A 267,768-nucleotide genomic window follows, 5' to 3' on the forward strand; every position below is an offset into this window, starting at 1 on the left:
TAAATCTAGATGGACGTTCATATAGTACATTATATACGAACATATAATATACATATATAACTCTGAAATTTATTTATTTCATGTTATTGTGCAAAATACAAAAATAGTAAAATCGTCGGAAAATATGGTTGGTTTTCACTGTACATATTTATATGTAAATTATACATGTATATCTATGTAATAGATATATTATATGTATATTATATATACACGTGCATATTTCTTTCTCATTAATACCAGATTGTATTATCACACGCAATTAGTACTACAACTTTCCACTTCTTTTACCCTCTCTCTTTTTCTCTGTCATTGGCTATAATATTTACTATGATTAATAGTAAATAAAAAAATGATAAATCAACATAGGTCCAAAACGGACACATACTAAAAATGAAAGAGTTGAATTTATCAGTACGAATAAAATAAAACCAATTCAAAACTATGCAGTAAGTATGCGACGTAAGTGTGCTATCATGTTCCGAAAATAAAAAGTATTGAGCATATGTCCTAATGAAAATCAGAGGACAGAAAACTGGTTTTTAGCTTGTCTGCTTTTTTTTTCATGCATATGCGAGACGTCAGTATTCTACGTATTCATTTCTAATTTTTATGGTATTACCACGAGTAAACAGTAAAAGAAAAAGCACCACATTCAACGCAACAGGGAAGATTGGACAACACTTATCAGGTAAGAACAAGAATTTTCTCGTTTTTCTTTTTCACTAATCTGAGATACCAAGTAACTAATAGTGAAAATTTTGGATAAGATCAAGGAAACATGATCCTCGGAAAAAAAAAACAAAAAAAAACACCTCAGGAACAGATCAGTTATTTTAGCAATAAGATCATTGGTACGCGGTGAAATGTAGCATAACAGAAAGACTCTGTTTCTTATACTTCTAGAGATGTATTTTATACAATTTTTTTTGCATTCTCTCATTTAATATGATAATGATCCAAATTGGAATAAAATACATCATGCATTTGGTTGTTTGCTTAAATCTAAAAATATTGTTTCTCGTTTCTCGACATTACTATACCTGTAGTGGAAAATTGAAAAAAAAAAAATTCCCATTTCGGACCATATACGGCTTACCGAATTGTAAATATATTATCAGAATTTGCAGAGAATGTCTGTATCATCTTTTTTTCGTTACATTAAAAAGCAAACAAAAAAAAAATGTTATTACGTATACATAGTGCTGTATGAGACGAAGTCGTTCGATTGTTGTTTTGAGAAGATTTGGTGAAAAAAAATCCTGGTCAACATACTTCAATCAAACTTTTTCATCGCTTGCTATAATAAATACTCTATAAATTTAACACATAGTATAGCCAACCATTCAATGCTCTGACCCATGGCGAGATTTATGACATCTCTTTGTTCCTCCATTTTTTTTTTTTTTCATTTTTCCTCCTTTTCCGTCGCAGTTGCTCAATTTTCACCATTTACAGCCCTTTCGGGGGCTGCTAACCTGAACAAAAATAAGGGTTTGTAACCTATGTTCAATCAAGATAACACTAAATATTACCGACAGCTTCCTCGTGATTATAATTCTACTCACTGATGAATGGTTACAAAATCCTCAGCTAATATACTTGAAGTGTCTAGCGGAGTTAGAAACGCAAACTGGTGTGCTGGATGGTTTCTCGTATGATCTAGCAGAATGTCCATAATAGTCCGTCGATTGACTGTGTCCTATAAATTATTTATACAACAATTTATCAAATTTACTAATTAGCAATTTTTTGAATAGAATTAATCATTTTCTTACCATGAACACATCGAACTCATCAAGAAAGTAAAATGGCAGTTTAACGCACTCCCACAAGGCCAAGATGAATGCTACAGTCGAATATGAACGTTCACCTCCCGATAGTGATCTAGCATCATTGGTTATCCTCTTAGCGCTGCCTGCCGGGTTGACTTCAAGTGACAACAGTCTGTTTTGATGGTCTATTGTAAGACTACCCTGTGTAAACAATTATAGTTATTAAGAAGTACGTCGACTTAAGCAGTGGGTACATGCAACGGAAAAAAAGTCTATACCTTATATTGTCTTACAGCTAGGATGCTTTGGAACGACTGGCGTACTTTAGTGCCAATCTCTTTTTTCATTTGCTGATATATGCGTCTTCGTCCCTCTAATCGTTGCAAGTGTTCCTGTTGATTGAACACACAATTTTAACAGACTGACAAATAATCTCAGGAAAACTTGTCAAAAACGAGAGATGACTTACATCGTTACTGATTTTCAAGGCAGAAGCAAATTCTGATACCTCTTCATACTTTTTCTTTTTTTCTTCCAAGTCAGCAGTAATCTGGTCTAGAGCGCCAAACTGCCTCTCTGCAGTTTCAATAGTTACCCTTAATTCTTCTAGCTTCTCTTTGATTGTCTTTGCAGATCTACAGGCAGAAATAGGTGTCAAAGCGGAGGTAAAATTACCGAAGACTCAGCATCGAAATAATTTTCAAGTTTTGTTTGACCTGGTTCTACATATTTGACAAATGTATTGCATATGATTGGTCATATTGTTTAAAAATTTGATTGCAACCTGCTGGAAGTGGTTATTCTACAATTAATGGTAAACCATTTTCGGATATTAATAATAATAGTCTCGTTTTGCGAAAATAAACCTTTAATTACCTTTGTGTGTTAATTCTAGTAGAAAGTTTGGCTGCTCCTGCTACTGCTTTGCCAGTGACACGCTGCTGTATTTCAAGATCAGCGTTAAGTTTTTGTAGAGCTTGCTGAGCTTCTAACAACCTTCGCTCTCCATACTGTGAATTCATACTCAACAATCCTAACTCGTTCTCCTGTTCCCTTATCAATTTCTGTAACACAAAATTACTGTTAATCAAGTAGCTGATTTTTGCTTATTGAATACTTATTCGAAAACTGATTGATATATTATTGCGTACGCTCAACCCACATTTATAGCAAAAATATTACCTGAATTGGTTCAAGTTTCATATCAAGGCAATACATGAGATCCCTACACCTCTTTACTTCCGTCTCAGATGATTCAACTTCTTTTTGTAATCCAACCGTTTCCTTCTTCAGTTGCACGACTATTTTCGAATCCTTTTCTACTATTTGTATCAACTCATTCATTTCCGTCGTCTGAAAAAACGACTTAGTCAATACATGTGGCGACTTTGTACTTTGAAAAGTACAACGATGGCCTCAAGAAAAGACTGACCACTTTATATTGGTACTTTTGCTAGTGAATTGTGCAAATATCTTAAACATATACTCACAAATACAGCGATAGAATTAGATTCGTCAATTTCGGACTTGTCGCGAAGCTCGTTGATCTTAGTTTTTATTTTAGATTGGTTTGAGCGAAGTCTGGAAATGTTGCTGTTAACTTGATTCAGATCCGTTTTAGCTTGGTGTACATTCCTCTGGATCTGTTTGTGCTCGTCAAGTATTGTCGCTCTCTGTTCTTGAGCAAGGACTAGTTCTTCTTCGAAGGCTCTGTAGAGAGAGAAAAATTACTGACGATGTGTAATTCCAATTTAAAAACTATTTAAATAGTGACTGAATCAATACAGATATTAAAATCGAGATTACTTACTGAATAGCTTCTTTTGTCGACACTTGTAAACATTTTGCTCTCATTCCATGTCGTCCACCATAGCTTTTGTAATTTGGATCAGGAAAGAACTCATCACCCTGCAGCGTTATGGCCCTCTTACAATTTCGAGGTACTTTACGTCTGTCGGATAACATTTCACTGGCTTTTTGGCTGGTGGGTATCAATAAAATACACTCAACTTCTCGTTGATCTATTAAACAGTTAGCAACAATAGGATCTGATATCTCCATCATTTCCAATAGATTTTTGAATCCAGGCGCGCGTGTGCAATGCTGACTGACATCATGCATCTGTAAAGAGATTCACCAGGGTTATGATTTTTTAAAAATCCACTCTCGAAATGCCCTAATTTTATCTGAAAAAAGTAACTAGAAAAAATGTGTACACACCTTGTGAAAAAATTTACTGACGGAAATTTGTGGATTATGTTCATTCCCGAAGATTTCTTTCATTATCTGACCCAAAAACTTGGCATCCTGCATGTTATCTGCGCAGAAAGAACGTAAAGTTCCAAAGCCAAGAAAATTTTCGATGGCTGCTGCCCATGTTTGATCATTAACTTTTATATGAGCTCCTGCAATATCATAAGTAGTTAGCATTTACTTGAAATGCTATCATTATTTGAAACAGAAAATAAAATTGCTTCAAGGTATTTTAAAATAAGGGGAAACTGGTAAAATTCTCCAACACTTTCTTGACTTGATTGGCAAAAAAAAATTCAATTCTTAAAACACTAACCATTGTACATGTATCAATATAACCAATGACATATTTGGAACATATTTTTAAGACAGTATATAATTACCCAACGGACCACGCGGCATTTGTTTAAACCTTCCTCTGTCATATTCTTCTTTGATACGGCGCAAAAGGCGTGGCATATTATGACCGAAAATTGTCACAGCGTTATCAGATTCCTGCTTCAAATCGTTCAACTGTCGTTTGATTTTTTCTGGAAAAAAAATTGAAATAACAGACTATTTTACACAAGTTTTTCCAAAATAGTGGAATTTAATATTGCTGAAGCAATAAAGTAAGAATAAACTTACAAGGACAAGATATTGAATAAAGTGCCACCACTTACTAATTATCGTGTCATTGTGGTCAATCTGTTGTTTCAACGCACGCTCTTCCTGAATCAGGTGATTGTAATTATTATTACGATGTATTTGATCTGTCTGTTTAGTAAGCAACATTGCGTCAATTTCATTCAATTGTTCTTCCAGTTTGGACAATTCTTCCCTAATTCGGCGTTTCTCATTTTCAACTTGATTGCTATCACTACGGAAAAATACTTACGTTGCATTAGCTTGTTTTTATGGATACTTAAAAAAACTAAGCATAACTTTTTTTCCAAATTTGAATACGTGATCACTCCCAAGGAATATACAGAAATATCATGTGGAAAAATTTACGTCAGTAAGACGTTTTTTGTTTTCGCTTTAGATCAATTTTCGGTAACTTTTCAATTATTTTCAAGTATAGGAACACTGTTGTATATAGGTATGTAAAATAAAATTCTTACGCCTCCTGCCGCTGTATCTCCGTACGTAAAACGTTAATGTCCTGTTGCATCCGTTTTATCTTACTCTGTGCCAATACCAATTCCTTGTGCTTTACAGAATAAGCTTCTTTCTTAGATACTAGTTCTTGTTTTGCTGTTGCATATGCTTCTGAGCTGCCTGCAGCCTCATTTTTAATTTCCTGGATTTTCTCTTTGAATTCGCTGAAGATAATTGGAATAAATATATTGATATTAATTTTGCATTTCCAATACAATCGAACAAACACGCAAAGATAGAAGCGAATAGAAAGGAACAAGAAGAACAATTAATCTATTGAGTAACTCACTTGATTTTTGCTTTTATCCTTTTCTCTTTGATTTCTTTTGTCTTTATTTCTTCTTGATGATTCTCCACATTGTTCTGTTGCTCTTCTAGCCGCGTTTGAATCTGGCTAAGTTTACATTCTTCTGCGATTGCCTAATTTTGAAAGAAATAAAAAACCTCGAATCAAATTGTTGGGTACAAAAAACTCGATTATTTTTGGCAAGTACATTTGCAGAGTTTTGATAGACAATTGACTGTGATGAAATGGAATCAGAATTATATGAATTGTGCCATTAGAAATATCGAGTACTAACAAGTGCCCAGTGTAGTTCACTGTTTAAAGCTTCACGTTGAGCACGATCTCCTTCTATAGACTCCAACTGTTGAACAGTTTTTTCGAGTTTATCGATTTCTTTTTTCGTGGCACTTAGATGCTGGAATAAATTGTAAAGGTTTCATAAATTATTACGCCAATTTGCAATTTAACAAATCCAAAGGAACTGACGAAAATTTACAAGTACCTCTATGCTTTCAATTAACCGCTGTCTGGTCTCTTCACTTGCTATTTGGGCATTTTTATAATTGTTTCCAATTTTCTCCAAATTGGTGGCCTTCATAAATAACTGATATTTTTCTTTGGGTCCAGCAGTGACAAGAAATGTCCTCGAGACGTCTTGATTCAAGATCGAAATAGGGTTATCCACTTGAATACTCATCTCTGCTATGATACGTTCCAGCTCATCCTTCTTGGACGATACTACTTCGCCTGATTTTTTAATTGTCACAAATTAATTAACACAAATGGTGCGTACGTCCAATTCTTTGAAGAACAAAGTTCGATCACATCTAAAATTATGTGTAACATGTATAAAAAAAGATGATAAGAATACCGTTTGAGTTTTTTATCTTATATCCGGGAGCAGATCCAATTGTACGTCTAACCAAGATACTGTCTCCATATATCTCCGGTTTATAAGCCATGGGTCCTTCATTGCAAAGGGTGATTTCGATGACCGCACTGTTCCTCCCTTTCTTGACAAAATCTAAAAATACCGTGACAGAATTGATGCATTTTTCTTAACATCTTGCGTACGCAATATTAATATGCTTCTAAAATACCTTTGACAGAAGATCCTCTGCTTGTTGTATTTGCTTTGGCGCCAAGTCCTACAACCAATGCTGTTAGAAGAGCACTCTTACCACTGCCATTGCGCCCAACGATGAAATTTACATTCTTGTTAAGGTATATTTCTAATGCATCGTGGCACATAAAATTTCTCACAAATATCCGCTTTATTTTTCCAGTAGTCTCCTGTAAAAATTTTATTTGATCAATTTCTACTGCGAATTTTAGCAACAGCTAATTAAACATATTTCTATAGAAATTGAATCCCACTAAATAATTACGACATAGATCAACAGGCGAAAACAGAAACTCGAATATTACCACAGAAAAAAAATTAAACGATAAGAGGTTATTTTGCGAAGAATAAGAAATCGCACATACCGTGATATCTTCATCTGTCGACGAATTAGCTTGAGAAACTGAACGTCTGGCAACCTTACTCGGATACGCATCGCGATCCGAGTTTTTCCGTTTTCTTCTTTCGTTACTCATAATCTTTGGGATTATTTAGCAAAAAAGGTCATCGTACACTTTACCGCGATTCAAAACCACCGAACTGTATCGCCGTTCTTGGGGTTTCCGATTGACTCGCACCAACTCGCATAATACAGAGCTTCTACAAATATCGCGATGTTATCGGTTGGATCCACGAGAAAGCGGCGCTCTTGTCAATTCAAAATGCAAACCACATAAACGCAAGAATAGTACAACATTGACGTCATCATAACTATTTAGCGTCTTCATTTCAGATGATTTTACTTCTCAGTTCTCACGCTGCGTTCTAAAATTCTGATTCAATTCATGGACTCAGAAGGCGTGCTTTCCATTTACTGATTCAAGTCGACTTGTGTCGCTATTTCTGGTGTATTCCTTTGCCCAGATTGGCCGGTTACACCAGAAATGGCGAGACAAGTCGATTTGAGTCAGTAAGTGGAAAGCACCCAAGCTGACCATGATCGGCAGATGCGGAACAAAAGTTGGCTTTATGAACGCATCTTCGGTACTGATTCACTCGGTGAGCTAGTGGTCTAGGTTTATCTTCCTACACCGTGATGTATTTTATTGTACAAAAGCCCGTGGTTGTACAAGTCGTCGCGTATCTCTACTGCGACAAGAAATGTGTCTAATTATCAGGAACAGAGGATGTATTATTCGGTGTACGTAGCGAAGTAATGAAAACCTCTTATACGTAGTATATAGATGACAATAAAACAACTATTCCGTTATCGAGGACATCCTGAAAATAGTATGTCTTCGGCAGGGAGGGAGACGAGAATGTGTTGTGTTTGTGCAAAGTTAATAAGTACGGGACGTTAACAGGCATTGCCCCAGTCTTAATTCTTGCGGCGAGTGACTAACTTGGGTGGTTATTTAGTTTCTTACTTTGTTGTAATCAAGTGTCAATAAATAGCGTATACATCGTGATTCCTTGTTACGCATTATACGTGCATCATCTTTGTGTTGAATATCCGGAGAGAGAAAAAAGACGCCGAACAAGCATCGACCAAGACGTGCGACCAGAAATTTTTGAGCAAAAAAATTGACGTAAGAAAGTACAATCATCGTCACTTGTGAAGAGACACTTGTGCAGACTCCGCACGGCGAGTTGCACTTGTTTTGTGCCGTAGGAGTAAAATAATAATAGAACGGTACCCATAATCGTGTAACGCGTCGAATCGTAGCCGTTGAAACGTATAGCATTAACAAGAGCGTAACAGATGATTTTATTCGATATGCGACTTCAGGCTGACCACATCTGTTATCGCCGCGAGTTTATTGCAAATTGATCGGCTAATCAGCGGAAAAGATTCAAGGCTCTTCAATTAAAACAAAACCTTTCACTCGAGCAATCAACGATGGCCGCTACATTCGACCAGTATGACAAATCCAGGTACATATAATTACAAAGTCACTTGCATCGCACATTGTGTATACATGACTCAAATCGCTCGTGACATTGCTTCGTAATCGTACGTCGGAATTCCTCTGTGTTGCATTTCGATTCCAACACACGTTCCGTCAGAATTTAATGCCCAGATCTATTCGGCATGCACACACGTACATCCATTTACCAAATACAATTATTTTTTTACTTCTATCTCCAACACGCAATCAGCTCATATCATGTGCTTAACATAGTTACGGAATTCTTCGTTTCTCTTTGCCATAATTTTTATTAATTTCTTTGATATTTTTTTAACAATGAAGCTGGAGAGGAACAAATGAAATTGACGTAAAGTAATGAATCACGTTCTTCTTCGTAATTATTCTATCGTTGTTTTTTCTTTAACTTTGTCAATTTTTTTTCCGCTCGTTACTTTTCACGAGATTAAAATATTAATATTTTGTTTCCTGAGTATGACTAATGGAATTGATTTTGCCAAATATGATTATTATGATTCGCTCTATCGGAGTTTGAATTTGACATGAATTTGAAACTACCAATGAGTGTCAGATAATATTCCTGGAATTGCGAAATAACAAGTTTTTCTAAAAATGCATTGTTACATTAACGCTGCAGACTTAAACCTCGTCATTTTTCTCACGTTCTTAATTTCCAGTCTTTTTCTGGTATAAATAATTGTAATGTTAACTGAATACGTTTTCTTTTTTTAGCTGGTATTTTGGTACTATGTCAAGGCAGGATGCGACGGATCTATTGATGAGTGAAAAAGAAAGTGGTGTATTTTTGGTGCGAGACAGTACGACTATCCATGGAGATTTTGTCCTATGCGTTAGGGAGGATAGTAAAGTTAGTCATTATATTATAAACAAAATACAACAAGGAGATCAGATACGGTATAGGATTGGCGATCAAATGTTCCCTGACATACCAAACCTTCTGGCTTTTTATAAACTACATTATCTGGATACAACGTCACTTATCAGGCCTGCGTCTAGGAGGATTCAAAAAGTTATTGCCAAGTATGACTTTGAAGGCAGTGATTCCGATGACTTACCATTTAGAAAAGGTAATTTTGTTTCCTGTCTCTTACTGTATAACTTACGTTCATTAGATTTCTCATATATCATTATAATTATCAAATATCATTAAAATTACTATAAAATCACTAAATTACTTTTCACTGACAGTAAAATCAATGTCACAAATAACCTGTAAAGCATCGTAATTTAGGGGTTCAACCTTAAAAAACTTTTACAAGCTCTCAAAATTTTCTCTTTTATTAAATATTTATAGACATAAAATCGGCGTGATTAGAAACAGACAATCGCACAACTCGTTGAATGAAATCGTGAACTTTGGAAAGCGGTAATGTTGTGTAATTATGACTATAGTTGAATTATATGAATGCAAAGAGGGCAAAAAAATGTAATGACTCGTACACTCCTTCTTACTACTGCTTATGAATCACAGTATCCAAGATATTCAACAATGGTTCAATGTAGGCAAATGGACAAAAATGGAATTCTGTTACATTGGATAGGGAAAAAACAGACAGAAACAAAAAAAAACAAGTTGAATGACGACTAAGATTTCCATTGAATTACTTTAAAGGTGAAATTCTGACGGTAATATCGAAGGATGAGGAGCAGTGGTGGACAGCCAGGAACAGTGTGGGTCAAACAGGATCTGTTCCAGTTCCATACATCCAGAAATACGAGGAGGACAGTATGACATTGTTGGAGAATAGTTCACGGCCTGATTCTGGGGGTAGCTGTAGTTCGAATTCGAATTTACTTCAGCAACAGCAACAGACACAATCCCAGTTACTTCTTCAAGAGACCGGACAAACCGGTATACCAAGGCGATCTAACATTCAGAGAACTCTGCCTGCCTTTGCTAAGGTTAAACAAGCCAGAGTACCAAATGCTTATGATAAAACGGCACTCAAGCTTGAGGTTGGTGACATGATTAAAGTTACTAAAACAAATATCAATGGTCAATGGGAGGGTGAATTGCATGGCAAGACTGGACACTTTCCTTTCACGCATGTCGAATTCGTCGACAGTGAAAATGGCGACGGTAATCAAGAGATGTGAAACCGAGGTGCAGCAAATGTGTAATCAATTTAGAAGGCTGCGTCGTAAGCACTCCCCCCCCCCCCTCTATCATCACCATCGTCATTCATTGCTGTTTATATTAATGCAGGAAAAATATTTGAGTCATTTAATACATAATATTAGAAAAGCAAACAAAAAATTTAATCAATCATTTCTATTCGTCCATTCCAATTTTGCAGTTTCGTATATATTCTATTTCAATTTATATGAATTGCATATCAGTATTCGTGAATTTTTTTAAAATTAGGTGGTTCTTGATAATTCCAATTAGTACTTGATTTTATGAAAGAGAACAGTTCTGCTGGACACTCGACAACGACTATGAAATTGCTCCGAATGTATCAGTAATTGGAATACAAGGTGAAGTACATTTTTAAAATCACAAAAATCTACCACATTCAGCAGTATCAGAAATTGTTGTCAATTTTTTTTTTAAATCAACGAAACTTCCAATTTAAACCTATTTTGCTGAAAAATATTGTACAAACATAATATACTTATGTAAAATTAATATGTAGATAGTTGAAGTTAGAAAGACCAAATGCTCTACGCAATCCGACATTTTTAAATAAATGGCATTTAATTTGGGGTTCGACTAATTTTTTTATTCTGCTTTAATCAACAAGTGATTGTATAGTTATATGCAAAATATCCCATGCATTAGTATAGACAGTCTTTTGTTAGCCATAAATCGTGCCACTAATACATCAAGTCAGGGTTGTAGAACGTTCACTTGAAAAGTCTGAATACCAAACCTTAACTTCTTTTCTTCACGAAGATCTGCATTCTAATGACCAAAACACCTTCATAAAAATAATACGAACCAGAGGAAAGACAAAGCAAGATTTCATTTCATTTTGCTATTTTTGACACCTCTAAATTCTTCCTTACATTCGTTCGTTACAACGCACAAGTTGATGAAATGTATTTTCTATTCATAATATCCGAAGCTGGTATTTTCACTCTTCAACAACTTGTACAGGCGATAACACAAAAATCTTCCAGTTAGTACGTGCAGTATTAATCAGAAATAAGAATATAAGGAAAGAATTGAATAAAAGTACTGTGGTTGAAATAACGGGAAAGGAAATATCTAATAGCTGAATGATTCTATTGCCACATATTTTTCGTACATATATAAAAAAAATAATTATATATATATATGTATATATATATAATATACATACACAAATATATGTATAGTCTTGAAAAAAAAAACACTAAAATCTAATCACATTTGCAATAAATCTATTTACCAAAGGACGTATATTGTCCGATAATTCAAAATAATCAAGCACATACACGCAGAAAAAATGTATTGTTTTTTATCTCATTTATACACAATTATCATTAATAATGTGATCAGCTTACGACGTAAGAATTGTCTGATAAGATGTGAAGTTTCTTTTGATCGAAACATATGTATGTTTTGATGACACGAATATTGTCAGTAACTTGGAATGTAAAATAGGCAGCACTGTGGGTGGATTTTTTCTGTTTTTTTTTTTTTAAATTTAACTATTTTTTCCCCATTTTCGATTCACCTGCATTGGCAGAATCACAGAAAAAGTCTGGCCATATTTTGTATAGATTAAAAATAGTGTATGACCGTGCCATTGTGTATACTATTCGTCGTGTTTGGTGCTTAAGATTTATAATTTGAATTGTCACAACACCATTTTAGATGATAATAACATTATGATATGGCATGTATTTACCAAATTGATAAAATAATATTTAGATTACGTTTTACCATACTTATAATAGGTAAAAATTCGTGTAATGTATATTAATTAAATGTTTAAACGTTATAAGATTATTCGATCTACGATGCCGTCACGCAATAATAAACTAGACCGATTTATAAATGCGCAATATGTCCATAGATGATGAATACCTGAAACCAAAATGTCTGCAAGCCGTGAAATTTAAAGAAAAAAATATACATTTCTTAACATCACATGCAAACACTAAGGAAAGGAACAAAATTACAATCCTACAAAAATCCTGACCAAAAGAAGAGACGAATAAAAGTAAAAATTGCGTTTCAGGTATGTATAAAGGACACGCATAATCTGTATGTTATTAGAGTAAAAGTATGCCACATACTTTTATCTATCGCTGTTCGCTTGGTATGATTAAAAATTCCTTCAGCGCGTTTAAATGTGTGGAGAACCGAACATGATCACTATGACTGGGAAATGTTTATAATAAAAGTGATATTTGTATATTTTTGTAACATGCGCACATACCTACCTATGTATATTCAGGTTTCGTTAGTTATTTTGGTTGATAATAGTATACGGAGCAGAACACTCTTTTTTGAGCTGGTTATTCGATAAATAAAATAAAATGCTTAGGATGAAAAGTAGATAAATAACATAGAGAATTATGTATGAGTAGAATAAAAAAAAAAAAAAAGAAACCGCGGTAGGTAGCTAATTAAGTAATTGTATTATTAATTTATAATAAAATAAAAAAACATGATTTTAAAATAAAAAGTAACAGTCATTTTTAGCCAAGAACACCTACTCAGGAGAAAAATCTACAAATTTAATGCATTTCGAACAATTGAATTGTTACGTTATATATATTTTTTACCGCTTACAAATAATATACATATAAATACACACTACACAGTAGCTCTAAATTCCTAGTTATTAAAATAAAGATTTTTTTCTTTTACAGAACTGACTGCTAAATACCGCCAAATTCCCCATTTAGGTATCAATTTAATTTCGGCTAATACATACAATATAAATAATCGGATCCTCATTTTTTGTTTTGTACAATTCATTCTTTGAACATCGATCGTTAAAAATTTGACTTGCGTTCAATTTTAAACATTGGTAATTTAATCATCTTCTTTTTTGTTCATTCAAGTTTCCCCTTTTATATCCTCTCCATTTTCGCTTGACCTTTTCCGCGAAAAAGGATCAATGGCTTTCATCTTGTACTTTAGATAAGTTTATTTTTCGTTCTTGAAAGTTTAACGAGCTAATTGCGTTATTAACGCTGCGCACATTTCGAAGAATTCCATTGTGTGGTGACCCGTTAGTTGCGACTGGGTATTCATAGAATCTGTAAAATTAATAACAAAAGACGTAGCTATAAATTGCGGATCAAACTCTTCGTATTTTGCAAATAAGTTATTGAAATTGTCGGTAACAAACCTTCATTAACGCTTTCTGTGTCCTCGCTTGATCTCGATTTAAAATCAAGCAAGTAATTTTTGTAATCTACTTGATAGAGTTGCAAAGACATTTTGCTGTATTTATTAGTCACTTTGTTCTTGTGTCTAACTCGGACACTGTACGCATTGATAATTTTCCATTCCTGTATTAAACATAGGCACGTTAAAAGAGTTGAAACTAGCAAGTTGACGCATGACTCTTTGCAATTCGATATTTCACTCACAAAATTGAGAGCTGCCATAGCGCGATACACTTCATTCATAATATCGTTAGGCTTTGACTGGGACCTAATACCAAGATGCCACTTGGATCGCTTCACAGGTGTTCCGCGGCTCGCACCACTTGCTCCACTTTGAGTCTGCGCTGATGCTCCACCTTGAGAGTTTTTGGTTTCGCGCAATGCTGAAAAACGTCAATCAACTGTCAAGGAATTCAAAAGTACGAAACCTCTGTATACAATACATCTGAATTCTTGACGTTTGGAATAAATCTGAAACCCTCTCAACTCTGTTACACATAGATAATCTAATTTTTTTTTTTTCAAAATTAGAGGCTCAATTGTCTTTGATTCGAAAAGCAGGTGGTTTATACTAACGAGCGATTCTCTCCGGATGAGGACGTAATGGACTGTTATTTGATTCGCTCGGACTAAAGGCAACTGGTGGAGGACTGGAGGCGACGTAAAAGTCCTTGTATTCCGCTTTCGCAGCCTCATCGGCAATCCTTTTATTATCAATTATTAGATGATAAGCAATTGCCAATTGATCGTGAGGGTCGCAGCTCAGTAACGCAGAATGTACTTCACTATCCTTGACGTTGAACTTTTCGCAAACCTCACTAACAGCCCCTGTATCGATCACGGAAGAGTCTTGCTCGACAGGTGAAGGAAATAGATAAGTGGGCAACTCTTTCTGGAACCACTCGTGCTTTCTGTTTCGTAGAGAAAGGTAAAAAAAAATAAAACCCATTTCAATCATTATATCATAGAAATAATTATGACAAAAATGAAATTGGTAATTGAACATTAAGATTTTTTTTTTTTCAATAACAAATGATGCATATAAAATAATGTATTATGCTGAGAATCTACTGGTATCAAAATAAGGGATGACCTGTGACACGGAGGTATTTGAAAAAATGTATTGAATTTGAATAACTTACTTTATATCTTCTATGGTAGCCCTTTTCATCGGGTCAACTTGCAGCATATGACATAACAGACTGACCACAGATTTGTTCAAATATTCCGGAATAGGAAAAATGCCAGCTGAAAATGGGAACAATAAATCGTCAAAAACTCTATCCATGTGTGATTCGATGAATGAATTGAACTTTAAGTTGCAAAATCAATAAAAATATTAATCTTACGTCGTACAACTTACTTTTAATTTTTCTAAACAAAGTTGGCACATGCTCGTCGTCAAAAGGTAATGTGCCGCAAAGCAGTGCATAAAGAATAACTCCGCAGGACCAAATATCGACTTCCGGACCTGCGTATAATTTTCCTGAGATAACTTCAGGTGCCGCATAATTCGGAGAGCCACAAGATGTTCTTAAAAATTCTCCATCGGTCATCATATTGGATAGGCCTAAAGTTTAAGCAGTAAAAGAAAATTGAATCATTTTTTCTTCTATAATCAACAGTTCTTCATCGGTTAATTTTAGTTGTATTACAAATTTTATCAACGGAAATTGTTAGCTATGGTTATTTCTTACCAAAATCTGCTATCTTAACATGGAGATTATGATCTAGCAGTAAATTTTCAGGCTTCAAATCACGGTGAACAATCATGTGTCGGTGGCAGTAATCCACACCAGATATAATTTGCTGAAAAAACCTTCGGGCTTCGTGCTCCTTGAGCTTTCCATGCTTGACTATATAATCGAACAATTCTCCTCCAGATACATATTCCATGATCATGAAGATATCCGTTGGCGTGCTTATTACTTGATATCTGTATTGAAAAATTGAAACTGCATTCAAATTTAAAGAAAAAATAGGATTAACAAAGATAGAAGATTAACTGGAAAGTTTTTATCATCTGAAAAACTACCAGTCATTATAAGTCGTCATAATAAGCTGGCAATAATCAAAGGCAACTTTTAAAATTACCTAGCACAGGAATCGCTGTAATTTTGTGCATGAACACCAAAAGAAGCTCAGTAGAAATTAGTTCATTGTTTTAAACAGCTCTATTGCTAAGATTAACATGTATCAAGTAAAATAAAAGCAAGTATATTTATATTAAAATATCATGCAGCATGAAACTTGCAGTTTAATAATGTGGGGATGTCGAAACAGTTTGAGATTTTGAATCTCTCTTCGTATCTTCCCAACGACATCGAGACTTTTTATTTTTTGACGGTTCAGGATCTTCACAGCGACCTTGAGCTTGGTCAGCGCATGTTCTCCGACTAAAATACAAATCAGAAAAAGATTCAGCTTACTCTTGTAAGCAAAGCAAAGTAATCGAAGTAACAAGGGTTTTAAAATAGGAAACAAAGGCAATTTGAAAACAAACTTTTAACTTTCCCAAATGTTCCCACGCCCAGAGTTGGCCCGAGAGTGTAGTGGCCTATCTTGACGATGGGCTGAGGCTGACCTGACTGAATTTTATCAGTCATTTTTGAATGCCCTAAAATACGATTTCAAGGCACAATTATTAGTCCAGTACTTGGAGAGCAACTAGCAGTTGGCTCGATTAGCTAACGGCTCTGACAGCAGAAAAATAAATAAAATTTTTCCATTACAGGCAAAGGTGTATAGATGAACGGAGTCAGAGAAGGAGAATGTAAATTTGAAAATTAAATAATAAGACAGTCAATAATTCTGCGTCTATGACATGATAATAGATATATAATCAGGTATGCGATAATATATTGTCGTCTGACACTTTCATTAGCGAAAATTGAATTGAAGTAAAGAATAATTGATTGTTACCTATTTAAGGGTGTCAATTATGCATGCGATGACGAATATGATGACCCCCGTTCGCGGATCAAGGAAACATTGTTAATTTTAAGCAACATAAAATATACCTAAGGTAAATAAGCGATGTGGGAACGTGTATTATCACCTGACATTATTTACTATCCATGGTTGTAAAAATATTATATTTTTGACCCAGGAGGCAGGGCCGCATTTGCACTTGAGCACAGGCTTCAGCTAGCCTCAACTACCTGGTGGAGTTCTTAGAAACTGTTTAGAGTATTTCAAGCTTCCGAACGTCGCCGAGGGCGGCGCTCGCGTCACTGCAACAGCCAACACTTGACGATCGCTGGTTAGAAGATCGCGGAACTTCGTCGAACTTGGTCGTCATTCGGTAAATCGGTGTGTTTGATTCGCGTATTATATTCGGACTTGTTGATAGTTTGATATAATTGCATGTTGAAAATATGACCGGAGAGCAGCATAGCTAATCGACAAGGCGTGCCACCGACATTCATTCGAACTTGTTTGCGATTGCCGTATAATCGGTCAGTGTAAAGTATACTGGATATGGTGTTTCGTTTATGCGTTGAAACAAAAGACTATCGCGACTTGGAAAATATTCCCAACCGACGCTGCAGTAAATTTAATGCGAATCTTTCTGTTCAATACTTGAAAAAAATATAGCGGGAGAGTAACACAGCTAATCCACAATCTGGGCTGTTGACAGAGATTCAAGTCAAGACATGTTTGCGATTGTTGCATAATCGCTCGGTGTGAAGTATGCTGGATGTGGTGTTTCCTTTAAACGTTCAAACAAAAGACTATCGCGAGTTTGAAAATATTCCCAACCGACGCTGTAATAAGTTTGTCTTTTTATTCGGTATGAATTATTCATATAATATTATCGCAGTAATTACACTCTGTCCCATGCGTCGAATATTGTAATACTAATTCTCGTAATATTTTCGCTAAGTGTAAATAATATCTGGAAAGTAATGATGAATTTCTAATTTCCTTTTCCGAATCTGTCAGAAAACTTGATGTTCAGTTTTCGTGTGTAGTTACATAGTGAAATAGTGGAAAAGAGTGACAATACTTGGATACTCATTACCAGACGAACTGGATTGAATTCACCGTGAACGAGGTTCCGAAAGTTAACATGTCCTAGACAGCACGTGATGGGTAAGCTTCGCATGAAATCCATTATTTGATACATTGCCAGCTAATGAAACGATTAAAACATTCATTACTTCGGATCTGTAAGTTGTATCGTCGTTGGATTGTACCGCTCCTCTTGTCAACGAATTTTCATCGATAAAGGCTGATCTAGTTTTACGAAAATATTCTGACACAGATGAATACAAGCCGCATTTTTAATCCATTTTGACAGGTCTAATGAATAGGATAGTGTTGAGTAAATCTTTGATGAAATTCTTAGGAAAAAAAGACTGTTGACAGTGCTTGCAACAAATAATTTGTTCTTGCAATATTGACTAGCAAAAAATATGGTACAAAATTGGTATACGAGTTTGGTTTCACTTTGCGCTGAAATCATTTGGAATGTTATACCTATAATGCGGAGTGTTCGTAATTTGAGAATAACTATATATCAAAAGTTTTTACGTGTTTGAAATGGTCACAGTAAATTATTGTACCTTAAACAAAAACGTTTCCAATTTTCCCGCATGTCCAAAAACCCTTAAAATCGTGTTACCGTTTTGTTGGAAAGAAGAATATTTTTTTAGAAAGTCTTGAAATTATTTCACATGGAATGCACTGTTAATAGTCTAGGAATCCAGTGTGGTACAAGTGTAAAAATATAAAATGATACGTTTCATGAATGATTGTGAATTGTGTTTGTCTTGTTTTGGATCCATCAAGGACGATAATTGTTTTCAAATAAAGTTCAATATGAAAAAAAATTCAAAATACGCCATGTTCAATCATTTTTAATTCCATGCTGCGAAAAAAAAAATGCATATCCTAGGCAACCATATCCGCAAACGTGATGAATGAATTTTTTTTTAAACGCCCGACTCTAATTCTTTGAAAGAATAGTATCACTGATTTTGATAATGGAGCAACAGGTAAAATAAACATGATTATAAAACTTTCTAAAAAAAAACGGCATCAGAACATGAGTGCAAACCACTTTTTTCTCCAACTATTTAAAATTAATAATATTAGAAAATTGTAATGTATCTCATGTGCGTGGACTTGATACCCCGCGACATTGGGAACCTTCGCGTAGATATAGGCATACATATTTCAAGATTATCCAGGATTGTCCACCCGACCTCAGAGATCATTCTTCAATCCGTACACACTTCACGGTGTAGTTTAATCGGTAAAACAGAACAAACGGTGATTGGACAGTAAGAAAAATGGCGGACGGTGTCACACCCGCCAATATTCAAAATATGAAATGGAACGAGTCTCTGTAATTGAAATAAATATTGCGAAATAGAGATTTGAGAAACCTGTTCCGTGCACTTTACGCAAATATGGAACACTGTGAAAGTGTCTTCTTAGATAACCGGGAAAATATACGCTGCGAAGCTTGAAGTGTTGTAGAATTTTTATGATTATCTAACGTCCCCATTCTTGTGGACTTTAACCTCCCTACTTAAGTACAATTGAGACGTGTAGTTTTTCTTTTATACTTTTATCAGTCCGGACTTTAATCAGTTACAAAATCTCTGACTTGTTGATCAACGTGAAGAAAGATATTCACAGATCTGGAGCTAATAATCTTTAATAATGTCCGAAAACGTTAGCCCAATTAAATATTTTCTCTCCGGTGGATTCGGTGGAGTATGTCTCGTTATAGCTGGTCATCCCCTGGACACGATAAAAGTAAGGTTATACACTAGTATACATGTCGATTGGATAATCGTTCCGTCAATTAGAAAATGACTGCAGTAACAAAGAAACAATAAAAGCCATCTATTTGCAATTAAATTTCGGTCGTTGATCGTTAAACTTGTGATTATACTTCAACAGCCATAAGCTGGTCTTGAATCATTGTCCTTATTTATTTACTGTGATGAGGCAAAAACAATTTTCAACAGGTTCGCCTTCAGACTATGCCAAAGCCCTTACCAAATGCATTGCCACTTTATTCAGGGATGTGGGATTGCACGAAGAAAACAATAGCCAAAGAGGGATTTCGAGGCCTCTACAAGGGTACAATATACGATCTATTACTAAGTATCGAGCCTCGTTAGTCAATCTAAACCACGCATAAAAGTGGCATGTATACCTATCTGTACCTCAAACAGGGAATGAGCTTTGAAGTACAAGCATATCCGCCTATGTAGTAAGCTACTCGAACTCGTAACAGGCAAACGAATCGACTGCCAGATCAAAAGGATAATAATTATTTTACGTCCGTAGGAATGGGAGCACCGCTGACAGGCGTGGCTCCGATATTTGCCATTAGTTTCCTCGGATTCGGTGTGGGTAAAAAAATTCAACAGAAGAATCCAGATGAAAAACTAACTCTGCCGCAATTGTTTTATGCCGGTGCTTTCAGCGGAGTTTGCACAACTTGTATCATGGCGCCTGGGGAACGTATAAAGTGCCTTTTACAAATACAGCATGCCGACGCTCTGCCAAAGTACAACGGGCCAGTCGATTGCATTAAACAATTGTACAGAGAGGGTGGAGTTAGGAGTATTTTTAAAGGGACTTACGCCACTTTATTGAGAGGTACACAATTCATATTTTTTTTATTGTATGATACAGAATTTATAACATTACAATCTAGTCTAAATAAATTTTTAATTTTAAAGTTCAACGCGCAGCAATTTGAACAACGTAAAATTTACAAAATTTTTCTTGTGAGTAAACGATTACAGAATGTGCGAGGGCATTAAAGATGCATTTTTCCAGCTTCGATATGATGCAATGTAAAATTGTCTCTTATCAAACTTTTGCTAATGTTTCGTCAAGTACATGAAAACGGATGCTGTGGCAATCTCACTTTGTTACGCTTCTTTGAGCATTGTCTCAGACGCTAAGATACGGATGTTGAATTAGTATGCCTACAAATTAACATTGATTTGGTCAATTTCTTATTCCGATATTTTACGCGAGCTATCTACCTTAAAATGTGCATAATAAGTTTATAGTGACACGGTAAATTGTGCGGATCGTTGTCTAGAATCTAGCTGATGTTATTGGTGTCTTCGTAACTTGAGAGCTTATGACCTGTCCGAAAATGCCGTCGTTTTATGCGCTTGCAACGAAGTCCTCCTTTACGCAGAGCGTAAAAAACTCCCCAATTCTTTAGTTTAGTTGGTGTCGTACAACGAGGTGCAGTTTCCTTGACTCGGTTCACCTGTGTACAAAATAATGATAATTGTTTCAAAAGTATTTCATTGACGTCATTCTGTATGTCTAGCGTCCGAAGTGACATAAAAAATTACAAATGGGTACGAATACGAACCAGATTCGGGTTCCAATAAATCATATCACAGTTGCAGTCCCAAGGATTTCCGTCTAATCTCAAATTCAATATTTGGTGTTGCTTGCCAGGATTTTTAAGGCTTTTAAAAAAGTCTAACGGAAGCATGGTTAGTTTATTTTTATTAAGTAGAATTTCCCTCAGCTCGGTTTGCTGCTGCAGAGTAAACAGGCCAGGGGGAATAGTCTCTAATTCATTTCTGGACAAATCGATACGCTTGACTTTTTCCAAACCGTAAAAAGCATCCATGGATAATTCTCGAATTTGACAATTGCTCAGGTCCAGATCTTCCAGACTTCTAAGCTCGAGAAACGCGTCAAAATCTATGCTGCTTATGTTTCCATTCATTTTCAACTCCTTCAGCGCAGGCATTCCTCGTAATATAAAACGCTCTAACACCTGCATCTCTACGTTAAACAAGTGTAATACTTCCAGCAAGCGCAATCCTAGAAACGAATTTTGCTGCAACTTGAGAAGCGTCCCGTCGCCTCCGAGATATAATTTAGTTGTCGCGTTCATGATCTCAAATGTGCTACAAAAAAAAAAAGGAAAAAGAAAGAAAGAAAGACAAGTCATTTGAATGTAAACATTAGTATAAACTATTGTGAAATCAAATTGTGAAAGTTTTTTCATACCTTGGAAATATGTAATCGAGTGGATTTCCAGTAAAATCGGCTTCGACCAGTACTGGAAACGGGGGAAAGGAGAGTTCGGACAAGAAAGTTAAATTATTTCTTCGAAGGTCTAATCGTTCAAGTGCCAATAGTCCAGCCAGCTCGACGCTCGTCAAAGTCAGTAGCTGATTCTCGGCCAAAGATAGTGACTTCAAAATGGGTGTACCGTAGAAGCAGAATTTAGGAATGACTTTCAAATCGTTTTTCTCCAGAGACAATAAAACCAGACTGTCCAAGCCGTCAAACATCTCCCAAGAAATATCTTTTAGCGCGCAATCGTAGGCTCTCAAGTGCGTCAATCTTCCCAAGCCTGTAAAGAGATGCGCAGATTCTCTGTAGCCCTCGACTTCTTGTTTGTACAAATTATACGGCAAAATTTCTCGCTCCTCTTCCTCGCCGTTCTCTCCGTCACCCCCGTGGCTCAAAAATATCAATCTTAAGCCATTCTGGTTGACAACTTCACCTTCTGGTCCAGAATCTTGATCCTCGTGTTCATTGCTCGCATGACTTACCGGCTTGACGACCAAGTTCACTTGACCTTTATTGAACGTACTTTTACTCGCGAGCCTCACGCGTTCTAAATTGAGGTAGCGAAGCGTCGGACCGAGCGGAAGCAACGCGTCCACATCTAGAACTATTCCATATCTTTTATTGGTTAATTTGAGCTTCCCGCCAGAATTTCTGAGTCTGTCGTTGTACCCCATTCCTTGGATATCCAAGGATATCAAATCGGTGAAACGATTAGTGTCGGTGGAACTCAACCGGATTTCTTTGTCTCCGTCTCCAGATTCTAGAATAGTCAATACCTGAAATTTTTATCATTGTCCATTAGTGAAAGTTGGAACAGCCAGTCAGCGATACTCGAATAATCATTCAAACCTGCAAATCTATCGGAAGAGATTCCAGCAACTGCTTTGCGTCCTTTGTCAGCACACACGTGGCTACTTTCAACAACTCGGTTGCCATTGGTTCGTCATTGTTCAAACTTTGATAATAATTCACCTCCGGTTCTAAATCCTGCGGAATTAATACAACCATGGAGTATTGTCAAATCAAAATGTAACGTGCTTCTCGTAATTAACCTTTTGAAGATTTATTGATTTATTGAAAAATTATGGTCTAATTTGACGAGAAAAAAAAAACAAACAATCTATTTTCACAAACTTATTACGTCTTGTTACAGCTAAATAACCCAACTCATTTACCTCTTGATTATTCGTGTTCATGTTGGCCCACCGATACAAAGGCAAATCATAGAACTTTGCTATCTGACAATTGCATACATGAGGACATTGTATCTCCCATATTCCACCGATGTCTATTATCTGTCCAAAACACCAAGCCTGAATAAAATCATGAACATATTCAATACATTCATTGAGTCTTGAGGAAAATGAGCAAGAGATATAATTATGTAGGAAACCAGAAGCTCTGATGCATATCGCGAGCTGTTGTCAAAATTGTTAAAAAAATAAATAAAAATAAAACACGAACAAAAACACTATCTCCTTCCGAACTAAAATTGTCCAAAATTAATGATTCAACAATCAAACGCGTTTAATAATGAATTAGTTTATTCTGCTAACTTTATTCTGAAAGATCGAAAAAAAAAAAAGAAAAACGAGAAAAACTCTGAGAGTAGAAATTATTGCACAAAGCGATGATCACGAACCGGGATTAAAACTGGCCATAAAAACAGCGTGACGATCTTCATGATAGTAAAACGTATAGAATAGCAAAAGATGTGGCGTGTAACCGTGGTCAGACGACAAGGAGGAACAATTAGATTTCCGAAAGAGAAGCTAGCTGGAGAGAAACTGAATTTCGTTTGTATTTATCTGTCAGATTGTTTGTCCCATATCCGGGCAGGATGTCAGTTATCTATCGACCCACGCACGTTCTACAATATTATTAATTACGGTGTGATTTCCAATTTGAAAGTTACTAAGTTATATTAATAATAGCAAACACAACAAGCACACCCATCGCGAATAACAATACGCCACCCCTAAACTTCGGGCATACGCATTTATTCGACTCTTTGTCTTATTCCTCTATCATTACAGACGTACCGGCCAGTGGAGTGTATTTCATGATGTACGAATTGCTTCAGAGATGGTTGACACCTGATGGTGGAAAATTGGGTGTTGTGTCGACTATTTTTGCCGGTGGTATGGCTGGAATTGCAAATTGGATCGTAGCGATACCCCCAGATGTATTAAAAAGTAGACTGCAAACTGGTAGGTGAACGAGCCAACGAATTATGACTAAATTACTGCCATGTCCAGTGATACGCAAGCAATCGTTTATTCTTCTTCATCGTTCAACTAGGGGGTGAAGGTTTTAACGTGTGTTTCTAATTTTTCTAAAGCACCGGAAGGCACATACAAAAATGGAATTCGTTCTGTATTCACTCAACTGATGAAGGAAGAGGGACCTCGTGCACTTTACAAAGGATGTGCTCCTGTAATGCTCAGAGCATTCCCTGCAAACGCAGCTTGTTTTGCCGGCTTTGAAGTGGCGATGAATTTCCTCAATTTGGCAGCTCCGAATTTATAACGATTACTGGATCACCTATTTTCACACCCTCGTCGGTGTTATAATTTTTGAAAAACTGCCTTTACTAACTGAAGAATCTTATACAGTATATAATATTATATATATTATTAGTTAAGAATAAGTATATGAATATTGTGAAGAACTGCTCTATCGATAAGTATTACGGATATTAATCGAAATGATTTTACAATTTTATACACGCATTTTATAACCGCCATAAAGTCGGCCCAACCCCCCATTTTTAAAATCGAAACATTCTTCAGTGTGGAATGTTGTTAGCGATTGAACATTTTTATTTAACTCTTGGAAAAAAAAAAAAAATAAGTAAGTGATGTAAAAAGTGGCCAAGCACATTGCAAATTGTTTAATTTCTAAAAGTCCTGTTGCTGAGTAGATAAGCAAAATGATGACTTAAAACGTTCAAAGTTATAATATTGCATTGCTGAGCAGTGCTGAATTCTTATTAATTGATCATTGTCGTAGTTGTCATTATTGTTTCATTGAATAAGACATAGAATAGAGATTTTTCTACAATCATAGACTCCAGTAGATTGCGTGAAAGTAGAGATGGCTGGTTTTATCTAATCTAATTGCTGACAGATACTACGAATATCATGATACCAATATCGTAACCTGCCCACAAAATTAAAGATCTACAATTCTTTACGGTTAATCAATATTCAAAGTTGTTTTACTTCATTGCATATCTTACGAATAACAATGTACATTTGATATAGGATATGAAACTTATTATAGATATGCGATGAATTTTGTACCAATATTTTTATTATTGTTGACCTTTTCTTGTATCGATTTACCAATACATCAAGTACTGTAATTGTTAATACTGACCAGCTTTTAGTTGAAATTGCGTGAAATTAATTCAGAAATTACGGCTATAACAACTGATTGAATTATGTACACGACAGCAAAGAAGACATTTTCTTTTTTCTTTTTATCGTTATTGTTGGAATATATATTTTATCACTCTCTGTGTATGTTTTTATACAGCGAAAAAGGAAGTTTCAAGTAGCAATCTTAGTCTATCATTCCTCCCAATCATCGGTATCAGGTTGCGAGTCTTGTTCACTTGCGGCAGAATTTCGCTCCGAAGTAGCGGACTCGTTTGGTTTCGGAGGTGGAGGAATCATAGCGGACATTCTGCCCAATGCGCCGGTAGCTGTTCCAGAAATACCTCTACGTCTGAGTGATAATTTGTTGTGTAAATCTGCCATTAAATCGCCCCCAACGAAAGCAGAAGACCATTTATCTGTATTTTCATCCTTACGTGCTGCACTCCTTAATTTTGCTCTACCAACTCCGCCCGCGTCGCGGATAGCTGCCATTAGGCTAGACCGATTATCGACCTGATCGACATTTGGAACAGATTTAACAGACTGTGTTTTAGTGTCTTTCGTAACCGATGATGACAATTTTGGAGGTTCGACAAGTGAAGGAGGAGGCGGAGGAGGAGGAGGAGCAGGAGCAGAAGGTGGTGGTTGAGATGTCGAGATTGAAAGTGTGGAGGGATTGGGAGGAGGAGGCGGTGGTGGCCCAGGATGAGAAACGTTACCGATCTCAACCGGAGGTAGAGGTGGTGGAGGATTTTGCTCCGATGATATGCTTGGTAGGCTCAAATTTGGAAGGCTAGGTTCATTTTCTCTACTGTTTTGAGGTTCCATAGTTGCGTCGGGGGCAGAATCAGACGGAGCTGCTGGTAAGGGCAGGTTCACAGTCGGTGTTGTTACCACCGAAGATGGAGCAATTGGACTCTGACTGTGTAGGTCAAGCACAAAACGTTCGTCATCAACTATTCCTGGCAGGTCTGGGAGACTGAGAGGTACGTTTATCTGTGGAACCTGAAAACACAAATGGTATAATCGTACAATCAATTCTTCATAAACGCTGTGCTAGTTTTGAAGTTTTAAACATTGATCATGTGGTATCTATCATCAATTGAATAATACAAACTAGATCTAGTTCTCATACCAAATTTAAGTTGTTAGTGAAGTGTGAAAGTGAAAAGTAAATCTGTTTGATCTGAGCATTCAACTTCTTTGTACTCATAATTTTTTCTTTTCAAATCTAAAGTACCGAAGTGATGAGTTTACAGTATGTTTGTAATATCCACTGAAAAAATGCAGTTTCATAAGATTTGATAGTCGGTACCCTTGTATTGAAAGTAGTAGCATGTTCTAGAACAGTTACGAATTTCTTTCAAATTTCAAACCTCGATCAGTTAAAAAAATAGAGAAAATATTCAAGAAATTTTATATCTTTCAAACTAAAAGCCCTTGTTGGTATAAATCTTAAAAAACGTACTTCGCCTAACGTTGGAGCATAGAAGTAATTTGATGGAGATTCTAGATCATTGGTGTGCCATGACTGCAATATCGAAGTAGGAGCATCTTCGATTTCCCTCTTGTCATTAGCCGATGCCAGGCTTTTTGCGGGAAGTTTACCATACTGGTTGTCTTTGGCGTCGTGTAGCAGTAGCGAACTGACAGAGGTTGGTCTAACTGGAATAGCTCTAGAATGTCCAGAGCCCTTGCCTTTATTTGTTTTACTTTTGACGTGATAAAATTGCAGCTTGTCTTGTATGTTGATGTCAACGTTCCACCGCCCGTCCTTTGACTTTTCGGTGACGATATTTTGCGAGTTCAACTCCTGCGCTATGGGAACTGGGCTCTTATAGACGCTCGGCGGTTTATCCTCCTTTTTAATTGGCAGTTTTAGAGCCAGCGGATACTCTCTGTAGACATGATTCGAGGGGTATTTTGCTGCAGAGTATAGCTTCACCGCCTTCAAGCTTAGGTTATTTTGCAGGTGGTCTAATCTGCCCTGAAGTTTCACAGCGCGACCTTTTATACCGGCTAATCTGTAACAACGTATCAAAGATGAGATTTTTTAGTATATTTTCCAACCATTAGTTCTTTTCTTCTACCTTGTGAAAAATGAAAACGCTAATTAGTTATTCTTTCTTCAATCTCTGAGAGTGAAGACCAGATTTGCGCTACACAACTACATTTCATAACGAAAGAACACAAACAACTTTGTCTTGAATACCTTTTTGTATTTTCCGATAACCGCTCGTCGATACAGCTAAATATGCTTGCTACAGCAGAGTTGAGCGAATCTAATGCTTCTGCAATCTGGACTATGGTTTCCTCCTGTCGCAAATCATGCGGAATCACACCTGAAACACGATGCTGAAAATTAAAACTTGCCGAAGAGAGAATAATTATTTGTTTAAATAAATATTATTGTGACTGTTATTGTCATCTGATATTTAAAGATTAAAAATCATACGATTTCATAACGTTATCTATCCAAAGATCATAGATTATTTTGCATAACACTGTGGTCTGCGTTCGAATGAATTTGTTTAGAAATCTCATCTATCTCTCGAATCAATTAAAAACAATGCGAATGACTGATGTTTGAGTATTTATAACACGAAATGTATAAAAATTACGCCGAATGTATCATTATTACCAATTTCTATGTGCCCCTGCATTTCTCCTGATTCGATAAGGTCAATTTTTATACAAACAAACGACGATTGATTCAAATATCAATCCGACGCCGGCTCCTTCCCCCGAAAAATGTATTGACACTTAACAACAATCGCGAACCATTAACTCATCGCCATAAACTCTCTCATATCATTCGAGTTGTATTTAAATCTGGTTTAAACTACTCAAAACAAGTGCTACTGCATATCGTCTGCATAGGCGAACGACTGCCATTCTTAGTTCTGCCACTTTACGCCCATTAATTCTTTATCAGGTTAGGTTATGTTAGGTTCCGTTCCGTCCGTCAAAAACTGGCCAAAGATTGCAATTCTTTACCCAGTTTCGAATCGAATCCAAAGCGCGAGGCGGCTGAAGATCGCATGCGTAGCAAAGAGGATGAGAAAAGAAAATACGAACGCAGATTGATTTCCGTGATTATAATCGCGGCTTCGTGCAGTCTGTAATAAATTCAAATTTCAAATAACGGCCGCACTTAAAACCCATTCGCGATCCAATTCGCAATCGACCGCCTTAAGGAGAGTAAAGATGGCGGCTTGACGATTCCTGGCCGAGTGAATTCAGCCGGTGGATTAAACGGGAGTAGTGAGTTAAAAAGGGTATCGCTGGGTTAATGAGAGGTTTCGATTTCGTCGACGATCGATGCAGAAACCGCCTAGGTTTTAGTTTCTGTAAAATAAAACGATAATCCATCGATCTCTGCATACGCTCGAGCTGGATTTGTTGAAGGTGGTGTAGATGCTCGTAACTGTTGGAATCGCAGTATCCTCGATCTTCCGATTGTTCTTCAGCTTGTAATTTTCGTCGGGTGGCTAGAATTTCAGGCTCCGTTAATCTGTACAGAAATCGTGGTATTCCTCGACTACTCTTAACCTCGTCGTCGTCGATCATGGAGGCCCTCATTCCAGTGATAAATAAACTCCAAGATGTATTCAACACCGTTGGTGCTGACGCCATACAATTGCCTCAAATCGTCGTTCTCGGAACACAGGTTAATTATAATTTCACCTATACTATTGACAATGTGTCGGTACGTTTCAAACCATTGATTTAGACAGTCTCGCGTTTCTTCCTTAAAAGCCCGATCTTGCCCTCGGATCCTTGATCCTTTATCTTTGTGATCCTACTTGTCGTCGATATGACTTTTTCAGGTATTGTATTTCAAATTCGAAGAATATTATACTAAAATTATTTTACTTCACTCATTAAAATTACTATCGTTTAAAAGTTTCTATTTTTATCGATGATTTTTACTAGTTTTAGCATTTTCTTACAGTTGAATTTATTTTTTGCTGATGAGACCAGTGATGAAAGAAAACATATTTTTTTTCTTTTCCTAATGGAATCTTGCAAATCAATTCTTTGAAAACACTATTTTTTAATTTTATATCCATCTTTGGTTTCATTTTTACTCCTAAATTATTCGTCCACCTTAACGCCTACTTTCATAAAACATTTCTCCAATTTTTAGATTCTCATTGTTAGGTTACATTGCATGATCTGTGAATGACAACAAATATGAATTTTCTTAACAGGATCCAGCAAAAACTATTTTTCCAATTCAACAATCATTAAAATGAACATACAAGTGAAACTTTAAAAAAACGTTATCCCATTCCAAAATTACTTTTCTTTCATTACCACTTCCGGTATTAGTTATTTAGTGATTGCTAATGATTTTCAAAGATAAAAATTTTAATCCCTGTGCTAAACTATGAAAACACTTATTCTTGAGGTTGAGAGTTATCAGAATTGTTGATAAATTGAAATGAATCTAATTCCAGGAATAATTTTCTACTATGAATTAGAACTCCAGAAAACTGTGCAGTCACAAATAGTTTGGGAAAATGTTTATTTCTATGATGAATTACCTCTTCCAATTCCCTTGTGTTATCCATACATTATCCCATTTGAGAATGAAAAGAATATCCGACAAATGAAATGAGAATATATGTTTTCCATTGTATGCAGAGCTCCGGGAAATCGTCCGTCATAGAGAGTTTGGTAGGCCGCTCGTTTCTGCCCAGAGGGACTGGTATAGTGACTCGTAGGCCGTTGATTCTTCAGCTCGTTTATGCGCCGAAAGATGACAGGGAGCACAGAACAGCCGAAGATGGGACGCTGACCCTTGACGAGTGGGGTGTATTTTTGCACACTAAAAATAAAATATTTACAAACTTCGATGATATCAGATTGGAAATTGAGGCTGAAACGAATCGGATGGCTGGATCCAACAAGGGAATTTGTCCTGAACCGATTAATCTGAAGGTTTATTCAACCTCGGTTGTAAATCTGACACTCGTCGACTTGCCAGGGATCACCAAGGTCCCCGTTGGCGATCAGCCCGAGGATATTGAAGCGCAAATCAGAAACTTGGTTCTGAAACACATTTGCAATCCAAATTCCATAATATTGGCCGTTGTAACCGCAAACACGGACATGGCGACCAGCGAGAGCCTCAAACTCAGCAAAGACGTTGATCCCGATGGAAGGAGAACCCTCGCAGTTGTTACTAAACTGGATCTAATGGACGCTGGTAATTTGACCAACTAAATAGTAACTTTGAACTGATATCTGATGTATTGAATTTTGTGGCGACGTATTTCTTTCTATCCTTCTTTTTTCTCTCTTAAACTGGAGTTAAGTTTAAGAATTGATTTGATTAGCTAATCTTGATCTGAAAATTTGTCCCGAAGAATTATATTTTTCTTGGAATTATTTTATCATTCATTTATACAACCCTGCTTGAGAGTCGCTTGTTATTTTGGGTTTGAGGAACGGATGCGATTGATATCCTGTGCGGACGGGTGATTCCTGTGAAGCTGGGGATCATAGGAGTTGTAAATCGTTCACAGCAAGACATAATGAATAACAAGTCTATCCAGGAAGCTCTTAAGGACGAAGCTGCCTTCCTGCAACGAAAATATCCTACTTTGGCAAACAGAAACGGCACTCCTTACTTAGCAAAAACCCTCAACAGACTTTTAATGCATCATATTCGCGATTGCCTTCCCGATTTAAAGGTAAGCCTTTGCTAAATTGTTAGTCAGGAGAGCATGTAAATCTGGTCCCTTCCTTCGGCCATGTAACAATTATTTATTCAAACAACAGACACGCGTGAATGTGATGGTCTCCCAATTCCAAACACTTTTAAACTCATACGGAGAGGATGTGGGAGACAAGAGCCAGACACTGCTTCAGATAATAACCAAGTTTGCGAGCAGTTACTGTTCGACGATTGAGGGAACAGCAAGAAATATAGAGACTACCGAGCTCTGTGGAGGTGCTCGTATCTGCTACATATTTCACGAGACATTTGGACGAACACTAGATTCCATTCATCCACTGGCTGGTCTAACTAGGATGGATATTTTGACTGCAATTCGAAATGCGACGGGTCCCAGACCGGCTCTCTTTGTTCCCGAGGTCTCGTTTGAACTCCTGGTCAAGCGACAGATCAGGAGACTCGAAGAGCCTTCGCTACGCTGCGTCGAACTAGTTCACGAAGAGATGCAGAGAATCATTCAACACTGCGGCACCGAAGTTCAGCAAGAAATGCTTCGTTTTCCAAAACTACACGAACGGATCGTCGACGTTGTTACGCATCTTCTACGCCGACGATTACCGACAACTAATTCTATGGTGAAGATATTTCAAATACATTACACGCAACTTTGGTCTGCGTTTTGTGAAAATGGAGCATTGACATCGATTTCACTTAGACTTGCCTGAACGGTTTACCTTATTTGTAATGACGTTGCGACTAGTTTTTCGCTTATTTCGGCACTTGTTATAATTAACCAAGAGAATCTGTTTACAAGGTGGAGAATTTGGTCGCTATCGAGCTTGCTTACATCAATACCAAACATCCAGATTTTCACAAAGATGCGGCACTAGTCTCTTCGTTATTAAAGAATGCAGAGGCGGATCAAGTAAGACCCAGTAAAAGACATATATCTGCTTCTTCAAATACTTCTACAGGCAGTACGATTCTACCTTCCGAACAAGTGAGCAATAATAGTTGATCCATTCTTGGTTTAAATTGAACAATTTTATATTTTCGTCTATTTCTATCAACCATTGAATGTTTCTGAACAGAATTTTGAGAAAATTTTATTGTTCTCAGAACATACCTATATTGTCTTTTTTATCTCGCAAGTTGAAAAATTTCCTGATCAACTACAATCAATCAAATATTTTCGTCACATAAAAGCTTTGGTAACAATGTTTTGTCAGAATCAAAAAGCAGTCAACAATCGTGAGGAGCCACCGGTATTTAATAACGAACAAAGTAAAGAGGCACAAGCAAATCATTGGCTGCTGAGCAACTTGCTGCCGCAAGTAAAGTCTGATTCAACAAGCGGCAATTCCATCGATGGATCTCCAGTAAGATATAGGGATGGAAGTCCCATTCCTAATCCTACACCTAGCCCAAATTCTGTTTCGGATTTACAGCGGGGATCGCCACAGCAAAAACCAGTAAATCTACTCCCAGAAGTTCCGATGCAAACTTCTCGGAAGCTTAGTGATCGTGAGCAACGTGACTGTGATGTGATCGGTAAGATATCTGGAATGATTAATGGTTCGATCTTTGTCTTTTTTTTTTTAATCTACAGTTTTGTTCAACTATAAATAATTAATGTTATTTTATACTTTTCAGAGCGTCTTATCAAGTCGTATTTTTACATAGTTAGAAAATCAATTCAGGACAGCGTACCGAAGGCTGTTATGCATTTCCTCGTTAATTACGTTAAGGACAATTTACAGAGCGAGTTGGTCACTCACCTGTACAAAACGGACCACATTGAGTCGTTACTTAATGAGAGCGAACACATCGCCGTGAGGCGTAGGGAAGCTGCTGATATGCTCAAAGTGCGTACATTGTTTATTTTTTTTTTTTTCCTCACAAATATTATCGTTTGTTCACTTGGGAGTCTCGAAACGTTAACCGATCGAGAGACCCGCTTTAAAGACAATGGAAATATAATTCATACAATTATTCGATCGCTGAAGAATGGTGTATAATTATATTTATATCATTTACAGGCACTAACAAAGGCTGGGCACATCATAAGCGAGATTCGTGAGACACATATGTGGTGATCATCGTCACTAGTCGTATGAGAAATGCACAGGTGCAGAAATGCTAGTAACAAATAGGTATATCACTTGCGTCTGGACATACGCCGGTAATTGATTGAATTAATGCCATTTGCCTGTTGAATCAAACGGTTCTGTTTTCCAAGCGGTTGTCCAATATCCTGAAAACTGCTCGAGTATGCAATTCTTAAAAATGCAAAGTTCCAAGTTCTTCGAATGCATAATTTAAGAAATCAAATTATCGTATTCGAGTTAATGTCCAGGGTATTCAGGAGAACAAAGAGTGTAAAACTTCACATGGAAAATAGAATCGAGTGTATATTTTTATTTCAGGGAGCTTTTCTTTTTTTATTTTTTTTTTCCCCCCCATCTTACTTATTGTTATCATTCGTAGTTATGGCGTAGTTATCGACTGCAATTTCATGTGTGAATTCTTACTCGGGAATGAAACATAAGTGTCGAATGTATACCTGGCATAGGCATCGAGGTATATATGTAAAATGGTAGTGCTGTATTAATTATTCTATTTTTAATTGATTCTAATTGTTAATGATGTTTACTGTACTATTGTATAAAAATGACGTATACAATTATTACGAAAAACTAGGAAATAGGAAACGCGCGCACGTGCCGGTAATCACGCATTAATTTTTAAACGATTCAAAGCTATAAAAGCAAGCCGAATTCACATAGGTTGTTTTCGCTGTCTGCGTTAAATTCTGAAATTCTTTGTGGTATATAAATTTTCAAAAATACAGTTTAAACCATTTTTCTGCAAAAAAAACGTACCGACATTTTTCGCTGTATCAAGAAATTCACTATTACTTCGGTTCGTAATTCCGAATTTTGTAACCGAGATATTACAGCAAAATTCGAAATTTAGAAAGGCAAATATCGATACTTTTCCCCCCTTGTTTTTCTCTCTTTAGATTTTTTCATGTACATAAAAAAAGTTAGACAGAAGTTTGACTTTCTGCCATGCTTAAACTTTGTAAATATATTTAAGAAAAACAGAGTGAAATTCACGTCGAAAAAAAAAAAAAAATAGAATTACTGCGCAAAAAATCCAAAGATCGCTAATATATTCTTGTCGTTCGTTTATATTCATATACTCGAGCAAAAAATTCTCTGATTCTACAATTGTACTGTTTTTAATTATTATCCATAATTAATTTTTCTTAGATATTATTGCTAGGCGATTTTTTTCTCTTCTATATATACATTATTTTTTTTTCTTTTTTTAATTTTTTTCATTTGTGTTTTTCTTTTCCTCTTTCTTTTTAGACAATTCCAAGTATCATGAGTGTGAATCCAATAATAAATCATAAGCAGTAATATTAAAAACGTTTGCCCGTTTTCTTTCATCTTCGTTTTTATATAATTTAACTAACACATTATCTGTCATTTATTCAAGACCGAAACCCGAGAACCAAATGCTTCACTTAGATGTGCAACCTACACTATTGAAACATTGTATTAATGCTTGCTGAGTCCTAACAGCCTCCATGCTATAATCCGAAATTGTTTTATCAAGTAGCTCAGCGTGATGCAACAATATAGGCAAAGCGGCCATATGATTTCCATCCAACATATTTTGAATCGCTATCAATCTATGTCGGACAGATTCGGTGACAATCTTACTTGTTTTCGCTCTATCAACTCTGGTAGCACACTTTGTGCAAGAATTTTTTAACTTCTCACAAATCTGGACACATTTTTTACATTTGTACAACAAATCTGAAAGTGGTAGTGACAAATTCTTGCTGCAAGCTTCGCAGTTGCAATTAAAATTGTATTTTTTAAAGAGGTAGTTATGCCTCTCTGATTTAATGTCGCGCAGAAAATGCGGTCCGTAACAATCCAAAATTTCTGTGCCCTTCGGAATGAAGCGTATAGCTCGTACGACGACTTTTCCTTGAATGTAAAATTGTGTAATGAAATCTCGACGCCGTATTTCTAGACTTATATCATTAATTTCATCCCAATTATTGTAGAGAAATTATCAAAATTTACCTCTAGGATAACTATGGCGAACCACATTCGGGTAACAGCTGTGATTTGTCAAGCTAACTGTTGCATAAATTGCTCCACCAACGGTTTTTGGTTCCCAGACTTTAGTGCCCTTATCCAAAACATTTTCGACTATCTCGTATGCATTGGAATTTATTGCTTGCAAATGGCGAAGGGTTGCCGATGCTAAAATGTGTTCTTCGTCGTCATCAATTTCAATTTTTGGCAATATTTTGGTGGACACGTATCTGAAACATTTAGCCAGAAGTATGCTGTGTAACGCATGCATGAGATTCACCTTTGGGTCGATATCTTTGGAATTCGTTTCCAGCGAATAAACAGTGCTATAGTCCATCGGGTCATATTCTTTATTTAATCCAACTTCTAGTCTCTTTTTATTAATATCATTATCCAAATGATACTTTTTCAAGTCACCACTCAGTTTATCGTCTTTCTCTATATCCATGTTTCGTGTCGCCAGCATAACGGTTGCCCTATATGCTAACAAAAGTCGTGAACTTTGTATTTCCTTCATACTATAAAAGTAATCAAAGACTGTACACTCCCAGCGATGATACTTTTCCCACGACTCTATTCTACATTCCTCCGAACAATAATTTACCTGGAAATTATCGTTATTATCATCATTGTCATTATTGATACTATCTGTGCATAATTGTTGTTATACAATTTCTCCTCATTAACATAATATTGTTTAATTTTGCTTTTTCAGGAAAGAAGTCCATACTTTTATAGTAAAAATTCGTCTCGCTAACTTCGCATGAAATATTCTAAACAGTTGAAAAAAAGTTGTGAAAAGCTCTGCGATCTCTGTGACGATTTATTGTAACTGAATTGCAGAAAAAACAGATATTATTTTTTTTTTGTTTATACAGACTTCATTTCTGTTTGGAAAATTTTTAAAGCAATTCGGTTTTTAGAAAAAATGATAGTAAAACTTGTACAATTCCAGCATAGAATTCCTATTTGGAATTTCAATTTGTGTCGCATATTTAAGCGATTACTCACTGTTTGGCAATTGCGACATGGTATTTTAACGGTCTCCGTAGATTTTAAAGACTTGTGGCAATGAAGGCAGTTTTTTTCGAGCATTGCTTCATCAGTGCTCCAAGCAAAAGGCTCGTCAACTAGCAAAACACTACCAGTTTTTATATTCCTTGTAGCGACCAAATGCCTGCCCCTTGTCTGATCATACTGTAGGGCTACGGCGTCTGAACAGCTCTGTAACTTTTCATTTTGTTTACCCAAAACTCTGGGGATAGCTATCTGATCATCGTTTTGAGCATCGGATGTTCTACTATGGCTATATTTTTCATTCAAAACGCCGAGAAACGGGGAAAGTTTTTCTAACTTTTTTTCATCGCTTATTTGCTCTCCACCTTGTTGTTCTAGAGATTGAAAGAAGTGTTTTGCTTCCCTTATACCTTCTCTGGCTAAAATTTTCGCCTTTTCTGTGTCTCCCAAGATTTTTAGACACCTTATTTTGTAGGACAAACATTCCATTTTCAAGATTTGATGGTCTCTTTCGTTTAAATTTGGGAAAATTTTTTCATTCAAAACTGAAGACATGTGTTGACAATCCATCAAACATTTTTTAAAATATTCAGCCGCGAAGAAGCAGCGAATACGGTCCATCAGAGCGTCCAGAAACACTGTAGAGTTGTTAATATTGGCCGCAAATACCGCTTTTGTAAGTTGGAATATTTTTTCATCATGTTTTACCGTTTGAGCAGATTGAATTAGAAATTTCTCAGCCTCTTTATCACATTTTGGTCGATAGGATTCTTTTATTGTCCAATTATGAAGCTCGGGGATTTCTCGAACTATTTCAATAACTTTATTAGAGTTTCCACTCTTTGATTGGTCGACGAATTTTTCGAAAAATTTACGCTCTGTCGCGGAGCGATAAGCTGTATCGAAATAGCTATTCATTCTAATTCTGAAACAAAACTTTTTTAACACACGGAATTCGGTGTAGACACATGGAGAGATTCTAATTTTCTTTCGGTATCACTCACCCAGTTATTGAGTATATTTTAAATGTTTGTATCCACTAGAATAACTATATTTATTAGAGTGATCGTTGAATTGATATTATTTTGACTATAGAACATTCGTACGTATGTAATTAATCGAAACAGATATACCTCTAAATTTAGATTTCACATTTTCATCTTCCTCAACTGGTAAAGGTGCGATCTTTTTCCACACGGGTGACTTTTTATCAATTATATCGGTACAATTTTTTTCCATCGCAAAATATTACTGTATGATTCATTTCCATCGGAGTCTGTGCTACTTTTCTTTATCAGCACCGCACACTTACTGTGAATCCGGATAATTTAAGACGAGAAAATGTGCATTTTAGTTTGAACTTGGGAAACTAGTCAAGCTAGCGGTGATAATCCCATCATTTCGTCTCGATATTTAAATTACGGTAAAACGCTTGCTCTTGACATCAGTATAAACGATCTAGTATTTTAGAAACCCATTTCCAACAAATGTCCGTTAAGAAAAATTTACTTGTACGGTAGTAATTCGAACTTCGAACGACTTGCGCATTAATCACGTGATTTAAGTCGCTCGAAACAAACGAGGGCAAGTATATATTTCTTGGCAAGCTTTCGTTCTTCAACCGAACAATAGTACGTGGCGTATACATACAATGTTGTTTTTGGCACTGTTACCAGGGTCATTCCACACAGTATGTACAATGTATCTATGTGCGTGCAAAGATCGCGAATGAAACACTTACGCAGGGTCGTATCTCAATGAGGTGACAATTACGTGAAATGATTTTTTTCTTCTTTTTTTGTGTCACGAAATTACGTACAAATATACACATCAATGTAAATTTGGTCTGTTTACTGATACAGTTGCTCTCTAAAGTCAGAGATATGCAAAAATAATTTTTGACAACTTGGCACGTCTGTTGTTTTCGACATATAGTCGTGCAAGTTGGCGCGCGTTTGCGACCTGTTTTTGTTGTTGAAAATCAGCTAACTAACCTTACGCAAAATTTGTAACGTGATCGGGCCAATCACACGAGTTGATAGTAGTAAAATAAAATTAAAATCGCATAAAATATTTATTCAGACATTTTCTGTATCATGCATCGTGTAAATAAACACGCACGTAAATATAATTACAATATTTTCAGTTGCATACAATAATATGAGGTCAAATGTGTAAGCGTCGTGAGAAAAATTGTGATCAATTTTTGTTTAAAAGTAATTCGCATTCGCCCAATAAGGCCAGCAACGAAGATCATTTGTCGTAAAGCAGCGTGTCTGCTATAATTCTATTCTACAATGAGTTTCCCCCGTCTTCGTTATCGGAAACCTTTTTGGTTTCCTGTATACTTTGAAATATTATTAAACATTATTTCGTCATTGTCTGGACATGCCTTGTATTAATTGAAAATAGAACGGCGTTAATTATCAGTGAAAATCTACTGTTTCATTATACTACGACATAAAATTTTCTTATATTAATAAGCTTATTAGCACAAAATAAAGTTCATATATTTAACGTTAGAAATAACAATAAGTATACTTTTTCATATAAAAATATTGACGTGTCCGTTGCAGTTAGTTGTGAACGATTTTTTGTTTCCAATTCAGCACCTTTTGTCCTATTTAATCAGTTTTCAAATTAGCCCAATGAGTTGCATCAGATCTTGCGGAAATTTAATTGTCTTCACGTATTTGTATTCAGCACTTTTATATCTATGATGCGTAGACTTTGATAATAGCGAAAATAAGTGACGTTCAACGCGGGCAGTAAAGACCAAATCTGAAAGAGTCGGTAGACTGTGATCATGGTATCATTAGTAAAATAACGTAGAATATCAGTATGCCGGTAACTACGGACACTGTGATAATTATGCATTTTTGAGAGCAGCGATCCGAGCAAAAGCAATCGGAACCGCTTCCAACACTTCCTACTCCTCCCCGCGAGGGTGGGTAATATGAAGTGTGTGGAGAGGTGTATACATTTTTATAAGTACATGGATCATCATCATGGAGCCAGATGTTTGCGCTGCCATGGTGGTAATTTTCAACACCACCAATATCACCTCCACAGTCGCCCCCATAGCCTCCACCGTCATTTCCGTAGTCGCCTCCGCAGTCGCCTCCGTAGTCCAACATGGCCTAAAATATTTCAACCTGTGCAGTTTATCTTTACGCACCGATCTCTAGAAGATCAGTATCCTTGCGTTTTAATGGTATACGTGTATCTAGTCATATCGTAAAAAACGTTTCATTCTGACCTAGTTAGGTATGTATGCTTCATACCAATTGTACGAGTTTTAATCTAGGGAAAATATTCTGATTAACATGTATAGAAACAAACAATATATATTGGAATTGGGAATAGCTTATTCCAGTTGCGAATTTAGATCGTATCTAAATTGCAGCATCCCTGCAATTTCAACTTGCAGACTAATATCGTGCCGGCTAAGCGAAATCAAATAGACAAATTATAAGAATAGACTAATTAAAAACGTTATGTCTCAATCTAGCTTATGCCATTGATGGAGAAAATGTTTTAAGCCAGCCGCACCGCTAAGACCGAGGGGGTAACTACTGGGCATGTTCGTGTTCCAACCATTACGCATTTCACAACTGTTTTTCGTACTGTTTCACACTAGGTATTTCATACTATTTCAAAAGCATATTTTACAAATATTTCGCACCATTTGAAATTCTACTGCCCCAATTTTTTGATGAGTGGTTACTCCTTGGATAAGACCCCAAAAGCGAGTTAAGGTTCGCAATGATCGCTTAACCCTACACTGATATTCCAAGGTAACTAGTTACCCCAGTGTTCTCATCGTCAAGCTTGCTTTTTTCAACTTTTCATGCATTTGGACTGAGCCATTAACTCTAAAAAGTCAACTAGGAAAACAGTAGAGCAAACAAGGTTGGGAATCTACGCGTGTAATGAGGTTTTGTACGTCACATGTATAGTACTGTATTTTACAGGTCCATCGACTTAGCGGTTTCGTAAAACTTTTACATGCATCCCTCTCTTCCACTAAAATCCGGAAACGCATTTAAGACCTGTTAGCATATATTTTAAAGGGAAATCACAGAAGTAATATATTATCATCCAAATTAATACCTTCGCTGAGCACGACGCGTAATGCACGCGCGAAAAAAGTCGTACTGCTACTTTGTATGAGCGCGCATAAATGCGTATTGGGACAAAGGTGATTTACGCTTTTGCGTTTCCCATAAACACTTGCATCCCAGAGTTTTTTTTAGGTCGAACAATATTTTTTTTTAGAATGCACTGATACGGGAAGGAAATCTCATTTTAACCTCACAGAGAAAGGATAATAATAAGCAAAGAATTATCGCAAATTGAACATGCATGTATGTTTAAGTATATTCTCTAAAGTTTACGAAAATAGATACTTCCGTTAACAATGATATCACGTATTAAATTTTTTGCCACAAAAATGAAAAATTTGGAAATATTGATAAATGATAAGTTGACTGTCGGTCCCCAGGGATTGACGCCACCGCTTAATATATATTAATAAATAATAGAACGTGGTGATTACTGCGAAATAAAATACGTATCACGATCTACTGTTTATTAATTTCCTCACTCCGTTACTTCGATTGAAAGTTGTTGGTAAGCCATCGAATATCGTCATTTTTAAATTTTATATTTTCGTGCGCAAGTGCCATTTGAAACGCGTATAATACAATGTCAAAAAACTTAGCACGTATTATACGGTATAATACTTACGTACGTCTTGTAAACGTTCCTTGCGTTTCCAACACTGATTATACGAGATACGGAAAATTGTGGTCAGTGCTACCAGCGGTACTACGCATTAGGGTGCTACCATTCAACACAATCAATGATGAACGACGACTCGGCTGCTGGAGTGGTTGCTTGCCTCTCCGCATGCACGAGATATTATATGGCATGTGCCTGAAATATAACTGGTAATCGTAAGTTTCTAGATGTGCTGGAAACGGAAGAAAAAGATCGACTGATTTTTTTCCTGCTTACCTTTTCGTCATTGAATACCAGAGAGAAGTCAACAATAATACATTTTTTGGCGAGCACTGGTATAGCAACCAATGTGTACCAAAAGGTACCAAACGCGTTTTCGCGACTCTGGTGCTTTCCGGTAGGGGCGGAGCAAGCGGTTTTGGTATAAAACCAGAATAAACCCTACTCTGTAGCGTAGTCGAAACTGGTTGAATTAGAAGCAGGGCGGTCTCTGAGCCGAAATTTAAATACAGGCGAATATACAATCGGGAATTAGACATGGAATGTGTTGAGTGTATCAACGAATACGGGGAAAAAATTGTTAAATACTGATAAAACTGGAATTCATTTCTGCACTTGAGTCTTCTTCCCAATATTTCGCGCCTTTAATCACGAACAGAACGAACCAGAGCGTTTTAGTGTGACGTCAACTTATAGTATAAACTTGACCAGAGTTAAGCTCCGCACATACCAGAAGCAACGACGTTTTATACCACTGGTTTATACCACTGTATTCGCAAAAAAATGCCTTACGACTATATTACTGTATACTACACCGCGGTTGACCAAGACCGTTGCCCGTTACGAACCTATACTGAAGATATTTATAGTAACGCAATTTTAGTCAAAATATGCGAAAAAACGGCGTTCCATGTAATCAAAAGTAACGTTGATGGCTAAAATTCCATCACAGAGTAGTACATTATCATTTACAGCACGTGATATTCCTATGTGGAACATGCGGTTGTTTTCAGGTGTTTTATAGTAGCATTGAGTAACCATATTCGTGATCATGGAGCGCGTGGCAAACAAAATCCACAAAATTAAGTTCTGTCACGTTGATCATGATGATTGTCTTATGATGATTGTCTGTCAGATAGCGTTCGTAGTAGAGATGGCCCTTAGAGCATGTTTCATAAATTTCAGTATGCAGTTTTAATAGCGGAAAAGTTTTTTGATAATTTACAGTGTCATTCAAAATATTTTTCACTTTAGGTAAAAATATTCGTTCGTCTTTCACTTACTATATCAAATAGTTACTTAAGTAACTAAGATAATGATAATAATTGATACTTTAATCATATAAATTGATATTGTATTGCATCCTTCATGGGAGTCAAAAACAATTACGAAGCTTGGGGATTTCTCGAACTATTTCAATAACTTTATTAGCGTTTTCACTCTTTGGTTGGTCGACGAATTTTTTGAAAAATTTACCCTCTGTCGCGGAGCGATAAGCTGTATCGGAATAACTATTCATTCGGATTCTGGAACAAAATTTTTCTAACAAACGGAATTCGGTGTAGACACACGGGGAGATTCTAATTTACTTTCGGTATCACTCACCCAGTTATTGAACACATTTTAAATGATTGTATCCCCTAGAATAACTATATTTATTAGAGTGATCGTTGAATTGATATTATTTTGACTACAAAACATTCGTACGTATGTACTTAATCGAAACAGATAAACCTCTAAATTTAGATTTTACATTTTGATCTTCCTCAACTGGTAAAGGTACGATCTTTTTCCACGCGGATGACTTTTTATCAATTATATCGATACGATTTTTTCCCATCGCAAAATATTACTGCATGAATTATTTGCGTCGGGGCGTGTACTAATTTTCTCTAGCAGCACCGCAAACTTACTGTGAAACCGGATAATTTAAGACGAGAAAATGTGCATTTTAGTTTGAACTTGGGAAACTAGTCAAGCTAGCGGTGATAATCCCATCATTTCGTCTCTATATTTAAATTACGGTAAAACGCTTGCTTTTGACATCGGTATAAACGATCTCGCATTTCAGAAACCCATTTCCAACACATATCCGTAAGAAAAATTGACTTATACGATAGTAATTCGAACTTCGAACGACTTGCACATTAATCACGTGATTTTAGTCGCTCCAACAAACGAGAGCAAATGGGTGCTTTCCATTTACTGACTCAAATCGACTTGTGTCGCTATGTCTGGTGTACCGGCCAATCTGGGCAAAGGAATACACCAAAAATAGCGACACAAGTCGACTTGAGTCGGTAAATGGAAAGCACCCAATATATGTTACTTGGCAAGCTTTAGTCAGCCCTCTGACACACGCTGGTAAAAGTGGTTCGCAAAATGTCCCTCGATTCTGCCGCCAATCTCCATACTAGTGGCGCTAGTAGGTGTCTGAAAAGCTTGCGCGCGGTCAGCAAGCATGTCAAAAGTCTACCAGCGCCACGTAGAGGAACTAAAAAACGGGGACAAAACGCGTACAATTTTTTAGTATACGAGCAGCGGCGAGTGTCAGGGGGCTGCTTGCTTTAGTTCTTCAACCAAACAATAGTACGTGGTGTATACATACAATGTTGTTTTTGGCACTATTACCAGGGTCATTCCACACAGTATGTACAATGCATCTTTTCACGTACAAAGATTGCGAATGAAACACGCAGGATCGTATCTCAATGAGGTGTCAATTACGCGAAACGATTTTTTTCTTCATTTATTTGTGTTACGAAATTACGTACAAATATACACATCGACGTAAATGTGGTCTGTTTACTGATACAGTTGCTCTCTAAAGTCAGAGATATGCAAAAACAATTTTTGACAATTTGGCACGTTGTTTCGTTGTTTCCGACATATAGTCGTGCAAGTTGGCGCGCGTTTGCGACCTATTTTTGTTGTTTATAATCTGCTAACTGATCTTACGCAAAATTTGTAACGTGATCGTGCCAATCACACGAGATCATAGTAGCAAAGTATCTGAAGTATCTAACAAAGTATCTAAAATAAAATATTTATTTAGACATTTTTTGTAATATACATCGTGACAATAAACACGCACGTCAATATAAGTACAATATTTTCAGTTACATAGAAAAATATGAGGTCAAATGTTTAACCGGTTGACTGGCATGGCATTTTGCACTATTCATGCTCGAACTGGCAAAGTCCAAAAATAAAGCGAATCACATAATATTTGGAATATAGAGATGTTTTGAGTCGCTGAATCGATTTTGGGGGTTATTATTATGATTTGCCAGCTCCCAACCCCTATTTACAGGGGTTGGGGGTTAATATTTCAATTTTTCCAATTCATCAGAAAATGTTTTTAATTTTTTAAATGAGGCCATTGCAGCAGATACTTCTAATTTTGTCTACTACTCTCAACCCCTAAATTGAGGATTGGGTGAATTTTTCAATTTATTCAATACCTTCTAAATTTCAATTTCTCCTCTATCGTATTCAAATTTTTTGTACTGATGGTTTTTCGTATTTTTAATTTTATCACAGTAATTATTTTTTCATCCATCATTCCTAAAAGTTAAAAAATGTTATTAGGGGTTGATTTTTTAGTGTCTTCTTTTTACTTATTTTTTTTTTTACTAAAAACTTGCAAATTTTTCTGTACCTGAATTTCCATAATTTCCATAATCGGGGGTTAAAACATCTAATACAATATAGGTCATTTATATATCTCCAAAGTACTTATTTCTTCGTTCGTCATATTGGGTGGGCCATTTTAAGTCGGCTATTATACAATTTGAAAGTCTGATTTAAAAATCATAATCAGTGACCAAAAAACTCCTCTATACAGTTTTAAAAAATTTCAAAAATGATTAAACAACAAGTCATTTTTGCTCAACCATATTGAGTCCGCCATATTGAATTTTAAAATTTTGACTTCAGATCTGTAATCAGTTACGGCAATAACCCCTATATAAAATTATGCTAAAATCTCTGTAACATATCAACATTTGTAACCATTTTGGGTCGGCCATTTGGGATCCGCCATATTGAATTTTGCAATTCCATTGCCAGATTCAGATTCAGTGACCTCAAAAACCATTGTACACCAAGTTTCATTCAAATTGGTTGAAAAACAAGGAAGTCATTCGATTTCATCATGTATGATACATAAGCAGAATTGGCACAACTTTTTTTACATCATATATCACATACAATGCCAGTCAAACAGTTAAGCGTCGTGAAAAAAATTCTGATCAATTTTTGTTTGGCAGTAATTCGCATAGGTGGAATAATTTCTATAGGAATGTGAACATGCCCAATAACGCCTGCAACAAAGATCATTTGTCATAAAGCAGCGCATGCGCTATAATTCTATTCTACAATGAGTTTTCCCCATCTTCGTTATCAGAAACCTTTTTGTTTCCTGTATATTTTGAAATATTATCAAACATTATTTCGTCATTGGCTGAATATGCCTTATATTAATTGAAAATAGACCGGCGGTAATTACCAGTGAAAATCTACAGCACGAAAAGTGTATAATTATTACTGCGATATAAAATTTTCTCATTAGAAATAACAATAAGTATACTTTTTCATATAAAAATATTTACGTCTCCATTGTGCTTTGTTGTGAACAATTTGTTTTACAATTCGGCACCTGCTGCCCTATTTAATCAGTTTTCAAATTAACCTAATGAGCTGTATCAGATCTCACGGAAATTAATTTTCTTCGTGTGTTTGTATTCAGCACTTTTATATCCATGATGCGTAGACTTTGATAATAGCAAAAATAAGTGACATTTAACGCGGTCAGTAAAGACTACATCTGAAAGAGTTGGTAGACTTCGATCACCGCATCATTACTAACATAACGTAGAATACAAGCATTCCGGTAACTACGGACATTGTGATTGTTATGCATTTCGCAGAGGCGCCATCCGGACAAAAGCAATCAGAAGAACCGCTTCCAACTCTTCCGGCTCCTCGCCGCAAGGATCGGTAATAAGAACTGTGTGGAGAGGTGTATACATTTCTGTACGTGCAAGGATCGTCATCATGGAGCCAAACGTTTGTGCTGCCATGGTGGTAATCTTCAAGGCCAATAATATCACCTCCAAACTCTCCATTGTCAGTTTTGCCTCCACAGTTTTTACTACAATCGTCATCTCCACACGATCCACTCTTGCATTTGCCTCCAGAGCCTTCACCACCATGGTCGCCTCCACTACCATAGTCCTCTTCACACGATTTAATCTCGATACTGCCTCCAGAGTGTCCACTACCATAGTCGTCGTCACACGATTTAATCTCGATACTGCCTCCAGAGTCTCCACCACCATAGTCGCCTCCATACGATCCACCCCCGCTGTCGTTTCCACAGTCCCCACCGTCACTTCCGCAGTCTCCTCCGCAGTCCGACATGGTCTAAAATGTTTCAACCTGTGTAGTTTATCTTGACCTAACGTACCGATCTCTAGAAGATCAATATCCTTGCATTTGAAAGGTATACCTGTATCTTGTCATATTGTATATATCGTTTCATTCTGACCTAGTATAGGTATGTATGTAGCTTACCAATTGTACGAATGTTAATCTGGGGAAAATGTTATGATTAACATGTATAGAAACAAACAATATCTATTAGAATTGGGAATAGCTTATTCCAGTTACGAATTCAGATCTTATCCAAATTGCAGCATCCGTACAATTTCAACTTGCAGACTAATTTCGTCAATCTTTTACGTAATACGTACGTATTATAAACGTTTCTCGCGTTCCAAACCCTGATTATACGAGATACGAAAAATACCACGCATTGAGGTGCTACCATTCAACACTCTCAATGGTGAACACTACGACTCGGCTGCTTGAGTGGTTTTTTGCCTCTCCGCATTTACGAGATATATAATATGTACCTGAAATATATGTATACCTGATAATCGTAAGTTTGAAGATATGCGAAAAAAACGATCCACAGACTTTTTCCCTGCTTACCTTTTCGTGATTTAATACCAGATAGAAGTCATCAATAATGGCTATATCACACCGCTGTTAACCAAGACCGTCTCGCGGTACGAACTTATATTGGAGTTATTAGTCAAAACATGCCAAACAACGGCGGTCCATATAATCATAATCAAAATAAAACTAAGGTCGATGGCTAAAATTTCATCACAGAGTAGTACATTATCATTAGTTCAGCACGTGATATTCCTACGTGTAACATGCGGTTGATGTTTTCAGGTTTTTATTGTAGCATTGAGTAACCTATTCGTGATATAGCGTAAGCCGTGTCGCAAACGACATCCCAAAATTGAGTTCTGTCACGTTATCGGGTGCTTACCATTTACTGACTCAAATCGACTTGTGTCACTATTTCTAGTGTAACCGGCCAATCTGGGCAAAGGAATACACCAGAAACAGCGACACGAGTCGTCTTGAGTCAGTAAATGGAAAGCACCTATCAATCGCGTTGCCTCTCCATTAAATGCGATGTCTTATGATGATTGTCTGTCAGATGGCGTTCGTAGTAGAGATGGCCACTATGCTAAAACTTGTCTATGGTACTATCCATGGATAGTATGGACTGCAATGGATGCGTCAACGAATCGATTCCAAAAAAATAATCGAACACGACTTGATTGAAAGGGTAAACATGAATAGATTAATCGATTATTTCGTATTTTTTTGAAACAGTGAATATGAAACGAAAATTTCGTAAATTTCAGTATGCAGTTTTAATTAATAGCGGAAAAGTTTTTTGATAATTTACAGTTTCATTCAAAATATTTCTCACTTTAGGTGAAAATGTTCGATTATCTTTCACTTACTATATCAAATAATTACTTAAGTAATTAGGACAGGTCTCTCTGTTAGGACAATGATAATTGATACTTTAATTCTATAAAAAATAATCGATTTAATCGGTGCCGGCATTTTGAAATCAATTTTCTCAATAAAAACCATAGATTCGTGTGTGGTTGATGCTCAAATTAAACGAAAAAAATTAAATAAGGTAATTATAAAATGATATGAATATAGTATAAGAGACTTAGATGACTTTAAATATTTTATTTAGAGTCTTAATACTAGACACATGTATCTTTTTTTCTACCATGTAACTCATGGGCGGGGTCAATAACGACCCCGCGAGGTTTTTGTTCGTAAAATCGTTCTGAAAGCAATAATTGGACTGGTGAGTAGATAAATCTTTTCGTTTTTTAATAGGAAAACAAATGATGAAAAGCAAATTTAATTTCATTGAAGTTCAGTTGGTGAGAAATTCGAATAACCACCAAAAGTGCTAAAAAACAGCAAAAACGTAATTTTTTTAACATAATCTCATATATTTTTTTTGTAATGAACCGATATCCAAATTTCAAACGCCATTTTGAATGGCCAGCAAGTAACTGATGCAACTGATGCTACCGTCAGCTCAACGTTACTGCTAGATGGTGAAACTGAATTATGGTGACGGTCGCAGGCCGATAATGTAAATTTTTAGCTTTGGAGCGCAGTTTAAACGTCAACTGGTATCTTAAACGATCCGGTACGTGTGTTCTAGGGTTAACAATCCCAGTATCAATTATGGATGATTATTATCTTATGGACTTTGCTTACTACAGAAATCACGTGTTTTTCTAATTCACTGAACTGCAAAGAAAGGATCTGTTAGTTAGCTGTTAAAGTAGGTGTATTCGGAAGGAGAATTAGGTCTCCTAATACGCATTCTTCTTCAACTATGGCAGAAATTCTTGTTTACAGTTTCATACTTTGAACATTTCATATTATTTTTCTTCATTATTTGGTTGATTTTTTAAAACAATTCTTTCAGCTGGAGAATATTTATTACTCATTTCATATAAATTACTTGTTTGACAATTCAATTAACACCTATAATAAAAATCAAGTTAACGCTGCTTGAATCATGTCACCTTCTGTTCCTTTTGGAATAGTCCGATAAAAAGTGCATACGAGGGCGCAAAAATTGCTTGCTTTAGTTTTTACCGATGGAGTCAGCTTACGGTTTGTTGGCGTTCCGATCTATACGGTCACATGTTCAATGGTCGATGGTCATCACATGACAACACGGGTCGTCGTCGTTTTTTGCCTTCACACTTTCATTTCGCCGTCTGGTTAAATATCCACCGTCGGCGAGGATCGGTTTATTCGGTATATTCCAAAGTGACGACCGAATAAGACGATCGACCATCGACGAGATTAGTGCCAATCTCGATTCAATACGAGGGTGTTTTCTATCGGGTAGAACGAGGTAACGAGATCAAAGATGAGGGCGTATTTGGGATACACATTCGCTGGCACCGCCACGGCAACCATCACCGTCTTAGGTTTGCAATTGTACAAATATTCGCTAAATATTATCGTGGAAACTACGACGAAGGGTTGGATGATACTGAAAGAAGAGAAATATAGACCTGATCTAAAGACAAAACAAGAAAAAAAAATGTACATACGACTTTCTTACCGTTGAACCAAATCACGCGGACTCCGACCTGCAATCTCGATACTCGAGACATTGCTTTGCTATCTCTTATTCCAAAATCTGACCTGCCTCTATATCAGGATCTTACTCTTTCGTATCGCCACCTTGATCGCCTCAGCCCTCTCGTATTTGATTTCACCCTGAGAAATCATTGCAATTTTCCTCTAAATTTGACGAACATAACATTTGGAGGCCCAGTGCCACACCCCCTTTTCAAATCAGTTACTATTTTTACACGTGTTTGCACCAGGTTACGATCATGCGTATGCCTTTTAATTAATGACCGTTGTTCACATTTTTTATACCTACCACAAAGTAATAAGTATTAATTAGCAAGGATTTGTCAATCGAGTAATCAATACTCTTTAACGTTTTTCAATGCCATGGCTTATATTCAAAACTTGTGCATACTAATATTTAAGATCTTTTACACTTGGATTTCATTAACAAAGTACTGAAACATCGAGTCGTAGCTAAGAAGCAAAAAATTACCAGCAGCTTCTGTTATCTGAAAACTTTTCTTATTCATAAATATGTAGACACATTTGAATCAAACGATAAATTGCCACCATACTCCGTATACACCACTTTATAAGGTGAATAGTTTTCTTTCAGAATAGTTTTCAATGTTTATAACTTACACAGCTTTTTTTTCATCATAGTTTTGTATCACGTATTGACTGGCAAGGGAGAGCGAGTCAGTCTAGCATGGTAAGAAAACATTTATTCAATGTTATTTCAACCAGATTCAATCAGAAGTCCACAACCGGCGTGAACACTAAAATCATTCTCCCTTCAGGTTCCTTGAAGAAACCTCCCCATACATGTGGGCAACCACTGGCATTGGTTTGACTGTTGCTCTGTCTGTCGTAGGAGCTGCAATGTAAGTATGACCTTGACACTCATTGCCCCGTTCAATCGTCACATCTTGCCAGAAGGTTCAAACAATGCATAACAACAAATTCTGTTGTGGTTTCTTGAACTTGGGCAAATTAATCTTTCAAAAGTTCTATAAACATATATGTGCTGTAATTTTCACAAAGCACTAATGACTCGTATTTTTTTCTGTCAGGGGGATTCATACCACCGGAACATCAATAGTCGGTGGTGGTGTTAAGGCTCCGCGTATAAAGACGAAAAACTTGATTTCTGTCATATTCTGTGAGGCTGTGGCTATCTATGGTCTAATCACTGCCATTGTATTATCTAACTCCGTCGAGGAATTTGCTGTTGAAAACATGGAAGATTCTCGCAAAGCCAGTAACTGGCTGGCTGGTTACATAATGTTTGGATCTGGCCTTGCTGTTGGGCTTGTAAATCTGGTCTGCGGTATAGCCGTCGGCATTGTAGGTTCAGGAGCGGCTCTTTCAGATGCCGCAAATGCCTCCCTCTTCGTCAAGATCCTCATCATTGAGATTTTCGGTTCTGCTATCGGTCTCTTTGGTTTGATTGTCGGTATTTACATGGTGCGTTAATTTTTATGAATCCAACTAAATTCGGTTTTTTATTGAATTTTTATACAAAATTCAGCACATGATGGCGTCTTACTGGTTGAATTTAGTGTTGCAAATGTCTCCCGAAAATGAAGACCAAAGTAATATTCAAAGAAAGAAACTAAGACTTACCAGATTCTAATATTTTTTAATTTCTCTTGTTTCAGACCTCAAGGATTGCGATGGGGTAATTCTAAATGCAGATGTAACATATGCCAAAGGTCTTCAACACGGCCACATGTGGCGTATAAACGATATCAGCTAATATTACTAATATTACTCATATGCATACACAAACCCATGAAATACGTCTCAATATAACTTTCAAATGAATATTGTCATCTTAAACGGTTGATTTTTAAAGTTGCAACCGTAAACTAAACGCAAAGTTATCCTCGTGTTAGCTATAGACTTCGTTTTTACTTATTAAACACGGTTTCAAAGTTCACAATACAGTCGTAAAAACATTTCTGCAGTTCTGTATTCGTTTTAATTTTCTTGGACTTTGTTACTTATCTCGGTGTATTATATTTGATATAATAGGAAGGTATTAAACGTTACTCGGTTTTAAAATACGCTCCCATTTTAGAACTGACTAACCTATCTCTTCACTGTACACTTCGTTAATAATAATTATTATTTAAAAAAAAAACAAATATATATATATATAACGTTAGATGGTTTTGTCGCGTTTTAGTCAATTTTCGTAATGTAAATATTCTATGCTTTTTCTGATTTATCGTAATTAAATACCGCGATTGATAGGTGCCGCCGCATTATAGTAATTGTAAATGAATTTGAAAAAATTCAATCATGCCCCAGTAACTATTATTAATAATATTTTTAATTTATTATCATTTTTAGTTGGTGCCGGACTTTGATTACTTCTTATTCTTGTGTATGTAAATTTATTTTTTTCGATTCCGTTTCTTTGCTATTTCATAGCTCCTCCGTTACGTGTAAATTCAATTAGCCAGTAAGGAAAGTTACGTAAAGTATTATCTGGTATCATCTATAGAGTCTATTTATTACCTAATAAAATGCAGTGGACCGTAGTGTAAATAATGTTAGATGGAGCTTAGCAAGGTATGATGAATAAATCGTATCGTCAGGAATTTAATAATAAAACAACTAAAATAAGAGCCTCAAATTCTATATTATACTTTTCAATTGAGTCCCGAAATTGAATATACTCGCCAGATTCACAGTAACTACGGAAAAACAAAAAAAGGCAAATAGAATCTTTTACGGTGTTTAAAGGTACAATAATTCCATTCAGATTCAATTCGTGTAACAAAAATGTGAATTACAAATTCATATATTTAACATATAAATTACAATGCAAATATAATAAAATATAGTCTTTAATATTCTATACATAATCACAACATGCTCTCTGACAAGTAATTCGACGATCATACGTATACCAGGCTTTCATTTATCATGAGAATTGAGCTTGACAAAAATTGTCTGGAAATTATGCATAAAGTAGGAAAACTGTTGCCTTAATCAAAATCCCTTGCTGAATATCAATCAAACAAATTGTTGAAAATCTAGAAATATTTCCAAAAGCAAATTTCAAGCGAGTTGAAATTCACTTTTGATCTTTTTCTTTTCCGGTTAAACCGAAGCAAAATTCTTGTGTATTCTTAAAGCAAAAAACTGGATATTCCTTGGGTGAAATACTTTCGGCCATGAATATTTTATGTCGGAGTTATTTCGCCAAGAATATATTGTGAATATCTTTAATGGCAGACTTTAAATTCTGTATATAATCGCTTGTGTTACGTTGATCTTGATAACTCGTTGCTACAGCACCAAGTCTGTTGTCTTGAATCATGTACCTAAATTAGTTGAAACAAAGCCAAAAAAAATAATTATTAATTTTCAAGTACAGATTATCCGCGGAGAAATATTTTATTTGAATTAAAAAAATTAGTGCTGACCCAATGCCGTAGCCGTTTTTGACCACAGGGCCAAATGCTCCAGCAGCAACAGCTGGACTCGACAGAGTAGATGTGGAAAGGATGTTGTGATTCAAGGTTTCGTAGGAAGGGTCCTCAAAAATTGCTGGTTTTTGTATACCGGCTTTCTTCCACGCTTTGTTTAATGCAAATAAATGCCGGTCAAAGCCTTGTCCTAAAAAAAATGCAAGTTTTTTAAAAATGTCCTCATCAAATGCTGAGACATAGTTAAATTGTTGCTCAAACCTTATTAAAAAACGTACCTAGAGCCGCCTCTCTAGTCAATCTACTATGAGTGACGCTGCAATTAATAATCATCTTCTTTAATTCAGCATTCGAGATGATTGAAGAAGAATTTGTAATTGCCTCACACAGCGCTTTAGTTTCGAGAGTGCAAGATCTGATCGTTTCTGTTCGCCCATGTTTGAATGCTGCTGTGCTACAAGATTCGTAAGTAGCGACCATTTCTCGTTCTTGTTTATAGTGAGCCAACTGAAAAGCCAGCTGCATTATTGCATCAGGACTAACACCAAACGTTTTACACTCCTTCTTCCCAAATCCGCCATAAATGTAGTAATCCACTCCTAGCTCCTGAATCCACTCGTTATATTGTTTCTTGGCTTCTGCAATTGCCGCATCGATTTTGTCATCAGAAATAACGCTCAATTTTCTAACAGTTGCATTTGACGATATTGAATCTACATCTTCAGGGTGGAATCTCGGCTTTTCATCTATATCCTTTTTTACATCCTGAAATAACGATTGATAGATATCTTATTGACCTGCGAATATCTCGAAAATCTTACTTATTCGTACTTTTTATTCTCAACTTGTTTTACTTTGGTAACAATAGTGTTGTTTTTTCACAGATTAAAGTGAGTTACTGTCGGCCGTTCTAGATCCTTACCTCAAAGTACCTTAAAACAGCGACACCATCACCCCAGGAGTGTTCAAAATTGACGCCAGCTGTTCCATCTTTTGCCACGATCAGAGAGAATGATTTATCAAACCATCTGTTAAGACCGCTTCCATGTAAGAACGTCCTTAAAAGTTTTTTGTAATCAGTAGCTACAGATTCCTCATCTAAAACTAATAACATAATAGCTGAATCTATCGTTTTGAGTAAATCGTAGTTTCCAATTTCTGACAAATGGTGCCTTGTTACAGCCCACGAATCACGCTCAGTTGTCGTTAATACGCCGATAGGATTACGTGCTGCGTCTTCATCGTCAGAAAGGATGAATTTCAAACTAGAGGCTATTTCTTTCGGCGGATAAATGTGGTCATTTTCATCCAATACGTTGAAAGTATAAAAATGTCCTTTCCTCATGACGACCACATGTCTTGTTGTATTGTCGATTTGTATCATGTCTTTTTCTAACTCAGGAATTCTCGTCGAATGAAAAAGGTTGTCATATTGCGACATATCTAATGGAAAAGCCTGCAACAGTTATGTCATTTGTATATAAAATTAATTTTTTTTTGGAATTATGACTTCTGATATGACCGCAATGAAACGGATGATAAATTTTTACTCTTCTGTCTATAAATTTTGCTTCTTTAATCAGAGAGTGTAACACCACCTAAAAGCATCCCCGAAGTGGATGGCCCGTTTTAATGTTTACAAACAGAAAAACGTAAGCAAACTGTTTACCTTAAATAACAGCATGGATCCGTAGAAGGACAAAGATGAAGGCACTAATCGCATGACTTTCCTGTACTTTTCATTGTCAGTCTTCTCAGGATACATATGATACACATGGGGTTCCAGAACTCTGTCTCTTAGAGATTTCATAAATCTAATAGAAGAGATAAGAAGATTCGTCGACTTGACAAGCTGATTCTCGTACCGCGGATCTCTCTCTGGTGTAAATACCATAAATGGATTATAATTTATTGGCAGGGGTTTACGATCCCTCAAATACATGTCGAACCAATACTCGGTTATGTAACTGGTGTGTCTTTTCCTGAAATTTGTCAGCTTTAACCCTGTTTGGAGCTTTGGTCCGTCCCCAACTAAGAATCGCTGAACACATGACTCTGTATGTTTAAATTGTTCCTCTATCAGTATCGGTTTTTGTGCACTTAGATATCGCTCGCATGTTTTTTTCAGCTCTGGTATCGGGAGGCGAGGCAAGCCACCTTGAAATCGCATTGTGTTGAGTATACTTTTCTGTATGTACTCATAATCGTCGTCATCTTTGGAACGAAACTGAGCTGCAGTTTGTGTACTTCTGTAAACATAGGTTATAATAGAAACAAAGATTTGTGAGTGAATAGTTGCGTGTAAAAAAAAATTCGTAATTGAATAGTGATTCCTGATTCATTTGGGTAATTTGAATTCAATAGAGACTGAGAAGCTCACGATCACTTAACCTACTTTCGGATTTCTAACAACCCAGTCTGTTGTGATAGCACAACAATGGAATATGGATAAATACCTAGGTCGTTGTAGGGGTAGTAAAATAGTGCATCCGTTAATCTGTAAAAAAATGATTCAATTTTTTTTCCGTCTAAAACAAAAACATTCCGTATGAAAAAGACAGTCGAAACCAATCTTAACCTTAACGTATATCGGTTTTAGCCTCTTTGCAACGAGTAACGACATCTTGTTCAGTGAGTCTCGAAACAATTTTTTCGCTAGCAACAATCTTGAGTTTTTATTCGCGAATGTGATCGATTGACAGATACACGAATTGTACGTTCAATTCATTAGCATTCACTTGTTTTTGCCAGTCAATCTCTGCACTTCGTTTCTGACGTCACCATTCCGTCACGCATTTTTCACACAATAAGCATTGGACATACGTCTGTAGTTAGATTTCCACGGACAGCAAAATGCTGCGGCAGCAAAACGCTACCCGACAAGTGCCCCCACCCGGGTTAATCACGTGGTTTATCAGTGGATCTCATTTCTGTTAATAATCGCTTGCGGTTCGTGAGTTCCATTATTCCGATCTGTTTAGAACGAGGTTATCATTGCCGGGTATCATAAAGGGATGAGTTACGAGAAGGTTAATTGGCATCTAAGGTAAAAGAATAATTAAATTTCTTTCACAAACAGCTAGCGAATATCAATAGAAATGAGATTCACTGATGAACCACGTGGTCAACTCACCAGCCAGGCGCTTATCGGGCACTTTTCAGTCAGGCTTCTGATTAACTCGTGTTGCCAACGGGCGGAGCGGAGCTACCCCGTGTCATCACCGCAATTTCCGAATAGTTAATAACAAGGTTTTTCGAAAGTTTTTAACTTTAATATTTTTTTTTTATCTGAGGATTTCAGTTCAATGAATTCTCACTTTTCGATAGGAAGACACATGGCAATAATAAAACGGATAGTTTTATAGTAAAATAGAATTTAATAACGTTAATGATTTGTATTTACAATAATGTAATCGTATATACAGCAACAGAGTAGATTGGAATACACGTAAATTTTTTGTTTTTTTCTCTTCTTTTTCTTCAATGTTTGGTATCCCAGGTATTTATATCGATACGACACAATTAATGAAATATAAAAATTATTCACAGGTAAGATGTACATTATCAACAGCACAATAAATAATCGAGATAAAAAATAAAAATTTCTTTGAGTATAAACGTATAAGCATATATATATAATCGAGTCAATTATCATTTCAGTAACCGAAAGTTACAGTTAACAATTATGAATATATAACATGAATGTCTTCATTTTTAGATATGACTGTTATTCTCGACTCAACTATAATGGTCACACTTTTGAGCTGAAATGCGGGATAAAAACAGCCAATAACTTCGTCTTTTCATTTTTTCGCGCTTATTTAGGGAAAAAAGTACCACTCTTGTCCCTCTAATTGGGTAACCACTTTTCAAGTCAATAAAGTAGCCACAGTTAAATCGGAAATAAAATCCTATATGAAACACGGGAATAAAGCCGATTATTCCCTTGTTACATAATGTACTATTTTTACGTGTCTTTAGTACAATTATTAACATATAATACGCAGTTGTATAATGGTTGAAATTGTTGCATTGATTAATTCGGGGAAATCCGCGCAATTAAGAATAAAAATTTAAACACCAATTAAAATTGACTTGAAGCTTACGTTCCAACGATCGTCAGTTCAGGCGAGCCAATAAGATGGATTGCAATAAAAGATATTATTGATTCCAATTATTTACTGGAGTTTGAAACACTTTGACTAAAAAAAAAAAAATTACGAATATAGGTCAATATCGTAAAATCTGTATTAGTGTTTCTAACTTATTACTGTAGTATAAATAATTATAAATTAATACATATTCCGAATAATGGTTGTTCGGAATATTGGTATATAAATCGTTGTGCACTTTCCATCTTATTGTAAGTAAAGGGAGGAGTAAAAAAATTAAAATCTCAGTTTCTAATTATCTTTGACGAAGGATCAATCTCGCAGTTTAAATATGTACAAATATTGTAAATAAAAACCACTCCAGACACGGTTGAAAAGTAAAATATTTCACTATTAATTACTGTTGAGTTGTTCGATAATATTTATATTGGGAGGGGGGATATTATTTAATAATATTTGACTACATTGTATGTGAGTTGGTAAGATTATTTGCAAGTAATCACGAACCAGAGCTTTCTGAAGTTCGTCGTTGAAGAAAGTGAAAAAAAATTATAAAATTTACGATTTGTACGTACTATATTTGGCAGTAAGTTGATACGAATTTCAACGTATTTTACGTGTCATAGAGCGACGGCGAATCGTATTTTGTTTAATTACATGTTCCGGGTCGTTTTGAGCAGAATCATTTTCATTTTCATTTTCTCTTACCCTATACCCATTACGTCTCTTCACGGCAAAAGTGACTAACTCGATCAGAAAACCGATCAGTAATGAAAAAATTGATTACATGGCTAAATTATTATCGCGCTAAGGATCAGATCAAATTGTCAAGACTTAACACTTAAGATTATTTGTAAATCGTCGGGTAGAGTGTAGATAATGTCGTTTATTCGCTCGTTCAGCTTTTCCTGGACTGAATGACTTATTGGTACGTCGTCTTCGTAGCTTTTATCAAGCTTTTGACGAATCCTCAATATCATGTCAACCACCTCGACTTCTTGTTTACCCTGTACCCATGTTTTCAAGTCCTAGAAACATGTGAGAAACTTGTCAATAAGAAATCTCGTTAACGGGAATTTTTGTAATCTATATTTTAAACTGTTTCCACAAACAATATTATTTAGAAGAGTCATCATCTCACCGCTTCAGATAAGGCTTCCAATTGTATAGCTTGCAGCTTCTGCGTTAGCTCCGTGTACCTGGTGTGAAACCAACCCGAAAAATTGGGCGATCTAAAAAACCGGCGGTACAACCCAACCCAATCACCCTTAATTCCTGTTGTCAATTGGGGTCCTGCACTGCTCAATGTCGCCAAAAAATCGTCAGGATTAAACAGTTGAGGTATCGGCGTAGCCTGAGGAAGGTAATAAATCAATTCTGAAGGTTTCTTTCTTCAACTGTGCAAATAAATGAAGTGGATATTGAACAAATAACGGTGCAAGGAAAGAACTGAAACCTTTGATGTTACAAATAAGTGAATACCACCTCACTTTGAAGGGGGATATGTTTTTTTGCAAAGGCATGAGACTCGCTATGTATCTCTCCAAGGGGATCATGAAACTCTCAGTCAGTTCCAGGAGATGTCTTCTGAGAAGGGCTGTTTGTACCTCTCCAGGCCTCTTGGTCTGAATTCCTCTTAGCAATTTCTTCAAAATGGCCTTGTCTTTTTGTAAAAATGGTTTGTACTGGGTGTACACGCCCGGTTTTGAGTCCAAAACTTTAAGATTTTCAGATTTTTTAATCCTGTATTTTTGGTTTTCTGAAGAGAAGTTACATACGATAAGTTTGTTACGAAATTTAAATACAATTTCAATTTATGGTCTATCATAAACATCTTGTCGCTATTTGTCAGACGTAGCTGGTAATTTATGACACTTACCTACATTTGAACCATTCGTTATTCTAATTATATGAGGCCAATGTTGCAGGGTTTTAGCAAAAAATGGATTTGTTACTCCCAAAATAACGGCTGGCGGTGACGGAGCATCAGTTGTATATTCTTTGAACTCTGAATCATGGATAGTAAAGTAGGGACGATGATCGGCACAGTACTTCAATGGCGCTATTGTTCTGCAGAAAATTACAAATTTAAATAGATATATTGATGACAGGCTAGAGACAATCTTAACGAGAATTACTGTATTACCCCGAGTATAAATCAGTCCTGAATATAAGTCAAGCCCCAAATCTTCAACTTCTTTCCAGGAACTCCTTTTAGGAACCAAACATAAGTCGAAGTTTATGATAAGTTACCATCACAGAAGTACGTATATTTATTTTTACTATTGCCTTTTTTCACATATTTATCAATAAAGCAAATTTCCAAACATGTCCTAGATGTAATTGGATTCCACGTATAAGTCGAGTACGAATTTTGATGGCAATATCGGCGACAAAAAACCTTGACTTATACTCTGGCTAATACGGTATTTGATTTTTTAAACAAGTGGTAAATACTAACGCAGTTAGAGCTTGAACCATTTCTGCACAAGTAGTCGGTGAGCTGGCCATAACGACTATTGGTTCACCGAGAAGTGCTAATTCCCACAGTAAATGTACATGACTAACAACGCTGGCTAAGCTCCTGAACATGTCTCCCTCGTAGGCAGAAGTTAGAACAATCTTCCGCAAGGAATGTTTTTTCGTTGTGTGGTCGAGTGCAGCTACCGTCGGCACAGTTGCTTTGTAATTTTGATTTGGAATGTACGTCTGCAAAAAAACAGACAAAAACAAAATTAATTTTACACTTCTAACTGTTTGTTGACTTTTTGAAAATTCTGTGTAACTTTAAGAAAAATGATGGAACTAGAAGTAAATGAAGTCTGATCGCAAAAATTTCAGACGATAACAGTATTAACAAATTATAGAAAATTCATCATTGGCATCACCTGGAAGAGAACATTCATCAGTATGAGATGAAGTATTTGGCCTGGAACAGGCGGTGGCCATCGATCAATTTCTCTACTAACAGCTTCCATGACTGACATGCCAGACTCAAAAAATTCTGGAGCTATAAGGGCGCAGATCTCACTGAACAGATTCACTAGTGGTAGTTTTGTTATAATCACTATACTCTGAAAATGAATATTTATCAATCAAATGAGGAATTACACTAGAAGTTAATTATATACCTATAACTTCGAAGATTCATTTTTAGAAACCGTTGATATATTTAAATCAACTGCAAATTGTATTTAATTTATCGAGTAATTGATCCTGTTTTTTGAAATTATGGTTAATCAACCTTTTGAAAATATCCTCTAGGCAACGTCTTGTCCTTGACCTGTCTGAAGTACACGTATCCCCAGTAGTAATCTCTGTCTGACTGCACAAAGACTGGACACTTTCTGTCGTACTCTTTTAAAGATTGAGTATTATGAGTCGTTTTTCCATTCTGCCTAATTCTGACATGGTACTGCGTGTCTCCCATGCAGCCAGAATTGGAATCTGGAAACGCCAGGTAGCAGATGTTTGATCTTTCTTGCTCCGTTAATTTTACATGACTTGGATAAACAAGCTGAAATTGAATAAGAAAAAGTCAACGAGGTTAACATTTTCAATAGAATGAGAATTTATTTCTCATAGAGTTAATTAAGCAGTTTGAAAAACTGTTGGCTCAATCAAGCTTAAAAATTCAATATCGTAATTTGAAGTGTTGTATTTTAGGAAAATACAAGATGGTGTGATGAATATTCTTTTTAAAAATTAAGCTTTTCATTGTGTGTAGTGGGAATAATTTCCACTAATGTAATCTGAACTAATTTATTCACTCAACATATGAACATATTGAAAAAAGAATTTTATCTTAAAACTCGTTGAAGTTGAAACGAGAGAAATTTATTTCTAATTACACGATTGTTCACATTAGTCAATTTTTGCTTCACACTGTGGTAATCATTCCAACATGTGTATAATTTTTGTGCAGATGTTCTCTGTTCGTTTGGTGAATGTAAAGTAAATAAGCCGAATAGCACAGGTTCAAATTTGTTAATTCTCGGTTCGGTGAATCGTTTGGATTTTAATGTGACAATGAATCGAAGTGAATTAACTATGAGAGAGAAAATAAAGTAACTGGCCGAGATTATTTCTCTGACATGAAAATTCAATTGATATGTATATGTTTGGATCAGTTTACCTCTATGGCTTGACCGAGTTCGAGATCGAATGTAACAACACATATGCAGTGGACCCAGTTGCTGAATCTTTCCCATTTTTTTCTAGAAATTTTCAAATCCTCAATGAGCGTTTCGTCATTGACTGTAGTTTCGTTTATCGCCGAGCAAGATGCCAGGTCCGACATAATTCTGTGTTCGTATTCGTTGTTTTCTATTTACTTTTCATCAGCCGAGATACGCAGATCGTAACCACATGCACGCGACGACATCTTGCCTTTCATCTGTTCATTTCATTTGACAGCACAGACGGAACCACCTTCCCGCACCTCAAATCTCTCTGGTTCTTTTAATTAATTAATAGTCATTACGTAACGACTTGTTTATACACAGATTTCGCACAGCACTCTTGTCAGCTTATTAATATTTAATATCCATAGTTTGTTCTCCATTCAATTTGTATACATACGCAACTCTGTTTTCGTTTTAACACGCGAGGTCGGAGTACTGCGGAAACGTTTTGCACAAAAAAAAAAAAAAAAAACAAGTCAAAACTAACGGTACAAATAACCTCAAATACAGACCTCTGCGATTGGCTCGGTGTCCGACATTCGAGATCCTCCAATTAGTGTTCGCCGCTTTACTTATATACAGGACTCGACTTAAAAATTTTTATTTTTTTTTATTACCTTCAAGAATGAAATATCAGTAATTGTTATAATTAACAATTGTAACATCGATCATATTCAAATTCATTTTTGCATAGATTGCGTGAGTTAGGTATGTGTTAAATCAGACATTATTTTGTATGGAGTTCGATCAGGGTTCGCATCCTGTAGCCGATCCATGTTTTTTTAACTTGTTTTTAGAAAATATATCCCCATTTTTCAATAAAAAAAAACACTCAATAAATATTACTAATCGTTAATATTAATATGCTGAAAGGCACTGCAAGTAAAAAATAATTTAATTTTTCGTGCAAGACATTTTTTTCGTATAGCGGTGCTGACGTGCGGATTCATTTTTATATGGGCGGAACTCGAGATAACCCCACCGTAATTTTATAAATTTTTCTGTAAAAAAACACCACCAAACCATCAAATTTTTTGTGGCATAATTGGATGTGGTGTAATTTTGTGTAGAATAAAACATCACGGTCAATGATTTTGTATTGTATCGGCCGTATAAATATTTTGAATTATGCGGGTTATAATTTTTTTTCCGCCAGATACCGCTGAGGTCGGCAAAGTGACTCGCAAATCGTTCTCATCACCACGGCAGTCTTTAACCTAACCAAGGAAGTTTTGACGGATTGCCGAATATCTTGAAGCTGAATATCACCTGCTCCGATATCGAATATCAAATTAACTAAAAAGACGTAATAATTAGAAATATGCCAGAGGCAACAAAAGTTGAGGCGAAACCATCAAAGGAGGTGAAGAATGGTAAAGAAGAGGAGAAAAATGATTTGGTAAGTAGATATTATAACCAATTGCTGGCTAACCATTTCGCCTGTTGTACTAAAAATATTAAACCAACTCTGACCGGTGACTTGCACCTTCGTTTTCGTTCGTTCTGCCGCGATTGTCTTCGATGATAAATATAATTCAGTGTTACTCTCGCATCTTCATACCCATTAATTTTTCGCAATCAATAACAATGAAACCCAACTGGGATTTGCCAACTTCATTCCACAAAAAGAATCTTTTTTTAGCTGTGTTCAACCTTTCAGTAAAACTAGAAAAAAAGAAATGAAAAATCCGAATGTATAAAAACCTCACTCATCATTAATGGTTACTTTGTTTTCACACAGTCAGAAGAAGACAAGCTGCTTCAGGAGGAGTTGGGCAACCTAGTCGAAAGGCTGCAAGATTCGAACACATCTTTGTACTTCTCGGCATTAGAACTACTCCGTTCTCAAATACGTGCGTCAACAACGTCAATGACGAGCGTGCCAAAGCCGTTGAAATTTATGCGACCTCACTACGATACAATGAAGGTGGTATATGAAAAGATAAATGACCCGAAAACCAAGGAGCTCTGTTCAGATGTCATATCTGTCCTAGCGATGAGTATGGGAGAGGGAAGGGAATGTCTCAAGTACCGCTTGACTGGTTCAGCGTTAGAAATCGGGGAATGGGGACACGAGTACGTCAGGCATTTGTCAGGCGAGATTGCAGGAGAGTGGGATCAAGTAACCGGCGATGATGCCGAAGTGATCAGGAAAAAACTGGTAGACTTGGCACGTGAAATTGTCCCCTACAACATGGCTCACAATGCCGAAGCCGAGGCATGTGACTTACTCATGGAAATCGAACGGCTCGATTTGCTTGATCAGTATGTTGACGAGAGTGCTTACCCAAGGGTTTGCCTATACCTCACCAGCTGCGTACCTTACGTTGCTGATCCAGAAAATAGTACACTCCTTCACGCTGCCCTCAAGCTCTTCAGGAAGTTTGGCCAGTATCCGCAAGCTCTCAGGCTCGCCATGCAGCTCAATGACTTGACATTGATAGAGGATATTTTTACTTCATGCAAGGATTTGTAAGTTATATCCAGTCCTCATTTTTTGAGAAATGTATTTTTTAACCTGGTTATTATAGCACTGAAATTTTTAGAAAAATTTTTACACCAGAGCTGTTCAAACGGTAATGAAGCAATTGAGCAAAACCAAATAACAAACGCAAAGAGACGTAAATTTATGATCCTTTAATCAGATGACTCCACATTTCAGATCCGTTCAAAAGCAGCTGGCGTTCATGCTTGGTCGTCAGCAAATATTTTTGGAATTGAATGAGAACTCAAATGAGTACGATGACCTGGTTGAAATAATGTCCAACGCCCACCTAAACAACCATTTTCTAAACTTGGCTCGAGAGTTGGATATAATGGAGCCAAAAACACCCGAAGATGTCTACAAATCTCATCTGGAAAATTCGCGACCACCATTTGGAGGTGGTCAAGTAGATTCAGCACGTCAAAACCTCGCGGCAAGTTTTGTAAACGGTTTTGTTAACGCCGCATTTGGTCATGACAAGCTACTGATAGAGGACGGTAATAAGTGGCTCTACAAGAACAAGGAACACGGAATGCTCAGCGCCACAGCTTCCTTAGGACTCGTTTTATTGTGGGACGTTGATGGCGGCTTGACCCCGATCGACAAGTACCTGTATTCCGCTGAGGACTACATAAAATCCGGGGCTCTATTGGCTTGTGGAATCGTGAACTGTGGAGTCAGGAACGAATGCGACCCGGCGCTCGCTTTACTGTCCGACTATGTCCTTCACAGCAGCAACAGCATGCGCGTAGGCGCGATAGTTGGTCTGGGACTGGCTTACGCAGGTTCAAATCGTGAGGCTGTCCTCAGCCTGCTTACCCCTGTGCTTAACGACCCCAAATCTAACTGGGAAGTTATTGCTTGTACTGCTTTGGCCCTCGGTATGGTGGCAGTTGGCTCTTGCAATGCTTACGTTACGACGGCGATAATGCACGCGTTGATGGAGAAGACTGATGCCGAACTGAAAGACACATATTCGAGGTTTTTGCCCCTTGGACTAGGCTTGTGCTTGTTGGGTAAGCAGGAGGCAGCAGAGGCAATAATTGCTGCTCTGGAAGTTGTGCCTGAACCATTCAAGGCGATGGCAACGACTATGGTCGAGGTTTGCGCTTACGCAGGGACAGGAAATGTGTTGAAGATTCAACAATTGCTTCACATTTGTTCAGAGCATCATGAGTCAAGTAATGAGAAGGACGAGAAGAGCGATCGTAAGGAAAAAGACAAAAGGGACGAAAAGAGGGAAGAGAGGGAGAGAGAGCTCAGCTCCCGCCAATCTATCGCCGTACTAGGGATTGCCCTTATTGCTATGGGCGAAGAAATAGGCGCCGAAATGGCATACAGGACTTTTGGGCATCTTCTCAGGTACTGCGAACCTGTCATACGTCGTTCTGTGCCCCTTGCTTTGGGACTCATCTCCGTATCGAACCCCAAACTAAACATCCTCGATACCCTCTCGAAGTTTTCTCACGACAGTGACTCTGAGGTTGCTCACAATGCTATTTTCGCCATGGGACTTGTTGGTGCCGGTACCAACAACGCCAGACTTGCAGCAATGCTCAGACAGCTTGCTCAGTATCACGCCAAGGACCCGAACAACCTATTCATGGTTCGTATCGCACAAGGCCTTACCCACCTTGGAAAGGGAACGTTGACCCTGTCGCCTTACCACAGTGACAGACAACTTCTCAGTCCTGTAGCAGTGGCGGGACTTTTGGGTACTCTGGTCGGATTTTTGGATGTCAAGAACAGTGAGCATTTTTGTGTCTGGAATTTAGCATTTGTTTTCAGGAATAATGCGGTTAAATACAATTATTCATCTTCTTTTGCAGTAATACTTGGTCGCAGTCATTATCTTTTGTACACACTCGCGACAGCGATGCAGCCTAGGATGTTGGTTACTTTTGACGAAGAGCTGAACCCCCTCGCCGTACCTGTTCGAGTTGGTATTGCCGTTGACGTTGTCGGGCAGGCGGGTAAACCAAAGACGATAACGGGCTTTCAAACGCACACGACACCCGTCTTGCTGGCCCACGGAGAAAGAGCGGAAATGGCAACTGAAGAATACGTACCACTGACGCCGATAATGGAAGGTTTTGTAATTCTAAGAAAAAATCCCGACTTCACGCCTTAATAACGATTTTTTATTTTCCACTATTAATGTATTAACTTTTAAAATAAGTATGTGAATGATGAATAATAAAAAAAGTAACGAAATTTAAAGAAGACTGGAAATGTGGATCGCTAAAATTGCCATGCATAATTTTCTTTCAATCATTCGAATGATTAATTTCACGATATTTGAACATGTGTAAAACCCTAGCTTTGTAGCTTCTTCGTCGCCGAAATCCTTTATAGCACACAACTGATCTAGAAGAGAAGGATGCAATTTAATTAAAAAATCAGGCGGGTATATCTAGCACATTCTTTATTTAAATATATAAAACGCATTTAGTATTACACTCATACTTTTCCATTATTTTACCCGATCTAACCCTGGAGGAATTATTCATTGTTTATGCGTATCTTCCAAGTTATTCGGTAATAACATTTCGGGTTAAAAGAACACTTATATATATTTAAACGTATTATAAATATATACACATCCATTCATACTTCATATAGATTAAATAGAATAAATACAACGGAGTTAGAAGTTAATCGCATTTAAGTACCAACGTCGTATTTTAATCATTAGGTACTAATAATGCACTGCCATATCATATTATAGAATGTAGTCTACCGATTTTAGTATCTAAAAAGTAAATATTAAAATTGCAAGTGCGTCGTGAATCTCTTGAAACTGATAACGTTTGCGATTATGCGATACACTTGCAATTTTGCCGATAAATTCTCATTCAATAAACGTTATCTTACATAGTTTCAAGGTAACTGCATATCGTGTCTAACGAATTAATATACTGCGCTAAATGGAAATGAAAAAGAGTATTCGATAAAAAATTGTACTGTTTCGAAGAAATCGCAACACGTGATTATTGGCTTCGAAAGCCTAAAGTTACTGACCGCAAAAGATGACTACATATACGTTACAGCGGTCTAACCAGGCCGCATGACTAAAAATGTTACTATGTCGTTAAATCACTACATATAATTAATCTGCGATTCTGGGACATAATTATCAACCGCCACTGAAGTTCGCAAGAATTTCCACGCCGGCAGAACTCGAGTCATTTTTTGCCAAGTAAGTAAAACTCGATGTGTGCCCGTTAAGGGCATGCACACCTTATAGAATGCGCGGCACCTTGACGTCAAAGATGAAAATATTTCATTCGCAATTCAAGATCGTGTGAGTGTTCGAAGAACGATGGTACGGACGTATTTCAATTCTGTAGTAACTGGAATAGCCGTGAGTGCTCATGTTTTTGGTAATCTGACTATTGGGTGGCACACTGCATATTTCATAGTCGTGAAGTAAACATCCCTACTCCATTGCATCCGTTACTGAATTCCATTTTGTCGTTAACGTGAGTTTCTAACACATTTATTAGTGCAAAACTTCAGTTTGTGATGAGAGCACGATATGATCGTGAAATGCAAATGGGATTTTCTTCGCTTCTTACTTCAGGAACCCGGGCATGTCTGATTGTGAGCGTGAAATCGACTTAGTCACGGCCTGTCAGGAGACTAGGAAATGTTTAAACGGCGTATACAATGTTCAAGACTGAGATCATTTTTGACCCCTTATAGAAGGTAAAATAAATTTATCGTCATCGTAATTGATACGAATCCATGTAGTGTTTGAACGATTCTATGATAATTGAAGGGAAACTATCTAAGAATTCAAACGCGCGATAAGATTCATTGTTTCGTGATTCGTTTGTCTATCTTCTCTTTCTAACAAATCATTTACAAAAAGAAATCAAGAAACGATACATGAACAGATACTCCTATGTCCACCCCAATGTTTCTCCGCGTGCACGTCGTGATTGTACATAGTATTTCCCCGTTCATATGCGTTTGCGTAGTTCAAGACCAACGCCTCTATTCAGTCAATTGAATACGTATAAATTGATGCGAGGTTTGATCACTTTCCAGCCGATTTCGTGCGTCGAAGGAACCAACTAGATACAATGCTTCCTGTACCCTCTGTACCAACCAAGAACACACAACAATCGGCATCGCACTAATCGAAGACCGAGCATGCAGTCTTCTTCTCAGTTTCGGAGGCTGATCCCGAGTAGCAGTCAAGAGCTTTACGAAGTTTGTCAATCCACTCGTCGATGTCTTCGTCAGTGATGCGGCCACCGTCGGCGTCGACGGAAATCGAGCGAGCAAACGACCGTTTGCCGACGAGTGCGGAGAGCATAAGAGTGACCATGGGTATCCCAAGACCGAGAAGAAACATGGGGTGCATAACGTGTTTCATCCCGTGTTTTTTGAAACTTTTGAATAGTTCGGAGAAGAAGCTTTCCTTTTGGTGTTCGTGGTACTTCCCGTATAGATGAGGCTTGATCTTTCCGTACTTGGCAATGTAGTTGTAGTAGTACGGATCGTAGGACTGGGCATATAACTGTGAGTGATAAACGTTAAGATCCGGCGGAGGATGATTGGCGTCCGGAAACCAAGCGCTTGCGTCTTCGTACGGATTCGGAGCCTTAGAGTAATACCGTTTATGGTAGCCGGGTGGCTTGGTGTAAATTATTTCCGGAGCTTCGTGGCCGTAGCCTCCGGGCGGAAATCCTGGAGGCCCCACTCTGGACTGAGCGCGATAAATGCCGCCCACGTACGGCGGCCTCACAACGAAATTCCGCCTCCTGTAGGGGACCGGTGGGCCTCTAAGAACCGCCGGACCCTTTTCGACCATACCTTGGACCGGTCGATTAACCCAGTTTGCGTTATGGCCGATCACCCGATCCGCCGCAAACGGCATTTGGGCTGGTTTTATTTGTGGGTTCGCGTATTCCGGCTGTGCATACTGAGGGTACTGGAGTTCCGGCTGGCCCGCTAGGTTAACTTGCTCGTTTCCGCGACTCAAGTCTTCTCGCTGAGGCAGTACTATGTCCGATATGTGGGGCTGGTGATGGGCCGACAAGTCACTCGGCTTTTGGGCCCCACCCAGGTACTCTTCGAGGGCCACCTTGGACTCCTCGGGTGTTTTCGAGTTCAGGAACATCGCCAGGGCCGCATCTGACTGCTCGGGAAATTCCGGCTGATGCGCGGTTTCCGCATTCTCCGGGTAGGCCTGGTTCCAGGTATGCGTTTTCTCCGCAGGATATGATGCGGGTGCTGACACTGGCGACTTGAGGTCTTCATCCGTGATGGTCTTGTAGGAGTTCGCGGAGGAGCTCACCGCCGATGATATTTCGTTTCTCGTTGAAAGCCGGGGGGGCCCCGGGCTTACAGACCTATCACCGTTAGCTTGGTATTTGTTCTGGGCCCGTTCGGCTTGGAGGCTTTTTGCAGCAAGCAAATACGAATCTGTCTCCGTATCCGAGATTTCCAGGGAACGCCCCTTAGCCGCATTCTCTGCCAACTGCGACTCTTCGGCCGTGTAAATCGTGTCCTCGGTCAAAGGATTACCATCAAAGTTCAACTGACCCCAGGCTGCCTGGATCGTTATTAAAAAGAGAGGAATTACGGATACCCGCATGGTTCTGCAAACACAACAAAAATAAAAGTATTCCGTTAGAGTGTACCACAATTGCCGAATAAACACCGTATGGAGTACAAGTTATGGGTGATTAACCTAAAATCGGAATTACTAATAAATTTGTATTATACTTCAATGGGAAATGATAGCTTGCCTGCAGACTTGAAGATTTATGGACCGTAGTGATAAAAGTCAGTGTATAAATTAAAAACATGTACCAAATAGTTGGAAATAAACAAATGAAATAATTCGCAAGTTAAATATACCATAACGGTAAGTTATTCGGTAAAATTGTACTTATACAGCGAATGATTAATTCGTGTTACAGGTGGTGGTGATTGGCTTTTGGCGGTATATACATCTCTAGTGATCGATGCAAATGATGGGTTATTACACCGATTCATGTACGCTGTAATAAATTGTTTCCGTACGTCATTAGTTGAAAAAATAAAACTGCTATCATGACGACACTATAATGCAAATATCAAGGCAAACGACCGAAATACACGAGATGGAGTCATGCGATAGAACGTTTCCGATCGCCGGTTTCTTGTCACGCACATTATACATGTATGGAAATTTATTGAATTTGCTTAAACTTTGTCATTCGTTTCATCGTTAGAAGTCTAAGAATAAATTTTACGATGTTCATTATGTTTATATCATGGGAACCAAAACCTCGCTAAACATGTTTTACAATTACGCAATAGTGCTAGGATTCAATGTTTGCATAATATATGTATGTATAAGGAAATGATCTATGGCATCTCGTGTATTACGTAATACATACTCGTTTCAGATTCGAGTCTTTTGAGTTTTATTTCATTGTTTTACTTCTATTTTTAATTCTAAATTTGCCTAACTCGTTTATGAAGCGAACCTTATAAACCTCCAACAGGAGCGCAAAGCGATTAAAAGGAGAAAGAATGTCTAAAGAAAAGGAAAGAGAAGAGAGATATAAAGTATGAAAACGAGAATCAACTGTTGCTTTCAAACTCGATATCCTTCTCAATCGTTGCTCCTGTATCCTGTACAATGCCAATTTCTTCTGTGTGGTGTAAATTTATAAAGAGGAAATCGGTGCGGGTGATTCGACCTCGAAAAATAAACGAAATGTTACCAGCCGACTCGTATCGCTGGTCGAGAGAAAGTAGTACCCATACCGGGAAGGGAAAAAAGGAACGAAAGAAGGTAAAAAAAAAAATACAGCTGGAATGAAAAAAAAGAACAGCATCAAGACATTCTCTGACAATTCACGTTCACGGGTTGTTTAAGCAGTTCGAGGTGTGTCACAGTAAGAGATATCGAATGTCCGGCAATAACGTCCGCATAGTAAAAGGCTTTCTAAAACCGTTAATTTCATTATACAAAACGATCACCTTACAGCTAAGCACATGTATGTATATGTATTTTAATGTACAAGTTTTTAGGAGGATAAAACAGTCTTTTCTGAAATTAAAAGTTTACATTTTCTGAAAGAACTTGCATTCGCGGCATCTAATTGTAAGTCGGGTGGATATATTTTTGCGGTCGGCGGCCGAATAAATTATATCCGGAATTCAAATGATTCCACTTACATACATTATTATCATTATTGTTGTTACACACACATCTATATGTATATAGTATATTATAAATATTTGTTACTAAATGGTCATGCATTTGCAAGCCAATTGCTGCTGATCTGTTTGCAAGGTAGTTGATACGACGAAGCAAGCGGATGATAAGTTTTGAATATACATGAATATCTTCACGCTAGAGTGATCAACCGTGAATGCGTGCATTCGTAATAACGCGTTATCTATCTTTAAGTTTGTTGATGAGGTATACATTTTGCGCACAAAGTATGATATGCCTTTTGCAAATTTATTCATGGTCTTTACCGTTACATTAATGAATATTTCCTTCTGAACCTTGTGAACCGGAAAATCCAGTATTGACCATTAATTCGAAATTAGATTTTCATCTAAACTCATTTATATTCTATACATGGCTCTCGGATTGAAAACGGTTCTTACACTTACGAGAAACCCCGTTGTCCAACTTTTACAGTAACAATAGAACATGTGCGAATATTTATATCATATATAATAAATTTTTTTAAAAAATAGGAACATGAGATACTTGATGTATGGATAATCACGTGATGCGGAAAAAGGTAAATCATTTCTATTGCGAGGAATCGCGTACTTACAACTAATTGGATCCTGGTAGTCGACCATGCACGTGAATCATCGAATCATGCGGTGTGATTTGGCGTATGAAGAAAGTGAAGTGAAACGGACGCTACAACGGGTGATAAAAACAGAATTGGGAAAGGAATGAAATAAAATTGAAAAAATCACCCGCGAATATATGAATTTAAACCGCGCGACGCGGAACTACTCATCCGTCGAGTCCGGCCGGTTTAAAGGATTCGAAGACACTGAGCTCGTCTCACAGCGAGAAAGGAGTTTGTGGATTCCCTCCAGAAGATGCTCAGTCAACCTACACCTTGACGATATACATATAGAGCCACATTTTACCTACATATACAAATACACTTTAATTTATCCATCTTATACGTTTACACTGCCATGGTTTTAAATGCGTTGTTGTACACCTTCGACTCAGTGGTCAGCAATAGAGGGGGAGTCTAGACTCCAAACGGTCTGGTCCAGGGATGTAACGACGAACCAAGAAATTTTATCGCAACATTAACTAGCATTTTGTTCGAATCCAGTAAAAGAAATTACGATTTATCGTAAAGGTATACTTCGGTTCGTATCTTATTTATATAAAAAAATTTCCACATTACAAGAATCTACCAAACACCAGGATATGGGATCGTTCAACGACCAGTCCGCCCACTAAACGCAACGTCCAGGATAAAAATGGACAGGGTAACGGGCCAGTTCGTCACCGAGATCTATCGTACCAAAAAAGATGAATTAGACAGATCAGACAGATGAATACTGAAGAGTCTTCAATTGGATCGTCGAATCACACAGACGGTGAGAATTAATTGTTTTCGCATATAATTAGAGGAATGACAGAGTGACGATAAAACATTATTGCATCTGCAACGTCTAGTAATACCAATTGCTAGACTACGTCCAAAGTAGTGGATCCCACCTTAAAGTGCCAGATCCAAACGTGGGACCACGTCTCAGTGGTCACTGACAGGTTTCTCGTTGACCTTCAAACAGTTGTTGATGGACGTGGGTATTGGCCCGCCGAAAAAGAGCCTCGAAACGGAGAGACAAGAACCATACTTGTATAACTGGCTACTCTTCTTTCCAAACCGTGCGTGTATGGTAGAAGGTAACCATCCGTTCATCGGCGGCAGTAATAAGCACGGAGGAACACTTTCTTTGTACTCAGCTCACCAAGATTGGGCTAAGAGAAGAAAGGAAGGAGGGAATGCCACCCCACACATTGAAAGAGTACGAACAGGATTTAAAGAAAAGAAGACTAAATGGAAGGCTTCGTAAGTCCACCGCCGATGCGTTCATGCAGACACAACGATAAAGCATGACGATTGGGGCCCAGCAGGAGGTCATCGTCCGTAGAATTGACCAACTTATGAACAACAGTTTCGGAATAACTACCCGCCCTTACTTGATTCATGGTTAAAATACGTCTTTGAGCAAGTTTTAGCTCGGTAGTTATTAATAGTTGATACGCTTTGCTATATGAAGATCAGTGTTTACGTAGATCCAGGCACGTCGGTACCATTCATGACCATAACCTCAGATTACACGCAACGAGTGTTGCCTCAAATGGTACTAAGACTACTGAAACCAGTACATCTATCTTGATCAAACGTTTGACAGGAATTTATTGTGGTGCTAGTGGCACTTAGGTCCGAGGTACGATAGTGGCGCGGTTAGCCCCACCTTGAACCAAGATTCCAAGGTGTATCTATGCTCATTGAGGAAAGTAAAGCCGCCGTTAGACCAGGATATGAATACGCACTGTGTCTGTGAGTGTCCGCTGTGTCTGCGAATGGTTCTTACCGTAAATTGTACTTTGACAAACATTGTCGAGTCTGTTAAAGAATTCTAAAGTGGATGTATGCGTGATGGCTCTAGAAATAAGAATTATGTCCCACTTGTGACGGTGGTTTTGGTTCGTCTATTTATTCTTCTTCTTCTTCTTCTCGTTTACTTTATTATTGTTATTACTGTCCCAGATTACTGCAATCGTCGCCACTATAATGTCATTCGCGAAAATTCCCCATTAATTATACATTCAACCGAATTTCATTCAACGTTGTTCAGTGCCGTCACAAAAAAATTCTGACAATTATGTATCTACCAAGAATAGGCGACCGGAACTCTTATCAATCTTTTCGTCCACACTGTCTAGACTCAGGCTCTGAATGTCGGCACAGTGTGATTTGCAGGCGTGTCTGAATTACGAATGAAGTGTGAGTGCGGCACGAACACGTCGGGAATTAAGTCTGAATAGAGCAAAGGTTAAATTGTTAACTAACCCTGGTAAAGTACTCAAATTTGGTTCATTATGAGACCTTCTTCGTTGGAATTGACTTCCATTAAAGCAAGTCGCGTGCAGCAGGAATTGTGATGTATACATTGCGTCTGGGTAAAATTACTTTAATGTCATTACATCCGTGGGAGGAAGTATAATACATCGTAGGGAGCGATTCTCTAACAAATTCCTCGCCTAAATAGTTGACTGCTAAACTTCCAAATTCTCGCGATTTCTTTGAGCTTTTTTTTCTATCATCTGACGCGAGTCAAGTTAAAAACCAACTCCACGTACGGTGTAGTACAACCGATTGTTTAGAAAGTATAATTACTTTTTTCGCAGGTTTTAATGATTATATACGGATAGGATATTGCTCGTAAACGGGAAAGTGAAGAATTTCTGTTTTGTAAATATGCTGTATTAATTTGCGATACTGTCCAAACAATTGCCGAAGAATTCACCAATTAGAGCTTTCCATGAAAATTTTTTTTGCCAGGTATTAACAATTAATGTTGAATAATTTTTCACCCCCTTATTTTAAATTTGCGAATTAGTGATCGTCTATCAATCAACAAGCGTTGTAATAATATAAAATATAAATCAGGCCGTAACGAATCAGAAAAAAAAGTTTTTGTTTTTTGACACAATTTTGAAAGGCGGCATCTCGTTTAAACTGTGCCACAACTCACACGTGTATTAAAACTTTTGGTGAAGGTTATTAACCCGGTTTAGTATCAATTCGATAAATACATTGGAACGCTCCAGGGAATTACTAATTTGTAGCAACTAAAAGTTACAAAAAGTTTTACCTATGTATTTTTCTTTTTCTCATGGCATAACGCATGGCTTTTTGAACCATGGTTCATCGATTATCATCGGTCAAATCGAATATGAGAGCAGTGTAAAAAAAAATTAGCATGACCATGAAATTATGACGTGAAGTCGTAAAAGAAAGAAGAAGAAGGAGAAGAAGAAAAAGATCATTGTACATAGGTTTTAGAATTTTTTTTTCTCTTTCCATCATTCGAACGCTGAGAAGTTTCCAAAGATTCCAGAGAGAAATCTAGCACAAGTTCTTCAAATATCCGGGAATTAGGTATATTTTAAGTATGTTTGTTTAGACTGGTTTATTAGAAATATATTCAATAGATGCCGCGTTATCGGAATAACAAAATATCCGTACAATTAGTTACATCGAAAGTACAGTTACGTGTTACTCATTACTCGACGCTGAGAAACTTGGGGGGATTTCAAGGTAAATGTCCATGCACATAACATAATTTGCATACTGGACAAGTTCACCTAATTGACGTTAAAAATTTTTTAAGCTATGTGACGAAATTTCTGCTGTTTTATGCATTAGCTATTTTATGTGCACAGAAATTTCACGCATGCAATTTAAAAGGGTGGCCTCTTTATATACAGCCGTGAAACGATTAATGCTGGCGAAAAACAAGCGTGTAAGTCTACGAGTGAAAGTATCCCGACATCTACCAGTGATTCATTAATTATTATTTGACCCGTTCTGCTTCCGAAGACCTTTAGCAGAATTCTTGGAGCATCGTGAGGTGTTCGAAACGAGGCACGGGCTCAAGACCAAGAGTGGCAAATTTCCACTCAAGGCCAAGTTTACCGTCAAAACTGGAACAGAATCTTGGAGGCAGAACGCCCTAAGATGCCACTGAAGCAAATATCGCAGTAATATATTTGCTGGCATATATTACGACGTGATATTATACTTCACATGTTAACAATAAGCCAGTAAACTTACTACAATTATCGCTACTAGTTTTATTCGATTAATTGAGTTTTTCGATTAATCGTTTTACCGATTAATCGATTAATCGACGTTTTCGATTCATGTACCTACTGACCCACGGAATTATTATGAGGCAGTTCCGATTAGCGATTAATTGAAAAAACGATTAATCGAAACCGTCGATTAATCGATAATTGGAAAACGATTAATCGAAATCGTCGATTAATCAATTAATCTGCAAATGTGGGACTACATAAATCCGCGATTTTTTCGTTAAAGACACATGCGTGATTATCTGGGCATAAGTATGTGGAAATCATATCATTGCCAAGTTTCGTGAAAAGCATGACGATCAAGATTTTACTTACAGTGTTCGCGGTTTAGGAGAAAGTTTTAGCTGATATATATTCAAATTGGACGAGGTGCGGGTCAAATTCGTGAAAAACTAAACATATAGTCCGTGATTTGAAACACACCTACCAACAGTTCCGGAATCGTCTTGCAATTAAACATCAGCCGTCAAACCAAAGAAGGAGAAGACGAAGTAAAGAAGAGGGTCTAAAGGTGAAGTTAGCATAGATATTAGACGCAACCAGAGTGGCATAGTATCCAAAAGTGGGCCAGGCATAACAAAATTGGCAATACATGTATTTACATTCATATACGTATCTAAATCTATACTGTCTTGGCAGTTTTTGGCTGACGCAGGCCACGCGTTGTATTCCTAAGATATGCCAATGTACTTTTCCTTCCATGGGGCAGGTCCCGATAACGCCCCAAGGGTTATTCTTCTTACGTGTCAGCTCTCGTGCGAAAGGTGGTCCAGGTATACTCTCTCTCAGTACCGATGATACGGTGAAAATGAGGAGCGCACAAAGATGTTGACGATGTAATCAGTAATTGAGAAGATGATAGTTTTGTGTGCTGTATCATTTATTTATTTAAAAGGTATTTACTGTTACCTTTTTTCTTCACTTCGCGACAGTTCAACGGCCAATAAAAGAGCTCGAATCATCGTCCCCAGTTTCATTGGTCGATGATGATGATAGTTAGACCCAAGGCGCCTCTTGTCAAGTGAGCCGGGCATGGAAGGCTCGTAATTGTTTCATATTACATTTGTCGTCTGCCGCGTCACGTACTGATGTAGAACGAGCGAGCGAGTAGAACGAGCGATGCTTGGAAGTGTAACAACATCGTGAAACGCCAGTAATAGTAATCGTTTGAATATAAAGTGAAAAACGCCCAACTTAAGATGGAACCTGGACGAAGCGGTCGTTCGAAAAGCTTCTGGGAAAGGTGCAAGGCTTTCCTACGCAAGATTCATTTCAATACCGACAAGATATTCTATCGGTAAGTTCGATTTCGGTTTAACCGGCATGAAGGTATGATTCATCCTAACCCTTTCGATTGTCAACGGGATGAATGAGGTGGTCAATTACCTTACATTGATTTAGAGGACTGGAATGATCGAAACAAGGATTTTCAAATGATCATGAATCCGCGCATAGTTCGTCCGTTACAACGAAATCACGAAGACTAAGATAGGGTGATCACATATGACACAGGACCTGTTCTACTATATAAAGTGCATAATGTGTGTCCACGTTCTCAGTTGACGTTCGCGCCAATGCATAATTTTAGACGCGACCGAGTCTAGCACGCTTTAATTAATAGATGTAATCAAAACTCCTGACATTCTACCACCAGCTTCAATCTTTGACAGTGAAAATTGAAGCAGTTACTACGTAATTACTTCCATTCATCTCCAATAGCCATAAAACGATAGCGTGCTAAATCGCCAAACAAGTTACAATCATTACTTGTTACGATTGTTATAGAACTACTGCAGGTCATCGATTTGTCAGATTGCATTTTAAGCTACGGTATCCGAACGTCTGTTATCGTCAATAGACAATGCAAGGAAGACTGCATGTGCTTGATGACATCTTCGTATTTAATTGAGCACAATTCATACGTACTTAAGTTATAAAGAAGTACGTGATCCGTTTAAAGATATCACGTCAATGTTGGCTTGAGACGATTACATCTATAAAAACGGTTGCCAATTTCTTGCTGTTAATAGCGATAACAAATATATAATCAAGACACAATTATATTTTACCAAACTTGTTGAAAATTAAATATATGAAGAACTTTAGCTGGTTCTTTGCTGATTAGACTCTACTTATAACGTAATATTCGATGCTTTTTGTGTACGGCATATATTACATAAGGTTTATTGAAACGATTTTAGTTACTCATCACCGAACGTCTAAAACGTTACACCTTCAAACTTCATAGCAGCGATTAAAATGTTTTTTCAGTATAGGGGTGAGCATAGCCACGCGGCCATGGCTTTGGTTAATAATATCGTTCTGCATAAGCGCGGTGTGTGGTCCAGGATTTCTTTTCTGGGCGGAAGAAGTGGACGATGTTGAGCTCTTCATGCCCCTGGATTCGATTGTCAGGGCCGACGCTGCCTGGGTCAAGGAACACTTCAGAGACGATCTCAGATACGAAAGTATTATAGTTACTGCTCCAAACGTGCTAGATTCAGAAGTTTTGCAAGCTGTAAGTGATTAAGATTATCCCGCAGAGATATTTGAAATGAAACAGAGAGGTAGAATGTAACTATATGTGTTCCGAATTGAGAGAATCATTGAGGAGAAAATCTTTGTATCTTCCATAGTCTTTCTTTTGCACACTATATTAGAAACGAAAGACGCGAAAGCCAGAAGATATTCGACAACGATAATGCTTCAGTTCACACGTCTCATGTATTATACATTCATTTTACAGCTGTACGAGATAGAGGAGTCCGTTAAAAGCATCGTGGTCGACAATGACACTTGGAATGACGTTTGCGCGGGGTAAGATGCTCTGGGAGTAGAGTTTTTTCTCATTTTTAAATCGAAGTAATTTGGTGATTCGACTCGTGTCCACAGATACTTGACGTGGTTTGAAGACGAAGAAGGAACAGTGGATCTTGGTGAAACGGAATTCACTGCTGAAATAATGGCGAATTTGAATACCTCGATAAAACACGATTGCTTATATCAATCGTTATTAAAGGTATGGAGGCCTGAAGAAAGGACGAACTTTCAAAACGCTAACAGAGACTCAATACTTGCCGATGTTACGGCGGCCCTAAGCGACCAGTGAGTTATTGTTGGAAAGAAACGAAACATTTCATGGGGTCTTCCAATACCCAGACGTATTGTTGAAAATGAAAAGAAGTCAATATTTTCATCTCTTTCAGAAACAACAACAACATGCTGTTGGATATTTCTCTTCTGTTATCCGGAGTGAAATACGACGCAAGGGGATACGTGGTTGGGGCAAAAGCGACGATCCTAAATTTCTTATTAAAAAAATCGCATCCTCGTTCACCGGATTGGGAATTGGAGTTCATTAAGAAGGTGCTCTACTCGAACCGCACCTTGCCTGATGGAATGGCGATCTACGCGGTAGCGACGAGAAGTTTCACCGACTTTCTTCATCAGGTCTTGAACAGCAATATGACCGTCCTTTTCTGCGGCCTCTCGTTGATCGTCATTTACATAATCCTGATGATCGGAAGGTGCAACATTGTTCAGCAGAGGATTTACCTCTCCATAGTCGGGGTGTCGGTCATAGGACAAGCGATCCTTTCGGCCTACGGAATTTGCTACTACATGGGATACTTCTACGGTCCGATACATCCTATCCTGCCGTTTTTGCTACTCGGTATCGGAGTGGACGACATGTTCGTAATTATGCAGAGCCTTGAGAACATATCCAAGGTCGAAAAGCCGTCGGATCTAACGGAACGGATAGCTCGGGCCTTGCAGCAATCGGGAATGTCGATAACTGTGACGTCGGTTACGAACATTGTGGCATTTGCAATCGGAGTAACAACGGTGATGCCGTTCTTGGAATCGTTCTGCATGTTCGCAACGATGGGTATTCTCTTCCTCTACATATTTGAGATCACCTTTTTCGTTAGCTGTTTGGTGTACGATGAGAGGCGGCTTCAGCTCCAGAGGGACGGATGCTGTTGTCGCCCGACTCCCGAATGGAAGCCGAACGGGTGCAGCCAGAAAAACATCCAGCAGACTATATTCGAGAAATTTTTAGGACCATTCGTTACGAAGACTCCCGTCAAAATAGCAATCCTAGCTGTGACCACTTTCATCCTCGGGTCGAACGTATGGGGCATCTGTCAGCTTGAGCAGAACTTCGACCCCACTTGGTACTTAAATCAGGACTCGTATCCCATACTGTACAACAATAAGCTGAAGGAGTATTTTCCCAAGTATGGTAAACGGGCCGGTATTTATCTCGGCGATGTTGACTACTATCGGGACCACCAGGCCTTGGTCAACTTCACCGAAGCTTTGAAGGCAAACCCCTACGTTAATAACCAAACCGTCGATTGCTGGTTCATCGCCTTCGATAAGTGGTTGCAAGCACGAAGTCTAGGTCAATATTCTTCCCAGCAGAATCAAGTTTTCACAGTTATACCCTCCTGATAAATAGAGTTATTGTATAGTTTCAAAATTTAATTTATATTCACATGTTAGGCTTCTGGCAAGACTGACACTATCATGTAGACTGTTAGGTTGAAATGTTAAGCCCTATGTTTTATTTATTTCTGTGTTTCTCAGACCCCGAAGACAACGACGAATATCACAGTTACTTGACAGAGTACTTGCTGCTCACGAAAGAGGGTCAAGCTTACATAAAAGACATCAAATTTAGCAGAATACCAATCAACGAATACAACATTACGGTAAATTTAGGTTTTGGTTCTTCAATACTACTTAAATTTCCATTACCAGTCAATGTAGTCATCTAGTTGAGAATATTACGATTTCACACGAGAATCTAGAATATTCCATACATCATTTGACGACGAACGCTCGTTTTCAGACATCACAGATTCAAATACAGCACGTGTTAATAAATACAACGTCGGATCAAATTCGCGCGATGGAATTAATCAGAGAGACTGTAGAATCAATAAATTTCTCAACGGGTAACGAGCATGTAGCAGTATTCTCTCCAGATTATGTATCGTGGACAGCAAACAAGGTAATCGCATGAAGAACACTTCCAATTTACCTTTCACTTAATTTGAGTAAAAACTATTTAAAAACAATGCTGTTTCAGATCATCGGCGAAGAACTAATCAGAAATTTGGGTCTGGAAATTCTAGCCGTTGGGCTTGTAACGATAATTTTGCTTCAAGACTTGGAAGCTTCATTCTGGGTAATTTGCTGCGTTTTATTCACACTTGTCGATTTATTGGGTTCCATGTACTACCTGGGGCTAACGATTGAAATATCGTCCAGCATAATGGTCCTACTTTGTGCTGGTTTGGCAGTGGATTATGCAGCCCACATTGGGATGGAATTTACCAGGATGAAAGGAACGAAAAACGGTTCGTTATACTCGGGACATTTCGTAAAGTTTCGGATCACTTTGCAAATGTACGTTATTATCTGCAATTTCGATGAACACATAATTTATTTGTTTTTCATTTCTTTTTCTGTCAGAGCGAGCTGTGGCAACGCTAAGTGTAATGGGACCCGCTGTGTTCAACGGTGGCCTCAGTACGTTCCTAGCATTCGTGCTTCTGGGTGCTAGCGAAGCGTATTTATTCAGTACGTTTTTCAAGGTATGATCAAATTTTCGTGACTTTGAAAGAGAATAGCTAAACACTATTACATACTGATATATTTTTCCATAATTTTTTCAGCTCTTTACATGTCTTGTGGTATTCGGACTCTTTCACGGTCTCTTCTTCTTACCTGTGATACTTAGCCTATTCGGACCAAATGAGTTGAAGATTGAAAAGGATGCTGAGATTGTCACGACACCACAGCAAATTTCCATGAACAATAAAAGTAAGCGGTCCTTATACATTTTAATGAAAATAAAAAATCACTGGTAAAAGCTAGTGATGTTTCGTGTCTCAACAAATTGGAGCAATCATTCTCCTACTTTTCTCGGTATATTACTTATTATTTTAACTTCCATGGCGACAAAAATGTTTATTTTTTCAGGCCAAAGTATTGACGTAGAACAACAGGATTAAATTAAGACTGCATAGAATGTAAATGTTTTTAAATATAAACGAGTTTTTAATCGAATAAAAGAATGATTCTATTGTTCATTACGATGTTTTATTATACCCCCACGCATTTTAATATAAATAATTGTAGGTAATTCGTCAACTCACAGTTTCATTTCTGTCTTCTAGTCTTCACCTCTGTCCATCCATTGTCTTCATTCTCCTCAGCATCCATTTTCTCAACTGCTTCGTCATTTTTCATCTCATCTCTTACTCCTTCCAGAAGTTTAGGTTGCGCTAAAGTTTCCTTGGCGGGTTTCCTGCCCATTATCCATGGCTGAAGTGGGGGCAATTTCGCCATCTCCGTTACCGCTGTGGCTTCATCTCCATCCATACAATATTTATGAAATCTCAACAATACTTTGGCAACATCTGCTGCGCTATCATCTTGCAACTCTGTCTGGAAAGCCTCGTCCATATATTCTTCTATTTCCGCAGCTATATCATCAGTATCTAGTCCCTCTGCAAATTTAGATTCGACATGTAAGATACAAATTATCGCACGTATGAAATTATCATAAATGAGTTGGAAGCAAAATATTCACATTAGAACATTCAAAAGTAAATAGTCTGAACGTTTTGTATAGCTGAAAAAAATAAAATAAAAAGTATCTTATACTTTATTTCCACAACTGAAATCGGTTATATGAGCAACGTGAAGTCAGATTATATAGAAGATTATGTGAGAAGTGCAATATTTACATACGTAAGCAATGGAGACTAACCATTCATGTATAAGACTTCTGTAATGTATGCCGGGAAATCTTCAGCCCTATCTCTACTTCCCATTCCATGCTCAACAGCAAGCTGCAAAAAGAATTTGAATTATTATTATTTAGAGAAATTGTTGTTCATACATACGTGGCTTAGCAGTATCGATTATCTCTACAAAACAAGTCCGGAGGATTGAAGTCAATTTAATTACAGGTTTTGTATTGCTGCTTTGTATGAAACTATTCGGAACTGATTAATGATACTCTACAGAAATGCTTTGTAGAAGGCAACTTGTTCCGGGCGAAGGGAGGTTATGATGTTGAAAGGAGATAATTATTGTGATTAACAATAGAACGACAGCGAGATGCTGGTGAATTTAATTACATACGTTTAGAGCGGTCCAGTTGCTCAATACCCGTTCAGAAATCGTGAGAAAAAAATCCTTCGTGCTCGCCATGTCTCTCGATACAGGCATGCAGCATTGAGGTTATACAGTACCAAGTCGTAACGTAGTCGTAACGATGAAAAGACTTTTTATCGACGGAGGAAAACAGTGCAACAGCACAGGCGAAGAGGTGCAAAATTTTTTATCAGTTTTCGGCTGTAAGATTCGATGCGTTAATCACACCTAATGTAGACATATATACGCAATCCTTTTCCTTTGTAAAATGACCTCGATATTATAGAGGTCTCGAATGAATCGATTCCGTCATTTTTCATACTCCGTCAAAGACAATTACGTCGATATAGTGCAGCCAAGAATTTATTCCAGCACTTTTCAAAATCGCGAAATTTTTCACCAAAAATACAAAGGGGTTAGCCTTACTTATTTTTGGGCCGAAAAATTTTTGGTCTTTGATTCGATTTGCATGACCTATTCTCGACTGATTAGACTCCCAGGAACTCAGAAAACGCAGCTAAAAGAGCGTGGGATCAACGGGAGACGAATGACGATGGAAAAAGCATCAGTCGAAAAATGTGAAAAACTCAGGTTCTGGTTTTCTGCCTGTAACTTTTGATCCGTTTCTCGCAGCGTATTGGGACTGCGCCCAATCGATTTCTCTCGCAAAACTACGTCAGAAAAGTGCACGAAAGAATTTATTCCAGCACTTTTCAAAATCGCGAAAATTTTCACCAAAAATACAAAGGGGTTAGCCTTACTTATTTTTGGGCCGAAAAATTTTTGGTCTCAGATTCGATTTGCATGATCTTTTTTTGATTAATTAGACTCCCAGGAACTCAGAAAACGCAGCGAAAACAGCGTAGGATCAACGGGAGAGAGATGACGACGAAAAGATCACCAGCTGAAAAATGTGAAAAACTCAGGTTCTGGTTTTCTGCCTGTAACTTCTGATCCGTTGCTCGCAGCGTATTGGGACTGCACCCAATCGATTTCTCTCGCAAAACTACGTCAGAAAAGTGCACGAAAGAATTTATTCCAGCACTTTTCAAAATCGCGAAAATTTTCACCAAAAATACAAAGAGGTTAGCCTTACTTATTTTTGGGCCGAAAAATTTTTGGTCTCAGATTCGATTTGCATGATCTTTTTTTGATTAATTAGACTCCCAGGAACTTAGAAAACGCAGCGAAAACAGCGTAGGACCAACAGCAGACGAATGACGATGGAAAAAGCAGCAGTTGAAAAATGTGAAAAACTCAGGTTCTGGTTTTCTGCCTGTAACTTTTAATCCGTTGCTCGCAGCGTATTGGGACTGCGCCCAATCGATTTCTCCCGCAAAATTACGTCGAAAATATGCACGGAAGAATTTATTCCAGCTCTTTTCGAAATCGCGAAATTTTTCACCAAAAATACAAAGGGGTTAGCCTTACTTATTTTTGGGCCGAAAAATTTTTGGTCTTTGATTCGATTTGCATGACCTATTCTCGACTGATTAGACTCCCAGGAACTCAGAAAACGCAGCTAAAAGAGCGTGGGATCAACGGGAGACGAATGACGATGGAAAAAGCATCAGTCGAAAAATGTGAAAAACTCAGGTTCTGGTTTTCTGCCTGTAACTTTTGATCCGTTTCTCGCAGCGTATTGGGACTGCGCCCAATCGATTTCTCTCGCAAAACTACGTCAGAAAAGTGCACGAAAGAATTTATTCCAGCACTTTTCAAAATCGCGAAAATTTTCACCAAAAATACAAAGGGGTTAGCCTTACTTATTTTTGGGCCGAAAAATTTTTGGTCTCAGATTCGATTTGCATGATCTTTTTTTGATTAATTAGACTCCCAGGAACTCAGAAAACGCAGCGAAAACAGCGTAGGATCAACGGGAGAGAGATGACGACGAAAAGATCACCAGCTGAAAAATGTGAAAAACTCAGGTTCTGGTTTTCTGCCTGTAACTTCTGATCCGTTGCTCGCAGCGTATTGGGACTGCACCCAATCGATTTCTCTCGCAAAACTACGTCAGAAAAGTGCACGAAAGAATTTATTCCAGCACTTTTCAAAATCGCGAAAATTTTCACCAAAAATACAAAGAGGTTAGCCTTACTTATTTTTGGGCCGAAAAATTTTTGGTCTCAGATTCGATTTGCATGATCTTTTTTTGATTAATTAGACTCCCAGGAACTTAGAAAACGCAGCGAAAACAGCGTAGGACCAACAGCAGACGAATGACGATGGAAAAAGCAGCAGTTGAAAAATGTGAAAAACTCAGGTTCTGGTTTTCTGCCTGTAACTTTTAATCCGTTGCTCGCAGCGTATTGGGACTGCGCCCAATCGATTTCTCCCGCAAAATTACGTCGAAAATATGCACGGAAGAATTTATTCCAGCTCTTTTCGAAATCGCGAAATTTTTCACCAAAAATACAAAGGGGTTAGCCTTACTTATTTTTGGGCCGAAAAATTTTTGGTCTTTGATTCGATTTGCATGACCTATTCTCGACTGATTAGACTCCCAGGAACTCAGAAAACGCAGCTAAAAGAGCGTGGGATCAACGGGAGACGAATGACGATGGAAAAAGCATCAGTCGAAAAATGTGAAAAACTCAGGTTCTGGTTTTCTGCCTGTAACTTTTGATCCGTTTCTCGCAGCGTATTGGGACTGCGCCCAATCGATTTCTCTCGCAAAACTACGTCAGAAAAGTGCACGAAAGAATTTATTCCAGCACTTTTCAAAATCGCGAAAATTTTCACCAAAAATACAAAGGGGTTAGGCTTACTTATTTTTGGGCCGAAAAATTTTTGGTCTCAGATTCGATTTGCATGACCTTTTCTTGACTAATTGGACTCCCAGAAACTTAGAAAACGCAGCGAAAACAGCGTAGGATCAACGGGAGAGAGATGACGACGAAAAGATCACCAGCTGAAAAATGTGAAAAACTCAGGTTCTGGTTTTCTGCCTGTAACTTCTGATCCGTTGCTCGCAGCGTATTGGGACTGCGCCCAATCGATTTCTCTCGCAAAACTACGTCAGAAAAGTGCACGAAAGAGTTTATTCCAGCACTTTTCAAAATCGCGAAAATTTTCACCAAAAATACAAAGGGGTTAGCCTTACTTATTTTTGGGCCGAAAAATTTTTGGTCTCAGATTCGATTTGCATGACCTTTTCTTGACTAATTGGACTCCCAGAAACTTAGAAAACGCAGCGAAAACAGCGTAGGACCAACAGCAGACGAATGACGACGAAAAGATCACCAGCTGAAAAATGTGAAAAACTCAGGTTCTGGTTTTCTGCCTGTAACTTCTGATCCGTTGCTCGCAGCGTGTTGGGACTGCGCGCCGTCGGTTCCTCCTCTGAAATTATGTGTCCGTAGTGCACCGAAGAATTTATTCAAGTATATTCTTGAATTGGGCATATTTCAGTGGAAAAATCCAATAGGATTTGAAGAGCGATTTGTGACTTGATACCTACCATATGCTTGATACTAGTAGTGTAGCGCACAAGCAGAGTGTTGTCGATAGCGCCTCCTACAGCGAAAAGCCTGCGAAAATGGTCGCTGTCTTAACCGCCTGTCGCAGCACTCTAGCGTAGGTTTAAGCCGTAATCTTGAACTATTAGGTCCCATGGTTGTTCAGAAAACAAGCGGTGTTCGTTTTTTGGTTATATTTTCTGTCTGTTTTGATTGGCTTTCGTCAGATACATTTTTCAATTTTGTTTCTTAATTTCTCAACGTTATTCACATGATCATCAGCAAATGTATCAAAAAATATTGTTTGTGTTAAACTAATACAACCGACACTTGTATAGCGATTATCGTGACCGACTGCTTTTGTCGCCAGTGACTGTTTCAATAGCTATGGTAATTATTGATCTACAATAAGTCGTCAACTACCTTGTGGACCAAAATCTCATCGCATCGTTTTATGTAGCATGTACCACGTCATTATTACTGTCACTTCAGTCTTAATTCACCATTCTTTTCTCATGTTTGGCAGGACGTGCAACGACACTCGGTACATACCCTGGTGTTTCGTTCTCTTAAGAGAACACATGATATGTTTTTGTCAAATCAAGGAACCCTTCCTCCGGTTGATCCTTCAACGTAAGTACCATACTCATAATGTAGCCCCAATTGTGAACTCATTAAACACATATACATAATGCAACACATTCTGATGTGCAAAAACCGTCTTAATAATAAACGTCTCTTTTTGTTAACAGGGAATTGCTGAAAAAAGCCATCAAATCTAAAGACTCTTACTCGCCAGTCTTAGATCGAGTTAGAAGAAACAATCACCTAAAATCTAATCATGATCACAATTCGGACCCTCCCCCACCTGGTGGTAAGTTAGTCGTCACGGTCTTTGTTTAATTTAACTGAACAAAATAAATCGAAACTATCTGGCGAATTCATCATTCATACGATGTCGCTTTTATCTTGCCCAGATGATACCTTCAATGGAGGTAACAATTCATCTGCGATGGTACCTTACGGTGGTGGAATGGGCCACTCAGTCAGTTTGAGCTCATCAATGCCCACTAATACCAACAGCACTTCGTCAACTGTCATGAATCTCCCACCAAAAAAGACCCCAGCAATAGCAAAACCACGCTGGCATGCTCCTTGGAAATTGTATAGAGTAATAAGTGGCCATCTTGGTTGGGTACGGTGCTGTGCTATCGAACCTGGCAACGACTGGTTCGCTACAGGATCAGCTGACAGAGTTATCAAGGTACAAGGGCATCTATTCCTTAGTTGTTAATTTATAAGATTTTATTTAATTTCGTCCTGAGCATTTACATCATTTTTGTTAAAAATTTCTCACAAGATTTTTAACTACATTTTCAATGTCATTAAAACATCGACTAGTACAGCATTAATGAAAAATGCAACATTTTTACAGATTTGGGATCTTGCTAGCGGAAAGTTGAAAGTATCTTTAACCGGACATATCAGTAGCGTACGTGGTCTTGCCGTGTCTCATAGACACCCGTATCTATTCTCATGTGGCGAAGATCGTCAAGTCAAATGCTGGGATCTAGAATACAACAAGGTAAATATATAGTACAGCGCTGTAAGAACTTGGAATTATCAATAATACCTAAAAGTGTCAATACAGAAAAGTAAAAGAAAAAAGATAGACAAGTCTAAAAGTACCCAAAATATGAAAATGACATCGAAGCTAAAAATACTATGTGACCAATAAGATAAGAATATTAAACTGCATTTCCTAGGTTATAAGACACTACCATGGTCACTTGTCAGCAGTTTATTCCATGGCTCTGCATCCAAATATTGATGTACTAGTCACAGCAGGCAGAGATTCGACCGCTCGCGTTTGGGATATGCGAACGAAAGCGAACGTTCACACGCTGGCTGGGCATACAAATACAGTAGCTAGTGTGATATGTCAGGCAGCAGAACCTCAGGTGAACGAATGATGTCCACAGTAACCGATTTTATAAATGGGGCTTGCATCTAAATGTATTTGAATTTTTAAGGTCATAACTGGTAGCCACGACTGTACAATCAGACTGTGGGACTTAGCTGCCGGAAAATCTAGAGCAACTTTAACAAATCATAAAAAGAGCGTTCGATCTGTTGTGTTTCATCCGGCGTTGTGCGTATCTTAATTTTATCTAATCTTGCATCTCAATCTCGATTTATGTTGCCCAGTTTCCCGCATTTATTTGATCTTTTCGGATATTCTAGATACATGTTCGCGTCAGCCTCACCCGATAATATCAAACAATGGAAATGCCCAGAAGGAAAATTCATCCAAAACTTGTCTGGTCATAATGCAATTGTCAATTGCCTGGCCGTTAACGCGGATGGTGTACTTGTATCTGGTGCTGACAATGGTTCCATGCAGTTATGGGATTGGAGGACCGGGTGAGATTTCAAATCTTAGATATTCATCTGTTGAAACTTTGAATTTTTTTTTTTTTTCAAATAATCCTAATAATTATTCTGTATCCGGCACCTCGTTTTAGTTAGTAATATAATTTTTATGGTTAATCAATGGACTGAAATAATTGTAGCAAATGATTTATTTTTATAGCTACAACTTCCAGAGACTTCAAGCCCCAGTTCAACCTGGTTCAATGGATAGCGAAGCAGGCGTTTTTAGTATTACATTCGACATGTCGGGGACACGTATGATAACTACCGAAGCCGACAAGACGATAAAAGTCTACAAGGAAGACGACACAGCGGTGCGTTTAGTAATTTATATTAAGTGTCGCATGAACTTATTTACCATGATTGTTTCCTATTCATATTACTTTTATTTTCTGTTGTAACAACAAATCGTAAACTTAAACATAATTTAATGCAACGACCAAATGGTATCACAGTAATCTATGTCTGGAATTTCTGTTTCGTTTCACCATTGATTATTTATTGTAATCGTTAATAATCACTTCCGTGATTAATTAAATGTGCGAATGATTTTTTACAGTCCGAAGAAAGTCATCCGATTAATTGGAGGCCTGACATCATTAAGCGAAGAAAATATTAGTGAATGTATAAACATTAAACAAGGTTGTGTTTATACAATAACAATTTAATGATAAGTTGTATTGTGAGACGATTTACGAATTGATTGTAAATAAAGCTTCCATTTCCACAAATGCTGATTACGATTAGTTATAATGTTTTAAAGTTCCTCGTCCAAGTTGAAATCTTCCTCCGGATAGTCTCCCACCTTGATATGTGCAGGCTTCAAAAAACCACCGTAATTCGGCAGGCAATCGAAATACCTTTTTCCTTGGACGCTAGAAATACAAATAATCTTGAATGAATATTAACTATTTAGAAAACAACATTAAAATGACCAACTACCAAAGTGACTTACGATCCATCATTTTTTCCCAATGGCTCATCATATTTGACACCAATCCACCAACCAGACTTGAATTCGGTTTTACCTGCAAAGAATTATTCAAAAATTATCAACCCAGTGCAAATGAACATAAAAGATACAATGGAGGCAAAATATTGTGCAATTGGGCAATCGTTGCTCATCATTACTTACCAACATACATGACCGTTCCTCTACGTCTCGGTTGATTTGGTACTTGAGTTTCGCAACGATCGCCGACCTTGCAAGCTCTGGCAGCGGCTTCATCTGCCTCCTCTTCTCGACGTTTCTCTTCTTCCCTTCTCTTAGTTTCTTCCTCATTATATTTACCCAACTTGTTTCTCTCTAGGAATGCTTTCACTGTGTCTGAAAAAAAAATTTCTGCTGTCATTATGATTATTTATTGAAGCATGAAATTCAAAAATTATTCTTTAATGCCCAAGTAATGATTAGTGGAAAAGTAGCATTTGGCCAGTTTTTACTGTTGGAAGCCTGAGTTTTTATACATGCATCAGATGTATGAATTACCGGATCGTTTGGCATACTCCGATTCAGACAGTTCGAATTTATCCACCTGTGCAGTTTCATCGTCAGGTCGAATGCAGTTATCTATCACCTGTTCAGAGCGAGAAAATATTTTGACAACGATTCGATATAAAGAAATAATAAATCAATAAATAGAAGCAGATGGACAAGTTTTTTCTCTTTTACTTTATCTCAGATTTTTATCAGCCAATGAAATATTCGGTAGAGAATTTGATAAAGAAAAAACAAGCCGACTGTTTTACATGACAGAAAAAAGAATTCTACATGAAGTTTTTATCTTACATGAACTCTCATTCCATCATCGATCGGATAAGATCCCAACAAGCGGTCACCCTGATCAGGTTTGCAGATCAGTTTGTCATTTTTATCGTACACCTCTAATTTCATGGTGGCTGAATTACCTCCTGTAAGGAGTTCGAGTTTACCCTGAAACAAGAGTCAGTTGTCAATAACATTCTGGCAGCTAAATATGAGTTAAAAAAGAGACATTGGATTATGATTACTCTTTTACTGTTATTTGCCTAACTTTGCTCAACTATTTTAAGAAAATTTCAACATCGGTCTACCGGTTACAAACCTTAAAATCATCGAGAGTGATTCCCTTTTGAAATCTCCTTTCGACACAGCAAGTTTGTTGCCCCGAATTGGTGATGTTTAGGTTAACGAAGTCTGAGGTTACCACGCTGTATTCTGTCATTTTGAACAACCCCTATTCGCTTGATAAGAAATAGATTTGTTCAACTGTACGGTTTGGAAAAATCCTCGAATTTTCGATATTCACCAGTCAATCTAGACAGTAAAACTAATATACGCAGTAGATGAAACCAAAGAATATCATCAAACTGTACCACAACTGTACCAATCGTGACAATGTAACATAGCCTCTACATTTGACAGTTAGGCGTCGGCTGAATAAATGAGGGAAACGCCTGCACTACTGCAACATTCACTATTAGCCGTATGTTGAGTAGGCTGCAATGAGGCGACCAAACCCACAATCTTCCGTACTTGATGACCCAAAAGATTGAACTAATTTTGGAAACATATTTGTGTTTTCCCGTAATTTTGTACTGTTTCCTGTATTCTCACGAAGCAAGTACATCAGTTATGAAAACACAAGACATAAGTGAGAAAGTACGAAATACATTGTATTTCCGCAGCAGGACCTTAAATAAAATAATTTAATATCCGTAAATGAATATTTCCAATTTATGTATTTATGTATGAACATTCAGTTGGAATCTGTATAGTCGGAAAAAAGAAAACTCTTTGTAATTATGTACATGCATATGTATAATTCTGATATAATTGTCTTCTTTTTCTCATCGCCGCTCTTCCCTTTGCCGAATCTTTCACTCTCCCTTTTTCTCGTTCTTACTGGAACTCCTTGAACATATCTTTACTCAGTTTTTTTCGATCCACGAGCTTTCCAAGCTGACTGGAGATTCCAGGAGAAGTATAACGAAAAGAAATGTACTTGAGAGGCAAGAAGCAGAAATGCATACCATAGTAACCCATATGGCATTCCCTGTAACAAATTAAATTAATAAATAAACGAGTTAAGCTAACAAGTGATATTTGGTAAAATTAGTTAATATTTTTTAATCTTTTTTAGTTCTCAAACCTATAGCTTGAATTTACTTTCATCATCATTAATTCTAATGCATCGTATTTTAAAAACGAAAGTACGGCTTACCTGCCAAATTTGTATATTTTCTTTGTCGTTTGTAGTCAAATAAGTCCAGACATCTTTGAAATAGTATACTACACCATAGATGAGTGGACCATAACCAAGTACCACAATTCCAAACATATACCTCTGTATTGTCTTAATTCTATTGTAGCGTATTGCAGATAAAGCTAAAAATGAAAGTAATAAGCTTCCGCACCATATGTATTCCCACCAGAGCGGCTGAAATTCAAGAATTTCCGGTTTTTACATAGTATAGGATATAACAGGTGAAAAGAATTTATTTCATTATCGACACATTGATTCCAGTCACTGGGTCAACCCTTCGTTTGAATTACTACGAGCTCAATAGAAATGGTCATAGTTCTCATACCAATTTCAACATGTTAACGTGAGGCTAAACCATTTTAAACATAAAAAAAACTCAAAGAGATATGAGATAACTTGTAACTAATTTTCAGTAACCCTGATTAAAATGATGCAAGTTAAAGATTCGAACTAAAAACGGTAATGAAATGCACACCCGGACTAAAAAAAGGTTTACCACTGGTTTTAGATACAAAAAAGGTAAATCAGCAAATTAATGAGATGATAATGAGTCATTTATAATATTGTTGCTATTGTTACCTGTGGTATTTGTAGCTCTTCAATTTCCAACACAAATATATCCAAGTGATCAAGTATGTCAGCGGATAATTTCGCCAGCATTACAAAAAATAGTAAATAGTGAAAAAATATACAATACTTTAATCTGGACTTATTCATGGCGCTGAAAAAGTTAAATTCTTATACTTATTCATTTTTTAATATTTTTTCATCTTGTGCCTTATTAACATTGCAAATGATTATGACATAATTGAATGACCAAGCGTTAATGTAAGTTATTGTGTATTTTTTGTTAGTGAAATAGAAGAGGTAGTTATAGTTCTGAAAACTTAACAGAAGCTTGAATCAGTAAAAAAAAACGGAAGGAACAAAAATGATATAAATCTGTGTAAACAGCTGACTTCATAAAATCGGAATATATCGTTGATGAATATGAGGTTAAAACCAAACTTATCTGTATTAATCTATGGTTAAAACCATACGTGAACGATGCGACGGCAATGAAGAAAGTGCGAGACACACAGATAGAGATTTGATGACAGAAAATACGTTCTAATTCTACTGACAAATAAATGAAAGAAATTCAACAGATTGTTAGAAGTTGTATCTGGTAAAATATGAATGGGAGGGGTTATTTCAATACATAATTATACGCGTGGGAATATAAGGGCGACTGATAGATATTAGAAATGATACTGAAGAGCTTGATATGGATGGTTATTTATTTATTTTACTATTTACCTGAATTGATACTGTGCGGCGATTCGTTGTCTGTGTAAAAAATCAGTACCATCTGTGCCCAACGCCTGAGATGCGGTTAATTTCGAAGCCATATTATTCCGTAAGCGAACGTTGTGTACCTCCGATTACTAATTTAGTTCAAAAACTCGTGCAGCCTGTCTTTGCCAAAAAGTTTTCAGGTAGGACACGACTATTTTTAAACACTCGCAGCCATCTTCGTAATCCTCGTATTTCAACCGCTGCCATACTAATCCACCGAAGACACGCTAGCTTCCACGTTATCCACGTTCTCATGCTTGGATGAACGAATATTTAGACCAAAGAGTTAGATCACACCCAGTCACCTGTTGTCGATTAGTTTTTTTTCCAACACAAATTGGCATCATTTAGTCATTCTGTTAGATCCGACCAATAGTATTCCTTCGCATTGATTTCTGTCGTAATCTTAATGCAAAAAACAGCTCGTCCCCTTCCTCCCCTTCGCGCAGGGCAAAAGTAGTTTTACAACTTTAGGTCTTACTCACGGTCTTATAGACAGTTCTGGGTACTCCGGCTGTAAAACCGCGCTCGAAAATGAAGCCGATGTTGTGAATTTTCGCCGCTAGCGCTAGTGAGGGAGAGGCCTACTTAGGCCGTGTTCGAAAATTGACTGACAGTACTGTCAGCAATCTTTCATCTCTTTTGCGCTTCCAAGTTCGTGAATAGCTCTGACTCTGTCCTAGGGAATTTTGAGTACTGTCAGTCAATTTACGAACACGGCCTTAGTACACATACACCGGCCTCTGAGATTGCAGCGCTCCGGTCTTTGGTGCACAAATTGAGAAACACAGGCTTCAACACGGTCACGCTGCGTTATATAAGAAGGGGACTTGGACTGCCCAGACCTGTCTATAAGACCGTGGTCTTACTCAACATTAGATAAAGAATTGGTTTAACTATATGTAACAACTCTTCTATTCGAAGATGACCCGCAGATATACATAATCCATATTTAATTGTGATAAAAATATCAGATTTTTAACCACTTCGATGATTTCAAAAATTGAATACGACGTGCAAATTCAATTACTGTTGAAGACGGTTTGTTCACTGTTATGCCCTTTATTTCTTAGTTCAAACGTTCAAATTGAGAATTTACGCCTACTCACGAAGGAATTGATTAACGTAAAGTTTTATTAACAGATAACCTGAGTACAAAAACTGATTCAGGTTGCTACAACGTGATTAAAATATATATATATATATCTATTCCTATCCTATTACCATCATAGTACTGACAGTAACATACGTAATGTTATACGCATAATTTGAAATGTCAACTTTTCATATAATCCTTCAACAGAAAAAATCGAAATTAACGTAAATTAGAACAGATCGCGACCAAAAAAGAATTCTAAAAAACCACATCCATTTTATCAATGGTTTGAAATGATTAACAATACGGACTTGTACATTACGTAATTAATACAGATGATACACGTAGAACGTGACGAGAAGAGCGCAACAATTGAATTGTTGTCATTAGTTAATACCGTGTATTCACCACTACTTTCATTTTTTATGTTTTAATGCACGAACTACGGCTATTATTACCAAGTTATTTCAATGATATACTAACTCATTTATATATGTATACTGTATTGTAAATATATGTTTATATATACATACACACACACACACACACACACACACACACACACACACACATATATATATATATATATATATATATATATATATATATATATACATATATATATAAATATCATAATACTTGTTACTTGCACTAATCGCTGGCTCCTTCAATACAATAATTTATTTATTAACTCACTTTGACTCTATATTGTGCTATAGTAAGTAATATTTGCTAATCCGATTTTTTGTCTTTCGATTTAACGTTTTCCCAACCCGACCAAATAAAATTGGTCCGCAGGTTTCGTAAATGCACAATTCATTTTCGATAAATTAACTACAGGCGAGCCTATTTAGCATATTTAGATTCACTGGGCTTCTTTTCTATCACCCTCTCAGACACGCTCTTTGATTTTGCGTTCAGGAACTGTAAGTAAATGATCAAACTTACACAACCTGTGCGCCATTCATTCAATCGTTAATCCACGGACAGTTTGTGTGTAATTTACAGTACTACACACAGATACTATACGTGTACAGCATCGCATTGATCGATAAAAATTGATCGTTTGTAATTGATACTTCAATGAAATATAATGATAACAATAACTATTGTATAATTATTAATACTTTTAAATGCGTTAAAATTCATGTATATCATTTTCTGCATTTCATTCAAACATAAATCCCTCCCTGCCCCAAAAATTGGCTGTCAATAATATGTATAATTGTATGCATCTGTCACTTAAGTACACAATCTGCAAACAAAATTGCCAAATGTATAATAATATATAATTTACGTTCTAATTCATTTAGGGTTATCTCTCTTTCTCTATTGGTTTTTTCTTGTTTTATGCTGTCGCAAAAAATCATAAATCATATTGTAATAAAAACTTTCGATAAAAAGTAAAATTGTAACCTTTTGCTTGTGATTTTTTTTTCTATGATCCCTCACTATATTCTTGTTGCTTTTTTTCCCAGAGGAAAATAAAAGTAATACAAATTTTTATACTCTACCATGATCCTCTGTACTTCGACGATATTTACATTTCGTAGCTCTGATGATCAGATCTAGATTCAGAAGACTTTGAAGAAGATAACGTTTTCAACACAGATATCACGTTGTCTGTTACCGTTGGATGAATACTCATTTGCAGTTCAGTCAATGACTCTTCAGTCTGGGAATATCATAGAAATATCATTTTAATTGTGAATACAGATGTATAATGGATCATAACTGAAGTCCCGAGAATATTCTTCCTATTGATAATATTTACCAGCTAAAATATTAAATCACCTGTCTCAATAACTGAGCCGCTGTGTGCAAAACTCTCTGCCACTTCCTCATTTCCACATTATGAAGACTCTCTTGTTGTTGTAACAAGTTTATCCAATCCTCTTCCGTCTTGGGTGTATTTCTAAAAAAATTCAAACATGGTACAGGATGAAAGTTATCAATCTGATACGGACACTTTTTTGTAGTCCTGATGATATTTGTGAAAAACTTGATTAATCTTACTTGAGAACGTGTAGATCCATAATGGTGTAAGCAGCAGCTTCTTCTAAGCCCCATAATTTATAATAAAGTAAACCATTTATTAGCATAAGGCATAAAACTGCTAAGAGAAGTATCCAGCTTACTATGTTGCTGGTGTCGTTGCGAACACCTGAAACTTCGAAAAAAATTAAGGTTGATAGAAACAAAGTTGGTATAATCGCGACAGACTTATCGTTTCCGTATTTTTAAACAGCTTTTTCACCATTGTTGTTGTATACTCGTGGCAAGTCTGCTGTAACGGCTTGGTGGCAAGACTGTAAGTGATCTGTGGGATGTGCTTGTAGAGATGCGCCAGCCCCGGTCAACCGTCTTCGTCGTCTCGCCTTGCGTTTCAATCCCACTCCAACATTACCTTCCTCACTTTCAACGCTCAGCGCTTTTACCAAGCTACCAAAATACTCTTCTAATCCAGCCCAACAATTTTTCTCGATAAAACCTATATTGTAACAGAGAATACAAGAGAAATGTTTTTTTTCTTCTTGATAACAGAACTTTTAGTGTTTCATTTGTTCTAAAACTAAGGAAGCGAGCAACTCAAAGAACTGATGAATTTCTGAATGAAGGTGATGTTATTTGAAAAATAGAATATTGATTTGTGAGTACGATAATGAAAACAAACACAGGTTTCTTGGTTCTTTTTTCTCAATTACAAGGCAGCTAGATTACCTTTAATATTCTACTCACTTTTAACAAGACCCCAGACATTCTTCTTGTATTTAATTTGTGAAAATACTGCAAGGTTTGTCTCACCCTCCGTAGAACTTGTCATACAGTAATGCGTGTGAACGCTGAATGAATCTGCATAAGGTATACCTGCGTTGTTGCTCTCTATATCTATACAGTATAGATGCCCAGGTCTGCTGCATGGTAGCATTATCTATATTATGGAAACAAAAAACGCGTGAAAATAGTCATGAGCCAGTGTCTTCATAACGATCAAGGTTCTTTAGATGAATTATTGGTGAGTTCCACTTTAAAGAGTCTTTTCAAATAAATGTGCATACCTGCGTCTCTGTTACTTGGGAAGATTTCGGACCAACAGATTGCGACAGTGATATAGTTAGTGAAACCGTTCTTGATTTTTGACCCGTTTGACTGTCTTGTGTCCATGCCGATTGTACCAGATCTGAGGATAGTGAAAAAAATTACACAATATTTGAAGTTGCAGAAACACCGTTCAGCAGCATGTGTCAACATTTTTTCTTTGCATGTATAACAATAATTGAACTTACCGGTGGTTTTTCGTGCCGTATGAAAATCCAAGAAGAACTTTGAGTTGGTAAAGAGCAATGTGAATAATTGATCTATATGAATAGGTAATGTTGCATTACAAAGTTGCCGTCCATCATGCACAGCTGAGCACACTGCATTACTGCGTAGGGCAATGCGTACTAGAGAAAACAAAATGATTCAGCAAATCATGAAGATTGTCAAATGCTTTCACAATCAATCAAACTGAGACATACATTGTATAAAATTGAATAATGTCAGTTGAAATATATAAATCTTAAATGATTGTATCGACTGATCTTAAACTTACGTGGATGCTTCTCGGCTTCGCTCTCTGTGGTATCACTGAGATCGGTAGGATCCAGATGAGACTCTGGTCTAGTCGATGAACGTCTGTCAAGTTCGGGGTTAGACGAATTGTTGGGCTGAGGTGGCATCAATAGATTATCTGAATTAACCACTGCTCCCCCTTCAGCTTCGGAATACGATTCGACTGAGAGTTGAATGGAGATTTTTTTATCCTCCTGTGCGGGTAAGAGCGAAGGTACATAATCTTCGTCGTCAGAAGTAAGGCCAAGCTCATCACCATAGCAGGCATGAACGAGCTGCCACATTTCGGTCATGCTCATTGGCTGACCTATCAGTGCATTTTGCCAAACTCTGAAGAGCATAAGATAAGCTTTGTCCCTGGCCCCGAATGATGTGAGAAAAAATTTGTCCGTTTCCGTACAGACTAGTATAGCATTTGGTATGACTAGCGCAGTTTTCTCCTTCGTTATTGAGGCGACGTCCTTCCAACGCAGAGATACTGACGTTTCCCATGAAAATATGTTTGCATAAAAACATATGTAGTTTTGGGATACGTACAATCTTCCATGAACAAGTATATCTCGCTGCAGGGCGCAAGAGTAATCTGAAAGAAGTAGGAAATTTTTATTATCTAACTCTAACAAGTTTTAATACCTTTATTGTACTATTAAATTTTGGATTTATTTAGTTTTGTTAGACTTTGATTACACATAACTTGGAAAAACACAATTTTTACGTTCCTGTTTATCAAAACCTATAGAATAATTCAAGATTAATTAGAAAATTTTCACGTCTTGTTGAACTCAGTCTCAGCAGTTAAATTATACAAGAAATAAAAGTCCACAGAAAATATTTTGTGAATTCAGGGGAGAAGTTGGAATACTACAAATCCCTGTTCAATAAAACTCAATTTCAACCACTTACAAGTACGACTAGATGAGTATGTAGGCTACACTAAGAAATATTCTCACCAACAACAAGTCGTTCATCATCCGGAACGTCTTTAAAAATCCTTTTAAAATCCTCAGATCGTGATTTATAAGTTGGATAAAGTACGTTATACCATGATGACTTTTTCTTGGTACGATCTCCAGCTCTGGTTTCCTTTCTAACTTCGTACGCTGAATTCCGTCCAGGTTCGGCAGAGTCCGAAGATCGATTAACTGCTTCCTACGATGCAAAAAATGTTTAATAAATTTTGCAAAGGATGCACAAGAATGTATTGAACAATCTTCAAAGGCCAATTCCAAAGATACAAAGTCTGAGTTATAGTATCTACCAAAAAGTAAGATTTCATTGATTTGATTGATTTCGAAAATTACAAAATTAATTTACCTTTTTTCTTTTCATTAAAAAATTGTATTTTGCAACTCATTCCTCTGTTCATCTCAATACATAGAAAAAATTCTTTCGGTCCTAAGATAATACCTGGTTTTGTTGATCCTCTAGTTTGCTAGGGGATATATCTTTATTGACGAAATTAGCAACATCCGAATGAGGTCTAGAGTGATCCCTCTTGGTATAGGGCCTGGGACTTGGCCAAGGTGATGGAGTAGGGCTAGGTGAAGGGCTATTGCAACCTGAGCCTCCCCCCAAATTTGTGTCAATCAAGTTAGAAGCCGATCCATCATTTCCACTGACGCCGATGGTTAGATTGGCATTTGTCAGCGACAGATTGTTGCTAGTTATCGAGTCGTGGCTGGAAGTGGAAACGTTCTCCACCGACTTGTTCCTGAAAGTAAATTTCATGCATTATTTTTTTTTTCTGATATCCCTAATGATGAGTAGAAAAATAATGAGTCAATATTTTGCCTTGTCCACTTCAGAATTTCAATCGTTTGCTTCGTTAACACTGAAGCCAGTATTGTTGTTATGTACTGTACTTATTGTTAAAATGAACAATAAAAGAAAGATGAGCAATTGCAAATAGTAATAATTGTTCCGTTGGTGTTTTCTCTTTATACAGTTGCTTTGTTTACTTTTTTATTCCATTGTTTTCGAGGAGTCAAGCCGCGTATCAATATATCTCAATGTCGTTGAAATCGCGAATGACATTAGATAGGCTACTATGAACGACAATACGAGGTAATAATTGAGAGATAAGGCAATGATGGATGGGAGGTGGATATAGGGTAATTGTCGTAAATAGACGGATCAATGCTACGCGTCTTTTAATACAAGTAGAACAATTTTTTTTCGTTGTCGCCAAGCAATAACGACGACGTTCTGTTGTCATTACCGCAACTCGGGTTTCCCCGCCTTTTCGATACTCGGAGGGTACAGAACATGCGGATACAGGAATTACTTAAGCAACACTTACATAATGGAGGTGGGGTCTCCTCCCGGGGTGGCTGAATCGTTCTCGTATAATATTAGAAGTTCTGATGCAGCAGGACCGAAATCTGTAATGTGAACTGCCATCTGCCACATTATCGGCAAACGTATCAGCGGTAAACCGGATAATCCCTGCTGTCAACAATTGTTCTCATTGTCGATAATAATACACCGCATTTAGGGTCATAATCTAAATTTCATCTGATATAACTCCTCTGACGTTCGTTTATTTCGAACTGTCTACTATAACTACTTATCGTTACAGTGCCGATTCTACACAATCTTCTGTTTCGATTAATTACCACTGGACACGAAACAAAACACCTACCTTGACGTTTCACATGTTTTGTTTTTTATTTCTCCGTACGTACGCACTGACTAATGTCTCAGACAATAAGGTACACTAGGGTAACGTACACTTTGCGTCTTATTGAATTTGTCAATGATTATATTACACCTGTTTTCATTATTGTAGAATTTCTATACGACCCCACACACAGCACTTGCGCGATGTGTATAAACACCAAATCCTAATTATTTGTGTATACACTTCTACGATCGTTTGTTTTTCAACGTTACTTTCAGTAAAGTTTTTCGCTCACTCTCGATTGATCTACCAGAGACGCGCTTTCCCCGAGACCAAATTTGCAAATGACGAAAAAAATTTGTAAAACTCTATATCTGCCACTTTACATGCCCGCACTAATAATAATGAGATACTTCACGATCATGAAGTATGCAAATCAAAGGAGATGCTAGCTTCCCGGGCACCGGTTGGTATCTAACTGTGGTAGTTAGCCAGTATCAGGTGGGTCATTGCGATTTTTCACCGCGGTAGCGCTCATGTTGTTTCAGTTCAGCGGTGTTAATAACGGTAACGTTAGACGCGAACTGTAATAAATTAGTGAAAAAGTAAAAAGACCCGGTGGGTAAAAATATCAAATATTGTTCCCAACCACTTCCTAACCATAAAAAAACAGGGTAGAAACGAACAATTGTTCAATAGTGAGAAAACTTCATTTTTCACGCAATTCAGTGATCCCTGGGTGATCCATTCGGGATTACTTTTATTTATATTTTGAACTGACTTGTCTAGTGTCATATTTGCAATTGTCATTAGTAAATATGATAGCAAAAAAAGAAAGAATTAGCTGAAGGTCGAGGGATATGATAATTACTATTGATTGAACTGATTATCCGAAAACAACTAATATTTTATGTTTAAATTTTTTTTTTATTTTGTCGTTATGTATACGGGATACACATATTATTTATCTTCAGGCTTGTTGAAGACGAGAGTATAGCCACATTTTCCGCAGTAATGACGGTCTTCCATGGCTGCCATGAAAACTCCGGCACCGCATTGTTCGGAAGGACATTCTCGTCGTAGACGATGAATCTTGCCATTCTCGTCGACCTAGAAACAGAGGAATTTGAAGATTTTATTCAACTATACACTGTTTTGTTTCTTTTTCACATTCAGAATGGAATAAAGGAAATATGCAACTGTGAACACATAGTAATAATTAATGTACCTTGTAAAACTTGAGGACAGCAAGCTTAACCTTCTTCTTCTTGTGCTTGATCTTCTTGGGGGTGGAGTAATTCTTCTTCTTGCGTTTCTTGGCTCCACCACGAAGGCGGAGTACCAAGTGAAGCGTAGATTCTTTCTGGATATTGTAATCGGAAAGAGTTCTTCCATCCTCAAGTTGCTTGCCAGCAAAAATCAAACGCTGCTGATCAGGGGGAATCCCTGAAGAAATCAAAGCAAATCGTTACATTTTTCTTCTCTTTTTTACTGACTATTTGATTTGTGGCCAGAACTTTCAAGATTCCCTCTTTTCGAGTACATTTGTTGCGCTTAATCCTACCCTAGTGTGTTTAATAGTTAAATGGTACAATTTGATAAAAATTTCATCTTCTTGGTATTTTCGCTTAGTCCCAACTAAATTACCTTCTTTATCTTGTATTTTTGCTTTCACATTTTCAATCGTGTCGGAGGCTTCCACCTCCAATGTGATTGTCTTCCCAGTTAAAGTTTTGACGAATATCTGCATGATGGTTATGGTCTAGACCAGCTGTAAAAGAAAAACGGAAAAAATATACATGTGTCTACATTGAAATCTCACCCTGAAAATGTGTTGGCTGGGAAAAATAACCATACAAAAATGATACAATTAGAAATTAGAAAAATTGGGGAAGAAAAAAAATTTGCCATATTTCAAAAATTACTTTATTTCACTTTTCATTTCTCAATTAAACTTAATGGTATACAGTGATTGAATACAAGTAGAATAGTCCAATGTTTGAATTAAATAATAAAATCGAAGAATATGTGTCAAGTCTTTAGTTTGGTTTGCTATGAACAGTGATTAAACTAACAAAACTGCATTAATGCAGCCGTCGTTTTCGGGATTATTGGTAACTTGGGCATATTTACCCCATACAACTTTACCGGACTGTGTAACAAGCCCCAATTCGGAAATATTCACTTCAATAACAGTACCCTTAGTTATAACGCCAAGAGTTGTGTACATGGCTGAGCTCGGATTTTTTTTAACACCAATAATTGGGAGACAGAATGTGGCTTTTAGTTCTGGATGAGTAACGTGTGCCTTCTTGAATCTGAGAGCCATAGGTCTGATGAACCTCTCAAACTTTGGTGGTTTCCTGGTAAAACTTTCACCAACAAATGTTACTTTTGTCACCATTCGCTTCCATGCTTTCCGCTTGGATTTTCCAGTTCGCATCACCTTGAACACCTCTGAGTCTGACTGTGCCCTTACTTTTGGTATCGGGACATCCCATTTACCAGCCTTTTCTTTACGTTTTTGTTTTATGAGGTTGGATAAGACTTTCGCGCGCGAAGAAACGTCCCTGTCCAGCAGGTAAACTGGAAGCGCTCCCTCTGGGGTGGGTTCAGTTTTCTTTCGGACATTTTTCTCCTCGTGAGCCTTGATCTTCTTTTTCATCTGGATCTTCTCATTGCGGCGTTCTTTGTTAAAGATCTTTGCCTTCAATCCTCGCAGGCTGCGTGCTTTTTCTGCACGTTTGTGAGGTTCCCTAGCCTCTCGCTTACGCTTGCGTTCTTCATAGTCAAGCCGCCTTCCATACAAGGTTCGGAAACGGTCCATATACTCATTTTGTGGCATTTTGTTTTCTTACATCTGCTTGCTGAAACAGAAAATTTCTATGTCTTTTAATTAGCACATGTCGATGTTCAGATTTGGACAGTTGGCTAATTGATAATTACATATTTTATATATACTTGGTTTGAAAATTTACAAATAAATTTGATCTATTCTTTACAGCAAAGAACTTACCTTAGACTTTTTTTCAATCGTCGATTTCACAGATACACAGACATTACCTGTCCAACAATTATTTTTTCTTCGATCTCCCCACTTCAAGCCAAGGAATACAAAGCCATGATTTCTGGTTCTTGAAATTGACGCAACTTGTGATAACTTCTTAACAAACTCAATTTAATAACGCTAATTGAAAATATCTAGTTTTGATATAAAATTATTCAAATTCATTGAGTAAATGGAATATTTGCTTTCACAACTTCAGCAGCTACAACCAGACTGCCCAAATCTTGAATTAAAACGTACGAGTCTTATAATATAATTGCGTGATCGTACAAATATTGAGATTTGCAGACTAGCGATTGTGGTAATATTGTAGAGCGCGAAACTTGTACCGGTACAAATGTTACGCATAAGCTAAAGATGTACCCGAATCAATGAAGTAAAACTGTTGTATGACAGCAAAAAGCAAACATATCAAAACATAATAGAAAAAAAAACAGTAAGTTTGATGTAAACTATTTCATGAAATACTTTGGATTAGAGTCCAAAGGTTCGCCAAACACTGCCCCGTGAGAATAGCATGTGGGCGATTGGTGACGGAGGTTATTTTGTAGAAAATGAATGCTGCGAAAAAACATATGACCTTTAGCTAAAATTACATACATTTCGCTATGTTTCTATTACAAATCAGCGACTACCGTTGAAGATCGTTAGATTTCAATAGTCATCAGCGGTATCGCCAATGCATTTTGTAATGGAGAAGAGCACGCGCTGGACCGACCAAGTGGGCAGAAAAACGTGGCAAATGTCAGGATTAGGTAAAAGTAGTATTGGATCACAGCAGGATCGTTTTCGCGCATTTACAACAGCAGTTAAGCAGTTTCGATAGATAGAAATGTCGTTCAGGGCGTTAAATACCGCAAAATGTTAAGTATTTGAATGAAAATTAGAGAAACATATTCTAACTCACCTACAGCCGACCACGCCAGGAACAGAAAAGACCGCCGAGTATCGAAGCGGCTTAGAGGGAAAGTCGAGTGGATAAGAAATCTTTCTCCCCTTCTTGCGACGTTCACCTTATGCCATGAACCACGCAGATGCTGTGCGTTCCGTCGGTAATGCGTTAATACATTGGTATTAGACACGCTGCAATCTATTCAGTGATTTTATGTATGTATGCACACACAATCATGAATGCACAGGTCAAATTTCAATGTCACCATCGATTTATCTTACGCATTAAATCTACTATAATGTGCTTGAAATGATTGTTTAAATCGATACATAGACCAAACAGTTGACATAACGACGATTTCCATCTACCTTGTTCCGTCAGAAATTTGCATATAATATGTTTTTAGAATCAGTTGTACAGTCGGGAAAACTAAATGCTTCATTCGTTTTTTATATATACGTGCATAATTATAGTACGTCAACTATTTATTTAACGTTTCAATCGAATTTCAATGAGAGTTTCAGTCCTGTTCAAAGTTTTGGCTCGCAGCCACCAGTGAAGCGCTGTGGACACCTAGCATGACGAATCGTCAAAAGTTTGTGTCCGAAAAACTGTCACCAGATGGCGACAAGATTCTAAAGAGTTCCGGCGTTCTTTGCATGCGCATCTCTGCTTCTGCCCTGTCGCCCGTTGTCACCAATTCCAAGTTTTAGCGCCGCCAGCCGCGAGCCTAGACTCTAAATAGTTTAGAGATTTTTTATTAATTAAAGTTAATCGCAAATATGGGAGGTGACGAAGGCATCGGGGTTACAACAGGGCAGCCTAATTTATACAAGCAAGATTTATCGAAGCTCGTAAGTTCCGGCGTTAGCTATCCGCCTCGATTAGATTATCTTAGCCGACATATTTTGTACAGGCTACTGCCACTGCTGCTTTAATTCTCAAACATATTTTATCCCCTGGATATCACATTCCAGTTTGACGATGTTCAATTATTGCTTCGAAACATCGGCCGATGCTTTGCACTGATTAATTTTCGGAGAACTCGCTTAACAGCACTTTAACGTAACCTCAAACATCTATTCACGCGCTGTCCTTACACACGGTTCCGTATAATGGCGTGGCTTAGGGCTGGTTAAGAACTTCGTAGGGCCTAAACTTTGCTTTGAAATTCGCTATCCATGCATTATCATATTTACAATCAATCAACTAACTGTAATCGAGCTCCCCACATTCCCCTAGCGAATCGTGGCGCGTTATGGAGCGATTTTACGTGAACGTGCGATTTCACATGACAAATGAAAAAAAAAATATCCGTCCAATTTTGGAACGCATTATTCAAATGCATTGAATTAACGGATTCCTTCACCTGAATATGGGATAGAAACAAAACGACGCTAGGTTAGGAATCAATCACCTCATTATCTCAAATGTCAGATGGACTTGGGAATAGTTTTTTCATACAATATGTTGTAGGTTTAGAACTCATGGATTCATAGTGCAAACGAAAAATATTCACACCGCTCTACAGGAATAAGTGTATTTAACCCAAAGTAAATATTGTAACCAATTTTGATTAGCAAAGAACCAATGCACCTTGTTTCTTAGTGAAAGAATTCCAAGCGCATTTTTGTTAAATACCAGTTTAGAGACTTGCTTTCAGATATTGCTGGTTTAGAAATCAATATAAATGATGAATGAGTAAAAACATGAGTGATATCTTCTGATTTTTTTATAGTATTCATTTGAAAGCTTTATGCGAAGAATTTTAAGAAAGTTATTGATAATAAGACAAATTTGGTACTGAAATTAACCGTGAAATCATATAAACCTTTTTTTATTTCAGGATGTTGGTAAGTTGACTGCACTGTCCCGGGAAGTCATCAGCCGACAGGCGACGATAAACATTGGTAAGAACAATTTTTTGTGAGAAGTATCTAAACGATGTTATTAAAATATTAGAAACGACAAATTATACATGAATGCTAATTATTAAAATTACCTTATTATGTTTTCAATACCATTAGCATTCAGAGCTGATTAAATTACAATTTTCATTATTTTTCCACAGGAACGATCGGACATGTAGCCCATGGAAAGTCAACAATCGTCAAAGCCATTTCAGGCGTGCAAACTGTACGGTTTAAAAATGAGCTGGAAAGAAATATTACCATCAAACTCGGTATGCTTCACTTGAGAAATTATTTCAAATGTCTAATATAAAAATTTAGTTGATGATGGTATTTTTTTATAACTAGTAATAAGTACTAACTAAGTCATTATCGTATTATTCCTGAATGATTACTTTCAATTATCTAACCTTGTAGGACATGGAATGCTTCTAAGTTTTATTGACTTCTAAGAACTGTCCAAAACCTAGGCTTTCCTACGAATGTCTTCATGTGAACATATCTTGTTTCAATCAACTGGAGATTGTATACAAAGAATGGATACTCATTTTTCAACCCAAAACTTTACTTGTTGATACTTTGCAGAAACAACTCATAGCATCAAATGATCTCATTGCATGCATTAAATACATAGCACATTATTAAAAATAGTATCCAACAGTCGGGAAGGTCAGGATATTTAATCAACGAAATTTCACACAAAATCCAGGGTTCGCAATGCTTTTAAGCCACGTAATTTTAGGAAAAATAGAGAAACACTTTGTGAAAATAACGGGCTATTAGGGTTTCAATATTTTTTCATAGTATTTACCAAACAGAGCAAAATTAGATACACACTAGGGTGTACGTCATTTTGGTAATTTTGAAATTTTTTTAATTGTACCCCAAAAATGTGTTTGAATTGTAGAAAAATAAAATCCCCTGTAAATATAAAAATTTTCGCACAATATTCAGACGTACCGGAGGATGACTGAAATTTTGAATGTACAATACATTTAAATCTTCGCTACATATTGATTTTTTTTTTGTACAAACTAAAATGAATTGAAAACATAAATTCGATGGTTGAGAATAATGTTTCTATTTTCAACTAAATGTAGGATCGAAATAATTCGGGGGTAGCGTAAGTATTCCGTAGATAACGACACTCCATGAAACCGTAAAAATTATGGTCTTGTGAAAAATAGGTTACTTTCAGGGAAATAGGGGATTAATGTGTAGCTCGAAAATCTTGAGCAAACTTTACCACAGTCCTCAATTTTTTTAATTTTCTGCCCGTATCCGAGAGATATTTGACGGTGTTTCATTTTAGACATTCAAATTTTGTCGCAAAGCTTCTCATTTCTCTTAAATAAAATTCGTTCAGAAGAACAAAGGCGATACAAATGTTAATGAGGATAAAAGTAAAAGATATTGAAAAGCGCAAAAAAAAAAAAAAAAAGGTGGAAGCAACCCCACGTATGAAAGTGAAGTAATAAAGAAGATCGAAGAGGAAAAAATAGCATGTAAGAACGGAAAACGGTACCTATAATAAGAGAAGGTGCAAAATTTGGCGTGTCATGAAAATAAAAAAAAAAATAAATGAATAAATAAAAGAAACACTCGTGCTGAATCCTAAAGTAAAGCACAGGGGTCGAAAATAGAAACGGATCATTCACCAAAACAATGAAATGGTGAAAGAAATATCGATTTAATAAAAGTAAATAATCTTTGTCTCCTCCATGAAATAGAACGGATGAATCACGCCGTTTAAATCTTTGGCATTACAGAGCCACACCATGCGGAGGCGATCAACAAAGAAAATGGAAAAAACAGTGTCGAAGAGGCAGATCCTGCGGATAAAAGCCCGCCTCCGATCTCCAACTCGAGTACGTCCCAATTTACAAAAAAACGTGCTATATTTCGGAGCTCTGACGCAGAGCGTCCTGTCAAGATACCACGGCTTAGCGAGGGTGATAACGATAACGACACCGATGATGACAACGACAACGAGGATGATGACGACATTATTCACACTGTGACAACAAACGGTGAGAATTCGCCCAGTATACCCGAGGAAGAAGCGGCAACGGGAATTGAGGGGCGAATCCAGGCTGAGAATTTGGTGGCAGTCGAAGTAGATAAAAGAACGAAGTACAGTTTGAAAGAAGCAGTGATAAAACTTGAAGATATTGGTACAAAGATAAACGAACTTAAATCGAGTATAAAATCTTCGAACAATCGCGAGGATTTACACGAGGTGGAGAGAATATTAGATAAAAGATATTCAAAAGGAGTTGAAGTATACGCTGTGAAGTGGAAAGGCTGGGACGACAGCTTTAACACTTGGGAACCACTTTCGAATTTGACAAACTGTGCCGAACTGTTGGCAGCTTTTGAGAATTCAAATGCCGGACTGGTTGACACGTTTAAAAACCAGATCAATTACTATCCTTCGATGATGGAGATGGAGAGTCTTATGAAGAATTTCAAGCAGACAGGAAAGATAATGGATTATAAATTGCCAAATAAACAGGAGCTGAATGAAAACATAAACAAGCTGTTAAAATGGCCCAACAGAATGAACGCCAAACTGTTGACTAAAGTGAAGTTTGATATTTTAGTGTACGAATTTCACGATCATAGATCTGCCCAGCTAAAGCTTTTGAAAGAATGGGAAAACGAGATAAGAACAATAACAAAGGACAGACCAGTAATTAAGGTAGAAAATGATGTGGACTTTGAAGGTCCGCCGCAGGATTTTTTATACGTCGACGCTTATCTTCCTGGCAAGGGGGTAACGATACCGGAAGATCCGCCAATCGGTTGCGAGTGTTTGGTCTGCGAGCCAAAGTCGATCTGTTGCGGTAAGCAGTCGGGTGGATCTTTTGCCTACACGACAGCAAAAAGGATCCGAGTCCCTCTAGGTACTCCGATATACGAATGCAATAAGAGATGCGCTTGCGATCAAAGCTGCTTGAATCGTGTTGTTCAGCACGGGACATCTGTAAAACTTTGCATATTTAGAACGGAGACGGGATGCGGATGGGGAGTGAAATCTCTTCAATACATAAAGAAGGGTACTTTCGTTACGGAGTACGTCGGAGAGGTGATAACAAACGACGAGGCTGAGAGAAGGGGAAAACAGTACGACGCGGCTGGCAGAACTTACTTGTTCGACCTAGACTATAACGAGATGGAACAGTGTCCGTACACGGTTGACGCAGCGACCTATGGAAATATATCTCACTTTATAAATCACTCTTGCGATCCAAATTTGGCTGTTTACGGTGTGTGGATAGATTGTTTGGATCCAAATTTGCCGAAACTTGGCTTATTCGCGACAAGGAATATATTGAGATATGAAGAAATTACCTTTGACTACATGTGCCAATCGCTCAGGAATACGTCGGTCGTCACGCCCAAGAAGGAAAAACTTCAAGCAGACATTTCTCCCGCTTTATCTCCTCGTCAACGACTCGAATTACCACGTGATAATGTTATTCTGAATAATGATTCTGCCGAATCCAGAGCTAGGTGTAAATGCGGAGCTGTTAAGTGCAGACGATATTTATTTTAAATTTATGCCCCAGGGAGTACAGTTATTATAATCGTAATAATAATTATTAGTAATAATATTATTAATAGAATAAACATTATTGTGTTGTTCCAAGGATAAGTTGGCTTTGGTTATCATATAAATCCTTTTTATATCTAAGACTTGAGGTTCGAAATTTATCTTGGATGCTAAATAGGATTCAAATTGTACAAATAAATCCAGCCACGACGATCCTCTGTACAAAAGTATGGACTATTTCTCGGGCTTATTCCTAGCGCAAGGAAACCTTGGCTTAATCTAAGACGAAAAAAGCCAATAATAATAATGATTAATGTTTTGTTCGATACCTATTATTTGCATTTATTTTTCAATACTTCACTAGAGTACACTCTATTGATGAACAGATCACTGATAGTTTTTAATACTGTCGTAATTGGTAGTTAGGATTAACATATCCAAATTGAAAGAAAAATTACGTTTTGAATTGGTCAGTTTATGAACTCAAGGTTTGATCATTATTCTGTTTTTATCTCCTCGTTTTTTCTCCGTAAGAATTAGCCACTAGTCTCGTTTATGTTGTTTTCATATTAAAGCATAGTATTTTAGTGATTAGCAAGTTTATTTTATGTTATATTCAGAGAATAATTTAATCCTACGTAGAAATAAAAATTCGACAATTATATTTAATACAGTAAGTCTGTGTTACGCGACATAAAATTTTTCAACTTGTTGGTATAAAATGACAATTGCCTTTTACTCGTATCACTTTTTTCTTCATCCATTGAAATCTCAATTTAGTAATTAATGGGTATCAGTTGTAAATAAATATTAGTATTTTGTTATACATAATAATGTTAAATCACACCTCAGCACATAGTGCGATCATTGATTGATTATTCAGCACTGCATAGAGTTGTTTTTCTTTTTGTTATCACAGACTCTTTAAAAGCATTTTGTTGGATGGAGGTACAGTAGTTTATTGTTAAGTGAAAAACAGTGTTAATCAAATCGAAAGATGAATAATTAAAATATTAAACGAAAAAATACGTAAAATTATAACAAAACAATAAATACTGTTTCTCATTTTCCCGACTGCTTGCTATATCTACGTGTCCATTTAACTCTAATTGTTAGCTAATATAATTATTAAAATGACTTTTTCCTTAAGTTGTGCACGAATTTTGCAGGTTTGGATGATCGTTTGACTTGGTCAAAGTTGTTTTAATCATTTAATCTTTACCCGCGATGCAAAACTCAAGCCATACCGAAAATAATATTAAATATTTCAATTTTATATTATTCCTTGTCTATACATGTAAAAAGATACTAGGAATAAACAAACAAAAAAATTGCTTTAAAAGTACAATTTGGACAAATTTCCCTTTACCATCTCTCATAATTCATCATCATTCAAATAACTGGGCAACAGATGAAACTTCATTTTCATCACATTCCAGGATATGCTAACGCGAAGATTTACAAATGTGACAATGAGAAATGCCCTCGGCCAGCGTGTTACATCTCCGCAGGCTCAAGCAAGGATGATTCTTTTCCGTGCTTTCGGCCAGCCTGCAGTGGTCGTTTCCAGTTGGTTCGGCATGTCTCGTTTGTAGATTGCCCTGGTCACGATATTCTCATGGCTACCATGCTGAACGGAGCAGCCGTTATGGATGCTGCGTTGTTATTAATTGGTATGACAATATTTGTTCTCACTTTTATATACACCTACCAGTATCGCTCTATTCTTAGATATCCAGGATTGGGAAATATTTTATCTTCAACTACCTTCAAGCACCAGCCTCTGTTCTGGTTTTCATTTTAGTTTGAAGAAATATTCGTGTGATTCAAGAGAGTTGATACTTTCTGTTGGCGCTATGAACCCGCCAACTAATTTTAGTCTTGATATATCCCCTTTGATGTAACAAATTTTAATTTTCAGCTGGTAATGAGTCTTGTCCACAGCCTCAAACTTCCGAGCATTTAGCAGCTATAGAAGTAATGAAGCTGAAGCATATCGTTGTACTGCAGAATAAAATTGATCTTGTTAAAGAGGGTCAGGCTAAAGAGCAGTATGAGCAGATTTTGAAATTCATTCAAGGTAAGAGAGAGGCTTCCTTCTCCTCTACATTTCATTTAGTAACATTAAATTTCTACTCCATTTAGGAACTGTTGCGGAAGGCGCACCAATCGTCCCTATATCAGCTCAATTGAAGTACAACATTGAAGTATTATGTGAATATATCATAAAAAAAATTCCCGTGCCATTACGTGACTTTACCTCAGACCCTCGTCTCATCGTTATTCGTTCTTTCGATGTCAACAAGCCTGGTTGTGAAGTTGACGATTTGAAAGGTGGTGTTGCCGGAGGAAGTATTCTTAAAGGAGTTCTGAAGGTACGTTTTTTCTGCCTTCTTCGATGAAAGATATTTCAATCAGCATAGCACCCTCGGCATTTATTACTTTTCTTCAGGTTGGAATGGAGATTGAAGTACGACCAGGACTGGTGTCCAAAGACAGTGAAGGCAAATTAACTTGTCGGCCGATATTTTCTCGCGTCGTTTCTTTGTATGCTGAGCAAAATGAACTTCAGTTCGCTGTCCCGGGAGGACTTATTGGTAAACTAGATAATAATCTATGCTCGCGCGATGCAATGATACAGTTTTTACTAAGTTTCTAATTTTTTAACAGGTGTTGGTACAAAGATCGAGCCTACGCTTTGTCGTGCTGATCGATTAGTGGGTCAAATTTTGGGAGCAGTCGGAGCTCTACCTAAGATCTTTATTGAACTCGAAATATCGTACTACTTGTTGAAACGTCTATTAGGAGTGCGAACGGAGGGTGACAAGAAAGGCGCCAAGGTGAGAATACCAGGAACGCGTTTCAAACGGAAAATAATGCAATTGATTAGAACATTCTCTGAATTTTGCTTCGCCCTTGTTTTAGGTACAAAAATTATCGAAGAACGAGGTACTATTGGTGAATATTGGCTCTCTGTCGACCGGAGGGCGAGTTTTAGCCACACGCGCCGATCTCGCTAAAATAAGCTTGACCAATCCTGTTTGCACGGAAGTTGATGAGAAGATAGCTCTCTCTCGACGTGTTGAGAAGCATTGGCGTCTTATTGGATGGGGTCAGATCCGCGGAGGGGACACCATCGAACCAATTATTGACCATAAATAAATCAACGGACAAATAAATAAAGAAATAAGTAAATAATTGGAACAGGGAATTGCCGTGTATTTTACCTCATCTTTTTAATAAACTCTATGAACTCTCATCGAACTCCTCGTTTCAGTGTATATCTCGACAAATTCTTAATGCCAATCACATTGATTTTCATTGGAATCAAGAAGGAGGAAGGTGCAGAATTATAACTGCATTCTTTCGCCTTAAAAAGTATCAAAATAATATAATATGATCTACGAATGGCTTAAATTCTGCGGCACTAATATCAAGCCAAGTTTTCACTCAACGTTACAGGTTGTGTAGTTTAGGGATTTAAATAAGAACTACAAATTTTGGTGTGTTTCGCAGATAGTTACTAGATCTGGTGACAAAACAAATACCAACATTACATGGAAATTCATCGAATCTCTCGTAAAAAAAGTGCAACAATACCATAACGATGATTGTTAATTTTCGGAGAGTAATTCCCCGACGCAATTCTGTTATGACAATCCGGTAGCCGGCTCATCATACGTATGACCGTGTATGCATGTATGTGCCGCGTTTGTACGAATTTTACGAGCCAAAATTCACTCTTATTTGTTTTTCCAACCAAGTCAATACGCAACAGGTTGTTAATAGATGTACGTACAAAACCGTATTGCGACTATAACCTGCAACTGTGCATTTGTATTCTTCGTCGCCTTTTAAATTCCTTTATATCCCGATCATACTATTATAAAGTTGTAAAAAATGACCAATCTGAAATTTAATATATTTAATATGAACGTAGATTGTACTTTTAACCATGCGATATACAAAAACTTAATTCTGTTCTCATAACCACTTTTCAACGATTTTCAATTATTGGTTATTATCAATATTTTGTTCTTACTCTGATTGATTAGGCTCATTATCGCCCTACTGTCACTAATAAATACCGTTACACTCACTGTTATCGTTATTATTTGATTAAATATACACATATATGGTACAGATACTTATATTTAATCTAGATGCAAACCCATGTTCCAATTATCACTTTCATATTTTCTGACAAGCTTCAGTCAGCTTAAGTTACAATTGTAACTTGCAATAGATCCTATTCACTGTTAGTAATCATTAATAAAAAAATTACGGCACATTACCTGTCTAATTTTACGCTAATTTGATTTATTTAGCCACAAACCAAGCTAGATGAGAACATCTCACGATATGTTTAGAACTTCAAGACACTGTGCTTTCTTGTCTTCAAGACAATTCAATAACGAAAATGTAATCCTCAGAAATGCACATCACAGGTAAATACAAGTACAGTCTTTACGATTTATTGGTTTAACAAATTTTCAACAGCCAAATTCGTTGTTCTAACATTTTCTACGTGATAATCAAACCTTTTTCTGCATAATCAAAGTTACTAATGCTCCAATACATCTTTCAGTTGCAAAATATTGGTGGTTGGCGGAGGGACTGCCGGTTGCACGATGGCTGCAAAATTTAGCAATAAATTTAAGGGCTCAAAGGATACAGTTGTTATCGTCGAACCTAGCGAGGTACTGACCTTGATGCAAATTTGGAGTTGATGAATAATTGCATCAATTTTTTCAGAGACATTATTATCAGCCTATGTTCACCTTGATCGGGGGAGGTGTCAAAACTCTGGAATCGTCTTACAAGAGTATGGAGAAAGTTTTACCAAAAGATGCACAGTGGATAAAAGATCGGGTGGTCAAGTTTGAACCAGAATCTAACACGGTCACTGTTGCAAATGGAGATTCTATCCAATATGAATATTTGATAGTTGCTTTAGGTCTTCAACTCTACTGGAACAAGGTATTATGTTTGTACTCTTGAAGATGCTATTTTCCTCAAAATTCAAGATATACGATCATGTTTTCATGCATGTAATTCATTGCCAAATACTTTTCTACAGATTCCAGGCCTCTCAGAAGCCTTAGAGGATCCCAAGGTTCCAGTTTGTTCAATATACGGACCTGAAACTGTTGGAAAAGTTTTCAGAACAATAGAAAATACAAAAAGTGGCTCAGCATATTTCACTTTTCCAAATTCTCCAGTGAAATGTCCGGGAGCACCGCAGAAGATAGTTTATCTTGCTGAAGAATATTGGCACAATGTAATAAAGATTTCTTTTTAAATTGCACACATTAATGGATATATTGAAACGCATTTTGATTCTATTTTACGATTCTTTAACATTTTTCATAGAAGAGGAAGCTCCAAGACATTCATGTTACATACAACACTGCACTGCCAGTTATTTTTGGTGTTAAAAAGTACGCTGATGCTCTATGGAAGGTCTGCCAGAGCAGAAATATATCGGTGAATTTACAGACGAATTTAATTGAAATTAGAACATCCAAAAACGAGGCAGTTTTTCAGAATTTACAAAACCCGGATGAACTGAATACTGTGAAGGTGAGAAACTGTTTTTAGATGAACGATTACTATTCAACTACCGGTAATCCGCTCCTTCCAACAATCTTTTATTCTAGTATTCCATGCTGCATGTTACACCGCCAATGGGACCTCCTGAATTGTTGAAGAATCACTCTGCACTGACTAACGAGGCTGGATTTTTGAGTGTTGATCCTCAAACTCTGAGGCACGATAAATACTCGAATATATTTGGCCTTGGCGATTGTACGAATACTCCGAATTCAAAAACTATGGCCGCAATTGGTAACTAATTTATTGATATATAGCATGAATTTGCAACGAACTTTGCAATCAATTTGATGAGAAAATCGATTTTTAAACTGTTAATTTTACAGCGGCACAATCAAAGGTCGTTTACGAACATCTGTCCGCGGATTTGAGTGGAAAGGTATCAAAAGAGACGTACAACGGCTATGCTTCCTGCCCTCTTGTTACTGGCTATGGAAAGTGTATCTTGGCTGAATTCGACTACAAGCTTCAGCCCACCGAAACTTTCCCTATCAATCAAGCCAAAGAATATTTTGCTATGTATTTATTGAAGAAATATTTCTTCCCTTATCTCTATTGGAATTGGATGCTGAAGTGAGTTATTTGAGTTGCTTTGAAGCAAATGTGAGTGCAATCAAAATGATTTTTTTAATTTCAGGGGTCACTGGAATGGTCCTGCTATATTTCGCAAGTATCTTAACTGCTTTTCGAGAAAAGAAGTTGCCCCAATATCAAAGACACAGTGAAGCTGAATCTAATGATCACAGATGTCATTGATACCATTTACTGTACAAAATGTACATATGTATTATTCGTTATTTAATATCCTGTCGATGTCATATGTAAACAATGTAAATACTCGAGGTATCTTTAAAGTCCTATACATGCAAAAAAACTTTTTCAAGCATCCAAAAATGTCCGAGAAAAAGACATACTTTATATTTCTTATCATTCTTATATTATTTCATATTTTTCACGACCCTGTTACCCGATTACATAGCAACGGGTTCGAATTATTTGGTTGGCATTGGTTATTGATTCAACACTTCCGAGATTATAAAATAACCTCTGGCAAGTGCATTCAACTGACATACTTGTTGTGGATTTTTTTTCTCGTGCATAAATTGTTTATTGTCTGATATACGATGAAAAGATAATCAATGAATGTTTAAACATGGAGCCAAAAGGAAAATCAAAGAAGAAAAAAGGGGGAGACCGTAAGGCTAAAGAGAAATCTGGAGGTTCTGCGGGTAAAAACGGGAAAGGACCCAAAAAGAGTTCTCGTACCTCAAAAAAGAGTGCGGGGAAATCTCGATTTGGGATGGATATATTCAATGAGGAAATGATGGATAACGCTTATTACACTTGTCACAATATCATGGACGTACTCAAGTTTCGAGGATTTCCCTGGCCTGAGCTTCAAAAGAAAAAGAGCAAGAAGAAACGTTGAGTTTTCAGTGAAACAATTTGAATGGAGCTAAAATCATGCAAGAATGCTATCACTTTAAGAGATTTTGTTTTATTATTATATTATAAAAATGTCAGCAATACACGACGAACGTTGAAAATATCTGTACGCAATCTGTTTATTATCATACTCTGCTGGTAAAAATATTATTTGAAAAGTTTCTATCGCGCATGTACGACTTGCAGGAACGAAAGTCTGTACAATGATTTTCGTAAATGAAGTAACAGTAAAACGTTTGAATTTAAATAAATTGAGAAGAACACAGAAAATCTTGGTAGTTTGAAATTTTTCGACACTAGAACCATTAATTTTACAATATAACTTTCATACAACTCTGAGCCTGTATCCTCGCTTACTTTACTCACGGAATTCAATCATCTATTCGCAAGTAGAGGTAGTTAGAAAAACGTTAGTATTAGATTTACAAATCAAGGACATTTCCTTTCAACTTGACTTTTTCCACTCTCCTCATACTCCTGACTTGAAATCCACATTTGTTGAAACGTTCCAATCGACGCCAAGATAGAACCTCCTATCCAAGCACCGAATCTCCTCTCTGCGCAGCCGTTAGCGCTTATTACTTTCAATCGCATACTGGATGGAATCCTCATGGAGAGATCTCTGTTCAACCTTTCTGGAAATCCCTTTACAAATAAAATGGAATAAAAATCGCTATAAACTCAACGATTCTGTGGAAAAAAAATTGGGTTAATCGAATTTTCGAAAGCAGTAACAGGGGATTCCCCCTTTTTAACTACGCCATCCCTTAGCCTTTGCATGGAGGTTTATGGTCGAAATCTAGCTGGATAGTTGAACACAGATAGATGTAAAAACTAGAACGTGAAGTCACCACTCGAAGGAAACCAATTGAGAATATCCTGTTAGCGGTCAATAGTCCAGAGTAAAATTCTGTCACAAATGGGTTGCGAAACCACCGTTTAAAAAAAATCTAGACCTCGTATTTACCTGTATAAACGAGTTTCCACCAGTTACTACGACGCTACCGTACAGAGCTGGCCTTACGTCGACATCGCACATTCCGACACTGGTTGTTACAATGTGTCCGACTCCAAGCATCGTATTTCCAACTCCACCACCACGCATTTGAACCATGCTGGGATCGAATAATGCTTCTGGAATACGAAAACGCTCTGTGCTGAAATCCTATGAAGAAAAAAGAGAAATGCCGAAAAAATGTTCGGGTTTTGTACCGTTGTAAGGTCCTGTTGAATTTGTTTTTGGCATTGCTTACCCGATGATAGCCAGTTGGGAACTCGTATTGAACAGCAGGTACGGAAGAGACAATTTTTTCGTCATAGGGTGTTTCTGAGACTTGAAGAACCGTCGCTTGAAAGTCCTGGACAAGCTTTTTAACCATGTAATTATGCCACGATTTTGTTACCTCTGGCAAACCCTTCTTTTTCACCCATTTAGGCTTCTCTTGATCTTTCACGACTTCTTTACTGCCCACCAAGTACGATGGCGACAAGTCAATTTCCTGCTCCTATTTTTTTAATATTATGTAAGAAATTTATAATTGCATGATATATTCTTTATGATGAAAGTTTTCGGATCTGTACTTGCCTGTAGAAATTGTCTGCATTGCATACTTATGTAATCCCCGCCGAGAGGTGATTTGACGATGGCTTGAGTTAATACAAAACCATCTTGAACCGGTACGGCCGAAGTGTGTGTAGCTCCACTGTCCACCACGATACCTGTGGCTCGACCATTAGCAAATGCTGCCAGCACAGCATTTTTGACCAGAAAGTAAGCAGGGACATTATATTTCTCGAACATTAATTCGGTCAGCTTTTCTCGCTTGCTACGAACGTTCCACGGAGATTCAGAAAATAATACAGGATGATATTCGGCGTCAGATTGTATCACTTTGGCATAAGTGTAATCCAAAATCTGTGGGAAGAGAATTAGGTAATGAATAATATCTTTATATTCGGTTCTAAGGTATAAATAATAATATTAATAACAACATTAAGCTTTTGTTAAAATCTATAGATTGATAGAATTTCGTAACAAATAATTTGCATTTTTGTGGCAAAATCTTTGAACAACATAAATATAATGTTATTCTTAGTTTGAAGGAATATAAACAACTTGCTGCTCCAAGTGTATTGCCTGCCCAATCGATTTTATTTATTGTATATTATTGTTTCTATTTAATTCCTTAAAGTTCCGTTGGTTCGATGGTATCTGTTGAAATTTTAGGCGATGTTTACCTGTCGTGTTAAAAATTGTGGTGTTCTATTTTCTTCGAAAAGGAAATATTTCATGCGGATTGTTCGGCTGGAGTGGCGTAACAATAGCAGAGCATTCTTAGAAAACCATTGAATAAGGATATTTCTAAAAGATTTGAATCAGAAAACGTAAAAATTAGGTGCTCTTTAAATGCTGATTAGAAGTTACCAAATGGTTCTTAGTGAAACATTTATTCGTGTTTTAATTCTTTGTTTCCGGTTTCTTTAGTTTCATTTTTTATGAACTTGGTAATGTTCCGCCGATATTATTCTCAACTTGTGAAGAAGTGATTGAAAACAAGTCTATGCCAGTTTTACCTTTTCGAAGTGGTCCCAATCTTCGATCATTCCATCCTTCATGTAGCTGGCGACTTCCATTCCCTTCCTAGGTACGTGAAGTATCGTTGTGTCGACGTAATACTTGCTACCTGACTGAGTGATGTTGCCGTCAGGTTTCTTGTCATCTATATCCATGGCGTCATTCTTTGTTGCTGTCGTAGCGCCCGGGTCTTCACCCACGCCGACAACTGCAGGAATCTCAGCCTTTGGTGTGTCTTCCTGCGCGTAACCGACCCGCAGCGAGTGATGACCCAAATCAAAGACGAGCGCCCCGATCTCATCACCACCATATAGCATGCCGCCAGACATTGTAGTTGCCTATAAGTCTCGGCTGAGGAGAGGACAAAATAATATTGACATTTAGTAACTGTGGCACAATTATTTTCCCTCGTTGGGATGATACTTTCGTTTTAAATTTGGGATGAAAAACGTTTTTGCGTATTCAGCGAATTAATTGATTCTCCAGATTAATATTCGTTGAGGCACTTGGTTAGGGGTTAGAAAAATTACACGGTGATTGTATTATTTCGATGTGTGTTTTCTACCTTACAAATTGTTTCGATTGGATTACGATTTAGTAGATCGTTTTAGGTTGGGTAATTTTTTGCGTTAATTCTTTATAACAACTCAGTGTACGAAACTTACCAATTATCAAACACTCATAACTTCTATGGGTTCGAGTCACGAACTAACAGAATTAACACAGTACAATTCAACATAACCTATACGAATCGACGCTATGGATGCTTTCGCCGGGCTGTTCGTCCACAAACTGAATGCTCTACCGAGAAATCAGACTCGCTCACCTTTCTCGTCCAGATTTATATAGTTAGACGTTTATTTGTATTGCCCGGTGAATTGGGCAAGTGTGAAGCGCGGCTGAATTCACCGTTCGATTTGAATCGTATTCGAAAACGCATCGTTTGCAACGGAGTTTCAAGGTTAAAAACTGTACGGTTTTTTTTTTAAAGAAATTTAAAATTCAAATTTATTACAGACATTTTATTTCGGAACTTGATCCATTGGAATTGTATGTATAGATATATGTGTATACATATATGTATGTATGTATGTATATAGATATATGTATATGTTATCATACGTGTGTATATATACACTATGTATGTATAATTACAATATTTTCCTAGAGATATCGAAATTTATTGTTTTTATTTATTTTTTCACCCATTTTCTTTTGATTTCATTTTTTTTTCACCGTATTTTCTTTAATAGTCAAATATTCAAATATAAATTTCATCAATCGATTAATCAATTAGTTAATTAATTAACAATCGTAGTTACAGTTTACGGTAACAGTTTGTAATATTATGTACGGCGTTGCGTTCAGTTGTATTCGAATGATTTAATCGAATTCTGTTACAGAGTTTTATATAATAATTACTGTACTGTCACATTGAATTTCAACGATTAAACGATTAAACAAGCCTAGAGTATCGCAGGCGTGTCTACGAGCATTATTTCGGTTTTAGATTCAATTTTGGAGGAAGGAAAATACTTTGAATACAAACGTGTCTTACATGCGTAGGTATATGGACGTATTGTGAGTACATACGTTATACAAAGTTGTAGGCAGCGCGGCGCTCGCTCAAGTTTATATATTTATAGTTATATTATACAGTATAGTTTATTTATTATCTTCGATCTCTCAGGCAAGAATTGTTGCCCTTTTTTTCTATCTTTTTAAAATAGCGCGTGTGTATTATTTTATATTCATTTCTAATTGTATAAGTACAACTATAACAATTTTCAATACCAATTTCACAAAAAAACGGAGAGATATGAAGAGAAGCTGCGACCTATAGAATATAACACAGTTTTTTCAATGTAATACAGTATAATACAACAGCTGGTACACAACGAAAGAAATTCTATTCATCGCTTAAAAAGAGGCGTAATTATTATTATTATCGTCATTATATAATACGAATCACGTATTCTGTATTTTTCTTACAACTTTATTGGCGTCAATTCGATACTCTCTCAATAATTATCAACGATTGTTATTACAATTATTATTATTATCATTCGTCACTCTTTTTTCAGTGTCAATCATCATGCTACTTTCTTCATCTTCTACGTGTTATACATCAATATATATTTAATATTTGTATGCATATTATATCAATGCATTATTGCATTAATAATTACAATAGTACCATGCACAATAATTAATAGTTGTAAATTCGTTTCACATATGCCTGGTGTTACAATAATAACTGTATTCTCGTTCTCTTCATGTTTTTCCTAAGTTTTGCGCATCATTTATTACTTTCTTCTACCTTTCTTTCACGTGAATTATCAAATTGAACGTCCTCAATAATTCGTTACTCTTTTATATTTTTCAAACAAAAGAACTCTATTTCTCATTTTTTTATGTACCTACTTAAAAATTACAGCTTAATTCATACGATAGACGAAATTTCGCTGATGGAAGAAAACCAAAATGAAACGAAACAGTAATACCAATTTTTTTCTAAAAAAAAATATTCCAATTTCGCCAACGACGAGATAATGTGTGAAAAATCAGAAAATTATTGTGAACAACAATTGCAACGTTTAAAAAAAAAACGTCATCAATCTGACGCGACGTATCTTTGATTTTTTTATTAGACCAAACAAAGTGTTTCAAAGTCTTAACAGAACAACAACAGCGCAGTTCATTATTGATGATGATAATTAATAATCATAAAGGTAAAATAGTGATAAAACCAATGATAATAATAACAATGTCACATTCATTATACATATTATTGTATTATATTCACTCGTATATTACTGTTATTGTATAATTACAATTGTTTATTTAATTTAAATTTTGTTTTCTTTTTTCTCTGTTCTTTTTAATCAAGTATTATTCATACAGCAATATTGCGGCGGCTCTTTTCGATAAGGCCCAGTAAGGCAACGCGGGTAGCTAATAATAATAACCATGACAATCATAATAACAACAACAATACTAATAAGAATAACAACAATAATAATAATAATAATCATACTAATAAGAATAATATAATGTATTTTGGTATATTATAATAGACATTTATAATAAATTCTATATTAACTATTGTACGTGAAGCTTGAAACCCACGGAAAACTTTTCTTTTCCTATGTAAGCATATAATATTAAATATTTTGCTCGCGGCTCCCTGATCGACGGTATAGGCATAGGTATACATTATGTTTATATATATATATATATATAAAATGAGATAATAGAAAATTAATTTAAATTAAATATGTTCAGTATTTTAGTTTTACATTAGTGAATGTAATGCAGAAATTAGAAAGAGATAGCTGGTTGAGCGTTAGGAGATAGAACGAGAGAGAGAGAGAGAGAGAGAGAGAGAGAGATATCGTTATAAATGAGCGAGGAGGTAATGAAAAAAGTACTTTATGCCTGTTGTATATAATATCATATCTAATTAATTGTTTAGCTCACGTACACGATTAGTTATCATTGTTATATAGGTATATCATAATAATTATAATTATATAGGTATAATAATTGATTGTAGGTTAAAGAATTAAACTGTCACGCGGCAGGAAATCAGCCTTTCAATTGTTTCGTCGAATAGTATTATATTTATTATTATTATTATCATCATCATTATCGTTATAATTATTATTATCATCATCGTTATCGTTATAATTATTATTATCGTTATTATCATCGTTATTATTATTATTATTATTATTATTATTATTATTATTATTGTTGTTGTTGTTGTTGTTGTTGTTGTTGTTGTTGTAACGTAGGCAGGTATGTAATAGAATGATTATCTGTACAGCGAGAACGTTAAATGAAAAAAAAAACACAATGTGCAGTTCAATCAAAGATGGTACCTACAACTTTTTTTTCGCGTTGTCTTTTTCAACGCCTTCGTAATGTAAGATTTCATACAAACGCATACTACTGTGTCTAACCAGCATATTATTGTGGGTATACAGTCAGTGAATCTTTGAAAAAAAAAATCAAAAAACGACAAACAACGATTAATAATATTTGCTGTAAGAAAAATGATAACAATAATCAGAAACGTGATATTTCTGAATTATAATTAATTTATACGGTGGGCGAAAAGAAAATAAAAAAATTCATACTGAAGTGAACTAAAATCATAAGTAATCGAAAAACACTGACAATACGTGAAATTTTATAACACGTCTGACATCGTATCGCAAATGCTTCGTATTATACGTCTAAAGGTGAAGTGTAGGTATAATTGTCACATTTGTAATAGCACTTTGTTTTTTTTTTCCTCTCCCTCATTCGCAACGTTCGAAAAGTTTGAATTTGTACAATTTGCATCATTTGCATAACATTCGTTCTCGTAAGTTATCCGTTTCAGTGTTACATACATATACATTCTATATGTATAAGCATTTCTCAGCGAACGGAAGATAAATTGATGAAAAATAGATGAAATATTTTCTTTTCTTCTAAATTACGATTGAGGTTTGTTCGAACGTTGCTTACGGAGGGGGGAAAAATGGTCATAAACAAAATACGTGCAAAAATTGAAAAAAAAATACATACCTCTAACTTTTCACTGCCTACTGTATGATAATTCGACTTTTGTTACTATGCGATATGAAAAAAAAAAGAAATAGAAATGAATAAATAAATAAATGAAGTAATAAATTTGGTGTGTAATTATGTATGCTTAATTATATACATTTCGATCCCGGAATATTTTTTTAATCAGGTGGGTGCAGAAAGTTTAATCGAAATTATTATTTTTATTATATCTTTTTCAAACGTATGAATGTATGTGTATAATTTTGCAGTGAAAGAAAAGTTTCCTAGCCGTTTAATTAAATGAGATGATATATGTATACACGTACAATTGTTCGATCGTACTTCGAAATATCATTATTACATTTCATAAGAAATAAGATTAAGTGTAAACGAAAAAAAAACACGAGAAAAAAACGAACAAAAAATTATCACAAGTTTTCATTTTGCAAATCCAATTATTGCACTTAATATGTAATATATTATCTTATATTACGAACAATTATGTATATATTATATAAGCTTCAATGTCGCGTTGTATAATGAAGTATCATATTATAACGTTGGCACCTGCAGTAGTTTGAAGAAGTTTTACATATACTTCATACAATGTACTATTAACCGTCCAACGGGAATTAATTTATGATTATTATTTAGAATTTTTATAACGCATTTTTATCCTCCGCACTTTTGGTGTAATTCCTCCCTTATAAATTTAATCATTTGTTTATTTACCAACTTGATTATAGCTATTCTTATAATGCATGAAATTTGCGAGTGAACGCTCTACGTGCACAAAATCACGTGTCACATATGCATAATGTGAGATTATAATAGGTATAATTACAATTTGCGTGGTACATATTTTTTTTTTTTCCTCTAGTCAACACAATATTTTCGTACCAGGTGAATATAGTAATATGAAGATGAATGCAGCGCGTGTACATATATTTATATAATATATACGTATATATATACCTTTCTTATCATACACAGCATGTAAATGTATAGCCTGTTCCACTAAATGCCCCATATGTATATGTATATTATGTTATATAAATATATATCAGCGCGTGTTTGAATATACAGAGTGAATTCCTAACGACTGCATAGTCCGTTGTCTGCTAAAAATGAATGCGCACGCGCTGCAATCCGCAAGTCAGGGCGGCCAACTGCCTGTTTTCAACTTATCCGAATGTAAGTTAATGATATTCTAATTTATACTTTTCTTTCTTCCTTCTCACTTACTATTTGCCTTTATGATTAATGTTACTGATTGTAAATCATGGTTTTCTTTAATAAATCTTTGTAGTCATTCACGTCAGTTTTATCTTTTTTATTGACCTGACGACACCGATAAAAAATCAACTTAATATTCTACGAGTTAGAGAGAAAACCCCATTTCAAAAAACACCTGTCGCTAACCTCGACATTTTTCACAATTATAAATTGGCCAAAACTGCTACCGACAACTGTCAAAATTTTTTAGGTTACACACATCGCAGCGAACTGTTAATTTATGACGGTTCGTAGCACTGGCAAACAGCCGTTCTCGGATTGTAGCGCGTGCGCATTGAATTTTAGCAGACGACGGGCCATGCAGTCGATAGGAATTCACTCTGTACATGAGTACGTGAAAATCATATAATACAGACTCTGCGACGGCGAAGATGTGTCTTTCAATATTGTATATACCTACTGCTGTAAGGCAAATTACATAATATTGTCTTATTGTGTAAGGCTTCAAAATTATTTTTATCACGGAAATCGGAACAATCGCAAAGATAATGACGGAAATAACAATTATACAATACTAATAATTTTCATTGAAATAATGAAATTATCTAATGTTAACGAATGTTAACCAGTTATTACTGTTATTATTGTTTTATTATTACACGTCTGCGTGTTATTAGCATTATTATTTATTTTTTAATATTATTAAGATTACTATTATTATCATTATTATCGTCATTATTATTATTTATATCTTTACGCATAATAATTATATCTGTCAAGCATACGTCGTTATAATAAATTTTAATTATTACAGGTATGCAAACGTTGGGCAATTATGCATGTATATTTTTTTCGTTGTTTTAAAAGTAGTTTTTAGTACTATATAATGCACTATCTATTCATGTGACTAAATATACACGTGTGCATATTATGTTACATACGTATCTGTGTTGTTATACTTATAATATGCATATACTTATGTACACGTGCACATGTCGTACAATACTTTCATACGTTTCGTGTTAATTGATTTAAATTCAATTGTCAATGTATTAGCTACACTATTATTAATTTATTATTTAAATACTTAATAATTGTTACAACTTAGTTTAAAGGATTTAACTTTCGTTGTCTTTATTGTTCCTTTTATGTTCTATGGCTGCTTTATGGTTTCGGTTTCGTTTCTTTGGTTGTTGTTTTCTTGTTCGTCTTTATCTTTCTTATTCTTATCTCGTTATATTCTTCGTAAGACGAATTTAAAACTTTCCCTAAATTTCAATATTCCCAATATTGTCCAATTTTATTATCGTTGTTTCCTTTTAATCATTTATTCTTTGGCCTTTCCAGCAATATTTTACCTATAAATTATTATAGTTTAAGTTTTTTTAATTTCATATACCTCAACTGTACTCGCTCACTCCGATTTAATAATATTTTTACTTTCGAATTATTTATCTATTCAATTTTTTCATCATCAATAATAAATTAAATGACAAACATTGTTTCACAGTAATGATAATAATAACAATAATAATTCTCGTTTACGTTTTGCAGTATCATTATTTAAGTCGTGTAAATACGTATGTACTAAAAACAATAAAAAACAATGCTAACAATAGCAATAATAATGATAATATTATAATAATAATAATAATAATAATAATAATAATAATAATAATAATAATAATAATAATAATAATAATAATAATACGAATAATAATAGTAATAAAATAGTAGAAAATCAGAATCCCGATTATAAGTTACATTACAGATTTACACAGTTATCAATTAAGTAATTAATTTATTTATTGTTCATATAATTTTGGCCAGAATAAAATTTGAGTAATTTCTTCTTCATTTTCTTTTATATCAAAGGCACGTAACAATTGTACAATAATATGTAATAATTATATTGTGTAATAATACCTTGTTACGTGCTCGCGTTGCGTTACACATTATGTACCTTGTTATTCGCGTTATTGTGATGTAAAAGTATGTAACAATAGTAGCTCGCAGCTAGCGAATTTCTCGCTTAATCTCATATAATTTTAGTTTTTATAATTCATTAAATAATGATTTTAATTGAGTGTACTAATTTATGGCAAGCTTAATATCTATAATGTATAATAATAATAGGTATTTATGTAATCTTTAATCTTTCCTAAATTCAAGATAATTCATTATTCTAGCTAACTGTCGCCGTCCGACGAGATCATCACTGCTAATAATTATTAACCGTCAATCATTATCTATCGTCTCGTATTGTTCTGCTATATCATCATCGACAAATCAGTATTACATCCATACCCTCGATTACTGTATACCTATATAATCGTATAAATATATTATAGATTTATTATACACGAGAGGTGAAAAACGCTTGTAGAGAAGATCGGTGTGCGAATTACCCAAATTTCACCAATGATTGATCAATAATTTAAGTGGAATTACTGAGAAAAAAAAAAATATTTAAGAAAACATTTGCGATTTGATCAGATTAGCGAGATGAGAAAATGAAAGATTTCATTCTTATGCCGAATATTGTGAAGAAAGAAAATCGCTTTCACCGATTTTCTCCACACAACGCCTGATAGGCTTGAGATTGATTGGCTTTTCTAGCTATTCATACAACCGAATAAAAACACGAGCTCCGAAGTGAGATATATTATACACAACATAGTCAGACGCAGTTCTGTGTAAAAATAGACAACCGTGGAAAAAAATAGAAACATTTTCAAGTCAAATATTTACAACGATTTCCAATATTAAAGAATGAATGGATAAATTTATTGCGGACAAAAAGCGATACAAGATCGATACCTCGCGGTTATTATTATATATCTTCTTGACTGCTTACCAATTTCATTTTATATATATAATGTACATCTTTTTTTTTCTTTTACACAACTCAGAATCGCCCGCGTCTAGACTGTTCGAGATAATGATAAAAAAATTAATTGGCAGCTACAGAAACACTGATGATGATGATGATGATGATGATGATGATGATGACGATGAAGCGGCACGAGAATAAAAGATGAAAATCACCCTGCGTTTGGCGGTAAGTAGCAAGTTTTATACAGTGTGTATATTTATATGTATATGTGTATAAGCTTCGGAGCCATCGTCATTGTTCAGCTCTTGTAAGCTTGACCTGCATTATATTTATATAATGTCTTTTCCCTGGCGTATGTTAAGCAAATGGCGCACTTTCGTTCCTACATATTAAATATAGTACCGTACGTATAGTACTTGCACGTATAATAACAATAGTAACAACAATAATAATAATAATAATAATAATAATAATAATATTGTATTATTTTATACAGATTTGTACAGAGTGTCTCAAGCTCGTAAATCTTGCTCAAACGCCACAGTTTTCTTTTATAATTATTTATATTCAATTTATTTTTCCAATTTGTACGAATAAGTACCTAATTTTTTTCCTTTACTCACGCTGCCTCGTCAAATTTCAATCTTGTCGAGAGATACCTTTTTTTTTTTTTTTTGCTTCTTTTTTTTTCTATATCTCATATAATTGGTACCGTTTCAAAGAATCGGTTTACAATTTTTTTTTTCCCCAACTGTCGAATTTGAAATGACAAAAATATTGTTACCCTTCTCTAATGCCATTACTTGGATTAAAATTAATGAGACACCCTGTAGGTATCGGTATACTTACACAATCCAGCAGAATTATAAAAATGACGAAGAGAAATATCTACATAAGGCTTCCGTGATTTAATCAGTTGTTTTTTCTTTTTATTTTTAATCTACCTCATTAGAAATTTCATTATTTAATTAATGTATTTTTTTTGTTGTTGTAGTCACCTTAAATTTGATAAATTATTATCATAAACGTTATTATTGTTGTTGAGTATGATTACTATTATTATAATATTGTTTATTTATTTACTCATTTATTTAATAATTGAATTATTTTGTATATAATTTATTTATTAATTTATTTATTAATTTGTTGTTTATTTGAAAATTTGTCAAAATTTTGTCCTGACACTATCACTAAGGACAGCCGCACTCGTCGACGACCATTTTTGGTAAATCCCTTTTAATTATATTCGAATCAGGGCCATAATAAATTAGAGATACGGATGAGAACTTTAAGGGTGCACAACATGGCTGCATTCCCGCGAGTCTATCCATTTTTCTATACTCTTCTATCACGTGGGTATAATAATTTAAAAAAGTATCCGGTGTTCTGTGACCCGCCCCGCAATCACCTCGGCAATAATTCGCATAGTACCTGCGGAAGAATCGAGAAACACGAGGAAAACAATTAAACCACCGCCGGTCAATATTCTCCGTTTAGGGAAAATTAGGAAGAATGAACTCTTCTCAACTCACCCTTGCGGTGCGATTATCCAGTCGTCCCATCCTAGCTGGGAAAAATTAACGTAGAACCTTTGTTTACAGCATTGGCCCATCAGTGGTCCATTACATTCGACGGCTCGTCTTCGGATGCGTTTTACTCCAGTCGGGTCGGTGTGGACAACCAAAAATGGCCTGTTGTCATCTTTACCTGTGCAGATTAATTTCGGATTGAATGTAAGTAGTTCAATACTTACGCGTACATCGTTTGCAACGTAGTACGGTTTCCTCCCTTTCTCCGGTTAGCTGAAACTTGGAAATAGCTATACCGTCATATCAAAGGTAAAAATTTTTCACCTCATTCCCGCAGAATTCAACAAAATTTGCATTTTACCGATCTGAAGCGTAGCCACGCTGTAAAGAAACTCTCAAGTCACGAGGTGGACCAAATCGCGGCCGCCGCCATTAAACGGCCTATTTATTTCCCGAGTGTATTTACAATTCCGTCACGTCCTTCATCATTCTGACAGCATTTACGGTAATGAATACCGTCCACTCAAGTTGATTAGCACGAAGATATACGTATATAAAAAAAAATCGCGGTGTAACTTGCGGGAGATTTTTTACGACCACTATGTGAATCTTATTGTATTTTTTTGGTTTATTATTTACCTTGTGTATTCAGGCTTGGCTCTATCTCATTCAGTGGGTGTCCGAAGGTTGATACATGCACGTGTAAACCACATCCGGTGCAGTCGACCAGCAGAGTCAATTTGTCCTTCTGGGCTTTTGCGTCGCGGGCGTACCAGTCCATGACAACGCTGGTGACGTCGAATTTCTGCCACCCTAATTGGCCTATGTTAACCCCGAGTGAAGTAACCATGTCGAGATGTTGTCCAAGTTCCTAAAGGGACCAGAAATAGGAGCAATGACGACCATGCTTGTTCGATGATACCGATTCCAGTGTTCCTCTACAGCGATGCACGTACTTTACCGCGAAGATGGGTTGCATTACCGCAACGAACCCTGAACACCCACAGGGTGATATTTCTCTGGTGATTCTGACCCTGGCGATGATGTTGATAGTGATGAACCGTCCGCCTCACCTCGACTAGCGCCCACAGAGTTGCTTTCTTGATTCTCAGAGGTCCGAGTACCGGTTCTCCAGTCGACATTGGGAACTCCAACAACGGTTGTCCATTGAGGGTGTGACCTAAACGAGGTAATGACAGATTAATAAACGTCAGATCGACACCGGTGGAAGGGTACTTTGGGGTTCGCAAGACAGGAAAAAGGTTTAATTACGGTTCAACAACTAAACTCGAATCTTTTGGATGGGAGAGGTTTTTTCGCTCATCGAGTGGCAGAGTACTTGCTCCGATCTGATGGACCACCCCTTAGCTAGTCGGGCAGGCTAGGATTGGAGGGGATAATCTCAGGGTGAGTCAACCCCTGCTGCTACGCACACGCGTAGATACGTATGTATGAGAGAATTGCTCACAGACATGAAGACAGACCCATAATTTCATTCCACGTGATGCCAACTCCACCCGAACGACCGACAAGACACTGCGTCCAGTCATAGCCTTACGGCCACATTTACGCGGTTGTGTGGGTGCAATACACGGTCCACGTTACCGCCCCCATGTCTGCGGTGAAAACGTGTCCTTACCAAATGCGAGGTGCGTGTGTATTTGAAAGACGCGTTTCGCACAATCGGTTATGTATTAGCATGTATAATATGTTGAAAAAAGAAGGAGAAGTATAAAAAAAAGAAGAAAACGAAAAAGAGACAGGGACGAGATATTTTCGAGTTGATATTGATTTCGCTATGCAGGAGGATCGGAGACGAACCGTATTCCTTTCACACTTTTGAGAACCATGGTGTATGTACACAACGAATACCAAGAAAGAGCGAGATTCTACTGCGTATAAGATTCTGTCTCACGTTACATTAGCTCGATAGATTCTGCGTTACTTAAAGCGGAGCTGTGTGCCAAGTCGACGTTATGCTAGACTCACCGATTGGGGAAAAAGAACGACGCGGGGTTAGATAACCGCCCTTGCTGCGGCGTCAAACTTCTAACTTCAGACCGGTGCTCGGTTTCGAATTATTACTCGAAAGGCGGCGGGGTATGCGTGCAGTGGTTGTATTGAAGAATGGTTCGATCCGCGGACTTGGCGTCTAGACTGGTAGGGGAGAATCATGTACAAATAGATTGATCGCTTTTAAATTCAAGACAGAACAGTACGCGATTAGCCCCCCCCCCCCCAAGCTTAACGGTTGGGGCACCGCCTAATTGTGGTGCGGCGACTCGGGCAACCGGTATAAACTGCAATAAAGCGAATGAACTTACATGTACTCGAAAACGAGAAACGAGCAGCTGGCGAGAAGGGGGGAGGCGAGGGTTCAGGAAAAACACGACACCCTCCAAGGGTATTGAAGTCAGTCCTCGGTAAGTTCTGCATCGTGTGTCCGAGCCACGTGGCATTCAACGTGTGGCTTGCACCGTGCTGTGTATGTAATTTATCGCGTTACTCCCTCACCCCTTCACTCTCACTCACCCCACCGACTCACCGACTCATTCGCTCTCCTGCGAAAATGGCCTTTCTTAAACACTGCCGATCCCGGGGAGCGGGCGCGATCGGTAAATATTTACGGAAGGCGCTCGATCTCGCTGCGGATCGTCGATTCCCGGAGGGATATAGACAGTCGATACTGGAGGAGGGGCGGGAAGGAAGAACGGAAAGAGAGCGAGAGAGGATTAGCCTTCCTTACGACGCGCCTTCGTTCCCACTGCACCGCTGCACTGCACCATCAACTCGAACAAAAGGTTCGACGTCGAAGCGATGCTGCTGCACCAGCAACCGGACGTAGACAATTATGCACACTGCGGCGCCGGCGCCTATATCTAGATAGAACATACCCGTCCCAATTAATCCCGCCGACCTGTTATACCTACCCGGTTCAGCAAAAGTAATGATCTCGGATGTCCTTGCGTAAAAGTCGTCGAATTCCTCCTCGTGGGGCTGCTCGTCGTCGCTGGGTCTGTCCTCCGAGTCGCTCCCGCCCCCGTTCGCACCCGTCTCCTTTTGCCCGTAGGAAGTGTCGCTCCGGAAGGCCGGAATCGTCGTCGTCGTCGACGAGGTGGCCTCGGTAACAATCGTCGTCCTCTCGGTGGCCTGGTCCATGTTTTTGTACGAGAACTCCTCGTTCTCGTCGAAGAACTCGTTGTAGGCACGCTCCTCGTTGTAAATGCCCGCTCGGTGACGGTGCACCGTATTCGAATGGGGCTGCTTCTGCTGCCTCCATGAGCCCCCGCCCGATTGCGAAAACGACGGCGGAAACTGCTGTGGCTGAGCCTCGGCTCTGACTAGCGTCTCCAGGGCCAAATTCCTGGACACACTGGCCAGGGTCTTGTTGACGTCGGGACGACCGCGGAGGCCCAGTTTAGTCAGGATCTGATGCTTTATCGCCTCGAGTCTTAGGTCATCCGGACTCGGATCGTTCCTCGCGGGCTTGGGTTCGGTTCCACCGATTTTTAGACCCTCGGAGGCCTTCGACTGCTGCCGATGGTGATGGTTCTGACTGTGGTGATTGTGCTGGTGGAAAGAGTGGTGGTCTCTGTACCTCGGGCAACCCGGGCAGCCTTGATGGTCCTGGTGGTGGGCGAATATCGTTGGCAGTATCAGGATCCACAGGAACAGTACGACCATCCGGAGACAACAGGGCATCGGAGACTTCGTCGAGGTTCGATATACCGCCCTCAACATCCACGAGAGTAGACTCCCAGCACCGTTCTTGATTGTGACACCGAACGATTCTTCACCGGTCTTTGCAATCTTGGTACCCTCGTTCAAACGTGCAGCCTGTCTCGGTGTCCTTTCACGGCTGTCTATCAAGCCGCGATCGGCCGGCGATGCCAACGGCGTCGATTTCTGACCCGTTGATCCTGCTGGCAATTTGGAAAAGTCTAAGGTCGTGATATCGCGCTGCATCGCGACAACGAAGAGTCACCTTGCTTCCTCGGTCGATTTACTATATCCTCTCTGTGATCGCCGAGTGGATACTCCTCTACCGAAAAGGCACTGATGTACTTTCTTCCAGACGGTAACGAATGTCCGTAGAAATTCACCCCTGACACCGAATTTCCCAACTTTTTCTGACCTCTCGCCCGACACTGATCTGCAGGTTCTTGAAGCTCGTTGCCCTGCTGCTGTGACTGAGGCTGCTGATGGTGCTGTACGATTAGCTGCGGGTTTACCCGGTTCAGAATCACTATTATTTCGTTCGCGTAAACGTGCCAGAGTGTCGGCTGACGGTCGATTGACGTTTGCACCGTTGATAGCAATGGTAAACGATGACGGTGACAGGTATGCATCCTTAATAAAATCTCCCATCACCAACAACCCGCGCCTTTCCACCAGCTGCTTCTGCGAGTGCCACTTTTTACAACTTTCGTATAAAAATCACCCCTCACTCCTTCCATTCGAATTTGCTCTTCTGTCTTGGTATTCTTAACGATATATCTGCAGTACATACGCATAGATATTTACGCACATGTATAGAAATATATATACATATATATATATATATACGCCTGGTCGAAATTTGTGCTTTACTTTTGCACAACACCAACGCCGGCACCAACCACCATCACCCCCTTCTTTTCCGTCAGCGCTCCCTCCCTCCGAGACCGAGAGCCTCTCTTGCTGTGTGCAGATTCGTGTCAACGATTCAATTTCTTAGGGGTGCGGTGCTCGATGCGGAATCTCCCCGCTTATCGTTACACATACATACACGCGATTTTCTTAGATTATAGGACTAGGTATAGTACGCAACAGAGAAATCGCCGAGATGAGGGAAAATAAAGAGATAGGGACAGATTCACGATCGGATATATGTGTAGACAGAAATGGGGAGAGATATAGAAGGATGATCGAGGGGGTGGTTGAAGTTTGATGAATTTGGCTCAACGATTTTTCCTCTTTTTACTTGTACGATTGTATTTTCATTTACTACTCCTCTAATCCGCAATATTCAAATAGTATCGCAATTGTTTCCGATAACACTTAATTTCCCTCTTCTTTACTCGCGGTTCTTCTTATCAATGAGTATGTTAATCAGGGAAAAAAGGCTGGAATCTCCTCCGTCTTCTTGTCGGTCTCGAGATCCTGACTTGTACAAATTTTGTTAAACTTCTTTACTTTCACCCGCAATCACGTGAAACAATACATTACGTATGAAACTCGTTCAGGCCTGAGGACGTCCTTCTTTTGTATAATTAATTATCTTATGAATTAATTAATTTATCCGGCCGTGTAAGGTCTCTTTACTTTCTATTTTAAAGCGTTATTATATCAACGAATAATCGTTACAGCACGGTATCTCGTACAGTAATATTCATAGTCATGTGAAATATATCGTACACGCGTACGCAGTAAAACGTGTATATAATATTTATAATTGTCGCGCGCGCAGTAATACGTACACATTCATTATATACATATAGTATCGTGTATCATATACCGTTTCTTTCTGTTTTTTTTGGTTTTTATTTTTTTATTCTACTTCGTCTTCTTCTTCTTCTTCTTCAAATTAGTTAATTAATTTCTTTCTCAAAAACAATACGTAACTATCACACCTATGTAACGATATATCACTTTTAATCAACGATTCCGCGTATGCAACATGAATGACTGCGACGAGGCATGCTTGCCGGAGACGCACCGGGCACTGAATTAACGTACATGTATCACCGCACCAACCAACGAACCAACCGACCAACCAACCGACCAACCCAACCAACCGACCAACCAACCATCCACTCCACAACTAAAACTACGCCACAACTACATCTCGGCACATACATACCCATGCACACTCAATCGCTCTCACACACAGGCACACTTCGAAGCATTTCGTTCGCCTGTCTGACGCTACTGGCGCGGATTCCCCGGCTTGTGGTGGTAGTGGTGCCAGAATATCAACGTCCGTGTCTTTCCTCCGTTAGACGGGGTAGTTGGTGCGATGTAGATGTCCGTGTTCCGCGTCTGTGTCGAACCTGTAAAACGATAGCTATGTGTCGAGTCGTGGAGACACTCGGACGGCGTATCGCCACGCGAGGGGGTAGTGGGATAGTCTGACAATAGTTTGCGCAAGCGCTTTGTACCTTGTCTCCCCCCCCTGCCACTCGCCATCCCCCTGTAGAACCGTCCGTCCATCCATCCACCCGGCCCCCGACACCCCCCCGCTAGATATCGCCAAAGAATCCTAGAGGAATTTTCACCCTGCAGGGGATGGATGCGCTGCCGGCCGTTCGCCGCTATGACAAACTGTACACCCTGCACTCCAACCCCCAACCCTCCCCCAACCCGCGAAGATACACGGTACCCTGCGTATCGGCACCCTTAACTGCCTTGCATCCACGTGCCGCACACATCCTGTGAACAGGCAAATCTTAACTCGTGGCGTTATCATTCTTTCCAGACAATTTCGATACTCGTGTCTCGCTGGGTATAACGTGTGTCTGTGCATGACACGGCTTATCTTATACGTACGTTCTTCGTCTTCTTCTTCTTCTTCTTCTTCTTCTTCTTCGTAATCACTTTTTGCTAGATACTCTTAGCGCGTATTTTCTTTTCTCTTTCTCTTGGTCTCCGACTAATGTTCAGTTCATACTGCCAACGGCCGCTATAGAGCAATGTTTGCTTTTAGGTCCTTCGGGAGGAAAATTATGTGGATTCGTTGAAATGTATATAGGGAGGGGAAATAATGAGAGGAGGAGATGACTTAGCCTCGGTGGAATAAATTTTCTCTCGTTGTAATACGAGGAAGATTCTTGTACAGACCAACCGTTATGAACTGGAAGAAACATTTTTTAGCCAATGGTATCAATCCTGCTAACGCCAGTTGACGATGGATAAACGATTAGCGAAAACGGCCGATAATATCTTTTTTAGTATAAGTTATGGAAATTTTATAAAAGTTGTGTCATAATTTGAAAAAATTTCAGGACAAATTGAAACCATAATCGAATGAATTAGATTCAAGACTCGAATCATGTGATGTGTAAAGAAAAAGAAGGTATAATCGTCCTCTGCAGTGTGATTGGATTATGTTCTAACGGTTGGATTATAAACTCGCAGACGTTTCGAGTTCGGCGAGTTTCTTGGCATTTTACAGTTACTTTATCCAGTGGTCGTTTTAATTTTACATTGCTTTACATCTTTTTCCAAAATCTCGTAGCCACTTTTCAAAAGTCAATTACCGTAATTCGCATTAAAAGAGAAAGAATAAATATCTGGATGATGTTGGATACAGTGAAGTTTTTGTTTTGCGAGAAAACTTAATTCGGGGAGCGGCTAAGGGTCCTATAACAGGCATTTGAAGTTACATGTTACAAGAGTAATTCGTGCGGTTGGCTAGCATGCCCTTCGATTCGCGTGTAAGCGATACGTGACATTCAACTTTGATTATATTCTTGCATTTTATACTCTCAAGGATGTTTGCGATAAATTTTGATAGCAAAATTAAAAAAAAAACAAGAAAAAAAAGAAGCGATTTTTTTTTCTGGATTCTGAATCTATAACGACGAATATCAAAGAACAATCATACACGCGGTATAGAACGTAAAGAATAGGAACGATCTTCTTCAGATTAAATCCGAATAATAATACGCGCGGGTATATATGATAGTAGTAAAATAGGGAGTAGGCAGAGAAACGTGCCGACGTAAAGTAGTAGGAGCCAGGATAGAAGTATAAGGTATAAGGACGCGGATAGGTATATGAAGTTTGGAAAGCGCGTGGAAAGGAGGAGAGAGACTCTGCGAGCTTCTCTCTAGCTGGCGAAGCATATTGATCAGCGAATGGTTGTTGGCTACATGCCACGTGGGGATTCTGTACGAGAGATTCTGCTCCGAGGTTCTTTCCTTAATATGATCCCGACGTCTCCTTCTTCTATCCAGCCGCCGCCGCCGCCGCCGCCGCCGCCACCGCCGCCACTACCGTCGCCGACGACGTCGCCGCCTCCACCGTCACCACCACCACCACCATTTCGCGACGCGTGTAAAGACTGTACCACGAATAACACCAATAAATGGAACACAAGGGAGGAAGGGAGTCAGGCAGGCAGGCATGCATGAATCTGCCCGAGTAAATTTAAGTGAGAAGATTACAGGGTTGTTTTATTCTAGAGATATTTTTTACGATTTTAAACGTTTCTACAGTAGTCAATAAATTATAAACATTTTTTCTAGATCGTAGGTTATTGCCGTCTGTTGTTTTATCCCATATTATACGTATGTTCTTTGATTCGTCGATATTGCAGGGCTTCGGTTCAACCTTATTATTTATTCGTAGTTTTTTTTTTTTTGTTTTCACTTCGTTTCACCCCTTTTCGTACTCCATCGCCGCAATCAAACTAAGCATAGCTTTGGAATAATTGAGTTATCGATCTCTCATCCCACGCGTATTATCAACGGAGTATAGGTTGTTAGTTTTTTCGGTTGTTTGCAGAATTACCTTACCGTAATTAAAAAGTTGCTTTGTTATCGGCGTTATGTAGGTAATTGCAACGTTGTTACCGACGCATGGTATAAACTTATCGTCTCGGCATTTCGCAAACGTTTTCCTTCCATTGTGTGGTTGAACATATTTAACATTGAAATTTTTTTTAGTATAAGTTTGAGGCGTTAATTGTTTGAGATTGTATGCGATTGGTGTATATCGGTAAAAAGAAGAACACGTTGTCTATTCTTTGTCGAACGCCAGGTGTCGCTGCCATATTGAACCGTAGGTTGAAGTGCACAGTGAAGATGAATTCCAGTTAATAAACAAAAAGTTAAAGCGTGGAAATATATATTATACATTTTCCGTATCTGATTACAATGCTATCATGATTGCAAATGACATGAGTGCTAATTTTACATCAAAGCAGCCAATGAACAAAACTTTTGCCTGACTGTTAATGAGGTGACATTCGGATTGATCATAGAAAACAAATGATTACTTATTACAATTACGAGAGAATTAATTGATAACATTTTTAGTTCCAAATCATGTTTGTTCGCTTATAAATCTCGAGAGAAACAAGTGAAAATTTTTATTTAATTGCGAAACGCAACGAGACCGTTTGTCCATGTCCTCCCTGATCATCTACAATCTGGATTTCTCTGGTTACGTCTTCCATTTATTCACGTGATTCCAATAATACACTAGGAATTTCAAATTTTACCATAAAACCCAGGTGAAAATCATTTGTATAATAAAGACACTGTACTTAAAAGTTCCTCCGAAAGCCTGGAAAATTCTATGAATCGGGACTCTCTGGGGGTGTAGAGAAAAAAAAAATGGTGGAATCCCAAGTCGTATAAAAAGCGTTCCAACAGAAATATAAAGATGTTCCAACGAAATTCAAACCTCATCGAAAAAACTAAAAAATTGAAAACTGAATCAATCAAGAAGTCGGAACGTTTCAGAGAACAACGATTATATATATATATTTTTTTCCAATTTATGCAGTCACCGATTTCATCACGTCTTCACAAAATGAGCTAGAACATTTCGTAGAAATACATCTAAACTGATCTGCAATTTTAGAATTCCCTGCAGTGATGTGTTTTATCGAAGAAAAATTTTACCAGTCGAAAAAAAGGAGGATGAAAAATTCGATCTGCCCAAAATGCTAATTTTTTTTTGATTTTTTGAACTAAATCGAAGCTTCCAGACAGCCCGAAACTCGCTCCAAAGACGGCCACTGATCTTCGTCCCCGCTCGTGTAGTCTTTATGGCAATTATTATCGTGCCAAGGATTTGTACACACATTTATGCGCCGTGGGCCCAAATAAGATGCACGTTATAGTACGACAACGATATTTCTAAGCCGACGTATGATTGCGTCTGATTATACGAATTAGATCGATCATTGCCTTGTCTAGCCGCCGTCTCGCCCGGCGATTGGCAACAAGTAAATATTGTCTACCTATGTAAAGAATAACCTGACCCCGCATCGGTACTGTAATCGTTCTCATATCTCTCCAAAGTGCATACTTATACCCACATGTTGTTTGCCATTATAAATTGCGGTTACTTACCTCTAATCCCTCTCTCTTTTTATATCACCTTTTTTCATCCACTTTATACGTATAAGCTTTTTCTCGTCACGTTCACTTCGTCAGTCAATTTTTTTCAATTCATTCATACAACTCCAATCATTTCAAAAGGTTCGTCAATTCAACATCAACACTTTTTCACAAGATACGGTGGTTATCCTAAAATTATAGGAAAATTGAAGGAAATAAAACAGAAATCAAAAACAAGAGCACGTGGAACCATTTTTCACATCAAATCACGTTAAAACGTTAAGAAATTTGGAGAGTTTATTCGATTTCGCTCTGAGACGAGTAATTTTTAGGACAATTTTTTATACCACCAATTATCACTCTGGTATCGTTAAATCTACTATTAAGTCTTCAAGATTGCGCCGATATTGACTGTAATCGAGAAATATCAACATTAAATTAACTATCAAGAAAAAAAAATCCATCTGTTTCAGAAAATTTATGATACAGTGTTCCAATTAAAATAAGCCATCGTATATCAGATATAAACGAGGCTACCGAATTTCTCACCGTTTTAAAGCGATTCACAATTTTACTGTTAGTCCATTTTCTTTCCATTTCTAGGATAATCAGCGTGGCTGACGAATATAATAATTTGACAAACACATGATCGAAGAAAAATGTACGAATCTCAATCGTTACATACAACATCCGTAATCGATATTCGTGTGATTCGGATAATTCAAAGCAATAAATAATAATAATAATTTGTCCTTATTTCAATAAATTGAAAAATCAAAAATGGCGTCTATTCGCCAATTTATTGCCCCCCATCGCTCCCTGATTTGAAAATTATAAAAAAAGAAACCGATTCGGAAGAATAACTAAAATTAAAATAGTTGGATGAATCAGTATCGTTAAAATAGTTTAATAATTTCGAACTGCAGTGCAAGGAGTGCCGTCAGTAAAATCGGAATTTCGATAACCCTTGTTGTGCATATTGGATCGAATTGCGCCCGTGTATGCCGCATGCACGTATGCATGTACATTGTACACGGAGACAAGACCCTCCGGGTGTTCTGACTTTGAGAAACACCGTAAGTTAGGGTATTAGAGCGGCTATTAACGTATTGTACGGCCTCCGGAGTCCCGCGCCCTTTGCCTCCTGCCTTACCCCCTTATCGTGCGTACGCAGTTCGTTTTACTCTCCTCTCCCCCCTTTTTCCCCTCTCTTTCTCTCTCTCTCTCTCTCTCTCTCTCTCTCTCTCTCTCTCTCTCTCTCTCTCTCTCTCTCTCTCTCTCTCTCTCTCTCTCTCTCTCTCTCTCTCTCTCTCTCTCTCTCCCTCTGTCGTATCGTTTTTTGTTCTTGTATTTTTTTCCCCTCTATCCTTCTTCGCCCGCGCATCGCACTCGTTTCCTCCCCTTTTTATTTTTATCCCGTTTCCTTATTCACCCCCAAAGGGGGGGCTGCGCGATGCGTGTCAGGTGCAACCCTACTCGCATGATGCAGGTGTAGTGTAACGGCTGCAGAGAAGAGTTGAACGGCGTCAAATAACCCGGCGAGTCTCCGTTTACGCTAGACCTGCAAATTCCCTACCCTCCCCCCCTCCCCCCCCCTTCCACCATCACACCCAATTCGTTCCCATTCGTACTACATGGGGTTGCTGCAGGGCGTGTTTCTTCTTCGTTACCTTCGCGAAGAAGGTGCCTTCTTCTTTTACCCTTACACTCGGCGTTGCATCCAGTCGGGGCTTCTGTGAGGAAAATTTTTCACCAACCGGGGGTTTGTGTCCGGGGACTTTTGCTCAGCTAGGAGATTGTAATTTACGCGTGTATAACGTTGATACATACTTTATACGCTTGGCAGAAAATCGTGCAGGAACGGAGAAGAGATAGATGCTTCAATTGGAGCAAATAACCGTTGAACGTGACCTGATACACGTTTGCTTACGCTAAATCAATCGTTTATTCCTTTTACGTATCTTATACACGATTATACGTATGCGAGCTCGATGTTTAAGTATGCGATACTACACACACGCAACAAGCATACTGCGTAGAGGCATTCGCGAGAAGTCAACGTGTGTCCTGCGCGAAACTCATTACAGCGAAATCTTATTCAACTTTTTTTATTCTCAGACGCGCGTTCTCCGTCGGAACGATCTTATTTTCCTTTTCTTACTGTTGTACGTACATTCTCGTTCTTATATTCTTTTGCAAACGTGGTTTTACAAGTTGTTTTCTCCGTAAATTATCAGAGTCGTCTGTTTTACATTTTACACCTATGAGACAATAATTTCGCCGTGAAATTGTCCACCGCACTAGGTATAAATCCAAAGACGCGTGCAGTCGCGATATGCAAATGGAAAGGGAAGACGTTAATTATACACTTTTACTACATTTTTGCGACGGGCGATGATTTGTCACCCGCTGTAGTGTCTCCGTCTCATTGGTTGGTTGAAATCGATGCGCAGAGTGGCTGCGCGCAGGGTCAGTCGAATCCCGACCGCCGAGGCGTTCACATCCTAGTTTTCCGCCGAAACTGAAGCTGAAAGTTTCGATTTTTCGTTACCCTTCATCATCCTGCGAATCCTCGCCTCGATGGTTTTTCAATCCCTTGAACGATTTCTTGGGTTTTAGTTAAACCTGAATCGAAAAGATGATGAAAAAGTGTCGTAAATTTCAGGCGAAAGATTCTCAAAGCTGTAATATATACACATGATACTGAAATACACTTAACTGGATTATTGAAGTTGTGCATCGCCTTGGTGCGCTTATCAATCACGTGTATTGAGAGAGGGAGCACCGCAGTGGCGGACTAAGATTAATAACACTTTTCGATAAATGCACAATAAATCTGAATGGCTAATTATATTATACACATCGTACACATACGCGTATTACGTACAACAAGCGTGAGCTGCGTCGCAAAATAATGCGCTCAATACATGCGTCTATACGTACCTATAACTTATATTTCGAGGGGGAGAAGAAAGCAAGATTCAAGTTTTCGCCTTCGGGTTTCTACATAAATTTATCGTACGTGCAGCCTACGGGCAATACCAGATTCTGTGGGACATTTGCGTGAGGAATGCCTGACCCTCTGACGATCTTAATTACAACACATTTTATCCATATCATAAACGCATTGCGTTATTATTTTCGTTCGCAAATTTAACAATAACAATATACCGCATACATTAATACAGCCAGGTTAATGTAACATGGAACAACAATTAACCCCACATTTGCATAGTGTATAGACATGTACTCTTTAGTGGTTTTAAAAATTGTAAAAATACTTTATGAAAAGTTAGTTTGATCAAAGATTGGTGTTTTGACAATTTCTTTTTCATCCATAATCCGAGCGGAAGTGAAATAATATAAAAAACTACACGCACCCCGCGAAGATTCGTAGAAAATAGTATTTAAAATCTGATTTTAACGTCTATGTATATACGGTGATAACTAACCAAGAGGGAATTCCCCGGGGTAATTTCAACCCCCGTGATCAGGGCGAAACAACTTGGTATACCCGTACAGGTACACGATTCTAATCGTGCGGTTCTATGTCAATTTCTGAGAATCTCGCCCGCGTCGTCTTACTTTTCGATGCAAATTACGCTCAGGCACGCATAGACGTTCTTTCAGCCCAGTGCAATAACTGTGAGCTTTAATAACACGACGGGGAGAAGCTCTCCGCGATTCGTTATTGATAATACACCTGTGCATGCGCTCGGTCTATACATACACATACATAAATATACATGTATGTATATATATGTGTGTGTGTGTGTGTGTATATATATATATATATATATATACATATATATACACACACCTATGTAGAACGAACCTTAATCCGTAAATGCGTGACCCGCACGCGTAGGAGATATCAAATTACAGGGTGACTCAGATTTCGCAGTGACTATATACTGCAACGTTGAAGGGTTATGCATGTGATGTAGTCGTTGCAGCACTTTTCCTCTCTTCCTCTTTCCGTACTATTTCATCGGTGAGAAGTTCGAGCAATTTCTCCCGTTTACAATATCCGCTACATTTTTTTTTTGTATTTTCATCGTCTTCTTTTTGGAAATTCAAATTAGGTATATAATGATAGGTAAAATAATTTTTTCCTTTCAACCCACGTATATTAAGCAATTGTCCTTGTGCATAATAATTCGTTGTACCGATGAAATTTTTTCCCCGAGTTTCTTATTTTTTTAATTTATTTATTTATTTTTTTTTTTTTACCCCTTTCGAACCGTCAGTTTTCAGAATTGTTTGCAATCTCGCACGGGAACCGGGTGTATTTTCACCTTTATATTATTTTATACACGATAACGGATTACCTACAGAGAATAAGAGAGAGGGGATATAGAATCCCGACGAGGAATTTGAAAAACTGGCGGTTTAAAAAGAAATATATAAATAAATTCTCAAACATATATATATATATATATATATAGACCAACAAACCAACGGCGGAATCGTTTAGACGGAGTTGCAGTTAGACGCGTATCGTGAAACTGTAATTCAAATTATCCCCGTCTATTTTTTATCCCCCCACCCCGGCCTACTGATTCCGCCGTTATAGACAATATTGTTATCGTCTGCACGATTGGCATAAAATTGAGAGCACTGGCTCAATTAACGACGAGACATATTACACACGATGTTGTATATTTATTCAACACATCCCATTCCGCATCGTTTTTTCTCGCTATACATACATTGTATTAATATATGCATCTACGTATGTACAACTGTCGTATGTATATCAGTTTGTGTATTCACGTATAATCATGTACCTTCTATCGAACGGGGCTAATAGTTCTTGGTCAAACGACCGCAGAAGATACACATCTTTGTGACAAACAATATGTAATTGTTATACATACGTGTATTAATAATCGTATATGTTTGTATATATGTTATATTCATATATATATATATATATAAATATACGCATACATATCTCATGAAATCATTTCTGATTATTTATGCTATTTTCTTGTAATATCAAATGTTAATACATAACGGATCAATAGTTTTCAATTTCTCATAAATTCAATCTCTGCTGCAGCGATTTAATAGTTGTATTTACAGAGATTCGCGCAAATGTTTTCCACGAAATTCTTTTTGTTCGGTAAAATTTTACATCTATATGTACGTATATATATATGTATGTATATATGTATATTAAATAAATTATACATCATTCCTGATTGATCGGTTGACTTTTATTTGTATTTTTAATAAAGTTACGTGTATAAATTAATTTCTATATATACTAATAATAATAATAATAATAATAATAGTAGTACGGGCTAATAATTCCATATCTATAATTCTTATAGAATTTTTACGTCTTTAAATAATAATAATAATAATAATCGTAGCAAAGAAATGTACTTCATGAAAATTCATCGTAATATTATAACTAATGTTATATTTTCATTAACGCATGCACGTTTAATCACGCCGTGACTCTAATTTAAGAATCAATTTTTCGTTATTCACGGTATCGATTGATTAAAATTTAATTTTTCATACCAAAAACTTGCCTACCGTTTTTCTTCTCGTGTTTTAAGCATTTACAATATTACGTTGTATAATATGTACAAAAATTGTTTATTCATCCGAGAAATCAAAATCAGTTTACATTATATATTTATATATATATATATATATATATATATATATATTTTTTACCTCTGCAAACTTATCCCTCCTATTTTTTTTCTTTTTCTTTCTATTACTGCATTGTTTACGCTGTATAATAATAGTAATAATATTAATAAAAAAATAACAATGATAGATGGAGTAATGCTAATAAATTCCATACCGCACACAGCCCATCGCTATTTCACATACCTAGAAGGACATAAAAAATCTTTAAAACAGGACACTTGTTACATATATATGTGTAAAACGCATAGATCCATACGGCAAATCGATCATTCAAACTTGGACAGGCACACGGAACTTTATGTGTACAATTGTTTAATTATTTATTCTTGTAACTATTCACTATATTCCTATATAGGTATATCATATGTCATTATGTTGTATATTGCGGGGTACACTCGAAAACGAAAGAGAAACGAAACAAAAATCTCTACGTTATCGTTAATTGTCGTTATTATTACTATTATTATTGCCGGGTTTGATTTCTTTTTTTTTTTTTTGCCTTACTCTTTTCCATATTTCTCCAAATCTGTACATAGGTATGTAATAAATTTCTTGGGTGATGCTTCCCAATCTAAGAACGACGAATCTCGGGAAAAAAAATTCGTCCCAATGAAATCGATTTCCTTCATGAATAAATAATATAAAATTTTACGATTAGGCTCGCGATTTGATCTTCATTCCGGCTTTCTCTTTCAAAATTTTTTTACCGAAAGCTTTAGAATTTTCATTAGAAAATTAATGAATTTGTGTTGCATGTGTGATAAGTCTGTGTAATGATTTGTCCCTAAAAACGTTGACAACGAATCTACATGGCGATGTATAATGAAAATGGGCTTCAATGAAAACAATTGATTAAAATCAACGAATAACAAAATTGTCGAGGGTTTTCAGTATATATATATATAGGTATGTGTATATGATTGTAAAATCGAGTGTACATAATTTTTGCGCGTGAATCGTCTGTCAGTGTGGTGAAAAAAAAGGAAAGAGGAAAAGAGAAAAATATTCCTCTTCAGAGTTGAACGAAACTCTGGTGTAATTATTTTTTTTTTTTTAATAATATCGGGACGCTATAATAGGAACTTAATATTCACCATTAGTTGCCCGAACTTTATATATACTTTCTATATGTATAGGTGTATATATATAGTATAGTATACGTATTTATATGGGCGAGTAGGTACGAGTGCATCGTCTATATAGGTACATACATGTGTAATAATATCATTATTGTATACATATTATGCCATTATGGTATGTATAGTAATATGTTAAAACTATCGATAGATCTGCTTGTACAAAAAATTTATTTGTATAACCTATATACACACGTACATATGCATATGTATATATATATATATATATATACTGTACGTATGTATGCATGTACGTATGTATATATTTGTTTATTTCCGTTTTAGTTGAGTTGAATTGATATCTCGTCATAACATCTATACATGCTATACCTACTTATTGCATTATAAAGAGTCTTAAATTAAGCGTTTCATTCGCGTCATTCACCTTCGTAAATTATGATGTCCAATGATTTTTAATATTAATATTTTACTCGCAAAAAGTACACACGTATAGCGTTGTTAGACAGACACTTCAATTCAGCGGAAACACCCGTAGTTCGAGTATTCCAACGTGAGTCGTTTACAGATTGTAAACCGTAATATAAAGGCATCAGCCACGTTAATATTTTCGTAGAGTTGCACTGCATAAGGTCGCGACGTTCAGGCCTCGAGAAAGATCATCTACCAGGTATACCAATCCATGGGATTCGGTAAAACGTGACGTTTATCCCTGCAGTGGAATCCTTTCCCTTCGACTGCCGGTCCCCTCAATGATTAATTCTCCGTTTCTACTGTTTTTCATGTTTTGCATCATCTTCTTCTTCTTCTTCTTCTTCTTTTTACCTACATATATTATTATTCGCACAATTCGGATGCATCGATTCGGTAGAAATTGACTAGGAACATCCACAACGTTCGACGACCATCCCCGGTATTTTAGTGAACACTATTTGGTACTCGCTGTCGAAGTATAGCATCGAGATTTGCGACATTCTACGCGCTGTGCAACATGGTCCGGAGTTGTGCGGTGGCTCGGCCAAGCTCACTATGTGCGTGTTTGGGTATTCCGTCAAAAATGCCAACGGACAATCGCCGGAACAATAGTTGGCATCGTATCTGCAACACCAAAATAAAAACAGACCCGTTTTTGTAACTTCAAACGATTCGCGCAAACTCCAACTCCTTGACACTGTTTATATTGTCGATATTTGGATATTTCGCGAAATGAAAAACAGCGATAAGAGTAGACGGTTAACAATTTCCGAACAGTGTTAGATCGACATTGGATAAAAAGATTTTCGCCTACCGAGAGAAAACGGTTATAAACTGGGTCAGTCATGATGAGAATTTTTTCAGGTTAAGCTTATCTCGAACAATCAATGTCTCGGAAAACTTTTATTGCCAACTTACCGATTACCGATCACTGCCTAACTTCGCTCACTTGACGCGCGATAGTTTCGGGCTTAGAGCATATACAGTAATGCTCTAAGGTGTCGGGTCAGATGTTTCCTTTCGAGTCAAGTTGGCACCACTGTCGTGGTAAGATCTCGCCGACCAATGAAATTCGATTATTTCGCGCATGCGCACTAGGCCAGCAAAGTTTTACCGTTTCCTCTCGGAGTTCGGGGGATCCTCGACTCTATTATTTACCACGCGTTGTTAACGAACGATTGTAGAGAGAAAGACACTCACCTTTTAGGCGCGATGATCCAGTCCCACCCAAACTTCTCGAAATCGACGGTAAGCTTGTAGCGGCAGCAACGCGACTCCTGACTCGCCTCGTCGCAGTTTAGTCCAACGGTCCTCTTGATCCTGCCGCTCCGCCTCGAGTCGAGATCCTCGATCTCTACATCGAGGTAAGGCGTGTGTTCGGCGTCCGGATCGAGCTCGATCAGCTTGGAGTTGGCGGCCCTTCTGTGCCCGGTCGAACCGGCCTGGAGCTTTATCGCCACCCCGAGGTTGTCGCGGGGGTGTTTGAACCACAGGGCCACCATCCTCTTCACGTCTATGACTATCCAGTCGCCGTTCCTCTCGGGTCGCGGGTGCTTTGTCGTCAACTGCGGGCCCAGAAGCGGCCCCCCGTTTTCCGAGCTCCCCTTCAGGATCCTCTGGAGCGTGACGGTGACCGGACCCCTCGCGTTCTCCTGCTGGAACCCGGACCTGATTACCTCGCGATCGGGACTCTCGTGGTCGCTGCCCCAGACCCAAAGCGAGAGCTTGGCTTCCCGAACTCGGTGCTGGACTATCTTGTCCGAGAATTTGAAGTACAGGACGTCCAGGTTCCCCTTGGCGTGTCGCAGCCGCGGATCTGGAAGAAAAATTAGCATAGATTTTTATTCCCGTATACCTTTACCTGTCGTGCGGAAAGCTGATAGTTTTTTTTTTTCTTTTCTTTCTTGCTTTCTTTTCTTATACCCATTGTTAAACGTACAGCCGCGAAACAATCTCTTGCGACGGTAACTTACTGTGCTAAACTTTGAAACTTCCAAAGCGATAATACGTGACGACCGGGAAATCGGGAGGCACGTTTCGCGGACGGTTGTTTCATATTCGCAAACCTTTACTATCAGCTTTTTTACCCGACAAGACCTACTTACGTCCGTTGCGACACGAATTGTAACACGTAGATTTCTCCGGTCACCGATTGTTATACATTTAGGTACGTAACTTTCAGAGACGGCGGATTTACGCGGCTGTCGTTCTATTTTAGCACGCGAAATTTCTCAACTTTGCGAACGCGTGAGATGAAAAAAAACGAGAATGAACTCTACGTCGTTTGATTAATGCTGGCAAGATTCTTGCTTCTTTTTTCTTTTCCCCTCTTCTGTCCCCCTCGCTCTTGTCGCTTTTTACCTCCAAACAACGATCTGCAGTGATTTGCAAGAATTTTTTCTCCACCGCGTACTATATATAATAATTATCTAAACGTACTAAACTTTCCGATTAGATAAACTCATACACGCGTTATGAATTCCGTGACTCGATTGAACTTTGTCAGACTTGGAGGCGTTGAAATTTCGGCTAATCATAACGTCATTAATTCCCACGTTATCTCCTTATTTCACATTTACACGCGGTTTTATTATTCTATCAAGTATAACATTATACATGTAAAAATAGTTACCCGGAGGCCAAATCGAAACGGCGAAAAATCGCAAAATACGAAATAGGTATACGTATGTGCAGAAGGTGGAAAGCGGAACTGGAAAAAACTGCGTGACGATTCAGAATAAATTCGCACGGCCAGAATTATTATGTGTAGGGGATGCTAGTTGCGTTCGGCGAGAAATCTCGGTAGGCAGAAGACGCCGAGACACCGGCTCAGGTTTAAATATAGTATACCTATAAAAGCATTACTCTGAACAACGACGGGCCGGTCAGTCGCTCGAGTATGAGGCCTCGGTATTTAAACTGGTGCAGTAGAGGAAACGATTGCATTTTGCCTGCTTTTCATTCCGTCCTTTGTACGCAGAGATTTCTATGACAAGTGACGATGCAACAGGGGGATGCAAATTGTCGAAAGATGCTTTCACGCGTTGGCAATAACAATTCGAATCATTTGATGACATTTCCTTCGTGAGCTTGCATAAGGTATACAGTCTCTTCTCACTTCAGGCGTATCGCGAATCTATGGTCCGAATTATGTGCCACACATCCATTTTCTAGACAGTTGCCAAGGTTCATTGGCAGCCCGATCGTACAATAGATTATTAACATTTTCCCCAACGATCTTACGCACATGTATTATACATTGTACGCGAGATGCTGGGCTTCGCGAATTTTCGTATTTTCAAGATGATCGAATAGTGCGTTTTGTAAGATATAATGGCCACGTGTCGGCCCTGTAATTTCCAGGTCACGAATTGTTATCTTTCACTTCCTACCCTGAGGTCGCGTTATTCTAACCGCATGACGACGATAAAAATTCACATCAAATTTTTATTACCCGACCAGTTTTAGTATACACAGATGCACATACATGTATGTACGCTGTACGCGTAAGCTATCTGCATATAATTAAAACCCAGCGCTGATTAATCACCGAAGATGATCATCATCTGCAACTTTGATGTGATGGAATGTGATGTGACGTACGTGTCTCTTTTTTTTTCTTTGCTCGGTGCACCCTCAAATCTTACGTATATAATATCTATTTCTTCATATAATGTTTCTATCCGGAAATTCGTGACAAGATTTTCAAAAGTTTTTCGTAACAAACGAATCTTTTGCAGCTGATCAAGATCCTACAAAGTCAGCCAAGGGTGAAGATTTGTTAATTTCTTGATATCTTTTCTATTTAAAAAAATTTTTTTTGCCTTCTTCCCAAGTTTTCTACCAAGTTGAAGTTAGGAACGTTATCATTGCGAAACATTGAGGAGAAAAAATCACTATTCTCTTAATTTTACAATTATTTTGAACGAATTAAGATTTCGAAATACGAGTATTGTTAGTGTATATTGCTTAACAATGGTTTACTGAATTTCAAACAATTCCAAAGTCGCGAAATAACGGTTTTTTCTCAGCATGAATCGTTACGAAGAAGTTACTAACTTTAATATGATAGTTTTTTTTCCCTTCAAGGAAGTTCAAATACCCGGTAATCGTTCTCCATTCCACCCTCTATCATTTTTCTTATAAGCTCTGCGTTAAGATGTACACATATTCGATCAAAGATTTATAATAAATGTACACACGTATGTACAAGCGCGAGTAAATGGGCTGCGCGATTGCGATTCGGTCCTTGGTGTGTTACAGCAAGGGTGGCAGAAGAACATTTAATTAAGCCATTTAATTTGCCTTGGAAAACAATGGTGATACGGGTGTATCGTATCTTTACTTATGTCTATAAATAAGCGAAGAATAATTGATACGACTTGACCTCGTCGCGGTGCATCGGTGCAATTTTCACTCTCACTCTCTCCCTCTTTCGCAGCTTCTATCTCTTATTCCGATTCCTCGGTGAGTATCTTTGCACATACAGTCGGTTCGATTCGTTGCTCCTTCGCAAACTCTCTCCCCCCACCCCGCCCACCCTCCTGTTTCACTACTTCATCCTCAACTATTTAAAAAACATCACTCAACCCTTCTCGAAACATTCAGCGTTACAATGCAAAGACAACTCGCGGCAGCGACGAAGATAGGAAAAGCCTAACACCTAACAGAGAGAAAGGGTGGATAGATGGTGTATTTTGTTGTCGAGATAAAATCTTCGGCTTTCTCATTCTCGATATACCTATATTAGGTATGTCCGTGCGTCAATGTTAACCGATATTGTAAGGTTAGGTAAAGGGTAAAAGAAAAAACCTGAACAATATATCAATAATACATGAAATGTAATTTACGAAGCGCGCCCTCGGATATGGTTAAAATGTTTTTTTAGGATGTCCCGCACGTAGCCTATGGTAATGATGATAAAGGGACGAATGAGTGAACAAGAAAGAGAGCAAGCAGAATGAAGCTCGACGCGGTCGAAAAAAGAGGAGCAAAAAGTGGCGAAACCAAATATTGTGTGTGTGTGTGTATATATATATATATATATATATATATATATATATATATATATATATATGTATGTACACACACCACATATATTTATATGGTGAAAAACAAGTCGACGAGTACGGAAAAATAACGAACACAGTTTGACGGGAGGTCTATCGGTGGATTTCTTGGAAGTTCGGGGAATGATCGGCGGTCAGGGGAATAGCGAAGGGGTGGGTCGGGAGCGCAAATTTCTGGATGAGGTTGAGGTGCGGAGGCGCGGATGTACGGCCGAATCGCCTGCAGCCGGGGGAGCCAGACAGGCGGATAGAGAGACGGAGGGCGAAAGAGAGGGCCAGAGAGGGACGCGAACGGGGGAAGGAGAGGGAAAACGAGATGGAACGAGAGAGGGAGAGAGAGAAGCCGGTTGCATGAGACTAGCGAAACTACCCGACCTCAAACAGCCCGCCTAGTGCGTTGAACCCCAAAATTAACGTAGTCAACCTGCACGGTCGAGAGCAAAGTTCTCAATTCCGTGCACATCGCGTTATTATACACGTTTCGTATAGTTTCAGCCCCGAACTCTCGGCGGATCGATACCTGCAATTTTAGGTAGTAACAAAAAAAAAAAAAGCAGAGTTGGGATCGATCGATCGATTGAATAATTCTATCTCTGAATCTTTTCACCAACCCGTCGTTGTATGGAATCACTAGGAAAGAGTTCAATTGTTATATATAGTTGCTAAAAAATTCTAGTAACATCAGAATGATCGGTCTGAAATTTCTATCTCTGAATCTTCTCACCAATCCGTCGTTATATGGAATCACTAGGAAAGAGTTCAATTGTTATATGTAGTTACCAAACAATTCTAGTAACATCAGATTGACCGATCTGAAAATTCTATTCCTGAATCTTTACACCAACCCTTCGTTGTATGAATCACTAGGAACAAGTTCAATTGTTCTATAATTACTAGAAAATTTTAGTAACACGAGATTGATTGATTCGAAAATTCTATCTCTGAATCTTGTCACCAACCCTCCGTTGTATGAATCACTAGGAGAGAGTTCAATTTTTGTATATAGTAACATAAGATTGATTGATCTGAAAATTCCATCTGCGATCTTTCCGTCAACCCTTCGTTACGTGAATCACTATGAAAAATGTAATTTGTTACATCCTTACTAGCAAGTTACTAGAATAGTCTGGTAAAATCGGTATCGTTATAAGAACGGTTTAGTTATTGACGAATTTTTAAGAAAAAGTGGTAAAAGTAACCATATTCAGCGTTATTATGGTTCTGAAAACTTCGAGATTAAATATTATGATCACAGCCGTTAAATATTCATTTCCATTTTGTACCCAGAACTGTAATATTTTTTGGTTATGGTAAAAAAAAAAAAATTATAGTACAAACTGGACTGTACAGTGAACGCGGTTAAAAATTTCTCTCGATTCGTCAAACTGAACATTGCGCATTGCCTGTAATATCACGCTTTTTTTCAGTTCAATTTCGGATCAAAAACGGTCGCACGAGCCGGATGAAATATTCGTGAATCCGAACTGAATCGGCGAACATTCGATCCCGAAGATTGGCGTGTGAGAAAAGGTGCGTGCGAGAGGTTTTATCCGTGATGACAGTAATCGCTGTGAGGTAAAATTATACCGTTTGCGTGAATTGCATGATAAGTGGGTTGTGTGTGAGACGATATGTGCAGTAAATTGCAAATGCGAACCACTGACGATCCGGCGCGTCGCGGCGCCTGTCTGCGAATACGCACTTGACCACAGCTGTATAATACACCATGGTACCCTGCACGTCATTGTTCGCTACACACGGCTAATACAAGCATGCATACGGTAAGTATACCTATATCTCTCTACATGCATGCGCGTGTGGCGACATGCGTGTACGATCCACCGTAGCACGTATATATCTGATGTCCACATATCGATTATTGTACGTTACACCGTGGATATTTGTGGTTGGATTCGAGAGTTTTTTTTTCTTTTATTATATATTCGGTATTGTTTCACTGGAATTCTGAGCCCGTTGGGACTTTGAATTTCGTATTAAAATTTTGAAAACACTTTTAGTGGATCCAAATTATCGTTACAGATTAATTCAATCGCGACCATGTGTTTATGTATTATACATTACACGTATTGTCGCATGATGACTATGTACGTCCAGGGACCAGAGATTGATTACCGTTTATGCAATTTGGTGAAACACTGATTGCCCAAATTTATGACGATTATCTGGCCTGGTTAATTCGGCTCCGTTACCATGTCGATGTATTAATAATCGTGCACGCATGGCCTGCAAGTACATACCTATAACTATATTGTTAAAGCCTGTACAATTATAGTGGCATAAAATCCTGCAGTTGAAGATTAAGGGGTAACCACTGCTCTAGGATTTTGGAAAATTCTCTATAGAAGTACGTAGCCGTATTTTTATTTAATTTAAATATTTTTCTATAAGCAATACACTGCTTTCTTTTGGCCAAAAATAGATTCGTTTCTTCAAAAGTCCACTATTTCTACGAAATTTGATTTAAAAATAACCCTATGTACTTCTATAGGCAATAGTACATAGATTATAACATTTTTTTTTTGTTTTTTGTTCCAGGTCTTATACTTTGCGAGAAATCCGTCCTCCAGTGAAGTAGTTTAAAAAAACGGCGATTTCAAAGATTGTCTCTGTCGCCGCCATTTTGCATCAAAATGATAATAAGCAAATTTTTTTTTATACCTCAATATGTGTTGAATAAACCCTCTGAAAAGAAATCATATTCTATTTTTCATACTCCCAAAATAAATCGTCAAAGTTGGGCCTTTTTTTCGGGCGCTAGTACGGCGTTACCCCTTAAACTAGCTCCTTTTATGATCGTCAAACGTTTCTAATTCCAAAAAAGCGTTAATAAATCTCAATATTGGATACGTATTCCGAGGATACTTTGAGTTTCTACTCTTCTGTCTAACCAGTTGTCTTAAACTTGACTTCACGCAGGTTTAAGTTTGTTGAAAATTTTTCGGAGAGCATAATATATTACAATTAGTGCACGATGCGCATTCGCACATGGCCATTTAACCGAATGCGAGACTAATGTACGCGGGAGAGAAGAGAGAAGAGAGGAAAGAGAGAGGGACTAGACGTTATGACCTGGATCGAAAACCTTGACCTTTCTTGTTTCAGTACGCTCTTAAGATCGCGTTAAATCAAACTCGTTGTTCGTATGTCGTGTAGCAACGTCGCGTGGCGCAAAGCCGTGGGAGGGGAAAATCATAAACTTGTGTTCAGCTTCCTAAGCTGTCATTTCTTTTTCGGATGAGAAAAAAACCTGCCTATCGAAAATCTCTTCCGAATTGATCACTAATTTGTCTTGAATTTTGAAATTTTTCTCAATTTCGAACCAACAACTGGGTCGCTGATTCGCATCGCGTGGCGCGCGTGATTTCTGTTACATTTGCGAAAAAGAGGACGAGTCTACATAACTCGAGCAGCAGATATCTATTTATATTATGCTGTTTACTCGGACGTTCGAATGCTCGTTACACGCTTTTTTCATCGTCACATACGTGGCTGCAACGTCGAGACTTAGTTGCGAACGATGCAGCGGTCATGACGTGTACACCTCGATTCACTTATCTAGCGATTATCTTCCCAGTTTTAACAGCTTTGCCGTTTCTCATTCCGATTATACTATCTGCGTTGAAAAGTACTCGTTGAACTACATACCGAGTGATTAGAAAATCTTTGAAGATATCGTAAGTTCGTCTGGCGAAGAGTAATTTCTTTCTTTTTTTTTTTTTAATCGATTCGAGTTCATGTTACTTAAAGCATTGCAAAGTTCATACTTTGAATTTACGAAGCTTAATCGCAGCACGGTTGAAGGATGAAAAACACGTTTGTTCTTCCGAGTCTGCGACGATGGTAAAATAAAAAAAGTAAAGATAAATACCGGGACTGACTTTCGATCTGTGAGAATGAAAAAATTTTGTCACGGTGAAAAAAGTAATGCCTAAAATTTTCAGCTGAGAAATCCTTATAAATCACGTCAGCCATCTCTGTACACACAGCTGGAGAACAGCATCTCCCCGAAATATGATAGTCCTATAAAGTATCGCCCCCCTCAGAACAACACATGGACACAGCAGCTGTTTAACTATAAAGTATAATATGCGTGTATGAAGAAAACTGTATCATTATAAATTAATGGGTTATTATTATGGTAAGAAGAGGAAGAAAAAAAAGGTGGAAGCTCAACAACGATTTCATATTCGTCTACGATATTCATTAGCCCGTTGATAATCGCTGGTTGTTCCGAATAAATGTAATTCATTCGTTCATTCATTCGTTCGTCATTCATTGAAATCGCAATGAAAATTCTTGGTGTCCTAATTCCATCAGTCAGAGTCAGACTTTTAGCGGGCTGAACTGCACAGTGCAGGATGCTAGATGCTAGCGACTAGAGCGTACCTCTCTTGCCCTCCCGCTGGTTGACCCCCCGCCACCACCCCCGTACCTCGGCCCCCGGCCCCCCGGGGAACCTTGTGATGTTGGCTTAATACGATAATGAAGTGATGGGCCTGACCTAGGCTGCACACTGGCCGTGACCTTGACCAAATAGTCCCCCACACACGCGTCTAGTCGTCAATGTGAACATACGACGTGTGTGGATGGATTTAGATAGGTGAGGATCTGCATGATTTTTTCTCTTCTTTCTTCCATCGCTAAATACCTCGATGTTTCTACATTGTAGCTTCTTGTCAGGTTGCTCTATTAATAACGAAACGGGAACGCAAGTGACAAGACTTCAAATACTGCACGGGGGGTAGTTTCCATCATAGTTTTTCTAACAACTCTTTCAGGTTTCCGTCCCGGTCCTTATCTGACTTCGGTGTAATCTGTATTTGCATATATATATATATGTATATTGCCTCCGAGTGATCACCACGAGCCACTAAAATTGTACGAACGAATTGACTGCATTTTGAGATTAGAACGATTCGAAAGACGGTATGATTTCATTCGCTGTACGAGCCGCGAAGTGTTTGGAATCTTCTCGAATGCACAAGGCGGATTCGGTTTCGTGTGATTTATGGTTTCAGGCACACGAAGCTGCGTGTACCGATAGAGCGTAAGCACAGCCCTATCGGACAGTGGAAGGTATCGTTCTGCATTATCCTAATACCGAAAGAACGTTGAATGCGTCATGTATAGTCATACCGTACGCAAGTACGGTATATAAAGCAGCATCGAACATGTGTACTGAAAAAGTTCGGATTTAACCGGCGAAGAAATCTTGACACATCTCGACTTGGGTGTACATGTACGCAACCGTGGATGCAGAGTATGGTTGAATTACGTGTGTGCAGCGTTCGATCTGGTTACGCGAGTATAGTTAGACAATCTATGTGTCTAAGTATGTAACGAACGCCGGGTGCAGGCAGTGGGGGCGTTGGCAAAAGGAAAAAGTACATACCTGAACGATAAAAGAAATAGAAATACTTTCCAGATAGTAGCAAAATGTAGGCAAGAAGAAGAAGAAGAAGAAGAAGAAGAAGAAGAAGAAGAGGAGGAATGAGAGTAAGGAGGAGGAGGGAAAGATTAAGCCGACCGGAGTTACTGCCACGTGTAGAGATCGCGATAACCCCTTGACAGGTCCAGCTTCTTTGCAGCATCTTCGACAAATCCGTTTACGTATAATGTAGTATATGACTGTGCACACTGTGCACCGTACATGTTTTCAACGTGAAACAGCTTTATTGTAACCCCCTTTCGACAGCCACACTGCAGATGCTGCAGTGAAGCAGAATTCAAAAATAATGGGTGCAACGTCGTCGATAATGTCCCGCGTTTTTCTGCTCCGCAGGTGAAACGATATCGAAAAACGCGAGGTTGAAGAGAGTAACGTTAACGTCATGAAACATCTTCATGATGACTTTCAAGGAGTTGGTTTTTGCAAAATGTAGATACGTTTGGTTCGGTATGATTTAGGTACTAAATTTCAGACAATTCTAATCGTGGGAAGTAAAAATTTTTTTTAATCATGCATCGTTGCACTAACTAACATACCAAACAATACTTTCTTTGCTATTTCCGTAAATAAATCGACTACATCGCGGTTTCTGACAAAAGGTAGCGCGGAAAATAAAAATTGTACCATATGCGCATACGGGGACTTTTTGCGAGAAAGAAAAATCCCCATATGAAAATAACTATTCCCAGCTTCTCCACGCCCCTTTCTCTTCCGTCACCGGCCGATTAACCGAATTTCAAATTTCCCACCGATACTCGAAATCGGTGTCGTGCAACGTGCGTGCGAAGCGAAGATGCGTCATGCGTGTCGTGTAACGCGTGTCCGTTTTGCGAACGGATCGAATCAGCGTCGATAGCGCACCACTGTTTGAGCGAACGCATGCGGGGCGGCATGATCAACCGAGTTGTCGGTTGCAGAGAGAACGGTCCAGAAACCCGGGAGAAAGAGAGAATAACCGATGAGATATAACAGTGGCTTGTGAGAGAGTTGGCGATGGGAGGTTAGGGGGAGAGGGATCGAGGGGCCTGGGACTGAGGTACGGAATCGAACTCTCTGCAGAGGGGGATTTCAGGTCGTGAAACTCGTCCTGGGCTCCCCGGTATCGACGAGCTGCATTAACCGCGTACCGCGTTGGATCTTTCTCGGAGAAACGACGACGAGGACGAAGAGAAAACCGTGACGATGAGGAATCGCCGTTAAGCGATCACCCGTTGACTCCCAAGGAAGGGAAAAAGCGAGCTGCGTTCGCGTTGAGGAAAAAGGAAATACCTCGGGACCGGGAAGCTGCCGGTATAGGTACGAGTCGAGAGTTCAAGCTCGCTACTTACGGGGTTGAGCCAGGGCGATGACGTTCTCGGTCTTCGCCGCGTACTCGTCGACCTCCTCGTGCCTCGTAAGCCCGGGCTCAACCTGGTCCACCGGCTGGTCCGACTGTATGCCGTAAAGGTCCATCAGCCTCGATATTGGCGGTATCTTCGGCAAGGGGCGCCCGGTCATGTTCGGCGCCTGCTTCAACCCCAGCTTCGAGAGTATCTGCTCCTTTATCGCCTGCAGACTCAGCGCACGCAGATCCTCGTGCATCCGACACGCGTTGCAGCTACCCCCTGCCGCCTGCGCAACCAGTGTCGTCTTCCTGACCGCGTTTCGGCTTAGACTTATGCCGTCCAATGCCCCAAGCAGCACCAAACACAGGACCAGTAACCTCGTCATTTTAAATGTTCCCACAGTTCCTCCTTCACCTCGATGATGCACAATTTTTAATAAAATTAAAAATTTTTTTTTATCGTTTATCGTTTCTCCCTTTACTCCTGTACTTGGTTACCTTGATAATATATTCTTTCGATCAGCAACGATATCGTATAGTCTTTTATCACACCTACGAAACGACCGTGCAGAGTACAACATGCATTCACGTTAGACCATCGCATAATCGGACGGGTTACTGCATCGTTTACGACTACGGGACGGCACGCGGGTGCGTGGAGTATGGACTTTGGCCCGATTTCGAGTGTCCAACAATTTTTACCTTACTTTTTCTTTCTTGCTTCTTCCTTATCGCGTTTCTTCAATTCCCACAATGTTCCTCCTTTCCAACTCCGCTCCGCTTGTTTCTTTAAATTTGCGGTTACGTTTAGTTTTAGTTCCTTTTTGGATTCGTTTTTCTCAAACTGACACGTACGTACGATTAGTTAAACCCACCGAAACTCGTTTTCCAATCCAAGGATGAACGATGCTGCAGAACATTCTTATTGTTTTTTGATTTTATTTATTTATTTTTTTTTTCTAACAATCGTCAATACTTCTTAGGAGATCGGTTATAATAAACGAAGTTCGTATTTGTACACGTTTTTAAAATTGATTTTAACAGGTGTTGCCGCGTTTCTTTGATTCACAACACAATTCGATTATCCTTCCCTCTTGTTGTAATATTCCTTGGTTATTTCGTGTATCGAAGAATTTTGTTTTTTTTTCTCTCTTCCGCAGCTTTTCTTCCAATTATTCAACAGTACACCAGACGATTGACGGGTAACGGTTGATAATTGTCGGTAGGCAAAACCGTGGTAATTCGGTCGTCAGATGGTCGAAACGGTGACGAACAATGCCAAGTAAACAGCAGTTTATTATACATACACTGATCCCTACCAGGGGATACGTCAATCGAGGAACATCCGCGATTCGGGTATGGTACCAGCTAACTGCTGCAGTAACTTTTAAACCGACGACGTGCTAAATGCACACGATAACTTTCCAACGCAGTATGTATGAATAATACAATTTGGAGCGCGGTTAATATTTCATTTCTTTTCCCGAAACCGTTCAATTAAATGATTATTTTATCCAGCAGCACCACACAGAGACACGTATATGTAAAAACAAAAACACACTGTGCAGATATTGTGTATATATATATACATATATATATATATATATATATATATATATAATTATTCGCGCATTTGATGCACCTCAGTTTGATTATATTTGTATATTATACGTACGACGACGAGCTTGGTGCGACGATGTCGTTCTCAATGCGAGAATTATTGCACGGTTATTGTTATTGTTTGGATTTTTTTTTTTCTATCTTGTTCTACGACCGTTGTAACAAATTGTTGCACACAAGGTTCTAATTCACATGCGCGTCGAGGAGAGAGAAAACAAAAACGTAACCAAACATATGAGAATTGAAAAAAAAAAAAAAAAATGAAACCAAGTAAAATGAAATAAAAAATAAAAAAAAATAAATAAACCTCCAACTTCCCGAAGCGTGCGAAGTGCGGTAAACTTGAACTTGATGCTTGTAACTTTTTAAAACTCCTTTAAACCGTCTTACGTCTTAATTCGCGATATCATAACGACGACGACGACGACGACGACGACGAACCGGCGAACGCAAGACAAACGGACAGACGGACGGTTGGACAGATACAGAGAGAAAAGAGACAGAGAGAGGGAGGGAGATACAGAGAGAGTGAGAGAGGGGGGGGAGGGGGGAAGGAGAGGGGGAGGGAAAAAGACAGAGACAGTGTGCGGGAGCAAAGGGGGCTAACAGGGGGTCCAGAGAGAGGGAGAGGGAGAGAGCTAGAGAGAGGGGGTGACGGAAGAGAGAGAGAGAGAGAGAGATGGAAAGAGAAAAGAACAGGGAAAGAGAGAGAGAGAGCGGGGCTGATCTGTCAAGTGACGAATACGATCGTTTTAGGTGTTCAAAAGTTTACGGCGGCAAGTGGGCAAGTGGGATGCTAGAAGCTTGCTGGCCTGTCAAGCACTGAGTCAGGAGACGCTGGTCCTCTCTGCATATATGCCGTGTGTGGACTGCCAACTACTCTGCACGGACTGACGGAGTAACCCGGCTCCGAAGGAGTTGTTAATCTTTACTCCTGTTTTACTCTGATGCGGTGGATACTACTGTTGCTGCTGCTGCTGCTGCTGCTGCTGTTGTGCTGCTGCCGCTTGTGACGACGATATATTTGTGACCACGACACAACGGTGGCGGCGGCGGCGACGACGGCGACGGAGAGCGTCGAGAGGCGAGCGACGAACGAGGCGGGAACGCGATCGTGAATGCTTTTGCATCATATGCGCACGTTCTCGTCATCTATTTATTACCGCCACACCTGTATCGTTATATTTATTATATATGTATATGCGCTTCTCGCTACGGCGGCGGGGATCCCCCGCTTTACCCTTCGGATTTGCGATTATAGAGAAATTAGAAAGCCCGCGGCCCAACCCCGTCCACTCGCTTAAACAAAGTCGATAGGCTACGCGGTACACGTCGGGGACCAGATGGGTTCAATCGCTACTTGTGTGATCGAGAGAGGTGAGGTCAACCCCGATAAAGCCGTTCGATTAATTCATTTATGAACAATTTCTATTCGACAGACCGACGGTATTTGTTATCTCGGATTTATGAGATTCGAGTACAAATGAATTACAGAATTTCTAGACTGTCTTTAAGCCTGTTTCACATTTTATTTCTAAAAAGAAGTTGTAGCTGTCAACTTCTCGCTCATTTCACCGATCGCGGTTGATTATATACCGAATAATATTTGATCTGTACACAAAAAAATATCATTCGGAGAGAATTTTTTTGGTAGGGATTTCTTCTTCTTGTCATTTTAAATTATTTGTAATTTTATACCGTTGTACGGCACGCAATAATACGTGAGGTTAACCATGGCCGTAATTTTTTTATCTGACATATTTTCGGTTTTTTTGAAAAAAAAACAGAGGGCAGGTTGCGGTCGTTTCAAGCTTTAACGCAACTGTAGGAACTCTTCTCGCCATTTCACATGCTAACTCGCAGCACTGTAAATGAAATTTCCAAATTCTCAGATCCTGAAAGCAGTTTTTGGTTCAACAAAATCCTATCTCTGAAACTCGTTGAACGACATCGTATGTCCAAAGTGATCTCCGAAGACATACGACGTTCTTGAACCAAATTCTGAGATAGGATGCCTTTACTCTCAGTCGACGATATGAAGAAAAAAAAGCGAACAATGAAGGTTCGAAAGCAAATTTTGCAGCTCCTTACTCAATTTTCATTTTAACAAATCACATTTGCGTATCCATCCCGAGAATCTGATTGTGAACTGCTTTTAGGATCTGAGAATTTGGAAATTTCACATATAGTGCTGCGAGTTAGCATGTGAAGTGGCGAGAAGAAATCCCACAGTTGCGTCAAAACTTGAAACGACCACAACCTGCCTTCTGTTTTTTTTTTCAACAAAACCGAAAATAGGTCAGATAAAAAAATTATGGTCAGGGTTAACCTCACTTATTATTGCATGCCGTATAACGATATAAAATTACAAGTAGTATAAAATGACAAAGAAGAGGAAACCCCCACCAGAAAAAAATCTCTCCGAATGATATTTTTTTCTGTACAGATCAAATATTATTCGGTACAATCAACCGCGATTGGTTGACGATATATTCTTTCGTAGATTGAAAAACACATGCTTAACCTCCTTCACAGCACGCGAAATTATCTTGTACAATTCTTTATTTGTTCATTTCGCAAATATTGTCCAGTTTGGTAGTATTGAAAAAAATACTCGAGTCCAACTGACACAGAGACAAGTAATGCAAACTTCAGCGTAGTCATTCATGAGTTTGAATGAGGAAAGAAAACGCGCCGGAAAATCATGGAGACAGACGAGAACCTCCCTATTTCTCCCTATTTATCGAAGTAATGTTACCGAAAAAATGAGATACCGCTGATATTCGTAATCCTGCACAGCCGCAAAACGTCTAGTCAATATACCGCGGCATTATATTTCCTTCCGTAAATCAGAGTAAAAAGTATCTCCTGTGACGTCATGTGACTCGCTCTTGCAGCATCAACAAATGAAACAGACGAATCGGCGGCAGATTCCACAGCATTTGAAAATTTGAAAAAGAATCAATGAAAATAACAGTTTTTACAAAATATGTAACGATCTGCAGTTATAATAAACCCGTGCATAATTAGTTTCATAAATTTTTGTATCAGTTGATCCGAAATACTAATTAGTTGAATAAAATATTTAGAACTAGTACTCAATAGATGGCAGTGTTTGATTTCATCACTGTACAATATGCGTGGTAGGTATAACACGTGTATAAATCAGGAACGTCGTTAAATCATGTGTATAAATCATTCCAGGCGATAAGATAAGATGTGTGTAGTTTTGCCGTTTACATATACATTTGATATATATTCGACAACCGGTTAATAATGATTTGATATCATTCAATTAAAACGTGTATACGTGATATAATAACACTGCATAGATGTATCGGCGGACGCTCTACTCGACTCGTCAGATTTACATATAACGCATAACTCTATTATACGTATTATGCCGTATAAGGTATAGCATCAAACTACAAACCTCTGCAAAGGTTTTATTTGATTCCAATATCCATGGTTTTCTTCAGGATCATGGAAGACGGTGATGTTCCTTTGATGAGAGTATTAATTAGACCGAATAATTACAGTAGGTATGTTTAAATTACCTCGTCCCGTTGAAGAGAGAAATATCTTTCAGACAATATAATAATATTATGCGTTTGATCAACAGAAGCCTAGATTTGATACAAAATTTACATATTATATTTAATTACATACACCGTACAACCAACCAGACAAACAATCTACCCACCTGCCCTTGTATAGCGGTAATCAACCGGCGGTATTTAAACACGGGTATTTTTTATTCGCTCAACTAGCAATAATTCAGCGTGTTGATTGATATTCAACCTCCAATTGTGATAATAACAAATATTCATGCAACTTTGAACGAAGTCGCCACCCCGGCACGGATAAATACAGATACTTTTATCTGACAATGAGAGAATATATCACGTATCGATGACCCGGACTACGCGAAGAATCGACGCCTCTATACCGCGCAATAAAAACTTCGAGTCAAGTTATTTCTTATTATTGATTCTTTTTGTGATTAAAAAAAAGTAAAAGTTTTCTTCCTCCTGAGGAACAACAATAAGTAACAATTTCCTATCCGCTCATGTGCTTGTTAAACCGAATCACGCGTAAATTGCGGGGAAAATAATTTTACAATAAAATAATGTATACGCGTGCAACGTGGATGTTACTGTTCGCGCAAACCAACGATGTCGTTATACGTAGTTTTCTTTCTCTTTTTATCTATTCATTTCTCTCCTTCGGTGTTTTTTTTTTCTTTTTTTTTTCATATTGCCTTCTCTTCTTTTTCTTTTCTTGTTTGGAACATAAATTATACATACACTCTTAAACGACCGCATAAGCTGCTCCGTGTGCCTCCGAAACGGTGATAATAATTCTTAGAAAAAACTACACCGAAGGGCTGTTATAACGAGTTCTATATGGTGAAAGAATTTTTTTGGGATTTGTTAACTGCTGCAGCACCCCCCGCATCGTCCACACGGCAAACCCGTCAGTCATCGCGAGGCAGGTGGCCGTTTATGCTCTCCCGGTCATGTGGGCGAATCGAAATGAATACCAACACCCACTCACGGCCTCCTATAACAAGCCAGGAACATTTTTTGAGGATGTGTTCACACACTATTATATCCAAATATGAAACAAGTGTCCGATCAAAGATAGAGCAAAAAAACAAAATGGCGGCCGTAATCAGATTCACGTTCCACCTCGCAACTTTAGCCAAACGGTTCTATCGACAGCCGATTGTATTGGCGACGATTCTTGTGCGGGTTGTATTCTGAGTCTGTGCACGATCGAAAAGCCTCTTAGAAATTTGATTTTCGAGAGACGTTACGAAGATAAGATCGTGGTGAGAATTGCTAAGGAAATTTTTTTTCACCTCCGACGTCAGAATCCACTCGTTTGAATGCGTGTATGATGGAATCGACTCGGCATAGAGGCGCATGTAGCGTTAAAGCGTATAATGTGCGTCGAGCTCTCGAAGGATGTGATGCATGTATTTATATACGAACATATGAACATACGGGACTCTAATTGCACGCCCGTACAGTATATATACGTTATACACGCATATATTGTAACATGCCTAAATATTATAACCATTCTAAAAGTGGTGTCGTACACTATGCGGCATACATACACATATGCGGACAATTCAAAAGGCCAGCAGCTGCTAGCAAAAAGTTAAACTTCAGTTGCTCCTCCACGATAAAATGTACGCGTATCTTAAAGCGTCATTTTTGGGTGCCGGTTTTTCTGACGCCATCGTGATGCATCGCGTTTCCCTTGCTCTGCGCAAGATAAGAGGGCTGAGACACCGCAAGATAACTCACTGATTACATTAACCATACCTAAATACCAGGTGTAAGTCATGAGCACCTCGAGACAATCGCGACGATTAGTCATTTCGAAAAAATGCTGCAGGTTTTTCCTTTCGTGTTTTACCTATTTTTAGCTCCTTCACTTCCGATCGAATCGTATAATCGCAAATCGGAATATGTTATGAAGAATAAATTCTTAAACGGCAATTTTACGGTAGTAGTAGTAGTAGTAGTAGTAGTAGAAGTTGTAATAATTTTTCGATGATTTTTGTTCACTCCGTACCGACGACTGCAAAGGTCTTTAACGTTTCTCGCCGGTCATTATACCTAGCGCGATTGTAATTCCTTGCGGATGTTCTCTGCGCTAGCGGTTTGTCCTACAGACTCTATATAAACCAAAGGTCAGTCCAACTAGCCGTCAAAATACTTCTATTCGTGGTACATGCATGCCGCATGCACGGGTGCATGTAGACATATGTATATCTCCATGCGTCATTTTAGGATCGAATAACAAGCGTATGTCGTACACCTTTGCGCTCGTGGCCCGGCGATTCGAATATTATTAATTATGAACGTAGATATATCTGTGTACTTGCATCCGTTATTCCGTCTATCTGTTTACTTCTGCTTTATTTTCGTTTGTCGGTTTGTGTTTTAATTGCTCTGGCGCAAGTACCGACAGATAAAATATAAAATTTATTCATTCTTTTAATTATTCGTTGAAATATGTTCGATAACGTACAGCGCAATGTATAATGGACAGCTGTTCGAGTAACACGACCAGGGATAAAGATATTGCATTTGAATCGACATTCAGAATAAAAATTAATTAAAAAAATAATTTAACCACGGTCACCGTAACCGCGTCAATCCAAGGACGGCTACCAGCCGATCAAGGCGTGTCAATATGGCCGTGAAGTTCGACGATTCAATTCGAAAAACGAACAAATCCATTATTTTATTAACTTGACCTAACCTTTTATTTATCATCTAGTAAATTGCCAATTACAGTTGGGCTTGCAACCTATTGGATAAAATAATTTTCCAAGGTTTACATTTATCTCAATATCCGCGCTTGCTCCACGCATCCCCTCATTTTCCGTCATACATTTGAATGTATTCTTTCGCGTCTGGATTAGATTATACTATAAGCAGCTGATTAAAAATTTTTTTGTAAAATCAAAATGGCGGGTTGAAACAATCATCTCGAGATTTCAACCTGCTGGAATATCTTTACCTGCGAGGTTCCTCGAGTCGCAACTACTTACCGGCGTTTCTAAAACGCTGGCAAAACAGAAACAAAGTAATAAATTTTGTACTGAAATTACATCAAGGCGGTAAATTGCCAGAAAACCTTAAATTACGTCACGGCCATGGAAAAGTTGCGACTCGACGACGTTAAAACTTCTTAAATAAATTTTTTTTCCCACCGAGCACCTCGATTCATCATGTACAAGGTGCGCTGCGCTATTTCGAGGGAAATTCTTTCTCCGATGCGTGTATGCAATAAGTTATCTCGGTTTGTTTTATCGACGCTTGGAGTTATATTTCGAGTGGTAGAAGTATATCTTTATGACTTATCGTTGGCATTATAGGTTGGCTCTTTACGAAACTGCATTGCCTACCCCTACATGTATATCATACATACCTAAGTAACGGCTCTGTAATATGTATAAAAAGAACCCCGAGACTGCAGGGATTCGCAAAAGCGTACTAAACTTCTAGTTTAACCCTCTTCCTGGTCATTAAAACTAATGGAGATTGAACCTAGATATACGAATATACTTATATACCGTGCAGCCGACACACTGCCATTTGATTGAAGGCATTCTTGCACGTCACACAATTACTCCGAACGTACATACTTATAACGATGTGAAATTAGGCAGCGCGTTCCTATCGACATACGTATCAAACTAGGTATAATAATTATTAATCGACAATCGGCGTGCAGACCGAGATGCGCAAATAAGAAATTTATGTAAACACGAAAATATACACTTCTGCGTAAATTCTAGATATGAATTATTTTGATTTCGCATTTACAGACGCAATGACCGTGCAAAATTTAAACGATATGATACTCGAATCGTAATTAATAATATAATGAATCTGTTCGTTATAGAAATTTATAATTTGTACATAAACGGAATAAAACAAAAACGCCTTCATACCATCACTAATAATTCAACGGCGAGAATTTCTCAAATATTTATCGACGCCTGCGAAGTGACTATCTTCGCTTACACATATTACATGTATATTAAAAGAGAACGGCTAAGATTGTTGGGTTGAGCTTTAGCACTTGATTTCCGCTAACGCAGCGTGTATTTCCGGGGGCGAAAAAAATTATACAGATCGCTCCGCTCGGACGACCGCAATCAAATAGTAATACGTGGCGATATCAAATGGTAGTCTAGATAATACGTTATCCAATCGATGCAACTAATCCCCGCCGATGATATCTGTCAGGAAATCCGAAAAAATCAATCATAAATAATTTTTTTTCCGTTTGTCGATGTCTTCTGGGTAATATGATTTATACTTCTTATTCGCTTACTTATTTTCTCTGTTGAATTTAATAGATCGATTTAATTTTTATATTCATTACACTAATTTCGACCTACCCGTGGAGACTACCTCTATACATATTTGAAAACATTTCAACAGTACCACTTTTCTACGAAGAATAAATAAATACGTGAATTTAATCGAAGAAAAGATAGGAAGGAAACCGGTTTTTATAAACACGTTTTAAATTCGATAATATTTTTTTTAATATGTATGTGTATATATTTATATATGTATATACATTTTCCCCTGTATATATATATATATATTATATTATATATACATGTATAACTTTGCACGATTTAATTTTTTTTTCAATATTTCAAATACCAGTTGATAAATCTAACATTTAAAATTGTGTGTCCGTGTGTGTGTGTGTGTGTCTGCTTTTTCTTTTAGTGTGTAATCATATGACAGCAATCACGTCGTCGGTAAAAGCTGTATGTTTAAAGCATTATGTACACATGCACTTTTACAAGTATAATGTAGCAAATAGTAGAGAAACCCCCAAGGATGCGGTACGAGTTTAGCAGTAGATGCCGTTATCATATTATTCTTATTGTTAACATAGCTTTCTTTTTTCTTTCAACAGTTGTATCAATTTTTTCACCTGTATACAATAATATAGATTTGTGCTTAACATAAATTGCAAACATATGTATACATCATTGATGTATCGTACACAGTGCATATAACACAGTGTTTCTCTTTTTTTAAGCTCTATCAATGTCCCTAACTAAAGGCATTTACTTCCAAAGGAACCAACAACCGTTTGACACCTAATTATGTGAAAAAAGAATCAACTTAAATGCATAAAGAAAAAATTGAAAATAATAAATATCATAACAGAGAACAGTATAAGTTTGTCTTAAAAGATCGATTGTGAAGAGAGCAAGATTTTATTTGTGCTAGAATAAAAATTCATCAGAGATGTGTATTTAATAGGTACTATACACATATCACAAATTCGTTGTACCAAACTGGTCAACAGATCTTCTTGGAAACAGTCATCATCTGACTTTATCGAATTGATGATTAATTGAGCAATAAATAATAACTATAGTGGAAAGCAACAAATTCTAACTGTTCCTGCACTAAAGAGGCAGATCATATATTTTGAGAAAAGTTAATTTATTGTCTGTTTTTTTTTTCGTTTTCCTGCCAAAAAATATAAGTATAGTCAAGTTGTGATGTAGATGATTAAAAATATTAAAACAGTAATCCTTCCTAGCTGATCTTTACAACCTGAAACGAGCAATGACAGAGGATGATTAGAATTGAAGGCTAAACGTTGGTCGGATTTCATTACAACTTATCCCTCCCTAAAGGTATTGATACTTAGCTAATTTGTACGAATCTTTCGAATAGGTCGATTAATCAAATACAGCGCAAAAGACGAATCGTGTGCTAATGTAATCGGACGAATTATATACTTCGAAATATTTTCTCGATAAGAATGTGTTTAAGGTTTCTGAAATAATTGATGGATAACGCGGTGTTGCACAGATTTGGATGAATGGATGTCCTTTACAAAACCGTAATTTTCCATTGTTTTTCTACAATGTGTCTGGAATTTGTTCATAATTTTGTTTACAAAATCCGAATCCTTTTGAACAGATCTCTACGTCCTTTGATCGAAAAAGATAGAATAAATAAATGCAAAATGAAGAAATTTGTCTCGTCTTTTGTACCAAAATATGTACATACTAATGTATGACGTCAGAAAATTGATGTGTGCTCTGAATGAAAATAAACCTGAAAATAAATCAATAACAAACTATTATCGCGAGAAACTACCGGCATTGCAAGGCGTATCCTAACATCGTTTTGCGATAAACTAAAAATGAATCACATTGAATCTGAATACATATTATATATATATATATATATATATATATATATATATGTACTATAGAAAAACACTTCAAGATATAGCACAATCTTATTTCAAAAATTGGTAATATACCCATCTAAATAACAGGCAAATAAATATATGCAACGGTAAATGCAACAATCGGTAATAATGAAGGCGACAACTCGTTACTTTTCTTTCATTCTCAAACAGTTTCTAGATCAACTACCGTTAATGACATCCACCAGTTCTTGTTGAAGGAAAGGCTGGATGATTCGTTCAGATTGTAAGATTGATCTTAGTGCCAGATCTGGGAGCGTTACATGGTTAAGACATTTTCAACGCTCTATCTGCGTGAGCCAATGCCAATGACCCGACCAAAGATACCAGTGTGCGATCCAGCCACGTTATTGGGTTTGGGTAGAGTAAACCACCCTCGTAGAAACCAAGGTGACCACCGTGAGCTAGTTCTATATACAGTGTGTTGGAATGTTGAGCTGCAATAAAGATATTTCATGGTTACCTGATAAGCACAAAGTTTAATCAAGCCCAGAGTCTTTTTAATATCACATTCAGCTACCAAAGACGGCAGTTTATTATCCAGAAAACGGGATACAACAAATATCTTGGGGTATGCCAGATTTCGTAGACCAATTTTAGCAGAGATAAAAATTTCCAATCCCACATTCTGATAGAATGCCTTTCAAAACTTACATGCGAAATCCTTTATAGGACTCAATAACTGCTCCGGAACTAGAGGGTCATCCAAGGCGTTGATGAATAACATCGGAGTAGCTATTTTAGTTACATAATTAATGCAGCTACTCCAATTGTACAATTCTTTTACAGATCTGAAGTTGTGTATCTGTTCAATAATAAACACAGTGTTAAAACGGAACTTGCGTAATTTCAATAGTTACGGGTTTCTGGCCATTCTTTTGGTTCGTTAATTAACTTCTATTTATCGTTTCGCTAATTTTACCGAGTGGCTTTACCTTTCTGGTATATGCTTCATCAAGCTCGGGAAGCGTGGCAGCAGAAATGATGTCTCGTTCATTGAGACCGTGTCTTTGTTTGACTGAGTCAGCGAGTAGAACATATTTATGCCTTAGAATAATATTCTTTACAGATTCAGTCATAACATAGAGATAAAATCGTCGGAAGTTTTGCCAATTAAGCAAGAACTTAGTCCCTCTGAAAATGAAAAATCCATTCACTGATAATGAGATGGGAGAATAAGCACCGTTTTAAGAAATTGGATTACTCTTTGACCGAGCTATGGATAATTGACCAAAAGATCTCTGTACTCACTCAATGGCGTTGTAACCCTGGCAAATTGATATCGCCCCAATAATATTTGACAATTTATTGGTGCCTCGTTCACCAACATATTTAGTAACCAAATTTCCACCTAGACTAAAGCCTATACATACTATCTGAGTATTGGGATGCTTTTCAATCAAACTTTGCAACATCACATGGTAATCGTCGGTGTGACCTGTTTAAAAGAACACAAACGTTCTAATTTCATTCCACGAAACCTGCTTTCGAATTATTACATTAGACAATCTTTACACCCCTGCGTCAACTTACCATAAGTGAAAATCCTGGGAGTAGTAACTTTGACGCTGGACAGAGCACCAACATGGTTCAATACTGCACATCGATAACCATGACATTGGCTAAAGTGTACGAAAGTGCGAATGTAGACACTCTCGGAGCTGTTTCCAATTCCAGGGCATATTGCAATTGTGATGTCATCTGAATCATTACACATAAAACCAAGCAAACGAATTAGATACAGCAGATACTGGTGAATCAACTGCGGTTGACCCTTGCTGGGCCAAAAATATTTGACTAAGTTTAAAACTTGAAACATGAGCACTGCTACCAATACAGAGATACACACAGATACGAGGAAATTGCAAGCACTGCTGAAATTTTGTTAGTTGTTTAGTTTACTAGGAAAAAAAACCAACATTTTTTCCGAACTGTAAAACTCCTTGTTCAGAAAATACAGCAAGGATGTTAATGGCCGATGGTATAAAAGAGCATAAATTTCCAAACAATTCAAATGAGAAATACTTTGGTAGGGGAGGACTGAAAAACTCATGCAAAGTGTTGGTTACAATTTGACATGATGAAACTTCGGTTAGTAAAAATGTATGGAATGACATGCTTATTACGTTAATCTGTTTGGAAAACCTACTTCAACCATGGCCAAGATAAAGAATGAGAAAACATCGTTAACATCTTCCTGAAACATGCTAAACAGGGATGGCAGAGACCGCGCACCGGATACAACTGATAAACAACGCGTAAACAAAAGTACCATGACCAAGCAGAAAACCTTTTACCAGCCCACATACTTCCAGGAATATCAACGTTGAATAAAGATAACTAACTCTAATCGAACCTTTGAATACCAGTCAAAATGTCCATCTTCAATGAGTCATGAATATTTGTGATTCTTACACCACAGGTGTTTACTCCAAAAGTATATGCATACTATTTGATCATCAGGAAACACTACGCAAAAGATGATAGAAGTAATTTCAATCCGTTTGTGTCAAGTCTGTGTACTTTCGAGGAACTTAAACTATGTCTTTACTTCACGCATGAAAGCAGGCTCTCTCCAGTGCTAGCCAAGCTACGTCTTGAGCTAAGGTAAGACAACAGCAGTTCAATAATTTTTGCCTAAAACTGGCAGGTTGAAAAGCGAGCTGCAAGCACGCTGCAGAGGAGTAAAGTACCTAGATATATTTCCACAATTTCTGTGGTATTTGTGATCCAATTGACGTACCCCCAGAAAGAGGAGTCCTTAGAAATCTGTTCTCGATATCCGGACTGCAAAGGATGATGATTGTCATAGAGTATTCCAAAACACGAAGAGGAGAAGTATCATTCTGCTGGAAACGACATTCTTGGTTACATTTTTGTTGGAAGATTAGCTTATTTTTTTCCTTCACGTAGACGACATGTCCATGCTTTGAAATATTTCAAGGCTATGTACTCGATACAAATGAAATCATAGTGATAATGAAGCAGGTTTCACGGTTGACGACTCTGCCTCCCAAAGTGATCGGTACTAACCCATACTTGCTTTTATCGCATGCTCTAACAACCTTCAAAGCTGTTCCTCTACATTTATCCGCAATAAAAAATATGGGCCAAAGTATTACAAAACATTTTTAAAATACATTCAAATCAAGTGTCGATTACATTGAATATTCAACACAGCCACACGCTGTGAGGATGGTATTCAATGATCAAGGGGAGTTGTCCAAAGTTGGCGAAAACTTTAGCAAGTGTCATTTAACATGGTTCACAGTCCCTGTGTTTCCTTTTAATTTATCAAATGGAAGAAGTGCGACGAATAGAGACTGATAGGCCCCCAATCTCCAAAAATCGTAATGCAAACGTAGATACAAGAACGATTCGGAAAAACTATTTGAAGCCAATTGTATGATCTTGTAACTACACTCGTACAAACCACTAATGACCATGACGAATCCAAAAAATATATTACAGGAGCAACGTAATATTTACAATAGTGATAAGGAATAGTGATCCTATAGCTTTTTCTGTTCCCTTCCGAATATCCATAATTCACCGATGAAAGATTAGCAATTAGTGAATGTACCTTGATGATCCGATGTTAATGGCTGGTAGAGGTCGTAGGTTAACGTTGCATTATCGGACAAAATGATATTAACTCTTTCTCCGATCGGCCATGGACATCGAACCCTTCCAATAATGCTGTGGATTATAGTTTGCACATGTCCGCTGTAGCCCCATAGCCGTGTTGGTTTATACCTGAAATGAAAAAAGTACTTTTTAATTTAAAATAGTACTTTTGTCTTGAATTTAGATGCAACCCTCTTCTTTCAATGTACCTTGAAGATTCTGCGTCTAGATTATCAAAGTCTTTACTCATGTATTTAAATAAATCGTAACGTCTGAAGCCTAGGAAAATATTTTTGGAAATATGTGAAGCTTTGAAAATAAATACCACTTATATTTAGAATTAGGACAAAACCTTCTTCTAAAAACAACTTTGTCACAAATGATTTATGGACTTCAAGAACGTATTGAAAGACCCATCCTACTATAGAAAAAAAAAAAAAAAAAAACGTTACCTATATATTTTTACTAATTTCGATTGTATTACCTCATCGTTAAAATTCGTAACCGATTTAGAATGACGTCATAAGCATGCAACTAATTAGAACACAAATAATGTGTTATACTACCCATGAATCAAGATTTGATTAGATCAGCACAACATTCTTTTTCAGGTGCTTCTCTGGAACACTGATTTCAAATTTGGCGTTAAAAAATATGTGACCCAAAACTTCTTTTGATAAGTCAAATTTGCACATTGCAGAGAAAAAACCTCCAAGTTCGGGAATCCCAATACGCTCTTCATATTCAACGACTTCTTTCGAAATTAAAAAGGAAATAAATAACAGTAAAACGTACGACATTTTGAGTGACATTAGGAAATGTTTTTACATTGGTGAAAATAGAACGACAGCGACTTCGTTGTTAAATTGTTGACGATTCTAAATCTGAGACAGAGATAACAGCATAGCTGCAGAAATTGAAGGTGAAACTTATGGGAGTTTCGATATGACTTACGGGTCTCGTAATACGGGTGCAATCTTGAGGATGGTGGCGAGGAACGACTCATCTTTGCAAACGATAACTGGCTTCTGGGGAGCACTGTTCACGTTTAAAATTCGGAACAGAATGCAGAGAATAACTGCAAACACCGCAAGCAGCGCCGTAGACATCTTCGCTTGCCGTGTGCTGTTTGATACTTGTTTTTTTTATTTAGGTTAATTTCCACACCGGGTTTAGCGGCGGGACAGCCCTGCGGCGACCCGCTCGTCCGTATTGAATCTTTGCCAACCTTTCTTCGCGTAGATGTTTTAATTCGGTATGGAGTACCGCCTCTGAACTTCCTTGATTGCAATTACCGACCGAACAAGCGAAGGACCTTGTATTTCTCAGCCTTTTATCACTAGGCGACAAACGTTGCGCATCAATCGAAAATAAACCGTACCAAGAACTACGTATCGCACATAGTACATACGAAACTACGATTATATCCACCGTGTGACTCACTCGGCAGACCGTCGAATACGGCATTTTCACAGACTGCCATAGTCAGCCTCATTTTTATTACCACTACTAGCGCCACTTATTGTCTGAACCGAAATTTAATACGAACGTTGCAAACTTCGGGCATAAGCTCGAGAATGTGTGCCGATGAATGTAGAGTTGCTACTGGATAGCCAGTCACTGTCAGTCCAAGTAGTTAGACACTAAAATAGGATCATGCATATAACATACAATACTTATCAGATCACTGAGATACTATTTTTTATCTTTAGGGGCCTGATTCTGATTTTCTTTTCACCGGTGAATAGATTTTCCGTTTAATGCTGCCTTCTGATTGGTCTAAATGGCGTTCATCACCGTTTTCACGAGTGGAAAAATAATCTAAATCAGGTCCTAGTATCAGTTGGATACCTCCGAGGCGTTACTTTCTGAATTTTTCGAAGAAATCTATTCCTGAAATATAAAAGAATTAAGGTTGTTTGTAGATTTTTTCTTTCCTTTATTCCTACAGATTGCATTCATGTCACTGTCACTGTCAGCTGTTTCGGCTGGATTTAAAAAATTTTGTTAGAACTATTTTAGAATACTGAAGAAGGTATTAAGTATAATGTCAAGGGTGGTAATTCTCGGTGCTACAGTGCTTACAATTAAATGCAGGTATTTGATGTCCGTAGCCTATAATGCCTATAATCAATATTGTTACTCGGAAACGCGTGCGAGACACTTTATAACAACGTTTCACGAACTGACTGATAATTAATTCGTCCTGGTTAAAAATAGTACACATGGACAAGGAAGCAAGCTACTGCAAGTATCAACCTGAACAGCTTTCGTGAATTTTAAGTTAATCTTCACTCGGCACTATTCCATACAACATACATAAATATACATTAATAAATAAATTAACAAATAATACACAATAATGTACAAGTAAATTAAAGCCTTTGCTCGTAAAAGGTAGTGCAGAACCTCTGCGCGATTATTGAAGTTACTTTTCACGTACTTAAAAGCTTTAGATATCATCACTATTGTTTTGGTTTGGTAGCAATTTGTTTTTTTTTTTTCGTTTTTCGGATATATCTAACTATGTACACAATATTCCTTGGGATGCTCACCGGATGACTTGAGTGATCGAATCAAAATCGGGTTTATCCTAAGGTACATTCGCATCAAATAACAATTCCAAATCGTTTGACCATTCGAAAAAACTAGAGCAATGTAAAGTCGGAAATACCATACTTAAATACTAAGCAAGCATGAGAAAGGAATGGTTTAACGGTATTTCAAATGAATTCCATAGAATTTTTCACTCATCTTACGGGAGAAAAAAAACCTGTTCCATCAATCAAAGGTGTACGACATGAAGCTGCAGACGTTTTTTCTCATGGGGTTGCGACTGATTAGCCCTTGAAGTAATATTGACCGTAATCTACCGGTATTGAGGGCCCGTATGGGCCCGTGGGCGGCGATCGATCCCAACCAGAGTAAACTTGATCGTGTGTAGGATGACTGTGATGACCGCCGTCGCCGCTAGGCGATACGTGTACGTGGATCGGTTGTGGTTGCATCCACGGTTGTGGAGGCATGTACCAAGGCATTTGATGATGCGGTTCCGCATGCGGCTGATGGAATTTTGCCAAGAAACTGCTCACCTTAAGGACCAGCAGGATAACCCCTGTCATGAAACAAATCACAATAGCATAATCGCCCTGCGTAGAGATGGAAAATGTTCTTCATGTGTTTATTATTACAACATCAACGATATCATGCCTTTCATCAGATCTATTTTCGAATCGATATTGAACGAAAGTGATTGTATATTACGTATACTTACCGATTAGCAAGCTTTTCAAAGATACGATTAGGAGTACCGTTAGAAGAGTCGTCATCACTCCCATCTTATACATAACAGGGAGCAACATGAATTGCAATCTTTTGATAGCAAAAGTTCTCCCCTGGCTTACTTCTTCACCTGTAAAATAATTTTTGTCGTGTTAAATGTATTACTATTCATCCCCCTTTCCTTGCTGATATTGTATAATGAATCGCACAATTTATTCGGTCGCAAAACTGATTTCTTGTTGAAAAACTTTTTTAAAGTTTTCTTTACATTTTTTTCGTTACAAATAGTTTTAAGCAATCATCATCAAGTATGTAAGATTCTGTGTAAATTCAGAACTAAATAAAGGATTAAATATCAATGCATTGAATATATTTTCCCTCCAAAAAACTGGTGAAGTTGGCATACAAAACCTCACATATATTGTCATTAATTCAAATACGAGTTTGAAAGTTTTAAGATAGAATTTATTATTAGTTAAAAGTCAGATAAAACTGAAAGTGAATTGTAATCGGAAAGCCCTCGAGCCGACTTCGTTAGAAAGGGAAAATTGGTCCAACTAGATCACAGCGATCATTCTTAACGTTCGCGCACGACCAAGAATTTCAATTGTGCCAAGACTATTTTTAAAGTAAGCATTGGTACTTTATGTATAAATGACTTTTCGGAAATCAGCTTTAATTATATTTATTTTTCGAAAAACTCTATACGTAGGTCCTAAATAGACTTCATTCTGTGTTTTTATCATCTTCAATAAACTTGTTCCCATTTCGATTATTGTTCTATTTATAATTTGTCAGTATTTCGTTTATTATTTTTCCAGTCACTGTGACCCAGCAAAATTTTTTTCTCTTACGACTGCCAGTGGTCATTCTACTCACCTTGAATACGTGCATCTGTCATTGTTTTTCTCGTATCCTTCTCTGGTTCTACCGTTAGCTGGGTCAGTATTAAGTTCTGACCGTTTCTCGAGTTGATTTCATCACATTCAGTACCGTTTCCATCGAGATTGTGGGCAGTGGCGTGAAGAATGCCAAAAAATAAAATGATCAAACTCAACGTCCGGCTCATTTTGAATGTTTATACTTTTTAGTTTGACTTGTTTTTCGAATTATTGTTCTTTCGTTGGCCTCACGGCACTGAAGCAGCGTTTTTGAATGAACATAAACTAAAGCAATTGCATTGAGTAAAAATTAATGACGCTGGTCGGACGGTACTGTCTGATGTATCACGATGCTAGCGAAGCAGTGAACAAAAAACTGCGTTTTTATATATCGTCACATCGCGGCACGACATGACGAAACGACTGGTGGAACTGACGAACGAATGTTCGAATTTTGAAAGTTGTACTCAGTTGAGCAGACGCTATGTGGCTCACTGCGCAGCCGCAATGCGCAGGTCATCGTTTGTGTGCCGGGATCGTTTGGTGCGCCCTGAATAAGCAAGTCGTGCAATAGGTTTTGCACTTTATACAAGGCATACGGAAATTGCCGCAGGAATTCCGATTCCAATAAATTACGAAAAAAGGTAGCAAGGTCGGCGCAATTGATGGCTGACATAACCGAATGATAAATATTCATATAAGTAATTGCATAATCTCTGTGCCATCGACGAGTGAATGAATTTTTGAATAAATCATTTTTAAGCAAATGTTTTCTTCAGCATTTAATATTTAAATCTCTCATGAAATGTATACGCATAACGTATTGCACAATTCGAGCTTTTGAATCGTATGAAGGACTTTCTAACATATTTTCCCCTTTGCATACATATCTTTTCTCATGTTCTGAGATCTTGTACCGATGAGATGGTGATGTGCAAAGGTTGCATTCATTAAGCCGACCTTGATACGATACCTTCAGTTTTATTAAAATTTTCAAAAGAATATCATCTTGATATTATGCGCTGCTTGCCCACTTCGAGAGATAAATTTCTGATAATAATTCGTTTGAAAAATTTCTCCGACTTAAGAATCACATTTGACTAAATGGTCTGGAATGCGCACAAATTGTGTAACGGATTGTGGGTGCCAAAAGAATCATACTCCATTTGAAATTTGTCACGCGTAATACTTCACGGATGGATGGTTGCAATTTAACCGTGTTTTTGAGTTTGATTTATTCTCTTTCACTCTATCCACTGACCTTCATTATCGTGCTCGAATAATCAAACCCCACAATAGTATCACCTTATTTGGTCAGCCTGGGTACATAAGAGTATTTAAAATTGTAGACCGCGCCGTACGCGTGTAATGTATCAGTAATAATTTCAACGCCAATGTGTCACGTACTCTCTGTAACCCGGTTGTTATAAAAGGGCCAGACAATTCGAACTGCGCCCCATATTCGCAAAAAGGCGTTGAGCACTATTCAGAAGCTTCAAGAATTTATACGGAAGTTCTGGTACGATAAAATTAAAAACAGCGGAACCTTCGGTTTCTTTGAAATTTGTCTAATTAGCATTAGTCAGCCCAAAGTAGTGGACCTTCGAGCATTTTGGCGAATGGGTTTCTCCAAATTTACAAAAAAAACAGCAGGTTCTTTGTAACCAACTTTTCGTCTGACAAACATTGAAAGTGTACTGCTTTTTAGTTTCGAGAAAAGGTGTTCGCATGGACCTATCCCGATATGTAAACTTCGGTAAATCCCCTGGTGACGATGACGATGTTTGTAACTTTAAAAAAAGTAAATATCCAACGAAGTACCGCAGTATTGATGTGCCTACATACGTTCATCTATAACAATATTATACGCTGCTTCTTGCCGTTCATGCACGTGTACATGATGCTATATCGTTAAGCAAACGGTACCTCTCTGGAAACCAAAAGTGATTTACGACTTGAGGCTCACGACTAGGTGGAGAGGGAGTCCGTAACAAGTGCATTCACGTTTTGTTCTAGTGGATTACAGTGTCATTCGGGGATTATAACACATATCGATCACCGTCACTTCACAACTCTGCTTTATTTACCCTGCGGCATTATGTTGTACCATTAGGTTTGAATCGCATCCGAACACTAGTACAGAATTATGCAAGAGGCATAAGAGCGCTATCGGCAATCACAGTGCGTGCATTCTTTCAGTAGGTAGTGTAGATAAAAAACAAAAACAAAAAAATTTTGCAACCAATCAGCAATCATTCCCATACCATCAATTATCAGGTGCGCCTAAGAAAAACCTCTACAAATATCCTGAAGAACGGATAGGACGGTGAATATCGGTACGAGGTTCGACTACGTACGGATATCGAGTATGCAAGATGGATATCCACGCATCACGCTCCTCTGCTCATCAGCGAGAATGTTTTGTCGTAAACTTCCGTTTCCGGCCGGCAATATTACCGCCGATGTTATATTGTTAGTCGGAATGTTATATACCTATAGGTATGTATTATTTTGTATTGTTAATGCGCATTGCATGTGGCGAACGAGCAGGCGATGTACAGTACACCCTTCACAATCTGTCGGAGAGGAAGGTTACAAACCGGACGACACAACGCGGTCTAGCAGAACCGGTAACAATTGACCGGTGCCTAGCGGCGAGTGGCGATCAGCGGTGGCTGGCTTTGAAAAATTATACTTGAGCGAGCTGCTCGAATGAAGATCGCTTGCAATCGCGTGCATTCTCCTGTACAGTGGAAGAACTCATCCAGTCAAATACTCCCTGTCTGAAATTGAATATAGCGGTAAGTGAACAGTTACTTGCACCTTTTTACACACCAACGATCATCAGTACTATTTCAAACTTTTCATAGTTCTATTCGTCGTTCTTTTTTCGATTCTTTGCGGTACCAATAACAAGTTGACAATAAAATCAGATCACACAGATCAACACAGCGCTTCGAAAATATTCAGAGTAACCATGATTACCTGCCCATACAAGATGCAATGCGTCCAAGTGAACCGATTCTGGCAGTACATTCTCTGGTATTTTAATTTGATTGCGTTGGTCACACCATACTTTACAAGTGATATCCAGCCCAAACTTCCGGTGACTAAACATCCATATATCTACCTACTGTTTGTATTTACACGCAGGCAATGGCATACGTAATCCTTCCACATGAGCACGCACAAGTCGACTTGGTATATAGCTACATAACCAGTCTGGCTACGCGTTCGCAGGTGACTTGGGACTCGCAGTATAACAGGTGCCGAGTCACGAACAGGTATAGAAGATGATCCGTGCGGTCTGTGGTTGACGCAACAGCTGTTTAGTTGTAGGAACGAGAAAGAATAAAGGACCGTTAGGTCACCGCGGTGGGGACCGAATCGGTTTCGCGTGCCTCTTGGCTTCTTCGAATGGAAGAAACGGGGATCGTCATGCAGGTTTAGCTCAGAGAATAAGGAAAGTTGGAGGAACCAGAAAAGGGGGATGATATCTTTACGGTTCAATGTCAGATATTCGCAGCTTCCAGCTGATGAAAGAGATAATAACGGTTCATACACGCGTGGCCACGTGCAGCTCGTATTCCCATCTCCAAGGTTCTTTGCGTATGTGACTTGTAACAAACTTTCTTTCCTGTTAATTTCTTGAACAAACAACGAAATATGAAGATGTGTTTGCTGTGCTCATTAATCTTTGACGTTTTTGTTGCCCGCTGTAATACTTATCGCTGCGAGGAGTATGGACACAATCGGAGCTGTAAATACGCGGAGAGGAGCTAGATTTGTCTGATTGTAGGTACCTACTCCCGTTCAGCAATTGTTGTGTGTACATATTTGTTTTATAAAGACTATGACACTATAATCATATCGTTACTGACGTGCTCATCTTTGATAATTGTTAATAATCCACGTGACGTTATCAAGGCCGCAAACGCATTCGAATGCATTTAACAATTATAGTTCAATCATCTTTCCGTGTTCTTTAGACCACTGTAATACCAGAAACGTAAGGACCGGTATTTTCTGGATCTGAAATCTGTGAGCCGCGTGTTTCGGCATTACGAAAAAATGTTTCCAAGTCCCCCTCCCCAATAGCGAATGGCAAAGTTTACAAAGCGGTAAGATATCCCCGCCTTGTGTGAGCAAACCGATAATCTGGCAATTGTTATCTATCAGTTAACGATTTGGCGATAACTGATATCTCGCCTTAGTAATATTGTCGCACTGACACGAAACACTGTTCAATTCTCATCCCGTGTAGTTCTGTTCTATGATACGGTACTTGTAACAACCTCGTTTTATTCCTCCTCCAAGGTACGTGTGTCTACACAGTGTATATATACAAATGCAATTAACGCCAAGTCTCACTTTCTCGCGGTATACCGAAGATGATCGATTAAATGTAGTAGCGTCAGCGGGACTCTTTAGTCTTACAAATATCGCTCTGTACACATCGCCTTTTCACTGATTATTCAGAGCATTATCATATTATCAACATTAATCTGCACGTATCATTGTCTTCGTGACATTCTTGACGAATTACTTCGCCAACAGGTGAGGAAATCTGTCCAATCAGTCATGGAGGAGGAAGATTTTGGGTACACGAAAAGGGACCTAAAGGTTCTGCAGAACGTTTTGGTCACGTCTGCGGGGACTGAACAAGGCTCGGATGACCGGGGCACAGGTGCAGATGACCGTGACGATTCGGCGAAGGTAAATGAGGGCGATAGCGCGTTGGTGTCGAGGGAAGGAAGCGGTGGTGCAACGCCGGAAACAGGAAGTGAGCCCAGGGCTAAAGGTGTAATGGGCGAGTTGTCAGTCGGTCGTGAACCTCCGAGCATCCCGAACGTGGTCGAGTATCATCTGAAAGTGAAAACATCGTCGAGTCCGAATCGGGTTCATTTTGCCGGAAAGAAGGGCGATCAGGACACGAACGCCGAGAGGAGGGACTCGAACTCTTCGAGCAAGGCTGAGAGCAAGTTAAGTCAAGAGCTGACGAAGATGGCGCTGGAAAATCGAGGACTCGAGGCGTCCGGCGAACTGCCCCAAACATTTCAAGTCAAATATCTTGGGTCCCACGACGCGAGAGGCCTCTGGGGCATAAAGCACACCCGGAGACCAGTCGACAACATGGTTACAGCAGCGAGAGCCTTACCGGCCGGAACTATACTCCCGTTCATCAAACTGATCGTGAGCAAGGACGGAGTCGCGCTTTTACCGCTCGGTAAGAAACGCCACGACGCTGGTATATCGAAGAAATTTTCAATCGACACGATTTCGTACGGTGTTCAAGACCTCGTTTACACGAGGGTATTTTCGATGATAGTCGTCAGGGACGTCGGGCAGAATCAGGGAATTTCACCGTTCGAATGTCACGGATTTGTTTGCGAGTCACGACACCACGCGAGACAGCTCACCTATGCGCTCGCAACTGCGTTTCAAATTTACAGTACAAACGTTAAGGCGCAGGGCAAGGCTGAGGAGACTGCTGGTAACATAAAGAAGAGGTTCGCAATTGACCTCAGAAGCCCCGAAGAAATCGAAGCTGCACTCACGATAGACTCCGAAGCGTGAATCAAGCTCGCTTCAAGATTTTTTTTTGTCTTCTTCAACTTTTAACGTACCTAGTTCTTTTACTCGACGTTGCAACGTATCTAACCGAAACTTTTCACTCGTATAATGAGATACGCACTCTACGTCCGTATAGAGACATTCAGCTTTAATTTCACATGCACCGTGGATCTTTCCTCAAACCCAAAATCAGAGGGAATCTTGGGTTTGGTTATTTTAATGATTAAACACAGTGCGATTGATGCCAGTGACTATAAACCATATACGTTTAATACAGCAGTAGTAATCTTTAGTTTCGTTAACCGAGTAAGAACTTTTCCTAATACAGGAAAGTGTAAAGAAGCGAAATCCCCCAACCCTGCAGAGATGACTTATTCTATGTAACCCAAAATTCACTGGTCAGGGTGTTTATGATTTGACCGTTTGCCTCGTTAAACAAATCTGACTAATTTCGAGAATGCGATGGTTGTTGGTCTTTTTGCCCAATCAAAGCTTAAGAATTGTTCGGCCAATGATTTGGCGAATGACGGTTCGTATTATTATTGTATGAAACTGAGGCTCAGAAGGCACGGATAAAATTTAGCAAATCTGAAGGCCTGTCCAATGTATGTATGTACCTTTCTAGCCGTATCTTATGTTTTTAGTATTCCATCACCCATCTGTTGTTATACTATTACACATGTAGTACCATATAAATTATTTCTTGTACCTTTACGCCTGTTCAAACACGATGACTAGTGTTAAGTTACGTATCTTATATTACATGTATAAAAATGAATAAATTTATTTATATACCTACCGAAATGAATCTAACAAGTATCCTGAATACAGTTCTTGAGGTACCTGGTCTACGTTACCGACTTTTTAAAACAAATTCTGAACGGTATCGGCCACTCTCTGGCGATAACGAGAAGGTTTCTCATTCTTCGACGTCGATCGGCTCGCTGTAAAAGATGTAATACTCACCTGCTGGGTAAGGTAGGTGTTTCAAAGTTTCATCATCATAGAAAGAAGCGCCATACTTTTACAGTGGCAATATTTTGAATTTATTCAAATTCAAATGTCGGTGTAGCACTCATTAGGAATTGCGTGTTTTGTATATAGTGCTGTATATATTTTAACTCTAGGGTGTAATAAAAATTAATGACGCGTATTTTTCAACTTTAAGAAATTATAAATGCATTAATTAGCATTTAAAACAGTCACGCCTCCTTTCCAAATTTTGTTATATGGGATTTTATTCTTACGTACGGCCTTCGCGTGATTGTGGTTAAATGCGAGGCTTATATATTACAAATCACTCGATTTATCGAGTTTATATATATATATATATATCACCGTTAAAACCATCTGATTTAAGATTTCGTCGAAGTTTCACAAGCACACCTGCCTACATATATGATGAAAAGTCAACAGCTCACAGAATCTTAGATACATTCACCGCACATCTCTATGAGTATTCTAATTGCTGTTTCTCATCTCTTGATTCCTTCAATTGCAAATATACCTCAAGGTTCTTTTAAAAGTTGTCTTCTTTGAAAGAACATTATATCAATAGTTCAAGGTCCCACGACAGCTTTGGGTGATTTTTTTTTGTCTTTTAAGTATATAAAGACTGGTATAATAAATACATCCAAACGATTCGATGAAATCGATACATCTCATTTATCCCTTTTTTTATACCGAACGATTTTTTTATTATCGCTCGTCTATTCCTAAGAGGTATGCAGATGTGATATCGTGTTTTCCTCGTTTCGTACGGGGTCGACGACGGACATTAGAAGCAGAGTAATTAATCCAGCATGATTAGAAGTAACCCTGGAATTAACCGGCCAATCGCGTGTCAATGCTCATATATCTTGTCGTCAAGGTTTTTCGACGCCTTTGTTCGTGGTTTTGAAACGCTTGTTTAATGCCGAACGTATAATATTCCAAGAAGGTACTTTCTGCGCCCATGCCGTTCGGTTCCCCACTCAGCTGAACGAGAAAGCTTTCTGTACGATGGTAGTCGCGACTCCAGGAATTTCCACTTCAGCCTGGTAGTCTTTGGCTGGTACCGAACCTCGACGTTCTAATCGTACATCAGACCTGTAGAAAAATTCTGAAAAAAAATATCGCCGCGTTAGATTCGCGTGACCCGAGATTGATTCCGAAAAATACCATTCAGGAAATCGTTAATTTATTCAAATTCCCACCGGTATTACTTTCCTTTTCTTTTTATTATCGGTAAACAGTTGTTTCAATCACGCACTGCACGTACCCACCGCGTTACTCGCTCGATTATACGATATACGTTAAATACCGTAGACACCAGCCTTTCTCATTCGTGCCGAATTAAAGAGACCAATCGCAAACTCGCGCATACTACAATATACAGGAAAAGTCTCAAGTGCATATAACACATATACTTACGCTGGATGTGAAGCAAGGAAACTAATGGCGGAATAGTGGATTTCAACGCTGGACGAGGACAAGGTTCGGTGAAATTTCATTATCAAAATTTAACGCCGTCATTTTTTCTTTCCCGTAATATATTCATGTTAGATTTAACATCAATCGCGAACCAAGCGATTACGGCGTTTCGCATATAATCGAAATCGGCACGTAGAAATTACCGAATAAATTTAACAGGTCCGCAGTCGAAACGGCTCACTTTCGATTGAGAGCCGCACGGTAGCTCAGGTGAAACGCTGCCGATTGTAGTGATGACGATCAAAAATTGTATTAGTTTCGTATGGCAGGTACCTAAGTTTTTTTACGAGGAGAAAAATTTCTCTTTAGAAGATAGAGTTATGAACGAACGGATGACTGGCCCTTATCGCGAACTCCGTCATCCGTCAAACGCCGAGATTATTCAGTGAAATTTTGCAGAATAAACAAAAGTTTAATTAACGTTCATCGTCGCCCAGCTGTTGCGGGATTTTTCGAGCCTCCGTAGTGATGTGGTTATAATTATTTAACGTCGCTAAGTGTCGAGAGTTCCGAGGTGTTACAAGAGGTTGCGAGAGAAAATCCCTCTCTACTTTTGCAATATACTAACATACTTATTATACTCGTATGTTACTCTGCGTCACATGTCTATAGATATACTTACATACATTATACTTTGTGAACGTATGCAATTGCGCCCCGCAAATCCGACAACGAATTTGAACTGGTGAAATTTATCCGTTTATATAAAACTCTTTACCGTGTAATGACGATTCGGAACGGTATCGTTCGTTTCCGTCTTCTCGTTTATAACGGTCTTTGGATCGATGACATTTTTCACATCAACTATCGATATGCCGAAACCCCGAAGCGGCGGTCGAGACTTCTGTCTCCAATCAGGGACACCCACCTTACGCAATATCTAAAACCGATTTTACTTTCGCAAACACATAACCCATATGTACGTGTCGATCGGATTTCCATGGTGAGTTACAGCCGTGAATAGCGATCGACATACGTTAACAAATATTAATTATCACCACTCTAATATTACAATATCATTGTAATATCTGATAACACTTTAGACGTCATAGTCGCCGATTATATTTATCGGAAATGAAGACCGTAATGTATTCACGATAATTACCTCTTTGTTCACTATACCAGAAAATCCAGTTTCCTTACCATACTATAGAATATGTATAGGAATGCCGCGCAGGGTATAATAAAAATATGTGTATTGCTGCGCAAGAATTATTCGACGGATAAAAATTCGTTTCACGTATCTGCTGCAGCAGTATTGTCCACCATTTTGAATCCATTTCAGGATACCTGTGGTTTCGGCTTTTTTCAGAGTGCATTGTACCGCATAAATTTAATTCACATATTTTTCGCTCAACTTTGTCTCCTTTACCTTTCGCTCGTTAATGTTTTCTTCTTTTTTTTCTTTCTTTTTTCTTTACATCTCCAGCGTGGACAAAGGTAGGATACGTGTGACCATGGAATTCCTATACCAACAAGATTAAATTAACGCAGTGCTCGAACCGTGTAGTTTGTCCTTTTATTTTTCCCCCCTTGGTTCACCTTAACGGTCATACCATCTTCTGAGGTTCTCAGTGACATACCAGTTTTCCGAACAAAGATCAACTCCCCGAAAGTCGTGATTCATTGTACAAAACTGGAGGCAGAATGAAAATCGAACAATAATCCTTTCAACCGTGAACGCGTAAATCGGTATTGCGATATTTCTATGTACCTGCAACTATATAAGTACCTGCAGCATATTGTTATATTATTATACAGCGTACCTGACATTTACAGGCAGCTGAGCTATATTATACCGAGAACCACCTTTCTTTCGACTTACGTTCGACCTTGACAAATATAACATAAGTATAGCATAACCTGAACGAAATATACGTCGTTTCCAAGCATGATCACCGTGCACATGGTGTACGATCTTTGAATCGGAAGTTTTTTTTCAAACGTTATCGATCATCGATCATATCCTGTGGTAAACTTTTCTCATAATATAGTTATACGCGTTATAATGTGATGCAACTGGAGCGAAAGTCAATTCCCAAAACGAAACTTAATAGCGGACGATATAAGCAAGCCATGTACGTTGTACACGCCGTACGAAGTATACAAATCAATCCTCTTGGCACTAATTTCACAGTTTTTGGACAGGTGAAATTGTAACTAATGATAAATTATTTATGCACTAATATAGCTAGATGAATCGAGAGTGATTTTATACAATGTTTAAATTCGCTTATCAAATATATTTGCCTTTGGTAAGTTTGACCAAGTTGGTGATTAGCTTTGTTATTTCACACCGAGGTTCGCATAACTTCTGCACGGCAAATTACCAATTTTTATCAATTACTTCAAGTAATTTCCTGATAGTATACTTGTCCGTATGCAGAATAAAACCTGTGCCGGGTCGTAATTAATCGCAAGAATTGTGTAACGACCGAGGGGATCGGTTATATGGCGGAGAACAATTTCGTTAACACGGATTGATAGTGTGGGTAGGCAATTTTTTCGCGATCGAGTTTAACGCCGACCACAAACGTCGTAGTTCAGACCGAATACCGTGACAAGTTGTTATAGCAGCCTTAGCGCGGAAACACTTTCACTATATGGATACTAAATTTACGTCAATGCATACAGGTACACCTATGCTGTATATATTATTATCTACTTTGGTCGAAGTTGAAGAAGGTCTCTGTCTGCGACCACGCCACATGATTATACATCAGCTACCCACGTTATTGTCGATCTGCACGTATTATTCTATACGTTAAAGAAATTCCAATTAAGTCTAAGTATCGGTATTGCGGTTTTTATGATATAACCGAGGATATAACTGAACCATCCCGCGTGGTTTATCCATCTGTACTCACCTATAGACTTAAATAGTGGATCGATAACAATATTCTCGACGATTTTTCCTTGGGCAAAGCGTCTGAATTTCACTTGGAAATAACCATGCCTTTATTTGTGGTGTGTAGAAAACCGCGAAATGTAACAACCATACGTTGATGGTTGAACCCTTGACATCGAAACGAGCTGCTTGAGCGGTGAATCTGGCACCGATCTTTAGCTCGGAATACAAACTCTGAGACATCGGTGATGAAACTCTCCTCAAGAGAGTTCTACCGAAAAGGTCAACCGATTATACGACTTGCCAACGATATATGTGAAGTTTAAATTGCACATCCATATGCCATCGAATGTCGGAGATACACGTGAACGATATTAGCTTACTTAAGGTTATCGGGGAAACCGCAGCGTCAGCGATGTTGTAAATAATTACTGAAAAGCAATTAGAATCAGAAGCCAAACGATAACTCTGAAACGATTTTATTTGACGGTCGGTGGTAATGTATTAATCCATTAATTACCCCGTGCTTACCATCAATAAAGATAATAATAATAATCCACGGACCCGAAATTGAAACGCGACTGAATTTTATTTGCTTTCATGAATAAAAGTGAACTTATAGGGTTCAATTAAAAAATTTTGATCAGGTACCATAGTTGCTGCTTTTGCATCAGAGGTTCCACTTCCCCCCCGTAATTACCATCCGCAGTTACATGTCAGCACTGTGCGAATGCGAACAAAGTTTTGAGCCGGATTATGTAAATGACAATGTATTTTCACTTCTTGCGGGATTTGTTGCTAAGCGATGCATGAGGGGTACCGGGCAAAAACTCTCGGTTGAGGTATCTTCAAGTTGAGTGAGACTCAGCCGCTATGCCAGGCATGCAACTGTACAATTCATTCCTTATTGTGAATCGTCACAGTCGACCGCTAACGGTTCAGACAAGGTTCAACTTTGGACACTGGATCGGTGTCAATGATCCCTGCTACCAGCTACCAGCTGTCAGTGGAAGTGTATTATACTGACTCTGCATAAGTCACGCGATAGGAAGATGAAACAGTCTGATCTGTATCCAAAATTGATTTCACCTACATCCACACATTTCTGATGTACACTTTCTGTTCTTTTTTCAATTCCAGTTGAGCCATCATGAGAGAAAAGATTCGCGTCCTGCTTCTGATTTACGGTAAGCTCATCACCATATCAGTTTTTATATGCGCTGCCCCCATTTTTGCGTCGGTTCTATCGAGACAATGACGGTTTTTGATGTGTTTTTCTTCTACTCACTTTTAGGGCTTCTGCTCACGGCAGTATGGACAACTGCTTTGAAACCAACTCGACCAAAGTTTAAGATTGCCACATCTTCTACGACCACTACGACGGAGGAACCAGAACCGGAAGAGCCTGTGGTTAGTCAGTTCTAAGTCCTTCTTTCACTGCATTTCGATAGAAGAATTTCTCGATAAGATCTTAGAGTGCTCCGAAATACCTTAATGAGAAACAGTGAAATGCTTTTGGTTATGTATACATATACGTAGGTGCGTGTAACACGGTTCACTTACGATTTTATACAGGCAACTACAGTGCAGACTGATGTTAACGCAACAACGGGTCACACATTGACGGGTATCCCTCAAATAGACTATATCTGGGATCCTAATCTACCGCGGGAATTGAATGGTTACAATCTCAGTTCGTATCCATTCTACAGCACCGTGCCCACCGAGGAAATTGATTTTAAATGCGACGGACTGCACGATGGCTTTTACGCGAGCATACAGCACAAATGTCAGGTATGACGAAATCCGTTTTAAATATCAATTAACTCATTTTATTTGCCATTCTAATGAGGTTTGATCGAAATTTTGATAATTTTATATGCCAAAGTATCGTATCAGACTACTACATTAATCGTTATCATATTTAAACCAACACCCCGATCCGTCTGTGCAGGTATACCATCACTGTCTCTTCGGTACCCGATACGATTTTCTATGCGCAAACTTCACCGCCTTCGACCAGAAGACCTTCATATGCCACTTCGCGTCGGAGGTGGATTGTGCAAATTCTAAAAAATACTGGCACCGCAACGACGCTCTCTATCAAGCGGCGACGACGACGACGACCTCGACGACCACGACTACAACAATAGCTCCCCCGGTTCCCGCAGCCCCGCAAGTTCCCGTGGGAAGACCCCTCCTCAGGGACCCAACACGACGAAGACGACCCTGGAGGAGGAGGCCCGCCTACGATTACGTATACGACGATGATTACTACGACGAGGCGTACGAGCGGACCAGAGGACGAGGCTACGACAGGAGGGACGGGTACCAATACGACGACCGTGACTACGTGTCGGATAGAGACCGGGATCGGGACTACAGAGACCCGGAGAGAGACCGCAGCATCAGACACAGGGAAAGAGAGAGGGACAGGGATAATCCCGCGGGATACGGACCCCGAGATTCCAGCGATCGTCGACCGGTCTACGACGACCGGGATCAGAGGGATCGCGAAAAGATACCCGCGTCCAGACCCAACCGCAGGGAACCACCAATCAGGGCTAGACCCGTAGACCAATACGACGAAGATACCCGACCTTTGCCTAGGGACAGGGCACGCGATCCGGAGACGACGAGTTATCCCGATGGGAGAGGTGCAGCGGCCGAAGACCGACGGAAAGAGACAATCGATGTCAGGACTAGGGATTCATCCAGAGATTCGGATGATCGACGAACATACAATGCTGATAAAAGGTAAGAGCGTAATAGGGATAATTTCGCGAATTAATCACAATCATAATTTTAATTTCAATCTCCCGCAAACACTCCAACAGAATAAGGGAGGGGAGGGGGGAGTTGGAGAAAAAATGGCCGCAGCGATACAATAAACAGCCCATCTCGCAACTTTAACCTACGTTTTCTATAACTCAGTCTTTCAATCAGTAAGCATATATACGTTGGCTGATTTTATAGTCCTGGCACGAGTATAAAATCTTTGTGTTCAATTTTTTTTTAAGAATAAAATGACCAGGAATTGGAATAAAGTTTCCCCGCCTCTGACGTCACAACGCAACGCCTTGATACTCATTTGATACAACATAGAATTGACTCTCACTTTAACACTTAATATACATAGATACGCAACTTACCGCAATTTAATTCTACCGATCGTTATCACATTTTAGGTATAGAAACGACTACGACGATAAATCAGATCCAGCTCCCGTTGCAACGGGGGGTACCGATGGTCTGGTCAAACCTGCTGCGCCAAGTAGTTCAGTTTACGCAAGACCGCGAGCACCGCCCAAGATACGAAGGCCTGTGCCGGTATCCGAAAAAAATAAATACGCATACAACGTTTCTGCCGCACCCGCCGCCGCCCCCGTGCCTAATGGTGATTACATATACCGAAGCAGCGAGTTTTCACATTTTTTTGGTATGCCCATGTCAGTATTTACTTTTATCAATTATTTTCAGATGAAACACGGAGAAGGCCTGATCCGGTGGATGATGACTACGTAGACGATGATTTGGAGGAAACTAGACCCCGAAGACCGGGCCGAAGGAGGCCGGCTTACAGAGACAAGGAAACTTATGACTCAAGAGAAACTAGAGACAGAGAGAGAGAAAGAGACCGTGATCGAGATCGTGATAGGGAGCCTACCTATAGGTAAGGTAATGTACACAAAACAATTGCCACAACCACAATTCCCTACAGAGGACAGTAATTGTAGCATATTATTCCTTTACCACACTTCACACATCTTTCGACCGTTGGCCCGTAAATACGATCCGAGCAAAATGCATCGGCGCCTAGGGCTCTTGAAATTCAGCTTGATATATCACGAAATAATCAACCTCGAAAAACCTGATAAAGTTTTAATGGAGCATCATCAAATCTCGAAGGTTAAATTCTTGAATAAATTACAGTCGGAGGTAGACGAAATCTGTCCAATTCTTGTGAAATCTTACAGGATCCCTCCGACGTTCTGACCATCCTCCAAGATCTTCGGAAATTCGGAATTCAATTTCTCTATCACTTTCCACCGTTATTCACGTCTCGCAGTTTCTTCTCACTCACTCACTCACTCACTCGACTCACAGGATTCATGATTGCAATTTTCTTACGATTAGTGCCAGCTCTATAGCTTGTAAGCTATGTTTTTTACCTTCCATGTCAGGCCTCGATACCAAGACGAGGAAGAGGAAGAGGGGGATGAAGTGAGTAGCAGGAAACGACCGGACCGGCAGAGAGACAGGCATTATGAAAGAGGAGTCAGACCATATGGATACGAGAGAGACAGAACCGTGGGTGATCGGGGGTCAATTAGTCCATCAACAACGGAAAGACCGGCTGCCCAGTACCCGATCAGATCAGAGAGACCGATTGTACCGTTGAGCAATCGTCCGTCAAGCAGGGACGATGATTACATTCGACCGAAATTCTCAGCTCGCGAACGAGAGCCACCGATAGTACAGAGTGAACCTGTGAAGAAGCCCAACTTCTACAGTCAAAGGATGGAAAAAACGATTGACACATCGCAACAAACTTTCATAAATCAAGAACGTGACGACGGCGAAAGCGTCGTACAGGACGAAGAGGACGAAGAATTGGAGCCACCGTCAAGGAACAAAAATTATCGTGATAAGACCAACGACCAGAGCTATCCTAGCCCAGACCACGAGCCGCAGTTAGCCTCCGAAGAACCTTCGGCGCGTCCACCGTTGACCGGATTACGTGGAAATTATAAGTACGAAGAGGCGAGCTCTGAGAGTCCATTGGCGATCGATTACTCCTCGGGAACTTTATCCGAATATTACGACGAACCTGAGGAGGTTCCGGTATCCTCGCCAAGGACAACACTACGCGTTGTTAAAAGGCCCTTCCTGCCATCGAGAGGCGGCAACCCAAACCCCAGAGGTTTAAAGCAAGTTGGATTGAGAGTGGAGCCACGATCAGACGAGGTCAAGTCTAGTTCGAGGCAAACGAGTGACTTTGACTCGGCTCAGAATCAGCCCATTTCTCGAGAACATTCTTCGAGCAGTGGCGCCAGGTCATCGAGGTTAAACACGGGCGATGAGACGATTTTCGGTACCACAGGGGATAGGGATTACAGCCCAAGAAGACAGCCCTACGACGCCTACAGAACAATTCAGAGCGACGTCAGACAGCGGCAAGGGGAAGATCTACCGATCGAAGCTGGGATTGCGACGAGGCCGCAGAGTCGAAGACTTCAGAAAGATGACTCAATAACCGACGAAAAGGACTCGCCGCGGTCCCAGGACGAGGAGGAATTCGCACATCGACAATTCGACCAGCGATTTCCCGCGTCGAGGAACGATGGAGAACAATTCAACGCACCTCCAAGGCAAGATAGCTCGGTAACGTTGCAGTCGCGTAATCCGGACGACGTTGAAAACCAGCTCCAAGACATCCCGGAGAGCGAGTACGACGTCGCGTTGAACGACGCGCTGCCGCCGACTTTGAACAAGGAGTCAAACCTTCCCAGCGGATTCGTCCTGCCGCTTCACCGACAACTGGAGAGAGATACGAACCTGCAATCCTCCCAGAGGAACTACCTGCTAACCAGGCCAGCTGAACCCGTAGTTCAAGTGAAATCTTCATCTTCTCAAGGCTCCAGCTCCTATCCTGTACCACCGTCAATAGCCAGAGCTCGTGCCACCTTTCCTCGGCCACCACCGGGTGCCGTATTTGCACCTGGACATCCACAAGCACCTTGGCAGGGGTACGACGAGTACTAATTAGTCTAGATATTTAGGCTTGAACCAGGCAGTATTTGTTCGAGAAATACTTTATGGCTGCTGTAACAAGAAGTTCCATTAATTGAATGGCTCCAATGATCAGGTTCAAGTTGAGAGAGTGTAATGTTCTGAGAAATCCCGATGTGGATAGTCAAATCTGGGTTTCTTACCAAAGGTAAAGAAAAATCGTTCCAATTTTAAACACCTATATTCTGATTCACTTGTGGATGTAAGACTCGTTCGAAACTATAAATCTTAAAATGGGGGGAGTGCAAGATTTGTTTCACTACATTGCCTAGCACCGTTCAATTATAGTGGAAAACTGTCTCAAACCACGCGGGATTGACGTTGTTCATCTGCGCAATATCGGATACTCATTACTGGGTCGGTAGGTGTGCTGAAGATAGGATCAGAATTTTTACCACACGGCGATAAATCGCATATAATATCACTGAAAAAAGATTCTACGTTTCGTAAGCCAATTTGAAAGGGTGTTTGAAGTCAGTTGATTCTGTTTTTCCGCAAAATGAAACAGAAACAATAATTGTCAGAGGACTCTAAGTGGGTTTCTTAGATTCGACATTATCACTTAATATTCCGAGTTGTCGTGTTTAATAAACTGAAGCTATATCTTCTAGATGTTGACCGTCGTGGTCTCATTGCATAATTATATCATGTTATAAACGTTAATTGATATACACTATTACGCACAAAATAAAATGAAAGAAACCGTGTGATATAAGTACGATTTTTTACATAGCATTTTTGTACCCATCCGTATGCGGTGCAAACTTTGTAAATATATGTAGGCACGTAATACAGTTTGTGAAATTCGATTCAGCAATTAGAGTCTGCAAACTGCGAGGTATTTGTATTGAAAAAGAAAAATAATTCATAATATGTAATACCGAAGTGCAATAAAATATATACATATACATATATACATATATTATAATAATTAACTCAAAGTATAATGCAATAATATGAACCTTCCTAGCTGTACTTGATTAATCGGTATGTAAATTATAATAAAACATATCTTGAAAATACGGGACAATCGCAGTTTTTCTGTCTTTCTCGCCATATCAATTTGACGTTCAAAAAAGAAGCCGTGTATTGAAGTATATAATTTTTTCGTAGGCACTTACATAACAACTCCGAAATGCCCAATATTTGTAGAAATAATAATCGTCTTAAAAAATTTTAACCCTTTTCCGGAATATTCCATCATTTCTATAATTTATCCCGTTCGATCACACCAATTTTTTGCTGCACAATTAATGGTCAAGTTCCTAATACTAGTTAATCATAAGCTATTGTTAGCCAGCACTGCGTCGCAAAACTTGCAGATGAAGAGATAAGTCGTTCAATAGGCGGTATCGTATACGGATAATCAATTCGTCATCTGGTTAAGATAGGAGCACTTGCTTATCGTTTCAGATTCACGCGTTATATCAATTATTTCGATGGTCAGTTATAGCGAGTGCCTGCTGTGAAAGTAAACATGAATGTCCAAGCGTGATTATTATGCCAGTTACTAATTGCAAAAAACCACCAAAGCTTCATTTACCGTCTCTGAGAAGCACCGAGGATGTCGAATTTTTATAAATTCGGTTTCCTGTACCTTGCCTTCGCTTTGATATTCATTGGATACCACACGAGCTTCGTATGCGGACAAAACGGTGGGTTTTCATATCTATCGAATGGTCAAGTATGAGGAAATTTGGGCGTCATTATTCGAAGTGATTTTCTTTCCGCAGGAACCTGCTCTGAGTATGAATCTGGAGATAATTTATGGACACCAAACTGTACCGACGATAATTATTGGCAACCCGTGCAATGCAAGGGGGAAACACTTAACGGCAGGTGAATCATTTTCAATCGCCTTTTTACGACAAAGTGAAGAACTAAGGCGTACCAATTAAAATAGTATATTGTGTAACTAGGAAGCAAACTCGGTCTTTTCGGGCCAAGCGTGAGTTTACGATATGAGTCGTAAGTGAGCACGCATATGGTCCGAAGGCGAAAAGATCGTTGCCTCCTTGTTGCACACGATACTTTATGTAGGAAGAGTATGTTACGCGTTTTTTCATGATATTAAGGTTAGGGTCGCGTAATATCAAATTTATTCACGACAGCGCATGCGTGCAGTACAGAAATGACCACTTTTAACTCCTAGGATTTAAAAGTAGTCTTTTCAGTACTCTGCGCATGCGCATTCGCAGACTCACTCGGCCATCATAGAAACGGGTACCTTATGTACGTAAAACACACATGAAAAGACGGGTGAACATGCTCGCATGATGTATAAAAAATTTTAATCGAGAAGAAATTCACGCACGTTACTTGAAGACATTATGACACCAGAAATAAAAATCTAAAATATTACGTTGTAGATGTTTTTGCTACAATGCAACGGGCACGAGGTTGTTCGGTTGGGCATGGTGGGCATCTGCTGAAAACATGACTTGCGGTAAGCGTTCACACACGAAATTATTTCCTCAACAAGTGCCCACTGCAATTTGATTTGCCTAATTTAAAAATTTTCCGATTCTGCATCCTTTACAGCTTGTAGCCGACGCAGGGAGGCCCTCGAAATTGCCGGTAGAAAAGACGTCTCTTTGCACTGTTCAAGCGAAGGTAACTACGAGGAACTGCAATGTGATAACGGGTTGTGCTGGTGCGTTGAAGCCACGACTGGCAAACCGACGGAAAGGGCCTATCCAGAGTCGATGATGACATATCTTCCATGCTGTAAGCTTGATGGATGTATTATTTATGTTTCACAAAATTCGTAGAATACAACAAATTCTTTGATTTATTATCGTAAGTCTGAGCTCGAGTACTAATAAGAACTGCTTCAACGGCCAATAACCCAATAGTCGTAGGTTAAATCCTAAGACTTTAGTAGTGTATTACATTATTATGCATTGCGGAGATCATTCTTCAGATGCAAAATGTTAAGTAATAATAATTTTTCAATTTGTAGACAATACGACCCTGGTTGGGTCTCAATATCTTCGCAAGTGCGAGAGTGCGATGGTTGCACGTGCTAGAGTTCTCAAGAAATTAGAAACACACGGTCGTTACTACACGCACATTGACGCCGTAAATTGTGAAGGAGACGGCAGCTACGGAAATTACAAAATTTCAAGCTCACAGTTAGTAATTGAAAAGTGCCGTTTCTTCTCGAATCACTTCTTCCTTCTTCTTCAGAAAGTAAAAAATGAAAATATATTTTAATTTCAGAATTCTTTGCACGTGGAAAAACAACACGCAGATAGAATCGTATCAGACGGAACTCAGCAACATTCTAACAGTTGATTGCAGTGAGTAATTCAATTCAAAGAAGTGCATCCGCATAGCATCGAAACTGTGTAATTAATTGAGAATTGAAACTGTGCAAATTTTTTAACATTATTTTACGGATATATTTTTCCAGACTGTGCGAGGGATTATGTGATATATGACGAAGCGGGGCTGACTTTCAGTCTTACGTGCGACACCGACGGCAGTTATTCGTCGGAGCAATACAGCAACGGATATCCGTTCTGCGTCGACAGCGATGGATTCGCAACTACGTATCTTGGAGAGCTTGGCGAAGATCTCAGCTGCACTTGACCCATGAACAAATTCATGCAGCTGCAGAGATATGCAACGTACTACAACGCTCATTACGTCCTATTATTAAAATTTCAATTGGGAACATTTTTTACTTCTTAATACAACTTGAGTTATCGATTTTACAAGTATGAAATTGTTCTAAAATTAAAATTAAGAACATTAAAAATTTAGTTACGTGTGCAGATAGAATTGCGAGTTCCGCCTACTTCATACGGAATCTAGTATGACGCGACTAAATTTCTGGTTGCATACAACCAGACACCTTGCCGTTCAAAATGAGCGTAACCGCTCGAGTTTGTTTTATCCGAAAAAGCAGACACGGTACTGTCAACCAACCACTTGAGCTATGTCGAATGCACTTACATAATGATCTAGTATTCTACCGAAGTTTTATTCTCAAAAATATACTCGATCATACATAAAAAATGAAGTTACAAAAGCATGCAACCATTCGTAGAATCGTATAAGAAAAAGACATGGACCTTTTACAGCACGTGGCATTAAACTGAATTAATGAAAAATGGCGATGACTTGAAAGAGTCTGGAAATAAGTGTATGCAAGGCGTATGATGCTTATATAATCATTTTGACTTATCGCAGGATATTTCTTTCGGTATTTAAACGAGATATCAGACAATAATCATACCGGCGGGGGATAATTATTTGAAAAATGTCGATTACGTAAAATAAATTTAGGATTAGACGAACAATGAGATTACCCGTAGCTCAGTACTGTTACCACGCGTAGCAGATGACTTAAAATCTATACCACACTGTTAAAAGGATTAAGAAAAAAAAAAAAGAAAGTAAATTAGAAATATTTCTCGAGGTTTGACGCGAATTTGCTGGGCGGATCCTTTGGACCATGTCGTTCGACAACTTTACCGTCCTTGTCAACGATGAATTTGGTGAAATTCCATTTGATAAAGCTGCCCATGATACCACCTTGCTCTTGCTTCAAGTATTCCCAGAGTGGGTGGGCATTTTCTCCGTTGACATCGATTTTCTCAAACAAGTCGAACTTTACCTACAAAAATAAGAATGAAAAAAACATTGATTATGACAGTTTTTAGAGCACATAATGTCTTCCGATTTCATCAATTTAAATGAAATTTGGACAGGTGAACTGTATCATGAAATCGTTATAAGATTCAAAAATATTTTCCTACATTTCGGCGTTCAGCGAAACTGCAAATTTGTTCACTAGTGCCTGGTTCTTGCTTTCCAAACTGATTGCAGGGAAACGCAAGGATGCGCAGTCCTGTAAAAGAACAAAATGTTATAAATTACTTATTGGATATTAAGTAAAATATGTCAATAGAATCACAATCTTGACCTTTTGTTTCAGCGTATTTGTCATGTAGCTCATTTAGTTCCTTGTAATTTGATGACGTCAAGCCGCATTTTGAGGCGACATTTACAATGAGAAGAACATGACCCTTGTACCTAAAATAACCATTGAAGCACCATTAATACTTTCGTCTCATCATATGTTGCTTCAAATCAAGTTTTGTGAAACGCTCTTAAAAACTTTGTTAAACATACTTGGATAACGGCACATCTTCTCCTTTGATGGATTTGACAGTGAAATCATAAACGGATGTAGCATTTTTGAAATCTTGATTTCCACTCATACCTGAAAACATATTGCTGTTATTGTTGTGGAGTGGATGGATATTTTTCAGAGATTCACAAATTCATATAAAATGCAAGTATTTTTAAAAAGGCCAGAACGCAATGCAATTAATGATTTATGAGGAAAAAACACAGAACAAATTAGAAAAAGCATTATTATAATAGATAAATAAAGAATAAGCCTAACATTGAGCATGTGAGATACGCAGAATTGGTAGAGCTGTGACCCGACTGATGCATGTGAACATGTTTAATTTATTTTCGAGAATTTATTCTCTATTGTGTTCTTTGTTGAGACGTCGTGCGTGAGCCACGGTCTAGAAAAGCAAAAAAGCTATTCTGATTAACCATGTCAAGCATCAGATTACGCAATAGTTGATAAGAAGCTATCCTCGTCATCTGGCGGGAAAAAATGAAGTACCAAACTAGTCTACTGTTCTTTGTGTTGCCGGCGTACAAAACGATTGATTTGATTTAGGAATTCAATTACTGTTCTACTGAATGATTGAAATTGTACGTGTAGACTTTGTTCACCTGTGATTTTCTTAGTATGGTAGATTTCTTAATTCGTCGTCGGAAGTCGATGACAATAAGCAATAACTTCAAGCTTGCAAAATACAAACTAGCGTAGTAAACAGATCGAAACGACAACGGCACAGACAACAATCCTGCAGCTTCTAGGATTACCCTGAAACGCGGAGTACGTATTAATGAGATGGGCGACTACTACTCAGTGATGCCTCGGTGTCCGTAGGTAACGTAGAGCATTGACGATCGACCGAGTGGTCACGAAAAAAAACCTTGAGAAATAACCTCGATCAGTGGCGAATTCCTGAGAAAAGAGTGGCTGTTATGGTTATGTGCCATTATTTTGAAATACCATGCATTTGTACTGATCGTACTGATATACAACTAGCGATCTGCCAAGAGTGCAAAGTTGAGAGAAGGGAGACATGGTAGAGGCGGCTACCTTTCTACCGGTAATTATTGTTGTCGCGTTATTAATTTTGTGCCGTGATATGTTATCGAAGATGATGAAAGATCAGCAGAGTATAACCAGAACTAAAAGAAACACCGAAGAATCAGCAGCCAACAACAAAAAGTCATTTTCGACCAGCAGCGAGTCTAGAAATATCGAAAAACGAATGAAACCTAACCAGAAACCGAGCAACGGGCCAGCACATGGTACCCCAACAACAAATTGGGAAAAATTTAAAGATCTCATAAAAGACTCGGGATCCGATGAAAAAAAAATTAGGACCAATAATGCTCATGCAAAAACTTTTCCGAGGCAGAGGAGGAACTACAGTCATGTAGAATGTACTGCATCCACACCTGCCTCGGTAACTATATCCGAAAATCAGTTTGTTTTTTAATCTAGTCTGAACGATCTCATAAACGTACTACCAGATTTTTTTCTAAATCCACGTACTTTAAAATGCAGAGTCTTTGTGATTTGTTACTGGGGAACATACCCGCTTTGCGAGGAAAATATCTTCTTAATTTTCCAAGATGCTTACATCACTACGTTGTCCTACCATATTATCACTTTACCACCTAAATTCTTTACAGAATATATCAATTTTCATTTCAGACCTTTTCCCCCACCGCTAAATCCAAGGTAAATATCGCAAAGAACAAGACAATGAATCAATTGACAAAACAAGTAGCAATAGACTGTGAGATGGTTGGGATTGGAAACGGAACTGAGAACATGTTGGCACGGGTCTCGCTAGTTAATAGGTACGGAGTATGTGTTTACGACAAATATGTCAAGCCGCGAGAAAAGGTTCAAGATTACCGAACACCAGTGAGTGGAATTCGTCCTGATGATCTTTACAATGGGGAAAACTTTGAGACGGTCCAAAGAGAAGTGGCTGAAATATTGCAAGGAAGGTTACTCATCGGCCACGCCCTCAAGCACGATACCGATGTCTTGTTTTTATCCCATCCCAAGAGAATGATCAGAGATACATCAAGATATAAGCAGTTTAGAAAAGTTTCAATGGGGAATACACCGAGTCTAAAAAGACTAGCTGCAGAATTGCTCGGTATTGATATACAAAGCGGCGAGCATAGTTCCGTAGAAGATGCTAGAACTGCGATGCAGTTATATATGTTGTATAAAAATCAGTGGGAAACTGATATCAGAACTAAGCGGTGAAAAATTTTGTATATTTTCTTTTACTTGCGAATTACAGGTTACGTTTTATTCATGTCGGGCATTTAAGGTATGGCAAACATTTTTTTTAAGAACGTACAACTGTTGTTATTGTATATGAAATGTTGACGAGCTCGAATTTAATAATTTAATTTCAATGTTGAATGAAAAGACTGTTGTAACATACATAAAATTAAATATTGCGGGGTTAGTCACCAGTAACTTTCCTCACATTTTAGTTCCATAGTTAAGTGGTAATCTTCAACGATTAGCTCCATGTATGGGGTGCGTATTACATTCTACTTTTGCAACAAGGTCAATAACGATTTGCAATAATAGCAATCGATTTTACAAATGTGCTAAGTAATTTACTTACTCAGTTACCTACAGTTTTGTTCTTGTCTATTACCGATAAGTCAACTGTAAAGTGAATCATGTAACTGTTTTTTGATGAGCTGGCTTAATCTAATTAGTTGAAAAGAATTCGTACCCCCCTTAGATATCCAATAAAATATTCACATCTGCAATAAAATGCTAACAGCTTTTCTGAATTTCTCTCTGCTGGGTGCTGTCTTGTCCATCACAGACTAATTCCGTAAATACAAATAGGACCTTGATTTGTTTAACCACCGACTATGCAACTATTGTTTCTGTGAATTCGTTTAGAACTAGTTGAGTTGAGATAAAAGAAGAATTTCGAAAGAAAACCATAGTAAAATGATTACTGCCTTGATATATGAGTATTAGATTATGTATATTAACAAGAAGTAAATTATTTCATGTTGAGATGACGCATATTTTCTACGACTAATCAATTATTTCTGTAATTATGGAAAATAAAGTATTTTGTTTATAAAATAATTGTTAGATTTATTTTGCTATACGACAGCTTAATTTGTTTGAAAATGTAATGATATAACAGATAAATTTTGAATGAATAAGTACTAACAAACATCTGTTCGATCAATGGAAGTTAGTAGAGTCACAAAAGGATTTTTCAAGGAAACATTAAATGTGAAAATGATTAGCCGTGAATTTTTCAATGTTGTATACATAAGAAGAATAAAGAAAAATCTTTGTATTCAAACAATGAATACATAGCTCATTTGCTACATTCCCGTATTGGTGATTGCCGTGAGTGAACGACCTTGTTATCAGACACATTCCCTCTTTTCTGGAATGTATTTCTTGCTACTTCCCATCAAACACACTGCAGTCTTCATTGTTTCTACAACCAGCAACGTGGGCAAGAGCATTACTTGTGCATCTGAGTACAGATTGCGCCTTGGTGGAGAAAAGATTGTTTGCTTTCATCAGAAAAATCATAATAATACTTTTTGCGAGCAATAATTTAATGCAAATAGAAGTGAAGTGAAAAAATAAGGCCTCAATTCTTAAAACAGACCAGAAAATTTCATCACTGCTGCATAGGGTAACTCTGAATTCTGAACTTTGCATTTATTTACAAATAAACATTACGACATTTGACCTTATGACTCTTTCAAGTGGGGAATTTTACTCTTCAGGGTTTAATTTCGTAACAACTCATGAATGACAGTTGTATATTACACATATTACTTTTACTCAGCTGCAGTCTGATAGAAAGTCAACAAGACTGCAGCAGTACTACAGATTAACAGTAACTTTCATAAATCATAAATAGATCAATTACTCTTACAGGTAAAATCGAATAAATTCGTGCACTGATCTCTTTGCTATTGTTAAAAAATGTTCCATTGTATAGACTGCTGGATTTTCAAAAGAGTTTGTCCCCCTCTTGAGTCTGATCTTAAATTTGAATCAATGAATTGATAAAAATTGATATATTATATTGCTACTAGCAGTGACTAATTATAATTTCACATTAAAATTGAACAATGAATACATTCTTTTAGCTCGGTAATGCCGATTACGTGAAAAAATATGTAAATTGACTCATGAAATCAGTAAAGAAACTTGTTCCATATTTTATCATTCTTTTTTGAATGTACATATGTATATAATTGATTGCCCAATTGAAGGAATAGTTTTATAGTCAAATACATTTTTCAGAATATCGGTGACTGCATCGAGTGTTGGATCACATGGAAAATACAACTGAACAAATTTATAACTTGAAAGTAAATCATTTGAATAAAATGAGAATAGCAGTGATAGGTGCCGGAGCGGCGGGGCTTGCTGCCCTGAGACACTGTACAAGCCAAAGTAACAAGAAAAGTATCGAGGTAATTTGTTATGAACAAAGTGGAGACATTGGTGGTACATGGGTCTACACGCCAGAAGTTGGGAGAGATGCTTATGGGCTATCGATACACTCCAGCATGTACAAAAACTTGAGGTAGGTGAGGAATTAGGAAACATTATGAAAAGTAACATTACATTATGGTTTTCTGGTGCTTTAATCGAAGCAAGATAATTAATCTAATGTTTGCAGGACAAATCTTCCCAAAGAAGTGATGGGGTTTCCAGATTTTCCAATTCCGGATAATGATAAGAGTTATTTAACACGCACGGAATTGTTGGACTTTATAAATACATATTGCGATCATTTTGAGCTGAGAAAATATATTCAGGTAATAGGCACATACCCTTTATCTCTCCCATTGAAAGACCGCTGAAAATATTGAATTAATCCCGCTGAATACTTGTCAGAGCTAATCTTTCCTTTTACATCGAATTACAGTTTCATCATCATGTGGTACTAGTCAAACCATTGGATGGTGATAATATGGGCAAGTGGTCAGTGGAGGTTGAGGATCTTGAAAAAAAAAAAGTGTTAGTTGAGGTATTCGACGCTATTATGATTTGTAACGGTCATTACTTTCAACCAAATATACCTGAACTTGAGGGTCACACTTCATTCAAAGGACGTGTATTGCATAGCCACGATTACAGAGTACCGGAAACCTTTGCTGGTAAAAAAGTCGTGGTTTTAGGCGCTGGACCATCAGGTACTTGTGGAGATAGCTCTACACTGGTTGTTTAAGTCATCAAATGTTACTAATAGTTAATAAAATTGATATATTTATTACTTGTCTTGTCAGGAATGGACTTGGCTTTGGAAATATCAAAGCATGCGCATCAGGTGATATTAAGTCACCATCTTAAGGTTCCAATACTCACCAAGTTTCCCAGCAACGTCATACAAGTAATCACTTCCAAATATTTCAGATGTATTACACTTGTCATTATTTAAACCTCAATTGTATGTGTAATTCAAATTACTATCAAAACTAGAAACCAGACGTTGTACAGCTCAGAGAACACCAAGCGGTGTTCAAAGATGGTTCAAAAGAAAATGTAGACACCATTTTCTACTGCACTGGTAAAGTATCGCACTACATAATGCTTGACCATGAAAGATCTAGAAATTGAAATTCAAAGTTCACTCTCTTGGGTATAAATGAGCAGGTTACAAGTACAGCTTTCCATTTCTGGACAAAAACTGCGGCGTCAAGGTTGATCGTAATATGGTGACACCTCTGTGGAAACATTTGCTTGCCATTGAAAGTCCGACTCTTGCCTTTGTCGGATTACCATACTACGTCTGTGCTTTCAGCATGTTTGATCTACAGGTTTGTATCGTGACACAAGTTGTAACTCTTTCTAAGTATAATCGCCTTTAAGAGACGAAAAGCAATCTCCTGTTTCTTGTGCATGATTAGGTTCGATTTGTTCTACGCTTTTGGCAAGGTTTTAAGAAGCTTCCGCCAAAGGAAAATATGCTCGCTGAAGAGAGTATGGAATTAAAAAAAAAGCTGAGTGAAGGTTTGCATGTACAACAATTCCACATGATGGGATCAAAACAAGGCCTTTACTACGAAGATCTTGCAAAAACCGCTGACCTAGATCCACTGCCACCAGTTCTGACTAGTTTGCATAACGAAAGTAGCCAGAAGTTCATAGATGATCTTTTGAATTATCGAGAGGATCGTTACAAGATTATAGACGATCATACATATGTACAACTTTAGGTGAGCAGTAATATTTGCTTCCATTATTGGGTACTTTACAGCTGCATTTATGTGAAATTTGATTCAGTATCAATAGTGAAAGCAGGAAATACAAGTAGTTCAATTTCTTTTTCGTGATTGTTTTTACATTATTAACATTTTCCGTTGCAAAATCAGTTTGAAAATGGGAAATATCGTGACTCCTTTACAAGAAAACAATCAAATATCCTTGCCACCTATAATATAGAATGATTGAACTCGTAGGTGTTTGTAAGCCTTTGTAACAATTTATAGTTTCAATTTTATTTTCGAAAAATTGTAAAGTATCGTAAATAAAAAGTACAAAATTGCACAAAGCTAAAAAAAATTAGTATAAAAATTTGTGTAAACGGAATACAAAACGACTTTCTATAAAAAATACCCTAGGAATACATGGGAAATTTTGTGGTAAAATTTAAAATTCCAAGAGAATTTCTGAACTACGATAAAATTCATGTCAATACTACTTTTGGCTGTCCCCAAGAACCTATTGATACATGTTTAATTAGAATCGCCGGTAGCAGTTTGGTTAAAAGAATCCACAAGCTTAAAAAATTTTTGACCCGAGTCTTGAAATGTCTACGAATTCCTGTTATTAGATTTTCGTGGCATGATGAACGGGCGATCAGAAAACGATAATAGAGAACCGTCTTTAATGTTATTCAAAGAATAAATATTATTCGTCGAAACTATACCTGCAGTGCTTTGTACCTGTGAAAGATGATCCCGTCTTGAAGTTTTCTGCAACGTTTCATGTCTCTGCGTCAATCTGTACCAAAAAATCAATCAATATCGAACATTAACAATCGTTTTGCTTTTGACAGTTACTACAGTGAATGCTGTCAACGATTTATCAACTTAGGTCATTGTTAATACTTAAATGTTAGTTGTAAAATCGAAAAGTACCTACTCTATAAATAATGGAGTGTTACAGTGACTCATTTCATTACAGCTTGGCTTTATATGTAGCAAATTTTGTGGATTATCCTTTTTTCGATCTGTTTCCCTTTTCAGGCCATATCTATGGTTCCCCATGTATTTCTGGCTCAATACTGTGACATCGGAGGTGGAAACAGAAGAATTGATACATGTCGATGTCGCAGTCGATATTTTGCAATTCGTACCAGTAACACGACCACGAATAAGTCCTGCTTCAGTTCTCGGTTTTGGTTTCGGTTTTTGCTCTGGCAAATATTTCCTCAATAGAGGAGAATTATCGAAACCTAATGGCCACTGGGATAACGACTGAGTGTGAGATAATCGGCAAGGCGTTTGAACCACTGGCTGCAGACACCGTGATGCATTACTTCCGAGCCGATCAGGAACTACTGCCCCCTCAATGCCGATCGAAGTGAGATTTTTCTCCAAAAGTATTCCCTCAGTTGAAGACGACTCTGCGCCCATTTGTCTTGCTCTTCCGACTTGCATATTGTACTGAAATATCTTGTGTGCTGGGAGTTTTGATACCGATGTTATTTGTGCAAGACTCTTGGATTCTAATTTCTTTGGCTCTTCCTGCTTCGCAGTCCTGTTGTAATCTATTCCATAAAATTTTTTCTTTATTTCTAACCATTTGGATTTTGCATCAACTGGCTGGGTATACTTTGCAATTCTTAACGAGTCCTTTCGTTCAATAAGGAGACCTGATGATTCCACTGGATCTGTTAGCCTCTCAAGGCCTTCGATAATGTCTTTAGACTGCAACATTCTCTTGTCTGAACTTTCCAGAGTCAAAGATTGTATCTTACTTTTCTGTTTCTCCAACTCATTTATCTCCGTTATATGATCTGAAACTGTCGTTGCATATTTACGATTCTCCAAATCATCTGTGTGCGTCACAATGCATGAATGCTCCGACTGGGTAGTCAATTTTCTATCCTGACACACTTGCGGAGGAACTACCGCAGCGTTTGTCTGTGACCGATCTCCTTTGTCATCGAGGCAGGATTTTGATCCATTACTTTCTTGTCCCTTGAACTCTGAGACTTGTTGCACATTACTACGTAGAATTTCAGATCCAAGCAGATTGTTTTTTACCCTTTCTTCACATTCTTCTCTATTTTCAGTTGTAGGTCTTTGTTCCAACATATAACTAATAGATGGAACAGGAACGGAATGCAGCCTCGACTTTTTACCTTTTTTGCTTATCAAGTTCGTCAGCAATATCGTTAAGCTCTCTTTACCTGTGTTCACTGTATCCAAAGAATTGTAATCAGCAAGTCGAAACTTTGAATTATGGGGTTCAACTTCGTTTGGTTTTTCTTTTTCAAATTTCTTAACATGAGATAACTTGATTTGAGGATTCTTAGACAATCTAAACTCACTTCTGAGATGTGAATTTTTGGAATGTGTCCGTCGTTTATATTCGACAACATTTTCGCCTCCCTTGGAAGTGGCATCTTTTGAACTAGTCAATGGTTCTTCGTATTGTTTGACACCCGTCTTTCTACATTCCTGAATGTTACAAAATTTGCCTGAACATTTATCTGGCAAATAATCACTGCTCAATCCAACATTGCTTACATTTTCGTGGTGTGAAGAATACGGATAATAATTTTCATTTTGTAATTGGAACCCACTGCCTTTTATTTGGTCCCCCACTCTCATTTTATCAATCATTTTCAAAGAGAGATTGACTTTCTTTTGTGGAGATAAGAGATCCTTAAGGCTTTTATGATCCGCTATCTCTGTCGGACTGATTTCGTCACTGGTTCTTAGTCCCTGCGGAACGGAGCTACTGATGGAATGAAAATCACTGCTTCGTTGAGGCAGTAATTTTTTCACATCTGTCGAGAGGTGTTTTGAATCACCCGTAATATCTGGTAACACTAAGAGCTCTGGCTCCTTTACCACCAATTTCAGCTCTTTTGAATCGTATGGCACACTTGTACCTCGGAATATCGACAACGTCAACACACTCCACAGCAAGCAAGCAACCGATCTTATAATTGTCAGAATTAATTTTCCAAAGTAGTATATTGGACACCACAGTACGTAGAAAATGCAATTTAGGATGTCCAATAGCTCTACTTTGAGATCTGAAAAAGACAAACTATATTTCCGAAAAGCGAAAAGCTGTAGAGCATTATACTTTTTGAAGGATTTTCCTAACTTTTTTTTTTATTTTCACTACTTGTTGAAATGAAAGAACCTAAGAAATTAACAAGTTATGATAGTTGTCTCTACGTACTGAGAAGTAATGAGAAAAACGGTTTCTCCTTATTTCGATGCTTGCGGTTCTTCTGTTTTTTAAGCAATTCTGAAACAAGAAAAGATAATCATCACTTGGAATTACTATACTTGATGTTTACCAGAGATTAATCTTAAAACCAGAGGTGTATTAATTGGTCTTTATGTGTAATTACCAGTTGGACTTATTTCCAAAGAGGAAACGCGCTGTTTCAAAAGAGCTGCCGGCATTTTTGTCTGAAAAAATTCTTCTCTCATAGATTTTTCAGTCATCCTAGATACCTACAACAAAAAAACATAAACACACCCGTGTATGAAAAACAGACAGAATTAGATGCACAAAGGAATTTCGTGGTCGGAAATTCAATACTTTCACTTAGTTTTGCAGGTAAGTTCTACTTCCATTTTTACCCTGCTTTTTTCCTGTAGCAAGTTCTGAAAATCACATCGAAGCTGAAGAGTGTAAGAGTTAACGCTGAGATTGCTGCGAGAAAATTCATTTTCATGTCCGTTACAATGGTAAAAAGGATCTTGAAGTCCATTGATTCTATCTGTGATAGGCTGAAGTTTTGCGTATCTGCTGCGCACCATGTCTGAAAATAAAAAAAATGAGTCAATGTCTACTCTACTAAGCTATGCATAAAATTGTTCGAGCTGTACGATTCAAAGTTGATTACTTGCACATGTTATTCATGTTGAATTTTCTTCAAATATTGGAAGGGTCGAAACATTCCTAGGCTTCGTTAATTGAGGAATTGAGGAAAAGAAAAATCGTTGAGAAGATTTTAGAAATAAAATAGGGATAAACGCTGTGACATAGAAGACTAGGATAATGTGTCGCAGGTGCTTTAGTTAGAAAATCTAAAGTTATAAATTACCTTTTCCATTAATTCTCTCCATTTTGAAAATTATGTTGATTGAATTGCAGTTAGTCAGAGAAACATGATTGATGAAAATAATCCTTTGTTATTAACACGTAAAATTAAGTCGAGATTGAAATTGATATGACAATTTAAAGTTGAGCAATAATTTGCAATGAATTATGATATGATGACAATTTATTGTTTAACCGTAAGTGTCAAAATCCCATGTATTCAAGAGTGAAGTTAAAATTGAACGTGGGCTCGAAAATAAATGAAGAAAATGAAACAAATAAATAGATCGACTATCGTCCTTGTTCAAAATGTTTAAAGTTAATCCGCGTTCCGCAATGCTTTATGGGAAGTCCCCGCGCTTACCAAACCAGAGCAGACGACTTATTTAATTCACGATAAGAAAGCTAGTAGCCGTATTTTTCCAACTTTACTCAAGCGCGATGCTTTCGCGCCTCGGCTCAATTTATTAATTAATAGGAATTTTTCAACGTCACGTGCTTTGTCATTAACTAAGAACTTATTCTTATTATGGAATTTAAATGAGAGTGACTTTTCAGTGAGCGAAATTCAATCGCCGCACGCTTCGTTGATCAGTAAACTAACTATGGCGGTTCGGATATCCCATTTATTCCGTAATAGATTTAAACAATTTTTTAAAACCTATAGTACAAATTCAGCTGAGATAAGCAAAGCTAAGGATCCTGAAGTGACGGAGCAAGTGAAGGAACGGCTACTAGATCGTTGGGGTAAGAACAGGTCATGTTAATTTTTGTTCGAGGTTAAGTTAGGTTAGGTATTTACAGGTTATATTATATTTATATAAATTTGACGAAGCAATTCACAGAATATAGGGAGATCGGGTGTTAGCTTAGAGTATGCGAACTTGTTCGATAATCATTCGATAATTGTCACCTGTTTTATTTTCATTGTAGCAAAATATTGGAAGAATCTCTTCATTGACTACAGAGATGTGGCTAAGGATGTTGCACAAGGATGTAAGGATCGGCCTATTCGTGCTTCAATCTATTTCTCTCGTAAGTGAAAAATCATATTTCTTAATTTCCCGCAGTGAAACCTGCTGGAATGAGAGACAACTTAGTTTTTTTTTCTTTATCTTTATGATCTTAGATGTATCACTATACTTCTTTGTAAAGGATTCGCAGCTCATAAAAATACATGTTTAAGCCCACTATAGCTGCTCATCATTAGTGCAGATAACACTAATTATTGCAGTGAATCAAACCAAAAATACAAAAGAAAAATATATTTATTTAGAGTCAGAGGAGCCAGTAAATGTTCTGTATTCGGTATGAAATTTTCGTGTGAATTGGTTTATGTTTCAGTTCTAGGCAGTGTATACTACTTTTCACGACACAACCCTAGTCCAGATTCGTACAGAAACATGTTGATAGAAGAATCAAACAAGATGATGATGGTTGGAGAACCAATTCGGAATCGTCAAAGTGTAAGGCATTTGAAATCGATAGAACAGTGCTTCAATGAAGGGATCATACGCAGGTTGAGCTTGGGGATTGTTTCTTTTATATGGTTGGATAACTACGATAAAGAATGTGCTCACTACAAAGCAACATGTTCGTATCTCAAACCACAGTATTTAGGATTTCATCACAGAATAGTTGACATTGGTTTCATGGATAAGTGGTGGCTACTGGAGGACAAAATGACTGATTTTGATATAAATGAAGAGGAATTTAAAAACTTCTCCACTTCGCCAGATAAAATCGGCTCATAATGAGAATATCGAATATTATTGACGGATAAAATTACAAATATTAATTATTATAATAGTATTTATACATATGTACATATAGAAGGTTTATTCATTGAATAAATGTGCCTTCACACACAAGTATGGTAAATTTTTTTAAACTTATATATGCACTATTGATACTTTGGGATCGAAAGCTGGAATTTATTAGAGAATTATATTACAAGATGATGGAAAAAGAACGTGGCGGAATACTGCGCTTGAAAAAGATTCGAATGCTTCGAATTCATTAATTTCTGATAAAGTTGTAAATAATTTACTATTATTGGCCTATTCTGTTAGATCTAATCAAAAACTCGCGTGAAGGTAGTTGAAATGAAAACGTTATTTCAAGATATTTTCAATGAATTGTCCAACTCTCGTCAAAAGTCTCATCTAATTTCATGAACGGTGTAAAAAATCCCAACAGAGTTACCTTCTTATGAGAATATTCATGGTCCATGATCGATTGTGGCAACGGTTGCGCAGCGGGAGATAGAGAGAGGAGAGGAAAGCTGAAGACAAAATAGCTAATGCCGGTTGACAGCCGCAGTGATCCGTGGCTGTTATAAAATTCGGTAAAAGTTCAAGAATTCAAAATCTGGATTCGAAATCGCATCGATCCGCGACCGTGAAACGATACCGGATTTAATATTCAAGGGAAGCGTTCTTGTACCACCGAAATTTCAAACAAACACGAAGACGATTTTGTTTTCTCATACAACAATCGGCGAATAACAGATATAGAATCCAAAACTAGAGCTTGATGTTGTAACAGGATGGATCGCGAACTGATTGAAAAATTCATCGAAGTCACAGGTTAGCCCAAAAGCGAACAGTAATAATTGAAATATCAATTTCATTATACTCAGTTCTATATTTTGCCGTTAACACAAATTCAATGCTTCAATGTGACTGTACGAACAGTTGAATCGGTAAACAAAGAATGCAGGAGTCCGTTTCTCTGTTTTACTTCACATTGAAATGTTTATTTCCAAAGAATTGTATTACAGTAATATTCTACCCATTTTACTAGCCTTACCAGCATAACACATTTACCATGGGTTTTATTTCAATTCACCCTAGCTGACCTTGATCTCATCTGACCTAATCTTGAGTTTCCCAAGTTTTCCTCACTTTGATTCATTCATCTAACCTAACTTTATCCAATACTGCCCTTTTTGTGTTAACCTAACCTAATTTGGTTTCAAATTATTTTCTTCCCTCTCTTTCATGAGAACATTTTTTCCAAATTCCAGGATCCAGCGAGGCTGTCGCCAGACAGTACCTCGTGGTGGCTGACGGCAATGTAGAGACTGCTATTAGCCTGATGTTTGAAGGTGGCGGAGCAGAGGCAGTAGCAGACGTAGACGGTCAAACTGAACCCCCAGAACCAGAGATCAGGCCGCCAATTCTACCTACTCGAGAAGTGTTGGTACCAACACAGCCCGTCTGTGCGTTCCCCAGAGCATCGAACAGTGTGTTTGATAGATTTAGGGACTTTGCGGTAGAAACACGTAAGGAACAAGAGGCTCTCGATAACCGGGACGGCTTTTTATCCTTATAAATCGGCGTCGGCTTACCTTATTTCATCGTACTTTTTAATTACCAAAAAGTTTATGCAAGATATGTTTGTAATACGCGATGCAAATATCATCTTGATGCTGAGAATCGGCGTGAAACATCAATTTTTAGAGTTTCCTTTTGAGTTACATGGATTCAAGTGAGTTTCAAGCTAATATGCGATGTTTAAATTGAATGAATTAACTGATGCCAGAACGCCAGGAGGAGGAAATGGCGCGGAGGGTAACAGGGGTGAAAAAAATGTCACCAAGGAAGTCCAAGCGCCTGGAAGACCTCTTCAGACCCCCTTACGACATCATGTTTTTGGGATCATTCATCGAGGCTAGGGAACATGCGAAGCTCATAAACCGATGGCTTCTTGTTAATGTACAAAATCCACTTGAATTCTCATGCCAAATACTTAACAGAGACCTGTGGCCCAATGAGCAGATCAGGGATATGGTCAGGGACCATTTCGTTCTGTGGCAGGTAATTATATCGATCGCATACTTATTATTAGGAAATTTAACTCATACTTGACCTTCCATCGGTAACAGAGAAAAAGAAATATTATATATATGTAGATCCAGTAACGGCCTTTAATTTTCTACTCATGTGTAACTAGCGTTTGCCATATCCTCAGGTCATATCTAACACATCTGACGGTCAACGCTTCATCGACTTCTACAATGTCACTGATTACCCTTATCTAGCTGTTCTGGACCCAAGAACAGGCGAGTGTGTCCGGACATACGACCGGTTTACGGTAGAACATCTAGTTTCAGGGCTAGGTGACATGTTGAGCAATCATCTATCCCCGGAAACTGCACCGCAGGTTCCTTCTACCGCTACAGACGACTGGCTATCATGCCCTGCAGGTTCCATGGTCCGGCGGTGCGATGTGCCTTCCGAATCTTCGGCAAGTGTTCGTATGATGAAATACTTTGGTGATCATGTTTTCTTTATGCTGCGAAAGGCAAGAAAGAAATTGATAATTTTCGTAAATTTTAATTTTTGATCTTAGGGTATGACCCCAGAAAGCAAAAAAGCCAGAGGAATTCGAGACACGGCCGTGGAATCAGGTAACAAATTAACTACACCAAGGCATCAATGAAATACTCTGTTGTCCCATCATAATAAGCCATATTGCAATCTTCCAGCTAACAATGAACGTGTCGATGCTGGGCCCAGCGCGAGTAACGTAATCCTTCCTCGTAGTGGCGTTAGTATCTTAGGAAAACGGTCGCGAACGGAGGAATTATCAAAGACGAAAAAGCACGAAATTCTACATTCTTTATTACAGAAAAAGGTACGTCTAACACTAGTTGCAAATCAGCTTACCCCCACATTCTCTCTGAACCTCTTTTTACTTTTTCCTATCTTGTCCCTTTGATTTCTTACCTCTAAAATTTGAAATATATGATTGCAGAACGGTGAACCGAGTAATTCTGAGCCCAACTCAACCGTTGTAAATTCAAGTAAGTATAAATAACTTGATTTTTCACCTCTTGCATAATTTGATCCACAAATTATTGAGTCTTCGACTATTTGTTATGATCGTTCAACAGATGACGAGCCGTCCTTGCGTTTATGTCTGCGACTGCCAAATGGGGGCAAAGAAACTATCTCTATGGGAGCTAGCGACACGATAAAAGTAAGTCTTCAAAGAGTATAACCTCGTTTTGATTTTTTATCATTAGAATACAGTGGAAAAACTCAAAATACGATCCATCGCGAAGTTCTTATATCATGACATTTCTACTGCTTTTTTTTTTTCCACAGAGCTTCCTGGGCAGAATGGAAACTATGGGTTATCCGCCTTCGGAGCACACGTACCTAGTTCCATTTCCTAGGACAAATATTGGGGCTCTTTCTCAACAAACTCGACTGTCAGAAACTATTCTGTTTCCTTCAAATACCGTTTTTATAACAAAAATATAATTTGATCCCGTAATGTGGTAATTCAAGATTTGAGGGGAAAAAAATCGCAAATGATACTCCCTTGCCAGCGGTCGTTTGTATTTATTGAAAAGAAAAAAGGAAAAAAATTCGTCTCGTATCTGTAATACTTGCGCTTTTAAATTTTTCGTTACTCTTTATTCAGTTTATACATATAACTGAAAAGTTCTAGACACTTTTAACCGTTCTTGATTAACTTTTAGCAATGTTCAATATACCAAAAGAAGAATCGCCTCGTGTAAATAATTTCATGATCAAGGCTGAACAAAGTTAACTGATTCTCAATAATTGCAGATCTACTAATTGTTTTAATCATGTCTGAAACCAATCCAAATAAAAACAACCAATCGAATTTTATTCCATTGGATCTACATTTAATTTGGCGTTAGTCCAACTTTTACTTTCAATCCTTATTCGTATGCGATTTCAATTGGTAAATTTTTATAAGTACTAAAGTGAACCATTTATATATTACTTAAGAAAATGCAAAGCCGAAAATTGGTAAAACTGAACACTTGTACTTTATCAGTAATGAGCATATAAATCGAAAACAACTGTATAATTTGCAAAAATTCGTATTTGTAATTCATTTTGTTCCCGAATTATACAAAATAACAGTGAAATGTTTCACGAACAAATACTATGTCATAGGCTCAATTAGTATGTCACGTCGTAACGTACGTAAAAAGTATAATTGACGAATATATATTATATCTAATTAAGCCTAGTGAAAATGATTCGAACACTAATTTGAAATCGTACAAAATTGAAATACAACAAAGTCAATACTGCCGTAAGCCTCCACGTCGCATCATCGGCTGTGACATTCTATTCGGAGGGGTAATAGATATGTCCAAATAATCGCCGATCGTGAACCTGAGGAAAAAAGTTGCCCAAATAAGTGACAAATAGTAATATGTTCTGGCGAGTAGTGATATTCAGTGACTCAACAAACGAAATTAAGTAAATCAAATTGTTTTTTGTAACTCTAGTGAAAGAGCCTGAAAACAATAAAGTTCGGTATATTTCAATAGTGTTAGTGAAGATTAATATTGTGAATATTAATAATGTGGACCGAGTACCTAGCCTGTGCGAGAGTTTTATTATCATCTGCTCCTCTTTGACCAGAACAAGTTACCCCAATTTCTCGCATTCGATAACTAGAATTACGAACTTCAGGAGTAACCAGAGAAAAATCGAAATAGGTTCCTTTTTTACGCGCGTCAGGATTCACCTCTTTCACGAGCGCAGTTATCTCACGTAGCGTGGCATCCATCCTGAAAACAAGACATGAACACATGCAATCACTGTTCACGTCTTGGTTCGACGTGAGGAAAGATAATTTTCTTTCAACTACATACCAAGTGTAAATTTGCAGCTCATTTGACGGCACATTTCCTCTACTGTATTCGACGATGTTGTGATGTCGTCCGATGTTACAAAATACTCTCAAAAGTAGCGGGCAGGTCTAAATAGCGGCATGAGTGTGAGAAAGTGAGGTTAAGATGCATGAGATTTTACAGATTGGTTACACATTCCAGTTATTCATCTGGGATATAGAAACACCAATGATAAGCAAAATATTACTACGATACCTTTTCTCTGTCAACCGGCTTATCAGAAATTTGTTTTTCGTCAACAATCATGGATTCCACTGCAGACGCCATTTTTAAGGTAATCAAATTTAGCCGTAAATGTATTGGGCGCTTAGAGCATACACTACTTGGTGACTTCACGCGTGAGGAAAGTCGAGCAGAGAAATGACGGAGAGAGGAGGGTTATGTAGGTTCTACTCTGGTTTCCTCGCTCTATTCCTGATTGGCCGACACGTGATTCCTCCTGGCCAATCAAATTGCAGAATGCGAGAGAGGGAGTAACACGGATATATTTTTCTCTCTCATCACTGCGGCCGCATATTTCCCGAGTTTGATGGAAACTGTAGCTTCCTCGAGTGGTATATGCTCTAAGATTGAGAGAAATATTCAACGCTAGCCTGTAGTCGGTCAAGTAGTACCCTGCAATAATTATCAGCACTAGTTTGCACTTGGCACATTTCAACTCGGCAATGAAGCGTTTACGACAGACACTACAATTATTTTGATTTTCAATTTGAACTAAACGATAACTATAGAAACAATGCAATACGAGAATGAAAATGAAACGTTGGCCGACAAGTCAAGATGCGCCGGAGCCCGAGCAGACCTGAAAATGTGCCTTCTCGAAAGCGACTGCTGTAAAATTGTACGTGAGTTGTTGGCCTGATTTCGAGGTTATCGTTATGTGTTCATCCCAATTTTCTCTGAAATCGGTGTAACATTCGTCAGTGATATATGATGAAATTTTTTGGACCATTACAATTTTCTTTTCATTACTTACTTATATATTTATTTGTTTATTTGGTTATTGATTTTCGAACAAATGATTCTTTTATACTTCCGAGGTCTCTTTGAATTTCAGATGATACCTCTGTGTAGTTTGATTAATTGCGCAAGTTTCATTTGTTCAGCATAAACGCACCCCCAGGGAATGCCTAAGAACAACTGATGGAACTGTCCCTGACAAATGTCAGGCACTGAGAGTAACTTTCTTCGAATGTAAACGCTCGCTTGTGAGTAGTTTCTAATTCTTAACGATACAATCTCACTTAAAGGGAAGCCCCCATTCGTGTTTATTCCATGTTTTTTTTACGAGGGTGGTGACTAGGGATAATTTCAAAGCTTGTGAATCCACTTTTATTTTTTTTAAATTCTAATTTAACATTTTTCATCAACTGGACGTATTATTGCAAGAAATAAAAATTCATGTGATATATTCAGGGTGGTGAGATCCCTTTTTGAAAAACATATAGCGTCGCTATGTCTGTACTATTTTTGCTAGATACCTTCATCCTTTTCCTTCTAAAAAATTAATGTACGCGAAATACCTTTGTATGCAGCTAGACGGTAGACGTCGATTCCGCGGACCAAAGGGATACTAGCATCTTCAACAGCAGGCAATTCTTGTGATTATTTAAATTTTTTCCGATTACAGCAAAGCCTGTATTTTTCCAAATATGTATTCTGTCGACTTTGAAATATTAATCCTCTGTTTATGACAACTCTAGAAACTTCTACAATATATCATTGCTGTGAAACTAGTGTATTAATTCATTTTTGTGACACATAAAAAAGTACGAGTTTCACTGTGTCCTATATCAGCTTTGAATTGCTGTTACGCGAACAATAGATAGAAGTATTATACCATGTAAGTACGCATACATAGAGTATATATATCTGCACATTTACTAATGTCATGTACCAAATTATATAAGTATTTATTATTATCTATTATCCAAATGTACGATAATCAATGATGGTATTGATTATGTTCAATGAAAATTGTACATAAAGTTGAGATCATCTACACAACAATGTCATAACGCAATAAACGTATGATTAATCAAAACTGAAATCAAGTCGAGGAAAATATGTAGCCAAACTTTATTATTATTATTATTGTTGTTATTATACAATTACGTATTACTATTGTTAATATTACTATCGCAGTACATGCATCAATTGAAAATATATCGATATAATATGTATTAGATTTGTGTTACCGCTCAGCGGAGAAATACTGACGTTATAATTTTCATTTTGGGCTTCCGGTTTTTCCGATATTGTTCTACTTCAAATTCAAATCCGATTCAAGTTTATGTATCTTTCATGTCGTATACTACATCTCCATTGTAGCATATAGTATAATCAGTAATATATACTTCTAAATAGGTAGGTAATACATTTTTCGTATGTTTATCGTAGAACGTGAGACAAAAACGCTAACGTATTACTATTATTATTGTTTTTCAATTTTATCCCAACGATTTATGTTACGTTCTCTGATCACTTCGTTGTGGGCATATAAGACGAATGCAGAAAAATATTGTCGAATTTATAAAGCTTCGAAAATGAGTTGGTCAAGGATTCGGGAACGACTAAAAAACAAGTACTTCGTTTACTTGGATTTCTTGGTGAGCATGGCGCGATATTTTCGTACGTAATAAGTAAGATATTACAGGTAGAGAAGAATGTGATAACAGAAAAAATGTAATCATTAGACCTGGGGTAAGCGTAACGGAAACACCGTTATTATTCGATCATAATCCGTAGGTATAAGATTAATATTATCATGATTAAAACTGTTCGCCGATTCGCCAATTGAGCGACGGTATTCTTTATTTTATTTGTATTTCGATTTGTTGAGCGTTGATTAGATGAACAGGTATTATGTGTATGTTGCATCACAAAACATTTCGATTTCTCTTATTAGCTTCTTATTACAACGTGTTGTACCTGTACAACGATTGAAATTAGCCTTCGATAAAAATATATGAAAAATTGCACATACGATATTATATATTCATACCTATGCATATATTCGTTTTATAAACGAGTCGAAAAAGGTCTGTTGGTTCGCTTATGATGTATTTATTATATCTTCCTTAATCGCGATATTATCTTTATACACTTGTATGCATTATACATGTTACGTATATCGTAAACGTAAGTTTTTTTTTTCCCAGGGCAATAAAATTAAATTTGAGTATAAAAAACCGACGTCATTATCATTGTGCGTAGTACAAGAATTTGGTTACGTATGACGAAGAATTTGCCTTTCCCAGCATGCACAAACGGGGAAAAAATATAAATAAATAACGAACTTGCAGGAACACCGATCAGATATGTATTAATATTTTGTTGCTGTTATTTTTTCAACCTACAACCATTCAGCAATCTCTGGTATCGCTTCACCACTTCGATTAAACGGTTATTTGCTTAGCTACGTATTATTAAGCTTAGATTTTCTAGTTTGATTCAAAATTTATACCTGCTAAATTCGAATAGGTTTGATCGAGTTTTATGGAAATATATCACAAGGCTACTGATCAACTAGGATCTGGTATCTTACAGATTTAAACACAATCTAGTACAATCGTGATTGAAACTGAAACGTACGTTTTTTCCTAGTCCTCCTAATTTCCCTATGAAATTGCGAGTATTGAAGCTAATCAGTATAATTGCTGATCATTATTAATTTTCTATCGTGTAATTTCATCATGATATAATATGTAATAAGAATACGAGTGATCGTTAAAATTTTGTCATTAAAGCCTATATGTCTGCAATGTATACTATCGTCGATATGTATGTACATACATGTATGTAGTAACACATCCGACGACTATGTAACGAAGTATTATTTCGATAGAGAGACCGTCTCGGGTAAAGTTGAACGTAATTTTATCTAAGTATATTACTATAATTATTATAATGGGATAATAGTTATTGTCCCGTATCGAGGCTTGCGGTTTTTAGAAGGCGAGTCATGCATTGATATAATAATTTTTCGTTAGATAGATTATTCAAACTGCAAAGGCATCCAAAATACTTCTAAAGCTATCGTACGAATCAAATTCGCAATAACGAAAAAAACAACAAACGTAATACGCTCTTTAAATATCACAGCCTTATTAATCGTAAGATATGTCTTTACTCTACGTATAGTAGCGCATATTTATATTATTGTATGTATTTACCATTATTTAACGATATAGATTTCAGGACGCCCTGCGTTTTGAAGATCATTATTATCATCGTATAAATTTAATTATCTACTGATGATGGTTAGCAATTGCTAAATAATCTAAATATGAGCATTCCGACTGGCGTAAGGAGTGAAAACTAACTGCTGTAAAGTTTAAGTCTACATAAATTCGTCTATTCTTTGTCTAATCAATGATTAGGGCGTAAATTCTATACTCACAAGGACGAGTCTTTCCTACGTCAATTCTCTCTAAGCAATATCGTCTGTGTCTTGCTCAAATTTGTTCTTTATGTGTTTTATAATATATTACATACTTTGTAGATAGTCTATGCATGCGTGCGAATTGTAAGTACTCGTTTATGCACTAAGAAAAAATGTTTAAAAAATTGTCTTCCTCTACAATATATGACAGACCGCATCGCGTATAGAAAAAGCATATTGTATAGCCTATTAGATATGATTAATAATTGGTCATAAAGATCGTCAATAATGGAAAAATTCCTGCACTCGGTATTGACGTGCCCTTACCGTTCCAGAAGGGGCGCTGTTTTATTGCTTTTTCATGTCAGTTGTTATAATTACGGAAACTGGCACACTAATAGGATTTTCGGGCTATTAGAATATTTTTTTCGTCCGTTAATAACACTGAACGCTCATATTTAATATTACGTATTCATATAATCGTATTTCTGTGTGTCGCTCATTTCGTACGGCGATAAATTTGCTAGATTTTGCCAGATTGTATGCATTGTTCACACATCTAATAACTAATACACAGTAAGAACAAAAAATGACCGTTTGTAACAGAAATCTTTATCATCGTACTTCAACAATTGACCAGTTACGTTTTTACGATGAAATTTCCTGTTGGTCGAAATCTATCGAGGCTGCAAGGTTTCACAAAGGTTACGCTTGATTTCTCGAGTTGTCCGTTCTCTGAAATTCTTCACATCTTTTCAACTTGAAAATCCGAAAGATTCCAGAAACCTTACATAATCCTCTTCATCTCTTTACGATATGTTACGAATGTCGTTTAAATACTATAAACTTCTTGAGATGTCAATCAATTTTCGTAGCCACCGATTTCTAACATCGATAAACGCTTGAGATTGATGAAATGATCTGTCTAATCGTCCTCACAAGTGCACCTGTATAGACCAACCCTTTACTAGTCAATGAATCAAAGTTGCCAAACCACGAAAATTGAAATAGATCAAACAGTTAGGCTCAACTGTTCTTTTAATTAATCGTGTTTTCCATCAAATCAATCACGTTGACTAGTTAATTTCCTAAAAAGAAACTCTATAAAATCGGTAATTGACAGATATTGATCTCACAGCCTTAGTGCTTCTACATACCGCGTTAATTGATTAGTTGACATCGATAAAAACTTGCAGGTTAAAAACGACGAGTATACATGCGAGGTGCAACTACTCGTCGCCTTCAAATTGGCGTAAAAAAATTTTCTCAAAACAGAGTCAGAAGCACACCGATGGCCTGTAGAGTCCCGTGTATCCACAGAGACGGGCGCGGAGTGCAGGCAGCAAAATTGCAGCAGCAGAAAGGTTGTCTTGTAGCTGTGCGCATTCACATATCAAAAGATACATCTTGTCACCGGGTGACATCGATTTGTGGAGCGTGATGCGCCGTAGTCCGACAGATTTTGGCAGATATCTGTATATCATTCGTGCTCCTGCGGTAAAATTCGGTAGAACATCAATTTTGTAGTAGTGATTATTTCGTAGTAGTGATATAACAGTGTAGCCACTAAATCTTCATCACAAAATTCCCTGTCTTTTTCACACTGTCCCGCCTAACCGATGCGTGCAATCGTTTGGAAGTTAATATTTAGGAATATTTAAAGATTAAAGAGAAACTTCCGCTGGTGGTAAAAAGGATTTGTATTCGATCTAATTTATATGAAACTTAAAAAAATTGTGGGATGCATTTGTATGAAAAAAATACAGTAAATGATTGCCTGACTTTCCGCAAATAGCCCTGACATTTCACTGACTATTCCAGAATTTCAGAATTCCATGAAATTTCCAGGTTCTCCAGGGTTCCCTGACCCGTGACCACCGAGTATAATAGTATATTGTGATACAAGTGCGAGAAAGCGACCATTATGAGCATGCTGTGAAGTTGGCCGCACGAGTAATACAGCTGCTGCACATGGTACAGTGATATTCGTGTATTCCTGCACACTTCACGTCACACGGCATACATATGGTGGCTTTCATGCCGAAGTGTCACATAACTGTTTATGCAACAAATGCATGGGAAGTACTGCTTCTTCGGGCTGCTGCAGCGAGTTAGAGAAGTGGAAAGCGCTGGTGCGAGAAGTGAACGAGAAGAAAGCACTAGTGCGAGAATTACAGTTAAGCCATTTTGCACATGCGCAGTATCTGTATTCTATCCCTGCATGTAAAGCGCTACTTACACCACTCTCTGCAAGCACGATAAGTAGCACTTCTCATGCATGCATTGCATAAAGTCATCTAACACAGTCACGCAGAAGGACTGTAAATCTCTAACGAAATCTCATCAGGACTAAGTAATTCGGTATTCTTGACATAATAGATCGTGCTGCTTGTTATTGTCAACTATTCTTACCCGTCCAATAAAGCCAATTGCGTTCGAACTTGAGGCCGTCGTCGCCTTCGAAAACCTTGAAGACAGAAATGATGTAGCCAGTCGTAGCGAGCGGCGGTCGGCCTCCAGGTGGCTCAAGCGGAGGCCGAGCTATCGTGGCGACTTCGTTGAACACATCCAAGGTGTGACTGGCTGCGTATTTGATCTCCCTGGGGTCGAATTTCTGGAGAGCACGGCACTGAGCCTCGTGATGAAATTCACCCGGATTTCTCGTAAGTTTGTTTATGAAGTAGTACGAGATGAAGGGAAACTCGGCTGGAATTATGAATATCACGATTCAACGAGAGCCTTGTGAACATTTTTAATATCAAGATGTGTAATGTGTTATTTCGGTATCAGGGTACCAAGAAAAGTAGAATTATACAAACGGAGTCGATGGATCTGACTGACTGTGTTATGTCTATTCCTGAGCGCTAGGATTGAAAGACTCAGCACAGCCTCGCGTCAAATATGTAGGTACAATAACATGATGTCAAGTAAAAAATCGGTAACAAATTCAAGCACGTTTCCAGGACATTTCTACGATATTTTCAGATTATTCAAGAACATTAAAAATAAAATATTTCCAGGACACAAGAAAAATTTAGTTGATAGTTTCCAGGACTTTTGCAGGACAAGCAAAATTCAAGGACATTTCCAGTACCACTGGACACGATGAATAGTTAAAATTCTGCAACGTTTCAAACGTGAGAGATCTTGCAGAATTAAGTGCCAACATCATCAAAGAATTACTTTTGGCACCGTTTGAGTCAAGGGCAAACCAAGTCCCATTGAATGAAATACTCTACGCCGTGTTTTGGTAACTGTGAATATGGTGTCTGAGGACCACGGCCAGCGTTTTTGTATATCTAACAATCTCTGAACGTACCGTTTCTCTCCATATTAACAAGAAGTATACTCTGGGCTGCCGTTGGCGCGAGTTCAGCTAGAAGTTCTGCAGCAGTGTCCCGCTGCAGGACGAGAGGGCAGGCGAGGGGGGATTCCATTAAAGGATCAAGGGGCTCGAGGGGCGTCATGAGGTGAGCGAGGATGCACTGTTTCGGATCTTCAACTTCGAGGACGGACAACGGGCTGCCGGTCTTCTTCCGGTCGACAATCGGCGCTAGCTTGAAAGGCAGATTTTTTATAATTCAACCGTGAGTCAGAGGAACAGGATTCGTGTCTTTCGAAGCATGATCAGCATGTCTTGGTGAACAGTAATCGCGACTCACCGGTACACCAGCAGGAAGAAAATGGTCCAGAGACGCTAAAGGAATGATGAAACAGTCCCTGTCCAAGGTCGCAAGGGTCCTTGGTTCCCCTGCGGTTAGCTGACTGTTTGCGGACACCACAAGCGGCGTGTAAGTTCCGGTAGCACCTGCGGTGTTTCCAGCGCTAAACGATACCTGAATGAACGACAATGAGAATATAGTACCTCATCAGCTGTATCCGACGTCCGAAAACGACAAATAATTGCTGTGACGCGATCAGTGACCGCGGTTGCATTATACACAAGTCCGAAAATAGCTCGTGCTCCCAAGCGATTTCCCTGCGTTTCTTGCGTTCGTGGTGCCTGCTGGATTTCAGGCCCGGGTCATCATCTACAGGGGAGTAAGAACTGGGTGCTCATTGAGAATAACATTTTATTACATCTTTCAATCGTCACTCTATTGTCAAGTGTATTCGTTAAGTATACACAGGCGTGTCGAGGCTTGTGCTTCAGCGGTGAAAGGTGGTGTCTTCGTCTATAAAAAAAAAAAAAAATGCCAAAAAAAAAAAAGATTGCACATCTAACCTGCCTGGAGGCCGCGGGCGTATGTGGCTCCGAAGGATCTCGCTGCTGGTTGCCGTTCTGTTTTCGTTTCGCATTCCCAGCTCCTCCTCCACCGCCACCAACACCTCCAACGCCTCCACCTCCGACTCCACCGGCACCCCATTTAATAATGGGTCCGGAATTCCGCCGATTCGACGAGCCTATCTGAATACCGGAATCTTCTGTAGCGCTGCTGACGGCTGGTGGCGATAGAAACAAATGGGTCCTGTACGAGTGCGCGGGGTGTTCGTCCATCGGATAATATCCAAACTCTCGACTTCTTCGCACCGCATCGCGACCGACGCCGGTCCGACCTCGGATCCCTGGGGGTCGATAACCGGTGGTTCCTCCGCATCCGGCAACCACCCCGCCGACACCACTGTTCCCACGTTCACCAGCACCGGCTCCCTTGTCCACCGCAAAGTTCTTCCGGAACATAAGATTCATGATTGAATGTAGAGAGTAGTGCAGCGTGCACGGCGGAGACGGACTGTGGACGGACTGTGTAGCAGAGAGTTCTGAGGTGATGCTGGAGGAATGCAGTTGGCCGTGTTTTTCTACCTCATTCGTCGGCAAACAGCCACAGGAGAGAAGTGATATATCACGGCCAGGTGGGTCAGACACAAGTCACAACACGCCACAATTATGTAGTGTAATATACGTAGTACTGTAGCTAGCTGGTTACTGACTAGCTCTATGATGCCACTGCACGTGCACAACGGCCACAACCCTCCTATATGCACAGAATTAGTAAGTCAGAAGTTATCTGCGGATCCGGGTCGCTAAACAACAGTTAATGAATCAGAAGGGGCAATGGTGATCACTCGAGACAGACACTGACCTACCAAGGTGGAGGAGATCGGACTACCAGAAATTAGCTATCCTCTAGGAATTGACGAACTCATTTAGTTCACCCGATCAGTCAGCTCGTTAAGAAATTGAAATTATACTGGCAAGCGGTACTTCTCAACGTACAAACAGTGAGTTGAATTAACTTAAATTCTATCTTGCACGTTACGGTTACATAAAGCCAACCGGCTTCGAGATTCTGCTTTTGGTCAAAACTTCAGATAAGGTAAACAGAAATATAATAATATTACGAGAAGCGTATTGTATACCTGGAAATATTCAAATTTTATAGAGAAAATTATTCAAATGCCTATGGAACCAGGACAGGCGTCTGAAAATCACTGACAATATTCAAAATACTGAGGAACATCTTGCCAGAAGTGTTATTTTTTTGCATCACCTAGTGCGTCAGCGTCAGCACGATAGAACGATCAGTGGATCGGGAAAAACAAAGGGTTTGGTGTGATACATATATACATACATATAAACATACATATAGTTACACACGCAAGTATCTGTTGTCCGATAAAAGCGATGAGAATGGTTAGATTAAAACGTCAGGCTCGCAAGTTTGCTCACGCCAAAGCGAATCCGTTTGTACAACGTGTGATAGGTATATTATATACCTATGTGTAGCTGTATATTGTCATCGTGTATCTGATGGGGGTGCCAGGGTCCCGTGAAGGTTCGATCGACAAGGATGATGACGATGACAAGTCCGTTTGTAGATCTAGTGCAGGCCTTTCTATGTTGACCCATCAATGTTTCTTACATCATAAATGTCACTCACTTACCTGCCCTTGCGTGTCCCTCGATCGCGTTATTTATTCTCCATTAAACGGCAACAGGATATATGCAGGGCCCCACGATGTGAACACACACACATAAACACTCATGTGTATTTATAGGTTTTCTTTACGATTGTGTAACGCCACTATTTGCTGTGCAGTGAATGCGAAGAATTCAGTTCGCAATCGCGAATTTAACCGCGGAACGAAGCTGAAGACAGTTAACTCATTCGCGGGTGAATGTTGCAAGAAAAACTAAATAAACCCACAAAGCTGCGCGGGTATTTCAAGCTGACGCTAGACCAAGTTCTAATAATACTTTACTAGTCGCGTATAATAATATAAATGTAGGTAGTGAAATATGGGGGGTATCGATCAAATCCACTCAAACTGTAATCGTTTGAAAGTTATTAACTTTACCCTGGCTCGTATTTTATTCCCTACAGTCTGCTCCAGAAGATAATAAGACAAAGTCACGGTTCATCCCCCCCAGCATCGCATTAAAAAAAAAAAAAAACTCCGAGGAGGCTGGGCTGAAAAATATGCGAGTATCACACATACGTCGCGATTCCGTATCCACTGCATTCCGATTTTCTTTTTCGTTCTTTTCTTATAATCCATCACGCAATGGATATACCTTGAATAAGGATACGGCTAGTCCGTTTACCGTGTACAGAATTTGGAATAACTAGTCGTATCTAGAAGGCTTAAATGAAAAGATATCTAATTTCTATTCATCTAGTTGTTGCAGGAAATCATGCCACTCGTTGATAAGTCTAGCCTATATGAGTTCAAGTGATTCTTAATGGCACATATTATGTATGTGTACAACAGAGATGAGAGGTATAAGGTATAACTACTCCGGATCGTTCGAAGAGGGTCGAGGGTTGCGGTTCACTACAAAGTCGTTGATCTTACCGACGAGGTTGGCCCGGCAACAAGTGCCGTGTCGCGTTTCGACGCCATCCCTTTCGTTCTACTTCAGCCACTTCGCTCAAATCCCAAATGGTGCATTCTGCACTATTCCTCGTGGCGATGACCAGGAACCTCTTCGCATTTCAATTCGCTGATCTCTTCGTCGACATTGCGAGGGTTATTCCTAATTGCTTCACGATTAACCGCTCGATGAGATCTGAGATACGGTTGAGCACTGGGGTCGCTGAAGGGTGAGGTGAATAGTATCGAAGGCAAGTTCAATCGGCAACAGTTTCGTGTTGGGCGGTTGTTCGTAGCTGGGTAAATGGGCAGCGTTCGTCCTCCATGAATTATTGTACATTCCTGTATTGATCGATGATTCAACGCGGTTTTACGTGTGGTCGTTTTGTCTCGCAACAGTCCAAGTACTGGTGTTAGTAGCTGGTAGCATCAGCATCGGAATCGGCAACGGTAGCAAAAGCAGCAGTAGCAACGAGGCGAGGCGAATAGGCGTTTTGCATAATTCGGCGGTACACTGCAGTGGAACAAGAGAGGCGGTGGATGTAAATAGACAATACTTATTCAAGGAGGAATGCCAGAGTGATTTACTATTATTTTGTGCTACCCAGCGAACTAGCAAGATATTGTAATAATTGATATACGTACTATAGAACGATATTTTTTGCATGTGAAACGTTTTCTACGATTGATAGTCTTAGTTGCCTCTGAATATGGCGTATATTTCTATTTGTATCGAAAGACACGGAATGTAACCGGATGAAATGTTATCATACATAATAACCGAGTTTTAATTTGTGGAATATTGAACAAATAACTGTAGGAAAATCTACTTTCCGAATTAATAGCAGCAAAGAATACTATAATTTTGGTTCCGTTCACTTTACCCACTGAAACCGCTCTCGAAGCTGACTGAGACTATTACACTACCATATAATGTGTACGTTTCCAGTAGAAAATTGTCAATAAGTCAGTAAGGAAGAAAACTTAAATATCAGTACATTACAAAAATAGTCGAAAATAGTGTTTGACTCTGGCTTACCCCCTTGAAGGGTGAGTGAGATATACTGTACACAGGGGAGCGTTAATTGTGGTAAAAAGGAGTAGTATGATAAGCGCGTGGGGTAGCACGTGGCAGCAGAGACGTCTCGAGGGCGCTGGAACCGAATGACGATGAGAGGATGTTTTTAGAGTTATGTACACGCGACGCACCGTCGGCCCCGACGAGTACAATGATGGATGTAATAATAACTGTGTATAGACGGAAAGGCGACCTTGCTGCTCCGCACCACCGCGCTCAACCGCCGCGAAGGCCGAGAGGGCCAAACGCTTTGGCGCGAGTGCTGCAGATACGGGCAAACGGAAGCGCGTCGATGAGGAAGGCGACGAGAGAGGTGGCGAACAGCGTTAAGTTAGATCAATGACAAAGATAGACGGAGAGGGGTGCGCTGCGCCCGCTGCACCCTGTTCCACGGATGCGGAGCGGGTGCGTGCGCACTGACAACCACCTATACATGCGGTACACCGGTTACACACATACGTAGGTACGTATCCGGAGTAGGTATTTGCTTGTGCTGACTGTATGCTGCGGGCAGTTTTGGCGCAGAGCGTCGACGTTAGCCCTGCGGAAGTGCGGCGTATAGAGGCCGGGCCAAGGTCAGACGCGTTTCTGACCGATATCGGAGCTGTAGACTGGGTGTGGAGGAGCACCGTGGGTCAAAGGGAAGGTCCGAGGCCGAGGTGGTGCAATATTACCAAGGTGGAGTATTCTACCGGGGTCAGGCATAGTCTACTGACGGAATGCTTCAAGGACGACCCTCGAGACGGCGATATAACGGCCACGGATGTATCGCTGCGTGCGAACGGTGATCGGCTGCGCAGTTCTTAAATCGACACAAAATATAATCGTGAAAATCGTGTTTATTACGTGGGAAAATATTGGACCAATTTTGAGGCTCTGTAATTCTGTATCCTCCGAATTAACGGATCGCAGGGTTCCCAGTTCCTGCTCCGCGCGTTCCGGCCGCAGAGACCCGATGCTCACTAGTTCAAAACTAGTTCCGAACCACGTTCGGCGTTTGTCATTGGTTCGTTCGGTCCGGTCGTAACCACGATTGGCTGGACAATTCTTCTCGTGCACTTGTTAATCATAGTGGAACACGGACCGACGTTTGAGGGAATCCCCGAACCCGGAACCGCAACGCGATGACGATGCCGGTGCCGATCTTGTCTCTTCGCGCGACTCGCTGACAGAGCCGATTGACAAAGCGTAGAGAGAGAGTCTTAACTGGCCGCGGGACGCTACCTTACTAGTATGAATTGGGGCCAATATTATTGGCTGGCTGGCCGTCGGCCCGCAGCTTGTCTACCGCCTGCCTCGTGCTCGTCCACAGCCCCCTGCGACGTACTGCGGCGTATCGCGACGTATCGCTAACCCCTACTGAAAATACGTTCATGTGTTGAATGATAAAGTATTTTGAAAGAATTCCGGATACAATTTATTACACGATCGTATACCTTGTAACTTGTTATCATGTGATTTCTTATATATTTCATAGAATTTACAAGATAAATTATGTAATAAATGACACGCTGAATACTTTAAAAACATTTTACGATTTGACACAGGAACATGGCGCGAAATGATACCGGGCGTTACGCCGCCAATTACTCAGGGGTGGCAGGAGGGATGATCGCCAGACATGGAGAGATAGATAGATAGATAGATAGATATACGTGTTTGTGTCTACAACAATATTAGACAATTTAACGAGAGAGCGAAAGAGAGAGAGAGAGAGAGAGAGAGAGAGACAGAGATACGGCGAGCATTGTGTTGAAACGCGCGACGCAGCAAGAACGAAGGTCGGGAACAACGCTGGGTAACGGACGTACAGCCGTGAAAAAGTCGAGGGTGCGGCGGGAGACGATCCGGCATTGGCATGCCGCCCACATTTATCGAAATGGTTAACGCGTCTGGAATTGGCCCCGTTTCAAGTGGCCCTGGTCCAAAAATCTTTGAATATCGCCGTCTAGACCCTGCATTTACCCGCCGCAAGTCACGAGGAGGTGACGTGCGTGACAACTACGAATCACTCGACTTTACGTCACCGTGTGCGCGTCTCGGTCGGAATTCGTCGACGCTGTAGCTGCTGCGTCTATTCTGAGACTTTTGACGCTTTAATTAAGTGCACTTTTAATCACATTTGATCTGTAGCCACGAATTGATAGGAAACTTTTTTGAGAAAACCGCATAATCCGAGACTCGATGTTGGAGAAAACATTATCGACTTATTTTTAGACGAGTTATTTACTAAACGAAAAACACTCTAGCTTCGATTTATTCTTTGTTTAAGCATGTCGAAAGTTTCTTGCAACCGTGTGAAAAATAAATTTCACATTAACCACTTTTATATTGAATGTTCAATCAGGCGTGATCAACACTGTAGTGTTTCAGTTGTTATTCAGAGGCAATTGATCAAATTGTGTTGAAACGTACCGCAATCGGTAAGCTGTAGCTAAAAATTATACATAGAATAAATGATAAAAATTATTCCATCACTAGAGCGCCGAAGAAGTATTACTTATTCTGTATTTAGAATTTGAACTTTCGAAAAATCCCAACAGATAGAGTGAATACAGTGCACTCGTCTGATACTGATAAACGTTTGAAAGTGTTTCATTAAGTTGCTACAAATTTACGTAAAAATAATAATATTTATTTATAGTATTTAAATTACAAAATGAGGCTATTTGGAATGCAATTGTTAATAATAAACATACAGACGTTTTATTTTTTGAATGGTTTTTAGGTATGTAACGAATCCAATGACCAAGTATTGCTACTTTCAATTTCGGTGAATGACTATTCAATTGAAAGATTTCAGGTGCAGCAATCTCGCGATGCGCGTATTCGCGAATTGTGATTTCGCGGAGGATTTTTTTCGGCGGGATAATAGAAATAAAGGGGAAAGCGCAATTGCCGAAAATTACCCCTGTCCCTACTTATTGGACAAAAATGTTTATTTGGCATTTAAAGCGTATACGTTCATAGTTTTGCCGATAAAATAAATAGGAATGATTGACGCTGGGTTGGATAATTTTTTTCGTTATGAACGACGCGTCAGCTATCCGAGAGACGGGTGTAGCCACCGCGTTTAAATGAGAAACCCTTCGCACTATCGGCAACGAACTCATGTAGCTCTTGCTTGATCCTCGACTTCGGTATTCCGACGGTCTGCATAGGGTATCCTGGAACGTGAAATCCCGAGTTAAAGATTTTCTTTGAACCCGGTGCTACTCGTCAAAAGAGGACACATTCAGAGAAAACGTTCGGAGAAAAAAATTCGAAAACTTTGAGTCTTATGGAAATCTCTAATTGTCTATTTCACTTCCTGTCACCAGTAATCTCGAATGATTCTAACGATAACAATGGCGAAGAATATCGAGGAATAAAACGGAATGTGCATCAGCATTTTTGGCGATTTTCACTTCATCGACTGAACAATGATCGAAAACAATACGATAGGCTTGATCTTTTACTATCGTAAATTTATTTCAGGCAAAGATATTGTATATATATTTTGCATATATACATACGTATATACAAACTGTAGCCTCAGTCATAAGCTTACAGAAAAATCAAAGGATTGTGAGCTCAGCTCGTTGTTAGATTTTCTGACATAGCAATTCATCTGCGGAATAATTAGATAGTTTTGGACATTGCTGATTTAGTAATATTAAACACGCAATATTTTATGTGAGTTTACTAAACACTAATATACATATATATACCTATACATACAATAAACAAATTTAAAAAAAAAAACGTAAAAAACAATGACACCGAAAAGTCTCTAAATAAATTCTGTCTTTTTTTAAGGCAATAATGTTAAAAACGCCTCAATAACTGTTTGTATATATCTACATATCTATGTTATACGATTATATAAAAATATTATCGTTCACTCATGATCACGAAAAAAATAAACAATATTTTCCATCGAGAACAGAACAAAGAAATTCAGTAAGAATCAACTATCGTCTTGTTAAATTCGGAAAATTGTGGTTTCTATCATAACGTATCCTCGCTCCTCACTTATTTTCCGAATAAACTACAGCGTTCTATTACGCGTAAAGAAGCTAGGCAAAGCGGGGTAACGATGTCTCGCGTTACAAATTACGCCGTATAGATAATTCTAGATTGAAATAAATTAGTTCACAGCTCATTGTTGGATTCTTTGACAGCTGAAATAGCTTTTTTTTTTATCAAAGATTTAAGCGCGAGTGAAATCACGAGCAGTATAAGTATTTAATACGACCGTATATTTATATATTCATTTAAATCACGAAGAAAAATTCATTGAAAAGTTATCATAGGGGCATTCCAAAATCCAACGCCTATTAGGACTTGCACGTTACCCTAATTTAAGGAAACAACTTAGTGAACGTAGTCTGACGATTGTTAATATCGCCATCAGTATTCAATCAGGCAAAGATTTCTTGCTCTATACCGAGCTGTTCCAAAAATATGCTCATCGGGGTGCGTTTTAGTCCTAATTCCTCCATCTTGTTCACTAGCTTGTTCCTGATGTTTCGTAGTCTCATCGATGCGTGAATAAAAGTCACTAAAAACAAAGGAAGTGAGAATTACACTCCTGATCTAGAGACAATATTGCACAAGGCAAAGAGTTTAAAAACATATTCTACTTACCAGAGAAAGGGAGAAGAATACCGATCAGAAATACGAGGAGGGAACCAACTGTGTACGCAAGAAAACTACTTCCAATAAGAATCAAAATAACACCCAGAGCAGGATAATCTTTTTTTGTCTGGTGAATGGCTCGGCCCTCGCACGATGCATAGGCAAACAGTCCGAGAGCAACGCTCATTGATACAGCACCGACCAACATTTTCACAGGATGAATCAGCCTACAAAAAAAAGTGTATGTTACATATGCTTGGAATACAAATGTATATAAATAGTAAATGGATAAGGCTGGAACCAAATAATGAAAAACGCATCGTCAGTTATACATTCCAAATCTAGAAAAGATGAAACTCGTCGAATATCAACATTTTCGGTGTTTTCAAAGTTTAGACACAGCTATTAATAGATCATGAATAACAAATTCGTATCGATGTATGATATATGGGAAGTATAACAATAAGAACGTGATCTCACCCGACAATAAGAAAAATGATGACGGACATAAAGAAGTAGTTGGTTTGGTAGTAAAATAGATTGTTGACAACTCGGTTTCCCCATTTGTCCAGATCCTTGAAATTCGGTATTTGGAACCGGGCCGATTCCAGTAGGAAATCGTCGAGACCCCGTAGGGGAGGAATGACGAGTTCGGAGTTTCCTATACCCACAATCTTTGACCGCTCCATATTCGACGGAGGATCGAACTGCCTCGATTTAGGTAATTCTTGCTTTCAATATTTCGTTGTAATTTCAATATCTTGAAAAACTTTTATTTTTTCGCCGAACGTCGCAGCGAATATTCGTCACCGTTGACCGCAAATGAAAGGATAGGTCACTAACGTCACGTATCTGCAGTTCCTGAACTGCTGCAATCTAAATAAAACAATCACGAACAAAGAAGATACCTTAGAAAGGAAGCCACGGAGGATGAACTGCAAAATCGGGACTTGATACATATTAAGATTTTTTTATATCAAGTTTTATTCTTAGCTAAAAGATGTCGCCACCATATTTTGCTAATCTGTCGAAAGCAGCGCGAATATTTGATACTTAAACTGTAATAAAATTTACATAAGCAAATAATGAGATACATAAGGATAATTTTTGGTTTGCAAGTCCCTGGTATTAAAAGTCTTTTTCGCAATTCTGGATCGAGTTGAGGAGAACGCCCGTTTATACTTTTAAACTCCTAGATTTCCAGGATCACAGTTGCTCTAAATAAAAAATATCCGAGTAAGCGACGATAATTTTTTATATGCCAAAATAAAATATATTGAAAGTATGAAGTGCGTATGAAAGTTGGAAAAATTGTCAAGGTAATATAAGAATGTAAATATTTATTGAACGCCCATCATCCCGCCAGTAGTAATAACGTATAGGTATGAAAAATATACAAATTAATCAGTCAAATTTTCAACTTGACTCACCATTCAGCCCACAAAACACGTTATTTACATGATTATAATACATCTGTCAACTACCATCTATTGTAACGGTAATAATATGTTAATAATTTGTTTCACATAATTTTTTTGCCTTATATTACGAAAGTCATTTTGTACGAAAAAATCCGAGCAGACAAAAAGTGACGCATCACATCTGTTGAATATTCTGTACTATATCGATAAATTCTAGCAGTTGACAACAGGAATTAGTAAGAAGGAATAACAGTATTTGACCCATGAATAATCAACCTTGGAATTATAAATGCATATCGTTTTAAAATATAAACAATTTCTATATTTTTTCACTATTGTGAAATTTCATGGCCTACCAGAGCATGCCCAGAGCAATTTTGCGTTTGCTAAAATATTGAAAATATCTAAACACTATTCATTATTACTAAATAACTAGTTGGGAAGATTAAATTGAAGTACTTGGTAGGAAAAAAATCATCTAAATTGATGTAACGATACAATTGTGATGTTAAAATTGTATTGAAAACTATAGCTTAGCTCTGTTAGCGTCGAGCAGTGTCTTCAACTTTTGTGTTAACATGATGTTTCCCTTAATCTTCAATTTACCACGCATGAAAGCCACTTGTGGATTCAATTTACCAAGTGCCTGGAAATAGTGGGAAAAAAATCGTTTAAGAATCATTGATTTGCAATACTTCTTCAAATATACTTACAATTTCAACCATATCTTTATCTTCAATGGTTAAACTTGTATCAGACTTTCCAGATTTCGGTTCTCCTTTATAAACTTCAGCTTTCTTTAAATCAAGGGCTGAAAGAACGATTTATTTAAAACTGAACCCTGTTCTATTTTTTATTCATGACATAGAGAAGAAATTAACTCACTCCATTGTGCCTTATTTTGCCCAGAACTTGTAATATTGTATACAAATATACCATTTATTTTTTTTACTTGATCTGGATGCGCTTTGACATGATCAGCAATAGCTGCAAAAACTGCATCAGATTCTAAATTTTCTTCGGCTGAACACAATGCAGGTTGAATAGGCTGCATTTTTACAGCTTTCAGATCAATGTAAGCACCTAAGAAAGTAATAAATCAATTATTAATGACAAATCGAACCAACAGTGCTTCCATTAATTCCATGCCTAGTTTATTTTGGAAGTGTCAGCAAATCCTTTCAGTATGTTATATGATTTATAGTCACTTGTGAAGTATTATTACTATTGTAATCATCAGGGCCCGGATAAATATCTATTCAAAATTACAAAATTTGTACATATGATATAGACTTAAAAAGTAAAACATGGAAAATGATTTAAATAAAAAATATGTATTTACATATTAATCCAATCCCCAGCAATCATCAGTGTTATCATAGCATTTCGCACATTTTTTAACAATAGCATGAATTGACTACAAGCCTAGAGAACTTTACACCTATTGTGAGCCAGCAAAGCTTCATTGAAGCACTGACGTAATTCAACGAAATAGGGAGGGCAGCAAATTACCATCCTTGCGTTTTCGTTTATAGGATTACGAAGAAGCGACATATGATATTATATTTCGCGATAAGGCAATTTTTACGCTCACAGGGCGTAACAGCGCGGAAAACGCGTAGAAACGACAAGAAATTTATTAACGAATAGATAGAAGAATGTTTCTTTACCTACCAAGTCACGAACACGTCTCGGCTGCAGCAATGACTGGAATTGTATATAAATTGACGAAATATCAATAAAACGATCGTAAACCGATGATATCTCGTGTTGTTTTTTTGTGCTTTCCGAATTTACGTGAGAAAGTTTAGCTCGAAAATATCGATGTTATAGCTACAACGAGGCGATTCCGACTAGTTTCTAATCTTGCTAAACATGGCGGCCGACTGTCGTGCCGTGGCCTTGGTGTAGAATATCATAAGCACTTTTCTTTTTATAAATGGGAGGAGTTAGGTAATTATTTGGTATCGTGAAAGATTGAGAACGCAAGGAATAACCCTGGAGTTACGAAGATCAAAATCTTCGTCATTTTGCTATATACGTGTAAAGAAAACAATTGGAAAAAAAAAACGTGTTTAATGAGAATTGCGTATTGTTGTAAAACTGGGAGAATTGGACGCAATTTTATAGTCATTAAAACTGCGTCAACTTTAACAACATTTGAATTACCTGTAATAACTTTCTTGTTGTTTTCCAAAACCGTTGTTTCGAAATGTATTCGATTACCATTCCTCCACATGTCAGTGCGCAATGTTTGCCCAGGAATGACTGGGTTAGAAAATCGAACCTACAAGTGAAAACAGTTAATAAATAAATGAATACATAATATGTACCTATGACCTCAGGCATCTATTTTCGTCTTCAACATCATTAGACTTTCCAATTATACTGTACAAAACTTTACCGGCTTTAATTGCTAGCCAATTTTGAAGAAAGTTTTGTAATACCTTAATTGCTTTGAAGAAATCTGGACTTTCGTGAGCATAGGTATCGAGAACATGACGTGTGGAGAATCCAAGAGAGCACAAACCGTGTAGAATTGGTTTTTCATACCCGCCAAGAGAAGAAACCGACGAATCTATGTGGAGAGGATTAAAGTCCCCACTCAAACGATACACAGCCGCCTGTTGAAAAAAATAATCAGTACTCGACAAAACTAGCAATAATCCTCCTAATTCTAGCAACAGAACAGTAGTTAGAACCTAACATGGAAGGCTATAGCAACTGAGTAAAACAGAAAAATTGGATTACTTGATCAATACAAGTTTTTTGGATTTTTGAAATATCTGGTTTCCTGCTGGGGGCAGGTTCGGTTGGAATGATACCGGGACAACTTCTCTTTCCTCCGAAACCACCTGCACCAATGGCAAATGCAGAGAGTTGCGCAGTGGCCAATTTTTCACCAGTTGCAGCATCTATGGTATCACCTGTGAAAATTTTTTAATATTCAACATTTATTACTAGCACGACGACTTAGAAATCTCACAAATCACCTAACGAACTTTCTCAGAAGGTGCGAAGCATAAATTGTGAAACATGATCGTTTTTCTCTCAATACAGACCTTGCATTATTATAACAGCTCCTGATCCTTTATCGAGAACATCAATAATCTTGAAGCGTGTTTCAACACTCGCTTCTGACGGTATGGGTTTTAGAATTTCGAGATATTGTTCCCCATGCAGTGTCTAAAATAAGGTAAAAATAAATGAACGTTCACACCATATTTCTCTGATATGCTTGTGAATGGAATGTTTGATCCAAACTACATACCCTGGAAGGATCTACTTGTATTCCATATGGTACATCGTCAAGTATCGATGAAGAAATGAGCGCATTGGGTCCAAAGAGAACAAAGTAAGTCGGCAGAACAGCAAATTTACTGTGATTCTCGTACAAATAAAGCATATCTGATGAGTATTCGGTTGTAGCTCCGACTGTAAGTTGAAATAGATTGGTACAAGAGTCTTTTTAATTGCATTCTTTATCGTAGAGATTTTATATCATACAGAAAAAAAATAATTACTCAATTTACTTCGTACCTCCAATAGCATAAAGAATGGTATTTCGAAAATCGTAGGTGTGTTTCAGAACTGCATCCTATATGAAAAAATTTTTCATCGGTCTTAACATTGGTACAAATTTTATGGTTTAGCTATTTTGAGAAAAATTTTTCTCAACATTTTGATTTCAATACGATAGCTAAAATTTTTCACTGAAAACAGAAATGCATGATTATATTAAATTTCCAAACTGAAAATACTTGCAGATTTCTGTTGGGACGAATTTTCTTGCAACTCCTTCAATACCTCAAATACTTCCATTGAGGCTTCCTTTGTTGAAAATGAAATATTACATTAATATAATAATTACTAGAGCAAATATAACCATGCTCATTTATTGATACTAATTACTTGTATAGATTCACAGCGTTTCGCTTTAGTCATGTCAGTAACAGCTGCCCAATTGTCTCTGGCATCTTCTGGAGTAACGGCGTCAGACATCTTTTTTCTCAAATTGCAACCAGCCGAGCGAATTAAATGACCTGAAGAAGTTGATTGTCGCAATTTTAGTAATAAAATTGAATGTGTAAACGAATGACGATAGCCAGAATATATTATCTGAAGTTTCTGTCTCACTTAGATATTATAACTGTCTATTACGTATAAAATGTAAGTCATACAATCCAATTTTTATCCATCAAAAAAACTGTAACATACACTTTCCAGCCCAGCCAACAGCTGCTTCGATAATAGATCCATTTTCGGAACAATTCTCATGACAAAGCCATGCAACAACAGGTGCAATCAGCTCAGGTTTCAATTCCTTAAAAAAATCTGGAATAAAGGTCAATTGAGAAACGAAAATTGGAATAACTGGTACAATTTAGATAAATGAACAAAGAATACAGTGATTATCAACCGAATACATAAGTCGAAAAATTTCAAACCTGGTGGAAGAATATCTTCCGTGAGCCGAGAAGCGGCTGTTGGCACAATTACATTGGTGTAGATGTTAGAACTGTTCCCTTCGATAGCCAAAGTATTGGCAAATCCTACCAGCCCCATTTTGGCAGCACTGTAATTAGCTTGACCAAAATTTCCGTAAAGTCCACTATTGCTGGACGTAACGATAACACGGCCATATTTTTGTTTTTTAAAATACGGCCAAGCAGCTTGAGTCGTTTTGAATGCTCCTTTGACATGAACGTTGTGGATTAGGTCTGAAAGATTGTTTCATGAAGTTTCAGTCAAGTTTTACCTCTTCACGTACTGAATTGTTAATTTAATACACACCCCAATCTTGGTCGGATATTTTAGCAAACGATTTATCACGCAAAATACCAGCATTGTTCACAACAATGTCAATACGCCCAAAAGTTTTAATTGCTGTATCCACAATTTTATGACCTTCAACGACAGAGTCGTAATTGGCAACAGCTTTTCCACCTGAAAATCCGGTTTGATTAATTGTTTGTACTTTTACTCCATCATCTTATTAGCAGAAAAAAAACAAGCGAATGGTGAAGCAGAGTTGAGACTGTCCTAGCTCAACACTTTAATATTAACAAATGCTTACAACAATACCAGCACTAAATGAATATAAATTCGAACCATTTTGTCGGATTTCTTTGACAACAGAATCTGCGACACTACTGCTACTTCCATCTCCATGTCGTCCACCTCCTAGATCATTAACGACAATACTGGCACCTCTTGATCCAAATAAAAGAGCGTAAGCCCTTCCCAGACCTGAACGAATTTATTATAATTGAACAAGGCGACAAATATTTAAAAAATAAGAGAAAAGCTAACAATGTCACAAACGAGACTGAATTGAAAAAAGGCGAAATGAATAAAAATTGAACAACTACCGCTTAAGAGAATTTAACGGTACGACGATTTTTGTTGTGTAAATAAATATTTTGTCTCTAACCTAGAATGCACTTTATACAATTTACCTGCACCGGCACCGGTGACTATAACTACACGACCGTCAAAACGGAGTTCTTCAGGCATCGTGAGACGTTAAAATCAACTTGACGATGCGAGGATCAGTGGAACAACACCTCTGATGACTCGGCGAACCCGGCGGAGCTTGAATGCATTTGACGGACGGTCAAAGTTCGTTCTGATCAACCATAGATGTAGTATAAAGCTCACAGATGAGCTCCGAATATACTCAGAATGAACTCATGGGAAACATCATATGTAAATCCTTAGCTAGAAATCCTAGAAACCGGCGGAGTAAGCCATGTTTAATCACAAATTAGCGCGGTAAATTCAACGTTCGCAACGCGGAAGCGGACAATCATCCATTCAAGATAAATTTGATTCTCTCAAAACTAAACTTGGTGAGCTGTGGCTGACATGCAAAAGTTTTCCAGAACAATTTCCTTTGACTGTAAATTAGTAAATCGTTAATAGTTGACCAAATGTCGGGAATGGTAAGGAATGGAATAATCATAAACCAATTAACGCATGTCATAAATATGATTTTGATTTGCAGTAGTTGAGGGACTAAGTAGATACATAAAGCCACTGAAAATTCGTGTTTTAATGTATATTCATATCAAAAAGTGACGGATAGATGCTGCATCATCTCGCGATTCGTTGAATTGGTTGCGTTTTACAAAAATTCGAAACTTATAGGTTTGATTCGAAATTCATTACGTGAAATTTTAAAGGTAAAAATGCTAGGCTAAATCTTTTATATTTTATACAGAATTAATGAAAAATCCTTAATATGGGTAATTTATTCCTCTAATTCTGAATGAGCTGTATTTTGTAGCTTGGTACTTGGAAAGAGAGTTATGTTATATGTTGCCGGATGATCACTTCCTCCATAAGACAAATTGAATTAGTACGATTTTCCGTTCAATACGTTTTGTGGTACCTAAAAGAACTTGCTTTGGTACTTAAGTCAGTGATTTTTTTCGTTTACAATTCTCCACACCATTAAAGACAAGAAGACACCATAGTTCTCAAAGTATAAAGTTTTGTGAAATATCAAGGTAAATTTCAAAGAACTCCAGATTCGACGAGTTACCAAACGCATTGGTTGAAGATCGAAATGAAGCTTTCAGCTCCGATTATACGTGCAGTGAATTCATATTTGCATGCACACACCTCTAGTGGTACACGCGCAAGGCCAAATACGCGGTCATTCAAGTCCCCATAGCGACAGAAGTCCAAACATTCGTACATAGAGTAGTGTAATCCGATGTGTTCAATGTAGAATGTTTTGTTCACGAAATGATCTCTCAGGAACCAGAAGCGAAGAAGATAAAACGATTTGAAATTAAAAAAAAATCTCTCGGTGTATAAACATGACTGCCCTTAGGTATGTGTATTCGAACGAAGTCAGTAATGTTGTTCGTTGTGTAATATGATTTTCATGAAAAGAACTGTTTAACCGTGTATTTCGCAACACTTTCGTAGCGTCAAATTTTTGTCACTAATAATATACTATCCTGCATTTAATCATAGGATCGAAACAATAAACTACGGTTTTGACAAGTTCAACGATTGATTATCTCGTTTCCAAACAAATTGAAAGAAAAAAAATATTCTTTTCGAAACTTGAAAGTATTAATTTCAGCGACGATCGACCAGCTGCAACTGGTTTGGGGGGAAGTCGATGGCTGGAAGCTGTATGGGAGCCTGAAGCTCGTCTATACGTTTTATCAGGAGGTCTCGAAATACTCGATGTCTGCGGAGAAGGAGACCCAAGATTAGTTTGCGCGGATTTGGGAACAGCAACTACTAACTCGGCCAAGGCAGGCAGATGTATTTTTTCAGTTAAACAATTTTCCATCGACTGAGTTCGACTTATTAATATTTCATTACGGTCTATGTAGATCCGAGTTTACAAGGGTGGCGATCTGATAAGTCAACACAATCTTGGAGACTCTCCATCTGGTCTCGTCGGATTTTACTCTGAGAATGGAGAACACGAATCTGGTGCATTGGCCGTTGCCGCTGGCTCGAGCGTTTACGTTTATAAAAACATGAGGCCCTATTTCAAATACTGTTTACCTCCGATGGAGGCTCATGCAGAGGAAAGAGAAGTACGTAAATGAACATTTGGGGACGTAATTAGGACTCGATCATTCGTCTTCATCACCGCTTAGAAGTCACTTTTTCGTTTACAGATTTGGCACAGGGCTGGATTAGAAGATGATCCGAACATACTGGTACTGACAGAGGACTTGGAAACGTTATTAAAAGAGCATGGCGCGTCTGTATTGTCACCAAGAACTTTGAAACTTCTAGGAATGGAATCTAATCTCAGACCAAGTTTCGTCGAACAGTATCGTAGAGTTCCTTTGACAAGACCTGGTGTCGCTACAACTATTGCAACAATCCGTAAAGACTCTTGGAACAACGTAGCCAGTAGTTATCTTCTGATCGGTACAGAATCTGGTCAAATTTTAGTTCTAGACACGAGGTAAGCGGTTGCTCAATAAACTGAATATAAAACAAAACGTAAATCCATATTTTCAAAATATACATTACAAAAAAATTCAACTCTCAAAATTTAAACACAGTTTAACACCTGCATGCATTACATATCGCAGAGCATTTACAGTTATTGATAGACTCCAGTTGGGATGGTCCCCAGTTGCGTTAGTAGGCACGGGACTTTGGGCCAAGGAGAGTCGAGTCGTTGCCGTAGGAAGAGACGGAAAGTTGGGAGCAGTCAAAAGAGGCTCTGCCTCAAAACTGTGGTCCAAATTACCAGCGCCGGCAGTTTCGTTGTCAATTTTGCCAGGAGAAGGTGCCGCCGTGGCTGTGATGGATGGAAGCCTCTGGGGTTTTTCGAAAAAGGTAGAAGAGCAAGATAAAACTTCAATTTTCATTTGACGAAATGTCTGGTATTTTTCTTCGCAAGGGTGCTCGATTGTGGAAAATCCAACTGCCAAATATTCCTTTGGACTTGGTAGGGCTCCCGGTGCCGCAACGAGGACTTTCGCTGCTTGCTGTAAGCGTGGCTAGATTCGGAGTTAGGATTTATGACGGGAAACACCACGTCGACACCATAAATACAATGGAAGCCGTATCCGCTATGAAGGTGATTTTATACATATATCCGTTAACGGGTGGTTTATGTTCGATATTAAAAGTTTTGAACTCGTTTTCCCAGCTGTAACCAATGATAACTTTATCACTTTATCACTTCATAGTACGGTAGAATGGGACAAGAAGAACGTGCAATGACTATGGTAACAGTTGGCGGTGGTTTGAACGTCCGCATACTAAAAAGGACCGCGGATTTCAGCACATATGTTGCACCGGAAATGCTGCCGAACTTTGGCAGCCGTTTCACGATACCAAAAAAGACGAGATTATTTGTCGAACAAACGATCAGAGAGAGATCAGAGGCTGTTAAGATTCATGATACGTTTCACCGAGGGTTAGCAAGACTCAGATTACACACGGCTAAAAAAGCTGTCGACGAACTTACTACGAATCAAGATTCTGGACCTAGTCCAGTCATCATCGATGCCAGTGTTCTCGGGTTGGGACCAGACTACATGATCAAAATTTGCGTTACTAACGTTTCTGATGCTCTGTCCGATACGGGGTTGTTCATTGTTTGCCGTGGCGAAAATGCCGATGTGAAACCAAGAGTTCTTAATCTACCGCTACTTCCAAGTACGGTTCCTATACCCGTGATAGTCAAAGCGAGTCCACGAAGCATGATATCTGGAAAAGTGAAGATACTTTGCTGCAAAAAGGGTAGAGTAAAACCTGTAGCATTAACGAGCATTATACTGCCGGCAGTTGAAGAAGAAATTCAGGCTTAAATTTATTATTTTCCTGACTGTTTTATTATACTTACGTGCAAAGTTATGATAAATATGTTCAATGAATTCCGTTCACGTCAGTTTTTCGGAAGATAAGAGAAATTAAAGAGATTGACGATAATTATTTGGAAGTAATAACACATACAGTGTGTATTTATGTACATATAAAATTATTCATTATTCCGATTATCAGTTATTGAATCATGTATATAAATAAAACGATATACATTCGAAATTAGACGACAGATCTCCATTTGATAATACCTGAGTTTATTCTTTTCCATTTTTGATCTATTATAAACTTTGTTAAATGGTGTCGGTAAAAAATCTACATCAATTTTGCAAAGGACAGAATTAATTCTAAGCGTTCGAAATTTTAAATTCGAAAACGATCGTCCTGCGCGTTACTATATTTGCATATCTATCTACACGTGCGTGAGTCTCGCGCACGCGCAGATTTTGGGTTGCGCAGTCCTTCGTTTGCTTATCCATTCACAAACACACTTTAACAAAGAATGTTGACATTTGTAGTCATCCATTCGTGGGAAGGGCAGAAGCGAAAAGCGCATACAGTGCAGCCAAATAGTAGGGGAAAAATGCCAGATCCGGCACAGTAAAAATCGAACAGATCAAAACAGATCTTCTATGTCTAAGACGAGTTATGCGATCCAAATATATTTTAACAAATCGAAATGTATTTATTTGCTTACAAATCATTTACGTTCTGGCACATTTCTTCGTCCGCGGTAAGTACGTATATAGGTATATGTATATAACATTAGGGTAAATAAATTTTGGATCGTATTCGATTTTAATACACCATACATGCGTGTGTGCGTGTGTATACATTATGACTACTTGCAGTGAGCCAATTGTATTATTTCAATATTTTCACCACAATCAATTCACTCGCCTGATCATATCATCTCAAACAACACTCTAATATATATGTTATTTTTTCATCATTTATTTGATTTACCAATGAAATCAATTTCACGCTGGATTTTTCTTTTATTCTATAAGTAATTGTACACGTAAATGCATCAATTATCGTCAATGAAGTAGCCAATTACTTTCTAATACTGATGATACGTTTGTTTCATAGCGACATTATCATCATTATTAATACTTGCATCATTCCTTAGATATTCGATGCATGTTACCTGAGGCCAGTCAGGAAGGAACTTTACATCCGTTTAAAAGCTATGGGGACGTAACGACGTTCCATTACACAGTACCGAAAGAAGTTTTTAGAGCCACCTGGCAATTTGCAGCCTTTACGGATAATTTACATTGTCCGTCTCGAAAGGTGCACCTGTAAGTATCCAGGAGAGAAATATTAAATTCCCTTAATGCGAATAAAACATTCGCTTAGTATAACTGTATAAATCATGGTTTTGCACGGTTTTCAGGCACCTGAAATCTGGCAGTTACCCCGTAATGTCGGTGGATAATGCTTCGTTTCCTGCTAACATGCATTTGTACCGTAACGACACTATATCGGTATCAATGATGACTACTTTCGAGCCAAAAGTAACGGCTACTATACCAGTTTACGGACCGGAACCTGGAGATTGGTTTGTGACTGGATACCTTTCCCATTGGGATAAGAAAGTTCAGCAGCAAGTAAATGCAGTTGCATTATTCACCATTATCTGTTCAACTCTGTCTTGCCGTCACGTTTTACTCGTCATCGAAGTCAAATATTACAATAAATATATATCGCGTAACGTTTTAGGGTCTGGGACATAAATGCCGTTACACTTTGGGCTCCGTCGCTATATGGACACAGATCAGCGGCATTCAAGACATACCGATCGGCACACAAAAATTTCTGCACACCAACGAGCCAATGTCATATTACAAGCAAGTATTAGGCAAAAAAAAAAGACTAAAGAGAAAGTCATGTTCCTTTTCGTCGGTTAAAACTAAGCCAACACTTTGTTATCAATGGTTTTTAACAGTTCTTTTGACTGTTTTTCTATCTATGCGTATTCAAATAGTTTGGTAGGTGTGAAGTTTTGCTGAAATGACACTCCACAATTTTCACATAACTTTAGAGAGGCAAATTGAATAACGCCCTAGTCTTATTCTTACATATTATTATCATACAGAATCTACATACCATCGAGTACGTGGCATTTTCGCGTTCATATATGGGGCTGTAATTTTACTCTGCGAGCTTATCACGACTCCAATACACCCTGCATAAAAGGCCTGGCACTCAAGGGACGGACGATACCAATTTACAACGAGTCGCACCCCAGCTCAATCGGCAATTTAACAATAAGTGATTCCTACACGTTTACTGTTCTCTCGCCGTACCAAGAAAGTTACTATTATTTGTTAGTCATTTCGGGCAGTGTTATAGATTTCAATGTCATGGTGAGCATTTCGGGTAAGTCGAAAAGCAAGTGATGTTGTTATTTCAGGAGCTGATCTTATTACAATAATCCTTTGTAACTGTAAATCTTTCACCAGAATGTCCTATACGAATGCTGGACAAATCGTTTATGAAGCAGTATCTGGATGCGCCATCGTTTTCCGAGGCATTGAATCAGCTCCGAGTAAAAAATAAAGAGGACCGATTGAAATTGTCGAAAAAACAGCCTCTGCTTCACCAGATTTTTTATAACAATTCAACACTTAATTACGATAGCATGAGACCATCCAAGGACCAGTTCGTTTTACCGGACGATGATAATGCCAGAGACGATCCTTGCATACCAAGGTTTCAACTAGCCAGAATAAAACATTCTCAGCCATTCTCAAGCGTTTATTTACTCCAGGTACCTACTATAAAAATTTTATTTATAAATGTTTTCGTCTCCCTTGTACAATGAATTTTTAAAAATTCATTTCATTTGAATCAATTCAGAACAAGATTTGAACTGTGAAAACAGGTTGCAATAGGCCAAGTTTGTTTTCAGGGTAGAGAATGGTTAACGTCGTGGGTAATGCTTACGGATTATTACCCAGTCGTTACGCAGTTTGATATTATGCCATTTATTGACATCGGAGGTACTCTCAGCATCGAGATTCGTCTGGAGATGAACAAGGTAAGAATTACCAACGAAATATTTTGATCGTTACTGTTCATGTCAACGAAATGTATCAATCGAAGAAAATCGCGTTTACTCCTTACGATTCATTTTCGCAGCAAATATCCGATCAGCTCGTCCTTGTTGAAGTTTGCATTCGCAAGGGTCGAGTACCCGATCGTATCGATGGAGAAATAGTGTGCCGGAACCAAAATATGTTCATGAACTTGTCATCTTATGGAAAAAAAGTATCCGCTTTATTAATTCCCTATCCAGAATCAGATGTTTGGCATGTAGCAATGCAAGCTAAATGTTATACCGAGGGGTAATTATATTATTATGATCATCACCATCATTATTATTATCACCATCATAATTTCTAAAGTAATGATAAAACTATGCAAGTATTGATCAGTTGAAATATACGTGTGAAAAATTTGTTTATCTAATTTAGAAGGAAAGCTCCATGCACAATGGAGGAAATACTTGTATCCGTAGACATAAAAACACGGCAATGCGTCTTCCCTGGAGTTCATTCATGCGGTAATCACGGAATTTGCCAAGAGACAAAGAGAGGACTGCTGTATTATACTTCCTGCAACTGTTTCGGAGGTAATTGCATCACATTAGCGATGTACTCGAATCATTCAGTTACGTTCTTTTTCATCGGTATACCTCGTAAGTTTGCACAAGCAACTCTATGGCCTCCATAATCTGTTTATTGGTTCGTTCTTTTTGCCCTAGGTTACAAAGGCTGGGGTTGTACAGACTCGACGCACGCAGATCCAAAGGCATTCATAGTGCTTACAACTCTCCTGCTTACATTAAGTAACGGATTTTTTATACCGGCCATTTATTTGGCCATCAAACGAGGCCTCTATACAGAAGCACTGGTCTACTTAGCCACCATGATATTCTCCTCGCTTTATCATGCATGCGATCAGCAATTCATGACCTACTGCGCGGTTAAATATGAGGTGAAGATTTTTCTCCTCATTGAATACTTCTGATAAATATATTGCAAAAGTTACTTGCCAACTGGACGCTCAATGTTAGAAGAAAAAACTTGCAACAACTTTTTATGCCATTTGAAAAATATGTTTTTTTTTATCATTGCCTCAGGTTTTGCAGTACAGTGACTTCTTCTCAAGCATTCTGGCATTCTGGGTGACTCTCGTCTCGATGGCAAAATTACCTACAAAATATGTGTCGTTTTTTCACATGATCGGTGTACTTGTTATCGCATTTTGCGTCGAGATGGATAGAACAGGATTAACCAGCATTTTAGTACCCTTAGCAATGGGTGCGACAATTCCAGTGAGTATAACTGCATTAAAACTTACCGTAAAACTCTCATTTATAGATGAATAATTGTATACAATACAATATGAACTTGTCTAACGACTAATCTTGCAGTCAACTTATTGTACTAGTTCTTCTAATTAAAACCTATCTTATAAAATATATGTCTACAAGTTTTCGTGCTTTTTTTTTTTATAAAGATTGCAGCTTTTGCCTGTCGATGCTACAAGTATAAACAGCGACAGCGTCCTAAAGAGGTTGTAAAACTGATAATCGGTTTGTCACTAGCTACGATCGGGTTACTCCTGTTTGCTCTAGTTGAAACGGAATCCAATTACCAAGTAAGTTGAAAAATAAAAACTACAAAATAGATAACCATTGAATTTTGCAGAAGTTTACTGGCTGTATATTGTTCGAAAGATTTTAAAAATCATAAAAATTTTCTCCTAATTCAATTTTCCCATTTTTACAGTATGTGCACAGCGTGTGGCACGCTGTTATAGCCCTATCGCTGTTATTCTTATTGCCAAACAGTGCGGAACCAGAACCACTTGAAATATCAATAAACGATACGAGCAGCTCGGACAGTGAGTTAATGGATTATAAAGACTTGGCCCAGAGTCCGGTATTCACAGTAAAAGCGGATGGTGAAAAGTTACTGACTGTCGAAAGTGACACGTCATAGAGATGTATAGGATTTAATCTGAGAGTAATTGATTATGTGCCAAAAAGATGTTCGGGTTCGTTTTACGAGCTGAATTATAATTTAAAAATACTTCGATATCGGAGATCATATTTTTAATTCAATGCTAAGGAAAAACATCTCACTTAGTTTCTATATATATATAACAAAAAAAGAAAGTTACTTAGTAATATTAGAATTTATTGAAACAATTTAATATCTAGATGTAAAAGGAATATGGTGCAACGTTAAACTTATTACTCTGTGCAAAGGTACTATTACTAGAATAGATATTTATATTACATACATACATAACTATGCTCTGTTGAATTTGTTTTAAGATTCACACGTTATTAAGGATACCGTAGCTTGTTGATTGATTCAGCGTTGTAAAAAATTTTATTTCTTTAGAACGCACAGAAACATTATCTACCTGCGACAAATTTTCATTTGTATCATTAATGAAACAGGGTCAATCGTAGAAAAAATAAAAAAATTGTACGACTACAATGATAAATAGATTGCATTGTATGCGTCGCGTATGTAACCGTACGTTTAAACAAAAGTGTATTTTCAAGAAATCCATTTAAATTTATCGTTAATAATCAAATAACTTTGTAAGTAAATAAGATTACGATTACAGTTCCACTCGACTGATTATAAATGCATTTAACTAAGTCCGCAAGAACAAATACCATGACGCTAAGTATAGTTAGGATAATAAAAAATAATTTTCTTAAATATTGCCCAGACAAAACTCAAGCTACGATTTGTCACGCTATTCAAAAAAGGAAAGAGCAGTTATTTTTAGAAATCCAGTATTGTTTATTGTTTACTATATATATTGTTGATTCGAAACTTGAATCGCATTAGGCAAAGCAAAGCTCAAACCGATACTATGATTATTCTCTTCATTTACATATACTCTTACGTAATATCAATTGATCAAAGTCAATTTTAATTATGAGTTTTCAAGTCTGAATATTGATCTCTCTCTTTTATTCCAATTCTGCTATGCAAAATAATCTTTTTACTTGCCATACGAATATAATAAAAAATATATACACAAGTGAAACAAAGATAAGGATGGTTGTTATTTTTAATTAAAAAAGACCACGTCACAACTGTCTGTGAAAATCTTATACTGCGTACCTTTTAAGTAGAGTTTAAAATTCGTCATCTTATATTAGGATCTGATCAACCAATATATGCTTTGAAAAAAAAAATAGTTACCTCTAAATATACTTCATTTGTCAGTATTTAAAACTTCCTAGCTTGGAATGGTGCCACTTGTTTACATAATATTGTAGAAAATGAAATACCTGTCTTTTTTTAATATATGAAAATACAAATATAATCTTGAATTAACATTAAAAAAGTGTTTGACTTCACGTGCACCCTCAGTTTATTTGTCGCAATATAACTTTGAAAATTTCCAATACATAAATTGATAAAATATTTTACGTACACTTTAAGAATCGCTATCGTCACTCGCTACGTAACTGCACAAACTCAATTCTTCCGGCGGAGTTGGCGTAGCAGCAGAGAACTTCTTTTCTGCTACAATGACTTTGCTCAGTTCTATAAACAATATTTCTCGCCAAGATTCACATTTCTCAATCAGTTTCAGTTTCGCGTCTTTCATATCCAACTCTAAAAAATTAATCAACACCTCGTTTCCATGGTTTTCGATAGAATCTGCCAATTTTGTACATCTGAAAACGTAACTTTACATTACTCCTGCAATTTTTAGTTGTAAGTAATAACGGAATCGTCAATAAACTGCATAGTCAATTTACCGCCTTATATCTTTTTCAAGTATTTCTCTGCTTGGCTCATTTGCCGCGTAATACTGAACAATTTGCGCGATGTCGATCACTGATCCTTCCTTAAAACATTCTGTAGAATTTATGTACATCATTAGTGATGTTTTTAAATCTTTAAGTTCTGCAAATTAAAAAATCTCATAACACGATAATAGTAACGTCACAAAAATGATGTCTTCTGTTTTTAAAAACAACCGTATGAAATTCACCTGAATTGATTTCTTCCTGTAAATTTATACAAGAATCATCCCGTTCGATCGATTTCCACAATTCTGTAGCATCATTGCGAACATCGAGGTTTAACTTTTTCGAGAGCAATTCTAATGGTTTTATAACGTTTACTAAAGAATTGAATGTATTATTGAATGTTTCTACTATCTTGTCAATGTCGTCGGGAATAACTAACTGCGAAACGATAAAAGTTAGCTGAACTATTCCTGCTTTCTTATTTTTCCAATGTTACAATAACATACAGACAATGAATTTACCTCGTCACCGATATAATCAACTTTGACTCGGAACAAAGCTTTGCCGATATTGATTCCATCCCCTCTAATTAATCTCAACGTAGATCGTAATGAATTTATCACAGCTAAACAAAGCGATTCTTTCAATTTCAAATCTTTAGCTTCAATAAACTTGTTCCAATGCTGTATTACCTGAACAAATATTGTGTATCTCAGAATATTATCATTACATTTTTACGATTTTCCGTATCGTTCGTACACAGATAACGATAATTGAGAAAACGTTAAAATTAATTTACCTCCTCAAAATCTATTTCAAAACCTTCTCTCATTCCTGTTAATAATCGCAGAATATTATTACAAGATTTTGTAACTTTGCACATTCCCTCTGCCCTGGTTAAAAAAAAACGATGTCGTAAAGTATTTATAATACTCTTAAGGAGTTTTGTAATAAATGAAGTAAGGTCTGACGGTACACACTTCTGAGTTTCCAAAGCAGTGGAAAAATCGTTCACTTGATAAGTAACATTGTCAGAAGCTTGGAGAAATTTTACGTTAGCGACTTCTTCAAAGTAACAATCGATTCGTAAATTAGCCTTTTCGTATAATCCAAAAAACTCTTCAAGCTGAAATTAGTAATTAATTCGTCAGTTTTTGTTAGTTATCAATATGCTCTGATTGATACGGTCCATACGTTCAATATTTCCACAGTAGAATCTGCGTAGAATTTCTCAACATCTGGGGAATTCCATGTAATTTTATCAAAACCAGATATTATACAATTGTCCAGATTTTTCAAAAGCTCACTGAACAACAAACGTTCGTCGTTATTTGAAATGCGTTCAAAAGTTCTGTTGTAACTTCTGCACAATAACACCGCTCCTTCGTATCGTAATTTTATGGTCACCAACTTAGTCAATAACTTTTTTAACGACGGTTTAACTTCAAAATTCAACGAAATCCATCTAAAAAATATTTTAAGCAACTGTAACAAACATGATATTATACTACACAATGTTTGTTCTGGATTCTGATGCAGAAAGAAAATCCTTTAGTTCATTACTTCCTGTTCAAATATTTACACTTTCGATTCTTCCAACGTGTCCAAAAGGTGGTAATCCATATTCACTTCAATCGGTCCAAATTTTGATTTAATTCGACGTAAAAGCGGCTCTCCAAAAATACTAGTCAGACTTTTTTCATCACTAATCATTTTTTCCCACTCGTCAAACAACAGCTTTTCCTCATTCGCAATGGCTGACACTAACTTTTTATAATTTCTCAATACAGGTCTGCAATAATTGATTACATGAATAAATCCTAGAAATCTACTAGTCTACGAATCTGCGGATAACTGAATAAAAATGGATTACATTTGAGCGTCACAGTCTCCAAGCCAATCGGAAGCATCGATCAAAGTAGTTTGATGCGACATAAGTCTAGTTTGTCGTATTCGCAACATAGACGCTCGTCCTGAATAATATGGAGTCAGAGGATGGTACTCTTGGCTATGGTCTACAATATCTTGCTTAAACTGTTGTATTTCCTTATCAAAAATCGTCCAAATCTGTGAATATCGATGCAAATTCATTAGCGACGTTGAACTTTCTAAACAAAAATCCTATGATACATACATTCTACAAATGGATTTTCAGTAGAGACGATGTGTATAACATAAACTCACATCCACCAACTTCAGATGCAGAAGTTCATTGACACATTCACGCTGATTGTACCGTTGTAAGATATAAAGTGCTTCGATACTTTCTTTGATGCAATTTGTATCATCAAAGATACTGTTAATAAGATTCTTAACCATAACTTCAAGCTCGATTATTTCATGTCGAAACAAAGTTATGTGTTCTATCCAAGTGGCTTCGGCGACATCGAGTATCTTGTGTTGGACATTTTCGATAGCACGCAAATTTTCATAAAAAATGTTTTCCATCTTTTTACAATCACTTTCATACCGTGCTCCGTTTGATCCGCCAAAACTGACGGATTTAGGGGATCTGTAATGGTTTGAATTCGAATTGATTTGACTGATCCTTTGCTTAGCATGCGAATAGCGTTGCTTTTTACCTTCCGAACACAACAATTGTATCACAAATTTCAATAACGTCTTGGCACCGTGTAATGAACGCATCCACACAATTGAACACATTTTCCCTGTCGACTTCCCACCTGATTTTATCACTGCTGGCATTAAAAATGATTTCGACGTGCTAGAAACAAAGGATAAATTATTTCCCATTCATTTTTTACGCTCGCGCATATTTTGTGCTCTGTTTGTTACTGAATTAGCATAATAAGTCTCACCTCGCCATAAATATTCTTATATTTTTCGCAACAACTGATGCATACTTCAACTTTTTTTTTGCTTTCTATCGTTTCGCCTTGAAATATCGTCTTCAAATCAATCGATTCTCTACACGCTCCGACAATTTGAGTACTCAAAGCTTGACAAAGAGTTTCTATCTTTTCCCTGTCGTAAAATTATCAGTCAAAAAATCAACTATCAACGATTGAGGAACACAATTTTTCTTCAACGACACCTACTTTGTATTGAAAAATGGCGATTCAAGCCAAATGTATCCAATCAAATGCAAGATCTCTGTAATTTGTTCATCCTGTATTTCAGGAATTGCTAACGACTTACAGGGATCAGATAATAGATTAAGATAATTGATGTTGGAAACAGCTTCGTCAATTGAGCTCTGTACACTTTTATTCAGATCATAGAATTGTCTGATACTTGTAAATTTAACGTTCTCTAATTTTCTAACAATGGAAATAATGGCGTCATGTTGCAGCTGAGATTGAAGCCCGCGTAAATTATCATCTGTATTAAAGAAATATTTATCAATGAAACAGTAGACACCATATAAATTGTGTATGTATAACGTATAATGTTTCATAAGCGACTTTCCCTCAATAGCCAAAAAAAGTCATTTTAAGTCTCAATAAATTCACTTTTATAAATTATTAACTTGCATCTGTAATTCCAGAAAGTTAATTCATCTGTAACTCGTTCCAACTTGCTGGCAGGGTTTTGATCAGCGATTGCTTCCCTAATTTGTCGAATCCAGAAATTGGCTACAGTTTCTAATCTGCCCAGTAATTCCCCCTCTTCTTTGGCTTCATCAAACTTTCCAGTATCCTCCCACGCTCTTTCATTCGATTCATCATCGGCAGCAACCAGCACAAAATGATCTTCGTCCTCAACTTTTCGAATTGCTTTAAGATCCATTCCTTCTTTTGGAACATACAAAATAGTGAGTCCCATCAATTTATATGTTGTATCGGTTAATTTTGTCAGCAGATCGTGAGTATTGGTGAAAATATTGTTCCTCTGGACTGCAGTACGTGGAAATAATGTATGGAAAAAATTCGACTCGTTTCAAAGGCCTGAATCCTAAAGAAAAGTATGAAATAATCAAGGATACCGGATGGCCAGTCTTTGCTGTTGAATATACCAAGTGCATAAGCATTTTCCAGAATTTTCAGCACACAATTTTCAATGCTTCCACTAATACTGCCAAATTTAATGGTGGAGTGAAAATTTTCAGGTGTATAAATCTGCCACGGTGATCTAAGAAAGTAGGTGAGACCTTCGATGGCATTGAATGGAAAATCAAGGAGAGCTTTCAATACATCGACATCGTAGAAAATAGTCAGTATAATATTTGTTGGATCTTGAAAAAATTCCCGAATCACTTTACAGCAGTTTTCATTCCAATCCGAGGCATTTAATGCAGGTAGAACAGTGAAGTCTTTCGTATATTGTTCCTAAAATTTTTGAAGAAATGTAAGTTCGTGAGCCTCCGACACTCGTCATTGTGTCAATACAACCACTCACAAGCTGTTGTAGCTCTTGGTCTGTAAATACTGGCTTTTCTGGTTCTGGTGGTGGCTCTTCCTCCGGTTCCGGTGTTTCTATAATCCATCATTTTTTCGTAATGTATTCAATCTTTGATTTTCTTAAATAAAAAACACAATGTTTCAAGAATTTTAACTTATAATAAACGATGATGCGAAAGGCTGAGCAGGATTTTCTTCATTGAAAACCAGACCTAACTTTTTTCTACAGAAACGAATTTTCTATTCTAGGAATGATCCAGTTTTGGTCATCATACTATCGTCCTGGATTTAGGATTTATAATAAATTGGTAAACCTGGTTTTCCAAACTCTTCTTCATCAGTGTCCATATCCAGATACTCTCTGTGCGGATCAGCCGGAGGTTTTTCCATTTTCTTAATTCTTTCAGTTGCTTTCTCAACTCCATTTGGAGTATCTCGTTTCCCCAACATTGCGAGTAACCAGAACTAAAAACTATTTGCAAACTTAATCATGACACCCTAATATCAATAAATAGACTAAAAACGTCTGAAACTGACTAGTCCAGATTGTGGAAAAATTGTGTAGTTTGCCAAAAATGTGGATATTCTACCCTACCGAAAATGTTCATGTGATCGAAATCAACATGTAATTTATTACATGATGTGCCTTATACCTATCTAGTATATTTGGTGTATAGATATAGTATAGATCTAGCATGTTTTATGACTCGTGCTTTTGTAATTTATTATGTGATTTATTACACATATTTCTCGAATTTACAAGATAAATCATGTAATAAATTACACGTTGATTTCGGTCATAACATTATATGATTTAAGACGTGATCATTTTCAGTAGGGTAGGGGCACCAAATACAGACCAAATACTACCTAAACGCCTATACGAGTTTGAAGGTCAGTCCAAAATTCCTGAAAAAGAGGCCACAAGTGTTTATAAGAGTGCTAGAACGTGCTTGGTAACACGTAACACGTGAGTTAGACGGACCTGAAAGCATGCTAAGTGTTAATAGCATTTGAACAAGGTAACAGCACAGAGTAAAATAGTACTAACAACGCCTAATAACTAATCGACCCATGAAGAAAACAGAACATGAATATGCACCGAAAGTGTGCGCAATTTTTCGGATAATACTGCCTGGTGAAAATGATTCAGTGATTTTCTACGAATTTTTAGGGAAATTGGGACAGTTCGTACAATTTGTAAATATGTATGGTGGTTTTTCATACAAATTTGTATTTTTAAATGAAAAAAAATTGACAAGCTGCTACAATTGTCAGAGTAAATTAACAATTCTTTATGAAAAACTATGCATATTTACAATTTTATACAAAATAATACGAAATGACCCAATTTCTGTAAAAATTTGTGGTAGTAGAAATTTTCACTAGGGATATGACGGCATTCCGAAGTGCGATAACTGTTGGCCGTGCACTACAAGGACAGTTGGAACTTGGAATTGAACATGTATCGTAGGGGATGTATACATGCATTTCTGTAATGCGTGCGTGTGCTACTATAAACCTTAGCTTAGGAATGAAATACGAGCAGTTGGCAGTTTGGCCTGTTAGAACCGGTTGCCGTTTATTTGCGCTACTTGTAGTTACTGTTGCCGACCGATAGTTGTATTCAGTTACGATCTTATTCATCATCTTTCCCTCTTTCAGTATCCATAGCAACATCGACCCTAAAACTCTCGCAAACTCTCCTAAGGATAAATCGTTTTGACCGACTTTAAGTTTGTTTACGGTCTATTAGATCGAAAGAACACGCTAAACTTCTCGAATGTAATTTGTAATAAATAAATATTGTGTAGATATATTTTGCAACATTTCAACATAGGTTAAGTCTTATTTCAGACGTCATTTGATTGATAGGGAACCGTCACTAATACAAAAAAACTGACTACCAATACTGGCTATAGTACGAAATTATTGTCGCTGAAAAAAAACTGTATTTTTTTACATCTATTCGTCGAAAATCTTTATCGACCGATGGACATAATTTGCGGAGAATAGTACAGCTATACATGGCTATATATTCCTTGCAAAAAAATAAGACTAAAATTACTCTTGAATGATACAGAAGTTCAATCGGTTAAAAAACCGTTGCTTGACAAAAAAAAATTGTCAAGAGTAATTTTAGTCTTATTTTTTTGCAAGGAATCAGTGAGTTCCCGGTAGTCCCCGAATACTGATACATCCTATATAGTCTACTATACGTAGTAAGTTTGAAACTTAAAGATTTTAGTTGTGAAATAGTTGATTCGACAGTTATATATCAGTGGATTCGACCAATGCAATTGGAAAACTGACTGATAAGGACATTAGACGCTATATAAACATCCGGTTTAAATATGAATCGACAGTTGTTTGTCGGTCCGATTATTCATTCCGATCCTCAAGGTCGTCTAGATGTGCTACAACGAGCTGCAATTCTGGTCGAAAATGGCAAGGTAATTAATTAAACTTGAAGAATACTTAATTTAAGCGTGATCGGATCACCACAATCAGTTATTCAAATTTTACTGTGTCGTCCCGCGATTTAAGGAATAGCGTTGGAATTTTGAATTTGAGTGCGCTGTTTTTCGCGCATGTTTTGACGATTCGATGAAAATTTGCAGTAGTAACAATGATAATAATATGGCAATAATAATAACCGTTTACAAGCATCATAATATGTGAAAATTTGATTTTCAGAGAATATGGAACACATGTTCGTCCAATGAGCAAACAATGTATCGTAAATTCTGTGGTCATATGAAAATAGTAACCAGTTCAAAATATCCGTTTCTTCTGTTTCACTTTAGCAAATAATTCAAAATTATTTTAATCTTATAAATCTTTGAAAATCATTTTAATCGATGTGCACGTCTATGGTCAGCTATCACACATCATGAAATGAAGCACAGGATTTAACGACTAATCTGAACCGGCGCAAATCGCGAAACGTTTGCCGTCGAGTATAAACAATAAAAATAATTTATACTTCTACAAACCATAACGAGATTCGTACGTAAGAATCGGCTGAACACTAGTTGTTTTACTAGTAGTTAATTTTTCTTATCACTTTATGGTTATTTCGTTTTCATATCATTATACCGATGACCAAGTAATAGAAACGCCGATCTCAGTCCAAGGACGTGACATTTGTCACACTTTTATGTTTTTTTTCTATTCAATATTTCGTATGACTTGCGATAAGATTATCAATAAATAGCACGATGTAGCCAAGTACTTTGCAGATGTTATAAATCTCGATTGTATTCAGCTACAACATAATACATAATATACGATTGTCAGCAAATAACTCGGAAACTCCACCGAACGTGTTGAATATTTATATACATAAATCATAACTCTAAAAAATATCGAATTTCGAGTGAAAAGTGTCGGCCTTCTAAAAGTTAATTTTAAAATCGTCAAGTCATTGCCGCACTCTGTTTTACCTACCCAGATAACTGAAGCTCTGCCTTACCCTAAGAACACTTTTTTAACCGAATTCAAACCGAACAAAACTGGTTCAAAGTGATTTTATAGTATTTAAAATTTTGCAATAGTATTTTCAACCTTTGAAATTCGAAAATAAGGTCCGGTTCATGAAAAATCTGCTTTGAGGTTGAAAATTTGATATAAAAAAGAAAGGAAAAATCCTGATACAGTCATGATTTTCTTACATGCTTGGCTTTTACCAACCAGATTATCAACATATCAGAGAACCCTAAGCCAGGAGACATTAATGCCGACTATGTCAGGGTCTTAAGTGCAGGCCAATTCCTAATCCCAGGATTTGTTGATGGTCATATTCATGCGGCGCAGTTCCCAAACCTGGGAATTGGCTATAATAAATGTCTTCTAGAGTGGCTGGAGACTTACACATTCCCAATAGAGAAAAAATATGCGGATTCAGCATTTGCAGAACTTGTGTATGAAGCCGTAGTTGTAAGTTGCCAGCACTTGAAGCAATAATTTGATGATTATTCATAAGTTTATTATTTCATTGGATTTTTTATCCTTATTCACAGAAAAGAACTCTAACAATGGGAACTACTACCGCATGCTATTTTGCATCCTTGCACACAGAGTCCTCTCTAATTTTGGCCAAACAGGCTGTAAAGTATGGCCAGCGATGCTTAGTAGGAAAGGTGAACATGAATCATTCACGGAAAGATGGTTACTGTGAAAGTACCAAAGAATCTATCGCCGGGACCACAAAGATGATCAAAGAAATTGCTGAATTAAACGTGAGAAAATAGACAAATAGACAAATTGAAACAATTTTTTCACTCCATGAGCAGATACTTTTGTAAACTTCGAAATAACGGATGGCTAGCGAAAAATGGAATACAAAATTCTATGAAGTAAGAGAGTATTGAAGCGAAAATTAGAGAATGGAAACTAAGAGAAAAAAAAAAAATTTACATTGCAGAGTTCATTGATAATGCCAGTAATCACGCCAAGGTTTGCCCTGAGCTGTGATATGGAGCTCATGACTGAGTTGGGAAAACTGGCAAAAGAAATGAAAGTTCATGTCCAGGTAATTACATAATTGATTTTCAATCGTACGTTTAAGCTTCTTGCCAGAACTGACAAGCTAGAAAGATGAGTTCAACAATTGGTAATATCACATTAATCTCTCGACCTTTGTTCAGACCCACATTTCTGAGAATCTGGATGAAATAGAAGCTGTGACGACGGCTTACAAGGAATATCCCTCTTACGCAGCTGTTTATGATGCCGCTGGCCTTTTAACAAACAAGGTGAGTCTAAAGCACGGAAACTAAACGTACCACAAATAATAACGCCACTCATTAAAAATGATGACATTTCGTTTATTGATTCACAGACTGTATTGGCTCATGGAATTCACCTTGGGGATAGCGAGCTTGCGCTCCTCAAAAGCCGAGGATCTGCCGTAATTCATTGTCCATCTTCAAATACTTGTTTGAGAAGCGGTCTATGCGATGTGCAGCGTTTGAAGGATCGGGGACTCAAAATCGGACTGGGAACCGGTAGGTTGCATTCCGTGCAAACTGTTTCTTTCCATTTTTAATGGAGTGAATTCGAAGGACTAAATCCAGTAGGAAATGGGAATGATAAATAAGTACTTGTTCAATTGTGTATCATTATTGATGCAGATATTTCCGGCGGAGATAGTTCTTGCATGCTGAATGTAATGCGAGCCGCACTTCAAGTTTCATATCACTTATCTATCCTCACACCTGGTTACACGCCACTGAACTACAAGGATGTTTTTCACCTAGCAACATTGGGGGGAGCTACTGGTAAGTTTAAAAAAAAAAAAAAACAGAGTTAGTAAATTTTCCGATTTTGCTATATTCTCTGTTTCATCTTACAGCCTTAGCCATGCAGGATGAAATAGGAAGTTTTGTACCTGGAAAACAGTTTGATGCTCTCGTTATTGACTTGAACGGATCGAACGGGCCACTTGACAATTTAATTGAATACACCTTAGAGAACAGGCTCGAGAGGCTGATTCACTCAGGTGATGATCGCAACATCGTTGAGGTTTATGTCGCTGGTCACCGGGTGAAATAAATGGGCCTGGTAAAACAATAGGAGATGGAAAATATTTCATCTCAACGGTATAATAAACGGTTTATAAGTATTTACAGCAATTTGAACCAGTGAAAGTTTGCAACCTGATTTTTTTATAATAATTATTACTACACATGTCGCTAGGTTCGAATGTGAAACCAAATTTGAAAACTAGATTCGTAGAACTTGAAAAAATTGGGACCAACGATTCCGTACTTTTCATACTTTATTTTTTTAACGTTATTAATATTCTTATTATGATGACGATTGTTATTATTATTATTATTTATCAGTGTATCATTTTAATTTCTCTGAATTAAATAAACCTGCATTATTCCATTTTCTAAGACTCAATGTGTTTTTATTCCTCCGTCTTAATTTACAACAATCGATTATTTCTTAGCAATTTCTTTTCAGTTTTTAAATTTGCTGGTTTGATTTGTTGCAAGCAATGTTTAAAATAACACATCTATGCAATGTTACCTTTCATTTGTGTTTTTCTAAAAATGCTGCTACCGATCTGACGCATTGTATATAAGCTTTTTCAAATCCTTCCGAATCACTGTCCTGTAATCAGAGAGTAAAAAAAAAAGGAAAATAAAATATTCACAGGAAATGTTAAAGAAAACACTGAGAACAAGTTTTTCAGTTTTTCAAAAATACTGCCATTGAAATGAATGAATTCTGAGGAAACTAACATAGTATGGATCTCTGATGATCAGTTCTTCCTCCGGATCGTATTTACCAAGAAGTTCAATCACAGCGCGACTATTTGCCGGACTAAGTCGTGCCAGTTCCCTTATATTATCTTCGTCCATTCCAAATATCCAATCAAATTTATCGTAATCTGATTGATTGATCTGGAATCGATATCAAAATTTTATGAATAACCATCGATGATAAATTAGAATGCATAAAAAATTCTGTACTATCAAGTCCACTATTAAATGATACCGGCAAAGAGTTACAATCAGACAAATATGGTCCAGAATATTTTGGGTACACTTACCGGTCTTGCTTTATGAACATAATCTGTTATGCCGTGTTTCTTTAGCGTAGCAATTGCTCGATGATCAGGATTTTTACCTGTGTGATAACCGATAAGTGCCGCGCTTTCAACTTCCCATAAATCATGGAGTTTCTTTCTCCGTATGAAGTCTAAGAATACCGCTTCAGCCAAAGGCGAGCGACAGATATTTCCTAGTGGAATATAAATGGTACGTTGATCAACGTGTTTTGCCTATTTCTTTTTTTTTTTTGCTTAAATTATTACCGAGGAAATTTCTGTCAGAAATTGTTTCTTCGCAATCGAAATGTAGAAATGAATAAGATTGAAGTGCATTTATTAAGAAGTTGTAGGTTATGTTACGGTTTTAACTTCGAGACTTACCTAAACATATCATTAATACTTTCCTCTTTACTGACATGATAAACGTGTCAAGTGTTTTTGTTTTTATCTGTTTTTATTTAATAATTAAACTATTACGAAGACGTCCGTTAATTTGGAGATAGTTGATAATATTCGATAACCTTCAAATGTTTTATCAGCGCCTCTAGCGACGATTGTAAAAACGATTGCGAGGCAGACGGAAAAGATGCTGGAGTTCCTTCTCTACACAATATTCCATTACCAATGATCGAAAGTGTGAGGAGGAGGCCATGTGGCTTTTCGCAACAGTTTACAAAGAATTTGAAAAACATAATTGTTAAAAAATCTGATAGATAATGTCCTTTTTTATAAGAAATAGTCGAGGTGGTGGTCCACCCAAAAGAAAGGTAAATAAATCAGTAAAGTCGATGAACCGATCATTTAGCCGAAATTTACTTTTCACAAAATAGGTTATACCTGCATGCATGTTTTTATTCTTAAACCGTGTACAAGTTGTTTAAATTTAATTTTTTTTTCTCCCAATCAAATCAATAATGTCAGATCATATATTCACATTACTCACGCCTTGAACTTTGTCTAGAGAATTACATTGTAAATGTAATTAACTAGATCAAGCAGTTGTTAGCTGCGAGTAAAGTAATTCAAATACAGGTGAAGTTGTTTTTGACAACACCTGTATTCCAAATATTTCTTGGAATCTTGAATAACATAAAACAGTAGACATCACTATACGATTTTTACCGTCTACATATCTCTTACATGAAACGATTTATCCTCTGCGAAGAAAAGATATCTAAACAGATCTCAATTTGTACACAGATCAATGGCAAAGTTGGCAAAAAAACCTCTGAAGGTCCTCCCTTTAAATCAAAAAAGAAAGATATAAAGAAGTCGACGCCAGAAGACGATGAGAGCATTGCGAGCAGCGATGAAGAATTTGCAGAGGAAAGGTATACCTTCGGTAGTTTGACGAGCTCTTATTTTTACTTCACTATGCAGAAAATGAACTGCCAAAAACTTGATCAATAATTTATAAATCATGGCATATAAATTCTTATAATATCGGAAATTGATCTTTGTGTATCGAATCAAGTTCTCTGTAAAATTTTATCCTCTGAATAAATGTGAAATAAATTTAACCACTGTTATCAATAATCCTATCTGCAGAGAGAAGAAAAATCATGTAGAAGAAGAATCTGACGTAGAAGAAGATGAGACGGCACAAGAAAAACGTTTACGGCTTGCCAGAAAATATTTGGAAGAGATTGAGAGAGAAGGTCAGCATTTTTTATTTTCAATAACTGGCTACAAATTGAGTAAAACAATTGTTTATACAGTGTCCAATTTCAATTCTAGTTTCAATTTCTTAATTGAATATGGTTACAGAAAAAGATAGGGCAGATTTTGAGGAAGGTGCAGTGGCCAAACGACTACAGGAAGAATATTTAGAGGATAAAGGTCGTTTGAGAAAAACTGTTGCAAAGAATTACACTGGACATGAAGAACCTATTATGTTACGATGTAAAGACCAAAAAAGTTCAATAACGTGTCTCTGCCTTTCCAGTGATGGGAAATCCGTTTATTCCGGTTCCAAGGATGGAACAGTTGTAAAATGTAAATCAGCCTAATACAAGAATCAAGTTATACCCAAGAAAAATATTGGAACACCAAATAATTACTTAATTCTTTAACTTGCAGGGTCATTAAATGATAAAAAAAAGCTCAAAATAATCAAGGGCAAAAGGAAAGGGACAGAAGGAATGAAATATGTACGATGCTTAGCCATAAGTACCGACGGTAAATTTTTAGTAAGTTTGAAAAAAATAGGATCAAGAAAAATTAAGATGCACAAATATGCTAAAATCAGAGGTGAAAAAACCATTCGTCATAACTGTGATATTACTCTGTCAACAGGTTGCCGGTGATAATGGCTCTAAAGAAGTCAAGGTCTACTCTGGTGACGAATTGACGCACATTAAAAATCTTCAAGGACACAGAGACAGAGTCAGTGGACTGATATTCAGAAGGGATACACATACTCTGTATTCTGCCTCTGATGACCGCAGCGTGAAGGTTTGGAATTTGGACGACATGGCCTACGTTGAGTCAATGTGCGTTACAACTGAAAATAGCCAAAGTTGATTCACTATTTGTCTATTTATTTAAGAATTCGAACTTGACTACACTTTGGATCTAGTCGAAGAATTTTTAAACTGATTCCCACAAAATCAACAGGTTTGGACATCAAAACGGAATAACATCGATAGACGCGCTTTCGCGTGAACGCGCTATAACGAGTGGAGGTTACGACGGAACAATTAGGATATGGAAAATAGTGGAAGAATCGCAACTGATTTTCAATGGTCATTCCGGTAGTATAGACGCGGTAAAATTAATCAATGAGGAAAATTTCTTGAGCTGCGGTGACGACGGTCAACTCTGTGTCTGGGGATCGATGAAAAAGAAACCTCTATGTTCAGTGCCCGAAGCCCACGGAAAAGACGAAGAAAACGGAAGACCTATGTGGATCTCTAGCATAGCCACTTTCCTCAATACTGATCTCGTTGCATCCGGTACGATAATTAATAATTAATTAAGGATGGACTATGAATTTCTATTTTTGAATTACAAGTTTAACTTAAGATCTACAAGAAGAACGAGGGGAATATTCTGTAGTAAGTAGGTGATGGAAAGTAGAAACATTATTTGAAAGGCGATAATTAAGGAGTGAAGGATACATTCTGTTCGCCAATCACTGATTATTCTATTCTCCCATACAAAATCTGTTCTTATTTGCCTATTCATTGAAATCTTTCATTCTATTTTATGATGAAAGAATTTCATCACCCGGCTGAATTATACTAGAATATTGTAACGCAAATATAGCTTCTATTTCAGGGTCCAGAGACGGAGTTATCAGACTATGGCAGTGTGGAGAATCGTTCAGAAGCTTAACAATGCTATTGGAGATAAAAGTCGTGGGTTTCGTCAATTCTCTGGCATTCACACCAGACGGAAAGTCTCTTGTCGCTGGAATTGGTCAGGAGCACAAACTAGGAAGGTGGTGGCGAGTGCCAGAGGGAAAAAATAGCATAGTTGTTATACCGTTAATAAGAAAAGATGGAAAATGATGATAATAAACGTTTGTAAACTAAGAACATGTTTATTCGTGCATTTGAAACCCCGTGATCGTCGTGTCCCACAAAAAAACACATCTTTTACAAATACCAAAAAATAATTGCCGTGAAGAACGAGTTATCTAATTTTTTGATTTCATTCTGTCTGTGATTAATCAAACATTTGAAACCTTATTGGTCAAGTTAAATACAGCTTTGATGTGCCCATTTTTTGGAAAACCTATTCCGTATAGGCGTATACCTAGCTTCTAATAGTTTCCGGATATTCCGCTAGGTGGACAACTATCGGTAAAAAAATAAAAGCGCATCTGGTTTTTTTACCATAATCTGTGGTGGAACGATCCACCAATAGAATTTATGAACCAAGTTGTAACCAGCCTTCCAAAGGAGTGGATGGAACAAAAAAACAATAAGGAAGATTTCCCCTAGTTGAGAAAGGGACATCTTTGTTCATAGCGAGAGAGAATATTCGCGATGAAGCTTTAATGGAACGAATTTGACAATATTAAAGCACCGTGTCTCTCGATGAAACGCGTGAATAATCATAAATAGAATATAGAATTCGCAGTTTAAAGTTTGTGGAAAAAAATTGGAAGAATTCGAAAAGCGGTAACGAGATTTTTAACAATCATAGTCACGTACCAAAAGTAAACAATCCATCGATCACACACGGGACGCCGGCTTCTTTGTTGTGTTTATGGAATCGAAACTTCGCTGGCATACCCAAAGTAAAATAGAATAAGAATTTATTAACGTGTAATTCAAAGAGAAGATCCACCTTCGAGAACGAAATCTGCAATAATGCAGGGCACTATTATCGAAAATCTAAGTGGCAAGAAGCTATCCGTCCTTGTATCGCTCCTTGTAATCGGCCAAATTATATGCTTCCTGATTGGCGGTTTGATAGGTAAGAATTCGAAGAACAATTTTGTGTCAGCAGATTCGAATTCACTATGAGAAAAGAAAAATAAGCTCCAATCTCTGTCAGTTCCTGCCATCCGAATATACGAGGAGAAAAAAGTGCAGTACTCAAATCCTTTGTGTTATTAACATCATTGTATAGCTCCGACACCGGCGAGCAGTCAAAATATTCTCGGAACACAGTGCGAAGACATCAGGGTAAACGGTTCTGAGCCAGGCGGAGGAAAATGGTTTTACTCCCGCGGAAAAGGAGCATGTAGTTCGGTGAACAAAGGCAACTTCGATTTGGATGATCATTATCTAGCTCATCAAGTCGTTTACGCGTTTCAGGTAACTTCGGAAAAAATTGAAATAAATTCTAATCGACAAGATCAATCGTTATGCTTTCGCAGCTCTAAAATAATGAAGATCGGAAGACGTTAAACACGAATTTCAATTTTCTTTTTAAACTTTAAAGACCAGAGTAATTCAAATCTTATTGAACTTTTCTTACAGATGCCGATACCACGAAATAACAGGCAGCTTGATTACTCAAGATGGCAACAAAACTTGATAGGAGTCTTACAAGTCGATATTATGTATCACAGCCAGATGGAAATCGGTACAGATCATTATTCTAAAGCATAAAAAAGACAGACAGATCGGAACACAGTATTCATCTATCTTCCTTGCTCTCCATGTTTTACCACCTACTACTCTCACTCTATGTTCGCGTAACTTGTGCATTAATGATCTTTCTCTTTTACCTAGTTCCGGAAACAAGGATTACCCTAGATGCAAGACTGGCTTATCGAAACAAGGGAGATCCGGACTATGCTTGGAAGCCGTACGCGGCCTCTATAGAGGAGCGTTCGTTGGATTGCACAATCGATCTTGTAAGTTGTTCGACAAGAATGGAGAAAAAGAGATTCTCTGCTATCGCTGTTTCGTTTCTCTATTACCTGTTATATTGTATTTTGTATTTTAGAAAACAGACGACTATATATATAATTGTAGCGTTGTGCCTCTGTTTGAGCTGGGATCGTTATTCCATGACTATTATCTCCTCAACGTTCGCTTGCCTGCCGACACAGACAGGAATATCAACCAAGGCTTGGGCCATGTAACCGACTTATGGCTTAC

General features: G+C 37.8%; 49 protein-coding genes and 1 long non-coding RNA gene across 111 annotated transcripts in view; 22 read left to right on the top strand and 28 right to left on the bottom strand.

Annotated features, from left to right (window-relative positions):
- Nucleotides 1–1,388: 1,388 nt before the first annotated feature.
- LOC107221670 (structural maintenance of chromosomes protein 6) lies at nucleotides 1,389–7,299 on the bottom strand. Its single transcript, XM_015660740.2, has 19 exons — nucleotides 6,940–7,299; nucleotides 6,552–6,744; nucleotides 6,323–6,475; nucleotides 5,954–6,198; nucleotides 5,747–5,866; nucleotides 5,455–5,585; nucleotides 5,129–5,329; nucleotides 4,688–4,884; nucleotides 4,409–4,555; nucleotides 3,993–4,177; nucleotides 3,583–3,893; nucleotides 3,263–3,482; nucleotides 2,955–3,125; nucleotides 2,649–2,836; nucleotides 2,242–2,407; nucleotides 2,051–2,164; nucleotides 1,776–1,973; nucleotides 1,566–1,699; nucleotides 1,389–1,475 (listed from the first exon to the last, which is right to left on the bottom strand). The coding sequence occupies exons 1-19, from the start codon at nucleotides 7,048–7,050 to the stop codon at nucleotides 1,436–1,438; spliced, it is 3,225 nt and encodes a 1,074-aa protein (XP_015516226.1). The 5' UTR covers nucleotides 7,051–7,299; the 3' UTR covers nucleotides 1,389–1,435.
- Nucleotides 7,300–7,607: 308 nt separating this feature from the next.
- Nucleotides 7,608–13,498, top strand: LOC107221686 (adapter molecule Crk). Its single transcript, XM_015660766.2, has 3 exons — nucleotides 7,608–8,449; nucleotides 9,175–9,530; nucleotides 10,076–13,498. The coding sequence occupies exons 1-3, from the start codon at nucleotides 8,415–8,417 to the stop codon at nucleotides 10,558–10,560; spliced, it is 876 nt and encodes a 291-aa protein (XP_015516252.1). The 5' UTR covers nucleotides 7,608–8,414; the 3' UTR covers nucleotides 10,561–13,498.
- Nucleotides 12,095–16,957, bottom strand: LOC107221689 (5'-AMP-activated protein kinase catalytic subunit alpha-2). Of its 3 annotated transcripts, none has more exons than XM_015660770.2 (10): nucleotides 16,853–16,957; nucleotides 16,298–16,411; nucleotides 16,049–16,190; nucleotides 15,492–15,730; nucleotides 15,158–15,364; nucleotides 14,937–15,042; nucleotides 14,371–14,705; nucleotides 13,999–14,177; nucleotides 13,755–13,917; nucleotides 12,095–13,662 (listed from the first exon to the last, which is right to left on the bottom strand). In XM_015660770.2, the coding sequence occupies exons 1-10, from the start codon at nucleotides 16,857–16,859 to the stop codon at nucleotides 13,571–13,573; spliced, it is 1,584 nt and encodes a 527-aa protein (XP_015516256.1). In that variant the 5' UTR covers nucleotides 16,860–16,957; the 3' UTR covers nucleotides 12,095–13,570. The 3 variants fall into 3 exon arrangements, with proteins under 3 accessions (XP_015516256.1, XP_046595852.1, XP_046595851.1); XM_046739896.1 differs by having other exon boundaries at nucleotides 16,815–16,946; XM_046739895.1 differs by having other exon boundaries at nucleotides 16,717–16,930.
- Nucleotides 16,958–19,199: 2,242 nt separating this feature from the next.
- LOC107221680 (congested-like trachea protein) lies at nucleotides 19,200–25,177 on the top strand. Its single transcript, XM_015660759.2, has 5 exons — nucleotides 19,200–19,563; nucleotides 19,779–19,893; nucleotides 20,104–20,418; nucleotides 23,916–24,089; nucleotides 24,221–25,177. The coding sequence occupies exons 1-5, from the start codon at nucleotides 19,468–19,470 to the stop codon at nucleotides 24,406–24,408; spliced, it is 888 nt and encodes a 295-aa protein (XP_015516245.1). The 5' UTR covers nucleotides 19,200–19,467; the 3' UTR covers nucleotides 24,409–25,177.
- Nucleotides 20,558–23,664, bottom strand: LOC124294784 (carboxypeptidase N subunit 2-like). The gene is made up of 6 exons (XM_046741872.1): nucleotides 23,522–23,664; nucleotides 23,055–23,192; nucleotides 22,729–22,866; nucleotides 21,811–22,655; nucleotides 21,158–21,707; nucleotides 20,558–21,049 (listed from the first exon to the last, which is right to left on the bottom strand). Exons 1-6 carry the CDS (start codon nucleotides 23,561–23,563, stop codon nucleotides 20,876–20,878), a joined length of 1,887 nt encoding a protein of 628 aa, XP_046597828.1. The 5' UTR covers nucleotides 23,564–23,664; the 3' UTR covers nucleotides 20,558–20,875.
- Nucleotides 25,173–28,374, bottom strand: LOC107221679 (WASH complex subunit 1). 2 transcript variants are annotated; one of them, XM_015660756.2, is made up of 4 exons: nucleotides 28,260–28,374; nucleotides 27,475–27,604; nucleotides 26,731–27,286; nucleotides 25,173–26,267 (listed from the first exon to the last, which is right to left on the bottom strand). In XM_015660756.2, the coding sequence occupies exons 1-4, from the start codon at nucleotides 28,303–28,305 to the stop codon at nucleotides 25,455–25,457; spliced, it is 1,545 nt and encodes a 514-aa protein (XP_015516242.1). In that variant the 5' UTR covers nucleotides 28,306–28,374; the 3' UTR covers nucleotides 25,173–25,454. The 2 variants fall into 2 exon arrangements, with proteins under 2 accessions (XP_015516242.1, XP_015516243.1); XM_015660757.2 differs by lacking the exon at nucleotides 28,260–28,374 and adding an exon at nucleotides 27,904–28,167.
- Nucleotides 28,375–28,448: 74 nt separating this feature from the next.
- On the top strand, nucleotides 28,449–34,153 carry LOC107221678 (dynamin-1-like protein). 3 transcript variants are annotated; one of them, XM_046741861.1, is made up of 9 exons: nucleotides 28,449–28,932; nucleotides 29,913–30,477; nucleotides 30,717–30,964; nucleotides 31,053–31,583; nucleotides 31,763–31,948; nucleotides 32,178–32,327; nucleotides 32,397–32,499; nucleotides 32,602–32,813; nucleotides 32,988–34,153. In XM_046741861.1, the coding sequence occupies exons 1-9, from the start codon at nucleotides 28,831–28,833 to the stop codon at nucleotides 33,042–33,044; spliced, it is 2,154 nt and encodes a 717-aa protein (XP_046597817.1). In that variant the 5' UTR covers nucleotides 28,449–28,830; the 3' UTR covers nucleotides 33,045–34,153. The 3 variants fall into 3 exon arrangements, with proteins under 3 accessions (XP_046597817.1, XP_015516241.1, XP_046597818.1); XM_015660755.2 differs by having other exon boundaries at nucleotides 28,456–28,932; nucleotides 32,178–32,499; XM_046741862.1 differs by having other exon boundaries at nucleotides 28,804–28,932; nucleotides 31,763–31,873; nucleotides 32,178–32,499.
- On the bottom strand, nucleotides 32,809–47,222 carry LOC107221684 (SET and MYND domain-containing protein 4). 9 transcript variants are annotated; one of them, XM_046741865.1, is made up of 7 exons: nucleotides 46,827–47,197; nucleotides 43,438–46,256; nucleotides 40,836–41,035; nucleotides 39,082–39,226; nucleotides 36,081–38,867; nucleotides 35,055–35,673; nucleotides 32,809–34,955 (listed from the first exon to the last, which is right to left on the bottom strand). In XM_046741865.1, the coding sequence occupies exons 5-7, from the start codon at nucleotides 37,002–37,004 to the stop codon at nucleotides 34,480–34,482; spliced, it is 2,019 nt and encodes a 672-aa protein (XP_046597821.1). In that variant the 5' UTR covers nucleotides 37,005–38,867; nucleotides 39,082–39,226; nucleotides 40,836–41,035; nucleotides 43,438–46,256; nucleotides 46,827–47,197; the 3' UTR covers nucleotides 32,809–34,479. The 9 variants fall into 9 exon arrangements, with proteins under 9 accessions (XP_046597821.1, XP_046597822.1, XP_046597820.1 ...); XM_046741866.1 differs by having other exon boundaries at nucleotides 39,068–39,226; XM_046741864.1 differs by having other exon boundaries at nucleotides 36,081–39,226; nucleotides 40,840–41,035; nucleotides 46,827–47,198.
- A 1,666-nt stretch (nucleotides 47,223–48,888) lies between these two features.
- Nucleotides 48,889–52,474, top strand: LOC107221690 (V-type proton ATPase 21 kDa proteolipid subunit). The gene is made up of 5 exons (XM_015660771.2): nucleotides 48,889–49,180; nucleotides 49,998–50,046; nucleotides 50,135–50,218; nucleotides 50,408–50,801; nucleotides 50,996–52,474. Exons 1-5 carry the CDS (start codon nucleotides 49,120–49,122, stop codon nucleotides 51,017–51,019), a joined length of 612 nt encoding a protein of 203 aa, XP_015516257.1. The 5' UTR covers nucleotides 48,889–49,119; the 3' UTR covers nucleotides 51,020–52,474.
- LOC107221687 (carnitine O-palmitoyltransferase 2, mitochondrial) lies at nucleotides 51,755–55,632 on the bottom strand. Its single transcript, XM_015660768.2, has 7 exons — nucleotides 55,356–55,632; nucleotides 55,234–55,274; nucleotides 54,447–55,026; nucleotides 53,700–54,233; nucleotides 53,056–53,542; nucleotides 52,775–52,967; nucleotides 51,755–52,672 (listed from the first exon to the last, which is right to left on the bottom strand). Exons 1-7 carry the CDS (start codon nucleotides 55,398–55,400, stop codon nucleotides 52,543–52,545), a joined length of 2,010 nt encoding a protein of 669 aa, XP_015516254.1. The 5' UTR covers nucleotides 55,401–55,632; the 3' UTR covers nucleotides 51,755–52,542.
- Nucleotides 55,633–56,154: 522 nt separating this feature from the next.
- LOC107221677 (protein DENND6A) lies at nucleotides 56,155–61,529 on the bottom strand. The gene is made up of 8 exons (XM_015660754.2): nucleotides 61,025–61,529; nucleotides 60,134–60,406; nucleotides 59,778–59,963; nucleotides 59,351–59,598; nucleotides 58,769–58,959; nucleotides 58,380–58,648; nucleotides 58,031–58,243; nucleotides 56,155–57,917 (listed from the first exon to the last, which is right to left on the bottom strand). The coding sequence occupies exons 1-8, from the start codon at nucleotides 61,187–61,189 to the stop codon at nucleotides 57,717–57,719; spliced, it is 1,746 nt and encodes a 581-aa protein (XP_015516240.1). The 5' UTR covers nucleotides 61,190–61,529; the 3' UTR covers nucleotides 56,155–57,716.
- A 714-nt stretch (nucleotides 61,530–62,243) lies between these two features.
- Nucleotides 62,244–65,783, top strand: LOC107221675 (26S proteasome non-ATPase regulatory subunit 2). Its single transcript, XM_015660753.2, has 4 exons — nucleotides 62,244–62,472; nucleotides 62,815–63,545; nucleotides 63,736–65,306; nucleotides 65,388–65,783. Exons 1-4 carry the CDS (start codon nucleotides 62,395–62,397, stop codon nucleotides 65,687–65,689), a joined length of 2,682 nt encoding a protein of 893 aa, XP_015516239.1. The 5' UTR covers nucleotides 62,244–62,394; the 3' UTR covers nucleotides 65,690–65,783.
- A 183-nt stretch (nucleotides 65,784–65,966) lies between these two features.
- On the bottom strand, nucleotides 65,967–81,760 carry LOC107221682. Of its 2 annotated transcripts, none has more exons than XM_015660761.2 (2): nucleotides 81,622–81,760; nucleotides 65,967–69,170 (listed from the first exon to the last, which is right to left on the bottom strand). In XM_015660761.2, the coding sequence occupies exons 1-2, from the start codon at nucleotides 81,627–81,629 to the stop codon at nucleotides 67,700–67,702; spliced, it is 1,479 nt and encodes a 492-aa protein (XP_015516247.2). In that variant the 5' UTR covers nucleotides 81,630–81,760; the 3' UTR covers nucleotides 65,967–67,699. The 2 variants fall into 2 exon arrangements, with proteins under 2 accessions (XP_015516247.2, XP_015516248.2); XM_015660762.2 differs by lacking the exon at nucleotides 81,622–81,760 and adding an exon at nucleotides 71,361–71,596.
- On the top strand, nucleotides 76,388–81,553 carry LOC107221681 (patched domain-containing protein 3). Its single transcript, XM_046740046.1, has 11 exons — nucleotides 76,388–76,748; nucleotides 77,723–77,969; nucleotides 78,198–78,268; nucleotides 78,344–78,556; nucleotides 78,658–79,853; nucleotides 80,045–80,169; nucleotides 80,310–80,471; nucleotides 80,550–80,820; nucleotides 80,936–81,057; nucleotides 81,139–81,286; nucleotides 81,446–81,553. The coding sequence occupies exons 1-11, from the start codon at nucleotides 76,651–76,653 to the stop codon at nucleotides 81,475–81,477; spliced, it is 2,685 nt and encodes an 894-aa protein (XP_046596002.1). The 5' UTR covers nucleotides 76,388–76,650; the 3' UTR covers nucleotides 81,478–81,553.
- LOC107221683 lies at nucleotides 81,549–82,757 on the bottom strand. The gene is made up of 3 exons (XM_015660763.2): nucleotides 82,616–82,757; nucleotides 82,239–82,320; nucleotides 81,549–81,975 (listed from the first exon to the last, which is right to left on the bottom strand). The coding sequence occupies exons 1-3, from the start codon at nucleotides 82,700–82,702 to the stop codon at nucleotides 81,626–81,628; spliced, it is 519 nt and encodes a 172-aa protein (XP_015516249.1). The 5' UTR covers nucleotides 82,703–82,757; the 3' UTR covers nucleotides 81,549–81,625.
- A 3,472-nt stretch (nucleotides 82,758–86,229) lies between these two features.
- Nucleotides 86,230–89,335, top strand: LOC107228115 (pleiotropic regulator 1). Of its 2 annotated transcripts, XM_015669484.2 has the most exons (10): nucleotides 86,230–86,478; nucleotides 86,615–86,721; nucleotides 86,841–86,962; nucleotides 87,066–87,352; nucleotides 87,524–87,673; nucleotides 87,855–88,049; nucleotides 88,122–88,240; nucleotides 88,333–88,512; nucleotides 88,682–88,835; nucleotides 89,081–89,335. In XM_015669484.2, the coding sequence occupies exons 1-10, from the start codon at nucleotides 86,476–86,478 to the stop codon at nucleotides 89,138–89,140; spliced, it is 1,377 nt and encodes a 458-aa protein (XP_015524970.2). In that variant the 5' UTR covers nucleotides 86,230–86,475; the 3' UTR covers nucleotides 89,141–89,335. The 2 variants fall into 2 exon arrangements, with proteins under 2 accessions (XP_015524970.2, XP_015524969.2); XM_015669483.2 differs by having other exon boundaries at nucleotides 88,682–89,252.
- LOC107228116 (tubulin-folding cofactor B) lies at nucleotides 88,999–91,033 on the bottom strand. The gene is made up of 6 exons (XM_015669485.2): nucleotides 90,606–91,033; nucleotides 90,311–90,454; nucleotides 90,011–90,098; nucleotides 89,657–89,848; nucleotides 89,477–89,549; nucleotides 88,999–89,396 (listed from the first exon to the last, which is right to left on the bottom strand). Exons 1-6 carry the CDS (start codon nucleotides 90,723–90,725, stop codon nucleotides 89,279–89,281), a joined length of 735 nt encoding a protein of 244 aa, XP_015524971.1. The 5' UTR covers nucleotides 90,726–91,033; the 3' UTR covers nucleotides 88,999–89,278.
- Nucleotides 91,034–91,354: 321 nt separating this feature from the next.
- LOC107228086 (protein jagunal) lies at nucleotides 91,355–93,247 on the bottom strand. Its single transcript, XM_015669440.2, has 4 exons — nucleotides 93,066–93,247; nucleotides 92,346–92,487; nucleotides 91,725–91,940; nucleotides 91,355–91,556 (listed from the first exon to the last, which is right to left on the bottom strand). Exons 1-4 carry the CDS (start codon nucleotides 93,155–93,157, stop codon nucleotides 91,428–91,430), a joined length of 579 nt encoding a protein of 192 aa, XP_015524926.1. The 5' UTR covers nucleotides 93,158–93,247; the 3' UTR covers nucleotides 91,355–91,427.
- A 972-nt stretch (nucleotides 93,248–94,219) lies between these two features.
- On the bottom strand, nucleotides 94,220–100,678 carry LOC107228119 (protein Aster-B). Of its 5 annotated transcripts, none has more exons than XM_046740038.1 (12): nucleotides 100,457–100,678; nucleotides 100,115–100,260; nucleotides 99,223–99,526; nucleotides 98,766–98,964; nucleotides 97,796–98,398; nucleotides 97,488–97,646; nucleotides 97,260–97,381; nucleotides 96,940–97,132; nucleotides 96,458–96,691; nucleotides 96,217–96,370; nucleotides 95,995–96,115; nucleotides 94,220–95,875 (listed from the first exon to the last, which is right to left on the bottom strand). In XM_046740038.1, exons 2-12 carry the CDS (start codon nucleotides 100,222–100,224, stop codon nucleotides 95,741–95,743), a joined length of 2,334 nt encoding a protein of 777 aa, XP_046595994.1. In that variant the 5' UTR covers nucleotides 100,225–100,260; nucleotides 100,457–100,678; the 3' UTR covers nucleotides 94,220–95,740. The 5 variants fall into 5 exon arrangements, with proteins under 5 accessions (XP_046595994.1, XP_046595993.1, XP_046595996.1 ...); XM_046740037.1 differs by having other exon boundaries at nucleotides 100,115–100,263; XM_046740040.1 differs by lacking the exon at nucleotides 100,457–100,678 and having other exon boundaries at nucleotides 96,217–96,364; nucleotides 97,796–97,856; nucleotides 98,145–98,398; nucleotides 100,115–100,401.
- Nucleotides 100,679–101,365: 687 nt separating this feature from the next.
- Nucleotides 101,366–104,530, bottom strand: LOC107228114 (ubiquitin-40S ribosomal protein S27a). The gene is made up of 4 exons (XM_015669482.2): nucleotides 104,410–104,530; nucleotides 102,083–102,206; nucleotides 101,664–101,881; nucleotides 101,366–101,545 (listed from the first exon to the last, which is right to left on the bottom strand). The coding sequence occupies exons 2-4, from the start codon at nucleotides 102,183–102,185 to the stop codon at nucleotides 101,396–101,398; spliced, it is 471 nt and encodes a 156-aa protein (XP_015524968.1). The 5' UTR covers nucleotides 102,186–102,206; nucleotides 104,410–104,530; the 3' UTR covers nucleotides 101,366–101,395.
- Nucleotides 102,346–104,469, bottom strand: LOC107228113 (ribosome biogenesis protein NSA2 homolog). The gene is made up of 2 exons (XM_015669481.2): nucleotides 104,410–104,469; nucleotides 102,346–103,302 (listed from the first exon to the last, which is right to left on the bottom strand). Exon 2 carries the CDS (start codon nucleotides 103,278–103,280, stop codon nucleotides 102,501–102,503), a length of 780 nt encoding a protein of 259 aa, XP_015524967.1. The 5' UTR covers nucleotides 103,281–103,302; nucleotides 104,410–104,469; the 3' UTR covers nucleotides 102,346–102,500.
- A 502-nt stretch (nucleotides 104,531–105,032) lies between the features above and the next one.
- LOC107228107 (eukaryotic translation initiation factor 2 subunit 3, Y-linked) lies at nucleotides 105,033–113,124 on the top strand. Of its 2 annotated transcripts, XM_015669474.2 has the most exons (9): nucleotides 105,055–105,248; nucleotides 106,241–106,304; nucleotides 106,466–106,576; nucleotides 111,300–111,533; nucleotides 111,782–111,940; nucleotides 112,006–112,235; nucleotides 112,313–112,457; nucleotides 112,531–112,700; nucleotides 112,786–113,124. In XM_015669474.2, exons 1-9 carry the CDS (start codon nucleotides 105,177–105,179, stop codon nucleotides 113,020–113,022), a joined length of 1,422 nt encoding a protein of 473 aa, XP_015524960.1. In that variant the 5' UTR covers nucleotides 105,055–105,176; the 3' UTR covers nucleotides 113,023–113,124. The 2 variants fall into 2 exon arrangements, with proteins under 2 accessions (XP_046595997.1, XP_015524960.1); XM_046740041.1 differs by lacking the exons at nucleotides 111,300–111,533; nucleotides 111,782–111,940; nucleotides 112,006–112,235; ... (1 more) ...; nucleotides 112,531–112,700; nucleotides 112,786–113,124 and adding an exon at nucleotides 108,074–111,244 and having other exon boundaries at nucleotides 105,033–105,248.
- A 132-nt stretch (nucleotides 113,125–113,256) lies between these two features.
- LOC107228104 (sulfide:quinone oxidoreductase, mitochondrial) lies at nucleotides 113,257–116,400 on the top strand. Of its 4 annotated transcripts, none has more exons than XM_015669470.2 (9): nucleotides 113,257–113,651; nucleotides 114,189–114,308; nucleotides 114,449–114,560; nucleotides 114,616–114,840; nucleotides 114,941–115,141; nucleotides 115,234–115,443; nucleotides 115,521–115,707; nucleotides 115,800–116,046; nucleotides 116,111–116,400. In XM_015669470.2, the coding sequence occupies exons 2-9, from the start codon at nucleotides 114,205–114,207 to the stop codon at nucleotides 116,196–116,198; spliced, it is 1,374 nt and encodes a 457-aa protein (XP_015524956.1). In that variant the 5' UTR covers nucleotides 113,257–113,651; nucleotides 114,189–114,204; the 3' UTR covers nucleotides 116,199–116,400. The 4 variants fall into 4 exon arrangements, with proteins under 4 accessions (XP_015524956.1, XP_046595999.1, XP_046596000.1 ...); XM_046740043.1 differs by having other exon boundaries at nucleotides 113,257–113,559; XM_046740044.1 differs by lacking the exon at nucleotides 113,257–113,651 and adding an exon at nucleotides 113,679–113,697.
- A 172-nt stretch (nucleotides 116,401–116,572) lies between these two features.
- Nucleotides 116,573–120,299, bottom strand: LOC107228105 (actin-like protein 6B). The gene is made up of 6 exons (XM_015669472.2): nucleotides 120,160–120,299; nucleotides 119,494–119,845; nucleotides 118,505–118,834; nucleotides 118,173–118,424; nucleotides 117,887–118,084; nucleotides 116,573–117,564 (listed from the first exon to the last, which is right to left on the bottom strand). Exons 2-6 carry the CDS (start codon nucleotides 119,821–119,823, stop codon nucleotides 117,349–117,351), a joined length of 1,326 nt encoding a protein of 441 aa, XP_015524958.1. The 5' UTR covers nucleotides 119,824–119,845; nucleotides 120,160–120,299; the 3' UTR covers nucleotides 116,573–117,348.
- An 8,908-nt stretch (nucleotides 120,300–129,207) lies between these two features.
- Nucleotides 129,208–134,993, bottom strand: LOC107228110. Its single transcript, XM_015669476.2, has 5 exons — nucleotides 132,586–134,993; nucleotides 130,612–130,835; nucleotides 130,295–130,526; nucleotides 129,659–129,833; nucleotides 129,208–129,557 (listed from the first exon to the last, which is right to left on the bottom strand). Exons 1-5 carry the CDS (start codon nucleotides 133,619–133,621, stop codon nucleotides 129,317–129,319), a joined length of 1,908 nt encoding a protein of 635 aa, XP_015524962.1. The 5' UTR covers nucleotides 133,622–134,993; the 3' UTR covers nucleotides 129,208–129,316.
- A 10,845-nt stretch (nucleotides 134,994–145,838) lies between these two features.
- Nucleotides 145,839–160,685, bottom strand: LOC107228109 (growth/differentiation factor 8). Its single transcript, XM_015669475.2, has 4 exons — nucleotides 160,487–160,685; nucleotides 158,816–160,288; nucleotides 148,149–148,764; nucleotides 145,839–147,572 (listed from the first exon to the last, which is right to left on the bottom strand). Exons 2-4 carry the CDS (start codon nucleotides 159,195–159,197, stop codon nucleotides 147,353–147,355), a joined length of 1,218 nt encoding a protein of 405 aa, XP_015524961.1. The 5' UTR covers nucleotides 159,198–160,288; nucleotides 160,487–160,685; the 3' UTR covers nucleotides 145,839–147,352.
- An 8,160-nt stretch (nucleotides 160,686–168,845) lies between these two features.
- Nucleotides 168,846–175,303, bottom strand: LOC107228123 (abhydrolase domain-containing protein 2). The gene is made up of 7 exons (XM_015669493.2): nucleotides 174,802–175,303; nucleotides 173,804–173,976; nucleotides 171,754–171,921; nucleotides 171,472–171,658; nucleotides 171,156–171,354; nucleotides 170,875–171,025; nucleotides 168,846–170,657 (listed from the first exon to the last, which is right to left on the bottom strand). The coding sequence occupies exons 1-7, from the start codon at nucleotides 174,954–174,956 to the stop codon at nucleotides 170,488–170,490; spliced, it is 1,203 nt and encodes a 400-aa protein (XP_015524979.1). The 5' UTR covers nucleotides 174,957–175,303; the 3' UTR covers nucleotides 168,846–170,487.
- A 987-nt stretch (nucleotides 175,304–176,290) lies between these two features.
- LOC107228091 lies at nucleotides 176,291–178,672 on the bottom strand. Its single transcript, XM_015669446.2, has 3 exons — nucleotides 178,009–178,672; nucleotides 177,122–177,259; nucleotides 176,291–176,962 (listed from the first exon to the last, which is right to left on the bottom strand). The coding sequence occupies exons 1-3, from the start codon at nucleotides 178,196–178,198 to the stop codon at nucleotides 176,688–176,690; spliced, it is 603 nt and encodes a 200-aa protein (XP_015524932.1). The 5' UTR covers nucleotides 178,199–178,672; the 3' UTR covers nucleotides 176,291–176,687.
- Nucleotides 178,673–179,036: 364 nt separating this feature from the next.
- LOC107228085 lies at nucleotides 179,037–184,388 on the top strand. Of its 7 annotated transcripts, none has more exons than XM_046740137.1 (3): nucleotides 179,037–180,811; nucleotides 181,164–181,294; nucleotides 182,568–184,388. In XM_046740137.1, exon 3 carries the CDS (start codon nucleotides 182,592–182,594, stop codon nucleotides 183,585–183,587), a length of 996 nt encoding a protein of 331 aa, XP_046596093.1. In that variant the 5' UTR covers nucleotides 179,037–180,811; nucleotides 181,164–181,294; nucleotides 182,568–182,591; the 3' UTR covers nucleotides 183,588–184,388. The 7 variants fall into 7 exon arrangements, with proteins under 7 accessions (XP_046596093.1, XP_046596091.1, XP_046596090.1 ...); XM_046740135.1 differs by lacking the exon at nucleotides 181,164–181,294 and having other exon boundaries at nucleotides 179,039–180,208; nucleotides 180,288–180,811; XM_046740136.1 differs by lacking the exons at nucleotides 179,037–180,811; nucleotides 181,164–181,294 and adding exons at nucleotides 181,630–181,805; nucleotides 182,000–182,327.
- Nucleotides 184,389–185,640: 1,252 nt separating this feature from the next.
- Nucleotides 185,641–195,719, top strand: LOC107228103 (zinc finger CCCH domain-containing protein 13). Of its 2 annotated transcripts, none has more exons than XM_015669469.2 (8): nucleotides 185,641–186,059; nucleotides 190,045–190,091; nucleotides 190,199–190,314; nucleotides 190,480–190,698; nucleotides 190,859–191,661; nucleotides 192,093–192,301; nucleotides 192,385–192,577; nucleotides 193,089–195,719. In XM_015669469.2, the coding sequence occupies exons 2-8, from the start codon at nucleotides 190,055–190,057 to the stop codon at nucleotides 194,668–194,670; spliced, it is 3,159 nt and encodes a 1,052-aa protein (XP_015524955.1). In that variant the 5' UTR covers nucleotides 185,641–186,059; nucleotides 190,045–190,054; the 3' UTR covers nucleotides 194,671–195,719. The 2 variants fall into 2 exon arrangements, with proteins under 2 accessions (XP_015524955.1, XP_046595865.1); XM_046739909.1 differs by lacking the exon at nucleotides 185,641–186,059 and adding an exon at nucleotides 186,307–186,325.
- Nucleotides 195,720–196,111: 392 nt separating this feature from the next.
- On the top strand, nucleotides 196,112–199,166 carry LOC107228111. The gene is made up of 7 exons (XM_015669477.2): nucleotides 196,112–196,352; nucleotides 196,431–196,536; nucleotides 197,067–197,143; nucleotides 197,239–197,424; nucleotides 197,660–197,831; nucleotides 197,920–197,999; nucleotides 198,113–199,166. The coding sequence occupies exons 1-7, from the start codon at nucleotides 196,262–196,264 to the stop codon at nucleotides 198,289–198,291; spliced, it is 891 nt and encodes a 296-aa protein (XP_015524963.1). The 5' UTR covers nucleotides 196,112–196,261; the 3' UTR covers nucleotides 198,292–199,166.
- LOC107228112 (probable phospholipid hydroperoxide glutathione peroxidase) lies at nucleotides 198,667–200,626 on the bottom strand. 2 transcript variants are annotated; one of them, XM_046739935.1, is made up of 6 exons: nucleotides 200,464–200,626; nucleotides 200,117–200,246; nucleotides 199,840–199,930; nucleotides 199,631–199,740; nucleotides 199,464–199,555; nucleotides 198,667–199,321 (listed from the first exon to the last, which is right to left on the bottom strand). In XM_046739935.1, exons 2-6 carry the CDS (start codon nucleotides 200,175–200,177, stop codon nucleotides 199,106–199,108), a joined length of 570 nt encoding a protein of 189 aa, XP_046595891.1. In that variant the 5' UTR covers nucleotides 200,178–200,246; nucleotides 200,464–200,626; the 3' UTR covers nucleotides 198,667–199,105. The 2 variants fall into 2 exon arrangements, with proteins under 2 accessions (XP_046595891.1, XP_015524966.1); XM_015669480.2 differs by lacking the exon at nucleotides 200,117–200,246 and having other exon boundaries at nucleotides 200,464–200,625.
- Nucleotides 200,627–200,719: 93 nt separating this feature from the next.
- LOC107228083 (RNA exonuclease 4) lies at nucleotides 200,720–202,948 on the top strand. Of its 2 annotated transcripts, none has more exons than XM_015669435.2 (2): nucleotides 200,720–200,909; nucleotides 201,524–202,948. In XM_015669435.2, the coding sequence occupies exons 1-2, from the start codon at nucleotides 200,883–200,885 to the stop codon at nucleotides 202,091–202,093; spliced, it is 597 nt and encodes a 198-aa protein (XP_015524921.1). In that variant the 5' UTR covers nucleotides 200,720–200,882; the 3' UTR covers nucleotides 202,094–202,948. The 2 variants fall into 2 exon arrangements, with proteins under 2 accessions (XP_015524921.1, XP_015524920.1); XM_015669434.2 differs by having other exon boundaries at nucleotides 200,721–201,272.
- A 335-nt stretch (nucleotides 202,949–203,283) lies between these two features.
- LOC107228084 (senecionine N-oxygenase) lies at nucleotides 203,284–207,221 on the top strand. 4 transcript variants are annotated; one of them, XM_046739928.1, is made up of 9 exons: nucleotides 203,589–203,770; nucleotides 204,143–204,428; nucleotides 204,525–204,663; nucleotides 204,774–205,041; nucleotides 205,135–205,238; nucleotides 205,328–205,415; nucleotides 205,502–205,665; nucleotides 205,756–206,064; nucleotides 207,097–207,221. In XM_046739928.1, exons 2-8 carry the CDS (start codon nucleotides 204,175–204,177, stop codon nucleotides 206,062–206,064), a joined length of 1,326 nt encoding a protein of 441 aa, XP_046595884.1. In that variant the 5' UTR covers nucleotides 203,589–203,770; nucleotides 204,143–204,174; the 3' UTR covers nucleotides 207,097–207,221. The 4 variants fall into 4 exon arrangements, with proteins under 4 accessions (XP_015524922.2, XP_046595884.1, XP_046595885.1 ...); XM_046739929.1 differs by lacking the exon at nucleotides 207,097–207,221 and adding an exon at nucleotides 206,682–206,792; XM_015669436.2 differs by lacking the exons at nucleotides 203,589–203,770; nucleotides 207,097–207,221 and adding an exon at nucleotides 203,284–203,522 and having other exon boundaries at nucleotides 205,756–206,648.
- On the bottom strand, nucleotides 204,690–205,334 carry LOC124294514. The gene is made up of 3 exons (XR_006904392.1): nucleotides 205,214–205,334; nucleotides 204,928–205,090; nucleotides 204,690–204,848 (listed from the first exon to the last, which is right to left on the bottom strand). It is a non-coding gene; the product is annotated as an uncharacterized LOC124294514 (long non-coding RNA).
- Nucleotides 206,657–210,530, bottom strand: LOC124294430. The gene is made up of 6 exons (XM_046739411.1): nucleotides 210,150–210,530; nucleotides 209,683–209,864; nucleotides 209,448–209,553; nucleotides 209,273–209,341; nucleotides 206,993–209,120; nucleotides 206,657–206,851 (listed from the first exon to the last, which is right to left on the bottom strand). The coding sequence occupies exons 1-6, from the start codon at nucleotides 210,169–210,171 to the stop codon at nucleotides 206,662–206,664; spliced, it is 2,697 nt and encodes an 898-aa protein (XP_046595367.1). The 5' UTR covers nucleotides 210,172–210,530; the 3' UTR covers nucleotides 206,657–206,661.
- Nucleotides 210,531–210,557: 27 nt separating this feature from the next.
- Nucleotides 210,558–212,016, top strand: LOC107228089 (mitochondrial import inner membrane translocase subunit Tim29). The gene is made up of 3 exons (XM_015669444.2): nucleotides 210,558–210,892; nucleotides 211,079–211,180; nucleotides 211,490–212,016. The coding sequence occupies exons 1-3, from the start codon at nucleotides 210,751–210,753 to the stop codon at nucleotides 211,897–211,899; spliced, it is 654 nt and encodes a 217-aa protein (XP_015524930.1). The 5' UTR covers nucleotides 210,558–210,750; the 3' UTR covers nucleotides 211,900–212,016.
- Nucleotides 212,017–212,379: 363 nt separating this feature from the next.
- Nucleotides 212,380–215,814, top strand: LOC107228126 (UBX domain-containing protein 7). 2 transcript variants are annotated; one of them, XM_015669498.2, is made up of 9 exons: nucleotides 212,380–212,733; nucleotides 213,174–213,431; nucleotides 213,692–213,966; nucleotides 214,121–214,402; nucleotides 214,502–214,559; nucleotides 214,638–214,786; nucleotides 214,907–214,955; nucleotides 215,046–215,131; nucleotides 215,260–215,814. In XM_015669498.2, the coding sequence occupies exons 1-9, from the start codon at nucleotides 212,694–212,696 to the stop codon at nucleotides 215,416–215,418; spliced, it is 1,356 nt and encodes a 451-aa protein (XP_015524984.2). In that variant the 5' UTR covers nucleotides 212,380–212,693; the 3' UTR covers nucleotides 215,419–215,814. The 2 variants fall into 2 exon arrangements, with proteins under 2 accessions (XP_015524984.2, XP_015524985.2); XM_015669499.2 differs by having other exon boundaries at nucleotides 214,121–214,396.
- Nucleotides 215,815–215,995: 181 nt separating this feature from the next.
- On the bottom strand, nucleotides 215,996–217,191 carry LOC107228087 (histone deacetylase complex subunit SAP18). Its single transcript, XM_015669442.2, has 4 exons — nucleotides 217,032–217,191; nucleotides 216,798–216,904; nucleotides 216,519–216,713; nucleotides 215,996–216,312 (listed from the first exon to the last, which is right to left on the bottom strand). Exons 1-4 carry the CDS (start codon nucleotides 217,101–217,103, stop codon nucleotides 216,219–216,221), a joined length of 468 nt encoding a protein of 155 aa, XP_015524928.1. The 5' UTR covers nucleotides 217,104–217,191; the 3' UTR covers nucleotides 215,996–216,218.
- Nucleotides 217,192–217,450: 259 nt separating this feature from the next.
- Nucleotides 217,451–219,406, top strand: LOC107228090 (cytochrome c oxidase assembly factor 5). The gene is made up of 3 exons (XM_015669445.2): nucleotides 217,451–217,677; nucleotides 217,943–218,044; nucleotides 218,372–219,406. Exons 1-3 carry the CDS (start codon nucleotides 217,573–217,575, stop codon nucleotides 218,411–218,413), a joined length of 249 nt encoding a protein of 82 aa, XP_015524931.1. The 5' UTR covers nucleotides 217,451–217,572; the 3' UTR covers nucleotides 218,414–219,406.
- On the bottom strand, nucleotides 218,899–230,410 carry LOC107228101. Of its 12 annotated transcripts, none has more exons than XM_046739916.1 (7): nucleotides 229,961–230,410; nucleotides 228,019–228,550; nucleotides 225,446–225,889; nucleotides 224,883–225,056; nucleotides 224,540–224,777; nucleotides 223,633–223,926; nucleotides 218,899–222,712 (listed from the first exon to the last, which is right to left on the bottom strand). In XM_046739916.1, the coding sequence occupies exons 2-7, from the start codon at nucleotides 228,064–228,066 to the stop codon at nucleotides 222,498–222,500; spliced, it is 1,413 nt and encodes a 470-aa protein (XP_046595872.1). In that variant the 5' UTR covers nucleotides 228,067–228,550; nucleotides 229,961–230,410; the 3' UTR covers nucleotides 218,899–222,497. The 12 variants fall into 12 exon arrangements, with proteins under 12 accessions (XP_046595872.1, XP_046595875.1, XP_046595874.1 ...); XM_046739919.1 differs by lacking the exon at nucleotides 229,961–230,410 and adding an exon at nucleotides 229,308–229,524; XM_046739918.1 differs by lacking the exon at nucleotides 229,961–230,410 and adding an exon at nucleotides 229,246–229,361.
- A 1,317-nt stretch (nucleotides 230,411–231,727) lies between these two features.
- Nucleotides 231,728–234,639, bottom strand: LOC107228120 (PRA1 family protein 3). Its single transcript, XM_015669489.2, has 4 exons — nucleotides 234,215–234,639; nucleotides 233,744–233,961; nucleotides 233,544–233,657; nucleotides 231,728–232,281 (listed from the first exon to the last, which is right to left on the bottom strand). Exons 1-4 carry the CDS (start codon nucleotides 234,421–234,423, stop codon nucleotides 232,154–232,156), a joined length of 669 nt encoding a protein of 222 aa, XP_015524975.1. The 5' UTR covers nucleotides 234,424–234,639; the 3' UTR covers nucleotides 231,728–232,153.
- A 420-nt stretch (nucleotides 234,640–235,059) lies between these two features.
- LOC107228102 (peroxisomal multifunctional enzyme type 2) lies at nucleotides 235,060–240,790 on the bottom strand. 3 transcript variants are annotated; one of them, XM_015669468.2, is made up of 16 exons: nucleotides 240,615–240,790; nucleotides 240,268–240,405; nucleotides 239,950–240,102; nucleotides 239,604–239,876; nucleotides 239,374–239,490; nucleotides 239,068–239,198; nucleotides 238,921–238,986; nucleotides 238,696–238,753; nucleotides 238,427–238,590; nucleotides 238,218–238,341; nucleotides 237,907–238,082; nucleotides 237,603–237,779; nucleotides 237,325–237,442; nucleotides 236,041–236,238; nucleotides 235,869–235,966; nucleotides 235,060–235,801 (listed from the first exon to the last, which is right to left on the bottom strand). In XM_015669468.2, exons 1-16 carry the CDS (start codon nucleotides 240,670–240,672, stop codon nucleotides 235,682–235,684), a joined length of 2,169 nt encoding a protein of 722 aa, XP_015524954.1. In that variant the 5' UTR covers nucleotides 240,673–240,790; the 3' UTR covers nucleotides 235,060–235,681. The 3 variants fall into 3 exon arrangements, with proteins under 3 accessions (XP_015524954.1, XP_046595868.1, XP_046595867.1); XM_046739912.1 differs by lacking the exons at nucleotides 237,325–237,442; nucleotides 237,603–237,779; nucleotides 237,907–238,082; ... (8 more) ...; nucleotides 240,268–240,405; nucleotides 240,615–240,790 and adding an exon at nucleotides 236,826–237,265; XM_046739911.1 differs by lacking the exons at nucleotides 237,325–237,442; nucleotides 237,603–237,779; nucleotides 237,907–238,082; ... (8 more) ...; nucleotides 240,268–240,405; nucleotides 240,615–240,790 and adding an exon at nucleotides 236,830–237,264.
- Nucleotides 240,791–241,679: 889 nt separating this feature from the next.
- On the top strand, nucleotides 241,680–244,663 carry LOC107228081 (Bardet-Biedl syndrome 1 protein homolog). 3 transcript variants are annotated; one of them, XM_046739914.1, is made up of 7 exons: nucleotides 241,680–241,996; nucleotides 242,255–242,432; nucleotides 242,514–242,723; nucleotides 242,787–243,103; nucleotides 243,255–243,483; nucleotides 243,548–243,727; nucleotides 243,840–244,663. In XM_046739914.1, the coding sequence occupies exons 1-7, from the start codon at nucleotides 241,983–241,985 to the stop codon at nucleotides 244,461–244,463; spliced, it is 1,752 nt and encodes a 583-aa protein (XP_046595870.1). In that variant the 5' UTR covers nucleotides 241,680–241,982; the 3' UTR covers nucleotides 244,464–244,663. The 3 variants fall into 3 exon arrangements, with proteins under 3 accessions (XP_046595870.1, XP_046595869.1, XP_015524917.1); XM_046739913.1 differs by having other exon boundaries at nucleotides 241,683–241,996; nucleotides 243,234–243,483; XM_015669431.2 differs by having other exon boundaries at nucleotides 241,688–241,996; nucleotides 242,808–243,103; nucleotides 243,234–243,483.
- Nucleotides 244,664–244,969: 306 nt separating this feature from the next.
- Nucleotides 244,970–249,961, top strand: LOC107228122 (post-GPI attachment to proteins factor 6). 2 transcript variants are annotated; one of them, XM_046739910.1, is made up of 13 exons: nucleotides 244,970–245,213; nucleotides 245,609–245,780; nucleotides 245,876–246,089; nucleotides 246,202–246,329; nucleotides 246,578–246,861; nucleotides 246,945–247,252; nucleotides 247,394–247,522; nucleotides 247,624–247,829; nucleotides 247,959–248,116; nucleotides 248,249–248,481; nucleotides 248,627–248,821; nucleotides 249,007–249,147; nucleotides 249,279–249,961. In XM_046739910.1, exons 1-13 carry the CDS (start codon nucleotides 245,156–245,158, stop codon nucleotides 249,489–249,491), a joined length of 2,439 nt encoding a protein of 812 aa, XP_046595866.1. In that variant the 5' UTR covers nucleotides 244,970–245,155; the 3' UTR covers nucleotides 249,492–249,961. The 2 variants fall into 2 exon arrangements, with proteins under 2 accessions (XP_046595866.1, XP_015524978.1); XM_015669492.2 differs by having other exon boundaries at nucleotides 244,970–245,209.
- Nucleotides 249,962–250,875: 914 nt separating this feature from the next.
- LOC107228100 (dynein-1-beta heavy chain, flagellar inner arm I1 complex) lies at nucleotides 250,876–256,278 on the bottom strand. Of its 2 annotated transcripts, XM_046739907.1 has the most exons (18): nucleotides 256,238–256,278; nucleotides 255,957–256,114; nucleotides 255,641–255,717; nucleotides 255,228–255,570; nucleotides 254,776–255,138; nucleotides 254,341–254,623; nucleotides 254,101–254,266; nucleotides 253,864–254,006; nucleotides 253,466–253,793; nucleotides 253,155–253,348; nucleotides 252,864–253,073; nucleotides 252,476–252,746; nucleotides 252,262–252,407; nucleotides 252,081–252,174; nucleotides 251,803–251,973; nucleotides 251,524–251,719; nucleotides 251,288–251,435; nucleotides 250,876–251,203 (listed from the first exon to the last, which is right to left on the bottom strand). In XM_046739907.1, the coding sequence occupies exons 2-18, from the start codon at nucleotides 256,090–256,092 to the stop codon at nucleotides 250,960–250,962; spliced, it is 3,513 nt and encodes a 1,170-aa protein (XP_046595863.1). In that variant the 5' UTR covers nucleotides 256,093–256,114; nucleotides 256,238–256,278; the 3' UTR covers nucleotides 250,876–250,959. The 2 variants fall into 2 exon arrangements, with proteins under 2 accessions (XP_046595863.1, XP_046595864.1); XM_046739908.1 differs by lacking the exons at nucleotides 255,641–255,717; nucleotides 255,957–256,114; nucleotides 256,238–256,278 and having other exon boundaries at nucleotides 254,776–255,133; nucleotides 255,228–255,414.
- A 316-nt stretch (nucleotides 256,279–256,594) lies between these two features.
- On the top strand, nucleotides 256,595–261,547 carry LOC107228098 (guanine deaminase). 7 transcript variants are annotated; one of them, XM_046739933.1, is made up of 9 exons: nucleotides 256,595–256,664; nucleotides 257,902–258,095; nucleotides 259,339–259,581; nucleotides 259,665–259,883; nucleotides 260,069–260,176; nucleotides 260,292–260,399; nucleotides 260,486–260,651; nucleotides 260,778–260,924; nucleotides 260,999–261,547. In XM_046739933.1, the coding sequence occupies exons 2-9, from the start codon at nucleotides 257,997–257,999 to the stop codon at nucleotides 261,196–261,198; spliced, it is 1,290 nt and encodes a 429-aa protein (XP_046595889.1). In that variant the 5' UTR covers nucleotides 256,595–256,664; nucleotides 257,902–257,996; the 3' UTR covers nucleotides 261,199–261,547. The 7 variants fall into 7 exon arrangements, with proteins under 7 accessions (XP_046595889.1, XP_046595890.1, XP_046595888.1 ...); XM_046739934.1 differs by having other exon boundaries at nucleotides 256,596–256,664; nucleotides 257,914–258,095; XM_046739932.1 differs by lacking the exon at nucleotides 256,595–256,664 and adding an exon at nucleotides 257,198–257,272.
- LOC107228088 (low molecular weight phosphotyrosine protein phosphatase 1) lies at nucleotides 260,451–262,752 on the bottom strand. 2 transcript variants are annotated; one of them, XM_015669443.2, is made up of 6 exons: nucleotides 262,589–262,752; nucleotides 262,208–262,398; nucleotides 261,897–262,058; nucleotides 261,682–261,765; nucleotides 261,035–261,204; nucleotides 260,451–260,921 (listed from the first exon to the last, which is right to left on the bottom strand). In XM_015669443.2, exons 1-4 carry the CDS (start codon nucleotides 262,623–262,625, stop codon nucleotides 261,685–261,687), a joined length of 471 nt encoding a protein of 156 aa, XP_015524929.2. In that variant the 5' UTR covers nucleotides 262,626–262,752; the 3' UTR covers nucleotides 260,451–260,921; nucleotides 261,035–261,204; nucleotides 261,682–261,684. The 2 variants fall into 2 exon arrangements, with proteins under 2 accessions (XP_015524929.2, XP_046595892.1); XM_046739936.1 differs by having other exon boundaries at nucleotides 261,035–261,765.
- A 65-nt stretch (nucleotides 262,753–262,817) lies between these two features.
- Nucleotides 262,818–265,746, top strand: LOC107228080 (U3 small nucleolar RNA-interacting protein 2). 2 transcript variants are annotated; one of them, XM_046739926.1, is made up of 8 exons: nucleotides 262,818–262,974; nucleotides 263,408–263,538; nucleotides 263,756–263,865; nucleotides 263,975–264,202; nucleotides 264,287–264,396; nucleotides 264,503–264,699; nucleotides 264,824–265,161; nucleotides 265,475–265,746. In XM_046739926.1, exons 1-8 carry the CDS (start codon nucleotides 262,924–262,926, stop codon nucleotides 265,717–265,719), a joined length of 1,410 nt encoding a protein of 469 aa, XP_046595882.1. In that variant the 5' UTR covers nucleotides 262,818–262,923; the 3' UTR covers nucleotides 265,720–265,746. The 2 variants fall into 2 exon arrangements, with proteins under 2 accessions (XP_046595882.1, XP_015524916.2); XM_015669430.2 differs by having other exon boundaries at nucleotides 265,487–265,746.
- A 316-nt stretch (nucleotides 265,747–266,062) lies between these two features.
- LOC107228125 (protein wntless) overlaps nucleotides 266,063–267,768 on the top strand; it is a 4,918-nt gene continuing 3,212 nt past the window's right edge. Inside the window, exons 1-5 of the mRNA XM_015669497.2 lie at nucleotides 266,063–266,632; nucleotides 266,789–266,976; nucleotides 267,142–267,247; nucleotides 267,397–267,521; nucleotides 267,614–267,768. The exon at nucleotides 267,614–267,768 is cut by the window's right edge and continues 1 nt beyond it. Of these exons, the coding sequence (XP_015524983.2) occupies nucleotides 266,527–266,632; nucleotides 266,789–266,976; nucleotides 267,142–267,247; nucleotides 267,397–267,521; nucleotides 267,614–267,768 (680 nt within the window). The 5' untranslated portion in view covers nucleotides 266,063–266,526. The remainder of the gene's footprint in view (nucleotides 266,633–266,788; nucleotides 266,977–267,141; nucleotides 267,248–267,396; nucleotides 267,522–267,613) is intronic.

The sequence above is a fragment of the Neodiprion lecontei genome, chromosome 5 (assembly GCF_021901455.1).
Source record: "Neodiprion lecontei isolate iyNeoLeco1 chromosome 5, iyNeoLeco1.1, whole genome shotgun sequence".
NCBI classification, from domain to species: Eukaryota; Metazoa; Arthropoda; class Insecta; order Hymenoptera; family Diprionidae; genus Neodiprion; species Neodiprion lecontei.

Coding starts and splice junctions, on each gene's coding strand:
- LOC107228113 (XM_015669481.2), bottom strand. CDS start 103,280: ATGCCACAAAATGAGTATATGGACCGTTTCCGAACCTTGTATGGAAGG.
- LOC107228104 (XM_015669470.2), top strand. CDS start 114,205: ATGAGAACATCTCACGATATGTTTAGAACTTCAAGACACTGTGCTTTC. Junction 114,561..114,615: donor TTATCGTCGAACCTAGCGAG/GTACTGACCTTG, acceptor CAATTTTTTCAG/AGACATTATTATCAGCCTAT. Junction 115,444..115,520: donor ATGAACTGAATACTGTGAAG/GTGAGAAACTGT, acceptor CTTTTATTCTAG/TATTCCATGCTGCATGTTAC.
- LOC107228101 (XM_046739916.1), bottom strand. CDS start 228,066: ATGGCGTCGAAACGCGACACGGCACTTGTTGCCGGGCCAACCTCGTCG. Junction 225,890..228,018: donor TTGCCGGGCCAACCTCGTCG/GTAAGATCAACG, acceptor ATGTTCCGGAAG/AACTTTGCGGTGGACAAGGG. Junction 225,057..225,445: donor CGCCCGCGGCCTCCAGGCAG/GTTAGATGTGCA, acceptor TCGTTCATTCAG/GTATCGTTTAGCGCTGGAAA.
- LOC107221681 (XM_046740046.1), top strand. CDS start 76,651: ATGGAACCTGGACGAAGCGGTCGTTCGAAAAGCTTCTGGGAAAGGTGC. Junction 79,854..80,044: donor TAAGTGGTTGCAAGCACGAA/GTCTAGGTCAAT, acceptor TGTGTTTCTCAG/ACCCCGAAGACAACGACGAA. Junction 80,472..80,549: donor TATCGTGGACAGCAAACAAG/GTAATCGCATGA, acceptor ATGCTGTTTCAG/ATCATCGGCGAAGAACTAAT.
- LOC107228103 (XM_015669469.2), top strand. CDS start 190,055: ATGAGAGAAAAGATTCGCGTCCTGCTTCTGATTTACG. Junction 191,662..192,092: donor ACATACAATGCTGATAAAAG/GTAAGAGCGTAA, acceptor ATCACATTTTAG/GTATAGAAACGACTACGACG. Junction 192,302..192,384: donor CGCCGCCCCCGTGCCTAATG/GTGATTACATAT, acceptor AATTATTTTCAG/ATGAAACACGGAGAAGGCCT.
- LOC107221679 (XM_015660756.2), bottom strand. CDS start 28,305: ATGCGATCTTCAGCCGCCTCGCGCTTTGGATTCGATTCGAAACTGG. Junction 27,605..28,259: donor TGGATTCGATTCGAAACTGG/GTAAAGAATTGC, acceptor ATCGTGTTTCAG/GTGTGATTCCGCATGATTTG. Junction 27,287..27,474: donor TTATCGGAAAATACAAAAAG/GTATTCAAGACA, acceptor ACGTTGTTACAG/ATTAGCCGGTATAAAAGGTC.
- LOC107221675 (XM_015660753.2), top strand. CDS start 62,395: ATGCCAGAGGCAACAAAAGTTGAGGCGAAACCATCAAAGGAGGTGAAG. Junction 62,473..62,814: donor AAGAGGAGAAAAATGATTTG/GTAAGTAGATAT, acceptor GTTTTCACACAG/TCAGAAGAAGACAAGCTGCT. Junction 63,546..63,735: donor TTTACTTCATGCAAGGATTT/GTAAGTTATATC, acceptor TCCACATTTCAG/ATCCGTTCAAAAGCAGCTGG.
- LOC107228112 (XM_046739935.1), bottom strand. CDS start 200,177: ATGTTCACATGCATCAGTCGGGTCACAGCTCTACCAATTCTGCGTATC. Junction 199,931..200,116: donor GCGTATCTCACATGCTCAAT/GTTAGGCTTATT, acceptor ATATGTTTTCAG/GTATGAGTGGAAATCAAGAT. Junction 199,741..199,839: donor GAAGATGTGCCGTTATCCAA/GTATGTTTAACA, acceptor TGGTTATTTTAG/GTACAAGGGTCATGTTCTTC.
- LOC107228114 (XM_015669482.2), bottom strand. CDS start 102,185: ATGCAGATATTCGTCAAAACTTTAACTGGGAAGACAATCACATTGGAG. Junction 101,882..102,082: donor AAAAATACAAGATAAAGAAG/GTAATTTAGTTG, acceptor TGATTTCTTCAG/GGATTCCCCCTGATCAGCAG. Junction 101,546..101,663: donor CTGTCCTCAAGTTTTACAAG/GTACATTAATTA, acceptor CTCTGTTTCTAG/GTCGACGAGAATGGCAAGAT.
- LOC107228123 (XM_015669493.2), bottom strand. CDS start 174,956: ATGTCTACGGCGCTGCTTGCGGTGTTTGCAGTTATTCTCTGCATTCTG. Junction 171,026..171,155: donor ATGAAGCATATACCAGAAAG/GTAAAGCCACTC, acceptor ATTATTGAACAG/ATACACAACTTCAGATCTGT. Junction 170,658..170,874: donor TCCTATAAAGGATTTCGCAT/GTAAGTTTTGAA, acceptor TCTTTATTGCAG/CTCAACATTCCAACACACTG.
- LOC107228102 (XM_015669468.2), bottom strand. CDS start 240,672: ATGCCTGAAGAACTCCGTTTTGACGGTCGTGTAGTTATAGTCACCGGT. Junction 238,083..238,217: donor AGCTGTTATAATAATGCAAG/GTCTGTATTGAG, acceptor AAATTTTCACAG/GTGATACCATAGATGCTGCA. Junction 237,443..237,602: donor ATTTCTTCAAAGCAATTAAG/GTATTACAAAAC, acceptor TTTCACTTGTAG/GTTCGATTTTCTAACCCAGT.
- LOC107221684 (XM_046741868.1), bottom strand. CDS start 37,004: ATGAATAGCTATTTCGATACAGCTTATCGCTCCGCGACAGAGCGTAAA. Junction 35,674..36,080: donor CATGTCGCAATTGCCAAACA/GTGAGTAATCGC, acceptor GATAATTTCCAG/GTAAATTATTGTTCGGAGGA. Junction 34,956..35,054: donor TCGCCATAGTTATCCTAGAG/GTAAATTTTGAT, acceptor TTTACATTCAAG/GAAAAGTCGTCGTACGAGCT.
- LOC107228107 (XM_046740041.1), top strand. CDS start 105,177: ATGGGAGGTGACGAAGGCATCGGGGTTACAACAGGGCAGCCTAATTTA. Junction 105,249..106,240: donor AGCAAGATTTATCGAAGCTC/GTAAGTTCCGGC, acceptor TTTTTATTTCAG/GATGTTGGTAAGTTGACTGC. Junction 106,305..106,465: donor ACAGGCGACGATAAACATTG/GTAAGAACAATT, acceptor ATTTTTCCACAG/GAACGATCGGACATGTAGCC.
- LOC107221683 (XM_015660763.2), bottom strand. CDS start 82,702: ATGCCTGTATCGAGAGACATGGCGAGCACGAAGGATTTTTTTCTCACG. Junction 82,321..82,615: donor GCAACTGGACCGCTCTAAAC/GTATGTAATTAA, acceptor TTCTTTTTGCAG/CTTGCTGTTGAGCATGGAAT. Junction 81,976..82,238: donor AGAAGTCTTATACATGAATG/GTTAGTCTCCAT, acceptor CTAAATTTGCAG/AGGGACTAGATACTGATGAT.
- LOC124294430 (XM_046739411.1), bottom strand. CDS start 210,171: ATGGAGAGAATTAATGGAAAAG. Junction 209,342..209,447: donor TTTGGAAATAAGTCCAACTG/GTAATTACACAT, acceptor TTCTTGTTTCAG/AATTGCTTAAAAAACAGAAG. Junction 206,852..206,992: donor AACACTCCATTATTTATAGA/GTAGGTACTTTT, acceptor TTTTTGGTACAG/ATTGACGCAGAGACATGAAA.
- LOC107228081 (XM_046739913.1), top strand. Junction 242,724..242,786: donor CTCATGCAGAGGAAAGAGAA/GTACGTAAATGA, acceptor ATCACCGCTTAG/AAGTCACTTTTTCGTTTACA. Junction 243,484..243,547: donor TCTGGGGTTTTTCGAAAAAG/GTAGAAGAGCAA, acceptor TTTCTTCGCAAG/GGTGCTCGATTGTGGAAAAT.
- LOC107221687 (XM_015660768.2), bottom strand. CDS start 55,400: ATGTCGTTACTCGTTGCAAAGAGGCTAAAACCGATATACGTTAAG. Junction 55,027..55,233: donor CTACCCCTACAACGACCTAG/GTATTTATCCAT, acceptor CTATGTTTACAG/AAGTACACAAACTGCAGCTC. Junction 52,968..53,055: donor GACTAGAGAGGCGGCTCTAG/GTACGTTTTTTA, acceptor CATTTTTTTTAG/GACAAGGCTTTGACCGGCAT.
- LOC107221680 (XM_015660759.2), top strand. CDS start 19,468: ATGTCCGAAAACGTTAGCCCAATTAAATATTTTCTCTCCGGTGGATTC. Junction 19,894..20,103: donor ATTTCGAGGCCTCTACAAGG/GTACAATATACG, acceptor TTACGTCCGTAG/GAATGGGAGCACCGCTGACA. Junction 20,419..23,915: donor TTACGCCACTTTATTGAGAG/GTACACAATTCA, acceptor CTATCATTACAG/ACGTACCGGCCAGTGGAGTG.
- LOC107228115 (XM_015669483.2), top strand. Junction 86,722..86,840: donor CCTCCGGTTGATCCTTCAAC/GTAAGTACCATA, acceptor TTTTGTTAACAG/GGAATTGCTGAAAAAAGCCA. Junction 88,241..88,332: donor GTTGTGTTTCATCCGGCGTT/GTGCGTATCTTA, acceptor CGGATATTCTAG/ATACATGTTCGCGTCAGCCT.
- LOC107221670 (XM_015660740.2), bottom strand. CDS start 7,050: ATGAGTAACGAAAGAAGAAAACGGAAAAACTCGGATCGCGATGCGTAT. Junction 5,586..5,746: donor GTGAACTACACTGGGCACTT/GTTAGTACTCGA, acceptor TTTCAAAATTAG/GCAATCGCAGAAGAATGTAA. Junction 5,330..5,454: donor AGGATAAAAGCAAAAATCAA/GTGAGTTACTCA, acceptor AATTATCTTCAG/CGAATTCAAAGAGAAAATCC.
- LOC107228120 (XM_015669489.2), bottom strand. CDS start 234,423: ATGGAGCGGTCAAAGATTGTGGGTATAGGAAACTCCGAACTCGTCATT. Junction 233,658..233,743: donor TATTCTTCTCCCTTTCTCTG/GTAAGTAGAATA, acceptor CTTTGTTTTTAG/TGACTTTTATTCACGCATCG. Junction 232,282..233,543: donor CATATTTTTGGAACAGCTCG/GTATAGAGCAAG, acceptor TTCACGTTCCAG/GATACCCTATGCAGACCGTC.
- LOC107228110 (XM_015669476.2), bottom strand. CDS start 133,621: ATGCAGCGCGATATCACGACCTTAGACTTTTCCAAATTGCCAGCAGGA. Junction 130,527..130,611: donor CAACCCATCTTCGCGGTAAA/GTACGTGCATCG, acceptor TGGTCCCTTTAG/GAACTTGGACAACATCTCGA. Junction 129,834..130,294: donor GCCAAGCCTGAATACACAAG/GTAAATAATAAA, acceptor TAATCTGCACAG/GTAAAGATGACAACAGGCCA.
- LOC107228126 (XM_015669498.2), top strand. CDS start 212,694: ATGGATCGCGAACTGATTGAAAAATTCATCGAAGTCACAG. Junction 213,432..213,691: donor GGACTTTGCGGTAGAAACAC/GTAAGGAACAAG, acceptor AACTGATGCCAG/AACGCCAGGAGGAGGAAATG. Junction 215,132..215,259: donor GAGCTAGCGACACGATAAAA/GTAAGTCTTCAA, acceptor TTTTTTCCACAG/AGCTTCCTGGGCAGAATGGA.
- LOC107228084 (XM_015669436.2), top strand. CDS start 204,175: ATGGAAAATACAACTGAACAAATTTATAACTTGAAAGTAAATCATTTG. Junction 204,429..204,524: donor AGCATGTACAAAAACTTGAG/GTAGGTGAGGAA, acceptor TAATGTTTGCAG/GACAAATCTTCCCAAAGAAG. Junction 205,666..205,755: donor TCAGCATGTTTGATCTACAG/GTTTGTATCGTG, acceptor GTGCATGATTAG/GTTCGATTTGTTCTACGCTT.
- LOC107221677 (XM_015660754.2), bottom strand. CDS start 61,189: ATGTCGGACCTGGCATCTTGCTCGGCGATAAACGAAACTACAGTCAAT. Junction 60,407..61,024: donor AACTCGGTCAAGCCATAGAG/GTAAACTGATCC, acceptor ATTCAATTTCAG/CTTGTTTATCCAAGTCATGT. Junction 58,960..59,350: donor ATGGTTCAAGCTCTAACTGC/GTTAGTATTTAC, acceptor AATTTTCTGCAG/AACAATAGCGCCATTGAAGT.
- LOC107228109 (XM_015669475.2), bottom strand. CDS start 159,197: ATGACGAGGTTACTGGTCCTGTGTTTGGTGCTGCTTGGGGCATTGGAC. Junction 148,765..158,815: donor CATCGCCCTGGCTCAACCCC/GTAAGTAGCGAG, acceptor TTTTTCTTCCAG/ATCCGCGGCTGCGACACGCC. Junction 147,573..148,148: donor TGGATCATCGCGCCTAAAAG/GTGAGTGTCTTT, acceptor TTGGTGTTGCAG/ATACGATGCCAACTATTGTT.
- LOC107221678 (XM_015660755.2), top strand. CDS start 28,831: ATGGAGGCCCTCATTCCAGTGATAAATAAACTCCAAGATGTATTCAAC. Junction 30,478..30,716: donor ACTGGATCTAATGGACGCTG/GTAATTTGACCA, acceptor TTTGGGTTTGAG/GAACGGATGCGATTGATATC. Junction 32,500..32,601: donor ACGTGACTGTGATGTGATCG/GTAAGATATCTG, acceptor TATACTTTTCAG/AGCGTCTTATCAAGTCGTAT.
- LOC107228087 (XM_015669442.2), bottom strand. CDS start 217,103: ATGGCGTCTGCAGTGGAATCCATGATTGTTGACGAAAAACAAATTTCT. Junction 216,714..216,797: donor GAGCTGCAAATTTACACTTG/GTATGTAGTTGA, acceptor TCTTGTTTTCAG/GATGGATGCCACGCTACGTG. Junction 216,313..216,518: donor AAAACTCTCGCACAGGCTAG/GTACTCGGTCCA, acceptor TTTTTTCCTCAG/GTTCACGATCGGCGATTATT.
- LOC107221690 (XM_015660771.2), top strand. CDS start 49,120: ATGAGGGCGTATTTGGGATACACATTCGCTGGCACCGCCACGGCAACC. Junction 49,181..49,997: donor GGCAACCATCACCGTCTTAG/GTTTGCAATTGT, acceptor TTTTCATCATAG/TTTTGTATCACGTATTGACT. Junction 50,047..50,134: donor GAGCGAGTCAGTCTAGCATG/GTAAGAAAACAT, acceptor TTCTCCCTTCAG/GTTCCTTGAAGAAACCTCCC.
- LOC107228083 (XM_015669434.2), top strand. CDS start 200,883: ATGGTAGAGGCGGCTACCTTTCTACCGGTAATTATTGTTGTCGCGTTA. Junction 201,273..201,523: donor CTGCATCCACACCTGCCTCG/GTAACTATATCC, acceptor TTTTCATTTCAG/ACCTTTTCCCCCACCGCTAA.
- LOC107221686 (XM_015660766.2), top strand. CDS start 8,415: ATGGCCGCTACATTCGACCAGTATGACAAATCCAG. Junction 8,450..9,174: donor GACCAGTATGACAAATCCAG/GTACATATAATT, acceptor TTCTTTTTTTAG/CTGGTATTTTGGTACTATGT. Junction 9,531..10,075: donor TGACTTACCATTTAGAAAAG/GTAATTTTGTTT, acceptor ATTACTTTAAAG/GTGAAATTCTGACGGTAATA.
- LOC107228088 (XM_015669443.2), bottom strand. CDS start 262,625: ATGTCAGTAAAGAGGAAAGTATTAATGATATGTTTAG. Junction 262,059..262,207: donor ATGTTCATAAAGCAAGACCG/GTAAGTGTACCC, acceptor TATCGATTCCAG/ATCAATCAATCAGATTACGA. Junction 261,766..261,896: donor TCATCAGAGATCCATACTAT/GTTAGTTTCCTC, acceptor CTCTGATTACAG/GACAGTGATTCGGAAGGATT.
- LOC107228119 (XM_046740038.1), bottom strand. CDS start 100,224: ATGTGGCAGATGGCAGTTCACATTACAGATTTCGGTCCTGCTGCATCA. Junction 98,965..99,222: donor TAGAGGATCAACAAAACCAG/GTATTATCTTAG, acceptor TTTGCATCGTAG/GAAGCAGTTAATCGATCTTC. Junction 97,382..97,487: donor TACGGCACGAAAAACCACCG/GTAAGTTCAATT, acceptor CACTATCCTCAG/ATCTGGTACAATCGGCATGG.
- LOC124294784 (XM_046741872.1), bottom strand. CDS start 23,563: ATGAAGATCGTCACGCTGTTTTTATGGCCAGTTTTAATCCCG. Junction 22,656..22,728: donor CTCTTCCGATAGATTTGCAG/GTTTGAATGATT, acceptor TAAAAATTTCAG/GTATTGACTATTCTAGAATC. Junction 21,050..21,157: donor TTTATTGGAACCCGAATCTG/GTTCGTATTCGT, acceptor TTTTGTACACAG/GTGAACCGAGTCAAGGAAAC.
- LOC107228105 (XM_015669472.2), bottom strand. CDS start 119,823: ATGTCTGGCGGCATGCTATATGGTGGTGATGAGATCGGGGCGCTCGTC. Junction 118,425..118,504: donor AATGCAGACAATTTCTACAG/GCAAGTACAGAT, acceptor TTAAAAAAATAG/GAGCAGGAAATTGACTTGTC. Junction 117,565..117,886: donor GTGGAAACTCGTTTATACAG/GTAAATACGAGG, acceptor TTATTTGTAAAG/GGATTTCCAGAAAGGTTGAA.
- LOC107228100 (XM_046739907.1), bottom strand. CDS start 256,092: ATGTTGGGGAAACGAGATACTCCAAATGGAGTTGAGAAAGCAACTGAA. Junction 252,175..252,261: donor ACTGCTTTGGAAACTCAGAA/GTGTGTACCGTC, acceptor TTTTTTAACCAG/GGCAGAGGGAATGTGCAAAG. Junction 251,720..251,802: donor TTGATTATATCGGTGACGAG/GTAAATTCATTG, acceptor ATCGTTTCGCAG/TTAGTTATTCCCGACGACAT.
- LOC107228098 (XM_046739933.1), top strand. CDS start 257,997: ATGAATCGACAGTTGTTTGTCGGTCCGATTATTCATTCCGATCCTCAA. Junction 259,884..260,068: donor AAGAAATTGCTGAATTAAAC/GTGAGAAAATAG, acceptor TTTACATTGCAG/AGTTCATTGATAATGCCAGT. Junction 260,652..260,777: donor CAAAATCGGACTGGGAACCG/GTAGGTTGCATT, acceptor TTATTGATGCAG/ATATTTCCGGCGGAGATAGT.
- LOC107228086 (XM_015669440.2), bottom strand. CDS start 93,157: ATGGCTTCGAAATTAACCGCATCTCAGGCGTTGGGCACAGATGGTACT. Junction 91,941..92,345: donor AAGAGCTACAAATACCACAG/GTAACAATAGCA, acceptor CTTGAATTTCAG/CCGCTCTGGTGGGAATACAT. Junction 91,557..91,724: donor AAAATATACAAATTTGGCAG/GTAAGCCGTACT, acceptor AATTTGTTACAG/GGAATGCCATATGGGTTACT.
- LOC107228116 (XM_015669485.2), bottom strand. CDS start 90,725: ATGACAGAATACAGCGTGGTAACCTCAGACTTCGTTAACCTAAACATC. Junction 90,099..90,310: donor ATGATGGAATGAGAGTTCAT/GTAAGATAAAAA, acceptor CGCTCTGAACAG/GTGATAGATAACTGCATTCG. Junction 89,550..89,656: donor AGGAACGGTCATGTATGTTG/GTAAGTAATGAT, acceptor AATTCTTTGCAG/GTAAAACCGAATTCAAGTCT.
- LOC107228122 (XM_015669492.2), top strand. CDS start 245,125: ATGCGATCCAAATATATTTTAACAAATCGAAATGTATTTATTTGCTTA. Junction 246,090..246,201: donor ATAAGAAAGTTCAGCAGCAA/GTAAATGCAGTT, acceptor GTAACGTTTTAG/GGTCTGGGACATAAATGCCG. Junction 248,482..248,626: donor ACTGCGCGGTTAAATATGAG/GTGAAGATTTTT, acceptor TCATTGCCTCAG/GTTTTGCAGTACAGTGACTT.
- LOC107228090 (XM_015669445.2), top strand. CDS start 217,573: ATGCAATACGAGAATGAAAATGAAACGTTGGCCGACAAGTCAAGATGC. Junction 217,678..217,942: donor AAAGCGACTGCTGTAAAATT/GTACGTGAGTTG, acceptor TCATTTGTTCAG/CATAAACGCACCCCCAGGGA. Junction 218,045..218,371: donor TCGAATGTAAACGCTCGCTT/GTGAGTAGTTTC, acceptor CTTTGTATGCAG/CTAGACGGTAGACGTCGATT.
- LOC107228089 (XM_015669444.2), top strand. CDS start 210,751: ATGGCGGTTCGGATATCCCATTTATTCCGTAATAGATTTAAACAATTT. Junction 210,893..211,078: donor ACGGCTACTAGATCGTTGGG/GTAAGAACAGGT, acceptor TTTTCATTGTAG/CAAAATATTGGAAGAATCTC. Junction 211,181..211,489: donor TGCTTCAATCTATTTCTCTC/GTAAGTGAAAAA, acceptor TTTATGTTTCAG/TTCTAGGCAGTGTATACTAC.
- LOC107228111 (XM_015669477.2), top strand. CDS start 196,262: ATGTCGAATTTTTATAAATTCGGTTTCCTGTACCTTGCCTTCGCTTTG. Junction 196,537..197,066: donor GGGGAAACACTTAACGGCAG/GTGAATCATTTT, acceptor ATTACGTTGTAG/ATGTTTTTGCTACAATGCAA. Junction 197,425..197,659: donor GATGACATATCTTCCATGCT/GTAAGCTTGATG, acceptor TTCAATTTGTAG/ACAATACGACCCTGGTTGGG.
- LOC107228085 (XM_046740137.1), top strand. CDS start 182,592: ATGGAGGAGGAAGATTTTGGGTACACGAAAAGGGACCTAAAGGTTCTG.
- LOC107228091 (XM_015669446.2), bottom strand. CDS start 178,198: ATGAGCCGGACGTTGAGTTTGATCATTTTATTTTTTGGCATTCTTCAC. Junction 177,260..178,008: donor GACAGATGCACGTATTCAAG/GTGAGTAGAATG, acceptor ATTATTTTACAG/GTGAAGAAGTAAGCCAGGGG. Junction 176,963..177,121: donor TTTGAAAAGCTTGCTAATCG/GTAAGTATACGT, acceptor GTTTCATGACAG/GGGTTATCCTGCTGGTCCTT.
- LOC107228080 (XM_046739926.1), top strand. CDS start 262,924: ATGTCCTTTTTTATAAGAAATAGTCGAGGTGGTGGTCCACCCAAAAGA. Junction 263,539..263,755: donor GAAGAATTTGCAGAGGAAAG/GTATACCTTCGG, acceptor TCCTATCTGCAG/AGAGAAGAAAAATCATGTAG. Junction 263,866..263,974: donor GGAAGAGATTGAGAGAGAAG/GTCAGCATTTTT, acceptor ATATGGTTACAG/AAAAAGATAGGGCAGATTTT.
- LOC107221689 (XM_015660770.2), bottom strand. Junction 15,731..16,048: donor CATCCCCACATTATTAAACT/GCAAGTTTCATG, acceptor TTTTCAATACAG/ATATCAAGTAATAAGCACGC. Junction 15,043..15,157: donor TTTGTTTAGAAAAATTAAAA/GTAAGTTGTACG, acceptor TCCCATTTTCAG/CTGGCATTTTTCCTATTCCG.